This window comes from Leiobunum rupestre, chromosome 8, assembly GCF_980474605.1.
Source record: "Leiobunum rupestre chromosome 8, qqLeiRupe1.1.hap1, whole genome shotgun sequence".
Classification (NCBI taxonomy): Eukaryota; Metazoa; Arthropoda; class Arachnida; order Opiliones; family Sclerosomatidae; genus Leiobunum; species Leiobunum rupestre.
In genome coordinates this window covers 22,243,599-22,496,037 of record NC_143391.1, presented here as the reverse complement: position 1 = coordinate 22,496,037, position 252,439 = coordinate 22,243,599, and the positions used below count along the sequence as shown (strand labels likewise).

The following is a 252,439-nucleotide window of genomic DNA, read 5'->3' as shown; positions in this document are numbered from 1 at the left end:
TCCGAATCCTTGGTTGAAAATGCTTAAATATATTCGGAAAAGGTTTAAGACTTTGGGGCAAAACGCGCATCGCGATCAAAGGCAGTCTTAAAAGAGGTCGCGTCGACCGGCCAAGGATCTTTCGGGGGTCCTTTGTTACCCACCTTTCTGCTCGGTGAAATTTTGAGCTCATTTTCAAGGAGTCACTAACCTTTTTTGATATAATAAAAGACCTTTCAGAGGGAGGAGAGAAAAAAAAATAAAATGAAAAGTGCTAAAGTACTTCTACCCCGAATCTCTCTCCATTCCTCACAGACCTTGGAGAATATTTCTACGCTTCAATTCGCTATCTCAAACTCCCTCTGTACCTCTGGGAAATAGCCATTTCACTTTTAATAGTGGGGATTCCCTTTTCTAATAGCGTACGAGAGAATATGATATGCCCGAATACCAAAAAATAAATAAAAATACAGTAAATTCCCCGTTCGCACTGCGCGCTTTTATATTTCGAAATAATCGGTGTTATATTCGCAACATATGCGCCGGATTTCATATTTTTGCAGAACCTACAAAATAAACCTTCACCGTTGAGGTAAAATTCCAGCTTTCGTATAGTCGTAAGACGGTATTATATAAGTTACGTAACTATTTCGTTCATACCTGGCTCCAAAACAGTGGCGGCGCCAGTTTGATCAGTTAGGTAGGTTTGGACCGCTTAGAAGGATTTAAAGGGTCCCTTTATTATTTTTTAAAGCTAGCAAAATACGCGGATTCATCCTCAAAATTTAAATTTCTACGCACTCTGTATTAAAATTTAGTATATTTTAAGTAGTTTTAAAGTTAACCCTCAAAGGTTTCCCCAATGTTTTCGTTGTGGGTGTCCCATTGGTAAGATTATTGGCCTCTTTAAAATTTCGCGGTAAGCCTTGGCGAAATATTTTCCAAAATAAAGTTTTACTTTTCGAATCTTGAGTTTTATGTACTTGTTTCGCGCTTTTCATAAGACTGATAGTCCAAAATAAATATATTATCGCGATAAACGTTTGGGAAAAAAAAAGTTCCAACGTTTGTGGAATTTCCGGAGACTCACGTTTTTCGCGACTTTGAAAATTTGCTAGCTCTCGTTGACTCAAACGCGAAAGAGAAATATGAATCGAAACAAAATTACGTAACGTAATAATCATTCTGTAGTAATAAAATCGCGACGCGTTTCCCTTCTCCGATTACGGCGCGGAGCAATCCAAACCAAAACAAAAAGTCCAAGGACTGTTAAGCCATCAGAGTCCCGGGAATATAATTATATTAATTTTCAGTTCACGGCTCGATTTATACGAACTTGAAGATAGATATTCTCCCGGGTTGAAATGATTAACGTAAAGGGGGAGGTGAGCGAGGGGGGGGGGAGAGAAGCCGTAACTTAGGGGTTGTTGGCGGCGGAGAAATATTTCCTACGAGGCTACGACCGGTGAGTCGGCAATCAATAGTGAAAGAAGACGCTGACTCGGGACGGGGAATACCCCGATTCAAAAACGGGAAAAAGAAAATCGTACGCCTAGAAAAAGCCACTCGTCAAGTTCGGACGCAAAATTCTCGCCTTCTCGAAGTTCTCGACCAATGCTTTTCGAAAACCTGTTAAAAGACTACAAAGCGCGCTAAAATCTATTACGAAAGCGGGTAAGCTATTCTTACGGATACTTTTGGCCTAGCTAATGCCTTTGCACGAATTTCGCGCTAAATTTCGTAGACATAACGCTTTTGTAATCATCCTATTGGCGAGAGTCCCTCCCCCCGGATGAAAAAGATGGGAATTTTTTTTCCATGATTGATTTCTATTTTATCGAATTAAATCAGCGATGCTATTTAAACGCGCGACCGATAAAAAATTCCCCTTTTTCCGCTTCGTTAATTTCAACGCGAGTTGTACAACGAAAAATACCACCGCTAGTTATTGCATCAACTAAATAAATTGCCGTACTTCCGATTTCAGAAAGGCAGTCGAGATGAATTCCGCAAATGATCTTTGAACCACTACGCTGTAATTTACAAAAAGCTGGAACTCGCTTCCAAGTGGGATTAGGCGCTCTATAGGGGGCACGTGGGAAATGACTATAAAGAAATAATTAATACTAGCGCGCCACGGACTACCGGTACCTCAAATAACTTACGAAAAACATACCGTAAAAGTTGCTAATTTACATGGGGAAATCCCTTTTACAGATTGCTTTTTAGCTTTTTATCTCGAAGCCCGGCAGAGATGGGAGTGATCCGCGCAGACTATACCCTCTTAACCGCCTTTATCGTGACTGACTATTAACGAGAGTAAGCTGGCGAGGATAAGTTTTAGTTTTAGATCCAATTGCCAACTTATAAGTTGTACGTACAGGGACGGATTTTCGTTTGTTAGAAGCCGACTCTATCGCGTGTGGGGTTGAAAAACTAGTTATCCCGCCCATAACAACGAATACTTTGGAGAAAAAAAATTAAATAAACCGCGAAATTAAAGGCATCGCCCCCGTATAAAATCGTTTATATTCTCATTTCCAAATAAAGCTCTCTGATTCGGTTTTTGTTTTGTTTTGGTATATTATAATAATACAGAGAGAAAACGAGCTTCTGGCCGATTTGGATCGCATGCCTCCACCAGCGGAACCAGCTTCTCAGTTGAACGTGTTAGCACGTGGACCGAAACCGACGGACAGTGAACCTAGTTTAATAGCGGAAGAGCGGGATTCCGGGGGGAACGACAACGGCAACAACAGATGCCGAGGCCGAAAAAGGAGGCGTACGACGAATTATAATAGATCCTGGAAAGAGGACGACGACGATGATGAGGATGGGAAAACCGGCGCGTGTTTGAAGCCAACCGCCGATCAACGCAGTCAGTTGTACGGGAAAAAGGCGCCGGAGAAGAAGTCGGTCGCGGCGACAGTGTCGGGCTTCGGTGGCCTGAAAAAGAGAACGCCTTGCCCCAACGTGGTGGCCGGTAAAGACGGAGTAATTAGGTCTCTGAGAGGCGCCCCCCTCCATCTCCATCCCAAAGGTATTCTCGTTCCCAAACACCTTTCGTTGCTTCCCTCCGACAAGGCTGTCATCCCGATCGGAATCGAAGAGGAGAACAACAGGAGAGGCTCCAAAAGCGCCAAAACGACCGACATACGCGTCGTTGGCGAGCAGCGGGAAAGAAGGAGTCGCGATAACAATAATCATCTCTTCCGAACGCGGAATAACCCGTCCGAGATTGTGGTGGCGCTTCCCGAAACCAGGGATTCCCCCGCCGCTCGTTACTGTCAAGATCAACGCCGACCCATATTCCACCAGCAGCAGCGGCACCACCGCGAGAGCAACCAGTCGCGCTTAATACCGAGCGAGCAGCCGCCGGCGTCGCGAGTACCAGCTCCGCAGCTGCGCCACGAGGGGCGCGTCGAGGTCACGGGACTAAATTCGGATACCACCATCACCGCGCCGCTTGAAATTGTTCTCGGCGAAGACACCGACCTGGATATGCGGGTTTTCGACGTGACGGACTTGATTATCCTGTCCAACAATTCGGATTCGGGTGTTTGTCTGGCGACCTTAAACAATTTGGATAGCCAGTATTCTTTGGGATTGCCCAAGAAAGTCAAAGAAATTGAGTGCACCGCCGAAGTTACGGACTCTTTTCCATCCAAATGGGATCTATCCGTGGATCATCAACCGATCCAAGTTGACGATGATCGGGACAAAGTGGCCCTGGACCTTCAGTTCGCTTTGATAGCCGATCAAGACGGAGATAGGTAATAGCAAAAGTGGATATTCACTTTTGGTAATAGTTTTAGCCCATTTTTATTTTTATAAGGCCCCTTAGAAGGATTTTTCGGACCATTTATTTTCTTTTACGCTAGCAAAGTATAGTGTCCCTACCACATAATTTAGGTAAATTTTAAGGAATTTAAAAAAGTCATCCCCGTAAGATTTTCGCTTTCATTTTGACTTTTGGGGTCCCTTAATTACGTAGGCTTTGGACTATGATTTACCTGGCCTTCCCTCTGGCGCCGTTACTGACCACGCGGTAATTATCATTATGATTACCATGCTAATTACGATAATTTATTCAAAGCAAATATGTACAGGGTTGTACCCACGCAACGTAAACTTAGGAAATGGTGATTAATTTATACGCCTCTCATTCGAAGCTTTTACGTCAAGTTTCCGAGGTCTACTTATAGTTGCCTAGTAATAGACTAAAATATTTTAATTATCCTCGTAAATAACATTAAGATAATATATTTCAAAATGTTGATGTAACTTAGTTGCGTAATTACTTTGAGTCACCTTGAAGAAGTAATTTTCTGGCTAGATATTTTTCTTTAAAATGTTTTTTCTAAAAGACGACCGTGAGACTTCTACAAACGCAGTTTTGTCAACCTAAATAGACGCGGGGTTTTTCAGCATCTCTCCGCTTTTACTGACAAGCGAAGGAAGTTAATTAATTTTTAAGCGCGGCTCACCGTCAATCTTAACCTCTTTGTAGTATAGTAACAGTTACCGAACAATCGTAAGTAGGATTTATATAAAAATCCGAAAATTATACGAGATTTATAAGACTAAAGTTACTGAATTTTTAAAAATTTTACTGGGTTAATATTATCGATTAATTATAGGACTAAAATTAGTGATTTTTAGGACTAAAATGAGCGATTTATATAACTAAAATTAGCCAGTTATAGGATTAAAATTACCGATTTTAGGAATTCAAATATAGTAGATTTATCATAATGGTGTCATAATTGATTTATATGGTATATTTAAATGAAGTCATAATAGATTTATAGGGCATATTTAAATGAAGTCATAATAGATTTATAGGGTATATTTAAATGAAGTCATAATAGATTTATAGGGTATATTTAAATGAAGTCATAATAGATTTATAGGGTATATTTAAATGAAGTCATCATAGATTTTAAAGGGTATATTTAAATGAAGTCATAATAGCCTAAGAGTAAACTTAAAAATATTTACTATATCCGTAATATAATTTCTATAAAACTTTCTCAACAAGGCCCTCTCAAATAAGAATTTCCGAGAGGGCCTAGTTGAGAAAGTAATTAATATTTTTTGAAACTTCTTTATCAGTTGAATTCTAACCAATATATTGGAAAAATATGAAGTATAGTTTAAAATTTACAGGAAATTAGGATCGCTTAAATTTTTAAAATTAAAATTTAACGCGGGAGGCGCTTTTGATAGCTAGTTATATATAATAAAATATTGCTCATCCAAATGATTAGGTAATCCAATTAAAATTTTATCCATTTAGATAATGGAAGTTATTTTATTGACGCCAGTCCTTTAAAAAACCGACCAGTAAAAAAATTATGAATCGTTTGTTAGTCACTCATTAAGTTTACTATTTTGTTGTCGAAATCTGCTCACTAAATCACAGAATTAGGAGTCACGGGAAAAGTTCGAAGTAATTGAGTTACGCGTGGGAATATTAACAAAGCATCACGTAGACCAAGAGATCCCCTTGAAAAGAATAACAAACTTTTTTTTTTTAAGAAACCAAAGTTAGATTAAAAAAAATTACCGATTTCTCGTTTTGGTTAGATGTTAATAAAAGAAAAAGGATTATTATTGCGAAACTCGCGCGATAACCGTCATAAAATTCCCGACTACGTTTCTAGAGAAAACGTTGGTATATTTAGCTTTTAAGAACGCCAGCGTAGGAAATACCCCACTATTAAAAAAAACCTTAAAATCAAAGGATCCACAGTCTTTTACTTTTTCACAAAGGATTTTCCCGACCGACAAATTATAAATACAAATTACCCGCCCCCACTATTTCGCGTTACCTTACTTTCGAACAAGGCCGATTGTAGCGAAAACTTTACCTTTAGCTCACTCTTCCTTATAGCGGTAGGTGAATCAATCCACACTCGGAGAATTCCCGTATTCTCGGCTTGTAACAAAGCTTTGTAAAATTATAAGGGGAAGAGGCTGACATTCTTTTATTATTAGGGTCACGGAATATAAATGGATATTATTTTCCTCTTTAGACCATTGCACATAGCGGTTGTACATCAAGATGTAGTTTTGGTTCGTAAACTTTGCGCCCTTTTGAAGAGTGTGGGAGCCAGCGTTGACGTTTACAATTATTTGCATCAGGTAATATAACACCTTACCTTAAGGGTAAAATGAAATATAATTTCAAAACTTTAAAGTAATTGTTTGTTTTTAGACTCCTTTACACCTGGCCGTTATACTACAGGACCACTTAATCTGTGAAGCCCTATTAGAAGAAGGGGCGAGCGCCCACCTAAGGGACAGGCATGGCAACACTGCCTTTCATTTGGCGGTAAAATACAAATCATTAGACTGTATGACGGTTCTACTTCGTACAGTAATACCCAAAGAAGTTCTCAATGAAAGAAATTACGAAGGTAATTCAAGAAATTTTAAATTTATAGTTAGAAATATAATTTTTAATTAAAGGTACCACCTTTTACATGAGATAGATTTATTGACAAGTCCCTCACTATTAATCAAGTTTCAATTTTTATTATCATCTGAAAATAAAGTCAAAATCAATTTCCGCCTTTATTTTTTTCCTTAAAAGTACGGTTTTGAAAGCCTTGGGGTGACACTGAATATTTGTCCGTGAAATTTATAAGGAAAAGTTTTATTAATTGGGCAATATTAAATATTTTACCCTTCATATTTCAGGTTTATCATGCCTTCATTTAGCGGTAGAAAATAAAGAAGTGCTTTCCGCTTTATATCTAGTCAGAGCGGGCTGTGATATAAATATTCAGGTTTGTAAAATTATCAACACGCCTTTTAAAGGTGTTTTTAGAAAAATTCTAAAGTGTTGGTTATTTTAGGATGGAAAAAGCGGACGCACGCCTCTAATGTATGCCGTTATTAACAAAGACGTAAATGTGGTTAAATTCCTACTTAAACTAGAAACAGATATACAAGCAACAGATTATGCGGGATACACAGCTCTTCAATTTGCCAATGAACTAGAAAATCGGGATATTTCCGATTTACTTAGTGCTAAAATTCCTTCAAACACCTTTTAATTAATCCATTTTAACGAAATAAAATGCCTTTTACTGGGGATTGATCTCAAAAACCTCCAGTAGCATAATTTATTTGTATATATAAAACTTATAGACTGTGATATTGAACCAAAGTATTTCACTTTTGAATTGTTTTAGGTTGCTAACTCCTCAAAAAACAAAAGAAATTGTGCTGGTTTCTGTGTGATTATCAATTTAATTTAGAAATAAAGTTTCATACAAATGTAATTTTTTAGTAGAATTTAGCTATTTACAAAGGTTTAGCACCTTAATCAGTTCTCTAAACAGAAGTTCTACTTCAGTTAACACAGCCAATAATTGTTTACAGTGTCAACGTCATTATGTTCCCTATAGCATTGCTACAGAAAAAAAGGACTACATGTCTCGAGATTTAACAGTCCTTAGAATTCATAGTTCCATGGAGTCTTAATACAGCTTCAGAATAAGTCAATTATAACATAATAAAAAGTTTTAGTCTTAAGTAAGTTTAAAGTAATGAGCATTGAATCTAAGGTGCTGTGTGTGGCATAAGACCACTTTAAGTTAACCTCATCCACCTCCTGACATTCCTCTGCGGCTTGGTCGATACGAAGACCCACTGCTTGGGCCCAGTAGAGGGTTAAACTCACCTCTCAGGGTTTTGCCACTTTTACCATCTTTTCCAACTTTTTTGTTTGAGCTGCTGGAAGGCTCTGTTGCATCATCATCAGTTCCAAGTCGATTCCTCGATCTAAAACGTCCACCAGCTTGAAATCTCTCCCATTCTTCTATTTTTTCTTTTCTTTTAGTTTCTTCACGCTGGTAAAGGAAAAATTTAGGTATGATAATAGAAAATAAGAGATATTGTCTGAATCACCCTTACTTGTTTCTGCTTTTGGCGTTCTTCTTCATTTAGCCTATCTAGCCTTTCTTGCATTTTCATACGTGAAGCTTCCATTGCTTCCTGACGTGCTAAAATTTCTTCAGGGTCTGGTAATTGTACAACTTGTAAATATTTGCACAATATCTTATGAGTTTCATAATGGCTTACTCTGACTAAGTGTTGCACGAGATTCATTATTACTTTGTGAAAATAAATATTGGTCTATTATAGATTTATTTTTCTGATACAGATAGTATACAACTACTGCAAGAATGACCATGTACCATCCATAATTGCTAATCAAATCAAAACCTTCAACAAAGAAAATTAAAAATACTGATCTACCAAGGCTTAGTTGGAATACCAATACTTACCAAATTGATAGCCTAAACTAAATTTGTCAAAGATATTTCGTTCTGGTTCATTTAATTTTGGTTTATCCTCCTCCTCAGCAAATATTTCTTCTATATTTTCTTCCATATCACAAAATTATAAAACTCATATAAATTATTTTAACAATAATAAAACCAATTGTACGTAAACGAACGTAAGCCCAAGAAAAAAATTAATTGTGGTACCTAACCAGGGCTTGGAGGAATAAAACAAGTATACAGGAGTTGCGGAGAGCTGCGAAATCGGTTACGTCAGTGACCGTGAACTCGCGCGAGATGGAGGGGTTCAAACGCGACTAGCGCCAACTGCATACGGAATTTTGCAACTATTATCATTTTACAGCATTGTTTTCACGTCGTCTGGTTTGTTTTGAAACATTTCTAAATTCTTTGCGCTTTTTTCCAAAATGACTCGTATTTGTTTGGAGGAATAAAACAAACCAGACGACGCGAAAACAATGATATAAAACGATAATAGTTGCAAAATTCCGTATGCAGTTGGCGCTAGTCGCGTTTGAACCCCTCCGTCTCGCACGAGTTCACGGTCACTGACGAAACCGATTTCGCAGCTCTCCGCAACTCCTGTATACTTGTTTTATTCCTCCAAGACCAGGGTTGGACATAAGGATTTTTTAGTAGTCAGCATGACTAGACCATTGTGTTGGGAATATTAATCTAGAGATCCAATCAAATCTGGTCCCCACGAAACAAGTTTTTGAAAATTACGATTGTGCTTTGTCTCCTCTAAAATGACGAGAAAGCGTTATCATATGACCCGTGGCGCCATCCATTATTTTTGAAAAAAAATCTTTTTGCTGGAAAACGCGTCTTATTTGAACGAACCATTGAGAGATCGACGGCGCCACGAGTAGAATGATAAAGTTTTCTCATAGACTAAGAGTAAGAAAGCTAAACCTTTCTTATAGCGTTTTCCATTGGGAACCTCCGAGTGTGATCCGGATTTGTTGAATGACGTCACTGCTCTCTGTACGAGGCGCTCGGAGGATTCGCCCTGGTAGCGCTCAATGAAATACGAAACGTTTTCGGAGCACTCTTTTGTTTCCCTCCGACTCTTGAGTTGGGGCAGCTGAGAGCACTCCGGGAGGGAGTAGCTTGGTCAATGGAAGACGATCCTCCCTCTCGGTGTTGCCCCTTTTTTCCCAATGGAATACGATTTTGATTTTGGAGCACTCCGGGAGTGCTCGGAGGTTCCCAATGGAAAACGCTATTAGTCTATGGTTTTATCGTCATTTGGGAGCAGACGGCAGTATTCTTATTTTTTAAAAACTTATTTCGCACTTGTTTCGCGAAATACTGAAATCCGACGTTTTGATTGGACCTCTAGATTAATATTCCCAACTCAATGGACTAGACTAGTGAGCCTCCTACTTTAATTTATTTTAATAGTCACTGACTAGTGGGGGTCAAAAGGGTGTATAAAAATAAGAAGGTCAGCCAACATTTTGGTTTACCCGTTTATTATCACTTGAGTTACATCATGTTTTTTTTTAATAAAATGGGATTGATGAATGATGAATTTATGATACGCCATATTCGCCCCTATTTCTGAATATTTAGGTAAATTTTTCACTAGTCAAATTGACTAGTAAGCCCCCATGTTTCGATTAATTTTAGTAGTCAGATAATTTATTTTAGTAGTCAAATGCCGTGACTAGTGCCTTATGTCCAGCCCTGTACGTAACCATAGAAATCGGATAACAAACTAGAACGCTTAATCGAATGGCTGGCAGCCCACCGATTAGATTCTTGGCTAAGACGACAGTAACACCATCTATGCCTCGCGCACGAAGCTTATTTTATCTAGTGATCAGGTCTACTTTGTGAATGAATGAATGAATGAATGAATTTTATTTACCCATAAGATCCCTTTTAAATAAGGGAGGAGCAAAGGCTCGCAGGTACATAATGGTAATACAGAAACAACAATAAGAAACGTTGATATAATAATAAGTTTCGAGCTCGGATACACAGTCCGCTTGGCCTTCTCCAGTACACCCTTGCCAACTTTGGCGCGCCACTCTCTTTCATTCGTCGCCTCTCCTCTGTTAGTGCCCTGTCCGTATAATTGATCAAGATACGTCAGTCTCTTGAGCCATTTGGTGTGGGTGCCGGTGAGGCGAATGTAGTCGAAGACTTGTTTTGCCAGTCGATCTTGCGACATGTAACGAAGGCGGCCCAAATAATTATATTTACTCTTTGCCTCACGCTCCTGAAACGAGGACCAGGACAATTTGCCTTTTACGCAAACCTTCGGTGTTATAAAGTTACCACAAACGGCAGTTAGACCAACTCGATGTTGGGTCCGGTCAAGGTGTTTTTGAATCTCGGGGCCAATCTTGATAACTTCATTCCCATATGTCAGGGCTGGTACGCCCACGGCCTTTCAAATTGTTCGAGTAGTGGAGTAAATATTATACGAGTGATATCCCACATGACGCACTACTCCTGATAACTTGTTCGCTTTCTTCAGGAGCGAATGTTCGTGAAACTTGAGATACTGAGAGCCGGTAGAGAAATTGATCCCTAGGTAGGTTGCGCTGTCCTGATACTCGATCTTGAAGCCCTGAATGACCATGTCTGGATAGGTAAATGGTATGTTCGGGTTCATGACTAGAACGCAGCATTTAGACGTCAAACCATCGTCCGTCGCGTAGTCGCCACAGGTGTTTAATATTTATTGCAATATAGCCGCTGAACTCGCAACCCCTGCGATGTCGTCCGCGAAGAATAGTGCAGTTACGGAGCAGTGAATGTCTATACGAGCTGTACGATTCAGCTAAAAACCGCCCTCGAGCTGGGAAAGACGTCGTTCCAGAGGAGCCAGGTATAGTGCAAACAGCAAGGGAGAGAGCGGACATCCTGGTTTAAGGCCTACCGAACTCCAGACATACTCGGTGTTTGCATCGCCCAGTTGGTATCTGTATAAAGTGGTACTGTATATAGTGCTCAGATGAGAGACAAACGCTGGTGGGATTCCGAGCTCCAATAGGCATTGAAAGAGCCGTTGTCTGTTGACCGTACCGTAGTCTTTCTTCAAATCTAGGAAGCCAAGCAGGCAATTTCTATGAGTTGCGTAATAATGAATTCAAATCAGCTTCTTCCATGGATGTCTGGATAAATTCGGAGATGTTATTTATTTCCGTTAGGAGTTCGCCGTTTTCATCGCGCAAAGAGACAGTGGGAGGCATGTGCGGTCGCCTTTTGCGAACGACTTTTGACCAAAATAATTTTCCAGCCTTAGGGCCGGCTTCTCTCAATGAATCCTCCGTTTGCCTATTGACTCCTGTAATTTTTTTTGAGATCAGAATCTTTACCGCGTCTCGTTCTTTCATATAATCGTTTTGCAACTGACGAATGTGTTAAGAGCTGGAAGATTCTAGCTTTTCTCAGGGCCCTATTCTTTATTTTTCTCGCTTGGATTGCCAGTTTGACTTCACGGTAGAACCATCACTTGTGGCAACGTTGTCTGGTATCAGGAACAGCTTGACCTAGGGTTTCCATTGCTGTAGACTGAATAGTGGAGAGGAAAACGTTGTAGCTCATGGGATCTTGAGCAGTCAGGGTACTGTATAGGGATTCCCGGAACTCTTAAAATTTTTCATCGTCCTGTACCCTCCAGTGGGTAGTCAGATGGGGATCAATTCGCTTCACGCGACGAGTTGTATTGATTCGAAAGTGTACGATAAGGGCGTTATGCTATATTTTCCTTCTTCATCAACTGAGAGCATTTCTACGCGCTCGGTGAAAGGGCCATTGAAGAGTGCGTAGTCGATGCTGGTAGAGCGCTCTCCTTGACTTCAGGTTATTTTTCCAGTGCAGCGAGTTTCCGAGAGGTTCCCAATTTCTAGGTCGTGTTTTCGACGAAGGACCTGAGTAGTTTACCGTTGGAATCTTCTTTTCTGCCAAGTTCAATTAAATGCGCGTTGAAGTCTCCTAGAATACACATAGGCGTGGCGTTAGTTGGATTCAGATTAACGATATCCTTGCTCAGATATTCGGCGATGCTTTCATTCAACCAGCTCTCAGTGCGGGTTGTCGCGAAGTAAACGGCACCGATCCAAACAGTATTTTTTCCTACAGTGATATTTAGCCACGCGTGTTCTGTACAATTGATAAATTTATTTACATTTACGCTCGTATTTACCACGAAACCTAGGCCCCCTCCTTGTTTTTGTCTTTTTTGTCTGTTCACACCGAACCATTGAAAATCATTGTTCAATTCCGGATATTCCGAGTCTCTTAGGTGCGTCTCAGCGAGGGCGAAGACGGGAATTTAGTTCACACGCATATTACTTTCGAGTTCTGCCCATTTTCCCCGGGCTTGGCCATTTGGATGTTAAGGAATCCAATTTTACTAAAAGACTTTTCGGTACGGTGTTTAGGACGGGAGCGCCGGTTTCTTCGTGTTTGCCGAGGGAGTCATTCTTGTTGGCCCGTGGCCCCTTCCCCTCTATCAGCACCCTGGAGGCTTCCATTCGATTGTTGAATAACGTAGGCACTGATGCAAATAACCATTTACAGATGTTGTTGATTCATTAGTGGTCTTTTCCACTTTCTTTAACGGTTTTAGCTGTAAGTACAAAGCGAGAGAAGACTGCAACCATGGACAGTAAATTAAGAGGACAGGTTTTCGATAGCCTTCCACAGTGCATTTTATTTCTCCCCGCGTATCAATCAGCTCGAGAGACTCCGAGGGAGTATTGCAAGGTCGTTTGTACCACGTGATCTTAAAATTTCATAATGGCAATCTAATGCGGTTGATATTTTTACTTAATTTTTTGCGCTTTATATTTTAGTAATTTTTAATTTTGGTTTTTTAATTCAATAAAAACTATCAACTGATATTTAGTATATCATATTTAATCTATAAAAACGTGAAAAAATACCTTTTGGCGTAAGAATGTACTTCGTGTTTATCTTTTTTATTTTTTCGAGTATCGTCCACTCTTAGCGATACTTGTTTTTTTTTCAAATAACCTTTGCCGACTCCCTTAGTGTGATTGGTTTACGGGGGCTAAAAATCAGGCTTTTTACCGATCCTCTAAAATCTACTATCCATGCTGCAACTATCCAGAATGTGGTTTTCGGATTCATGTTTTTCGAAAGGTAAATACAGCATTTCTTTGTTATTTTACGAGATGATAGATTATATTTTAAATTAGATCGGAATAAATTTTCGAAAGGGTCGGCCACTATTTATTTTGCTCCGGTTTTTTTAGTCGTAGCCAAAGGTATTTTTTTCTTTCCCCCTTCTTTCTTGCTTGTACCCCTCTCTCTTCCTAGTTCCTTATATTCCCTTTTCTTTCTTTCTTCCCTATCCCTACTGTCATGGCACATGACTCCCGGTTTTCAGGCCACTCTCCTAAATTTAAACGACAAAAAGGTCAGAAAGACATAGCAGACGCCGCTGACCTTGATGATATGGAAGAAGACATGCAAGTAAACGGGCCTCGGCCCTTAAAACCTCAAACCTTTATTATTTCCATACAACCAACTCAACAATCAAACTCTAACCAACCTGCCACACCTAGGAAAACGTTCCACGACGTCAGTCTCAGAGAACTAAGCCAAATCATTAAAACAGATATTGGCGAAATAGCAGAACTCGACATCCTAAAAAGTGGAGATCTATTCCTCAAGCCATCTAACGCAGATCAGGAGGAAGCCATTAACAAGCTCACTCGACTGGGAAAATTTCAAATATCGGTCAAGAAAACAGGTACGCCAACTTCAGCGGCGAATAAAGGGATTATATATAATGTAGATATCAACTTGGCCAACGAAGACATATTCCAAGATCTCATAGATAGTGGGTACCTGATTTCAAATGTTAAACGGCTCGGTGCCACCAGTCGAACCATGCTACTGGAATTCTCTTCTCCACCACCCGACTTTGTCAAACTATTTTTTCGCCGCTTCCAGGTTGCCAAGTACGAGCGCAGGCCTATACAATGCGTCAAATGCCGTCGTCTTGGACACTTCGGTATCCAATGCCCCAGCACGTCCCCAACATGCGACAATTGTGGGAAACAACATGATGAAATGAATCAATGCCAGAAACCAGCACTATGCATTAACTGCAAAAATCCTCATGCAGCATCATTTAAAGACTGCCCAGCTAAAAAAAAAGAACTCAAAATTTTGAGAATACAGGCAATGAACAACTCAACTAAAAGGGAAGCAAGCAAAACATTCAACACACAATTACGTAAATCCACATATAATTACAATGCGTCTAATTTCCCAGAATTGGAGCCTACCCACATGAGAGACTCTTCCATTTCTCACAAACAGCCAAGCCAGTGGCATTCCAGCCCAAACTATACCGCTTCACCTCACACAGACACCATAACTGAGAAATTTATTGCAAAAATGTTACACATCCTTACCGACGTACTCTATCAATTTTTACCCAATGCCAACCTCGACAAGCTGACAGAAGCTATTATCCAAAGCACAAGCCGGTTTTTGAAAACCTCTCTCACCAAAGAAATTCTCAAGCAAAACACAGATATAGTAGCGGCATCGATGGCAGGCAATGTCCCCACGGACCAATAGTCAACACCATAGAAGCAACTCCGTCCTCCAATGGAACATCCGCAGCCTTAAGGCAAATGTATCCTCCTTAACTGATATTCTCGAACGTTATACTCCAGTCATCGTCGCCCTTCAAGAAACTTGGCTAAATACAAAACACACAAATAACTTCAACCTAAAAACTTATGATGTTTTCCGGACAGATAGAACAGCCTCTAGAGGCGGCGGGGTGGCACTAATGACCTCAAGCCTCTTTAAAGCAACCAAACTCCAGCTTCCAGATATTCCTCACCTGGAACTGGTAGGTATTCAGATAGCGTGGGGGCACGCCAACCTGCAAGTAGTTTCAGTCTATAATCCTAAGGGTAATGCGTCACAAAGCGAGCTAACTCTTCTGTCGTCACAGCTAAAGGCTCCGTTCCTCATACTAGGCGATTTCAACGGCAGACACTATCAATGGGGTGACCAGATTGTAAATAGTCAAGGGAAAGCTATATCGGATTGGCTACTGGCCAACGCCAATATGGTTCTCTTAAACGATGGGTCTCCTACGCGAACTTCTACCAACAATAATTCCACAATGATTGACCTGTCCATTGCAAGCTCAGATATTGCCGCTGCGCTAAATTGGCAGACGCTGCTAACTGGAACAAGCGACCATCTCCCGATATTGATAAAACTACCCACCACTCATCCAAAAGCGCCACCAACAAGGCCACGCCGCAAGTGGTTCTACAACCGTGCAAATTGGGCGGATTTCACCAAGGAGGCCGACTACATTGCGCGAACTACCCCACGGCTTCTAACCACGTGGGAAGGAATCCGAGAAGTAATCACCCACCTAGCAACCTCACATATACCATCAAGCACCTCAGGGAATTCTCAGAACCACCAAGTAAAACCACCGTGGTGGTCACAGTCCATCGCCTCCAGTCAGAAAAGGGTAAATAAACTTAGAAGACAGCTTGTTACTCATCCCACTCAGGAAAACAAGATCATATTCAAACGGGAAAGGGCACGACTGCGACGCCTAGTCAAAGAACACAATCCCAAAGCTGGCAAAATTATTGCAACACGATAGGATCATCTACTAAAGCAGGCACCGTCTGGAGGAAGATCAAGTGGTATACGAAAGGCTCTCAACCCGTTTCTACAACGCCAACGATTAAAACCCCTAATGGACAGCTGACGACATCGGCCCAGGAGACTGCTGAGGTTCTGATTTCATATTACTCATCTCTATATTACACAGACAACCCGTCATTCCACAACCCATCGACAAGATCTCCTACCAATATACAAAACCAGCAATTCAACGACTCGTTTACATGGCGCGAATTCCAAACAGCCTGGTTGTCACTGAAAGATACCGCACCGGGCAAGGATGACATCACAAACCATATTCTGAAATATCTACCAGACACCTTTCTGCGACTGTTGCTACAATTTTGTAATGTATGTTGGTCGACAGATGCATATCCTCATACATGGAATGATGCAATACTACTGCCGTTTGCCAAACCAGGGAAGGATCCCCAGGAACCAAGCTCGTTTCGCCCAATTGTCCTCCAATTCGCTTTAAAGAAGCTATTTGACAAGATGGTGGAAACTCGATTCCGTTTTCTGCTGGAATCAGACTCCCGGCTATCCCAAGAACAAACTGGCTTCCGGAAAAGTAGAACACCCTTGGAGCACCCACTTCGTATCAAGGACACAGCCGAGGCTGCCCTCAGTACAAAAATATTCATGGCAATAGTATTTCTAGACCTCAAGGATGCTTTCGGCAGTATATCCACCGAAAAGCTATGTAGTCTGCTTGAAAGCCACGGATATACCGGCCACATATTCAACTGGATCAAAAACTTGCTCTCCGTCCGGAAAGTTCAAGTCTTCCTCAATGGAACACTCTCCCACCCGGAAGCCTTTAACATGGGACTCCCACAGGGAAATCCGCTAAGCCTATTGCTGTTCAACTATGCCATTGATGGCATATGCCGCGATCTTCCACATAATACTTCAAAAGGTCTGCATGCAGATGACATAGCGATCTGGTCGACTAGCTCCAGCCTAACTCACCTCCAACGTGAAATTCAGATGGCACTGAATATGATAGCGTTATATATGGACAAATGGGAACTACATCTGCAATACTCGAAATGTACCTACCTCATAATTACTCGGAAAAGAAGAACAGACAATGATTTCCAACTACATATTGATGGGACCACCATACATGAAGTATCCTATTGCAGATACCTCGGCATTATTTTCGACGAGAGACTTTCATGGAACAAACATGTGGAGCAAACCGTTATACAATGCCAAAAGCGGCTTAACCTCCTAAAAGTCATTGCTGGAAAGACTGGGGAGCGTCTCACAAGGCACTGGCGGCCATATACCTTCAATTTATTCGCCCAAAATTAGACTACGGGTCGCTCTTATACTCATCTACAAGCAACAAAAATATTCACCGAATGCAGGCAGTACAAAACGCAGCCCTGCGAACTATTCTAGGTGTTCCACCATCCACCCCAATAGCTGCTCTCCACAGCTGTTGTGGCATCTTGCCTCTTCAGGACAGATTTCGAGAAAAGGAAGCCCTATATTTAGCGCGTCTATTATCAGTCGACGCGAACTACGACATAAAGGAAGTCCTTCTACCCAGACTTCCATCAATACACAGACAGCCTCTACCCAACAGACTGCTATACATTCAAGAGAAAATACGTCCAAACATGCCACAAATAGCCCTCGCACAAGCCGAAGACAAAGCCGCAGTGGAATCGCCACCGTGGGAGTCGGTAGACCATACCCACAGAATTCTGTCAAAATGGCTCATCGGGACCAAATCAGACCTCTCTAATGCACAGATGTACCAAGAATTTCACTTCAATCTGGACCGGTGGACACAGAATAAAAGCAAGACCACATTATACACAGATGCCTCCCTCTCCATCAGAGACGGACCTGGCGGGATTGGGATATTCTGTCAAGATCTTAATATCAAGACAGCAATTAGGGTAAACAGCGGCCACGATATCTCCCGGCTCGAACTCCTAGCTGTTCACTACGCACTAGCATTAGTTACTCCACACACTACTAATGTAGTCGTTTGCTCTGACTCCCAAAGCGCCCTGGCAAAAATTGTATCACATTCCTCCGCTGACTGGCTAATCACAAGCATTACACAGACGCTGACAACACATCCCGACATATCACTGATATGGTGTCCGTCCCATTGCCGGATTGATGGAAACGAGGAAGCGGATTCGTTAGCTAAACAAGCAGCGACCACTGCGGCCTACGATTCAGCGATTTTTCTGCCTTTCACAAAGACGACACTACAAAGACTTCATAAAAACGCATTCCGCAAATATTATACAACTACGTGGGCCGCAACTTCCGAAGCCAAGCTCCAACCACTCCGCCAGGAATTCTTCGCCCCCCCAACCGCTAGATACCGGGGACATCGGTCTCGTTGCGTCTTAGTCAATCTCTTTCTATGTCGCCGCTTCCCTACACGGCAGCTCATACATCGTCTCCACGACAAAACCATATCCCCATCATGCACGACATGCGGGGTCACGGAAGATATTGAACATGTCGTCATCAGCTGCAAGAGGTTCGCCCATCTGCACAGCGCTATACAACACAGCCTGCCGATCAATACCCCTTTTGACATTAACCACATCCGACACGCCATATACCTGGGGAATTTACTTCTCCTAAACTCCCTTCTAGCTGTTCTGAAACTTTATTGCAGACTAAATAACAGATATCCATTCCACAAAGATCGACAATAATATTTCATTACGCAGATGCAGTGTAAAAAGCTTTCGCTGAACGCAGTGCTGCCGCGGCGCAGATCTCCGATGGCAGCAGGATGGGACCTCTTCAGCCCAATAGCCACGGCTATACCTCCCAACTCGAACACCCTCATACCACTGGATATAACTATTAAATTCCCTGAGCATACCTACGGACGAATCTCGGGAAAACAAGAACTAATGGAAAAAGGCATACAGGTGGCAGCAGGGGTCATAGATCCGGACTTCAGGGGAAACATAGCCGTTCTCCTCTATAACATCTCGACGGAGCCTATTCAGATAACATCAAACCAAGCTATTGCTCAACTAATCTGCACGCTTATGCCAGAAGACATGTCGCTATCCGAAGTCCACTCCCTTGACACCACCGAACGCGATGCCAAGGGCTTTGGCTCATCGGGGACTTGATGCTCTGAACTGTCAACGTAGCTACGTCTATGCATAGAAATTAAAAGATCGCTACCATTCCTTCCAATAGAATTTCTGTAGATGACTACTAACACACCACACCGAAAAAAAAAAAAAAAAACATGTATTCTTACTATTTTGTACTGTGGGTGAGAGGACTATTTGTCCCATGCACCGTCATTGGATAAAAAAAATATATATATATTTTAAATTATTGTTGTAACTTATGTTTATTATTAAAAAAAAATAGTTTACTGTATTTAGGGCTAGTTAGGAAGGCTTAAGCTTAGCCTTTGCTATCTGATTCTGTCACTCTTGTAAGCTAATGTTATGCAATTATATGTTACCTAGCTAGCTCATATCCAAAAGTTAAATTTTTCTTCACTGTATATGTTTGGGAATTTTACATTGGTCGCATAGGCCTAACTATTTATAATACTTATAGTTTATAGTAGGTTTTCAGTTTGCTTCTGTTAAAATTAGATGTACTTTTGTTTAGAGAAACTGTCTTTGCTAAAGGATTATATAAGGTAAGTATATTTCTGCTGGAGTCCGCCTCGAACTTTCGTCCGAGTCGGTTCTTTTTTCTTTCGCTGCGTGTTTTCGGTTCGCCTCCTTCTCGGGTTCGCTTAATATTTTGCGCAGTTATGTGTTTCCCTTCCCATTTAGGGCAAGTTTTTCTCTTTAAGTTTAGGCCGTACTTATTCTCTATTCCCTGCATCGAGTCACGGCCGGTGCAAGAAGATAACTGGTATTTGTTTGTTTTAATTCCTTTTTCATTGTGTTCCCGTTATTTATTCTTTTAGCGCTTGCGGGTTTCTCTTTTTCTAACCCTTTGTGGGTTTCAGTTTAGGTCGTCATGGGTAAACGGTCTCATACCGCCGACTCTGGCGCGTCCGGTCAGAACCACCCCCCTTCTAAGGTAGGATTGGTCAAGAGTCCTCCTCCTCTGATCTTTGTAGCTTCCGACTCTAACACTCCCCTGGCTTTATCGGCCAGGGACGTGATAACCTCCCCTGATATTGATCGCGCCGATATCTCCGAAATTCGTCTATTGCCGAATGGACGGATTTCCATTACTCCTATTAACGCTATCGCTGCTAGCAAGCTTCGAGTCATTAAACACCTCCATTCCATTCCGGTCAAACTGGTTGACGCTCCGAATCTCCAACCTCTCCACCGCCGTAAAATCATTCGTGTTCATTCAGGTGCTGGATACTCCGATGCTGAAATAAAGGTCGAAATCTCGGCCAGCTCCAATTCCCTCGTAGAATGCCGTCGTCTAGGTCCTAGTAGTAGCGTAGTCATTCTTGGGTTCTCCACATACGTCCCGGAAAGGGTTCAAATTTATGGTGAGCTTTTTTACGTCTTACCTTTTGAAGATCGTCCTATGCGTTGTCGCCAATGTCTGCACTACGGGCACACTGAAAAGCGATGTCGTCAACCTGAAAACAAGTGGCGCTGCTCCCGTTGCAGAGAGACGCATCCCGAGACTGACAGCTGTACGAAACCATACAAATGCAACCATTGCCAGGGCCCCCACCCTAGCTTTTCTCGACTCTGCCCTATTTTTGGGAAAGAAGTGGAAATTAAGAAATTCCAGGCGGAGAAAGGAATTACTTTTTCGGAAGCTCGGATTTCCGTCACTGCGAATTATGCTGCCGCGGCCAGAGCTACCCCTGTGACCCCTCCTTTCACCACTGGCGTATTAAATTTCCCCCCGGTTCCCACTCTACGTTCCACTAAACCGTCATTGGGTTTACACCCATCTCCTCTTATCCGCACCTCCGATGCTTCATCTGAAGTCTTCGTTGAGCCCCCAGCCATTACTTCTCGTACAGCTGTGGTCTCTACTGTTGTGGCAAGTGTTATGTAGTTCAGAATGACTCTTCGATTGACCTCACCTTCGTCAGCTCTGACTTGGCTCTTACATGTCAGTGGTCTGTGCTGCCGGATTCCGACAGTGACCATTTCCCTTTGCTTATTAGCTGCTCCGAAGGTGGTGCTACTGTAAATGATGCCCCTCCTCGTTGGGATTACGCTCGAGCCGACTGGAATCGATTTCATTCCCTTGCTGGCCAATTGTTTACAGGTTGGACTTCCTCCCCCTTATTAGATACCGATGTAGAGGCCTTTACTTCCCATGTTGTCACTGCAGCCTATTCCACCATCCCTGTCCATGGCTCTAGTCCTGGATCTCACTCTCCGAGAACTCCTCCGTGGTGGTCTAATCGCATTGCCATTGCCCTCAGAGCCGCTGCTGCGGCTCGACGCAGGGCGTATCGGACTAAACGCCCTGATGATCTTCAAACTGCTCGCCGGCTCACGGCGCGTGCTAAGTGTCTCGTCCGACAGTCCCGTACCTCTTCTTGGCGTACTTTCTGTTCGCATCTTTCTGATGCGGCTCCCCTTTCTTCCCTGTGGCGGAAGGTTCGCTGGTTTGACGCTATTCCTCCGATTCCCCCTTTGAAGTCGGTCTCTGGCCCAGTGTCCTCGGCTGCAGCGGCCGCTGACGTTTTGGCTTACCATTTCTCTTCTTCAGCAGTGGTGGGTACTAGGCATCGTCCCTTGGCCCCTGCCTTTGCGCCCTCCACCCTTTCGCGTCCTTTCACGATCACGTCCTCTGTTCAATGGCCGGGACTCGCTGGGGTCTCCCCAGCAAATATCTCCGTAGGCTTTACCTGGGTCTTATTCGGTCTCGTATAGATTACTCAGCGATGGCCTACCACGCTGCATCTGCAACATCCCTTGCTCTGTTGGATCGCGTTCAGTGCGCCTGCCTGTGGGTGGTACTTGGAGCACCGAAGTCTGCGTCTATAGGTGCGCTGGAAGTTGTAAGCCTTGTCCCTCTTCTGTCTTTACATAGCGATATACAACTGTTGAAGTACGGGATTCACTGCTTCACCTGTCCTCTTTCCCACTTTCTTGCAGAATGGATGTCCACAACTAATCCCACTTCAGCTTCCCTTCGTGGGGCTTTAGCTCACCTTTCTCTTATTCACAAGGTCAACATTCTTTACCGCTCTATCCTACGCGCCCCCGTTGCGTCGTATTTTGCCCCCTGGACCAGTTCCCCGTTCTATGTTGACGGGGATTGGATTGAGGGGACGAAAGCATCCTCTCTCCCAATGGAGTTGGCTGATAAATTTTCTTGCCGATTGTCTCTCTATCCATTGGATCACTGTGTAGTGTTTACCGATGGTTCCCGTCGTCCTAATGATATGTACTCTGGGCTGGCTTTTCATATTCCTAGCCTGGATGTCACCTACTCTTTCCGCACATCCTCTGAGTTGTCCATCTGCCGCGTCGAACTGGCGGCAATTGTCCAGGCTGCCCTCTGGCTACTGGATCATCACATTTATGACGCGACGATTTGCTCGGACTCCCGCTCTGCTCTTGCGATACTTAGCCACGCAGACGGCACCGATCCCTTATTACTCCCACTTGCTTCTCGGCTTCGAGATTGTGCTACTGCCCGTTTCTCTCTTCTGTGGGTTCCAGATTTTCGGTAACGAGTTTGCCGACAGAGCTGCTAAAGGCGCCACTGCTTCCCTGGTATCACCTTATATTTTCTCACCTGCTGACACTTTACAATGCCGCAGGACTCTTTCTGGTTCATTGATGACCTCCTGGACACTTCATTTCTCTGCGCTATCTACCGGACGTTTTCTGTATTCGGTCCAACCGACTCCGCAGTACCCAGCTATTTGGAGCCTCCGCTTGCGGCGATCACTAGAGCGTCCTTTATTCTTGGCCCTGTTAGATCGCTTCCCTACTCCTGCCGTGCTTTATCGCTTCGATCGTGCGCCTTTCCCGTCATGCTCAGCATGTGCACTACTCGGACACCTGTATCTTTTTCTCTTTTCGTGTCCCCGCTTCGCAGCTCACCACGGCCCTTTAGTACGCTGCCTTACTGGTCTTCCGTTTCATCCTAGTGGCTCTCATTTAGCTCAAGCTCTTACCCATGCGCATCACCCGGCTTTGCTGCGGCCCCTTTCAGTGTTCCTCTCTCACCTCATTTCTGTTGGCCTTCTCTAGTCTTGTCTCTTACTTCTATGGCTTTAAGATCCAACGCCTTACTTGTTTTATCACAAAAAAACGTATATTTCTGCTGGCTCTGAGGTCTACATTTAGCGTTGAAATAATACACAATGTATATTTAAAGTACTAAATGTAATTTATTATACGTTTGATTCGCTCGCGTTCTACATGTCGAACAGTCTCATCGGTGTCGTGTTTTCTTTTCAAAGCATTGATACTGGTCTTGTGGATTTAATCGTTACGTCAGTCATTCTGAAATTAATATTAATTTCGGAGGCACCGAGTCAACGAAGGCGCAAAATTGTAAGACGCGTTTCAGGTACAACATTAAAACCGCGAATACGACACAAAGATTTCTCGTATGTAATATGTTCATAGAACATTTTTTGTAGGAAATAGCCGGGTCCTAATGTTCGAATTTGGGTTTATAGCCGTACATACAGAGGCGTATCTAGGGTATGGCAGCCATGGCGCGTGCCATGGGCGCAACTCGACGGGGGGCACCAAATTATGTTTTAATTTTTTTTGGCGGTCTGCTTTGGTGTTGTGATTTAGGTTTTTTTTTAATATTTATATTTCCATTATATATATCTCTAAGTTGAGATTAAATTCAGGTTACTTCCTGGAAAAATGTCTGGGACCAAGGAAGGTTGTGAGAACTTGCTTTGCTAAGTTATCGAGAGAGAACAAACGGAAAAAACAGACTTAAACGATATTATTGACAAATTTTCGTGAATCAAAGCAAGGAAGGTAACACTATAAAGTTGGTTTCGAATTACACAATATTTCTTGTACAATAAAAGATTATAGTTATTAAAAAATAACTAAAGTTTCACCATAAGTGGATCATTCTCTCTAAGTAGACAAAACGCTATGCTACCTATGACTAGAGTTTTTGTCAGGGTCGGTCTGGCAGCCCTTTACAACCACCCTATACTGTGTATCACCTCAACTTCACTCTGAATTTATACTGCCGAATCTAACGTTTCATACATCTCTTATGGTACGTCTCACGTCTGAAACATGCCTCGAGTGCCCGTGAGAGAGAAATTTCGGGGGTTGGCTCTTTGAATTTCTCCCCCCAAAAAACCTGTACCATATTTGTTCAAGGTCAGTTTCAGATCCAAGTGTAGAGTTTTGTTCAATAAACGCCCCTTTAGTTGCCGTCTTGACCACTCGGTGGCGCCTCCGCCGAAATATTTTCAAAAAATTTATCTCTGGAGTTTGCTCTCTATACAAGCTCTGACGTCACGAAACCCAGACTAAGATACCCGACCGAGACCCGGAATTTGTATACTTAGAGAGAATGATCCACTTATGGTTTCATTTATATTCCATTTCCTATAATTCTGACCACCTGGGAAGGGGCGCAATTTCTATTGTTTGCCGTAGTTAAAATTTTCCTAGCTACGCCACTGCGTACATACAATACTAACGTAGATATTCGCGATAAGCCATTACTGTGCACTGGTTTCCCCATAACCATTGCGCGTAAAACAACTATTACTAACAGCAACCTGTGAAAAGATATATTTTTGTTTGAGTAATTACTCCTAAAATATTTAATTACGCAATTTTGAACCATTCTTCATTTTTCATTTTAAAACAAGTCGGCCCAGGCCGTAATATTAGTTCCACATCAGTGTATTAGAGTGGACAAACCTATACACCCTTAGAAGACACAGGTAGGCAAACTAATACAAAAGCTGTTGAGGCTACGTGTTTTTTTTTAATTTATTGATGCACATTTTGGTTACAGAAATTTAGTTTTTACATATTGCATCAAATCAAGTCCACATGAACAATATTGTTCGTGCGTGGTTGAGATCTCTTACATTTTATTATTAGGTTATATATTAACATCAACATAATACTATTTCTGGGGTTTTATATTTACTTTAAACCTAGGTATCCAGCAATATATACAAATTATCTATGCCTATATCGATTAACGATTGAATAATCTTCGATTTAAAAACTGTTAATGAGTTACATATTTTGAGGCTATTATCCAGTTTGTTAAACAGTTTCGGGCCCAGATAGGTTATACATTTCTGACCTATTGTTTTATTTAATCTTTCATAGCTAACATTTCCTATTTCAACGTTTCTAGTGTTATAAGGGTTTGTATATAATATCGAGTTTCTATTTTTATATACCTAAAGTAATATTTCCTTAGCGTAAAGTTGTCTGACCGAAAAAACTTTAAATTTAGTATATAATGTCAGACGATTCTCCATAGGGTTAGTTTAAAGGCAAATACGTATAATTTTTCTTTGCATAATTTCTAATGGTTCTACAATAGAAATTTACGTGCCTCCCCAACTTAAAATTCCATAAAATAAAACTGATTGAACTAAAGCGTAATACACGATCTTTAACCAGTGTATCGTTAGAAAATTACGCAAAGAATAGAATTTGTAAAGACATCTCCTAAGTTTTGTAATAAGAAAATTTATAGGACTTTTCCACTTTAAGTAACAATCTATAGTTATACCTAAATATAATAATTCCTTTATTCTCTCTAATTTCACGCAATTAATTGAACAAGTAATACAATCATCGGTATCATGAATTAAAATCTCGCAATTTACATAATTTACAGTGGTACTTGCGAAACAAATATATTTCGGTTTATTTATGTTTAGTGTCAACAAGTTTGTATTCTATATTTTATGTATAATTGATATACTATTTTGGGCTTTGGTAAATACCTTAGTCCAGGAATTGCATTCACACAGTATAGTTGTATCGTCAGCGAAAGATATCAACAAGGCCTGGAGATCTATGTTACATACGTCGTTCATATATACCAGAAATAGTATAGGACCAAGTACAGTTCCTTTAGGAATTCCGTAGGTTAATAAACTAGGGCCACTTAAAGTGTTAGATACCTTAACAACCATTTATCTATTCCTTAAATAAGTTTCAAACCATTTCAAAGGAATACCCCTCACACCAGCTTTCTCTAATTTTTGTAATAATATAGGGTGACTAACCGTATCAAATGCCTTCTTCAAGTCTAAAAAAATCCCAATAGCTTTCTTACTTTTATCTAGTGAATTATATAAATATCTTGTAACTTGTAACATTGAATCATTTGCGTTTAAATTTTTCCTAAAGCCATATTGTTTTTTTGAAAAAAAGTTAATATTATCTAGAAATTTTATCAATTGTTTTTTAATAATTTTTTCAATAATTTTAGATAAATTACTCAATATAGTTATCGACCTATACTCAATATAGTTATCGGCCTATTTCCTAACGTTTGATATATAAATTGCCATCCTAAGTTAAAGAGTGGATGCCGCCCACCATCAGGAGACCCGGATGGACAAACTAATATAAAAGCTGTTGAGGCCTTGTGATTTCCTATTGTTTGATATATAATTCACCATCCTATGTTAAAGAGTGGCCACCGCCCACCCTCAGGATACCCGGGTGGGAAAACCAATACAAAAGCTGTTGAGGCCATTTGATTTCCTATCGTTAGATAGATGGAAAGTATCAAAGGTGAAATAGGTAAGCAAAACACGACAAACATAATTCTTTTAAATTATTGAAATTAGTGGAAATATGATTTAAAGAAATTCTTAAACTGGGATTCAAATGTGTTTTATTTTAGGAAATTTATATCAAACATTTGGGTAGTTTAGGCACCAAAAATCATGTAAATTCGGAAATGCATAAAAAAAATACCCATGAATGTAATTTTACAGAAGTTGTGTAGCCTCACACTGTAATTCAAACTTCCCGCCACGCCCGTGTCACCCTTCGTGGAAATCCACTGGGTTGTGAGGGAGGGAGGCGAAGTTTGAGGTTCACTTGACCTTAAACGCCGTAAATATACGTAAAATAACGCGGAAAAAGGAACTGCAATTGCGACAACTTAACAGCCAAGTCCCCCCGCGTCGCTAAAAACGACTAGAAGTTCCGAGTACAGATTGAAGAGAACGCCGTGGCTCGCTTGGTAAAGGCGTCGGATTTTGGAAATTACATGGCCAGCAGCTATCTGAGTTCAAATCCCGGTGTCGCCAATAATATAATTTATAAAAAAAAATTTCGCAGCTCCGTGTCGTCGCTTTTCCACGCCAAACAAACCAACTATAACACTTAACGACATTCCATCCATAGCAATAGTCCCACTTCGATATATATATATCGATGTGGAACTAAAAACTAGCTTTTTATGATTTGAAAGAAACGCGTTTTATAGTGCGTTCTTAGCGATTGGAAATTATGGTAAAAAGAAAACTATTTCTATCACTAACCTGTGAAAAGATGTTTTCTTTTGTGTATTTACTCTTACACGATTTAATTACGCAATTTTGAGCCATTCTTCAACTTTAATTAAACATAAGTCGCTTTAAAGATGTCAAAAAACCGCGTTAGTGGCGAGCTAAAGTCGGCCATTTAATCTTAGGCGAAATAGTGTTCGTTCACCAGTGCGACGCCGATGGCGTAACTTTCGTTGCCAGCCAAATGAAAAGCATGGGCCAAAGGCAGGGTTCTTTAAAAGATCTAATCGGACCACGCGAAAAAATTTCAAAAATCGTTCTAGTTTGTTATCCGATTTCTATGTACGTAACTAAAGAAGCAGAATTGCCAGGTCCTAAAATTGATCGAGTTCAGAAAAACAATTATTGGGCTGCGTTCGGCTTACGAGAATCCCACTTTGATAATATTATTTTTACACAATTAAACGACAATATGTAACGGAAGGAATTTTTAATTTAAAAGGCAATATTTCCTCGCAAATTAACATACCATTCTGTATTATCTGAAATTCATTTTCGTCCACAAAAAATATCATATATTATTTTCTTCAGCATCGAGTAAACTGACTAAAATATTAGCTACCATTTTATTTATAACTAGCTTTAATACCCGGCTTCGCCCGGGGTCTTAGTTTTAATGAATTAGATCTGATTTGTACGTAAGAAAGGTAAACGCTGTAGCAAAAACGTAACACACGCGTAGCAAAAACGCAACATGCGTAGCAAAAACGGTAGCAAAAACACAACACGCGTAGCATAAACGGTAGCAAAAACGCAACATGCGTAGCAAAAACGGTAGCAAAAACACAACATGCGTAGCAAAAACGGTAGCAAAAACACAACATGCGTAGCATAAACGGTAGCAAAAACGTAACATGCGTACCAAAAACGGTAGCAAAAACACAACATGCGTAGCAAAAACGGTAGCAAAAACACAACACGCGTAGCATAAACGGTAGCAAAAACGCAACATGCTTAGCAAAAACGGTAGCAAAAACGCAACATGCGTAGTGTCGTGAACAGCGAAATAAAAGACGCGAACTTTTCCGACATAAAAACCGGTAAACCTTTTTCCTCTTATTTCAAAACAGAACTGGCCGTTAATTTATTTTTACACGCGCAAAATAACACCTTTTTTAACAGCAACCAAAAACTCACTTTCACGCGCGCGTGCGCTATATAAACATTTGAAAACGAATATAGGTACATGTACTATACAAAATTACGATGTGTACAACCGAACATTCCGCCCGCCTTGAAATAACGAATTTCAAATGAGATAGTAAAAGTCCGAAAAGTTACATTTGCATACATAAATAACCCTTAGTAAACAGTTTGAATACAATTAAAATCAGTCTAGTGGTAACTGGCATAATTTAACTACGGGTCTTTTCAGTGATTTGTCAGAGGTTCTGACAGTTACGACGCGAACTTGATTGTCTTGTCCTGGATGAAGTTCAGTGATTCTTGCCATTCTCCACTTGGTTGGAGGTAAATCTTCATCTTTGAGCAAGACCAAGTCGCCGACTCGTAGATTCAGTTTTGGTGTAGTCCACTTTGGACGTTGTAGAAGGCGAGAGAGGAATTCATTTCGCCAACGGTTCCAAAAGTGCTGCAGTACTTGTTGGCCCAATTGCCAACGTGACAGGCGGTTGACGTTTTCAGAAGTGAGATCGGGTTCGGGTATTGCGGTGAGTGCATCTCCGATTAGGAAATGTCCAGGTGTCAACGCATTGAAGTCGTTTGGATCCGAGCTTAACGCCGTTAAAGGACGTGAATTTAAGCAAGCTTCGATTTGGCAAAGAAGCGTTTGCATTTCTTCAAAGTTTAGAACCATGGTGCCAAGAACTCGTTTCAGATGATACTTGACGGACTTCACCCCGGCTTCCCAGAGGCCTCCAAAATGTGGCGCTGCAGGCGGGTTGAAGTGCCAATTAATTCCTTCGTCTGCGAGCCATCGTGACACTTGATCGTTGTTGTTTGTAGAGACTATGAATTTGATGAATGTTTTCATCTCTCGATCGGCTCCTGTAAAGTTGGTTCCACAGTCGCTGTAAATGTCGGCGCATTTTCCTCGTCGAGCAACAAAGCGTTTCAATGCTGCCAGAAATGCTTCGGTGGTCATGTCACTGACAAGTTCAAGATGAATTGATCTTGTGATAAAGCAAGCGAAGACGGCAATGTATCCCTTAAACCTGAAGTGACTTCGTCCCTTCATTAGTTTAAGGGTAAATGGTCCTGCGTAGTCGACTCCACACTTCAAAAATGGCCGAGCAGGATTTACTCTCGCTGGTGGTAAATCGCCCATAAGTTGCTTTACAGTGACTGCCTGCTGTCGTACACATGAAACACATCTTCTGATATGGAAACGTATGGCATCACGAAGACCGACGATCCAATAACGTTTCTGTAAGACTGAAGTTAGTAGTTGAGCACCTCCGTGAAAATGTTTTTCGTGCTCGTGTTGTATTAGAAGTTCTGTTAATTTGCTCTGTCTCGGTAACAGTGCCGGATGCCTTTGTTCGTATGGTAAGTTGGAGTGGCAAAGTCTGCCACCAACTCTAAGAATCCCATCTTGATCGATGTACGGACGCATCGAAAGGATTTTACTTTTCCGTGGTAATTCCTTGTTTTGTTTAAGGCAAGCTATCTCTTCGTTAAAACTGTTGCTTTGGACGACCCGAATCCAATGGGATAGCGCCTTTTCGTTCTCTTCCTTCGATAAAGGTCCAGTAATCCTCAATTCTGTCGCATTTCGCGAATTGAAGACAAAACGTAGAATGTAGGCGGTGATATGAATGAGTTTTTTACGCGCTGAAAATTTGGAAAGGAGCGTGAAATCCATTTGATGATGCGTTACTAACGAAATAATTCGTCTTTCCTCGGATAAACATTCATTTGGCTCTGAGAGTTCATGTAGTTCTTGCGTTGTTGCGGCGAAAATAAGCCACTGCGGTCCATGCCACCAGAGACCATGATTTCCCAGTTCGCTAGCGGATATTCCTCGAGAAGCGCAATCTGCAGGGTTGCTGTTTCCTGAAATGTGATGCCATTGCGCTCTCGGTAGTTTCTCGTGGATTTCTGACACTTGATTGGCTACGAACGTTTTCCAACGTTGCGGTGGAGCTTTCAACCAAGCTAGGACGATTGTTGAGTCCGACCAGCAATGAACATCAGCTATATCCAATCTCAATGACTCCCTGATCAGTTGAATCAGAGAAGCCAAAAGTAATGCACCAGATAATTCCAGTCTCGGAAGTGTGATTTGTTTGAGCGGAGCGACTCTTGTTTTCGCAGCGATCAGTTGTATTTTGATTTGTCCGTTGTTATTCACCGTCTTCAGGTATACGGCAGCTGCGTACGCTTTCTCCGATGCGTCACAAAATCCATGCAGGCTAATGTATGTAGCATTAGCTGGCGAAATGTGCCGTTGAACCGTAATGTTTTCAATTTCTGGTAAATCGGTTCGAAACGACCTCCATTTAGCTTCAAGTGGTTGGGGAAGTTGCTCATCCCAATTCAATTTTAGCTGCCACATTTCCTGTAACATCAGTTTCGCTCGAACGGTTACTGGTGCCAACAGTCCCAGAGGATCGAATATCCTTGCTGTATCCGAAAGAATCGTACGTTTAGTGATTGAACTTCTTGACGCTGGAGAAGTAACCATAAACGAGAAATTATCAGCCGAAGGAGTCCAATATAGGCCGAGAGTCTTGACTGATTCGTCGTTCTCGATGCATAGTGGCTTTTGTAAATCCTTCATGTTGGCTGGTAGTGTATCCAATAATGCAGCTTCATTCAACGCCCATTTCCTTATTTCAAATCCTGCTTGAGATGTAGCTTGAATGATTTCTGACTGAAGTCTTAAAACGTTCTCAATCGTTTCGTCGCCTGTCATTAGATCGTCCATGTAGAAGTCATTTTGTAAAGCCGAAGATGCCAACGGAAGTGTCTCTTTCACGTCATGGCCGAGTTGCTTCAAGATTTTAGTTGCTAGGTATGGCGCTGATGCGGTTCCATATGTAACCGTTAGCAAACGGTATTCGAGCAAGGGTTCGTGTGAGTTGTTTCGCCAAACAATTCTTTGAAGATCGGAGTCGTCTAGATGTACTCTAATTTGACGAAACATTTTGGCAAGGTCTGCTTTCATTACAATGCGATGTTGACGAAAGCGAATAAGGAGGTTGACCAAATCATCTTGAAGTTTTGGCCCCACTAGCAGATGATCGTTTAGGGAAACTCCAGTTGTAGATTTGGCAGAGGCGTCGAACACCACACGAACTCTCGTGGTGGTACTGTCTTCTTTGAATACCGCATGATGAGGCACGTAGTAAGATGGATTGGTTTCGATTTTTATTTCATTCGAGGGAATGAGTTCCATATGTCCAAGGGCAATGTATTCCCCCATGAACTTGCGGTACTCCTCATAGAGATTCGGGTTAACACGTAGACGTCGTTCTAAGTGAGAGAATCGACGGATTGCCATTTGTTTAGAATCTCCAAGTTTTGGTGCATCGTTTATCTTTGGTAATCGTACAGTGAATCTTCCTGTAGAGTCACGTGTATGTGATTCTTCAAAGTTCTTTTCACATTGAATTTCTGTTGGAGATAGTATTCTTCGAGGCTGGATGTCTTCTAGCTCCCAAAGATGTTTCAAATCTGCTTCCAATGTACAATGGTGGACCTTTATTTTCGAACTTCTTCCGGCCATCAGCAATGGACCGGAAACTGCCCATCCGAAAAGAGTATTAAAGGCACCTGGAAGACCTTCTTTCCCCTTGCAAATGCCATCTTGTAAGAGCTCTAGATACACGTCAGCACCTAGTAAAATATCCACTTGTCCAGGGCTATGAAAAGTTGGATCAGCAAGTGTTAAGCCTTTCAAGTGTAGACAATTTCCAGGATCGAACGGACTGTTAGGTAAATAATCCGTGACCTTTTTCAGGACGATTGCCTCGACGATGACCTCCGACGTGTTAATGATATTTGACTGAATATTCACCATGACACTGCCTTGAGAGGTGTTCATTCCGGTTGCTCCAATTCCGTCAACTGAGACGTTGAAACGTGTTCGCTTCAATCTTAGTTTCCTCGTGAATTGTTCCGTGATGAAACTGGCTTGAGAACCCGAGTCCAGAAGCGCTCGGGCTGGATAAAGTTGCTCGTCAAGTCCCTTGACTTGGACCATTGCGGTTGCCAAGATAACTTGGGTTGATCCAATTATTTCACGAGATGGGCATGAAACTACACCGGAGGTTGCCTTCGTCTTCGTTAATTCCTTCTCTTGATGTAGAAGTGTGTTATGTCGTGCGTTGCATTTCCTACAATGACCAGATTTGCAGTCATTGCTTTGATGACCGGTTCGTAAGCAATTGAAACACATGGCACTCCTCTTGACCATGTTCCAACGCTCGTCCGAAGATGCATTCAGAAAATTGGTACATTTGTATACAGAGTGTGTTTCGTTGCAAAAGTGACACGTCTCGCTCAGAGCACCATGATGAGCCTTTGTACTCGGTCTCTGATGTAATGGAGGCTTCGACTTGATTGCAGTAGTTGTAGGCGGAGCTGCTGCTAAGGCTCTGGCCCGTTGTTCAAGAAATGTAACGAGATCCTCGAAAGTTGGTCTTTCGGTCCCCCTCAGGGAAAGTTCCCATTGTCGGCGAGATTCTGAATCCAGTTTTTCCTTTACAAGATGAAGTAGTATGGAGTCCCAATGTTGTACTGGTTCTTTGAGAACCTTGAGCGCCCTTATGCATTCGGCGGTGGTATCGATGAGCGTTCGTAAAGCGGATGAAGATTCTTGGATGACGTTAGTTTGACTGAAGAGACGTTTTACGTGTGCATCGATGATTTCCCGGGTATTGTTGAACCGATTGTTTAAGATATCCCAAGCTTCCAGATAATTAGCGTCAGTTACCGGAATAGATTGAACTAGGAGCGCTGCTTCGTTTCGTAATGATGACTTCAAATACTGAAACTTCTGAGCTCCGGTGAGCGATTCGTTGTTGTGTACGGTGGCCGTGAAGAGATAATGAAATGGAAGCCAATCGACGTAACCACCGCTGAATGATGGAAGTTCCAGCTTAGGTAAACGTACATTACTAGCTGGTCTGACTTGTCTCACTGGAATGTTTGCTGCTCTTTCATTTGATTCAGTGACGAGTAGGATTGTCAGATCTTCGAGTCGAGCGACTAGAGGGTTGTATTCATCTTCGTGATCCGCGAAGTCGTCGTCGTCGGGATCGATATTTGCAACTACGGCATCGTGAACCTCATCCAAGTCTTTCGATAGTTTTTCCACCTTGTCTACATACAGCTTCAAGGCGACGTCAGATAGATTTGTTGCTGTTTGACCCACCGCATTTTCAATCCTGGTGATCTGTCCCTTGATAGCTGCTCTTCTTCTCACCAGAACATCCATGATGACTTATGTTGATTCGTTTACGATCGGGATATGATCGATGGTTTAAACGGTTTCCAACGGAGAATCCACGCTAATTTTCACTGTCTCTCACGGAAAGATAGCCGATTCGATGATTAGTTGAGGAACATAATCAAGTTGACGAATGTATCCGGCTCGACGGACCAAAAAATGTCGTGAACAGCGAAATAAAAGACGCGAACTTTTCCGACATAAAAACCGGTAAACCTTTTTCCTCTTATTTCAAAACAGAACTGGCCGTTAATTTATTTTTACACGCGCAAAATAACACCTTTTTTAACAGCAACCAAAAACTCACTTTCACGCGCGCGTGCGCTATATAAACATTTGAAAACGAATATAGGTACATGTACTATACAAAATTACGATGTGTACAACCGAACACGTAGCATAAACGTAACACACGTAACACGCGTAGCAAGAGGTCCGGAACTACTTAAAAATCCCAACTAAACCTCCCCTTTCTTTCACACTAACTCCCCGTCTACGAATTCCACACTAACCCGTTAAAAAAGTTTAAAGTTCGGGACGGGCGCAAGGAACTCAAGAGAGGAGATAAGGGAAGCAAAGAGACGAAAGTTCAAAGTCGAGTAAAAAAAAATTGAATTATGAATAAAATTGAATTAGATTAATAACCATGTCAGGTATTTCGAATTAGGCGCGTTTAGTTGGAAATCAGGCCCTGATGATTGAGTTAAAATTTCAAAGCTCTAGAGCTAACCGTCCTCGAGTTTTTAGGAACGTGACATACAAATAAATAAATAAAAGGACACAGTTTAAGACTTATAGATGCTCAGCCCAGCGCTGACAAACTTGACGTCACAGCCGGAAGTTTGATTCTTAGTCGTTCAACAACTTCCATCGGATCAGCGCTTACAGCGCTGGCTTCTATGACTCATGGACATCACTAATTACTAAATGGAGCCTAGTATGTTTGAAAATTGACGGTAAATTTGAATTTACCTTATAAAATAATTGTAAATAATGATAATAAGGAACTCCGTGACTTAGATTCGAATTCTGAGAGCTTTCTGTTTGACGATTTTGTAATGAAGCGTTTACACACTTCCGGTTCGTGACTTGTGAAAAATCGCTTGCCATATTCAAGGTTCGAGATTTTAATTAGACCCGTACATAAGTACACTCCTTTGAAATAAATAATTTAGGGAACACAGGTCGAGACAGTTAAAAAGAATATTAATACAAAACACTGGGAAAATAATACATAAAACTGGGAAAATAATACATAAAACTGGGAAAATAATACTTAAAACTGGGAAAATAATACTTAAAACTGGGAAAATAATACTTAAAACTGGGAAAATAATACTTAAAACTGGGAAAATAATACTTAAAACTGGGAAAATAATACTTAAAACTGGGAAAATAATACTTAAAACTGGGAAAATAATACTTAAAACTTGGAAAATAATACTTAAAACTTGGAAAACAATACCAAAGATAATATAAACCTCGTACCCAAGATTCGAAATAATTGTCTCGCGTGTATTCAATAGGCGCTTAAATAAATCATCCTCCCAGGAAATCGCCAAGAAGTAATATTTCCGAGAGCCAGGACACGCAAACTTTTGTTTATATAGTTGAAATAATGGAAACTTTTCACCTGTAAACAGAACGTCGTGCTTAATGTCAAAAAAGCGGTTGAAAGGGAAAGCTTGCTGCTGTGGTATAAAGGTGAAAAATTTTCTTGCAGGTCCTGGCTCTCGGAAATATTTATTCTTGGCGATTTACTGGTGGGATGATTTATTGAAGCACGGACGGTGTCTAACTTTAGAATACACTATCCGTGATTGAAGCGTCTATAGCGTTTACCTAGAGCCTAGCGCCGCCGATCCAACACCACCGTCGCCGAAATTTTCTCTGGGGCCAAACCGCCGCCGCCGTTAAATTTTGATCCCGCCGAATTGTTTTTAAGATTTTTTACTTAACTTTATTTTTTTCCCTTCAAAAACATTTTGGAATTTTTTCTCCAAATATTCAAAAGGTTGGAGAAACTTTTGCCCCTTCGAAACGCCGCGGCCGACCCAAATCAAATCGGCGCTAAGCTCTACGTTTAATCATTTCCTGCCGGAACTCCGAAAAAATTAGCTCCATAGTTACCATGGTAACCAACTAAAGATTAGACCACGGCTATTTTTGATGACGGGCTGTTCGTGCGCCATGATAATACAGCGACCGATTGATGCCGATTATTCGGAGGTCACGTGTTGGAAGTGGATAAACGCTTAGTTAGATAACCGTCCAGCAGAAATCTCTCAGAATTCGAATCTAGGGTAAGGAGTTCTATATTATTAGAGAGTGTATAGTATAGAGCGACGTCCCTCTCTTTCAAAAAGCCGTAATAATATTTCTGGCGGGAAAATACCCATAGGATCCGGATAAGAGATGGCGCCACCGGTATAGCCAGCTAGTAGCTCGCGTTTCAACACTGGTGGAGGACGACGCAAAAACTAACTAGTTTGCATTTGATATTTTGACAATTTATTTCATTTGTAAAATTGTTTAAATATACCCCACCGCCACTGCATGGTCATAAGCATGGACGTGAATGTATATTGGTTATGTCACCGGCGTTGTAGGCTGCTCTGTATATCTCAAACAAACTTAACACATCAGGAGGATTGTGTGTATTCAGACCGTCGTACGTCTTGTTTCAAGTTTCTAAAGGATAAAGATCGGTGAATACGCGTTTTTATTGTTAAGACCAAAAGCGCTTTTGTTCAGACCTATATTAACTTTTTTCCTAAACATTTTTATTCCCATATTGTGGCTGGTAAATTTAACAAGGCGGCCCAGGCCGTAATGTTAGTTCCACATTGGTGTATTCAGGTGGGCAAACCCATACACCCTTAGTAGACACGGGTAGGCAAACTATTACAAAAGCTGTTGAGCCCATGTGATTTCCTAAATTTGGGTCATTCCACGCAGGTTCGAACATTCATGTTACCATGGGTCAACAGATCATAAGGAAATTTTAAACACTACAAACAGTGATCATGGTACGACCAAATACGAAATATTAGCCAAAAATATTTAAAGGTTTTCAAAATACACGTGTTTGAAAATACCCCCTATTTTAAGTTTGTTGTCTAAACGAAATACGTACCCCTAAAGGTTTTTGTTAATACCGGTTAACAGATACAATTAATAGCTTAAAATTTTCAGACTTAAGGCAGTTGTTAGAGCAGATTTCAGAAATGCTAAACAAAATTTTCTACCGGTAAGGGTTTTTATTTAATTTAGGTCATATTTTAAATTTTGAACGCGCGGGGGGTCGCGCTTGACGAGTAACCCTGAAAAAGGTCCATTTTCGAATTTAAATTTTAATACATTTTATAATAGCCCTAATACTAAGCTTTTGTATGGTGTATGGTTTGTTTGAAGTATTTTGGTTGTAAGTCCAAAAATACGTGAAAAATCGTTTATCCACAGAAACACAGCTATCTCCTTTTTTTAATTCATAAACTCAAGTAATTTAAAAAAAACAAACAATTATTTTGTTTTGAATATTGTTTGAGCATTGCCTAGACATATTTTGGGAATTGGCAGAATAGTAGTTGTACGTCCTTAGAAAGACTTCCGTGCATTTTCTTTTACTGGGCTAGGTAAAATGCACAAAATGGAGTATGTTGTAACAAAACATTCATCTTTTTGGGACGGCCATGAAACTACTCCTTTATCTTTATCACATTTCATAAAATTCAGTAGAAAATCGTTTTCTTCTTGTATTTTGCTAAGACTACATACCAATGTAACCAATCATTATCATATTCCGCAGCTACATAATCGCCAACTGAAATATCTAGAAATAAAAGTTTACCTTGGTTTATCTGTGGATTATCTACTTCAGCGAGCGTAGCTTTTGTACTAAATAGATCTGAAGAAAGCCTGTACATATTTAATTCATATTTTGAAAGAGGGACAAATTTATGATGGCTTCGAGTGCCGGCGATTGCGTTAGCTTTCGATTAACGTTCTTCCAGAGCTGTTTTATGGAACTTAACATCGTCTTTTGAAACGAATAGGAATTTAATTCCAGGATCATTTCTAGCCGACCAAATTCTTCGCAGTTTTGAAGCAATTCTCGAGAAACCAAACGTTTAGCGGTTAAACCAATGCCGTCGCAAGGACTCTTACCATGCGAAGAAATTCCACTCTGCGGTCAGACCAAAGTCCAAATTGTGATGACATAAATTTAGGAGATTTTTACAATTTTTCTATTGCGAAGCAGCGCCGTCGCTAAAGTAGTGCAAATGTGTGACGTGTGGTAATATATTCTTAAGGTACGAAATCATAGACTTGATAAAACAGTGAACAGTTTCGGCACTGTGGTTCATTTCATCGCTGACTATACTGTAGCTTTGGCTTCGAATTTCATTTTCTTCATTTTTCGAAAAAATTACGAAGGGATGAATGGTACATTTGGTATTCTCCCAATGAAATACCCTGAAAGGCATCCTGGACAATGAAGGAGTACTTCTTGGTAAAGTCAAGAAAAATAATGGCATAGACTGGTGTTACGGATTCTTTCAAAAAATTCTCAAACAAAACTACTTATACTATCAAATGTCAGGGACGTGTTATAAAAAAGCAAACACGGATGTTAAAATTGGTTTTTCCAAGTTTTGTTCGTTGCGACCGGATTGGTGCATTCTAGTTACTCCCAGAGCTGTGCACAAGGTTTGTATTTGCGAAATATATCAGAACCTAAAACTTATAGCATTGGCGCTACCATCGAAAAAAGACTATAAAACAATTATGCAGGATTTCGTATGCTCGACAGAAAATCGACAATGTATGTTACACCGCTGTGATCATCGTCCCTCAGAATTTTAATTACGTTAATTCTTTATTTGATGAAATTGAAATTGATCTTAATGATAACGTTCGATACAAACAGTGGATTCATAAAGAAGGTTGAACGAGATTACTTGATGTACACAATCTGTTTCAGACTTCATTTCGAATCTAGCGAATATGATAGACAAATAGTGGTACAACACCATTTCGCGGCGAAATCACAAGCGGCATAAACAGTTAAACCAAGGTAAACTTTTATTTCAAGATATTTCAGTTGGCGATTATTTAGCTGCGGAATATGATAATGATTGGTATGTAGCCTTAGCAAAATACAAGAAGAAAACGATTTTCTACTGAATTTTATGAAATGTGATAAAGATAAAGGAGTAGTTTCATGGCCGTCCCAAAAAGATGAATGTTTTGTTACAACATACTCCATTTTGTGCATTTTACCTAGCCCAGTAAAAGAAAATGCACGGAAGTCTTTCTAAGGACGTACAACTACTATTCTGCCAATTCCCAAAATATGTCTAGGCAATGCTCAAACAATATTCAAAACAAAATAATTGTTTTTTTTTTTTAATTTCTTGAGTTTATGAAATAAAAAAAGGAGATAGCTGTGTTTCTGTAGATAAACAATTTTTCACGTATTTTTGGACTTACAACCAAAATACTCCAAACAAACCATGCACCATACAAAAGCTTAGTATTAGGGCTATTATAAAATGTATTAAAATTTAAATTCGAAAATGGACCTTTTTCAGGGTTACTCGCCAAGCGCGACCCCCCGCGCGTTCAAAATTTAAAATATGACCTAAATTAAATTAAGCTCACAGTACATTTAATTTAATTTATTTAAATTTAATTTGTCATTAACATTTATTTTAAATGCAGCCCAACGACCTGCAGACTGGCAAAGTGCAAAGATGCAAAGTGTAAGGCCGCAAAATGTAGGGCCACAAAGGCCCAGGTTGCTAAGACAAATGCAGTTCAAACATCTGTGTGCTCGCAATGAGTATGGTATGCTTATCAAATATATTACAGCCAGAGACCTATATAGCTACACGTAGCTATATAGGATCTCTGATTACAGCGCAGTTGACTCATGGACGAATTATAATAAGTTCTTTAATTACTTTAGTATGGAAATCTTTGTTCAATAATTTTATTTTATCTGTTGTTTCTTTAATTAACTCGTGGAAACATTCTTCAAAATCTACTTTTGACATGGTTTTAGGAACTATTTTCTTAGTTGGTTTTGATCTGAAATAATCAGCAAATTATATTAATATTAATATATTAAATACGACTTCAAAACATCAATAATACATACTGCACTTTGGCCGGAGATTTAGGAACATTAGTTAATGTTGACAATGGTATACTATTGGCAATTATGTCCATTTCATCATCTGAAACCCATTCAATATAATTATGTTGTTTAAAAAATTTTTTTTTAAATACTTACCACTCAATAAATTGTCAAATTGACGACAGTTAATAGTAAGATCCAATGGCAATCCATTATCACAGATAAAATTCATAAATATCTAATCTAATTTAAAAAAACCTATTTCCCATAACTTAAAAACCGCCATAATTCAACTTCGCCAAGCAAGCGCCGGAAACATGTGGGAATTCCAATATCACGTGGTGCTTTATTTGCCCCTGAATTCGAAGCCAACGCACCCTTTTGAGAAAGTCGCGAACTAATCCTATCTCGGGCTGCTACGGAACGTTAGCGTGAAGTAAAAAGCGCCCCGAGAGGAGTCCTCTTATAATTCGTCCATGGTTGACTATACACCCTTTTTCGCGACTTTATTTTACCCCTCTTACTGGCCTCCCGCTCGTCGGCCATTACCTCTGCCTTCAGCGGGGAGTCTAACATTCACTGTTGGAGGATTGGGCTGAAAGGGGAAAACCAAACATGGACGCGCCCAGGAAAATACCGCGAAAAAGAGTGTATACATAGTCGTTCAGAAATTATGTTCAATTTACCATAAATTATTGTGTTTAGCTTTTCATAACTCGTTTGGTGAATGTATTACTTTAAAAATGTTTGAAATATGTCTGTAATTGTTGTGATTGGATTGGAAATTTCTTAAGTCCTTTAAACGTAAGATGTTTGTAACGAGAAAGAGCCAGAGAGAATGGAAATGCCATCAAATTTAACGAGCATTCTTGTAGAATGGAGAGGTTTCGGGTTCGAAGTTAAAAGGGTCTAAAATAAAACCATTAGTGTCCGAATAGTGTAAAACGATTTTTAACAATATATTTTCGTTCATCTTTATTACCATGTATTTTTAGTAGCCTTGTCGATATTTTCACTTTAAATGACTCTTTGCCTGATCAATTACAAATGTATAGCTGGGATTCTAATTGTATTTGTTTAATTTTTGTATTTGAAAATTCTTTGCGTTCTCTTCTTTTTGCGATACATTTATTATGTAAATCCTCCTATATATTTGGGGTTTTTGCTGGCATTGGTCCACCGGGCGCTTCCCGCGCAAACGTCAGTTCGTTCCAACTTGGGAATTCGTTGGTATGCGGCCTTCGGACTAGCCCATTTCCTCCAAATGTTGCAACTTTATCTTCTCCACTCTCTCGCGGGCTATTAAAAATCACGTGATGACCTGGACAAAAGGGCAGTAAAAACCTCTAACCCCAAAAAATCTCCCATCACATATAGAGAAGAGATCCTTTTGTACTTTTATGCGTTTATGGCTTTCAGCTGGGTTCCCAATCTCGCTCGCTCTTTTTCGCAGCTTTTGTTGTTCATATTGCTATTAGAAAATAACACTTGTTTTCTCGGAAAATTAGTCACTCCTAGGAGTGGCCGCGAAAACTAAAACTGAAAAAAAAACTTTGAAACAAATACGATTTGGTAGAGTGTAAGAGCGGTGGCGTTCTGACAGAGTTTCAGTTGAGCAGTGTTGTTCCGAGCGGTACATCTATACTTTTTTAATACGTTTTAAAATTTTTAGTACGAAAATACGTTTTGGATTTATTTAATCGTATTTAGTACGTTTGGAAAATTTATGATACGAAAATACGTTTTGATATTTTTTGTCATATATTTAGTACGTTTGAACTTTTTGGAGTTCGTTGAAAGTTTTCTAAATAGTATGTGGTCTAATTTCACCACCAAAGCAGCTTGCTTTCTCCGATCGATTAGGGCATGATTAGGGTAACAACGTTTTCCCAAAATGGCATCCTGTGAGCTGTGACCATTTTACCAGGTAAATTCTGCACAAACAGACGGGATTTACTCTCTTTACTCTTGCTTTTTAGGGAAAAAACCAATTGTGTAGTACCTTGACTAATAGTCCACCAAATAGGGCTGTGCTCGATTATCCGAGTACCAGACCTTTTTTAGGTCGGGTACCCGAACTCGTAACTCGATTAAGTAAAATGCAATACTCGTCGATTACCGAGTATCGAAAATTTACATTTTTGGGTACATGAATACTCGAATAAGCCGCCTTGGTGAATTCGTCGGGTTATTATTTTTCCCATGTTCGGGTACTCAACTATTCGACAAGCATTTTACTATTTTGTATTTCCGCCGCAATTATTTCAACGCGATACTCTCTGATATTACGATATTAGAAAAGGTTTATTAATAAAAGGGGAGGGGGAAGAGAGTAAAACAATGATTGAACGGGAAAAACCATTTAACCCCGCTTTCCATAGACGCATTCACATATTGCCTACAGGGAAATATGCAAAAAGGGGCGAAATCCACCCGAGGTACCTTCCTATTTAATAATGTTTGAGGTAGATGGCGACACTATAAAGTTTATGAAAAATAAACTTTTTTAAAAAGTTATTAATTAATTACCCAATTATAGTACTTTACAAAAATTATATATTTTTAATAAGAATTTAATTTAAATTAACAATTAATTTTAACAGAAGTTAACTTTCTCCGCCATAGATAGCACTATAATACGATTTTAAACTATCCAATCAGGGAAGAGAATTTGGTATTTTAAATCTCGACAAAACCGTTCTCCACTAAAAACTGAAACCTTTCAAATAATCGTTGTAAATCAAAATTATGACGTCATGCTGCTATCAGAGTGCCATCCACTAACAAATAACGCCATCACCACGTTACCTCGGATGAATATTACTCCTTTAAAGTCGTATTTGCCGTTAAAAATTGTAAATCTCTTGAGAGAAAGTTAGGCTTAGGTTACTTAGGTATCAATTTAGTAGTTGAATTATTCAATACAATTAATAATTCATAGCTAAATTGATTTACTAAGTTTTAAATCATTAATTCGTTATGAATTATCATTTATCAGGTTTAATACACTTATGAAAATATAATCAAGTATACCGTTATGAATAATTACTCGAAAAAAAAACTCGATCGAGTACCTGAACGTTTTTCGTAACTACTCGACTACTCGTATAAGGAATTTTTTGGCTTAAAGGCCTAGTATTTCTTCTGCCTGTCCCCCTTTAATTTTTCTTACCCTCGATGCTTCGCCTACCATTTACGCTTCCCGCAAAACATGTTTTTGGAGAAGGTCGAGCGGCCTGCCTGCTATGTGATCGGGACATTTACTGCCTGCCAGTTAGCACCCCGCTGATTTTCGAGGGAGGAAGCTCGGCCTCTTATTCTTTCGACCTGTCACTCTTCGCCGGACAATTGACCATTGCAATACGACTGTTTAGAGTCAGGTCTAAATAACTTCAGTATAGATTTTACACTTCCTAACTCGTGTGTTTTAAAAGTTTTTTTTCCGAGTGACCACGAATGTTTTCTTGGTCTCTCGGTCATTTTCGATAAAATATTGATTACACTCAATCAACTCATGTGACGCGGAGATAGAAATCAGCAGTATAGAATCATCAGATTAGTATAATGCGCAGGGCCGTCTATATTGTTGATAAATTTGACACAACCGATGGAAGCCAAGGAAACCCTTTATTTCTGCTCCAAAGTGCCGCTGTATTTCTTTTGGAGGGGAACTACAACTTCTACAAGCGAGTTCTTTGGAATCAACCCCCGCTTATCTGAAAATTGTTAGTATTTTGAGAGAAAGAGGTGAGGCGGTATCCATGGGGGGTCGCTAAATTCGGGGTATTCGATTTGCCCTCCAGCGTTTTAAGACGGATAAAAACGTGGTGTACAACTACTGACAATCCGGCGACAGCTGTTACAGTGAATAAAGGATCCTAGCCCTCCGGCCCACCCGTGTTTTCAAAACGCCGGCAGCGCCGTCGATATTAAGATAGCCTCTAAACGTGGGACGTCTTGTTTCTATTCTCTCAAAGACAAATTTTGGCGGGATTAAAATGTCGCTCTTGTCCTTGACGGAATCTAAAGACGGATTCTCTATCGCGCATGAACGTCCCACCGACGGCGCTGCCATTTTTCGTCCCTCGCCTCATATCCTTGAGTGAATAAAGGAGGACCCAGAAGCAATTCCGTCTTTTCTTCGTAAACGTTCTGGTATTTGAAACTATTTTTCGCAGGTACTCTTTATTTATTGACAAGTTGTACTTTTTCAATATGGGAATATAGGTAAATGTATAAAATGTAAAAAAATTCCCTATTGCGTAATGATAAAGTCCGATTGAAAATTAAACCTTATGAAAAAAAATCGGATTTATTTGATGAAGTCCAAGCCGGAAACGCAAGAAGTCGTAAAGTGATTATATCAAATATGCGCCGAATTGTCTGCTGAGCGTTACGGACCGTAGCCATATTAAGCAGTATCAGTGGACGTAACACAACTTCACTCACATTTTTTGCCATAGAGGTAATACAAGCCTAAATGGCGACTATGGCCGAAGCTATGAAGTTATATTACTGCTCAATAATATTTCAGTGCAGTTTTACTTGTACCGAAAATATTATAAATGTTTTCCGTAAAATATAGGGTACTGGTTGAGAAAACTCTTTCGACATTCTGTAGGATTGTAACACTGTTCATGGATGACACCGTCAAGTCGGTTCCAAAGCTATTCTGCCAACTTTATATCATTCACTGCGAAGTTAACGGCGTGATGTTTCCTTGTGTCTTCGCACTACTTCCAGGTAAAAGGTCCAGTACTTACATTAAAATGTTCGATCTAATTAGAGCAAAAGCTTCATTACTCAATTTAAAGTTTGGACCTAAGAAATTTCAGTTGGATTTCGAAATTTCCATGCTCAACGCAATTTCTATGACGTACCCAACCGCTTCAAGAGCTGGCTGCTTTTTTCATTACACCATAGCCGTATATCGTAAAGTGGTTGACGTTGGACTTAGACCGGAGTATAACAACGTATCTGGCGATCCTAATATCAAGAAATTGGTTCGACGACATTCAACGCTGCTTCTTGTAAAACCTGAAGAACTGGAGAACTAACAATCCTAAAGTAGATGCGCTTCTAAACTACTTTGTTGAAACTAGGCTTGATGGCTTCGATGCTAGGTTTGATAGAGCCATATGGATTCCTGGAAACACTGGAAAAACTGTGGAAAAAGAACAACAAACAACATGGAAGTATGGCATCATGCGCTTAACAAGAGGGCCGGTCGTATACACCCTAATATTTTTTAGTTAATTCCAGCTCTGAAGGAAGAATAAGTACACGGTTTTGATAATCTCCATGACCCAGCAGTCTCACGCTTATTTATTACTTCTGGCCATATGGTTTCGATAATCTCCATGACCCAGCAGTCTCACGCTTATATATTACTTCTGGCCATACACGGTTTCGATAATCTCCATGACCCAGCAGTCTCACGCTTATTTATTACTTCTGGCCATACACGGTTTCAATAATCTCCATGACCCAGCAGGCTCACGCTTATTTATTACTTCTGGCCATACACGGCTTTGATAATCTCCATGACCCAGCAGGCTCACGCTTATTTATTACTTCTGGCCATACATGGCGTTGAGAATCTCCATGACCCAGCAGGCTCACGCTTAGTTATTACTTCTGGCCATACACGGTTTCGATAATCTCCATGACCCAGCAGGCTCACGCTTATTTATTACTTCTGGCCATACACGGCTTTGATAATCTCCATGACCCAGCAGGCTCACGCTTAGTTATTACTTCTGGCCATACACGGTTTCGATAATCTCCATGACCCAGCAGGCTCACGCTTATTTATTACTTCTGGCCATACACGGCTTTGATAATCTCCATGACCCAGCAGTCTCACGCTTAGTTATTACTTCTGGCCATACACTGTTTCGATAATCTCCATGACCCAGCAGGCTAACGCTTAGTTATTACTTCTGGCCATACAAGGTTTCGATAATCTCCATGACCCAGCAGTCTCACACTTATTTATTACTTCTGGCCATACACGGTTTCGATAATCTCCATGACCCAGCAGTCTCACGCTTATTTATTACTTCTGGCCATACACGGCTTTGATAATCTCCATGACCCAGCAGGCTCACGTTTAGTTATTACTTCTGGCCATACATGGTTTCGATAATCTCCATGACCCAGCAGGCTCACGCTTAGTTATTACATCTGGCCATACACGGTTTCGATAATCTCCATGACCCAGCAGGCTCACGCTTATTTATTACTTCTGGCCATACACGGCTTTGATAATCTCCATGACCCAGCAGGCTCACGCTTAGTTATTACTTCTGGCCATACATGGTTTCGATAATCTCCATGACCCAGCAGGCTCACGCTTAGTTATTACATCTGGCCATACACGGTTTCGATAATCTCCATGACCCAGCAGGCTCACGCTTATTTATTACTTCTGGCCATACACGGTTTCAATAATCTCCACGACCCAGCAGGCTCACGCTTAGTTATTACTTCTGGACATACACGGTTTCGATAATATCCATGACCCAGCAGGCTCACGCTTAGTTATTACTTCTGGCCATACACGGTTTCGATAATCTCCATGACCCAGCAGTCTCACGCTTATTTATTACTTCTGGCAGTAGACATATTATTACTTCGTCACACTTATTTATTACTTCTGGCAGTAGACATATTATTACTTCGTCACACTTATTTATTACTTCTGGCCATACACGGCTTTGATAATCTCCATGACCCAGCAGGCTCACGCTTAGTTATTACTTCTGGCCATACACGGTTTCGATAATCTCCATGACCCAGCAGGCTCACGCTTATTTATTACTTCTGGCCATACACGGCTTTGATAATCTCCTTGACCCAGCAGGCTCACGCTTAGTTATTACTTCTGGCCATACACGGTTTCGATAATCTCCATGACCCAGCAGGCTCACGCTTAGTTATTACTTCTGGCCATACAAGGTTTCGATAATCTCCATGACCCAGCAGTCTCACGCTTATTTATTACTTCTGGCCATACACGGTTTCGATAATCTCCATGACCCAGCAGTCTCACGCTTATTTATTACTTCTGGCCATACACGGCTTTGATAATCTCCATGACCCAGCAGGCTCACGCTTAGTTATTACTTCTGGCCATACATGGTTTCGATAATCTCCATGACCCAGCAGGCTCACGCTTAGTTATTACATCTGGCCATACACGGTTTCGATAATCTCCATGACCCAGCAGGCTCACGCTTATTTATTACTTCTGGCCATACACGGCTTTGATAATCTCCTTGACCCAGCAGGCTCACGCTTAGTTATTACTTCTGGACATACACGGCTTTGATAATCTCCATGACCCAGAAGGCTCACGCTTAGTTATTACTTCTGGCCATACACGGTTTCGATAATCTCCATGACCCAGCAGGCTCACGCTTAGTTATTACTTCTGGCCATACACGGTTTTGATAATCTCCATGACCCAGCAGTCTCACGCTTATTTATTACTTCTGGCCATACACGGCTTTGATAATCTCCATGACCCAGCAGGCTCACGCTTAGTTATTACTTCTGGACATACACGGTTTCGATAATCTCCATGACCCGGCAGGCTCACGCTTAGTTATTACTTCTGGCCATACACGGTTTCGATAATCTCCATGACCCAGCAGGCTCACGCTTAGTTATTACTTCTGGCCATACACGGTTTCGATAATCTCCATGACCCAGCAGTCTCACGCTTATTTATTACTTCTGGCCATACACGGTTTCGATAATCTCCATGACCCAGCAGGCTCACGCTTAGTTATTACTTCTGGCCATGCATGGTTTCGATAATCTCCATGACCCAGCAGTCTCACGCTTATTTATTACTTCTGGCCATACACGGCTTTGATAATCTCCATGACCCAGCAGTCTCACGCTTATTTATTACTTCTGGCAGTAGACATATTATTACTTCGTCACACTTATTTATTACTTCTGGCAGTAGACATATTATTACTTCGTCACACTTATTTATTACTTCTGACCATATACGGCTTGTGCAGTCGACATATCATTACTTCGTCACACTTATATAGGATAGTTTGGATTATATGTAATAAAAATTTAAATATAATCCCCTCTTTTCCCCCCATGGTTTTTGATGGTGTTAGCTCTCAAACATACATTGGAACTATACGAGTTACGTTACGTGGTCTTAGCTCTCAAACAAAAATTGTTCTCTCTACGATACAGCCTAATTCCAGTCCAATAAAATCACTGTTATGTGATGATTAAAGCAATGAAGGCACTTTAGCCTTTGGTAGTGCTATTAGGGAAGGTATACAGCCTTTTGAACGATAATTCGAAAAAAATTAAGAAATTTATAGCAGTAAGAATATTTAGAGGTCGGTGATGGTTAACTTTTATTCAATAGATAAAGCTCTCAAAATTATTCGTAAAATGTTTTGATCTTGAAGTAATTTATATTTCTGTATTATCCGATTAATTTTTTGATAAATTTGTAAAATTAATCGGAAAAACGGTTTTTTTTCGATAAAAAACTCAAATTTTACGAATAATACATGTTTTTTTTATTAACCGGTGAATTTCTTTGTTTACATTTTTTACCCGAAAAAAATCAATTTAAACATGGATAATGATTAACCGTTCCCGACCTCTAAGAATATTTATCGACGTATATAATAGCGTATTATGAACCATAAATTTTACATAATTTTAAAAATTATGAAACTATGAATTCCCAAATAACCCAACTTTTGCTTGAAACCGCCCACCTGGCAGCGTTTCAATCCCTCTTTCATTATTTCTTGCCTAAGCAAATTGTTCAAGAATTGACATTCGAATTATGTTTTAATCGTTACGTGGATGATGATGTCACGAATTACTGTAAAATGTAAATTGAAAATGTAAAATAATTTTAGGCAATTTCGACTGTATTTTTTTAATTACAGTTTGGATGTACGAAATCCAATACAGTTTTTATTAAATTAAAAATGAAATCAAGAAATACTAGAAATAACATGTATATTTAAATTTTGTGTGGAAGGAAAACATCAACCTACAATTATAATTGTATACCTCATTTATCATCCACAATGTGATCATGTCATACCTTAAAGCTAATATCATGAGAACCCAGCTATATATATAACTTCTATTGATATAAATTATCCGCTTTATGTTGTAATTAACTAATTAATTAATTAAATGTATAAATCTATTCAAATTAAATTACTCTCAGAAGCCTATTATAAGAATTTATTTTTTACTTTTTATAAGACTATATTTAGAAATATAGACAATTTCCGTATTTTCCCCATCCGACGACAGCAGGCGCTAAAGCGTCTAGCCAATGAAAACTGTAAACAAGAAAATGCACCACTTTTGACGGGTTGCGTTCTCCTTGTGTGGGGTGCTTTGTTTGTGGTTCCTAGGTGAAGTCGCTTAATTCTATCAATCAGATAGTCTTTCAGCCAGTCCAAGGTTAAACCGGTAGCCTCTACTACTTCAATGACCGAGAAAATACAACAATTAGGAATTGAATCGAATATTTTTGCGGTTACCAAAGTACACGACATTACATTGAGCGATTTATACTCTTGATTAGTAGGTACATGTATAATAAGTTCGTTAAAGAGGAGGGCTTTGAAGAGGAAAACGTTTTGTTGAATAGGAAAAATGTTTGCAGTACTAATAAAAGATATTAATCGATCATCGGCCAGGGATTAAAAAAATTGATTTATACTTTTAATGAATCTAAATTTAAGACTTTTTGTGGACAGGAGTGACAGTGGCTTAATTAAAATACAACCCTACGTTTATGGTTTTAATACATACCTTTGTTTTGAAAGTTATCGTCACACTCCTCGATCGATGGGAATAAATTGAAACAGCTTCCGTTTCACACTAAAACCAATGGAGTACGTAAAGCAAGTTTACGTATTTTAAACTTACAGCAATAAGTAGGACTATGGTTTTTAACTATAAAATAACTGAACAGACGCGGAAATAAAGCAAATGAATGTTCAGGAAGCTTTATTGCCTACATTCATTCACGGTGAAAAATATAAGGCAACATCATAAATATGAACTTCAAGGAACACCATCAGGCTCCGAGGCGAAAATTAACACTTTTTAGTTTTCGCAATTACAGGTGCTAATATTCTTTTTTATTTTTTTTAACGTAATCGGTTATTTCTTCGTTTTTCCTTTTTTTCTCGGAGCATTTAATATACACTATTTACAAAGGCAACAACCAATTTCATTTCGCGCGAATTTTATTTTTTTAAACTCATCTTTAGCAAATATTCACAAAATGATTTTTTTTCTGCTAGGTTAAAACAAAAGACTTTTAAATAAAAACAAATTTCGTTATTTTCTTAATAACCGGCATTCCATCGTCAAAATCGAATGTAAAAAACACGTGAAAAATGGCGATGACAGACTTATTTTCATATTATTTTATAATGCGGGAAGTTTTGCTGTTTTCGCGGAGATGAAACCTAAAATTAAAAACCAAGTCCTGACATCTCCGCTTTCACTTTCATCAAGACGTTCGAATGTTTATTTATATTGTTTTCATAGCAGTGAGCGATTGTCTAAGGCCACCGTGTATCTTATCTTAAAGACGCACCGAAATCTTACGTTTTTTTTAATAATATATTACAAAGTTTAATTAACAATGATTAAACACAACGATACACTCGTACGAAGTTTTATTTATTTTTTGCTTTGGTAATGTTTCTGACGTTTTTTCCTTCAAACGCGTCGTTTTGAAATTCCAAGAAGGACTTTGGAGTGCTCCGAAACGGCGGTCAGTTCAAAACGCTTAAAACCGCGCGTGATTTTTTACCGAAGGACTGTTCAAAATTCACTACGACCGCGTTTTTGGCGTTAATAAAAGAAACGACGATCAAGCTCTCAAAGGTGGACAAGTCGCGGTTTGTTTTTCCTTCTGTTTAGGAATTTTCACGCTCTATGGTAATCCCGAAAACTAAAAACAAAAACTTTCGCGTTGAAAGAAACGAACTTAAAAACATTTTTCCTTCGACGGAAAGTAACGTAGAAAAGAAAATACTGAATTCCGCGTGAACGTCTCAATTCGCGGAGGCCTACATCGGGTCCCTCTAAAACGAACGTTCGCAGCCTTTTAGCCGAGGAACTTAGTGACCTATCGGCAGGAGTAATTTCGAGTCGCTTAAAAATTGAATTTTTACACATCCTCTTAACGATTTTAAATTGACGTCTATTTATCATCTCGACAAATGACGCGAAACTTTGGCTTGATAATTATTAAGTCGTTACGGCGAGTCGAGCGACTCCCTCTCGACTCGACACGATTTTTTGTTAATATATATATATATATATAATACATTGGCACACTATTTTTGTCAAAAGTCTTATTAGGAAGTATATATAGAAGTTGAGGAGGTAGAAAGATTCCGTTCCAGAACTTTTCGCCCCTCGTTCGACTGGCACCGTTCGTCGCGTGACAAATCCCGAACCAATTTTGAGGGTTCAATTCTCTTTTTTTGTTCAAAATTTTCGTTTAAATTTTGGAGTATTCGAGGAATGACGAAAGACGCGAAGAAACCGTCCCGAGTTCGCGGAGAAATTGGAAAAAAGGAGTTCGTTCCCGGCGAGCGAAACTTTCCGAACGAAAGACTCGAAGCGTCGCGAAATAGCCGTATCAGAATGGAGTCTTATACTTCATTTCGCGCGTTCTTCTTTTGAGCACGTCTCAGTAATCTTTTAATTTAATTCGCGAAAAGGAGTTATTTTCTCGACCGTTTCGGCGCGAGACTGGCGGGGTTTCTCCGCTCGTCTTTGCAAATTCGGCGCGTTAAGTTTCGGGGGTTCGCGCGTTGAGAAGGTAGAAAAAGTGAAGTCATGGTCAAACGTGAGTGGCCAATGTTCCTGGTTTGAGGTGCGACTGTTGGGCCGTGATATATCGTCCGTGGCCCAACACGGGCCCGCCGGCCACCGCTCCTCCGCCCGAGGCCATACTGGCTCGCGGCGACACGTACACGCCCTGGGGCGGGGGCAGGTTGGACTGCGAAGTCCTGAGGTACGGGTTGGCGTACCCGGCGTTGTACCGAGGGTCTACGATGGGCGCCAAGTCGTTGAGTGACTGGTGAGAGGCGCTGTCGTAGGTGGTGTCTCGGCTGGGAGTCAGTTGCACGGACGACGGAGGCGGGTTGTAGTCCCTGGAATAGTCGACGTAAGGAATGTAGCCGTTGTTGTTCTGCGTCTCCTGTAGTGGTAAAGGCGAACCGTTATATTTAAATCTATCACTAAATCCCTTTGGAAAACAAAAAGAACGAAGACGTATATGAGCAATCAGTCCGAAAAGGGGGGGAAGGGCCGCTTCTTACCGGTTTAGGCGGGAATCCTTGCTCCGTGTACTCGGCGGCGTATTTGTAAATGTCTTGAGCGTCTTGCGCGCGAGTGGTGTCGCTGTTGTCCTCCCAACTGCGTTCGTGCTCCGTGTTGGAAAGGGAAGAGGCGGTTCGAATCTCCACTTTGAGATCCGAGTCTCCCGACGAGCCGGAATCCGACTGCTTCGTCTTCTTCTCCGAGCTGTAGTCGTCGTCTGCCAAGCGCGTTAATGAACGAATTAGCCGCATTAATCCCTTTTGCCCGAGATAACGAGCCCCTTTCGAGGAGGAGATAGGAGGCGCGCTGGCCCAGTTACCTTTCACGACTGACTTCCTCCGAAGGCAGAGAATAATCACTATCGTCACTGATACGATAAAAACGATCCCGCCGATGACTCCCGCTAATATAATTAGCATTGGCAGGCTCTCTGCGAAAGAGTACAATTAGTCTCGGAGATCATCGCGGCTGCCCAACTCCCATCCGCGGAACTCACTTTGTCTCTGCAAGGAAAAGACGGCGCTCCTGTCACCGAAAGTGTTGGAGACGGTGCAGTTGTATTCGCCGAAATCGGAATCGCTCGCTTTTCGAATCACCAGAGAATTTCTTAATCCATTGGCAATTTCCTCTTGCACAATTTCGTAGCCTTCGGAGTTATCGATATCCACCACCTGCAACGGACAACCAAAATCACTTCGTATATATTTATATAAATATATATAGTTAGAAACGATCGACGCGTCCAATTTGGGATGAATCAAAATTCAATTATATAGTTTTCCAAAAAGTCATATACATCGGGAATACACTATCAGGGGCGTAGGAACGTTCTAGAAGTTGGAGGGGGCAAAGAGAAACCAAAAGGGGTCTGGAGAATGGGTTTGAATTTTTAATGGAGTGTAGCTTCTCCGAATGCACGTGTACATTTTACTACTATGTAAATTGGCGGCAAAAGACTGAAATTTAAACGCAGTTGAGGTTCTACAAGCTTTATATGCTTTTAAAATGAGAATTTGAAGATTTCAACTAACCAAAAAGTTGGAGGGGCAATAACATTAGTTGCCCCCCTTGCCCCCCCTGGTTCCTACGCCCCTGTACACTATCAACTTAATTTAACTACGTATATTGAAAGGATAATATTCTTTGAAGAGGGCGTTCACTCTGGCATTCAAACTCTTCGTCAATCGACTAGATTTAATTACATTTGTTTTTGTTCCGGGAAATTTGTCGCTTCTTAATAGCTCGTAAAAGCTCGCTCATTTCGTTGTTGTAAAAAAAACTAAATGACGTTCGTGAGATAGAAGTGGCTCTGGCGAGGTTTATCGAACCCCACTCCACTCGAAAACATAATTAAAATTTCTTCTTTCATCGCGTGTTTTTTTACCTTTCCGTTCTTGGTCCAAATGACGCTGTTGGGTAATGGCACCGAGTTGATCAAGCACTCCAGTCTGACGAGGTCCCCTTCGATTCCGTACTGAGTTTTTGGACTGATAATACTGGGCGGACCTGCGCGAAAACGTTTCGAAAGTTATTTATTTGAAACGAGCGTTTGAACGATTCGCGATTAGATAAATATGACAATCGCTTTGGTAATTTAAAAAAAAAACTTGGGATTATTGTTCAATTTATTTTCAACGTTACATCCGACGTAATGGTAGTTATCGATACACATTTATTTACAATTTAAATAATTACTGAGTTGGGAAAAGAAGACGGTTAATAAACAACGAAAGAACGCAATTACATTTATAAAGAGTTAGACATTCGATAGTAATTAACGTTTAAAAAATGAAAGTTACCTTTAATGAAGACTGCCATTTCGGAGATAGTCTCGGGGAAATCGGGGACAACGGCCCTGCAAGTGTATTTTCCGGCTAGATCGGGAGTCATTTGCTTAATGACGTATTCTTTGGTGGTGGCCACGACGTTATTTTGGAATGTCCAAACAATCTCTGGCTTCGGGTTGCCGTCCACGTCGCAAAGAAGCTTCACGCTCTCACCCAAATCGACGGCTACATTCTCAGCTAACGTCCTCATCACTGGGCCATCTACGAAATCAAGACCACCCAAACGTTAGAAATAGTCAGGAACACCCGTTAGGTGGTTTATACTTAGAACACTTTGTTATAACCGTAAAAGGAACGGGGGTAAATGTTTAGTAAAAAGATTATCGAAGAAAGAGATACTAACAATGCACGTTGAGATTATGAGTCGATTTGGTAGTGCCGACGGTGTTTCCAACCTCGCAGGAGATGGACTGCTTATTGTAGTCCCTGGTGACCTTCCTGATGGTGAGGCTGGTGGTGTAATCCCCGTTGATGAGTTCGTCGTTGCGGTACCATTTGTAAACGAGTTCGGCCGGGTTGGCCACGGCTTCGCACGTGAATGTCACGTCGTCGAATTCAATTATTTTGTCCGAGTTTACTTTCAGAGTAATTTCCGGTGGGTCTAAATAATATATTTCGTTCAGCAAAAAGCAGGAGCGAGAGAGAGAGAAAGAAAGAAATCAAAGTTTATTTTTCGCGTCGAGAACTTTCTAAAAAGGTTTTTTCGAAATACAAAGACGGGGAGGATCCGGAGAAACGGGGAGTTAACGCGCGAAGAAAGAAAATTTGATTAAAGAACTGTTAATCATTTCGTAGTCGATTATTTCGGAGAAAGAGTAATGTTTAAATGAAACCGAGCGTCTTATTCTGGGGCGAGAGGGCAGTCGGCGAAGGTATAGTGGGCGGCCGCCCACCTCGCTTCCCCTTTGACAAACAGCCACCGCCGCCGACCCTCGAATTCCGGAACGAAAGGGCGAAAGAGAAAAAATTGGAGGCGCGCCGCGGAGTCAAAGAAATGTTTCTCAAACGAACCATTTCTCTTTCGGAAGAAAACGACTCGAAAAATAAACAAGTTTTTAGGGAAGCGAATGAAATATCGTTCGGCTTCCGGAGAAACCGCGCGGAACGGAGTAAATGATCCCTATTTTTAGAGTCACCAAAGCGTTATAAACGTTAATGGAAAACGGAACAAATTAACAAAATAACGCGGTCGGTTTGAAACGGAGCTTAAGGAAGGGCCACGGCGAAACAACGGGCCCGAAACCCGGCCCAGTTTCCGCTTTAAAAGCGAGAATTAAAAGTTTTTCTTCTCCGTTTGGAAAAAGAGCAACGCCGACGAAATGAGAAACATTCGCGGTTGAAGACGTACGCCGAATGGCTGGGTGGGAAGCGGCGAGGATGACACGCGCGCGACAGTCGCGGGGAACTTACATTTGACTTGCAGCGTAATCTCGGCGTACAATGGTTGCGAAAGAGCCGGATTCTCGGCTCGGCATTTGAACGTCTTGCCGTCGTGCTGACGTCCGGGAGTCAACGTCCACTTGAGCGCCGAGTTGTACCTCTTGCCGTCCGACATCAAGGTTTTCGATTGTTCTAAGTTAGATTTGACCACAGACGCCTCCCCGTCGAGCCACGCCAACTGTAAAGTAGACAAATTCCCCGTAAGGACCAACGGCAAAGCTCTAAATACCCCGGGATCCCCCGAAACTAAAAATAGGAGCCCCCGAAAGAGAAGTAGGAATGGATCCGAGATTGGGAGGACGAAGAGAATAGGGTAAGAAAACGAAACGCCGGATTCGGGTTGATGTCTCGTTGGACAGATGTCACTGGCGTCTCTGCTTTCGGTCGCTCGAGCGATAATGGCGGACGGATACCCAAAGAAACGACCAATGACGTTCGCGGCCTTTCCGGAACGGGGGAATCGCTGATATAAAAGCGATTCTCCTCGTTCGTACGTATACGCAAAAACCTCCCTTCCCAATTCCTTTCGAGCAGTTTTCGAAAAGGAAAATAAACGAAAAATAACCTCCGAGGTCACGTTTTTGGTTTCGCGCGTCAGTAGAAGGGGACATTTCTTCTCAATTTTTTCGGGGCAAAGGGCTCATATCGGTGCTCAATAAGCCCCAGAAATATATGTAAAAAAAGTAAGCCCGGAGAAGAAGAACGCCCGTATCTCGGGGGTTCGGGGCTTTTCATACGTGCCAAGAAATGTTGGAAATATACAACGGGTTAAGGTCCAAACGATCGCTTTGACTTCGTAACGTCGCGGGTCCACCAGGCGGATAGTAGACGAATGGAAGTGGCGTATCGCTCCGGGGTGGGAGGAAATATAGAGGCTGGAGAAGGTCTTACACGACGTTCGGATTCAACCACGCTTATCTTGACTCGCTTTTGCTAAGTGACAGACGCGATGTCCAAAAAAGTACATTCCGCGGCTAGCCACTATTCTTCGCTGGTCCTATCCGGCGCGTCCCTTCCTCGCCTTCTATCTGACAAGTTTTGTGTCGCTCGCGGTTTCGCGACCAAAAAACGCTTCTTTTTCTATCATTTCAGGACCGAAACGGGCAAAAAAGGGCCTAGGGAGATGTTTCGCGAACCTCCGAAACCCGGCGCAGAAATTGTACGAAGAGGCAATGATGGTTTAGACTTATATAAAAAGGAGAAACGCTAGGTAGTTTTTACTTTCCGAGATAAATGTTAGCTACGCAACAACGACCTTACAAAAAACCCGAGAGAGAGAGAGACACGCGTATCCCGAAGAAAACACGCGGAATAAAAATAACGTACAATCCAATTTTACTTTCCGAGATAAGAGTTTAATACTTTGGAGAATTTGGAATTGCGATGCTTTTTCCGCTTTTTGTCGACGCGTGTATGAAAGGTACCAAAAATAAACCCACAGACATTTTTTAAGACTAGGAAAAGTTTTGAGTATTTTGACAAGACTGATTTTTGTTCTCGGTTCGAATAGATTTAATTATATTGGAGGAAGATTTATCATTCATACTGATCTCCTTATTGGTTTTAAGGGATGTCCTTTTTTGGATATGAAATTTTTGACGTCATCGAATAACAAAATCATATTCTATTTATTTCAACAGCGTTTCTAAACTTTTTAGATTATACAGGGTGTTTCAAAAGTTTAGGAAAAATTTTAAGGAATTGTAGGGGGTGAGATGAGAAGTTTGCCAGTTTTTTTCCCATTTTCATACGATGAGTTAAAAGAGCTGGAAGTAGGCGGCATCAAACGCAAAATCATGCAGGAGGGACTTTAAATACTGTTTAAATTTACTTTTTTTACGCTGGTTACCTCGATTTGCTTACAAAGACCTTTTTTAACTATCACAAGAACCCAAACCTTAATGTTCGCATTTCCCTGCTGCTTGGTTTTGCGCTTGTTGCAGCCTACTTCCCGGGGCTAGTAGGACACACTTTGAAGCTCTCTGGCGCTCTTTTCACTCATCGTAGAAAAATGGGACAAAAACAGGTATACTTCTCAATTCCCCCCATACAACTCCTTGAAATTTTTGAATACCCTTTTGAAACACCCCGTATAGTAATATTTTATAACCACTGAATTATTTGGTCTACTACGACCAGATGAGATTTACAATATACCATAAAAAAACTAAGTCAGAAGTAAAATTCATTTAAAAGTCAATTAAGAAGTAACCAACTAAATTAAGCCCCGGTCAGCCTAAAACTGAAGATTAGCTTCACTTTTTTTGTATTTAAAGCTCGATAAAAAATAAAGTCATTCTATTCTTTTTATGAGAGGGGGGATGAAATCGCGGCGGGGGGGGGGGAGGAGACGAAAGTGGCAAATTTCCGGCTATCGAATTTTTTGACCCTGGCTAATTCGAAATCGAACTTACCTCGGCGGCTGGCTTGCCGGCGTGAGATTCGCAGGTCAGCTCGACCGTGATGCCCGCCGTAGTGTGCAAAGAATCGCCCTGGACGATCTTCGGAGGCTCCGGAGGAACTGCGATAAAAAGAGAGAAAAAAAAAGCAGAGTTGAAACATCGTTGGTGGCAGAGATGAGCTAGTGAGAATGGGAGCCGAAAGAGAGTGAGAAAAAATCTTTGGCCGATCCCTCGACCTCGTGGAGAAACCATCGTGCCTATAACATCGCGGTCCGGGTTTAGTTTCCAAGCCCATTCAAAGGCGGCGCCAGCGTAGCGTATAACGCCATAACCTTAAAGATATAAGCGTTCGCGAGTAGAGTCGAATGACTATACTCCTTCCACAAACTAAATGATCTTAAGAAAAAAGATAAAAGGGCCACCGACAGTAGCGGGGATGGACGGGGGGGAGAGGCTCTCGGAAGAAGTACGAAGGCAAAGTCGCAATAGGGGGACTTTTAAAAAGGGCTAAGAAAAATCGGACCAAACAGAGCGCCGGAATGGCCTCGTAAAACTATATAAGGGCAAGAAAAGAGGCTGATTTAAAAGCGTTTTGCGGTTTCAGCGGGGTCCGCGCCACTAAGACGAGCTAAATCGCTTTTTAGCCCTCTCTTCCTTTTTTATATCATTTCGTATCCATTCTGGCCCCGAAAAAGTTTATTATCTTTTACGAGGGTACCTTCCTACCGTAATTGGACGCGAAATTTTTATGGGCCTCGCCCGAGAAAAGAACGAATGAAAACGGCTCATACAGATACGCGAGCCGGTCATGGCGGATCAAAAAAGTTAGTCTCACACATTCTCGTTCTTCTTTTTCCGTTCGAGATATTAAAGTAAGATCTACGAGGAAGGGTGGCGCCCAAATTTCACCCCGTCGCGGGTAAAAGGAACTTTACATTTTTATCGCGCCTAAATTGCCTTTTTATAGTTCAGTGACAATTTACTAAGAGATACTACCAAGGTATAGTTGTTCGTAATTTTTAAATAATTCCGATAATTTTCGGCTACATTTTGTTTATTTTTATTTAAGCGGGTTTATTTAACGTTTGACGAAAAAGGAACAGTTTTGGCAGGCCTAACATTGACCTACAAACGCCTGTAGAAGTGTTGTTCACGGGTAGCTTCGTTGTAGGCGACGAAAGTCCACAATTTGGGGTCAATGGTTATTAATAGTCGCTACCTGAGAGCAAAAGTCAAGTAAGTCGAGATACGTGACTATTGAAAGAAATTAAAAATAACAATCCTCGAGTGCTTTTAAATTACGGTGACTCAGTACAAAATTTTCAATATATATTTTCACTCTATTTTTTTATCAATTTTCATTATTAGATTACCATTGTTATTATGCTAGATTTCGAAATTAAAACTGGTTTTTCTCAAATAGGGGTTTTTAGACTTGCTTGACTCTTGTTCTAAGGTAGCGTAGTGCTCGGCATTCGATTAATTTTTATCCATATTTATTTAAATAACCAATAGTTGAATAAAAATTGTAAAATGTTTAAATAATTGAAAGTGAATAAGCCTATTTATTTAAATAAAACAAACAATTATTTAAATATATACCACTTTTATTCAAATAAATGCTTGGTTACGTAAAAAACATAATTAAATAAGTTAAAATAATATTCTTTTTACCAACGTTTTTTAAATAAATCGGAAAATTTGCGGATAATGAATAAACAATTCCGAGCACTAGTTATTAAGCGACGTAAAATAAGGTATACTTTTTCCTTTTCCGTATTATCAAGTGTAGTTTAATAAGCGAATATAATTAACTACTACTAAAAGAGAGAGTTTCCTTAAAAATCAAATTATCAAAATCGCGGGTGATATTTTCCATTTTTTGTTAAAACAAAATACGGAAAAAGTTCCGAAATATAACGAGTTGGATTATTAGATAATTATCTTTTGTCTTCTCCCTCGAATTCCACAAAAAAAGAAAAAGGTGAAACGGATAGATGTCCCCCTTTTCTCAAATATTTTAATTTCTTCTTCAATTCTGATTAAAAAAAGGCGGGTAGCGTTACAGCACCTTGAAAGCCTCCAATTTCGCTTCTCTCAATCTGGCTGGAACTTCTTCAATCTCGTCCTTCTCTCAATGCAAAATCATTTTGGAAATTGAGCTTAATAAGAAAATACGGATGGATTCCGCTTTTGGCCGAAACTTGGAAATGTAGAAATTTCCGGGACTTATTACAATGAAACCTCCCCTATATTGCTCTATTTGGGGAACTCGCCCAGTGAGAGGGGAGAAAAAAAAATTGCACGGTTTTTTCATCCAACCTTATTTTATTTAAAAAAAATGCGGGTGGTTCGAAAAAAAAGGAGTAACGGGACTTCGATTTCAATGGAAACTCGAAAAGTGCTTCATTGTGTGACGACTATAATTTCCCTCTTTCTTTTCTTCTGGAGACGATAGAGGGGGCTAAAAAGTGCTAGCGAATTGAAGAAGGCTCATTCGAAGCGAAAGAGTTTCCAAATTTCTTCTCCATTTTTGAATGAGTCCCTCTTTTTTTCCTTCTCTCCTATTTCCGCGTCGAACCCGAACTTAACTAACAGCGTAATCAAAGGCACCGAGAGCGTTATAAATACACGCGGATTTTACCCCCCCCCCACCATACTCTCGACTACGCTGTCAGTTAGGACGGGACGTTTTCGACTCTAGACCCATTTTTTCCTCGATTAATATGGAAAATTGGACAAAGTAAAAATGAAGTTTTCTCAAAAACTCCTTTTCCAGATTCAATGGCGTGGCTAGAAAAAAATTTCGACGGCGTAGGGTAGGGGGACCGGCCCGGGGGGAGAAATAGAAATTATTCTTCAAATTATGGCAGTCTAAAAGTTTCTCCACAACCACCCCGGTACTTTCGCCCCCCCTCCCCCCAATTTTCCAATCCGACCATTTTCCGCTTTTGCTCTTTTCAGTCTGCGTTTTCGTCTATGACGAACCAAATAAATTAGGAACCTTTTCTCGACGTAAAACTATTACAAACAATGGCAGAAACAGGTTTTATTCTTTTCTTAGAGGGAGGAAGCGAAAAAGGGTTTTCGTATCGTTTCATCTAAAGCGTCGAAGATCTAATCTCCGACCGTTCGGGGGTTCGCCGAGATGCGCTTGTTTTTAAAAGAAAAATTCCAGAAGTGACGTTAATTTGGAACTCGTTATTAAACATCAAATGTTTTTCTGATTTATTCGCGTTAAGCTACTTCGTACGTACAATTTAAACACGCGAGACACGAATTAGATGACGAAATACGCGATACGAAAGCCGCGACTAATTTAGACCAACCACGCTTCCGAACGCGATAATTAAACCGAGACGAAAGTTTCCGACGCGTGTTTATCAAAAGTAATCGGAATTTGTTAGTCACGACAGCCTTTTATTTTTTACGGTTATATAACGGTTTAGTTTGGTATTCGGACGACAGAGGGTGGTAATTTAGTGCTACTAGAAAGAGAAAGAGATCGTTGTCCGGGTAACCACCGGCGGCGCACTCCGGAGTTCCGACGTGTGGCGGCGCGTTTTGCGAAAGGACCCAAAGCGCGAACGTCGCTCGTCGGTCGTTTTTCGGGGTTGCGCGGAGGAATACGTCAAGGGCAAAAGAACATTAATATTCAACCTTCCCCGGGATCCAGTACTAATTTCCTTTTTTTTATCAAAGCTCGGGGCATTTTTGACGGTTCGGTGACGTTCGTTGGCTTATCATTCAATCAGTTCTTGATAAAGATGGTGACACGAGGCCCCAGGGCCCTCCCTCCGCCCCCCAACGCCACGTCAACTCTAGGTAGGCCATTCGCTAGATATTTGCGAAAGACAGGCGGCCAAACACTTTGGCGCGTAAATAATCCGGCGCCAATTCCGCGTGGGCTGGCGATTAACACGAGCGCTTATTACGAAACACTTCGTCTTCAGACGCTCTAAAAACCAGAGGCTGATTGTTTCTAGAGTGGGAGGTAGATGGCGCTATGCGTTCGAATTTCCGCGAGCGACGCACGTGCGACGGACACGTGGCGACCGTGACGAGGAGCGCGCCTATAATTCCCACTCCCCCTCTTCCTGATCTTTTTCCGAAAATTTCCCTCCTCTTTTTATAGCCACGGGTGCATTGCGGGAAAAATTTGCGTGCGCCCAACTTTCGGGGAGAGCCTGGAGGGGAAGCGAATGCCCCTTCGTCCGGAACCAAATCGCGTATAGGAGCCGAAAATGACGGTCCACCACGCATTCTCGCCACAGGACGCTAGAAATCGGTCTAAATAGCAGCCCGCTTAGCTGGAATATAGTTTTTGGGCGAGACAAGCCTCTGGCTGGAACCTTTTCATGACGCGTCGCACCCACCCACGAAATATGATTTGGGAGGGAAACGATTATTTTCTCCGAGGCAGATTTATTTTGGCGTCATGATGCGTCTCCGACAACGGCGCCTCTTCCAACCAGCCTATCATTATAATAAATCTAGACATCTTCTACACGGCCTAGATTATATTATTAAATATATAATCAATTTAATTAATGGGAAGGTAGCTCTATTTTTGTAGGACGGAAAGCCCCTACCCTCGCGTAAAATGAAGTAGGTTAAAATGAGGGTTAAAAATAGAGTTAACGGCTGTAGAAGTGTATGCAAATTTCTTCATTATGAGGTTTAAATTTTCTTCATTCTCTTTTTTAGTTAGCGAAATAAGTTAAAATTAGAAGTTGCGACTTACCATATACGGTAAGATGAGCGGTTTTGGATCGAATGCCTTTGGTTCCTTCCGCAGCACCGACCTGACATTGAAACTGAGCATCATCTTCAAGGTTGACGTTGTCAATCTTCAAGGAGAAGTCCTCTGGAAAATATAAAAATTGGAAATATAGAACAAATGAGAGGGAATTATTAAAAATCGGAAATGTAGAACCAAAAAGGGGAAATTATTAGAAATCGGAAATGTTGAACTCAAAAGAGGGAATTATTAAAAATCGGAAATATAGATCTGAACCAAAAGGGGAAAATACTAAAATTTGAAATATAGAACCAAAAAGGGCAAATTATAAAAAATCGGAAATGTTGAACTCAAAAGAGGGGAAATTATTAAAAATCGGAAATGTTGAACTCAAAAGAGGGAATTATTAAAAATCGGAAATATAGAACCAAAAAGGGGAAATTACTAAAAATCTGAAATATAGAACCAAAAAGAGGAATGATTAAAATCGGAAATATATAACCAGAAAGGGGAAATTATTGACAATCGGAACTTTAAACTCAAAAGAGGGAATTATTAAAAATAGGAAATATAGAACCAAAAAGGGGAAATTACGAAATATCTGAAATATAGAACCAAAAAGGGGAAATTATTGAAAATCGGAAAATAGAACCAGAAAGGGAAAATTATTGAAAATCGGAAAATAGAACCAGAAAGGGGAAATTATTGAAAATTGAAAATAGAACCAGAAAGGGGAAATTATTGAAAATTGGAAAATAGATCCAGAAAGGGGAAATTATTGAAAATTGGAAAATAATACCAGAAAGGGGAAATTATTGAAAATTGGAAAATAGAACCAGAAAGGGAAAATTATTAAAAAAAAACCGAATTGGGTGTAGTTTACCTTCTTCGTCACTGCCAGTCATAGAATATCTGGGAAATCCCGCCAAAATCCTTTCTTGTCCCAAACCAAAACCATCTCTCGTCCATTGAATATTGCCCCTCCTATTCTCGACCCTGCAAGGTAGGAGTATATTGGAGCCAACGACCGCCGTTCTGTCCGTCGGTTCCAGGGCGAACCGTTGCTGCGGTACTGTTTGGAACAAACAATCAATAGGTTATTACCGATAGATAGAACTGTCGATACCGATAAATATTTTAAGTGCCGGCCCGTACGAAAACCAAATAACAGTCCCTGTTCTCTCTGTTCCCGCCCCATAAAAGGTTCTTCATACGTTAAAACCGTAACCCTAAACCGGCGAGATGATTTAATAAATCGGCTCGAGGATCCGTAAAAGTAAATGAACAGGCTGTACGTCTACGTATACCGCAGCCAAGAGTCACCGAATAGTTCGGAAGTAGTAGGCCGAATGGGTTAAGTCACAGTCGAAACTAGTGAACTGTTAAAGAACGCTCTTTCCGTATACAGAATAAAGAACGACTCTTCAAACCTTTATATCTCGTCCAAGCTTTAAACAGCGAGATTAGGAGAGGGTTCGACTAACTTATATCAATATTTGAGATATTCAATTCGTATTTTTCATCGTATCGGCTCTACGCGCGGAAAAAAAGGCCGAGACTTATAGCCCAAGGAAGAAGTATATATAGAAATAAAATGTTTCCTCCAAGTGCGAGTTGGTCTGGCGCGCGAACATAACTAGACTTTTCTACCCATTTTTCTTATTTTTTTCGTCCACTCGAAGAAGATACGAGTGTCGGAGAAGGGGGTATTTCTCGAAAAGAAAAACCTGGTTTTCTTCCGGCGATAAAAGAAGAAAGTTTTCCACTTTCTCCATTTCGCCGTCCTCCCCCCTCTCCTGACTGGCTCAGACCCTTCGAGACTCGGACCATCTCGCTTCGGTTTGGCGCTTTTCCGGCCCAGAAAACGGCCCGGGGTCCTCCGCGAAACTTTTCTGGCCCACTCTCTTCAATTCTTCCAGACGCGTTTCATTGTAGCTCGTCAAAAAGCGTCGCTTCTGATGGCATTTTATCCCCCAACTTTTTTTCTTTATATTCCACTTCTCTAACAATGACTCCGATTACCGTTGTTAGATGGAGCTAGCGTCTCCGTCGAGGGCAAAAATAAGGCAACGCAAAAGGTAACGATAGTTTACGAAGCGAGGCGGCGCTTTAGCTCTACGCGAGAGAGAAAGAGCGACTGGGCCCAACGCCGATAACACGTAAAAGGGCAGATGGCCCGAATGAAAAACCATTACGTTGTTTGGGGTGGTGTCTTCTTATAGATACATATTCCCTAAAAAGTTTGTATTACGACAAGGCGAGGGTGATAAGGCCGTTTTCTTCCTTTTTTATTTTATTCTAAATGTCCGAAAAGTTATAAAGCTACGAGGGAAAAAATCTTTTTTTTACATCCTTTTTAAATACAATTTAGCAAAAAGGGGGCTGGTAACGTTACACCTCGCCCAGATAAAACCTTTTCGCGTCTAGAAAAAAACTATAAATTTCAACCGAAACCGCATCCAAACCCGTTTTTAAATATAGGTCACTCTTAACATTGGAAACGAGGTAGACTGAATTTAACAAACGCCATCAAAGCGTGATAAGTAATAGTAATCGCTTACTTCTCGTGGTAGCTTGAGCGTTCGTCGTACACCAAAGACACGCGAAAATTATGGATGTGACAATAAGCTCGTTAGTGGTGACATCTTTCGACTGACTCATCCTGGTCGTCCTCCGTCGCTGTACTGTTTTCCACCTCATGGCCATTTTATACCAACTTTCCGAGATCAACGCATCAGTATTTCGTATTTATACCCTGAAAAATAAATATTAACACCCAAAAATTAATTAAAAGACATTTTAATATATTTATATAATTATCTGCCACAATCTAAATAAGTAGGTCAAATATAGATCAAACCCCTGTAGAAGTGTTCCAATAGCAAAACACGAGTGCACGACGCAAAAGCCCACATTTAGGAATTATTCTTTATTATACATGTATACACGCGTATTCGAGGTTACGGAGTTAATTTCAGATTGTAGGGATAACGAAAGGTTATACGTAAGTCAATTTCGATATTTTTATGCCCGCTTTATGAACCATAAAATCCCCTTCGTTCGGTTATAAAGCCCCATTTACTAGCGTATGATATTATTCTTATTTTTTTCCTCCTAACACTCTTTTAATGAAACGGGGCCGAATGCTATATAGGAAGAACGTCGTAATCGCGATTAGAGAAATACTATAAAGATTACTACGGAGGACAATTAATCCCCAACACATTGTCTGTTATACAAAAACCAGTTTTTGGAATTGAAAAACTGGAGTTTATTCTTTAGAAAATGGAAAATGGAAATCTAAGAAAGGCTTGTTTTTTTTTTTTACAAAATATGTGAATTTTTTAAGAGGAGGTTTACGGTTAACAGCTACTTATGACTTGAGAAAAAAATGAATTTAATTGCCATTCCGAGATATTACTACACGAGAAAGCTTCTGTCGCAGCTTTTAACCAAATCTTTTTTTTAAGTAATGTTTTTTCCAGAGAAATTCGTAGAAATTTCGCCAAGTTCTTAGAATAAAAATGTGGATTAAATAAGCTTATAAGGCTTCTCGTTCTGCGAATAAAACCATCTTTGTTACGCCCCTGATAATGTCGTTATTAAATTTAATCCGGACGAAGGTGGCAAGTGAAAAAGTGTAAAGATGGAAATGTCAGGAAATCAAATAGTGTTTCACGATTTGTCTACGACGAGTAGGTTTTCGCTGGAACGTAACTCTTCCCTCTTCACCATTTTTTAATACTAAAAGTCAAGTTTCAAATCAAGGCACTGAACCAGAATATGTGCAGTCTGCGAGCCCTAAGACTTAAGCTAGTGGTCCACCAGAGGTTACGTAACCGTATCGCAAGCGTTACGTCACTTGCACGTCGCATGACGTTTTATCTGCGTTTTATTTACGTTTCAAAAAGCGCGCGTCCATTGTCTCCGATGCTAATACGTAGACGCTGATTTTCAACAAAAGTAATGGACGCCCTCTTTCGGTTATTTTACGTTCTACATACGGTTACGATACGATACGGTTACGTAACCTCAGGTGGACCATTAGCTTAAAGCTTGTCAAAGATAGGAGTATGAGGGTAAGAATAAACAGTAAAGCTATCGGTTTACTCGAACAAATACAATGAATGATCCGACAGAAGTCGTCACACTATATATCTAGAAAAATAATCCGTAAAGATCGACATCGTTGTCCTTATGACGGAGTCGTAGACGGATAGAAAAGGGGTGAGAGATGAAAGTGCTTCCATCTATCTATCTATTACCGAACAACGTTCGCGTTACGATTGACCGGTCATTGCAGTTTCAGCCAAGAAAAGGGTAAAGATTGCTTAAGCCCAAACATAGCTGTCGCCGTAATAACGACTGTAACGAGAGGTTTTCTAATCCATCATTCTCGACCGGAATATATTTTTCCCCCGCTTCGACAATGAAGGTGAAAAAGTGAGCTCCCGACCAGAAGCCACGTCACTCGGGCTAATTGCGAAAATCACGGAAGGAAAGAAGGAGCGTATTTCGCTAATGTCCATTTTTTACAAGACTGCGTAATTATATACATATTGACCCAACCTATAAATACAGTATTTTATTCCGAGAATTCTTACGTAGTTCCGGCCAAGAACAATATTAGTACTAAATACTAATGCCTGATATCAAATCCGCTAACACATCGTTCATATTTACACGCATATACGGATAAAAATTGGAATGATTTAAATAGGCCTTCTTGTTTAGATGTATCGGCCGCGTCACTCGGGACGTAGTAGTGACGTTTCACTATGATAGCCAATAGACGCTAGCATAAACTCTATTTATGTCTTATTCAACTTGTTAAAAAGTTCCACGCGCGTCTCGATACTTTAGCGTAAATGGGCTCGAGCGATTTCGCGCGTGCCCCCCGAAATAAAATAAAAATGCGCGAGCCTTTTACGCCAAAATATTAAAGAGCGCGTGGAACATTTTAACAAATTGAACAAGACACGAATTAAAATTCAACGAGTCGCCCTTTTTATATAGATCTAACCTTTAAAACTGAACTGAACTCCTACGTATCTCGTGACGAAAGCGATACATTAAAACAAGTTTGGCAAGTGTAATGACTTTATAGAAAGGCTTATTGAATTTTTGTAAGCAGACGTTATTATGATTGAATACCAAATTAAATGGTGCCGCTTTGGTGCGGCGGCGAGTGTTGACTTTTACGCGGCACATTCGAAGTTTCTACACGTTCGTGGTCCGCATCATTACGATCGTGGGCATATACGAAAAACTATCAAATAATAACCAGTGAAATAATATATATATATATATGTATTATGTAGGGACATTGTATACACGAGACCGGCCACGTATAGGCTTTTCATGTTTCTAGCTTCGCGCGTTAAGTAAAAAAAAGCATCGGAAAATAGATTGAATTTTATCTGAAAATCCATCAAAGAAACGTTTAGCTTCCTATGAGATGGCATTTCCCTTCCATCTTTTTTAGCATCACTTTCTTTTTAAATTATTCAAGTACGTTTATTTATTCCAAGGGTAAAAAAGAATCAGTTTTTTTTCTTACCCCTGGAATGTATATTTTTGTGTAAGCCTAGAAGACCGGAATATATATGATAAGGGTACAAGTACCGGTATAGTACGCTGGTAATGGGGACGGTGGGAGTTTGTTGGTGAGGGATGGGACCACCCCGCGCACCGCCCAAGACCCTGTCCTTACCCCCGCGGCTAATCGGATCGGCTTACGACCTAAGAAGAAAATGAAATTTGCCCCCAGAGTCTCTTCTCTCTTTACGGACATCTTACATCTGGCGGTCACGTTGCCTAGCTTCGACGCTGCACTCGCCGGACAGTTTCGTCAAAGTCAACGATCGAGTTAAGTCTGCGTCTATATCCTTTTCAATTTATTGACAGTTCAAGTTCAGCCGCGATTTAAATCCGCTCGCGAATGCCCGAGTATTTTCGGAGACCTCTTCCTGTTCGCTTTAAGAGTTTGTAAATAAAAGGGAATTCGAAATTTGATATTAGCAAAAGCTAATGAACCGAAGTGATCGGATAAGTTTTAATTTTTTTGCTGTATTTTCACTAACGAAGACGCGGGGGGTATGTCCAGTTCTAGCGTCGGCCATTGTCATACCTCATTTTTATTAATTAGGGTTAACTAAATTTTCTTAAAAGAATTCCAATGCCTTTCGATTATCCGAATTAGCTTTATTTTTAACTGCGACAATTTTGAAATTTCACATTAGTAAACAAATGCTTAAGCAATCCAAGAAATAGTTTTTGAGTAACCTACTTTTTAGGTGATTTAAATGAGAAAATATGCGCACTAAAACATTGAAAGCTTAATTCCTAATTTTTTCTTGAGGGCATTTTGATTAAAATCAGTCAATTTCCCATATTTAAAACTTCACGAAAAATGCGTACAAAACCAAATATGGAGACACATTGTTCTGTGTCATTGATTGTAATATATTCAGCGGCGTAGCCAGGATTTTGGTTCCGGGGGGAGGTGGGGAGGGCACACCATTGAAAAAAAAGTAAATAAATAAAGATTTGTACATATTTTTTTGGGGGCTATGCCATTAAAAATATTATTACGTCATACTTTATCTGCTTACATTATAGCTATTGTTAATTTAAATTCATTAACTTCTGATAACAGTTTAAAGCTTTTATATACTTTATGGAATTAGTTGACCCATTAAAAGTATTGAAAAATATATGGTAGTTATTTCGCAAATATAAATATTTATAGTCACGTCATTTTAAAATTTTTAAACCTAATAATTGGAAAGTACAACTATGTACAGAGGAAAGTATTATTAAATTGGCCAACCGATAGCGTCAGCAGATTCTGATATACTACAAGTCGAGTTTCCCTAAATAGCGTGGAAAATAAGATTAAGTAGGTTAAAATCTACGCTATATCATCTGGTTATCACGTGTTAAAACCGGCGTTCCGAAAGCAGAACGGTCGCCCCTCATAAAAAGCGCAACATTATAACATTAATTTTGGGGCGATATCGCGGCAGTAGACGGATCAGGCCCCACGAACGGCAGCCAGGCAGGAGGCGGAGGGAGACAGCCGCCATTTTCTATTTTAGACCGACTGGGCTTTATATAAATCTCTCACTTTTAAAAAGCCGAAAACTCCAGTTTATTTTCGCTCTTTCGCTCGGCGGCTAGCGGTATTAAGGCGACGAATATCAGTCATAATTTGAAAGCTGGCAAATAACGAACCGGGGGCTCCCCCAGAAATATTCCAAATTCGTCCGCTAAATACGTAAATAAAAGGACTTTGGGTGAAATTTATTTATAACGGCGTTAATTACGTCGAACGTTGTTAAAATGATTATTTATACGAAAACCGCGGGAAAGACGCCCCTTTCGGCGAAGTACACGAAAAGGAACCGTGTCGCTCCAAACACGCAGTTCAAAGACGTGTTTGCTTTCCAGCACGATATATACGCGGATAGCCGGGCGCGCGCGACTTGAAGGTAAAGAAAAAGAAAGTTAATGGAGAATTAAGGAAAATTTACGCGTTCGATTTTCTCGGTTCGAGAGAGCCGTAACCGTCGGAAAGTAGCCGTAATTAACGCCTCAACATAGTTTTAGCGGCTAATGACGCGTATTACGCGCGGTCTAATAAGTCAACTTAACGTTGAAGGGCTCGTTTCCTCCCGGTTAAGGGCGCCGATATCGACCAATAGGCCACGCGGATTGGAGGGACCACGTACGGTTTCGCTTTCTCGTTACAAGTAGTCCAGGGCGGGTGGCTTTCCAATGAATAGGCTTCGAGACGCGCGGTCGAGGGTCTCGATATATCACGTAGAAGCTCGCGTCGAGTCGTCGGGATGTGACAATAACAGGTGACTGCGACTAACTTTGTTCGTCGTTGAATTCGGCTTGTAAACAAACTGGCCTCAGGGAAATAGGCAATTTCAACATTAATGACGCCTTCGTAGGCAAATTTGATTAATGCCGAAGGAAACCCTATTAAATCCTACGAACACCTCGATAATGACCATATGGCCGCGTGGTTCCAAGACCCACTAACTCGTGGTATATATATATATAAAGCAGGCGAGTATTTTGGCCAGCGTGTCCGGACATCCTGAGCTACCAAACACGACGATAACAGCGAGTAAGAGACGGAATACAACGTAACAGGGTCCCACACGCACACTGTACCGCATTCGCATCAAGGGCGGTGTATAAAGCGAGCCGATCTCATTATTTCAGACAAATTGTAGGGTAGCCGCTCCCACCCTCTTCGGCAAGGGCGATAATTTAAAAAATGCTTCCACTTATTAGGAGGAAAGGGGGGCATGTTGTTCCAGGGTGACGTCATCGATCAGAAGGCCCGACAGGCGGAAAAGGCTGTCTCGCGAATGGGGGTATATTGAAACCTCGATGCGGAATAAAAAACATTACTCGTTCGGAAAAGCGGCCTTTTCTCTTCGTTCATTTCATGATCGGACATTCTTCATATTCCCAGAGACAGTCGACCTAATATTTATAGCGGACAGCGTTTAGCGATTCGGGATGGTACCGTAACGTTTCACTTTACCGCGCGTAGAAATTAAGGTTCCCAGTCCCGCTCAGTCGGTGGTGGATGCGTCGTGATAATGATTTACCAAGAACAGAAAACCATTCCAATGAATTAAAATTCTTCGCGAAGTTTCTGGTCTTTGATGACCGTCCAGAAATCCGGTAACGTTACCGAACGGCAAACTGGACGTTAAAGGTCAATTTGTTTTTGCGGCGAAGCCAACTTTGTTGGAAGATGGTCAGCTAGTATAGATTTCTAACACGTTGGATAGCAATCACCACGCGACGAAACTGGCCTTCGTTTTTATCGCGAAGAGAGGATTTTGTTAATCAAATAGTTCTAGTCTGGGAATAAGTCTATTTCCGAAAGTTTTGTCGGTGGCTGTTACGAGAGCGACGCGGGAGTTTATTACGATCTCCGCAAACACGCCGTAAAGGCAAATTCCGAGCACGTCTTCTCCAAAAAGTAAACCGCCGTTATCGTCTCGGCGACGCGCGTAAGACGTGTCTTTTAGCGGAGAATCATCCGTCCACCCTCATGCCCGAAGAGCAACGGCGAAGGAGAAGGGTTTTTACGACGCCAAACCGAGCACTGATCCCTCGCGTTGTCACGTCTTGCCTTTCAACACTTTTTCCTCTCGATTAAATTAAGCGATTCTTATCGGCGTCCGTCGATTGGACGGCGTAAAAAGAGCCCGAAATTGGGCTAAACACTTTTATACCGAATTGCCGCCACCGGCGAGACCGCGACGCGTCCCGGAAAAACTCGACATCCTCTCTTCCCTGATTGAATATTCCTCAAAATAAACTTTGTCGTTGCCAACAAAGGTCTTAAGGGCCCCCGAGGTTATGTCGCCCTGTAATTGGGCTCCGCCATCCCGCTAGTTGGCGACCACACCTCGGGTACGCTTCACCATTAACCGGAACCTATACCGTCAGGGCGGTTTTTACAATGGCGGGTTCGGGGTTAAATCGAGGTCATTGAACATGGTACGTAACCGGGGATGGATCAAAAGCGAAAAGGTATAAAACGAGCTCGGCCATTGGTCGGATAAATGGCGGGAATAGAAACGTCCGTAGAATGGACGGGTTCCGAAAGGAAAAGCGATTTAGGAAACAAATAGAACTGCGCGGAGTTGGTTAAAAGAAGAAAAGCCACTTGAGGAATGACTTCACGCCAAAAAGCCTATAACGAGGTATTTGTCGGGCTCGACGCGCCAAAGCGACCAAAGAAGAAATAATAATATAAAAATAAAGTAGAAGTGTACGCGGAGGCTCAAAACCAAAGAAAAGAGACTTCTCTCTCTCTCTTCGAATTTCGGGCCAAGATTTATGTTCCAATAAACTGCTCCCGTTCCATCTGGTACCTGGTTATTGAGTTTCTCATCTATGTAAGTCTTCTAATGGCCGGCCACCATACCCGCGGGCCACGCTCACTTTTTATATTTCGATATATTTTCCGAGATAGAGTTGACGGGCTCCTTTAAGAAACGCGTTTTTGGGGCCCCGAGACGTTCAACGAGAAACGGTCAACGAGAATTAAAAGAACAAGCCAAACCTTTCACGCCGACTTTTAACATCACTACCATCTGGTTTGGGTGAAAAATACGTCCTAAAAGAGGTCGAGACGAAAGCAACGGTCGCTGACTTACAAACCATCTAAAGGAACGACCGGTCATTATCCTAAATTTGAACCCTTTTCTCGTAATGCTCCGCTTTATAAGGAAGCGAAGTTCACCAAACTAAAACTTATTCGTTTCGTACGGACGGTAAGACCTTTTCCGATTACTAGAGATGCCATTTTTCAGCCGGCGGAGTCAATAACGCGACGCTTTACCGGCTCGTTCTGGTAGACGACACCTAGACCGACTAAACGGAATTGTTCCCGAGAACACGTTACGAAGCTAAACCACGTTGCTAAACCCAGTCGTAGAAACGAATATCGTGAATATTGTATCCGTCGAATTAGATTCGTCTAGACTAGACCGAAATTATCGTATTATGGGCCCCTAAAAACGGAAACTCCATTCCGAGTGATAAATGATATGAGTATGTCATCCTATAGTTCTATCGGAAATATTTTTTCTACAGTTCTCCGAGCGCGTCTTTCGAGCTAAACCTAGGAATTTTATAAATAAAAAGCGGAACAAAATACAAAGACACTCGTATACTATTACTATAGCGTGTTGACAAGGATATTATTTAGAGAAGACATAACGCGCCGACTGTTTTCTTTTATCGCTAAGTCGTATTTTATTCGAAATGACAAAAGTCGGTGGCGCGTTCTACAATGTAGGCCACACTATATTAGACCCACTCGCGGCACGTCGCTAGTTTTGTTTTCAAAAATTCTATTTGCGTCTTTCAAAACGTAACTTTTCCCTCTCTACTTTTTCGTCGGAAAAACTATAAAAAGAGACGCGTTCTTGGCTGAAGGTGACACAATGAGGAATCCGCTCTCGTTTTCCAAAGACATATTTTCACCCATCCCACCCGACAGTAAAAAACCTCTTCCGCTTTTACTAGTCCCCGACGTAACCAAGAATAAGATGAAAAAATCACGTCGGAATTTACGCGGATTACCTTCAAAGTAATTATACCCACGTATACCGAAGTACGGGCGATGGCTGCTCCAGGGTCGACTCCGGCGGTAATACAGACACTTGGGAAAGGGCCAAATATAATTATTATAATTTTTGCGCGAAACACCCTTAACTCTAGAGCTACGTATTGGATGGGCTATATTTTCCCTCAACAGAATCAGCGGTTTAAGAGGAGGCCTTATTGACCGACTGACTATCCATCGTTTGCGTCTCGAATCTGACAAAAGTCGCTCGTCAGGACACATTACGAAGAATGATGGCTGAGCTTCGTTTTACTCCTTTTTTCCCGCGGCGTCATCAAAAACGATGCTCTTTAAAAACGAATGCCCAAAATACCCCACTGGAGCGTAGCCTCCCAGACATATAAGACAGCGATACCTTCTAAGACATATAACGGAAGAAAAACCACGAAGGCGTTTATTAAAAATAAAGTTTTCACCATTAAGTCGAAACGCATTCTCATTTTGGCAGAGTTCCCCGAGAAAAACCTCCCGACTTCAAACAATCGCTTCGCTCTTTTTTATATTTTTCCCCCTTCTAATCCTATATACTCTTTTGATATTTATTTTAAGATTTGGTTCCGGCGTTTCGCCTCATTGGTTACGCATCCCATTTTCTACTTAGTTCCGTGCCGCGCGGTCTTTAAAAAAAAGTAAAACAAGGACCTCTTGAAAACGCGACGTACGTGTTCGGCGATAATTACAATTCGTTCTTCTCTAGATTAGACTTATAATAGTCAATGGGTGGGGTGGTCTTCGAAGAAGGTGAGACCGAGTCGAAGAACGGGGGAATTTGATCGTCTTCTTCCGATTGTAAAGTTAAAGATCCATTTTAAATGAGGCCTTTTCGACTTTTCTTCCCGCGATCCGCGTAACGCGCGCAGACATCAACCCCACCGAACAACACGCGGTAAAGAGAATTAAAAGGGCGAAACAGAGAAACGCAATTAGACGGGAGTCAGCCTTACAATCCCCGCCGACGAAAACGATTGCGGAATTTTACGGGCTTTTGAAAGAGTCTGGGCCTGTCTCCCGTAATGGAAAGGATCAAGGCTAAATATAAAGCGAGAGTGGAAGGTATTCGAACTAGCCTGATTGGATATAACGCTTAGAATAACACGATTCAATATAGACCCCGTCATCTTGTTAAAACTTTGCCAATCAAGACTACTCGACATTGGTCTGATCAACGGACAATTTTAAGCGGAATCACGCTTTCTTATATTTGCCAATTTATGGAAAACGGTATTAGAATTTTCCTATATTTTCCAATATCAAATATCTAACGATAAATTCATTATTTTTCCAGTTGCTTTTTTCTTAAAAATTTTACTTCCACAAGCGGAATCCCAAAAAACGAACTTTTCGTAAACGTACTTTTGAGATTTTTAGGTGTAGGTTAGTTTTGTTCCTCAATTGTGTGCCCCTTTATATTGACTTAATATATATTAACTTCGAAATCATTTCACTACAATCATAACTTTTCGATCCATAGTTGTTAGCAGAATTTTCAAAAATAAAACATACAACTTTTAGATTTTAATGTTATGAGTAAGTAGGTAATGATTTGTACAACAAATTTTAAAATTTGAAAACGGTACGCTGTCTACTAACTCGAAACTAATGACGGAAGAATTCAAAATATAGAAAATTCCGAATTTGTGAAAACTAAAAGGTAATTTATAAATTGTAGGTTAAATCGACTTAAACTTTTCGTTTTTTTGTCGGGTAATTTAGTTTATTATTTTATATTATTGCGATTTTTAAACTTTTACAGTATTAACTATTATCAAATATTTAATTTTAGACCCCCTCGTCGAATTGTGGGTCCTTAAGTGAAAACAAACGTAGGCTATAGCCTGTGTCGCCTACCCCAAGCGCCGCCTCTGCGTATATTGTTTCCCATAAACGGGAAAGTTTTATTACAATCAGGTGTTCAATGCGGATCTGGGGAAAAGCCTACGAACAAAAGGGCTGAAAAACACGACGCGAACGTATAACTTTCCAATTGTTTACATAGATCCGCAATTTTTACGATTCATTTGGGGGTCCGGCATATTCCCTATCGCGTTTCCATCGTTCAAACCCGGGCGAACGGGTACGGGCTATTAGCTAATTTAGGGGGTTATTATCCCCGAGGGTTAGAGCTGGAATTTAACTTAAACAAGAGATTCTCCGGGGAAGAAGCCGTAAAAGGAGAGGGAAAGGGCGAATTCGTTAAAGATAGAAATGTGACAGCCTCGGAAATAAAACGATGACCGCGAGCGAAATTAGGGATGGGCCCGACAACTTTCACCAAGAGAGAGAGAGAGAGAGAGAGAGAGAGAGAGAACGACAGCGTAAGAGTAACGCACTCCCCACCCACAAATATTTTTTACAACAGGCAGCTGCTGAAACACATCGACGATGACATCACGCAATGAGCGCGAAGAACGAGGGGCATACGAACCTTAACGGCCATTTCCGTCATAAAAGGGGGTTATGGTACAGTCAGGCTCCGTACTCTTCTGACTGAGTTGTAAGTTGATACGTTACTGGGATATATATATATATATTTAACGTAAATTTGCCACTATGGCTGTCTGGTATTATTAGCGTTGTAAAGTTTGCGCTTAGAAGAAAAAAAAAACACGCCATATTTTGTTATGGCATCGAGTTTCATTCATAACGGACAAGCCTTCGTGATTTCAAGAATATCACGTAGGACCAAAATTTAAATTTTAAATACTAACAATGTCATAAACTCATAACCGCGATTGGACGTGTATATATTAAAAGCCGTTCAAGTATAACATCGTCCGTTAATTCTTCGAGTCTCTAGTTTTGGCCACCCGGGCGGAATCAAGTCGATACGCAGCTCGTCATATAATAAATCGGAGGCTCTCTTCGCTATCATTATTCGAAGCTCCGCAAAACTCGAGCGACGGCGGCGGCTGAGATGGCAGAGACTGAGAGACAAGTTTCTATATATAGCCGTAGTCTTAGTCTTAATCTAGGCAACGAAGCGAACTTTATTGACGCGAGGCAGCGCGCGAGACACGGAGCGCAGTCTATAACTAGCAGCCTTTCCCGCGTCATCTCTTTTTCTTACGAAGCAGAAATCCAAAGAAGGAGAAGAGGCGAGCGCTGATTCTTTCGGGGTCTTTACCGACTGTTGTTCTTACTGATAATTCGTAAACAAAAAGGGATGGGGAGAAAGGCCCCGTATCAACTGCCAAAAGACGCCGCCGCCGCCAACTTCGACGGATCGACCCGAGCGATATACGCCAGTCTTGGGAAGCTACTTCGATCGTAAAGACGAACCGCCGAAAGCCCAACATACACCCCCTCAATTAGACCCTTGACACCAACACCTTACAGCGGATTTTATACCGAATTTTTGTTATGAAAATAAAAAGGTTTCCCCCCTTTTATCCTGGCGCAAAAAAAAGTTGTTTCTATACGATAGGCTTAACACGAAAGTTGGGTAACGCGACTGCCTATCTGACGCTTTCCCGACGTTAACAAAGCTTTTATTTCTCGGAAGTATCAGTGGAAAACTCGGCCATGACTCGCAATTTTAAGAAGACGTCGGCTGCGTACTCGAGATAAAGCCTCCTTAAGCACGGTTCATCCACGTAATTTAGCAATTAAAACCAATGAATGAAATTTTAACAAACCGCGACTGAGACACGTCATCCTGGCAAAGGTTCAATTTGAATGAGTTACTTCGGAATAAATTTTTTTGGCGGTGAGGGAGGGGGGCTAGTGTTTATCTTTATCCCTATTCGTATAACACAGTGTAGACGGGCGTCAGGTGAGTGAACGCACCTGGCATTAAAACGCCAGAGCCAAGTCGTAACTTCCCCACCGAAACGGACGCTCATTTCGTATGACTAATTTATTAAATGACAAGCGTCAAATCCTAGCGTACGCTTTTCCCAGTTTTAGTAAAACCAGGAAATATCCGCCCACGACTACAACTCCGTTTCGAAATATTTAACAAGGTCGCGTAACGTATCAAGAATAACGACTTTTCTAAATTAACGTTTCCGCATTTATATCCCCCAAAAGAAATAAAACCTTTTTCCAAAATTAAAATTAAAAATTAAAATATACAAAACTTTTCGTTCATACTTGTTGGAATGGATGTAGAGTTTGGCGTTTACTCCGTGAAGTAACGCGCACGTTCGTCGGATACGTTGATGGTTGAGCGTTTGGTTCAAATATCGCGAAAAGCGAGCGCGGTTCACGCGGAGAGCGACCGACAATGTTCCCCGAAACTAATGGTGAGAAGCACGCGGGATTAGGATCAAGGGTATCGCGCGGAGAGGCGAGCGTCTGCGCGACTGGTTGGGACTCCTAGCTGCGACTGAGACCGAGAGCCGGAGAACGCGACGCCACGTGCTTGAGCACGCAACGGGAGGAGAGGCCGAGATGAGGGGGAAAGATAGATCTGATGGGAGGCATCGACTCTCTCCATCCTCCGACTCCGCATCTGTAGGCCAGCTGCGGGAAAGACACTGAAGACGAAACAGATAAGGGGGAAGGAAAACAAACATACGAGGATACCCCCCACCATCCTAATTACATATATTTCAAGACTGTAGCTACATAGAACGCCAGATCCGATTGAATCCCGCTAATTGCTAGATGATGATCAGCGGGATAGACTCGGAGGCGCTCAGACTATATTTTATCGAGCTGTCTGCTAAACCACAATCGTACGAATTGTCGAATAAATTAATTAATGGTTCAACGTGCAATTAAGCGAAGACGTATCGAAAATAATTTTTGTAGGTAATTATAAAGAAAATCTTGGGATGTAACGAATTCCCTACGAATAACATTCAATTAAGGCTAAAACAACAAACTGGATTCTATTATATAAACATAGAAGACAATTAATCAGGCGTTTGAATAAACGTAATGGAAGATTAGTATATCGCAAACGTAAAATGTAAAAATAAAATAAATTATACAAAATGGGAATGAGAGTGCTAACGATACTCGAAATATAGAGATTTAATTTAAAGTCAGGTTTGCTTTAATAGTAGAACCGTACGAACATTTCAAACATCAAACGAACCGTTATAATAATAAAACAATTTATGATTATTAACATTCGCGTGCCGATTCTTGTTGATATACAAACATAATTAGGGGAAATATGATAAAATTACACAACTTATCTAGCCGCGGTTAAAATCGTTTTTTTTGGCCGCATTGAAGCGAAGGGTGGGGAGAGAAACAATACGGCAAACGGTCCTTACGAAAGATTTCTGAGGCGAGGGCACACTGAAGAAGATATTTTATCCAGCCGTAACCTTTGCCACAATCGAAAGACCGAACGGGGAGGGGGGAGGAAAGGAGTCCGTTTTAAGGAATAGGAGCAATATTTTCGGTCATCAATTTTAGTTACCCGAGCAATAAAGACTCGCGGGCCTAGGATGCTACAAAGATTCATTTTCCGAATAAGAGAAGTGGCCAATAGGGGGCGCCTAGCGCGGGGAAGGGAAGAATAGACGGAGGCTCAGCTCCGACTCCGACACATACAGAGAGAGAGAGAGAGAGAGAGAGAGAGAACGCTGTCTTGGTTCAACGTCTGAACGTCCTATACGCGAGATTGGGGCGAAGGCGCTTGAAGAGATACTGGAAGCTGGGAGCTGAGAGATGGAGGTGGGTGGGACGATGGGACTGTGGATGCTGAGGACGCTGAGGACTGGGAGAGAGAGAGAGACGGACGGACGGTGTAAGGGGTGTCGTAATTAAGTAGAAATGGAAAATTGATCTGGCAAATTAGCGATGCTCACTCTTCCAGGATGGCTCGCGCGCCCACGTCTCTCTCTCTCTCTCTCTCTCTCTCTCTCTCTCTCTCTCTCTCTCTCTCGTACAGGCAATTAGCGAACGCCACCTATAGGAGAAGGGCAAAGGAGAGTAACGCTTCCAAAGCATTCATCCGGTATTATAAGTGTGAATAGTGTCAGAAAACGGATGGATACGTAGCGAACTAAGCGCTTTTCAACGGCTCCCGAGTAATCCAATTAGAAAAGGACGAGTTGAGATCGGAGACGGCCGGGCTAAATGTTCCCCGCGTTACTGCAGCGAGCGAGAGAACGGCTAAATGCTAATGAAGGGTAAACTAACAAGATACGAAGTCGAGGTGTACGGAGGGAGGGAGGAGGGGCGATTGGCCAAACACGGACGCGCACGTGACGCCTACGGGCGCCTTATTGTTAGCGTCTCTCTCAAAGGAAAAGTATTAATCACGGGGATCATCCCGCGTCTCGGTTTCCGCGCGCCTGTTCGTGACGTAAACGGATTAAGTATGACTGCGGCCACGATTCGCCTTTTGGAAATAGAGAACTAGCCGAACCGTGATTAGACGCAAAAATAAGGGCCGAGAAACGTATACGCGCTACTTATTCATTCTCATTAGAAGAGCGCCCTTCGCTATTACGAGATCGGAGAAAATTGAAAATTGGGAGAGAGAGAGAGGTAAACACACGGAATTACCTGTGTTAGGAAATTTGCCTTCTTTATCCGCGAGTTGAGGTCACGATTATTTGGGCCGAAATTGTTTCTCTCTTTTTGAGCCGAAGCCGAATTAGTTTTCGTTTGCCATTGTGGCACGCGAGAGTCGTAAACTCCCGACGCCCGACGCGATTCCCAGACGTTCGCGATCTGGCCAAATCGCTTCGAAAGGAGGAACAACATACGAATGGGAGTTGCGGCGACCAAAGAGTGGCACGTTTGCTAAAAGTACGAACTGGGTTTCGTCTTGTTTGCTTATACGTATAAATGCGAGGTTTCAATCAGGCCGCTCGACTCGAAAAGCCCGAGTTCGGGTTCGGGTTATGGCCCCGTCCTCCGAGCGACTAAGTGGTATTTTATAGACCAATATAAGAGAAGTCACGCCTCCCTGGGTTATAATCCTCGGGAATATAATTGAGTCCCCGTGTACGATTCTTCGGCGCGGAACCGAGAGTGGCCAGTGATCAGCCGACCGAAAACTCTACAGGTAACGATCATTAACGCGCGTATACTCATAGCCGCGGAAAACTTTCGAGTTATTGATGTTGGGGGGTCTCGCGTACGTGGATCGCCAACAACAAAATTAAGAACTACACAAAAGGAATAACAATATAGAATCTTCGACTTATATAAGCGAGCGCGAATAACGATTCAATAAATGAGGCCGCTTCAAACGGCCGAATCCCAATTACGCCCCGAAATTATTACCGCGTGTCGTTCGCTATAAGATAGTTTCACACTCAACGGAATATGTGGAGGAATCACGACGGAAAACGCAGAGCGGAAAGCTGACTATTATTCAACGTACGGGCGACCGTCAACTTTACTCCGTTAATTATCCGTCGAGTACGTAACCACCTAACCTACGTCTATAAGGAAATCTAATACACCGCGACTCTTAACAAATGTTTACTCTCGTTACGTGAAATTCATAATCTATCTTTGAGAGTATGGATTCCCTCGATAATAAATAAGGGTCGGGTGAATTATTATCAAGTTGATAAACACGCGATCGCCTCCGTGTTTGGTTACGATGGCGACCCTTCCGTCGCGGCTGTCAGTCGAAGCATCCTAGATATTAGATAAATTTTCGGCATGAGATGTAATTACGAATGAAGAACCATTCCTCGGTTCGTTTAAAGGTGGAGTGGCGTTCGGATGTTAGAAACGCCAGACGAAGGGAGCTAGAGGGGCCGCGGTGGAGCTACTTCAAGAGGCCCGCGCGTAAACCCCAAAATAAGAACACTCCGTCGAAGAAAACGGGGATAGAGAAAGCGCGGGTAGACAAAGGAAAAAAACACAGAGGAGGAGAGAGAGACACGCGGTCGAAATAGCGCGACGTTGCTGTAAAATGAGTCAAGAGGCTGGGGAGCGGGAATACCTCGAGAAGGCTGCGCGGCCTCGGCGGCGGAAGCGACTGGGATAAGTATATCTGGCACGTGCCGACGCGTAGGGTCCGCGTGTAAGGCGACAGCCAGGTTTACCCAAGTTCAAAGCCATGGCCTGGCATCTTCAGTCTGGGCCAAGAAGTGATAGAGGAGCACCCTGAGGAATGAAATTTCTCCGAAGCACCCGATAGGAACCCACCCCAAAACCCTCTATTTTAAGAAAGGATATATACGGAATCCCATATAGAGAGGAAGTTTTTTCGAACGAAATAGGCTAGATACGTTAGGGAAGAAGATGACTACGAACTCCATACAGTATAGACGGGAATATCGGCCGGGGTAAAGTCTATACGGAAAACGTTGGTAGGTGAAGTATTAGGTTACGTGGCGAAGAAAGGGGCCCCTCGAAGTAAGCGCCGAGACGTAAAGCACCAGCCAACACCCCTTCAACGTGACACAAACCATGTCGGCACGCGACCATCAGGGGTCACGACCCCGAGGCAAAGAGAGAGAGAGACGCGTTCTCGACGAGCAATTTTTACAATTCTTATACGACGACAGAAGGCCGTGGCAAACTGGCAATGGTCTTTTAGTCGCACCCACTGGTATCCGAACTGCGCCTGTATTTCAGCAACATCAGAGGGAACCCTCCAAATGATAATGATTATAGACTCGCTAAAGACAAGATGAAAAATAACCTTACCCCGCGTTACGTCTGACGCGCCATCTATAACTAATGTACGCTGAGCGTTACACGAAACTCAAATCCGACAATAGGCGCCCCACGTTTCGGAGAAATACTTTCCTTATAAATTTACAAAGACCACGTTCGCTTGTTTCCAAGATAAAAGATTAATTTCCCAAAAATGTGTAGAAATCGCCACAAACTTGGGGCGTCTGTTGCGGATTTTCAAACGTACGATAGAGAAGCTCTCTAATTAAATCTTCGGCTTACGGGCATGATGACTGCTTTATCGCCGCAACGTAGGTATAAAGGTGGCGCCGCACCCGGCGAATCGAGGCGGCAGAATTCTTAGTGACGAAGTTAGATTTAAAACGTTAATTAACTCGGGATCAATTCTTCCAGATAGGCTTTCCAGTGTATATTTCAAGAATTTAAAATATCGCCAAGAAACGTAGAGAGAAAATGGCCGAACACGCGGACATAGACGTCAACAGGGGGGCATCTCACGGAAGTTCAAGAGTGGCGCGACGTATAGGTTACCGCGGACTGCGGGGACCGGGATGGGATTCTGGCTCTCTCTCCGCGGAGATTTAGCCAGCGGGGAAGCAATCAAAGAGGCGTATGTTTTCGCCTTTAGTAGATATTCGCCTGATTAGCCCTCACGAAGGCAATCAAAACTCAAAATGTGTTTACACGCTCAGAGAGACTTAAAGCGAAGACAAGCCGCGAGCGGTGCGGAGACGAGAGCCTGGTGCGGTATAAACACCCAGGACGTACACAGACTAGACAGCCAGCCAGAGAGAGAGAACGCTTAGCCCTAACATTTGTTGGAGTCGCTAAAATCTTCGCTTATTCGTATAAGCACCGTCGTATCCCCCGAGTCCCATTGCGCGCTTAGCCAGAAACATTCATCACCCTCGCTAATATCTGAAAGAACATTACCGGAGTACACTCGACGGAGAAACGAGTGACAGCGGCGTTGGAGGCGGGGACGCGGTTCAGTTTGCGTCGCGCAAATAGCCCCTGCTCGGGCAAATACAAAAGGATAGCGGAGGAAAATGATCAAGTTCGTAGTATACACCATCTCCCTCTATATTCTATTTCCATCCAAAAAGACGCGGAGGATTAACAATTTGCGCGCAAAAACGAATTCGTAATTAAGTTTCGGCCAATAGACGAGCTTCGAATCCATAAATAAGCGGCCAAACAAATAACTATCTAGAAAGTCTAACGCTGTCGTCGGGCTTACGAAAGTCCCTCTCTCATATCCTGGTCGACGTAGTTAGAAAATATTGGGGAGACGAAAAGCTTTTCCATATAAAGCAGCGGCGACGTTCCGGTTTAGAACTTAAAACCTTGTTTATCTTTAGTCTTAAAAGGACGCCCCTTTCGCCTCCTACGCAAACAGACGACCAGAAGAGACGCGCTTTATAAAAGCTGGCTCGCGCATGGCGACGACACATGTGCCGACTCCGAAATGGACTTCCGCCCGAGCCTTAAGATTCGCCAGCTTCTCCGACCGTCATCAAGCGCCCTTAACCAAATGACCCTCAACAACACCACGTATATAGGACCCACTTTCTTTCAACGGAATTTTTCCCTTTCTATATTTCGAATTTGAACTAACGTTTGTCCCAGAGATAAGCGTCATCTCCGGCGTGGTGAGGCGGATGCCCGTAAACAAAAAGGGACGCGATTCGAGAATAATCTAATATGGCCAATTTAACTTTTTCTAATGATCGCGGGTGCTCGAGATAGCCGGGGAAAAAGCGACTTATATTATACTTATCAATAGAAATTCAGTCGATTATGGGGGATAAATTATCACTAAAAAGTTACGGATCGTTAGGCTTTGCGGAGAAAAAATCGTCCCGAAAAAGAAATCTCGGCTACCATATTTCCAAATTTTGAAAACCCTCCAGTTTCCACTTTTCGAGTCTCGAAGCGTTCCAAAAGTCATTCATTGAACACTTTCCACCACCCGCTTTTTTAAAGGAGGGAGGCCGATATGGAAGATATCGTCACGGACAATTTGAAATCTGTCTAAGTCATTAGTCTTGCTTAGGAAAAAGTCGCGGACGCCTTCTTCGAAACGACCCATTATTCATACGATTCTCAACTTTTAAGAGCTTTCGACCTCTCGCTCAGCCCCAACAGCGGAACCCTTTACTCATTTCTGGCTCTCCAAATCGAAAACGCCCCCTATCTCTCCGCGCTCCCCCTTTCGAGCGCAGCCAGCCAGAGTGGCCGAAAGAAATCCCATTTATGTAAAACAAAAAGTGTACTGTAAAAATGCGGCGTAAAAATTGTTATTGGAAAACTTGACAACAAACTTTATGGCAAATGGAAGAGACAGACAATGGCGGAGGGATACGTATCGCGGGTATCGATCGAAGGGTTGTCGCGATGTTTTCTTCCACGAATCGGACTATAGCGGCTTCCTATTTTGACTCTCGCCGCGGTACTTCCTGCTTCTGTTTTTATTATACGGAAGAAACGGAAAAGGATCGCATTTTTTTCTCCAGCTAGCGTTACGCGTCCCAACGTATCACTGGTAAACCCGGACCGGGGTTACACGTCGTCGACCAGTTTTCTATCGTTCCAGTAATCTTTCTTGACAGTCTTCGCTCCAGATTGAAATAAGCCGCGTTGTACGACGCCGAATGAGGAATGAAACGCGCTATACTTCGCTGACATCAAATACGCGGAAGTTTGTATCGCGGCTACGACTAAAGAATGGGTTGATTTTCCCCCCAAAGAAAAATGTTTTACAAGAGGGCGTCCATGACACGCTCTTGTAAAACATTTTTTTTAATCCGATTCTCTCTTCTCTGGTTACGATCACTTTTCCAAAACGCATTTATTTAGACGCGAAGTTTGAACGATGACGAAAGCGGGACGTAAAAGAGATGGAAACTCGATTACCGTTATCCCCGCGTCGGTTTCAGACTCGGGTGAAGGCTGGTTTACACTAGGGCTAAACGCCACGACGGTGAACGTCGACGCGAAAATTTCCCGTTAGGCCTAGTGCAATATTTTTGCGTCGACTGTCACCGTTGTGGCGTTTTTGCCCTAGTGTAAACCAGCCTTGACTCGCTTTGAATCGAACTCTGCCACGCACTCTCGCGCAAACGTCAAGTGACGTTCAATAAGAATATTTCTCCAACCTAAGAACCACGGTCCGAATAAAAACCAAGTATTCTTACATAAATTCAGTTATAAAAATAGTAAAAATTAAATCACGAATAAGACCGCAACAATTTATTAGTAGGCGCTTCCTTTTTGATTACTACATTAAGGCGAAAGATTGACGAATAAATCTCGATTAGATATCCAAAAATGGAATGGCGTCTATACGTATAGACACGTTCGACTAAACACGCACTCTCCACGCAGTTTTCCCTTTCGCGGAAGATGATGCGATAAAACAAAGAGAAATGAGAAGGCGGCAGGAGAGCGAAGAAGCAACGAAACAAAGAAGTGTAGACTCCGGCGTAACTTCATTCCGTGACTTCCAGAAATCAGTAAAGGAAAAAGGGACGGAAAAATGCGTTTCTGCCAGCGAAAGCCAGCCATCTTTTCCAGCTTTCGCTTCTTGGACGTACCTAGAGAGAGAAAGTTACAAAAGCAAAAAGGAGAGGGGGGGGATGTAATGAGCGAGCTCGACTTGGGGATGGAGAATGCATGAGCCGAATGAAGGATTGGCGGGAAATCCGAACGGAAATGGATTGATACCGGAAATAACGTTCCGCAACCCCTTTAAGAGCTCTATAACGCAGCTTCACTCTCCAGTCCATCGTTTAAGTTAAAAAAATTTATATTAAAATAATTTAGTATACGACCTTCATTTTTATTCCGATTTTATCGAAACGAAATATTGGAATCTAAATAATATTTTTTTGTTTATTCTTACGAAACTGTTCTCTTAATTCCAAACATAGAATGAATTAATTTTAATAACACGTTTTATATTTATATTGGGGGTATAGTAATAAAAAACGACTGGAGTCAATATTGAATGCGCGCTAAAGCTTTTTAACCCAGCCGATCCACCTATACCATTTCCGACCAGTATTTTATTCCAAAGTGCCTATGCAAATTCAACCCTGAGTAAATTTAACATTAGGAGTGGCTTGAGAGGAGCGACAGAAGGGTATTTTTTTTACGACAACGAATAGATCCAGGCCTGGGCGTGATCTATGCCAAAGATTTTCACCCAGAAACGATTTCGTATTCTTCATCTCGGATTTGGAAAAGAATCCACCGTTTCCGGACCGTCTATCATTTAAAAAAAAGAAAAGATTCCAACGCGGCCGATATTCTCTCAGTCTCCCGTTAGCGCGCGCCGAACGAAGGGGAAAAAAGATGGGAGAGGCCAAAATCCGGTGAAACAGACCTAAGTACGGAAATAAAACGTGAAAAATTACATTGGCTCAAACAAAAAGGCTCGCTCCGTTCGCTGGCGCATTTCATTTCGACGCGACACAAAACAAAAGCCCCCCCCCCTCTTTCAAGAAGAGAGAGATAGAGAAAAGTAAGCCTCGCGTTTTATCATTGCGGGCTTATATTATTCAAGTTCAAGCTCTGCTACCGGAAATAGGAACGGTACGATAGTGCTAAATATCAAATCTCATCGCGTTACTTTATAATACGCGAAGTCGGTAAGTTGCCCCCCCCCTATCGCCATTTTGATAAATTAACTATTTGATTAAAATGCACCCATTACGCACCATTATGCACCCATGGGGCTAGGAAGGAAAAAGCCACTTTAAAGGGGGGGGGGGGGCTAACTTTACCATAGCCCCCCACTTGGAATTTCTTACGCACCACGGTCATTAATATAATTTTATTTAAGATACTAAATAGGGGGGGGGTCTAGATTAACCATAGTCCCCCCTTTTGATCTATCGATCTAAAAAGGGTGCCATTCAAACGCACCCATTACGCACCATTATGCACCACAGAGAAATTATTACGCACCATACTAGTTAACGATTTTAAAATATTTTTTAAAATTTTGTCATTTGTGAATTTTTAAAATTAAACCTCAGCCCCGGAACTATTATCCATAATGCATTTCGCAGTGACGCTCGTGGAAATCACGTCACGTTGTTTATTGAATGTACTGTGGATGCTTGTGCTAAATACGCTTCACGTATTTTGTCCCCCGTTTTGGAACAGCCCCCGTACGTGGGTTTGCAACCGCTGCGCCACCTAGACCCGTTTCGGATCGGAATATTTTTTGAGATAAGGTTATATGGGAATTCCAAAGTTTTATTTTTGTTATTGTTGAAAATAGATATTTGAAACTTTGACGCGAGTAAAGCCCCTTTTCGCGGGTTGGTGTTAAAACAGAAGGCGGTCGTAAATGGTATGGAACCGCTTTAAAACAAGGCAAGCAACATAGTACATAGGGTGGTGGGGTACGAGATACTCACAATTTGTTTATTTTATATACCTAGTAGGTTCAAGCTAAGCTTACAGTCTTAGTTGTTAGTCTAGGGTTAAAAGTCGAAAAAAAAACTAAGGTCGTATTAACAAATTGTGAGTATCTCGTACCCCACCACCCTATGTTCCATACCATTTACGACCGCCTTCTGTTTTAACAGCAACCTGCGAAAAGGGGCTTTACTCACGTCAAAGTTCCAAATATCCATTTTCAACAATAACAAAAAAAACTATGGAATTCCCATATAACCTTATCTCAAAAAATGTTCCTAGCCGAATATTCGGTTTATTTTAAACGATACAAAAAGGGTCATGTGCATTAAATACATTGACAATTTTCATTAACAATCTTGACTACCCACAAATTTTTATTTATAAATTTCTATTTTATTATTTATATTATATTTTAAACAGCGAACAAATTGTAAGTGTGATGCGAAATTATAATTAATTGTAATCCGGGAGTTTGCGGAAAAAGCTATCCAGGTAAAAAATGTTATTCTTTTGCGGAGCATTTCATTAGATTAAATAATTAAATAATGATATAATGTGAGGGTGCCTAATAATTTGAGTACGGAAGATAATTCTACGCTAGAGCTTACGTTATATTGGCACCATTTTTATCTTAATTATTGAATGGGGGAGGCTGAGGTAAAACCAAATCTGCTCGTCTGTTTTCTAAAATTTAGGATAGACCCAAATGTAAAAATTAAAAATTTCCATTAACTAGTATGGTGTATAATATATCGAATGTGGTGCATAATGGTGCGTAATGGGTGCGTTAGAATGACACCGTTTTTGGCGCGATGATGATAATGGTGCGTAATGATTGGCGTGTGGTGCATAATTGTGCGTAATGAGTGCGTTTGATTGGTTAACTTGTTATTGTGAGAAGTCAAAGTGGGGGGGCTATGGTAAAGTAAGCCCCCCTTTAAAGTGTCTTTTTACTTTCAAACCCCATGGGTCCATAATGGGGTATTGGTGGTGCATAAAGATGCGTAATGGGTGCATTTTAATCAAATAGTTAATTTATCAAAATGGCGATAGGGGGGGGGGGCACTTAACCGACCCTAATAGGCTAAAGCACATAAATGTCGTCTCACCCGCAATACGACGGAGCGCCGCGGTTGGAGCACTTCTACAGGCGGAAATAGGCCAAAAATAGGTCAGATCGGAATAACCATTTTCGTAACGCGGGGAATTAAATTTTGGGCAATATTGTAAATATATTACAATAATATCCAATTTAACAGTCTATTGGATATTTATGAAGATGTAATAGATATAAAGTACATTCGTAAACGCAATAATGATTTTGCAGTACGAGCGTATTCCCGGGCTCGACTAATAATCAATGCCTTCATTTGCTAGTCAGTCCGCGTCGGTTCTATAACGCATACGTCGTTATAATACACATTTAGCCGTGTCTAATGGACTATAATATCGAATTTGACTACATCAGAAAAGCTTCGAATTCCACTTACGAATCCGCGGGCCACTGACGCGGCTTCCAAATCTCCGCTTCTTAATCCCGCGTATTTTAATGACCTACAAGCTCCCCTTCTATTCTCCGAGAGCCATTTTAGAAGTCAGATTTAACGCGGGGCCTATCCGGAGGCGATTAAAAGCATCACCTAAGCCTCGGTCTAAAAGTTAACGAACGCTTATGTCAGCGCTCCGATCCCCCCCCCCCGCCTTTCCAGTTCTAATTCACTCCGTTCATGTCGCCGGCTTGACCTTACCCGCGCACCATTCGCTCTGGATCTTTACCCCCTTTCGCGTTCCGGATAGCGTTACCAACTAATCCGCGAGAACGGCGGTAGTGTTGAATTGCCGAAACTAGGATGAGTAATGAGCGAGTAAACAACGGAATTCTCGTCGCAGTTCTATAATCCAATTCAACAACTCGTTTCGGTTCCCGGACGCCTTTTAATATAATAGCGAAGAGTTATTCCGACGGATCGACTGACGCGTTCTTGGTCCCACTCTCCGTGATATTATTTACAGCCTCCATCACGACGTCCACCTCCGTCGTCATCGCCTATCCGCAAACACGTCGAAGTACGTCCTTCATCCACCAGGTTCTCCAAAGAGAGGTGAATTCGGAGCCGGGCTTCTAATCTCCGAAATCTAAAAGTGTCGCTTTGTTAAAACCGAAGGGAATTTTAATTAGGCAGACGTTGCCGGTTGTTACCTCCCCCATCCATCCCTCCATTCTTAATTAAAAATTATAAAATTGTAAGCGTCATACTAAAGATTACGGGCGCGTAACGGACGACGAGAAATATTATTACCAATCCTAATTACGGCCATATAGTTTCGGCTGATGGCTCCTTTCTTGTCACTGCAGCGTGACCTCTCTCTCTACTTTACGACTAGCGCCCACTTTACTATTTAAAACGTTCACGGAAAGTTATTGTTCTCTATAGGGCGTTCGGCCTTAACGGCTATTCGTACGGAGAAACGGCGAATACGGTTGACGTAGGCGTTGGGTTCAACTCGGTTTAGCCGAGTGGGACTAAAAGCATTTCAACAACGCCACATTAAACAGTTAGAAAGAATTTCGAAATTTTAGGAAGTAACAAAAATAATAATAGCGGTGACTTTTAGGCCTAAAAACGCAATTTCAAAGGAAATTTATCCCACAACAACGAAGTACTTTTGGTTTTATCACCCTGTTATAAATCGTGGATAATAATTTTGAAAGGTCCATTCGACGAAAATAAAAATAAACTTAATAGAATTAACGAACGAAAGTCTAAACATAGTAATTAATTAAATTTTCACGAAATTAATCTTTTAAATATTTATAATATATTATTTTTAAGTACATTACCATTAAATTAAATTTAAATAATAAATAATTTAAAATAGAGTGCTAAAAGAATATCGTTAAGCTTGCATTGGAAATAATTTCGTTTGAGTTGTTTTAGAATAAAATTAAGAGGCTGACAGAATTTTTATCGTATTTAAAAAATAAAATTGAATTGAATACTAGTACTATTTAGATATATTCGTTTCCATAAACGAGGCCAAGGAGTCACGGCGATTAATGTAAAAAAAAAATTATATTTATAGCAGGGACCTACTGATTTTCAACACAGGTCACTTATGAATAGCCGGGGTTAATTTAATAGAGAGGTAGGTGACATAAGCCCCGTAAAAAGAGCCAGGTTTCCCTCTCCAAAATATCGAGTTTAATTTGAGCCTTGAGTCATTGCGGCTATGGCCGATATTTTGGCCTAGTCATTCTCCCAACACCACGCACCCTATACGCGGAAGAGGCTTAAATTATTCAGATTGAAATGAATAGACTGCCCCATCATACTAGGGTGGTAAATTCGAACGGCCGACCATGGCAAAACCCAAAAATCCATTAATTAACACCTGGAGAATTTACACGAGAGCTTAATCACGGAGCCCGCAGCGATACTCCGAGCGTTTCCGGTTTTTAGATTATCAGAGGCGGTAAAATGCACCGTAGCTAGGCGAGATATGGAAAACACATCGATACGATCGACACACTCAAAAATCGATGAAGCAGGTGTTGGGTTAATTTAAATATATATTAGGCAGTTTACACTCCGATATCTAAAATCTGCCTTTGGGTGTTGCCTTACTTAGAAACAATTTTAAATTATTAATACTAATTTTCCCTCTAATATTGCTATTTAATATTTCTATAAATATAGCTATAATTATTACCAATTTTATTACTATTTTTTTATATTACCACAATCAATGGAGTAGAAATATCGTTTCTATCGGTTCTTCCTTATGCCTAAAAACGGAACTCCGAGAAAAGGAAAACTTTAGGAAGGAAAGAACTTAATTCGAAAAGCCTTTCAAACAATTGTCAGGGCCGCTTTTATGGGAACCCGCTGCATTTAATAGTGTATAAGGAAAAAACCCTTTTCGTCCCTTAAGCTTAACGCCATCAGATCCATCTGGATATAAATAGTGGTCATTACAGATTCTGTACGGGACAGAATTACCGTTGGCCAAAGGGGGGACAGAGGATTTTGGCGGTCAAGCGTGTAGATAAAAAATCATTCCCCGTCGATACCCGCGAGCAATAAACGTTAAAAACAGATTCCATTCGCTTACCGGAAATTCTTATTCGGACTCGCACCCTCTTTCGTGGGACCGAGCAAAATGAAAAAAATACAACGATAAGACGTTTTTACACTCGTCGAAAAGTTTTCCAATCTTCGTCTACAATATAAGTATATTTACGGATAACAAAAGACGTAGCCAGCCCCGTTAAAAGGTCAAAAGTAAAACGAAAAATGAAAAAAAACGAGTTTTCTCGATTCTTATTTTACATTGTAAAACCTAGTTGATATGTTTACATTTGGCATCGTCCAATTCGCATTCTAACGCAAGATGATGGCGCCCATTATCAAGCCTAATTTACAAACCAATTTTCTAAGCATATTCGAGCGTAAAAAGTAAATTCTGAAAATAGACGATATAGCTAGCGTGAGGTCCCTCGGATCCATTCAGAGCGACTGTCCTCTCGGAAAAAGAGTCCCGGAATACACGCGTTGCTGTCTCTCCTCTCGCTGTAGAACGGAGACAGTTTCCCTTTGGCGGAACGGGAGGAATAGGTGAACCGAGAATAACTAATATGACGCTCATTCGGAAGAAAAGAACCAAAGCGAAGAGAGAAAAGAAATGAATAGAGCCGGGATCTCTCGTATCCTAAACGGAATGAGAAAGAAGCCAACGCGGAAGGAGAAGTTAGCAATAGGGGCTATGGATAGGACGCGAGGGTTATCCGCTACCGTCGTTAGAGTCACGAGCGGGGTAAAGTATACGCCGTTATAACGTTAGGTAGCTGACGTCTCGTCTCTCGAAACGGACAAGGGCATTTTTTAAGAGAGAATGACGCCGACATTTTTGTTTCGGTTCAAAGATTTGTACCGAGAATCACTTAGAGAAGGAGAAACGAATGAGAAGAGGCTCTACGTCTTTTCATCCCAATCTACGCGAGAGAGCGGAAGCTACCGAAAAAAAAAAGAAATATTTCTCCATTGCGTGGGCAAATTTATTCGATAAAACGCGTCTTTCTTGACCACAAAACATTTATACAATGCGGGAATAGCGAAAATATTCATCCGCGTACATTCAACTTTTGATATATTTTAATGGTAATTTTGAGACGGCTTTACCAGCAGCACGAGCTAGACGTTAAACCCATTTATACGATCAGTCTAGCGTAATATGGGTGTCAAATACGGGACGGAAAACGCGAAGACTGTAAAACTAACAAGGAGAGTAGGTGTTTATTTCCGATTTGGTTCAAAGTCGGGCGTAATGTAGACCTATATGAGGTATGAAATTTCCCAAAAGGGGACGTTGCACTACCCATTCGATTTGCCATGGCAACCGAAAATGCTTTTGACCACTTAAAACAACATTAAGATTTTTCCTCATTTTACCCAAAAATGCTTACAATTTTACCCCAAAAATTTTCAATTTACCGAAACTTGATGAAATTTACCTAAATGTGATCCAAATTACCCATTTCGTGATTTTCAAATTAAAAAAAAAATTTCGTAGGTGAAACCGAGAAAATCCCATGCTTTTTTAAATGGAGATTTTTTGTTTCAAGTGGTCAAAAACATTTTCGGTTGCCATGGCAAATCGAATAGGTAGTGCAACGTCTCCTTTTGGGAAATTTCATATCTCATATAGGTCTACATTACACCCGACTTTGAACAAAACAAGCAATAAACACCTCGGGTACTCTCCTTGTAAGTCCATTCCAATCCTTGAGGCTCATTAACTTTAACAAGATAGCCCAAAATAACATTGAAATTTTTTTTTTATATAATTGCACCACCATATGGTATTGCGGTAGAGATAGGACGAAATTGCGGGTAACCCCGCGCCTATTTACAGCGTGACTATCGGTCGCTAGAACCCTTCATTAGTGTAATAGTTGCCTTTAAAAACCCTCCGCGAGATCAGTACCATCGGACGACGAGCTGAAAAAGAGACTCTCCGAGGTCGGTGAATAGTGGAAGATAAGATAGGCTTAAGAAGAGTTATAAAGAAGAAGTCTGTCCAGTGATGAAGAAGATTTCTCGGTTTCGCCCCCCTTTTTAGGGCTAAGATGAGGGTTTACTACTAGATAAAAAGTGGCGCGGTAATTAGCCGCTATATACGAGCGGCTTCTTTCCCGAGCTACTGGACGCGAATAAACCGACGACTTTTAGGGTCAAGAGGATAATTAAGGTTAAATACAAATTTACCCTTCAGAGCGCAATGTTTTTCGCCTCTTCGTTTTCGGGCGTGAAAGAGCGGGCTGAGCGGCGTAACGGTTAAATTTGATATAAAGTACGTCGGCCGTTCAAATGGCTCGGAAAATATTAATAGCCCAAATATTCGGCTTAATTTGTTATCTCGAATCGCGCCCAGCGAAAGAGAGAGAAAGCGAGTTTGCTTTGTAAACGTGGAAAGGAATTAACTCTTCCGTTACCCGTTGCAGTGAATATATTTACCGTATATAAGATAAAATACACGCGTTTGAAGTTAAGTGTCTTAATTTTCTCGCCAACGTTAATTATTTAACGTATATATTCGTAGTTACATTTCAAGAAAGTCATTATTATACCGAGGACTTGGGCCGGAGGTGGTGCCTTGGGTATTAGGCTAGCTGATTATTACTATTATAATTATTAATACTATTATTATTACTATTATCATAAGTAACATAATAATTTATAATGTTACTTATGCTATTATTATTATTATTAATACTATTATTACTATTATCATTATTAATATGATTATTATTAATATTTTTGTTATTATCATTATTAATATTATTGTTATTATCATTATTACTATTACCATTATCATTCTTACTATTACTATTATAATTATAATTATTACTATTACTATTATAATTATAATTAGCAACAAAGTTTGCGGCACCCTAGACATTTTTTCTTGTAAATTTAGCGAGATCTTTAAACTCCAACACACCATTTAATATGTATGACCGTTACATAATTCACTTATATGTAACTAATATTTATGTACATTGTATTCCCCCTTCTTCCCTCCCCCGAGTTTAACCTTGTAGGTACCCCGGTACTGTTGCTAAACACGTTAATAAAACATTTCATTTCATTTCATTACTCTTACTATTATAATTATTACTATTATCAATATTACTATTACTATTATCATTATTACTATTATTATTTTTTATTTATTTTTTTAAACCTTCTCAAACAAGGAGAAAGCGTTTATTTAAAAAATCTTGTAAAAATACAAACAACAGAATAGCCCGATACGCAATTAATTTTTGTTAGGTTGTAAATTATTTTAATTTTGGGCATCTCTATCTCATTTCTCCTACTGACCAATTGGGGGAGAGGAACGTTTCTTTACCCCCCAAAGAAACATTCTTGTTTAAAAGTCTTTCTATTTCCGTTAATTAAAACTTTATTGGGTAGTTACTCTTATCTAGAGCCTGTTAAATAAATAAATCTTTCTATACGTCGGATCCCAGCGGGATTTATTGAGTAAATAGCGCGAATTGGAAAGCGTCCTCTACAAGCGAAGTCGAGGGAATTGAAGTCCGTGGGTTTTCCCATAATCGATAAGTTAAAATTTATTAAGCCATTTATAATCTTTCTCGGGCGATTTAGGAGGCCAACAGGAGCGATGATTAAGGGCGGATTAAGCGGCGGCGGTGGCTACAGAGGCAGAGGGAGGGAAAGGACGATCAGAATTCAATCATTTTCCTTTCGCGAGAGCTTTATGAAATATTCACCGTAATCGGCGGCGAAAGGAGAAACGGGCCTCGATGGTCAGAAGCCAGAAGCATTCCGCGCGCCAATCATATCATAAATTCATAGTCGAGACTGCCGCCAACGACAAAAGAATCACTGCCGGGGACCGAAAAAATACGAAAGCAACGAGATTATGGAATCGGGAAAGAAACCTCGCGTCTCCGCCTGTATAAAAATATCCCTCTCCTCCCCGCGATGATTGGTCTCGCCATCTGTCGAGAGTCAAAGGAAACCCCGCAAAAGATCGATTTCTCACAAAGAAGCACTTCTTTTTGAAGGAAAAATGGCTGCCAAAGGGATAAAAAATATATCCCGAACTTGGGACTATTACAAAGAAAAAGAGGCGAAAAGTTCTACGAAAAACATTAAAATTTATACATTAATATATTTATTTACATTTATAAGGGTACACCTTATCCTTCCTATTTTACATTTAAGTATGGTTTTCTTTTAGCTCCGGGGCTCGAGAAGGTGAAAAGATTTACGTACATTTTTTACCCGATATCACCTTCGGTTCACCACCGCGGCATAGGCTGGCTGGATTATTTGTTATAATAAATAAACAACACCGAAAGCTCGATTCTTCTTCCGAGGTTAGCGGGGGTTTTCCCTGATAGAAAATTAACAACGGGCTCGATTCTTCTTCCGAGGTTAGCGGGGGTTTTCTCTGATAGAAAATTAACAACGGGCTCGATTCTTCTTCCGAGGTTAGCGGGGGTTTTCCCTGATAGAAAATTAACAACGGGACTATACGCAGTTTGAATATAGAAATACTACTATTAGAAAACAAACAAAAATAAACTTCATCACCTCGGGTAACTTAAAAGTCTTTGAAAGTTCGTATAGAAACGTAATTTTCACGAAGTTAATATTAATTATTATCGGGCGTGTTATTTCGAATAATTCGATTCCGAGCGAATCTTTGGTGGACTTGTACGATAGATATATCATCAAATTAATAGAGTTTGATTCGAACTCTCCGGTTACCAATTAGTTTCCGTGTACGATGTACGTTTTGGCGAACCAAAAGGATCGGGTACGACGAAAATCCCGCGAGGCATTACATCTCTTCAATTTCTATAATCAGCGCTTGTCTACTTGATAGGCTGGCACACGCCTGCCCCCCTCTGGCCCGCAAAACGACTCCGATACGCGGTACATGAAGAGAATGAGGCCAAGACAAAATACGGGGGATGTTGAAAGGGTTAGTTTAGCCCGGGCCTCGTAACGGGACTCGATGGCCATTAAGTCGGAAGGCTCATTCTCATTCCCCGCTCTTTCTTAAGTACCGAATGTACGGATGTCTTTCGCTTAACCTCGTTAGCGATCAAATTTCTCAAAGTCGCGCTCTTACAAACAAGTACTTAATATTAATTTCCAAGCTAAGATTTTGAAGTTTAATGTTCCGAGAACTTTTAATTTTTAAATTAGTTAACGCCAACTATACTAGTATGGGAACGGTTTAAGAGGATTAACTCCCCTAAATAGCGATCCTTTGAGGACGACCCTAGGCAGAAACACCGCCTTGTAGAAAGACGAACGGACTCAATGCGAACTCGACCACGTAGCCGACCGGGTCCGCGGCCATAACGAGAGCCCCTTGACAAAAGTGACACGTCACTGGTCAATACGTCGAGGTCAGCGAGACGCGTTAGTGCCCGGGCCTTGACCGTCGTTCGAAAGAGGGTGGACGACGATTTGACAACTTGATTGCGAAGGACGTTACGCATTTCCACTAAAAATTAGGAAAGGAACTGAACTCATAAATACGGAGGGGCCCGTCGACGCAAAAAAAATATATATAATCGGGAAAATGACGGGGCATTCTTTCCGCAGTTCCCTGAGAAGAATGTCTTTTTCTTCGGCTCTAAGAAAAATAAATTCCGAGGCTTAATGGATAACAAAAGGGAGGAAACGTACGTATACGTGAGTTAAGGTTCTCTTATAATCAAAACAGCTAATGACCTCGTATGGAAATCAGCATCCGGAGAGCGGCGTGTAGCGCAAGGACCCAAAGGGAATATTTCAAACACGCTAGTCCCGAGATTTTTTTTCATTCGTGTGTCAAAACAAAATCACGCATTACCAAAAATTATGGCGATCTTTTCCGAATTTCTCGAGGGGATTGCTTGTCTAGAATGACATTTATTTAGTCCATTCGGATCCGGTGTTACGACGGATACGAACGAATTTTGTTAATAAAGTGACACGGTAGCAACACGATGGACGAGAAAGTTATTAAAACGAAGGTCCAGTTTAGCTATATAACAAATAATAATCAACTAGGCACCACCTTAGGCCTAAGTCATCGAGTGACTTTTAAAGTCATTAATTCAGGTGGCCAGGTTAAAATGCGTAGGAGGGTGGTGACAAGCCCTTCCTGCCAACAGCTCCCTACACTAACTAACCACTACAAGTACGTATTTAAGGAAGGGGAAAGCGAAGAGCTCGGGGGAAAAGCCCTTAAACCCGTGGGGAGATAACTTGCTAACTCAACGCGGTAGGAGTTGTTCCGAGTTTTCACCCAGTGCCACAAGCGGGAATTGAACCTCGCTACGAGGTGAAAGTGCTAATAATTTCGGTGTAATATAAAAATTGACGGTGTCTATACTGGTATAATAATAAACGGCGTTCGATACGTCCGCGAAACTGGCGATTTGAAAACGAAAGTTATTCGGAACTTGGGACGCGGCCAGCCTGTCTAGTCACACCCTAAAAGAGGACGGTCTTACCCCATCAGCGCAAAAACGGGGCCCGTTCTGGGTCCGCGTTATAAAAAAGAGACCCGAGGGGCAATGAGGCTACCTTATCACTGGCAAACCAGGTGTAGTCGGGGAAAGCCTCCCGCGCGGGGACAACGCGTTACACGCCTCATTTCGCCAGATTTCTGAACAAAAAAAAGAGGGACCGAAACTGAAGCCGAAAAAATGGACGCGAAACCCCCGGAAGAAAAATCCTGGAGCCGAGGAGGCCACTGCACCCAAAAAAACAAGGTGGATGAAAAAAGCACCCTAAAAGAGTGAGAACCCTACCGAGCCTTATTCTAAAAAGATAACGTCAATTCTTAACGGCGTGTATTGCTGTATCTTTTTATCCACGGGTATATAAAACATGAGACGCGCCAGGGATATTACAAAAGCGGATGACGCGAGATCACGGCGGGAAAAAAACACGCGAGAAGAAATCTACGGAGAGTCAGGACCCAAAACCTCTTTTCCTTATCAATGCGGGGCCGAGAGCTTCTTCTTCGATGCCGACTTTAATGTCGGTTCAAGGGCTAATGGGCCGTACTGAGGATCTGTTCGTAAATTTGCTTTTTCTCGGCGGCAGGCTCTGCCTTATTGACCCGAAAGTAACTCTAAAGGGTAAGGGCCTTTTCGGGGGCCGTCGAGCCCATTGGCCGCCATCGTTTCTCGGTCGTTGAAAGGGTTAAAGTCAATCGCCACGCGGGACGAAAATATCGCGAAAAAAACCCTCGTCTAGCTCTGGTATACAGGGTGTTTCAAAAGGTTATGCAAAAATTTGAAGGAGTTGTAGGGGGTGAGTTGAGAAGTATGCCTGTTTTTCCCCATTTTCCTACGATGAGTTAAAAGAGCGCCAGAGAGCTTCAAAGTGTGGCCTACTAGCCCCTGGAAGTAGGCTGCAACTAGCGCAAAACTAAGCGGCAGGGACTTTAAATACTGTTTAAGTTTACTTTTTTACGCTGGTTTCGTTTTACAAAGTCCTTTTTCACCTATCACACGCTTGGTTTTGCGCTGGTCGCAGACTACTCCCAGGGGCTAGTAGGCCACACTTTGAAGCTCTCTGGCGCTCTTTTGGCTCATCGTAGGAAAATGGGACAAAAACAGGCGTACTTCTCAACTCACCCCTACAACTCCTTCAAATTTTTGGATAACCTTTTGAAACACCCTGTATAGACGGGAATCGTGTGTCAGCGTCGTGCCACAGTCTTCGGATAGCGTTTGAAAAAGAGGTAAAAATAGGCTGCCCTTTTGCTATAGTCAAACGGCAAATGACGCGATAGTACAGTCAAATGTAAGTGGAGGGATGGTTCTAGTTTCTGACGGAGCAGTCCCGAATCGGTCGAGGCTCGTTAGTACGAACATTTTCCTATAAAGAGGATTTTTTTTCCATCCGCAGCGCCATTCTCCGGTCCTTTTCTCGCCCGGCTAATCGAACCATCTCCAACCTTCCCATTCGGAATATTTAAAAGACGGTTTTCCACTCAAAATACCCAAAGGATAATCATCAAAAACCAATTCGTTTTTTCTCTCTCTCTCTTCGTATCTCTTCCGAAAAGATCCATTTAACCGCGGCGCCCCTGGGAAAAAAAAACATTCTACCCAAATACCCGCTTATGGTTTCGACGAAGCGATCGTAAAGGCAGTAACCGTACGTTTTCTGGACCAGTTAACGCGACTTCGTGGAAATGAAAATCGCGTTAGAAAATGGCCTAAGAGAGTTTCCCGCCGTTTACAAGCTTCATTGAGAATATCACCGCCGAATTTAAGGCCTAATTATATTCGATACCCGATGGTATATTGGCGGAACTAGGCCGTATATCGAACGCGGATATTAGCGGACTATATAGATACTGTAATATCCGACTGGTTGAGTTAAAGGGGAACGGCCAAGCTTTTCCAAATATGGCCTTATTTCCGTATCAAAAGATTAACAAGACGTTCAATATACTAACACGTACCTTTTTTTGTGTTGAAAAAATAGCTTTTGGCCCAGAAAGTTGAAACGAAAAATAACGCCAAGTGTTTGGGTTTGAATTTTCGTCGCCATCTTAGGGGCTGCCGCCAGCGCCCCATCCCCGTATGAGCGATTTGCGAACTAGCGCAACTTTTGAAATCGCTCAATTTAGGCTTAGGTCTCTTATAACTGGAAAGCACCGCGCGTGCAAATTAAAAAAAAAAACTAAAATCTTTCGCATCTACAGCAGCGCAAGCTTTTTTTTTATCAATTTTAATCGAGCCGGGAGTGTCTCGACGGTTTCTCACCAGGTGTCGCGGCGGACGCGCGCTTTTCGATTTCCCGAAATTTCTTTATTTTATTAAAAATTAACCACTCAATATTCTTTTATGCGGTTTTCACCCTAAATTTTAGTTTTTAATGGGCTATAGGACTATCTTACTGGTTAAAGCTTGACCGTTCCCCTTTAAAGCCCGTCGTTCAATTATTTTTAAAAATATTCGATGATTATAACCGCGATCACTTTAGACCGAACGCGAATTAGAGAGCGATGTTGTTCCGAATATTGTTGACAAGTTTACGAAAATTAGCTACCTTATTCCAGTCTCAGATATTACATTCGAGGAAGGAAGTGGGGATTGTTTGTCCGAGTTTCTGTCGATTCTGGCGACATCTGCCAGAGAAACCAAAAGCAGAAACCCGAGAGAAGACAGAGAGTGTAGGTACTACGGTGACGGGGGAAGGTTCTTCATTATTCCTCTTGTTTTTCGCTCGGATGATAGAAAACAGAGACATTTCCCTCTAGCAGACGACGCTGACTCAATCCCGTTGTCTGTTCGCGCTGTTCTTAGCCCCGCGAAACAGAAAAAAGATGCGAATGGATTAAGGTGAAGCCGACGGCTGGCCCAGACGACGACGCGCCCGAAATAGACAGCAATTAGACGAAGATTTCGCCTACACCACATACAGCGTTCGCATTCTTTATGGAAAGCAAAGGGAATAAATAGGGTCTTTTAACTGTATCTGTAAATTGGATTACACGTAAATTTAAATGTTCCGAAAATAAACGAAAAACAAAATCGATAATTTCGTCAAAAACCTTAAAATTAAAATGAGAAAATATGTATTTTAAGTACCCAAAATTTAATCGATTGTTTGTTTAATGATATTTATTATAATATAGAGAAATATTCGATATATTTTTAAATTTATAAACCCTAAATCGAATAAAAATAGAGAGTAACGTATTCACGAAAAGATATGTAATTTCGTTATCGAAGAACTGAAGTTCATAAAATATTAAACGAGAGTTATTACGGGTTATTTTTTTTATCAATTTCAAAAGAACGTAAAAATGTAACCTCGATCCCAGAGTCCGGTTAAAAATTAAAATTGAGCTGTTTTACAAAGAGTAAGCCGTAAAGCGGATGTAGAAAACGGCGAAATAATCGACGGAATACGAGAGAAACTAAAATATTTATCGGGGGTTTCGAGAGCACGAAATCCAGCTGTACGCGGATTCCGTAATTAAATAAGGCAGGGTGCAAAAGCGCGATACACTCGAGTCTAATATTAGCCGCTTTTCTCCATTTCTCCCCTATTTAGCGCTTCGAGGCTTGTTTTGCCCACACATGGCTAACACCGAGAGAATGGCACTTTTAAACAATTTTTATCGCCAGCTTCGATCTGCAACCGAAGAGAAAGGTTAAATTTAGATTCTTTCCCGGTCTCTCGTCCCGCGGTCCACGCTCTCGCTTTGGCTCTTTGAACGGCAGAAATACCGCGACGGGAAGAAAAATAAAACGCTCCCTATAAAAGAAACATTGGTGGCAATAAAATAAGGGCCTCTTTTGTTCGCTTCCGCAAATAGCGAGGTCAATTTTGGAAGAAATAAAAGACGACTTTTGTGGAATAAAGGAGGGCTTAAAAACTCGATAGTTTTAGAGCACAAATGGAGAAAGAAACGGGATCGTTTTACAACATATTCTGTTTATAAAATCGGAGCAAATCTTGGCCCGATTTGGACATTTTTATGCAATAATTATACGCTCCATATCCGTAATATCTACTGATTCTCATTTCAAATGCGTTACTAAAGTGGTAGTCGGAATTAAATAAATTTTCAAAATGTACTAAAGTAGATTCTCTAGTCAAAGCAATATAATTAAATTTAATTCAAATTAATTTTAATTTACATAACCGCTGCACTCAAATTGTTAAGCAATTTGTCAAGATAAATAAAAAGAAATTAATAAAATAAAAATCAATCAATAAAAAATTATTTTAATCAATTGATTTAAAAAAAAACAACAATCCTAGTTTACTTAAGACTTTCGAGCGTGGTCGGATCGACTTAAAGAAGAAAATAAAAATGTCGCAATTTAAAGTGAAATAATTAAAATATTTCTAAAAAAGTTGAGATAATTAAAATAATTTTTTTTTAAAGTGTTGACAACCACCTCAAGGTAAGCCCCGTATAAGCGCTTTCCCCACCCGTCAGCGTCTGCTCCGCTTCTGGAAGTGGGGAGAGCTTCAAAGAGACTAGCAATATTAATGAAACTGTTTTTTCCACTCCCCGATAGATGGCCCCCCACTCTTATCCGCGTTCCCCATTTTTCTTCGTCCCTATAATACTCGCTTCTACGTGCTACGCTACGGGAAAAACGGTCCGCTACTTTCTCTTTATTACCGAAAAGAAAACCATATCAAAATGGAACGGAGGGGGATTGGGCTGACTCAAAAACATTTACCTTTCTAGCAGCTTTTACCCTTACATAAACCAACAAGACCCTTTCGGAACAGCCCACCAATACCACCGCACCGCTTGTCTTTCTCGCCAAGAGCCATCGTATACCTTTTGACTCCATACGCCTTCCCTAACCTCCCATATCGGCTCCGAAAAAATAAAAGGGATAAATTGGTTCGAGGGCTTGTATTTGTACGGACGAATGACGCGGAAGAGATAATTTTATTCGACCTACGAGGTCCCGCGCCTCCAGTAGACTTGTAAAAAAAAAACTATTCAAATTATTCTAAGTGTTTCAAATTTTTTACATAATTTGTAGCGAATTATGAATATAAAATCAATGGTTTAACTAGAAATGAGTGGCAGATCTAACTTGTAAGTGGTAGTTTAGGTAGGCTACAACCAACCCGTAATTTAGGAGGTGGCCCTAAATTTAAATACTGCTATGACGTTTTTGTCAAGTGGTCTAACTCGAAAAAATCATGGATTCAAAACTGAGGGAAATGCTTTACATATCCATATATATACATATATATATATAATTAATTAATTAATATCGCAATTGATGGATGAATTCTTAGAGGATCTGGGAAATAACCGATGTATTATTAAATGAGCATTATGAATTGGTAAGAAAATATAATATAACCTTAACGCATTATAATAATTTCATAAACTCAGGCATAACAATAAAGCAATAAAAATTGTTTTTTAAAGAAAAATAATTTACACAAAAAAAATGTTTCTGGATTCCTACTCCAAACGCGTAATCTGTCGACTGAGTAACGTGACCTTATCCAAGCTGTATACTTTTGGGATGTTCCACTAAAATAAAAGAGTCTTCGGGAGCCGGGGTCTTTCTCTCACACTTATTGATTTACTCGCTCATTTTTGCCGATGAGGTCGGTGGATTTTCTCGGGGGCAGGGGCAGGAGCTCGCGACAATTTTTTATCGCCCTTCGTGATGAGCGAGGGTTTTCGAGGGGAGGCTGGTCTGTCTTCATCTTTTGGTCGCCCATGGGCTATAACACTGCCCTAAACGCTCGGCGCGCGTACGTGAATTGGATGCCTCTATTGGCGCGCTCCGAACGGAAAGGTGAAAAAAATGGGGGGCGATTCTATTTTCCAAAACCAGGAGACGATGCCTCCCTCCCCACCTCTCTTCGCCCCGTCAACCTTAAAGCCGACCAAAAAAAAAGTAATCGATAGGTGGCGCCTAAGAATGGTGGAACGAAGAAAAGAGAGTAGAAAATAAAGGATAACATCAGATATCTGATAAGAAAGGATCAAGTTGTTCAATAAAGGTCGAAGGGCGGACCGAGGAGGGAAGGATGCACGAGCGTTTATTTATTATGGCTTTTATGATTTATGTACCCAAAAAACAACTCTTCTTGACCTATACACGAGGGTAATATGCAATATACATTAAGTCCAAAGTACGTGGTTTCCAACCAAAGAGCCATTCGTCACGCAAAAAAAAACGATACAGTCAATCGAATTATTTAAAACAAATGGATGTTGTTGTCTGGGTTCGGACGGTATGTTACGACTTCCTAACAAAATTACGGAATGGATTGTCTTATCGCGTATATCATTGTTCATGTTGAAAACGTAATTAATCATATTTTTGGTACGTATTCCGTAGTTCATAGGAAAATAGATGAAATATAGGGCAACCCCTGTAGAAGTGTTCCAGCCGCCGAGCTTCGGCGCGCGACGCAGAGTCGACATTTAGGAGGTAAGATTCTGAAGGTAAAGTAAAATATCGGTCGTAAACGCGATATTTAATTATAGTAGTATTGGCGTACGACGCCGTGAGCCGAGTTAATGTTTAAACCGACCGGTTAAATGTTTGATTTAATTACGAGTTAATCGCGAGCGCGCGTTCGACGCTTCCGAAGTCAGACGTTATTAAATATATACATATCCCACCAATGACAATATTAAAATCTGAAGCGAAGCTACACAATTAAACGGGCAAATAGGGGTATCAATGGAGATTCGGATTTAGGCCGAAATTCCAAAACTGAGCTTAAACGCGGGTTGAAATTAAACCGAAATTCGCGGAAGGCGCGGGGCCAAATAAAGCTTTTGATCCATTTCTCGTCGGAGCGTGGAAATAGAGTCTGCTTTCGGCCCTTCGAAGGAAACGGAGCGGGTCCGCGGCAGCTCCTGCACGCGAGATTAATTAAATCCCAATAGCCTGGTTTTGTTTGGCAATCCTTTACATGTCGAAAATTGACTCAATTACCAGCCACCGATAAATATGGATGCTATCGTCGCTCCCTCTCTCGATCGTCTACGAAAGCTTCCAACCGCTTCTATCATTAATTGTACTAGCTAATTAAATATTTGCGCGAGGTGGGCTGGTTCGCTAGCGGCTTCTAGACTCGATTCAATTTGAACGGATTAAGATCAATGCGTATTTTCCAATCGGCATCTTCGAAGCCGAACGGCCGGCCTAAGCCTCGAACCCTACAAATAATATAGAGTCGGCAGCGAGCCCTTTTCGCTGTATCGATTTAATCCGGCCTATATACGACGGCGAAAGGGGATTTAAATTCGTACTAGCAAATTATGCCGATTCTCTCGACGGAAAACAAAAGTTTCAGATAGCAGTCTGCCGATTCTCTCGACGGGAAACAAAAGCTTAAGCCCACCCGGGCCGAAAGGACAAGATCACCTTGGTCCAAGACAGCGAACCGTTATGCCGAGTTAAAGGTTTTAAATTGGGTCCGCTTTTAATTAAATATGGGAAGCTTAAGCAAAAATGGGCCTGGAGTTATTTGATGGAATTGACAAATTCGGGTCAATATTCATCCGAGCGATTTTACAGCCGATCTTCGGCTACCCCAAATTATTATTTAATTTGTAGGCGCAAAGCCAATTTAGTTACAAAAGCTAGATATAAACGCGCTAACACCTTATAAAACTGTTATAACAAATGACGCGAGATCCAATTACAATATAAGTAAAAGGAACGCGGATTTAAGCGGATAAAAATCCGAGATTGAGAAAGCATCGGCCGAGAAAAGGGATCAAACGGCGTTTTCAATAAGTAAGGACAAATTTCTTACGTGGCTGAATTGATGACTAGAGAATAGAATGCCCCGAGGCGCGCTCCAGAGATAAGAAAGGAGACCATTGGGGAGATGAAGGCGAGAAAGGCTACCGGCGAAGGAAGAACAAAGATGGAAAAACTACCCGCGTTGAGCCATACGTCAAGACGTAATTGACACGGGTAGCTTAATTGACAGAGAAATTGACTTTTAGTTTTTTCCCAGAGAAACTCCGAGAATCCTTTCTAGCCGTAGGGTCAACAAATGAGACGGGCGGAGGAGCGGGATGTTGTTGGGCGTCAACGCGAAAGGAAGAGTCTCAGGTAGAAAGGGAAGATGCGGGCCGCCAAATGAAGAGTTACAGCCTATCTGTTGAAAGGATTACGAGTTATCAAACGCGACTAACTCGCCGGCCCGAGCCGCTAGCTGGAATAATTTGCTCGGCTTCTCAAATTGGGGAGGGAGGGCGGAAGACTGTTCAATATAAAGTAGAGTATACGCGAGGCGGCTCAGTTGATGGTGAAACGGAAAGAACCAATTTGGGCCTCCTTTTAATAGACTTTTCCCCGTTAGGCGGCCACGGCGACTTATTGGCCACCCGACGCCGCTATATACCGAAAACGGATAATGACAGCGCAGCCTTTCTGGTTTCTTTTATCTCCGAGAAATCAAACGAGAATATATATACGATGTAAGCTATATAGCCATATTCAATTGTTTGGCAACCTTCGCCTTTAACAGCCAATAAGGGAGATTTCGGCGCCGACTTTAAATGAGAAAGAATAGTCCACTTTTGTTTCTTTCCGACTGGCGAACGCGAGCGCCGCGGGTCAGCCCACAGATTTATTAAAGTTCGAGGCTCCCTTCGTCCCTCTCCTCTTCCATTCCTCCATTCCTCTTCCTTTAATATATCGCAATGTGGGAAATATTACTTCGCAAATACATACTAGAACAACGACTGCATACCGATCTCTAGGGTAATTGTATCCTTCTTTGCCCCGGGGTAACGCGCCTAACCGAATGGGATAGGGAATAATTGGACCTAACGTGGAAGCTCAGCGGATCTTACCCTCGGAGGTAAAGTCGGTGGATTCCGGTATAAAACTTATTTCGTTCAAAATGAAATATACCTAAATGGAAAATGCTTTAATAGGGAGAAAGCTTTTAAGAAAGGTTAGTTCGGGCATCATCTCGGCAAACTCGGAAGAATCTTTAATAATTTATAACCTTTACGCTCCGCGATGTTTAATATTTAAACGAATGGAATTGAAAATTCGTGGCGGAATGGCTATATCCGCTTTAATATATTCGCATTGTTTTCAAGAATTCGCTGGCAAATTCCACTCCGGGGCTCGCAATTCTTTTACGTATTAGTCGGAGCATGAATGATGAAATTTTTCAATTCTTTCTAACAAAAACAATATTAATAGAAATTAATTTTTAAACTGTAAATACGCGGACAAAAGCACGCGTACAGGTGAGAAGGGGAAAATAAACATTTTGTTTTTGATATCAATCAGGCGTATAGTAGGAAACAGCGGGAAAGACTACCCTCGTTCAATATGAAAGCTATACGGTTTATCGTCCAAGCGAAAGAAGTCGCGTTAATATGAAAAGTATACGGAAACTCCCCGGAAGATGGCACCGCTAGTAATAAAAAAGATCTTTCTCGGCGCGAGATGGAAATATAAAAATTACAAGGCTGGAAAGACCTTTGGCTGGCTATGGCTACGCAGTTGTCCAGGAAAGGTCGTGCCGGAAAGAAAAAAAAGGTCAGTCGTCGAATTTTTCGGCCGATCGCCCTTAAGACGTCATTGGTACGGAAGATTCCCAGCTGTCACAGTCATAGCTGAGTTAACGTCATAGAACCCCACCTACTATTCCCTAAGAGCGCCATCTAGCTAAGGGAGAAGGAGGCGAATTGAGGGGAGAGCAGAAATTGATCTATAATATCTTATTGGCGAAGCTAGAACTTCGCCAGTCGAATAGGTCGGCCTTCTCTCTCTCTATACAGTCGAATAAACAGTATAGAAGATAGAAGAAAAAATCGTGAATCAGGGAGGCGAGCCGACCGACAAAAATTCTACCAAGCAGAAAGAATCTTAAAAACGCTTTTTTTTTTCTTTCTTCCGTTTTGAGCGTTCTAGCCTACGGGTGACTTCCGAGATTGGGCTTAATTGGGTGAGAACATCAGATGACTTGTTTGGAAACAAACAATAAGGAGAAATGCCGGGGAAAAAAGGCAAGGAACGGGTTTATATAAAGGGTTTTTGGGAATATGGCGCGCTTCTATTTTACGAAAAATAAAAAACAAAAACTTTCTTTAATATTATATATTTTAGTTATAAGTCTAATACGGAATATACCGTAGGCCTAGCGGAGATTCAGCTGAGAGTTGAATGGAAGTATCGGGGTCACGGATTTAGCTTTACAAAGATCGCGAGTTTTTAACTAAACTCGTTGAACTGTCACGTGATTGTAAAAAAGAAGGACTCGGGAAAAAAGGAAGTTACGTCACAAAGGCGATTAAGGGCTGCAAAACCATTTGAACGCTCCACCCCCGTCTTTAATTTTTTTTCCTTCTTCGAGCGCCTCCTCCTTTTTGTTCTCTTCCCGGCACAGTTCGTCCGTGTCAGAGAATAAACGAGATAAAACAGTTGGATAAACTCGGAAAATCTCTTTTTCATTCGTTTAAAAGAACTTTTCTGGAAGCCCTACATTAGATGATCATTAATTTCAGCACGGGTCAACTCTGGGAAAAGCCAACTTTTCGCTCCGCGTTGCCAGAACCGTTCGAGGAAAAATAAACAAAAGGAAATATTCCCGGTGCTAATGTTTATAAGTAGGCTTCCCGGAATACGCTATCGTGAACTCCTCACGCGCTCATGGTTTTACAAAACAGACCGTATTCAGATTCTGACAGTTAATTTGTCCTTAACCGATTCTTTTCTCGCTTCGTTTTGTAGGTCTTTCCACTAGTCGATCAATTTTGCTATTTAACTTGTTAGTTTATTGGTCCTTTTTATATACTAAGCCTAATTCAATTTAATTTGGTTTGTTGTTTAATTTAAATTATTCGCGAAGTACTATGAGATATTTAAACCCAAAGCGAACGAATATTACACTGCATAAAGACTTCATCTAGGAAAATATATGTTTTGCAATGAAAATCTTTTAAAAGTTTTGAAATGAAAAATATTCGTTGTTCATTTTCGAAACGAGAAACAGGGAACGAGAAAAATCTAATTCGGTTTATTTTACATCTCCGGGCTCCAAATTTATGCGGATTTAAAATTTAAAGAAAATGGGGAATATAGGCGAGGGACAAATAGGAATGGCCACCGTATAAACAAAAACGGTGAATTCTTCGTGGTTTTGGTTAGTTGGTCGAGCGAATGCTATAGTGGAAAAAAGTCAGTTTCTAGGCAAAGAATAGAATGGTCATTCGGTACGCGGCGAGCAATCCGCGTAGAGTAACCTAATATATAAGCTTGTTTTGATACGGGCAATAAAACCGAAAACAAACTCGATAGGAAAACATTCGCGAGTCGCCGGTGGTTCTGCGAAAGAAGTACCGAATATATGGCCATAGGGACCGAGGGTGGCCGCGGTTAGAGGAGTCTACTAGTGGCTCGCGGTGCGCGCGCGGACGATAAAAATAACCCAATAATTCGCAAAAAAGCAGACCGAGACGTTCCCTAAGCGAAGCCAAGCCTTTCCCCGGCACCAATGGACGCGCTTTCGTACGTGGTTCTTTTCGCCGCCAAAGCGAGGCTAGCCTTGAGCGCAGAGTAAACATAAAGAAATGTCACTCGGAAAAACGGGACGCGTTCTTCCGCGAAAGGTTCTATACTGACGGGGAGACTGGGCCGCAGACTTTACCGGGCGCCCCGCTTTCGCTGGAAGCGTCATCTGGCCCACGAGGGATGTCGGACGCTGGTAGCTCCTATCCGGAGTTATACCGGCTTCGAAACGGGACAGGAAATTGGCTACTCCCGGGGACAATCCACCCCTGACTCCCGAAACCAATTTCGGACAACTCAACCCCGGCCAAATAGGTCTGGCGGCTACTCTATACACCGCGTCCGATGGACGAAGGATGACGCAAAAAAATTATACGCTGAAGGGGCGCCTGGTATAGGGTAGGTTGGCGAAATTTATACGCGACCCCCGCGGCGGAGGCGAGAGTGACAGCGCTTCTTTGGGATTTCCGGACGATTCCGAGTTTTTGGTGGAGCTGAGCCGCGCGACTCTTCGGCTCCCGGGGACGGACAAATTGGACGAAAGGTGCGAAAGTACCCGAGAATATTACGCTCGTACATAAATAGCAACGCCCCCCCCCCCCCGTCTGCCAGGGATCGGTTCTCTTTTTTGCTCGAGGTAAGCCTTACAACACTGTCAGCCTCGCGACTTTAATTACCGACTCCCTTCTCATAAACAACCAATTTACTCCTGGTACGCCTACCACGCCGCTAATAAAACTTCCACGGGTACTTGACGTATATTTTTTGGCCTATAAAGTAAGAAATGAAGAAGCGAGGTAAAAAGATACTCACTGCTTACGATGATGGTACAGTTCGGATCAGATCCAATTCAGTCTATAAGTGTATCGAATCTTCCGATTGATGAGAAAAACCTGCGGAGGAGACAAATTTAAATTTATCGCACAATACTTAGCGAGGAAGTTTAGAATAAGATTTAATACAATAAAATAGTTTTAATTAAACATAGTGGTTCGTAAAAAGAGAGTAAAACTTGATTTAATTAAGTTTATACGCGAAGTAGGCGTTCCTGGACGTTGGGTCAACATTCGAGGAAACCGCTCTAGTGCGGAGGATTATTAGGAAAATTAACTAGTAGAGCGCGTGATAGGAGGGGTTTTGATGGTACGACATCGATAAGGCAGTCGCGTTGCGAACGCCAAAGCCGGCGGGGCTCTCTTATCGGGTGTCGCGATCGCGTTTTGGAAAGGCACCGCGCGTCAAACTCGAGAGGAACCACCCTCTCCAGAGAGAGAGAGAGACGCGTTATCGTCTGCCGGCCGTGACCCTTTCGGATGTTGGGCCCATCCATCAAAATCTCGACCCGGTTGCTCCCTAATAAAGTTCCGCCACACCTCCGCATCCCCCCTTCCTCTTTTACCTCGCCTCGACGCCCCGGGATACACACACCAGCACGGAAAGCCAAAGGTACCAACACTTCACCTCAGCCACGCGCACGGTGCAGTTAGACAAAAAAAAGTTGCGGCTTATAATCTGAAAGGAAAAGTGAATATAGCTCGAGGCTAATGTACGACAAAGTGAAACTCATTTATTTATGAAAGGGTTACGGATGGCGATACCGGGGAAGATAGCTGTCGTTACGACGCTAAACAAGGACTTAGAAAAGGGTCTATATAGAGGTACAAGCAATATCGGTGATAATGGAATTGATTAAATTTTAAAAATCTAGCGAGAATAATTTAGCAACCTAGTGGTTTCAAAATAGACTTATAACCGTCATATATTCTCTAAGCCGTTATAAAGCACTCCATTATAATTCGCCCTTGTATATAACGCGGAGAGTCATTTCTTAAGTATAACTATCAACATTCGAGGAAAAGCTTATCAATATTACGGCAGTTGGGTCGGGCGGATACATTACCAACGAAGAACCCTGCGTCAAAGCGATAGCACCTTGCTCGGATAAGAGGACGGCAATTGCCCGGGAGTCACCCGAATACTCAGCCGTCGATGGCGCTAAAGATCAAGGAACAAACATTACCCTACCCCGAGTTTAAACCGAACCGCCAAGTGCCGATCCGCGGCAACGAAGAATGGTGGAAAAAAAGCCTTTGGCTAATCCACAGCCCCTCGTCGTGTCAAAGAGGCGCGTATTTCCCTAATGCGGTCTCGCGGTGACGGACTTGGCTATTTGCGCCGGTGGTTGGAGCGATGGTTTTATACGGAGAGCCAAAGCAATAGTCTCGCTTTCTGAATAGTGTATTACGGAGTAAGATTACCGCTCAACCCCACCCCCGACCATCCAAAGCGGGAGTTACGCTCGGTTGACAGTAGGGGTTTTTTACCCTTTTAAACCAGACTTTTTTCTCTAGAGACCAAACGGATTTATTCGGCTTAAGACTCCGGAGCATAGCGGTGAGGCAAAAACTTTCTTAAGGGGATGAAACTTTAAGCGGTAGGGGTATAGCTATCCAAAAGAAGAGGACACTTTTGGGGGTAGAAAAATGGTTTAAGACGAGGTACCCCCAAAAGAGTCTTTAAGGGTAAGAAAAATATCCCTTAGATTTTTATACACTCGCGGCAGTATGATAAAATGATTTTTTTTTGGTTTCGCTATAATGGCTTTCTTTTTGATGATTTTGCTCATAAAATTGAAGAGGGGGTGGGATAAGCAAATCAGCTTACGCGTGGAAAAGACTATCTGGAAAAGATTGATATTTCAGCGCGGGGGAAAAAAATGTTAAAATGTGCCATTTTTTTCGCTCTCAGCCGTAAGAACCGAGTGAAAACCTTCTAACGAGCTTAAATAAAAATATAGAGACTGACGGAGGTCTGCGTTAAATAGATTTCGTTCTCCATCAACAAAAACTCCCTTATCAAACTAATTGGATTTAAAAAAACACGAAACGTTATTTTTCCTTAAATCTGTCTGCTTAATACGATTAAGGGAGAAATTCGATTCTCCAACGTTAATGGGTTTATTAAGGACAAATTTTGTATAAATTAAAAAATGTTATAAAAATTTTCTTTCGGGAACAACCTCCATCGAGAAAGAATAAATTCAGCCTTTCTTCTATAAACGAAAACGCGGTAAACGAATAATTACGTATAAACGAATAGTATCGGGAGTAGGACGGAAGCAAAGACGCGCGTCGAGAGGCAAAATCGAAGGATGGAGAAAGAGAGAGAATTTAAAATTAAATCAACTTTCGAATCCCCGGAGGTCGAGCTCTTTTCTCCCAAAGCGGCAGTCGGGATTCGATCCGAGAGTGCGCTCTATTCGTTGGAAAGCGAGTATACGGGCTTACGCGTGTATTTTTCGAATAGCGTAGTAATACGGCCGCGTGTGTTTGGCTTTTCTTTACTTTTGTAGAGAACGGAATTCGGCGACGGGCCTTCCCCAAAAATTCCACTCCAAATCGATAAAGCGATAAATTAGTTTAACTTTTCCGGGAGGAAGCCGTCTAGAGCGGCTTCACCACGTGCTTCGACCATTACGAAAAGGGCTAATAAACTGGGAAGCTCCCCAGCTCCGGGGACGGAATCACCCGGAAGTTGGGTCAAGGCTAACTATAAAGGGTAAAGTTTATTCGGATTTACGGCCCGGGCTTAATGTCGGCTGATATTAACGTTTTCCGTATATCAGACTTTAAGTCGTTATAAGGATATCTGCTAAAATTCGCGACGCGAAGTGGAAATTATAAAATCGACATCATTAAGAACAGCCAGACGCCGAACCGAAATTGGTAAACTAGCCTCGGCTTCTTTAGGACTAAATCTAAATAACGCCTTTAATTCCGGATGTAATTTTTAGCCTCGTTTTCTTTTAAATATAAAATGTTATTAAATTAGTTTTAAAGGGTTTTAATAGAGCAAGTGTAAATACAACGCGAGTTGAAAAGTTCCGGAAATTATTTTAATTTCGCGGCAGTCTAAAAACGGTGGACATATTATTGGATTTGGTTGAGTAAAATTAAATACCGCCTATTTTAACTAAATTTTGATTAATTCCAGAAAAAAACCCTCGAAAGAACAGTTTAGATTAGGGTCGCAAACAAAATGTTTTATTTAACTTAACACTTAAGAGGATTTATTTTCGCGAATGCGTAAATGAAATCCCAGGGATTGCCCGGATGCTCGTGGGGGGGGTCTTATTATTTCAATACGTACAAGCGGGCCAAATAATAAAACTGTCGCGTATAGGCCATATTGGGACGAGAGGGCAAAACATTTGCATTCCACCGGAGTCTTATCGAGTTAGGGCCGTCTTTGAAGTAGTTTGCAAACAGGAGCTCGGCCTCCGCCAAATCTTAATTCTTCTCTCCTATTCGAGCTCGATAAGTTTCTTAGCAGTCGCGACCTTGTACGGACAAAGGCGGGGAAGGAGGTATAGCGTAACGGCTATCCCTTAGTCTAAGCTATAAACTTTTCTATAGCTTCTCTTCTCCGTTTATCCGGGTTCGCGAGAAATGAAAGAAAAGCCTTTTAAGAAAAAGGTTTTTATGCAAATTGGACTCCAAAAACACAACACTCTCCAAAACTTATTCACCCTTCTTTTAGCTATTATTAGGGAGTATAAAAGTGTCTCGAAGAGGTTAAACTTGAAGCTACCGAAAACGGGATAAAACCCATCGGATGGAACTGATGGAAAACTGGGGGATTAGTCGACGGAACTGGCATCTATTCGAGGAGAGAAAATCTCGCATTAAGCGAAACTCTATCGTAGCGGCCGAAATTAATCACGAACTGTTTGTCAGTCAATATTTACGACGCTGTAACATTGACGGGCGGAGTAGAGAGTAAAGAGGAGTAGCGTCGCTCGCTCGGGCAGACATCGCGAGAGGTTCCTCACAACCTAACTTGACAGATACTTCCCTCAGAAATCAAAACGATGTTAGGAAGAGGGGAAAGTAAATCATAAAGTGGAAACCAATGGCGAAATCCCCCCAATAACACTAAAAGGTTTCGGATGGTAAATTAAGAGCGAGAGAAACGGAAAATGCATATAGGATGATCCCGTTCGTCTGTCCGATAGGCCAGCCTAATAAAAGGAAGTGTTAAAGTGAAGAACCGTGTCACCATCTCGCGACACTAGATGTCGCCCCGGTTTGGGGATTCCCCACCCAGAGCGAGACACGCGCCTTTAGATAGAGAGTGTCCGTACCCTTCCGCCGACGACCACCGCGGTCTTCTCATCTGTCCAGTTGACCTTCGCCTGACCGAATCCTGGAGGACCGTTTAGCCGACTATCCATCAGCCGGCGGGACGCCATCTTTCTCACGCTCTTACTCGACCCCCCCTCCGTTCCTTCTTCTTTCGTTTATACGACAAAGATCCGGGCTCTCTTTGGCCGTCGCATTTTCTTCATCCAACCTCACACATCCAAGCTCGTGCCATCTTAGGTGCCTCGGTAGTCGATCGTCAGATTATCAGAGCATGCCAAACTCCCGCCTTTCACCAATACCCTTTTTTTCTTCAACCACGAGCTCCAACGGCATCGTCTTTCACGGGTAGAGAATAGAAGAAGCGCCGGATAGGAAAAAAAAACGAATCGGTGGGAAGGTTGCGAAGGAAAAAAAAACAGAGATGGGGGATAAAAAAAGTGAAAAATCTCCCGTATTTTTGTCGCAACGAGACCACCTTTCCTTTTCATCTTCGGGAGCCCACTTTCAGCCGTGAATCTTCGAAGCGATCTAACTTTTGGACATCCCAATTTGTCAATTTACGGGCGAATGAAGAAAAAGAGCCAAACCAGAGCGGCCGAATAGTCTACTCTGTCACCGAGCAACTGCCGCCCTTCGATTGGGAGTAAAGTGGATTTCCCTTTTTCCCATTCCTCAGCACGCGCGACACCGACTCGCGCGCCGACTATTTTTCTCTTCTCTCGTTCTCTGTTTCACTGATAATTTCGCGTCTTTTGTAAACCCAGGTAATTTGCAGTAAACCGAAACCCCGGTGGCGCTCTAACGTGTATTCGCGGGGATAAAATGGAACTATCGGCGGCGGCGGTGGCAATAAGAGAAGGTTTTACGAGCGCGCGATTCAATTAGCCTCTTTCTTTACCGTCCATTCAGCTGGATTTTTCCTTGGTTTCTTTTTACGTTTGATATATATATATATACGTCGGTGTTACTTCGAGCGAGTCCGTATACGGACACCCAGGATTCCGGAAAGGTTCGATGCAAAGCGCTTTCAGCCCGGATTGAGAGAGCGCATCCATGATTAAAAGAAGAGTTTGGTTCTTTCTACTTCCCGATATAGCGTCGGACAGCGCTGTCTGCCGAAAGAAATAACGAAAGCGGAGCCAGCTTATAAGGCCTATCTCTATCTATTTAGCTGGCATCTCTTCTTCCAATATCTGGTCGACGAATGCCAAAAACTTTAGATCATTCCGAACCCTTTCGGCGTTCGCGGGGACTGGCGAGTAAAACCCCTTCATTCCGATGCGTGGCGGATCTATATTCGGATATTGGCTCCGCGCCGTTTTTCGCCATTTGGCTCTTCTTTCGATTCCTTCTTACCACTCTGCCACCTAATTAATTTCGCGGCAGCTAGCGAGGAAGAAAACTGTTCTCCCCCCCCCCCCCACGTACGCTACATTACCGCGCGCACTACGGAAGCTCGGGAGTAACCATGACAACTACACCGAGGGTCGGCTTACTTCACGCGCTATCGCTAGAAAGGGAAAAAAAAGTGAGGTCGACGGGAAGGAAAAAAAAACTAAATGAAGCGCGGATGGGGGGACTCTTCGCAACACAGATAAGATCACGTGATCGATTAGTCTCTTATATACATCATCGAATACAAAGTAAATCTAATTAATAATGGCTAGCTGTATATAATTAAATGGTAACGGGGTTGACCTTTGCCCTCCTCATTTTGGCAATGTCGATTCGATTGGTAGGAGCTTCGCGGCTTCGTTTTATGGATTGAATTCTTGGGAGGGTGGCAGATTTCGGCGAAGAGAGTCTCGTTGTAATTCGAAACACGAAGCCAATTCCGCATTAAGAAAGACGAAGGGCCGGATAATTAATTGCCCGATAACATAAATTCGATCCGCAGCTCACCTCCATTTAAACTAGATATAATAGATCACAGAGATGGAATTTGCAATTCGCGTTTCATTTGGCTCGAATTACGTGTAATTGTAAGGAGATTTTAGAGTCTGTCGCGACTATTCTTATCATCCGACACTTTAAAGGTCAACTACGTACTGGTTCGGTTTAGTGCTTATCTTTACTAGGAAATTGGCTGTCCGCATCCCATACGGCCGATACTAATTTTCGCATGCAAACTCTTTTGGCAAACTTTACGCAAGTTTTGATATTTTCAGAAATAGCCAATAGTTTGCAAATCAGATAATAATTTGCGCAAGATTTTTGAAATTTTTTATCAGATATTGATAATTTCAATTCTATTTACCTCAGATATCATATACTATTTTGCAAACTATGATATCTGAGGTATATACAGGGTCTTTTTTTTTGCTCGGAAAAGTGTTTTTTTTTCAAAAACTATTTATAGTACCGATTTCAAATTTGGAAGGTCAATTCTCTATACCGGGGGACATCAGTTTGATAAATTTGAGCGTTTTCGGTAATGTTTTTCACCAATTTTGAAAAATTATTTTTCGACCACTAGGTGCGAGATAAAAAATTTCTATTATAAAGTTGTAGGCCGTCATCGAAAACCCTTAAAAATTGTTCACTCGACGAAAAACTTATTTATCAGTGAAAATTCGAGCTTGAAAAATTTACAAGTTGGTGAAGCCAAATTACGATTGTTTGAAACGATAATTGAAAAGGGAACAAGTCTAATACAAACGTAGTAGAGTTTTCACACTTGAAAAAATGTACACGTTTGGTTTTTAAATGCAGATATTTTATTCACATAAATTTTTACAAAACATTTTCAATAATATCACCATTGGCTGCAACACAGGTTTGTGCGCGGACAATTAAGTTCTCAAACGCTTTCTCTACCATTTCTGGTGTGACGTCTCGGCAAGCACTGATTATTCGTCTAATGAGTTCCTCCCTAGTTTCAATGGGCGTGGCGTATACCTTTGCTTTAACGAATCCCCAGAGAAAATAATCCAGCGGTGTTAGGTCAGGTGACCTTGCTGGCCAATGCACTGGACCATTTCTCCCTATCCACCTTTCAGGAAACTCGTTGTTGAGGTGCTCAGTTACTTGCCGGGAAAAATGCGGAGGGGCGCCATCTTGCTGAAACCACAACTGACGTCTTTCAGCCAATGGAAGGTCGTCGATTGCGTCACTCAGTTCGTTCTGTAGAAAATGTAAATACCTTTGGCCGTTGAGGTTCGTCGGCAGGAAAAAGGGACCAATCAAACGGTTTCCAACAAGTCCAACCCAAACATTGACCCGTTCAAATTGAACCTGGTGATGATATTCAAAACCCCAATGTGGGTTGATGTCAGACCAAAGATGGCTGTTTTGATGATTAAAGGGCCCATCTCTAGAAAATGACGCTTCGTCGGAGAACAAAACATGGCGCAAAAATTGTCTATCTTCTTGGACAGCATTTAGTAACCAGTTGCTAAATTCATAACGTCTTTGATAGTCTCCGTCAATTAGTCCTTGGTGGAGCGTAGCTCTGTATGGGTGATAGCGATTCTTACGAAGAATTTTCCACACACGATTTGCAGAACAACCCAAATCAGCAGCGGCGTTAGCGCAACTGTGACGAGGATATGCCACAAAGTACGCGAGTACATTGTTCTCGAAGTCTAAATCCGGTTGACCCAATCCGCGAAACCTAGGTTGCAAGTTACCAAATTGATTGAAATCGTGAATTGCTCGTCTTACTGTATTTACAGATGGTGCTCCATTTGGATGTCTTTCTGCGAAGATTTCAGTCACTCTTCTAAGGTTTTGTGCTGCTTCTCCATAGTAAATGGCAACTATCTCGGTACGCTCAGCTACTGAATAACGAGGCATTGTTCGAAATATTATCAAACACTGATAATAATCTCCCAAAGTTTTCCTTTAAATACCCAATGCATGTTTAGGATTGACCTATAGCCTCGTGTTTTTTAAATCCGGTCGTTTTTTTAACCAAAGTTTCAACTGGATTAGGTAATTCTGTTTCAATTATCGTTTCAAACAATCGTAATTTGGCTTCACCAACTTGTAAATTTTTCAAGCTCGAATTTTCACTGATAAATAAATTGTTTTTCGTCGAGTGAACAATTTTTAAGGGTTTTCGATGACGGCCTACAACTTTATAATAGAAATTTTTTATCTCGCACCTAGTGGTCGAAAAATAATTTTTCAAAATTGGTGAAAAACATTACCGAAAACGCTCAAATTTCTCAAACTGATGTCCCCCGGTATAGAGAATTGACCTTCCAAATTTGAAATCGGTACTATAAATAGTTTTTGAAAAAAAACACTTTTCCGAGCAAAAAAAAAGACCCTGTATAATTGAAAACACCAATAATAGGGTAAGGTTTGCAAAAACCTTTATAGAATTGAAATTATCAATATCTGATAAAATTTTGCAAAAATCTTGCGCAAATTAGTATTTGATTTGCAACCTATTGGCTATTTCCGAAAATATCAAAACTTACGCAAAGTTTGCAAAAAGAGTTCGGAGATTTCGATTTGCATTGAACTATCGGGTGCCCAACAGCGGTTATTGGTGTCGCGACTATAAAAATATCCCGCTTGGTGTACGAGCGTAAGAGACAACGCTGCTAAATGTTCCGATATAGAGAGCGCATTTCACGCCCTCTGTACGACGTTTCCAAGAAGGGAAAGGATCCTATCAATCAAAAGAACACTCCTACCGATAGATGGAGGAAGGGTTGCCGTAATGGATGACGGCTCGGAGAGGGCCTACGCTCTTCCCGCGAGACCAACCCTACCAGACACGTGAGTTATGGAATAGTGACCTTTTGACGTCAAAGGTATTATACAACCCGAGCGCGGAAAATTGAGAGAGAGAGAGAGAGAGAGAGAGAGAGAGAGAGAGAGAGAGAGAGAGAGAGAGAGAGAGAAAGCTAATGCTATAGTCTTCGGTGGAGGATTCGGCTTATCATCGAGTTCTACTCGCTCCTCTCTCTCTTGCTGGCGGGTGATGGATTATGTTAAATAAGCCTAATCCAGTTTACCCCTTTGCCGCCATATTCTAGTAGGCAACTCGAACCTTCTCGTGTTTTAGGACGACTACGGGGCATTTAGGCTTAAACGCGGCGCACTCACCTCCGTCTTCTCATCCACGTTGGTCCTCGCCGAAAGATTGATGCCCGTTTTTACAGATTTAGGAATATTTAGGGAAATCAACTTATCAATTTTAATCTTCGCGTCTCTCTCACCCATCCGCGACGGAAAGAAAAACGAGTCTAGAAAGAGAGAACGCTTTAAGAACGCCAAAAAATGAATAATGAATTTGAAAGATAAGAAATTTAGCCAGGCATTTTTGATACTCTTTCTATAGTTAAGGGCGAAAGGACTATATAGACCTAGAAAGAAAGAAGGGCGAGGGTAGGGCGAAACAAAAAGGAAGCCTAAATGGAAGTTAGTGGAGGGACAAAAAGGACCAGAAGAGGCGGCCGCTGCCGGCCAAGAAAATAGTAAAAGAAGAAACCAGCGGGGAACGAAAAAAAGGTCAACGACTGAAACTAATGCTTTTACTGGCCAAGAAAAACTTCCGGTCGACGTTAGCGCCTTCTATTAAGGAGGAGAAACAAGAATTAAGGGGTCGGCCGACATCGTCGCCACTATTTCTGATTGATTTCTTACAAAGATACGAAGTCGAGAAAGAGTGAGAGAAGATGGAAAAGGAAAGGTGGCGCGGGCCACGGTCAGACCGAACCCGGGCCAGCGGTGGCCCCCGACCGGATCGGAAAGAAAGCGAGGGTTGCCGCCGGTTTCTCGAGCTTACTTAAAATAGAAAAATGAGGGAGGGAGGAGAAATCGCGATCCGACTGACGGGAAAAGTCATTAAAGGAGCTCCGATAATTGTGATCCACACGCGGCTGGGCGAGCTCGGAATTAGCCGACATACACCGCCACCTGTCGGCAAAGCCATTCATTACTTCGCTCCACGATTTATGGAGTGAACAGCCTTAGAGGCAACGATTCTCGCCGTTATCCCGACCAACACTCCCCGCTGCAGGGGCCACCGACTCTACCAGACACCGCGGACGTCAGCGAGGAAAGGACGATGTCCGCTTTGGCGCCTACTGTCCGCTAAAGAGCGAATCGTCATAGTTCCCAAATAGAGGAGAGCTTCATCTTTTATCGCGTTGCCATTTCCAATAATTGACGTTAACGCTTCTCCTCTTTTTAGGAGAACCAAGACGGCTCCATCCGCGGCTCGAGTCCCGAGTGCGCCATTTAAAATCGAATCCGCTGGAATCTTCAACCATGATGAGGGCCGCGGAGAAATTAGATTGAAACAATAAGAAAATTAGCCCCCAGCGGCGGGCGTGTTACTAAACAAGGAAAGCTTCCTCAACCTGGCACTCCCTCAACCTCCTTTTTAAACGGTTTTTCGCGCAATTGGAGTACATTTCGAGCCTTTCCTACGACGCAACCGGCCTGTAAATGGGTTCGTCCTTTAATGACTTCCAGAGTTTTCGGGCCAATTCACGCCAAAACCAGAAGTTTCGGGGGAGAAAATGAACATTAAGCGCTTCTTTTTGGCAGGGCGGCGAGACGCCTCCGCCCAGGGCGTCAAAATAAGGGCACCCAGCGAGCCACCAGCCCGAAGCCGAGAGCCCGAAAAAAGGAGGTTACGACGCGATTAACAAGAATATATTAAATTACGAAAACAATTACCATCTAATTCCTTTATAGCAGACATAAAGAATCCCTCTTTCCGCGATACGGACGGAACGCCGCTCGAGCCCAAAAAAGTTCACTTTGTTTCGAAATTAAGCTATTCTTTTCTTTAACGCGGATATTGACGGAAAAAAATGGAAATTAGCTCTTCGAGCGAAACACCCCGTTAAGAAATGAAAGCTAAATTCGAATTCACTAAGAAATTCATTCGTCCCATTAACTACGCGGCATTCCAAACTCATAACTTTTATGACATTTTTTTCACTTAAGCTCTATCAATTGTCCATTAAAATATTATTAATACTTAAAATGTAATTTTATATTTGAGCTTGAAAAAATAGTATAAATACGGCATATTTATTGCCTAATTTTTGTATAAAAATGCGCGGTCGATTCCGTTGTACTTTTGAAAAGAATAATATTTTGTAGAGAAACAAGCAGACGCCCAAAAGTCTCGATTAAATTTTGTCGTTCGCAAATGCTCGGATCCGAGGCGCGCAGTTCAAAATGTTTATACCGCATATTTATTCGAAACCCCCATTTTATACTTACGGTTTTCGAGATAAAGTATAAAAACTCTGCAAAATATTTTTCTTTTCGCGTATAGTTTTGTCTATAACGGGGAGCTTTTTAGCCCAGCTTGTACCACTACAATCCGGCTGTTACGCATGCCCAGTAAAGATAGGGCCAAAGCCGCAGTCATTTGTACGGCTCATTACCGAAAACCCATTTCATGCTCACGCACTATATACGCCCTCGGCGGACACTAGCAGAAGCTCTTTTTCCCTCGTACCACGCGCACTACGCGCGTAAGATGGTTTCTTCTCTTTCTCTCTTTCTAACTAAAGCCGTATCGAGGAGCACCGTGATATATCCACGAAAGCGTATTTTGAACCGTTCTCTCGAGCCGTATACGCATCGTCGGGCATTGTTTAAGAGTCAAAGGTCAATGCGGAGACGTCGTCATTTAAATAAACGGTAATTTAATAAATGGAAGCCCATTTCTATACGCCTTTAACAAATCAAAGGTGATCCGGCCTTGCCTACTAAGAAGATGGAAGAAAGTGAAGCTGGAGCTTATTTTTTAGGTTTAGAAACGCCTGTCCAACTGAATGAAGGAATATTTATTTATCTTGTACAAAAATACTTTCATGTCAGTACAGCCAAAATCAGGTAGAAAGTCTATTTTAACTAGTGTCCTGGCAACCTGTAGCCAGAAATTGAAACGTGGCTTAGTTCCCTTCCAAATTAAATGGAAGAATGGTTAACAAGAATTTAATAGACGCCTTAATTGGGCAACTGCAAAGTCGGATTTATTACGTCTTCATAAATTGTTAACAGGCAACAAAAAACCCAAAACAAGGGAGGTCGTCGAGGGGTCACGACCCTGCGAGGCAACGACGGGCGACAAGGTTAATTGGTCATTTTGACCGCAGACGGGGCCTAACGATTCTAGCTCCCTCTGTCGGGCGACCTCGCGCATTTCGAAATAAACTCCCCGAGAGACTCTACGGGGACAATAAGGGGACCATGCAGAGGGAGAGGGGGGACACAAAGGAAAGCAATCTCGCTGGCACCTTCCTGGTCCAAAACGAAGACATCGGCCTGGTCACGTTTCACCAGTTGGACGAAGCGAGTCAGATTCCCCGACAGTTCGGTCGACTCAATTTACGAAACGGGACGCAGACTTAACCACCATCCGTGGCTCTATCGAAACTGTCCGGAGGTTTCGACCGAGGCTTACGAGCCTCTTTTCCCATTATACCTACAAAGCGTCTTAGTGAGGCGAAAGAAATCCAATACCTTGGCGAGGCGGGGTATACGCTCTCGGAGATCCTAATTAGGCCCGTAACGAACAAGGACTGTCTGGAAATTGAAGCCGTTCTCGAGGGCTAAGCTCTATACATATTCTCGGGCTGGCGCGGTTCACGAACCTATTTCACGCGATATGGACGAGCGAGAAAAATAGGCGACGAGCCGGGGAATAGGGGCATCGAAAAGGGAAAACCAGATTTAATAAACTCTGACGAGGTCATGTTTCTTCCAACCGTTTTACTCCCGCAATTAGATTGTAGAGAGTGAACGACAGTGGTTAACTTTCGTAAACACCTTCCACTTATTCTTATACCTCCGAGGTGAGGTTTAAAATGGATATTAAAATATACCGCGTACGAATAACGGCGCGTAATTAAAACTAGATTTAACGGACAATTATACTCGCTCGTTTTACCAGCTGTCTAATATACGCGTGTTAGGCTAGGCGCCCACTGGCCTTCCACAACGCTTGTGGAAGCTAGGACGGAGACGTTACGAAGAGCAGTGAGCGTCTGGCCTAAAGCGTTGAGTAAAATATAAACAGAACTTGAGATTAAGCCGTTTACTTTAACACTTCGCTTTATATCGGCAATGGAAACGTTTAACATTGGAAATATTCTGAGCAAAGGTTTCTGGGAGAGTAGGCGGCTTACCTTGGCGCGTTTTATTGAGTTATAGTTATGTAACCTCTCGAATGGGGAAAACGAAAAGAAGTGGGAAGAGGAAGAGAAGAGAGCAGCCAGGGAGAGTCAAACAATGGGGCATTATACTGGGAGATGACTCTTCTTGGCTCGGCCTCCGGGAGTTGGCGATGAAGCGTAACTGATCAGTCTGAGAACTCCGGTCACGTCTAGCGATCTGGTACGCGGCGGGACTCGCTGGGCGTGGAGGGGGCATATCGGGCGGGTCAAGACGAGAGCCCAAAACCTCGGGCACGTAGGGGTCGCTGCCGATAGCGAGGAGGGCTTTTTGCCCGAAAAGAGAGGAACACAAAAGAGTTTTAGGCGAGAGAGAGAGAGAGACTCCCCGAGAGATTTAGAAAGGCGCGCGGACGAATGCGTTTAGAGACCATGAACGGAGGCCATGAATACCAATAACTCCGTAGAATACGTAAAAACTCCCCGAGAGAGGGACGCTTATAGAGAAAATCATTCCCCAGTTTCTCCTTCTTTTATAAAGAAAAAATCCTATATATATATATATATATATATATATATATATATATATATATATATATATATACATATATATAAGAAAGCGGGAAAATGTACGGTCTATAAGAGAAAAGAATACACGCGTCGATAAAGGAACGGAAGAATTGCGAATAGAAAGTGTATATATGGACGATAAAGGGGAAAATACCGAAATGTGGAGTCGCCTTTTGTTTTCTTTGGACGTTTCACTCGACGATTTAAGCTAGTACCCTGTCAAGACGACTCCGAAACGGATTCTTCTCGCCTTCCGTCGCCTTCTCCATCCGTACCGGGATTAAACAACTGGCATTCGGTCGAGCCAAAACGTTCCGAAACGAGCGAGGGACTCTGCCCCTTTAATTCAGTTAGATGTTATCAACTCGAGAGGAAATTAAGGTAAAAAGTGGACGACGGAATGAGGTTACAGACTAGTTAATTCCTCTTTCGTTACTTTTTCTTTTAATAAAAACCCCTCCAGTTTAAAATGGCGCCCCTCTCCGGAACCCCAACCCCGTCTACCGGAAGAGAGGCCGATTTCTTTACCAATATATCGAACGGTGGTAACTTTCCTCGACCTCAGCTTCAACCCCATCAGTCTCTCTCTACTATGCCAATTGATTTGATGAGTTGCGAAAGAGGGGGGGATCTACGAAAATTATTAATCGTAAAAAATCGGGGCAAAAGCCAAGAAAGCGGTGGCGTCATGGTCGCGCGGGGATCGTCGATGCACTGGCCTTTCCAAACTTGGATCAGGGCTATTACGTTAAGCCTAATGCGGGGACAATTTGTCCACTGGCCACCATTAATGAACATTACCCTCCAACCCGGAGACTATTACTTTCGCTTCTGGACGGCAGGCGGCGTTCGCACGCAGCTGGCACGTCATCAACAGCCCCCCCCCCCTTTCAGCGTTAAAAAAAAATCCGTGACGCGCACGCGCGCGTCTCAATCCATACAGAAGCATCAACCACCAACGCGATGATTGAAGGAGTTCACTGAATCCCCTGCCTTCGAAATAACCCCTACTTGTTGTTCGAAACGACTAGAGCGACAAGCAGACTTATTAAGCCTAGTTCCCACTTAGCGAAAAAACCAATTTTCTCGCTGAAAATTGACGCTCGCGAATAAAATTTACGATTTTTTTCAAATTCGCCGCTAAAGTCGCGTCTCCACGGTATCTAGCAAATATTCTATTTTTCGACGTCCACACCTTGGCGATAAAAAGCTTCAGCCAATCAATAAACGCGTTCCCTCGATCTAATCCGCTCCCGTCCGTCACTTATTAAGCCTAGGTCTTTAGAAAAGCGGCTCAGCCAACTTGACCAAGATACTGAAGTAAATTATCAACAGGAACAACCATTTGGTTCATTTTGACCTGATGTTTTATGTTAGGTCTAAAACATTACTAAAAACCCGCACGAGTTGTTTTCAGCGTTTTTAAATTTTCGCGCTAAAGTGAGAACCGCTTCCCCAGCGACCAAAAAAACCGCGTCTTTTTTCATTGCGCGAAAATTTTATTCGTCTCGAAAATTCGCCAAGTGGGAACTAGCCTTTAGAGTTAAATTTAATGAAACTCTATCCGTCGTGGGATATATTCGAAAACTATAAATACGTTTACGATATAAATAAATATCACAGAAACAAAATTTTCGTTAAAATTAATGAGCCCCTTCGAAAGTCGCATATCGACGGGATCTTATTCAGGAACGATACACCGAATTGGTAATGCGTAATCATTATTTTGTAAAGAAATATTCAAACCATCAGAGTAGAAAAAAATCGATGTCGAAAATATTTGAAAAACGGAAGAAACATTGTTTCCCTTTTTCGAGAAAGACACAAAATTCGTTGAAGAGAAAAAAAGACCTAATTATATATCCTTTTTTTTCATTTCCAGGAAAAAAACTTTTATTTTTGCGAGTTAAAAATACTCGGGTATAATAAAAGGGCTCAGATTATAGAGCGTGGAAAAACCACAATGCCAAAATCAAACTATCTAATTTTTATTATGTAAAATTTTAAATTCTACATGATTTTTTGAACGAAAATCTACACTACCGCGAAAACGTATTCAACAAGGCAAATTTCGCTAAAAAATTTAAGAGGAGTACTGGGGTAATGGATGATATTGACAGAATGTAACTAATGGTTTACTCGTCTATTTAGAAGTACTTTGGAGTAGTTTTCAAAAGCTTATTAATGCTAGCTGGCCCGCCCTCTGGCGTTGCGATTCGCAATTATTGATGTTTACTGAAGTTGACAAAACGCCGGAGAGAGCACGAAATCCGAGCACCTATACATTTGACCATTCGTAAAGGTCAATTTTGTCAAAACCCGAACGAAGGGTACAGTCCGCGTAGAATTAGCGCTTTTACCGAGTGACTATAAGTTTCCGAAACCGGTATCGATTTCCAGCGATTTGATACGAAAGAAGACACCCAAAGAGTCTATTTTGTATTTTACCATTCATTCGATTTCCCAGCCGCGTCCTCCCCTTTTCGCTGCAGCCAGCTTGTTTCTTTGAACTATCAGAGAAGCGTTGTCCGATACTTTACGGCTATATCATTTCTCTAGATAAAAAAGGGACAAAATGACAGAAAAAGTGAAGAATCTCCAATATTTGCCCCATATTACCAACTCTCACCGTTTTTATATTGATTTCAGTTAAATTACATCGGACGACAATGCGAAATCGTCAATGACAATATTTACATTTTTATCAGTCACTCGTCGAGCATATTCCAGTTTTATCGTGGGATAAAGAGCATTTGCGTGAATAAAGCTTTGACATATTTATCTTTAGGAATAATTAAAGTTAAAGATGTTATAAAGTTAAAGATGTTTTAAAGTTAAAGACGTATTAAAGTTAAAGACGTTTTAAAGTTAAAGAGGTCTTAAAGTTAAAGACGTTTTAAAGTTAGATATTTTAAAATTACAAATATTTTAAAATTATAAATATTTTAAAATTATAAATATTTTAAAATTATAAATATTTTAAAATTATAAATAATTTTAAGTTAAATGATTATTTTAAAATTTTAAATAATTTTAAGTTAAATGATTACTTTAAAACGAACTATTTGAATTTGATGGGCGTTTTAACAGCAATACACTTTTGTTTCGGGATAAGTAATCCACAAGGATCTTGAAACAATTCCCAGTGAACCCGCTCACTAAAGATTAGGTTTGTTATTTTAACAACTTTACCGCGAAGAACTGTGATCAAATGCGTAACGAGATTCATTTAATTAAATAAAAACGCGGGCGAATAAAAATAAATTTAATCTGGCTACAGTCGCGGCGACGGATATTGGGAAAATTGCTTTTCAAGTAAGTGTCGGTTACAACAACAGCGCGGAAACTATTTTTCATCCGTGCCACATTTATCACGCGGATAAGAAAAGGGGGCCTAGACAAGTAGCTTTACTCTAGTACGTGGATTCGGTGACCATAGATACGAAAAGAAGACCCCCAAAAATCCTTGACACTGGAGGGGAAATACCCCAGTCGAATGGATAATATTTTCGTTCGATCAAAACATTTGAAAAGAAGAGGGTGGTGGGGAAAGGGTTTGGAATAAGAGAGATGATACAGGTAGAAAAAATATTTCGAGACGTTATAGTAAGACGAGAAAAATTTATAAAGACATCTGGTATTGTCAGCCTAGAAAATGAAATAAAAATTTAAAGGCGATCATCTTCATAGAAGTAGGAAGAAAAAATTACATTTCAAAACGTACGTGTATGTTGGTATGTCGCGAATCAAATGTCACAAAAAGGTTTTTTTTTTTCATCCGAAATCTCATTAAATTCCCAATGTTACTCAATTTCTTAACCTATTGTAATAGGCTAAGTCACTCATCTCAGTAATACGACAAATTAATCAGTCGTTACGCGATTTACGGAGAAAAGGGATGGAGTATCTTCTCTTTGGTCTATGGTCCCGATTGAGAGAACCAAAGACGGATGAAAATAACAAGTCCCGAAGGATGGCCGACCATTTAAAAGACCAAAAAGCGACGTCCTTTATTTGGGAATTTGCGGTATGTTGGTTAAGTGGCCGCGAGTAAATTGACTCGTGGCTTGACCTCGACATCTCCTATAGATCGTTCCCAATACGCCAGACCAGCGCCCGCTGTTTGCACTGACCAAACCAGACGTAACAGAGATAAAAAACCCTTCCGGTATAAGTATAGAAAGTATAAGAACACAGAAAATGGGTTCTTCTAATCTTCGGCAAAATGGACCCAAATAATTGACTATCTTTTGCGGGGAAAGACGTCTCTTTTCAAAAATTGAAAAGGAACTAGAAATTTGTCGGATATAATAGAGCCGCCAAATTCCAGAAAGGAAATTTTTCTAATTTCGGATCATTGGAAGAAATTAGGTCTCAGTTTAGCGGTTAAATAGGAAAGACTCGCTTTTTTCCTCCCTATTCAATCGAGTGAAGCCGCTTGTTTGGAAGCCTCTTTGAAAAATGGCTTCTTATCAATTAAAAGAGAGTGATCCGGCGAAAGAGAGAGGCGCGCAAATGCTTCTAAATGAATGGGCTCCTCTATGGGGCGCGCGTGTATACATTCTCCATTTGGTACGTACGAAGAAGCAGAACCCTCGCAACCCTTCTAATACTTCAACCCTGGCCTTTTCTCTCATTCGATTCGCTTTCAAGTCACCCCACGCGCTTTAAAGAGATAAGGGCTTGAAAAAGAAGAAAGATCCCCGAGATAGGACGCCGTTTACTTTATTCCTACATCTAGAGTTACCTTTGAAGACGCGCGGACTGTACCGGCTTCCCGACTTTCTTCGGAAATAGCGGCTAACGTCACGCTGGAGGGAGGGTAGAGTATATCGGAGAGGGAGGGGACGAAACTCTCGGTGTCTCTCTTCTGGGAGTATTCGTCGTGTAAAGATCCGGGAGTTACGAAAAGGCATCGAGTCGACTAATTAAAAAAACCCTATTTACGAGAATCAGAAGAGTGGAAGACAGTAGAGTGAGAGGAGAAATTCCGGATAAAGCAAAAAAAAAGAACGAGGCCGAGGCAAAACTGGAAGGGGAGGGGAGGGAAACATCAAACCAGTTCCAGCCATCAAAGCCGCAGATCCCTTCAGATAGTCCGCCGGGACCTGGCAGCCTAATTTGTCTAAATGGCAATCGGATCTTTACGGACTGTCTCTCTCGTTTCCCCCCCCCCTTTTTCTCTTCGCTCTCTTTATGTAAATAAGGTTTTTCATGGTACGCTAATTCGTTTAGCTTCTTTTCGTCTGATAAAAAGTGGACCCACTTCGATTCCCGTCACCGCTAAATATCTTCTTTCTACGCCTAGTAAATATACTAATAATAAAAACTAGGTTAATTTGGCTGAAATATATCAATAACTTCAAATACTTATCGTTCCCGCATCAAACTACTTTTATTGGCCTTTATTAAACGATACCAACCTCATTTTATATTGGTAAATACGAGACAATATGTCGTATTTCGATTCCTGATTAAGTAATATGATATAAGTGAAAAATTTAAGACGATTCGATCTAGTTGACAGTGTAAATAGTAGAACTAATACGGTGGACTCACCTAAGGAATAAATTCTAAAGAGCTTTCCCCAGTCTACATAGAATATAGGTCCTCCGAAATTCAAAGAATGAAAGACTATGTGGGTGAGAAATAGAGGTAGAAAACCGTTAGCCGGTGTATAAAAAAGTCACAAATTGAATCGGGTAGGGCCCCCCTCACCCGATTTCTCCCCCGCTATCTGGCGTTCGGTGCCAAGTCCCTCCTTCAAACTCCGAGACGAAATGGGGAAGGATCGAGTCTGAGGAAAGGATTTTAGCGGCTCCAAATACAATAGAGCCAGCGAACGGATCGGAAGAGAGGGAGAAAACTTCAATCTAAGATGGATACATATACATATCGAAAAAGAAGGAATTCTACCCGTTGGAAACGAAGCCGGGACGAGTTCGGATTGCCTTCACCGAACGGTTTAGCGAGAATAGTCGATGGGGTAAAATCTACGACGTTTAGCGTCGAATGAGAAAACGAGGCGAAGGCCACTCCGAGCATTCACACGACCCAGGAGAGATCCGCAACCCTTCCCAATGTTTGAGAGCTAAGAAAAAGCGACAAAAAACGGACCCAACAAAAAAAGCTGAACGATTTTTTTTCTTTTATAAACCTTCTTATCAAACCTCATCTGGACTCCAAAGATAAAGAATTTCTTCTTAGCCTGTGTATTTTTCTCGTATACTTTTTCTTACACTTTCCTCTCTTCCATCGTGTCTTCCAACTCTCTTCTAGCGGCGGGGAAGAAAAGGTTTAACTTTTGGGTCTCTCTTCGTTGATTTCAATCGCGTTGCGCGCCTCGGATAGGTGCGCAAAAAGGGGACGAGGAAACGCGACTCTATCGGCCTCTCTTTTTATCCCGAAGAGGAGAAAAGGAATCCAAGGTTTTTTTAGAGTTCACACCGAGCTCTCTACCCTTTTTTTTATATCACCGTCTCGTAGAGGCAGCCTGATGCTGTTGGATTGAAAGTCAAAGGCAATCAGCAAAACTGGGGGGGAATTCTCTAGGCCTTATCTCTCGCTTCAGCTATAGGAACAATTTCACGGGTCCTTTTTGGCCTCCCAATCTCTTTCTCCCTCTTTTACGACAGCGCACTTGTTACGGCGAAAAATGATCTAATTCGGCCGAGTTTAATACCATTTACGGCCGCTGTAAGCTAAACGGAAAGTAATATCGGCGAGACAAGGACGATCCGAGAGTGCACGCGCCAGGCCATCTCCGACACGATGTCTTTTTTCGCACTTTCTAAACGGCTGATCGTCCCCTTTTTCTCATTTCCATCTCTTTAAAAGAGATTGGCAGACCCCGGTAATAAATTTTCATTTGAATCTAAGAAAAATCGCCCGCCAGGAACGCCACTAACGCTGATAGAGTGCACCCTTATTTTTTTAATTCGGGCGCAGAGGAGGGTCGGACATTCTGGGTACGAACCGTGTTTCTCTCGCGGGCTCTACGGATTTTTCATTTAATTTGGACCGTGAAAGAAGTTCGGAGAATTTTTAAGAAGCAATTACTTTAGATTTATCTCATTACCGCGTGATACCTGAATATTTTATAGCTTATCCGCGACGTGACTCGAAAGCTTTTGTTTCAAAGTTTAACAATCGATATTAAACTAAAGGGGGTCACTTCGTATCGTTTCTCACCTTTAGAAATTAAGATTAATATATTTTGGGTTTCATTAAACTTCGTACTGAATGTCAACCAACATGCTACAATCTACAATTTTTCTTCTTTAAACTTCGCGTTGTTTGAGTATAAATATGGAGAAAGCGTACGATTATTAAATATTTAGGGTATTAAAAAAACCAGAATTTGTTTTTAGCGTAATATCAAAACGCTAAAAAGGTCGTACAAGTTAAATCACTTTCGGATGAATAAATCCAAAATAACGTATTATTTTGGTTTGCAGCTAGTGTTTGTACACTTAAAAAATTCAAAACCAAATGGAGAATGGAACCTTTTACGTTTCGCTAGTGTTTTGATTTCAATATTTATACGCAAACGGAAACTAAAACAGAGGATAAATATTTGCGGGAAAAAAATCAGTCCAGAAGGACGTAAATAAGGGCAAAAGAGCTTTTCGCGTCAGTGTAGAAAAGCGTGTTTCCTTCCTGTCTATACAGCCAAAAAAGCCCGCGCCGAACACTCAAAGGAAAATTTTAAATTCAAACCGCGGGCTTTGGAATTCGACGGAAATCTTGCCGAGGAAATTTGTACGTAGCGCGGCGAACGGGAATGTAGAAAAGGAACTAGTCGAATAACTGACCAAAATCTCTTCCCCCCCGCGTAGTCAATTTTTACGACGCATATATTGGTAAGGTTTTTAGAAAAGCCGGGAAAGGTCGCGTGGAGCACTTAACGGCTTCCTAGGATCGGCTTTACCGCCAGCCTTCGCCGAAAAAAGTCTGATATATCTACTTTTTTCGCGAAGAATTCTGGCATGGAATATGGTTCTCGGAGGAGAGAAAATATATATTCCGAGCCAGGGCTGGGGTCTTTAAGCGACTATTTTCGTTTGATATTATGCCAAAAAAAGGGGACGGTTATACGTTAGTGGCGCGCTCCCCGATTTATACCATCAATATATGAAGGGGAAAAAAAGATATGTAAGAAGGAAAGGGAGAAAATGGTCGGGAAGACCCACTAGATTTCACCGCCGCGAACAGAGACTGGATTTCGTACATAGAAGAAAACCCGAAAAGATGAGCGCCTATATTCTTACATACATACATAGACATCTTTACATCTTCTTCTCCATCTTTTCAGTCCCGGTCCCGGTCCCTTTGGTGGCGCTCTTCTTTCGGCCAGTGACGTATTACGGGGAAGAAGTGATCGCTCAATATAACAAGCTCATGAAAAATTCAACACCGCCTACCATTGAGGCAAAAACTGAAATAGGGGCATCGCGCGCGTTCTCCCAGCAGAGATGGCCGCGGAACAGCCCAGGATACAGACTCGACGAACAAAACCGTCAGGCCAGAGTCCCGAGAAACTTCGAAATTGATCGGACCGTCTTCCAGTCGTAAGAAGCCTTTAGCGGGGCCGATGGAAAACCCGGGCTCCCTCTTTAAAAGTTCAATAATATTGCCCCGGTAAAAGAGGCTTATACTTACTTATCAGGTAGAGCTGACAAGCAATCGTGACGAGGTTAACCTGACAGTGTGAACGGGTAATCTCTCAACCAAATTTCGCCTTTGGTCCAACCGTCTGGTGAGTTTGTCAGCTTATACTCAACGATCGAAAGACGTATCTCTTTCCCCTGCCCAATTTCGAGTTGTAAACTATCAAATAAGATGACACGAATAACAGCGCGACTTAGTCGCCCAGTTGTATATGGCCCAAGAAGGATGAAGGCCGGGACTTCCTCTCAACCGAAATTTATATATTTTCATACATATATCACGCGACTTTTCGTTTTAAAGTAACGCGTTAGCCGTCAAAATATAAGACACGGCGAAGAAATAAGGTTCTTACTTACGGCAAATTCGCTCCCAGATATATCTTGTCACTCCGAGTAAGGGCACCAAGAAGCCGCCGAAAAGGCAGTCGACAAAAATCAGCCTGTAAAGAAAGAATAAATAAGATTGCTATGGAAAAAAAGAGGATGTCTTTCAAAAATATTGAGCTCTTCCAGAGCCGAATGAATCGCGTAATTGCCATATTCAGATTGAAATAGGACGAGTGGAAAGTGTGTGGGGTAGAGTCGTTAATAAATTAAAGGTTTTGTATATATTAGTTTCTCTTTGAAGTTAAAATTATTTATTAAGCTTTAACCGGAAAATGCCAAAACCAAATTAATTCTAAAGGATAAATTTAAAAAGTGTAGAGTTAAAACTCGGATAAATTACATTAAATCTATCTATAATTATTTTTGTTAATATTAAAGCTGATTTTATAAAAATATTTTGCCTAGTTTGTTTAAATTTTATTTTGATGTTTATTTAATTTTAGTAAAACGAATTTGTTATTTAAGAGACGGAAATTTGGGTTATTTTTGCGAGATATAGTGGGATTGTTAATTTCAATAAATAATTATATTAAATATTCAAACTAGAAACAAATAGAAAGTTCATCTAAAAATGTTCCTATCATTATTAACATTTTTAATAAAATTTCAATTTTAAATTCACGGCGAAGGGAATAGAAAACTAGCGTGGTGAATTTTATCGACGTAACTTTAAATTACGCGCTAGACTCTAGGTTTCTTTACTATTTTTGTCTCTTAGAAATTGAACCTCGTTATAATTGGAAAGCGAGTTTTCGCGATACCAAGAGTAAACCCGAGCAAAAAGAGTACACTTAAAAACTTTCCAATTTTCAAAGCTAAATGAATGGGCTCCGAGGGACACTATAGCTCTTATCACCGCGCCAGTAACAACAAACCCGGAAAGAAGGGTTCCACGGAGGGCCCAAATCGATTTGGCCACTCGGAAGCGTCGAACCAATTTTCGGAGGTTTTTCCGCGCGTGCTGTCTCTTTTCATTACGGCCAGAAAATTAGATCTTCGGGACGGCCGCCTTCCTTATTTCGTAAACTTTCCTATCTTAAGTCGTTTTTATTTTATAAATTTTTTCCTCTATTTTTCGTCAATAACCGTCCTCATATAGCGTCGAACCGATCATTTTTAAACACTCTTTATTCAAAGAAGAAGCGAGAGTGCAAAGATAGGGTGAGGAAGGGCCCGAATTAAGAGGAGGGGGAGTGCCGTCTCCGAAAATAGGGTCAATTACCACCATACGGCGGATAAAGGGCTCATGCAAATGATGATGACGTTTTAGACTGAAGGCTACTAGACCCGCTAGAAAAAGCCTCACCTGCCATCCCAATCAATACCAGTTTTAGCTCCACCCCGCCCGTTATTTCAATATCAGCTAAGCTCGAAACTTCAAACTTCGGGAGATAGCCAGGTCCGGTACTGTCGATATTCCACTAGAATAGAGGAAATCACCGCTCCTAAAAAACAACCCTTTCTAATAGCCGAAGATTCATTACTCGTAATTTACATTTTTCAAAATAATAATGGCTGAATTACCAAATATAAAGAAGTTTATTACCCCAAACCATCATAGACTACGCGCCTGATAATAAACGAAAAAACGCCTATAAAATTTACTTTTATTAGGATTTATAACTATTAAGTTGAAATATCTCTTCTAGTCTGTTCGTATAAAACTCGCGGTGTAAGTTTAAAATCGATTTTCCCATTAAGTAACGAACTTGACGAGTTAAAATAAAGCGAACCCCTGGAAGTCAGCCTCTCCCGGAACACCAGTGCTTCGCTACTCGAACACTTCTACAGGGGTTTGGCCTATTTTCCGTCTATTATCGTATTGCCTTACCGGGCCGCGAAACATTTCTGGCAAATACATAATCGCGCGGAAGAAGGAATGTTATTCTCCCGGTGTTAGAAATAAATAAGCAATCGCGATCTCGCTGATGGGAACCACGTCGGAATATTATACGAGTAACACGATGATTCCGAGGATAATCCCGAGCTAGTGTTCTCGCCGAATAAAGGGGCCCTTATTCTTTTTGATGAAAAATACAGAGACGGCGTTTATATGGTTTGAGGGTTGGGGCTATAAGAGCGAGCCAGCTAATGCCGGGATTTAATCGAGGCTGCCTGGGGGATGATCGATGCCCCTGGGTATGGGCGAACATCCCAGCGCCTCGCAACGGACAACGCCATTTAGCGCTGGCGGGATCCGAACACTCCTTTCTTCTCCTTCATCCCTATTCTTCCTCTTCTTCATCTCCTCCATCAACCCCCTCCCGCCACTGGCCGACTAGTATCGGGCGAGCTTCCAGGGCGCTCCCAAATAAGCCGTTTTCGTTTCGCTCCGTCTCATTCATCCCGATAGATCCCAATCCATATACTGTATATTTGTTCCGAGAGTGAGGCAGGCTGAAAATAAAAGACAAGAGACCCGAAGCGGCGTCGAATTTGGCGCGACGAGGGAAATAAAGAGATTCGCTCGCGAGAAGAAGAAGTCGGCGGCGGCGTTAGAAGGAGAAGAGACCCAGGAACGACTATAAACAATGCCCCGCGGAACGGAGCGGCTGACTGTCTGCTGGAACGGAGAGAGTCGGAGACCTAGGATGGCGCTGCCAATCGCGCATCCACTAATTTTATTTCTAAACTCCCGTAAGGATTGGGCGGGGAGTGAGCGTCGACTGCCCATAGCAGACGACAAATTTATAAGCGGATTTCCGAACACACTCTCTTTCTTTTATTTGGCAGCGATAAACAAGTCACTTTACAATGGGTGTAAAATAAAGGATTTTCGTTGCTTGTCTTTTTGTCGCCCGAAAACCAATTTTCGACGTCGCGCGAGCTCGCGATTGACGCTCGTGAACAACTTTTTTTTATTAGTTTTCAAAAAAAGATATAAATGTATTTATTTGAAATAAAAAGTATGATATTGTGACGCTAATTTCAGATTTTTGGTTCTCGGGTTTGGTTGTAATTTTTCATCAAAATATTATTTAATTTCATATTTTTGGTTCTCGGGTTTGGTTTTAATTTTTCATCAAAATATTATTTCGTCTTGATTTCGTAACCATACATCGAAAAATCAAAACCGAATGTTTAGAAACGAGATTAAAAAAAATATATTGTTTTTGTATGAAAATGAAAAAACGTAACTAGACGGTTAAAGGAATTTATAATGAAATAAGAGAGCGAATGAAAACGGTCCTTTTCTTCTTTTAATGTTTAAGTTTCGGGGAGGAAAACTTTCAATAGGAAGGCATTTTAGGCGTGGGCTCTTTAGTCGTCGTCGCCGAGCTGTCCCCCGCTGAGATTTGAACAATTTCCTTAGAAAGATTGCTTAAGGAACGAGAAAGGCTTTGCCGAAGAGAGACAATCGACCTCCCGCCGAGATATGAAACTTTTGTCCGACAGGAATTCTCCTTTTTTGCAGCTTTCCTTCCGCGCAATTTCATGGCCTAAATTAAATCTGTAGAGAGAAGTGAACAACAAAGATTTCCCGGGGACGAAACTCCGTCGCCATCGCTCAGAATGAAAAGGCTTACGCCCGGCCTTTTAAAGGAAGAAACGGAGCGATAGAGTGCGGCGAGAGAAGACGTAAAATTATCATTTTTTGTCAGTCCACTCCGTTTCTATCACAAAACGTTCTCTTCTCCCGTCTTTTTTCGGTGAAGAATCCGATCCTTCTCCTATTCCTTATTGCCTCTTTTCCGGGCAAAAACGTTTGTTTGAAGTAATGATTTCTTTGGCTTGGATATCCCGCTGCCGTGGAAACGACGAATGACAAACACGCGGTTCAATAAAGCTATTCACGGATAAAAATACCGGAACGAAAAGAACAAAATTACGGCAAAAAAAAATATAATAGGCGAATTTAATGATAAAAACTAAGGCGATTCATTCTCGTTACGCGGCCTTTCGTCGTCGGCTGAAATTCGCCCGGAAAAACAAGTCGGAGAAATATATATACACGATAAAAATAATCGCCCTCCAAGAAAGGATTGATCTATTTCTATCGGAAGAAAGTCTGGCGAAACCCGTACCCAGAGAGCGGGTTGAACGCGTCGAAAGCATTTTGGCTACAAATCAAATAGCCGTCTCAAAAACAACAGAAGGCGGAAAATAGGAAACAAAAAGGGGCGCAAACAAGTAAAATAAGAGACGAAAAAAACGGTCCAAAGGGGAGGCGTCAACGGGAGAAGAAAATTTATGTTCCTTCTTCCCAGTTAGCTTTCCCTTTTCACCGCTGTCTTTCTATTGCCGGGCTTCGTTCTCTTTCCACCGATTACGGCAATCCGTTTCCCGAAGGCTCGCCTCCCGATTTTTCAACGAGGAATGTCAAAGGGGTGGTTAGGGTCCTTTGCACCTCGTCTAAAATAAAAAAAAAACAAACCATTTTCGAAACCGTTTCTTTTCAACCGCTCCTTTAGGATATACCCCAAAATATCGAAGCCAATTCGGTTTACATTCTGATTACGCGAAGGTAACGTCTCCATTCCTTAAATCCTTACAACCAACGTTATAAATAATTAAAACGAATATTTTTTAAAGAGTCATACAACCTCGAGCGTTTACAACGAGCTAGTGGAGCGTATATGGAAGCTCTGGAAGATTTTTTTCCAAGTGTGAAAACACGATAATACGGAGTCACTTAAAAAGAGTGGGGAAAATAATTAAAGTTAAATTTAAGGGGTGTATATAGAAGCCTAACTACAAAGTGAAGTCGGTCTTTGTAAGGGCGCAAAAAATGGCTGAACTAGCTCGTAGAGTTCAGCCTAGCGGCAAGAGTACACAAAAGAAGCGGCGTTTAATTTTTTAGTAAGAGAGAGTCGCCGTATTAAAGAGCGAACGCTAAGAGGCTGAAAAGAAGAGCCCTCGCGACTTTCATTACAGGCTACATTAATTTTTCGAACTCCCAGCGCCCATAAGCGGGGGGCAGGGGGGAACGGGAAGGGTGCTTTTCAATTAGGCACTGACGGCGGGGTATGGAAGGGCTCCGAAGATTTCAACCCCATCTTTCCCTTACATTAGCAATCCAATGTATCAGCCAGTCGTAAATAAACCAAAAAGCTTTTTTTTTCGCCGGTCGCTCTTTTTTCGCGGAATGAAGCTCTTTAAATAAATTAGATTATTACGACGAAAAGCCAGTAGGGCGCTTAATCGAGCTAATATTCGTAAAAGACTAGATTCTTTTTTTCATATTTCGATCGGAAAATCTCCGGGAAACCAATCCGTAAAAATAATTCCTTTTACTATACTGGATTGAAGAGTAGAACGCCGTTAAGTTTGAAGGTGGTTTAAGGGTAAAGTCGCCGTTCGGAATTATAGATCGTTCTTAAAGAATGTTGAAAACGAGTCTGGTCGGAGTAATAAGGTTTTTATACGCGACGGAAGAATGCGCGAGTCTTATAAAAACTGGACGGAGGATGAATGGATGACGGTAGGGTTTGGGGGTCGCGGGAAGGCTATTAGACGGAGGTTGTCCGACCTTCGAGGGCATCGGGGAGGAGGAGGCGTCACTCTTTCCCGGTCAAGACGTCAAAAAAGACGAAGATGACGGCGAAACGCGAGTTCAAAGGCGCCCTATTCCTTTCGGCGCTTAAAATATGGAAGAGGTTAGGTCGGCGGATCCGACAAGGCCGCCCAAACAACGTTCTGTTTGGCCAAACTTTTAGTGGTTTTCATTTCGGCGCGTGTCAGTGACGCGGGCGAAACAATCGGGAACGAGATCTCTATCCGCAGACACACACACACACACACACACACCCACACACACACACACACACACACCCACACCCACACACACACACACACACTGGCTCTTTTAAGAAACAGAGGCTTTAAGCGGAGGTCGGGAGCCTCGATGGTGAGTAAATAGAGAGCGTACTTAAGATTTTAAAGGCTCGCAACGGCGTCGGGAAAAGGGTGATCCGAGGAAGAAGCGGGCCACCTCAAAGAGAAGCCGGAATATGACTCGAGGGAACGACGCGAAGATTTCTCTTTCTAATGTAATATTCCCTCTTTTAAGAGGGCCCTTTCACCCGCGAAAAAGAAAGAGTAGCCGACGCCGCTGCCTGATTATCACCACTTTCTTACAAACGAAACAACGAAAGAGCGCGCCTGTACGTGTCATGTCCTTCCGAGACGGTAGAAGGGCGGTAATTGCCTTGATTGTTTTACAAGTACCATCGAGCTCTAAGAATAAACGCCGATGTAAACGAACGAACTCCATTTATATCAATAAAATAAATTGGTAATGTAGTCTTAATAGGGTATCATATGGTTGAATAAGCAAATACCAAAGTGTCCCATACCTGTTCATTAGCCTTCAAACGCGATTTACCGAAATTGGAAACGTGATATAACGGTATATGCATAATCAAAACTATTTTTGGAGTTAAAAGGTTAGACTTTCTAATTATATCCAATTACAAAGTCTAGTAAAATTTTCGGAATTTAACTTTTAACTATGTCGTACGACGATAAATATAACTCGTTATCTCGTTCACAATCATCCCGCATCGCTTTCCTATTCGCCGTACCCGGAATCCCTGGAAATGTGAGTCGACCATCCTTCGCGGAAACTGCCTTCGTCAGTTCTTCCTCTCTCCATCCTCCTAAACCTTTTTGCACCTCGTAAATCCAGCCGACTCTTCTCTCGGAAAAAGAGTTAAAAGAGCGCCAGAAAAAGTACCGATTAACTTTGTTCTTCGAGTTTATTTTTGAACTCGATATAGAGGTGGGGAGCCGCGTCTGAAACCCTCGCTTCGGCTATAATGAGGATTGGAAGGATTTACAAAGAGAGAAATTCTTCGAGAAGGTTTGATAGAATCTGGTCCCCGGCGTCCAACGACGCGCCCGAACTTATCCGACCTTCGCGCTCGCCAAAGTTAAAGAAGGACACTCGAAAAATTGCCTTTCGTGTTTGGTCCGGAAGGACCTAAAAATCAGATAAGGCCCAAAGATGGACTCGTCGCGATTGAGTTGGCCGATGAAGCGAGAGAAGGGGAATGAAAGAAGTAAAGGCACGCTCTTTGGCCGATAATGAGTTACCCAGACTGAAATACGTGATGAAGTGGGAGTTCACAAAATGTCGGGCCAATTATCCACGGAAGCCAAATATTCTCTCCCCCATTCAAGTGGTTGTTATTAGCGCGGTCTCGTAATGTACGCATCACCTAGTTTTTATAGACCAAATTTCAATTAGAAGGCGAAATCTCCATTAATTCAAAGACGAGAGGTCGAAGCGATAATCAAAACGAATATACGTTTTTTCCAATCATTATTAGCGAAAATCACTAACTCGTAATATCCACTAATGAGATGCTCTTTTCAAATTGATATACACCCTCAGGACTGAAAACTGTAATTCTTTCTAGTGGCAATAGTTATTTTTATAAATTTTTTACGCTGATCCAACTCGTTAAAAGTAGAAGTATGACATGTTGCTCTTACGTCACAAGACTGAGCTTCGGTAGAATTATCTTGGCACGCGCAATTTGCACGAGCGTTAGAAAATAGGAAGCTCCTCGTGATTTGAGAGTGACGTAAGAGCTACATTAAAAGCAGAAGGCCACGTTACTTTATAGAAAGAACTATTCTAAAGTTCTAAAGTATTTTATTTCCGGCAAAAGGCAATGCCCATTACGCCAGAGGGCTTGAGTACAGAGTTTCAGGAGGGGTTACGTACAAGGAGATCAAAGTTCAAGATAAATGTTCAGTTCACGAGCGAATTTAGTTCGATCTGGTATGCTCTTGACTCTAGTCTGGGAAGGTAAGGTTGGGTTGACGTAGATTGGATTTCTCTCAATACTAAAAAATTCTAAGTACGTACCCCTGATTGTAATACAATTAAAATGTACTGTTAAAAAGGGTGGCGTACGTTAAAGTAAAGGTTCAGCCTGGAAAAGAGAAGATGACGATATACTTGGCAAAAGCATTGACCTCTTTTTGGGTATTGTTTATCGCTGGGCCTATAAACAACGAGAAGCGCGCGTTTAGCACCGAGGAAGAGGAGAGGAATTCTATCGAATGACTATAAAGAGAGTCTTTTGCCAGTGGATACGGCGCGGGCTTTGTTTTTTCGGCCCCTCGACGGATCGTTTCTCTCTCCGTGTTTTACCATAAACAGCGGGATCAATATCCGCTGGCGGAGAGGGTCAGCGTAAGACCGCCGGGCTATGCACCTCCTATTATACCTCTATGGACTTCTATTAAGGCGAGAGGATAGCCCTACAACACCTTGATAGCGGCCACGGAGTTCAGTCCTATCTGGACAATGCGGTAGAAGATATAGTCGAGACGACCACCACCGGACACTTCGGAAAGCCTCTTCCCGCGATACCTTCAACGGCGGAGACTGAGTGCTAGGTTAGTAGGAATCCTCGGCCTAGATGCAACGGCGTAGGAGGACTTTAGTAAAGGCGGTTATAGTTTTTGGGCTTATGGGATCCGCGGAATGGCTATCTTGGGCGTCTTGGACGAACGTATTTTTGCCCCTCCGCCATCCCCCGCGGGGGAAAAGAAGAAGGTCTGAGATAAAAAGCTTTTCTCGGCTAGAGTACAGCCCGTAGGCCAAAACGCACTCTACCCGTAGTCGAATTCTTCGCGCCTCAAGACGCGCCAGAAAAATAAGGGTGCAAAAGAAAACAAAAACTTATGGATCGTGTAAAAAACTTTTCTATTCCTTGGTAGCGAAGAACACCAACTCTCTTCCTCGGAGTGGCTCGTGGCAACATCTCCAAAAAACACCGATACTCTTTGACGAGGAAATTGCCCCCTATAGAATATTTATATTAATACTTTATGTAAATAAATATTTTAATACAACGACATTAGTAAACGAGGGACGTTTGATACAAAATCGTACTTTATCGAGCGTATTTTCTCAACGTTACTTAGTCATATTCCAAAACAATCCAAATGTCTACGACTCTCAATCATTTTCCATTCTACGGAATTCTATTCGCGTTTCGTCCCGATTGTAAAACATTTGAGTACGAATGAAACGTAACTCCGCAGTTGGTCAAAGAGGAAACGCTGATCGTAATAGCGTATTGTCTCTCGGTGGACAATGGAGACTATTGAAAGCGCGTCGGAGAAAACCCTGTTAACCTACGCCGAAATCAAAAGAGAGAAATGGCTCTTTAAGGCGGCTTATGGCCAAGTATACAATTTTAGATAACGGGCTAAAACGTCTTCGCTCCTCCCTATAATGATATAGCCAGGGCCACGCGTGTCCGCGTTTGCAAAGTTTAGGGTGCGTCTTCCAACCACCTGGACAATATAGCGTGGCCGGAAAAAAGGGTTTCGCTTCCAAAGAGCCGCAAAAACAAAGCTTAGCTAGGCCATGGACGCGATTTCTCTCTCTCTTAGGAAAAAAAGGACGAAAATGGTTTTTTTTACGACCCATATAGAATAAAAATGGAGGAAGGAGAAAGGGCAAAAACAGCGGCGCGGTGTAACGTAATAAGGGATGGATATATAGAAAAAGAGAGGCAACATTTACGGTTCTCTAGCACCGAGCCCCGTAGTTACCGAAGCCCCCATCGCTTTTTACTTTTTATTTTTAAAGAATAGCGGCTAAAGCTTAAAAAACGTGCCACGGCTCGAGATTCTCAAAGGGTTAAAAGGTAGAGCTGAGATCCGTATTTCACTCAACCTTTAGCCAAAGCGTACTTTTCATAAACGAGACAAATGCAACGATAAACCCCCTTTTTTTTTCTTTCGCGAGAAAAAGGTTTTAAAGGATCACGACAAAACGCGTATTAAATTTAGAGACGTACTCCATTTTCTATACATCCATAAAGCTATTTTGTTTTGCCGCGACGCTCGTAAAAGGTCTTCTTCGTGTGGCCCGTTACTCGATGTCCACTAAACGACCGACAATACGAAACGAAATGAGACTGGTGGAGTTTTTTATTTCTTTCTATTTTCGCGAACAAGTGTTCGGACCAATAGAGTCGCTTCGCGCTCTCCCACGCGCCTTAGAACCCCACTATCAACAAAGCCTAGCGACCCAACCGGACGCGGCTACCAAACAACAACAAAAAAATCGTAGGAAAAGGTCTCGGTGTTTTTTAAGCGGCGTAAAAACGACTGGCTCTAACAAGGCCACCCGCGCTTTCATTGTTTTCTCTCATTTCCGAGCTATCTTAGTTCCGTCAATTCGGAACGATAAGAAAAAAGAAAGGAAGTCGGCTAAGACGGGGAGGGGGGATCCTTCCACCCTCCGCAATTACTCGGCCATCTGGCCTTGCCGATTCAATTACGACCACATCGATTGTCCATCGGTAGTGTCCGTAGGGTCTCGCCAACCTAAAAAAGAAGAGACCCTCCCGTAACTAGACAACGCGACGAACATGTCCTAAAAGAGCCACACGAGGAATCTGTACAAATCTATAGAGTGGCGCGCCGTATAAAATACGAGTCAGAGTCTATAGGCCTTATATATTGTCAACCGGGTTTTCCCGTTGACTCTTCTCGGGGACTCCGAATCGCTGATCTCATTAGACACTGCCTATATATTCCCTTCGTAATCAATCAAACCGAAGGAACGCAAAGACAAGGCGAAAGAAAAATACTTAAAAAAAGAGAGCCGTAGAAAGACCATGGACGAGCGACAACGGCCCTCCTCGGAAAATCCGCCAGCTTTTTTTATTCCTTTTCTATCGGTTTCCTCTTGTAAAAGCGTTTTACAGACCGAACGCTCCGGGTTAAGACTAACTCATAGTCGGCATTCTTCGGATGTCCGAGTAGAAAAAAGCTTCGAGTGGCTGAAAAAAGGAAGAGAGAGAGCTATAGAGTTAACCTAAGAAGGATTGACAGTTTGGAATGCCATACGGAGCGTAGACAGAACGGATTCCCGCCATCTTCAAAAGAAAGGAGCGGACAGTTACCCGACTTGAAAGATATTTAGGAGGACGTCTTTGATAGAAGATAATAGAGAGAAGCAAATCTTGGAGCCTTTCCTCTTTACGGGGTGGTAATGACCACGGGCCCACCCCCATTCCGGAATATACCAGTACGGGAGGAATGATTTTGGATTGAAAGACTTTCCCCAAAACGTCATCCCAGCGGGTGGCCATCTCGCTTACGGTACTCCAAATCTAGGTCAATTAGAATCCCGAGGGGTTATTTTTCTCCGTCAGGAACAAAAGAACTAAAACGGACATTTTTAAGAATTCTAGACCAAAAAGAGAGGAGGGGGAGAGGGGTATTCGAAATGACTGCAAAACCGGGATTTCTTTGGCCTGCTATTTCCTTTCGCGGGACAAAAAGGAAAATGGAAGAATTAATTTGAGAAAGGGAGAGAAGGGGATTGGATTGGAAGAAATGTTCCGTATAGAAAGAGGACCACCGGAAGTGGAGTCGTTGAATAGGAAGTGATTAGTTAATGAATTCGCCTGGACGGACGGCCTTCCCTTCTCCCTATTGTCCGAATCTTCTTTTCAACGATCTCAGTCATCACGCGTAATCATGATGGAAGACGCGCCGTAGGAAAGAGAGGAAATGGTCGACGATGATGAAGGCGTACCATCTAAAAGAGAGTCACCCGATATACCTTTACGCGGCCGCCGATTGAACCGAGAACAGCGCGACACGACCAAGATGTTAAAGTGGAAAAACAAAGTTACTATAAAAGTCGTTGATTTCCCCCAACTTAGGCTCTACTGAAAATAAGGATTTAAATAGAACGCTTTCTTTATTAAGTTGGAAAGTTTCAATTCTCGACTTGTTAAGAAAGGGAAGGCGAGAAAATGCGAAAGAAAAACGCAAAATTCGTTCCTTTTCAGCGGCGCGAAGGGCGTTCAAAGTTGAAAAGTTTCGCCGCTTGAATCGATAAAAATAAAGCATCCTGAACGTGCGGGGGAATTATAGAGGGCGGAAAATACTTAAGTCAACAAAATACTTTATAGAAGGGCTTGGTGGTTAGCTAAATTCTTCTCGAATGGCCGGAGTATAAATTATCTCGGCGGGCGGACGACCACTCTCTCTTTATTCGTTCGCTTCCGTCCCTAAAGGACGAGCGGGATGGTCGCGACCCGAAGTACTTAAAAATAGCGAAACTAGGCGGGAAAAGACTGGAAGACCCTTTCACCAAACTAGCTTCTCTCGGCCACGAACGTAAATTTTCGGGGTATAGCGCTAGAAATCTATTCCTCGGAATGCATAATTCAGCTACTGAAAAGGAGAGATGGAGAGACGATATTACAGATATAAACGAAATATTTTATAAGGGTCCACCCCTTCCTTCCGCGGAAGCGAACGCTCTCTAACTAACGCTCGGAGAATCCCGGCTGGCTCGTATACACTTCCATTAGCATACTGCCGGGATAGTTCCGACTCTTCGCCACTTCTCGGCTATATAGCCTATACGAGGCGGCCAGCTAAACTCATATTCCTTCGCCGTTTTCCCGATCTTTGCAAAAATCAATTCTTTCGGGGCAACCGGGCACGAACGCCCGCCTATATATCTCTCTTTCTCGGAGGCTATAACGGGCGCATCTGCATGTTATTGGGAAAGGGGAATATCGGCGAGAAATAGCTCCCGAACTTTGCCACCACCACGCGCCACAGACAGCCAAAGGCGGACGCACCTGGTTGGCGAGACTCGCGGATTTTCTTCAGCGACCACGGGCCTAAAAATATATGGCCGGTGAAGTTGGAAACCCCCTTCGGTCTCTTACTTCTTCCGTGGAAGGAATCATACGCGCTTTCGCGCACGGCGAGGACCGAAACTCCTCCTTAATGCGATTGCCCTAATGCTATTCTATACCGAGAATACCTTTCGACGAAGAACATAGAGAATAAAGAGGATATAGTATCTCTAATGCCTTCCAAAAATCTTCTCGTATAAGTTATCCGAGGAGGGAGCGAGAAGAGAGATCGGATACGTGTCGAGGCGCGCGACGGGAGACCAGAGAAATCCGTCATAACGTTCTCGGCGTATAATCGATAGGTTCTCCTACCGCCGCGGATGGGACTGTTAAGTAGTTCAATTTCTTCCGTGTTTCGCGAATCAGTGAGCACTAAGAAGACGCGTAACTCAATCAGAAGCAAACACGATCGGATATTGGAAGCGTACGTCGCTCGCTTTTGGCGGAAAACACGGTTTTCCGCCGTGTTATTCCTTATCCTTCGATAAGGGGTTACTCAACTTCGCGACGCGACAAATCTGAAAGGTTATTTATGTCTTTATAAGACCGCGAAAGAGTATATATGTTTATTGGACAGATCCAATATACCACCCTCAAAGTACGGAAGCAAACTCAAATGATTAGGTACAGTTTATTCCCGATAGAATGTCGGGTAAGCTATAATCACGAATTAAATCCCTTCCAAAAACACGCGTACGTTCAATTCGCGTGTCTAAGTCGTGTCCCGATATTGGTCGAGTTAGATTTATCCATTCGAATGTTTTGGTCGCTGAATGATTTATTAAAACGACGGGAACACGGTATATCGTTATCTAGGAATTTTTACTCGGTAGTAATAATTACGGGCGGATTTATCGCGTGGGCAACACGACGGTTCGCTTATAATTTCGAACTTGACGACGGAAATAACGAGCGTCTGATTTAGCCGGTAATAATTCCCGCGCCAAAGACAATATTACGAAGAGGCTACTCGGTGTTGATAATATCGCGCGGCGGAGAGAGGTTAATCAATAACTCGGAGCATCGCGTTACCCGTGGAGGGTGGAACACCTGGAGACGAAGACACGAACCTATTGTTATGATTTGTTACCTAAACCGCGGGAACCGAAGAGACGTCGCTTTAAATACGGCAGGAGCGCATTCAAGGTGCGCTTTGTACTAAGAGCGACTGACTAATCTACAAGGAGTAGAATACTCTATCCCGCTCGAAGGTGGTACCGGGAGGAGTACGCTTAAGTAACTCGTAACCATAGATATAGGAGAGAGAGAGCGCGCGGAAATTAAAATACGAATAATTAAAGGCGAAAAGCTGGAAGCCTCCCAAATGTAATTGCTATACGCACCTCGCGACCTATATATAATATATATATATATATATATATATATATATATATATATATATATATATATATTTGTCGTGGTGGTGTTCCTTAGCGGTCCTCGTCCTGTTTAATATTCGCGCGCCAAAACGGCTTCATCAATTTTAATGTTCGCGTCTAAAATCTTTACCGCATTGTATAACGGGCCGAACTTAATTGTAATCATTAAATCACGTATTGTATTCTTACGCGCGCGCATTATTAATGAGTTACCGTTAATGTTCGAAAGAAACGCTTGATTAATGTCCGTAGACCACCCCTTAACTTAGCCGAATGGCGAGGCATTAGAGTTATCAGCGATTTCAATTTGATACGTGTGAGCGTAATTAAGTCGGATTTTGGTTGAGTGATCGCTTAAAAATTAACGTTTGGATTTAAACAAATGACCAAGTTCCATTTAATCTAGGGGATGGTATCTCTCAATTTCCCGGATATTATCTCCTATTGGGTATTAGAGCCGCCGCTTATAATTAAACCAAGGCTTAGTTAGACGACCAATAAAACTCGGGTCTAATAAACACCGCGTTAAAAGCCGATTATTTCGGTATAAAATAAATCTTCAAACTAACCTTTATATCAGTCTCCCGTTTTAAATAATCCAATCAAGTAAACATAAAAAACAAATTTCGGTGTTTTCGAAGTAATTATATTTAATAATTCAGAAACCACGGTAAGCGCAACTGAACAGCACAGCGACCGAAAACAGTCGGTAAAAAAATTGTCAACGTTTGCGCCGCCTCCAGTAAAAAATATCAAGCAAGGTTGAAGGGGTAGAAAATATCGCCAAAGTCCTTACCCCCCCGTTTTCGTTTAATTTCGAACTTCGTTTGGTAATACGTTATCGTTCGTTTGTTCCGGGGCTTATAAAATATCTCATTGTTCCAACAGCACCTAAATAACGGTTAAAAGAACAATTTAATTCAATTTTATAAAAAAAAACAAAGTATGATATGAAAAAACCGTGTCAATAATTTATCCATTGTTTTAGCTGAAAAAGGTTCGAGATAAGAAATGTCACTCTACTTAGTAACCCGTTAAGAAACGTTTAAGAGCGATGATACGTACCTGGCCACTGTTAAATTACGCGGAAGCACTTTTTTAAAACCTATTAAGACAAAGGCCTCTATAAATGTCGCGATATAAAGTCCCGCTAAAAAATAACGAGGCTAGAGGTCAGAGTAAGCGGACTGCGCGGCTGAAGGCGAGACGCCGCCGAAAAAACTTAAACTAGACGCCTTATGACCCGCGCCACTTTATTATTAAAAAGACGAAAATAGGTTATTTTGGCGGAGATTTTTTTAGCTGGTCATGGTAGGCGCCATTGCTGTTTTCCCCGGCCTTTCTCGGCGTTATCTCGTAGCAATGGCTGCCGCCGTGGGTCGCGGCGATAAAACGGTCTCGTGTAAAAAGGGTTAGCGAGGGTCACGAAAATAATGAAAAATTTCAGTCGTTTCATCATTGAGAAACGAAATGGCAGTTTGAGGAAAAAAAACGCTTACCGAGGTACTAGAGGGTCGGATGGCGAAATTGAAGCTTTCTTCATCCCCATTTAGACGTACATAGACGCTCTTCCTCTAATGTCGTGCCACGATAGTAGGAAACGCGTGCTAAGAAGAGATATCTTTGCCCGGAATGGAAGACGATGGATGGTGGCGGAGTCCGTTTCCGGAGGGAATGCAAATAGGGGTGGAAATGAAAATTAAGCGAATGATACGCGGAAAGGCCGAGTTGTCGCGTTTCCGGGTTTCCGGACTAGTTTTCTCCATTCGGCAATATTGGGTTTCCTAAAAACAATCACGCCAGACCGAGGGCGCCACTAGATTGTACTCTCTGGGTCTCTTACCCTTCGCTATCGCGATTTTAGCCCAATAAACTATTATCTTTTTCAACCTTAAGCTTGTTTTCCACTAGCGCGCGTCATAATGTTTTTTTCTTTACGCGCGGAAAAACGGTTGAACGTTTCAAAGCTGAGAAACGCGTCGTTGCGCGCGCCAGTGGAAAACAAGCTTAAGACTATCAAGGCCCCCTAAGTTTGAATTGGTCATAAAGGCGCGTGCATTCAGCACTAATAATAATAAAATAATAATAATCAGCTAGGCTAATCACCCAAATACTCTCAACCCCCTCACCACCTATACTACCTCTGGCCATCCGGTAGCATGCATTGGGAGATTTGTGCATAAGTTTCACCATGTCACCAGTTTGTCTAGTCATTAGCCTAACGTTAAAATCTCATTCGTTTCAAACTGAGGGGGGGCCTTGATAGTCTTATGATTTCAAATATAGCTAAAGTATGGGTTATGCCATAGGTAAAAGCAAAAATATTTTTAACATACTAATAGGTATTTCTATAAAATACATAGATATATGAAATAGTATAGATGCACAATTCTACGAGGGACTGATACGTAAGTGGCAGCTAGCAGACAACGCGTATTTTCTGGATGCGCTAAGTTATAGCGCCATCTTTCCACCAAAAGCAAAAAAATGACACGTGACTTCCACTCCACGTTACTTTAGGGCTATCAACATGATTAGGTCTAATCTACCGCGTTCTTTTTTCCAAATACTAACTTTGGTCACCGATAGATGGCACTATTACGTAGCGCATCCAGAAAATATTTTCCAAATACTAATTTTGGTCACAGATAGATGGCACTATTACTTAGTGCATCCAAGAAATATGGATCTTCTGCTAGCTGTCTGGCGTGTTATTCCCCCGGGCCCGTATGCAGTGTAAGGTATCTATGCTCTTTCATATATCTATGATAAAATACCGGAGGTCACGTGTAAATGTTTTTCCGATTGAAGATGGAGAGCGCGCGCTCGAGTCCATTAAGTATTAAAAAGCTTAAGCTCGTAACGAAAAGAAAAACATTTTATACTTTTAATTTTTTAAATTCTGGAAACACCTATTTTTAACACCGAACGCAATCCCCCCCTCTCACGGCTCTTTAGTTTTAATACGAAGAATTGGTAAGATAGAAAATAATAGGGCAATTTGGTAGCTAGGAGTTGGGGATGGTTCTTCCAACGGTACCATTTAGGGGTGCGCGAGTTTTCAATAAGCCCGCGAAGGCGTATTCCGGAAGCAAACAGAGCGCGCGCGAGATCCGATCATTAATTTCACTTTCCTTTTGTTTCCGCACGTTCTCTTGTTTGCGCCGCGAACTGCCTTTGCCAAATCCCTTTTCCATCCCAAAAAAATCCACGGATTATAATTCGATAGCTTTATATGGAAAATGTCGTCCATTCCAGGAATATAAAGCGCGTTCGTATTCGATCCCCATTTGCGGAGGGAACTACTTCTACGCTTGATTGTATTGGTACGAGCCCTGGACCAAAATACCGATACATTCTGGCAGCCAGTTGATTTTGGTTCTTCGCAGTTTCCAGTCATTTAGAAGCAAACACGGCGTCACCCACCCAGAAGCGCATGGGTACATCCGTCTAGCGTTCGCTACCAGCCCTCCCTTCCCGATATTTTCCCGCTATTAGTTTTACGGAAGATAAAACTATACGTAAAGAGAATCTAGCCGGAAAAGTACGCGGCAAATGATGGCCCGGGCGTCGTTTCCTCGCTCCGAAATCATTTGCCAGCATCCATTCTGCTAGTTGAACCAACAATCTTACTGGCGCCGAAGGCGTAGTGGATACCGCGCAGAAGGCGCGTCCCGGACGCCCCGGTACTCGCTGTCAAGTGACGAGCGTATTCCGCTATAGGTCTTTCCCCGTCTTCCTACGCGGCCATCCACCCCCGAAGCGACGCCTAGATCACCTAGGATCTCGTTAAGCGAACTCACCTTCCTTTAAAGGGCGCTACCTCCTACGCGAGCGAACACCCGTCTGTTTGTGTACTGGAGGGATACGGAGAAGACACCGTTACTCAGTCGACTGTATGTTCGAGGGATCGGCTACACGTGGCGGCTTTCTCTCTATATCTTTACTTTTGCCGCGGCTTCGACTCCCAAAGGGGTTTTGGATCACCATCGGGATGGATAGGCACCGAAAAGACTCCTTAGTGTAGACTTCTTTCTCCGTTGCCCCAATCTCGTATAGGTCTCTCTTTCTGGCGATAGCGACGCCAGCGCGTTTGTAGCTCGGGATTCTCCGAACAGGCTCATTAGTACTGTTGCCAAATGTTGTCCTTTCAACGAAGAAGTCGGGAGCTTCATAAGGATAACGATCTGTTTCTTTTGTTTCCTCGGAGGGCGGCGGGAGTTGTTTTCGCCCAAATGGAATCGAAAACTACCGACACGCGCCAAATACCAGAGTCCAAAACAAACAATTGGGCCGTGTCCGATTCCGATAGGTCGCGTTCCTTTACATTTTAATCGACTGGATTGCGGTCCGGAAGAACGCGTTTAAAGGTTTTCGCAATAAGTAATTTGAAACTGGTCGCTACCGGTAAGATGTTCTAGACAACTAGCCCATAAAAATGACTCTGGACTGTAGCGGAGAGTTTTGCTGCGGAATGGAAACGGGAACCAAACGTAATCGAAACGCGTAAGGACTATTTCGGGATTAAAATTCGAAGATTTTTGGAGCGGCGAAATTAGGCTTCGTATTTTGAAAACGGCGCGTCTATAAGACCATCCAAAGGCAAACCACCGCGAAAATTGTTCGCATCACGCGGGAATTATAAAAGACACTTCAAATTATGGATGATCAGCCTTTTCGAAATTTCTTGACCGTAAAACGTTACAGGCTCGTGCGGTTCCGTAATGAACTTTGGAGAGATTCCTCAGTTTGCTGAGAGAGAGACAAATATATTCGTAGAGACGAGCGCGGTAGGTTGGAAGAAGCCCGGGCTGGTTATCTAGAAAATCCCTTCAGACAAGAATTTTAGAATATATAATTTTTGGGGTGGATTAAAAATATGACAGCTTTATTCACGGGCCCCGGTCTTCCTCGCCAAATCCATCTTTTCATCGGGCTTATAAAGACCACCGGGAAATGGACGAAGGAAGCCGCGAGTGTCTGCGAGGGCCTTGAGGTTATTCCGGCCCCTCGGAGCCTCCAGCCACTATATTAAGGAGGTACTGGTCCTGAAGAGACGTTATCGCCGCGAGGCAAAACTCCGCCGAAAATCAATCACATTCGCGTCTTTCTCTTACACACTCCTTCTTGGACTTTTTTGCTCGGATAGAGTAGTTGGGAAGAGGATTGGTACAATAGAGGCTTCTGTTTCAACGGGCCTAAGTCCTTGATAAATCGCCTCAAAGTTAGCTCTCAAACCGATCGCCCCGGCTAAATCATTCTACGGCCTCGCCAGCGCTATTATAAACTTTTCATCTCTCTCGCGCTCTGGCGTGCAACTTATAGACGCCGTTATCTTCTTCAATCTAACCGCCCATCATAACCAGTTAGAAAGATGGTGTCATCATGCGGGATTATATTTCTTTGAGCCCGCTAGTTGGAATGGAACTTCAGTCTATACGGATTTCGCGATCATTTATATTTCTAATAAAAATTACCATACAAAATGAACTCGACATCGTGACGAACAAAACGATTAATCCGAGTATTGAAGACCGGCCACGTTATCTTAGAGTTTTCGTATAAAAGGCGTTAGCTCTTCAAGGTCTCGACAAAAATACACTAAATTGGACCTTAAATTGACGCGATTATGCTATTTTCTCTTCAACCAAAGCACTCCGCAACGACCGAAAAATATTTCCATTTATAATGGATTGAAGGTATTCCGGGTAAAGCCAAGCGCTCACTGCTCTTCGTAACTAGCTTCCACAAGCCTTTGATTCGTAACGGAGACAATGCCTTGTGGAAGGCAGGACGGATACGAAACGGAGAGCCCGTGGGCGCCTAGCCTAAGGCGCTAAATTTGAACCGCCAGACAAGGACGGTACCGTAACCCGGACTGCGCTATGGCTTCTACATTTTATCGACCTCTAGGACGAAGGGCGAGGGCGAAAATAGGGCAACGCTGACCCCACTTTTCTATCCATTTCCAATAATTCACAACAACTTTGATATTGACCGTTCATCCTTCCGGAGTGTATATTTTTTCGAGTGTGTTTGGTTGGAATGCGGACAACATTCAATTTCGGTTTCGGTACATTATCGGTTCGAGTGCTGCCAATAACGGCGAGACGGGCCGCGGCTAATCAATGGAAAGAAGCCCCCCCTTTCCTCTCGGTTGTTACCTTTCGTCCTCCGATGGCCGCCACGCGCACCATCGCGTCGGCAAGGTAGATTTTGGTAAAAGGCTTCTCCGGCAAAAACAGCAGATTACTGGTGAGGTTTTTGGGCAAGCGGCGGCGAACAAAATGCTAAGGGACACCGGCGCTATAAGTCCCCCTTCCGAGTTGTTGGCCGCGCTACGCTGCAAAGCCTATACTTTAGTTCCTTCTCCCTCTCTAGGTCTTCTTTTCTCCCGCCTTCGCTATCCACGTTTGGGTCTAAAGAGGATTTTTTCGCTTCTTTAGACGCTCGATTTCTCGCCAAGGTTCGATGCGTTCCTTTCCGAGATGATGATGAATGACCCGAGTGGATCTCGGAAACGAGACGCTGAATACGAAGCCCTCCCCGGCCGCCAACGCCTCCTCTCTTCCCACCTCCTCTCCCGTTCCTCCTTCCCGCGAGGTTGGCTTTTTCTTTACTTTCTCGAAGAAGAAGTCATCGATACGGCCGATACTGAAACATCTTCACACCGCCTCAAAATGCCTCCGCCCCGCCTAATATATTGCTTCGCCAGAGCCGAAGAGTGGCCTAAAATAAAATTGCAAAGTAAGCCTAAAAAAGCGAAACTTCTTCGCTGGGCGAGCAAAGTTCTCGGACTTTCCTCCTTCAAGACTGGAACTGAATTAATTTAAAGCTGAGAAATTCCTAAAGATCGTTGCGTGTGTTGTCGATATCGTAGCGCTATTTCAAGGTTATCCCGCGGGAGAGTCAAGGTCATTTGCATCGATCTTCTATAGGTAATCGACGGGTCAAGGGTATAGACGATATCTCTTAAATCTCCGGTAGATAATACATCCGTGACCTTCGGGTTACCGCGAATCAATATTTAATTTCGCCAGATGATCCCGGGTCATTATCTATACTCGAACATTTTCCGGAATTCGACTTAAGTCGGGAAATTAATTAGTTTTCTTTATTTCGAATATCAAAAATTGGGGGATCGCGTTTAATTTTCTCAAATACGAGATGAAAAAGACGTGATATTCCGGACGGGCCGTCGCGAGACAGAGTGGTCGACCAAAGCCAATTAGATAAGTTTCGTCTCGATCCGAGCGCGGGAAGAAGCGAGCTCGGCCCCAAAATTGGGCGTTCACGCGAGGCCGCGTAAAACCCAGAAATAATTGGGATTCTTCATCGCTTAGGGGACCGCCGCACCGTGAAAGTACTTGTAAATTGGGGGATACGGTATTAAACGGATGCAAAGTTTGTAATTGAATAATACCTAGACACGACTCGAGCGCGCCGGAGAAGGAAAATTTCCACCAAAAAGTTAGCTCCTTTTGTTCGGGCCAGCAAAAATGTCGTTAGAGGCCTTCGCGATAGAATTAGGAACCCGTCTCACGTCCCCCGGGTTTCGTAATTAGGGATATGGCTTATAAATAGCGCGGACGGAGCCCAAAAAGGATTACAAACCCCCGTTTTTGTTGCAACGGCGAAATGAGAGAACGATTTTCGCAATTTTTAATCGGCCGTCCGCGATACTGAAAAGAGGTAAGTAATAAAAAAGATCCAATTTAAAAGATAGACTCAAATATCTGGTAGCCTTCCTCTAAGTACGGATTTAACCGCGATGTAATTATAAGTACGAGGCTCAAAATTTCATAAAGATCGACAACCCTTTCGTCCTTTATAAGAGAGAGAGAGAGAGGGGATGGGAGCGTTATTATTTTTGGAGAGGGCCGCGCGACACCTTCCAATATTCTTCGGAAAAGGTATTGTAGAGAAGTGGCGAGGAACCTACAAAAAAGCCCGAAGGCCGCCCCCGGAAACTTCAGGTTTTGTTTCTAGTCATTACGCCCGTAATGGCATCGAAAAATTATTAAGGCACCGCCGAAGAAACTCTCCAGCGACGATTAGAAGAAAGAGAAAAGTATGTGAAACAAGTCTTCCTTCCGTACAAGAGAGTGGAAAACTAAAGCGAGAGAGAGTAGAGGGAAAAAAACTAAATAGGAAAACACCTGTTACTGTCATTTGAAAATGCGCGTTTCGCTTCTCTCTCTCACCATTACTCTTTTCTCTCTCTTTTTATCCGTCGGTGGTCGCGCGGCGGAAGGCCTCTTAAGACTTTTCCGAGAGAGAGTCTTAGCCGAAGCAGAGTTTCACCTCCGACCTCGTTATGCCCTGAAGAAAAGGTGGCTGCAGCTTCCGCAGCGATGACGTGGCCGCCGGAAAGGGGACTCCGAAACAAAAGACAGGAAATATACGAGACTCGAATCGTAATGAGTCTCCAACAATTGCGCCAATGAAAACGCTGACAAAGCCCCACGCGCCACCGAAAGCAACTTTTCCTTTTAACTCCGACTGCCTCCCTCTCTCTCTCTCTTCCTGCGCTTCCTCACGCGGGACTTGCCTTTCAATTGAATAAACTTTTTTCCCTTCCGTAATCTCTAGGACGATGAATACAAATATAACCTCGAGGTTGCCAGCTTCTAAATACTAAAAGGGAAGGTCAAGTCCTATTCTATTAGTATGCAAATTGCGAATACGAAATAAATTTACCTAGAAATTGTTTGAAATACAAATATTTATATTCTAGCTTGACCGAATCAATTTTTATTTGTTAGATTTGACTTTGTAGCGGCTATAAACTATTAGACCGGTTAAGCCCGAGTTAGAAAACGCGTGGAGCGAACGTAAAGGAGCGTAGACGGAGCTTTGACGGGAGCGGACTGTTTAGGCTAGCGCGGGTTTAGCCGTCTCGAAGAAAACGCGAATACGTAATGCGGGACGAAGTAATTCCGTCACGAGATACGGAAAAACAGAGGCCGACTTTGCGTAATCGTGGATCCAAAATGTCTATGGAAATCTCATGAATACGGAATCGATGCTGACAGTGGACCGCGGGGGGGATGGGAAAACCTCTTTCAATAAAGAAATAGGGGGGGAAAAAAGCTTATTTATTCTGTCGAAACCGCTTTATTAAAAGGGACGTTTCTATAAATAGCGCCGAAAGCCAAGCTAAATAGTCCTCGTCGAAGAAGAAACGGAGAAAAAGAGAATGAATCCGATGATATTACGGTTTTAAAGCAAACACGTTCGTATGCAAAAAAAAACACGGGTGCCCCTCGTTCTTTTATCCCCGCGTTCTCCTTTAAGTTCAACTGGGAATTTCGCCGAAACTAGCCCAAAGAAATACTATCGTTTAAAGAAAAAAACCCGAGGGAAACAGAACGGGATATTCATAGGGAAGCCGGACCAATTACATTCGATATTGCTTCTTCCTCGCGAGAAGGTAGCATCTGCCTTCTGGCGTCAAAAAATAACAAAAACCCTATAAAATTGTAGGGATTGTAAAGCGATACGGAGGGAATCAAACCGTATATATTGGAACTCGGAGACGTTACCCCATTTGTCGCCTTCGATCAAAGTGTCGGATTAGGGTTCGGCCGAAGTATACGGTATAAACCGGGGTAAAAGGCAATAATGTCCAGGTAGAGAATCACGGAGGCTGGGAGCTAAAGCTCTCAGAAACAGAAGTTATCGGTCGTCGGCGCTAGGGTGGACGAACGCGCCCCCCCTCACCCGGAAGGAATCAAAACCGCTCTCTCCCGCGCAACAACGTTATACAAATCTATTTTTTCTTTTTCGTCGCAATCCCGAAATTGAATCTGAAGAATATGGTTGTATTTGCGTTCGTCATAGGGACACGCTGGATTGTGTGTATGTGTGGGGGGGGGGGATGAAAATAACGGGGAGGGAACGCCTAGCTACAAACAAGATGAAAAACTCCCTACTTAAAACGGATTTTTGCCTCTTATACATCGACGTCTCGCAATTTTTTGTCGCGGGCTTTCTCTATCTCTGGTATAGAGAGGTAGCAATTTTTGGGGCTATATTCCGGGATTGTGAGCGCTTTAAGGCGCAAAACATAAAGCAGTCGCTCGAAGCGGAAGCGGAAAAAGGAGAAAAATATATAGATATAAAGGGGATATATCCGTTAGAGAGGGCCTTAAGAATGGAGGGGAGCGGGGGCTTTTTCTGACGCGAGATTGTGCCCAGCCAAAGAGAAAAGGTCGAAATGGAACGGAAAAGCGCCAGGCCGTAAATTTTGAGATGGTCCTATTGAAGTTGCCATGTGGAACGACCATTTTTTTCCCTTTCATTCTTCGCTATCCTCTCTCCGGCGCAGCGGGGGACACCGGCGAAAGTTTATAATCATTTTACTTTTCCAATTTCGTATCATAAAACCTAAACGCCTTGAGGGGATACGTTACAAACTCGCCTAGAAACGAAATGAATCAATATTAAATTTACGCGTTGTATAAACGCGATCCGTTTCTAAATCAATTCCTCATCTCTCAACAGGTGTTTAAATAGACCAAATTCTCTTACACTGTATCTTTTCTTAGAACAATAATGGCATTAAATTGCGATAAATGTAGCGGTATTAAATAAAAAGACCGTGATTAGGACACGTAATTAGCGAGTTAATTTGAAACCTAAAAGCGGGAAAGGACGGGCTATAGTATAGCTTTTAATGAAAAGGGAATCGTGGGGGGGGGGGGGGATCAGATAAGGGTGACTTACGTCGATCGAGCTCGAAGAGAAAAGCGAACAGGGTTGGTTGGGGACGTGGCGGGTGGCGTAAGAAACAATAATAATAATAGTAGTAGTAAGCGAGTCGATCGAGCAAAAGCGGAGGAGTCGCGATTAGTTTGGGCAGCCCCCGTTCTCTCGAAGCTAATGATCATACCTCGAAAAGTCGGGTTACAGTGAGAATGTCAATAAATAGCTTGGCGAGGTTGCGGCGGGGAGTGTAGCTATATACGCCGCATCCGAAAGGTGAATTTCAAAGCCAGTTCCCATAACTATAGCCCTTCGAAGCTCAGTCTTTAATTAAGTTAAGCTACACTCTTTGTAGGCTATAGACGGTGCGGTTTACGCCAGAGAACGGTGACTCTGGAATCGAGGTTTCTTCAGGCAGCACTCGTACCGAGAAACAATGTCAAATTACACGCTCTTCTGCAGGATGGAATTAACCGACGGTATATACGGTGTACGATCTGGTAAGTACGTACGGTCAAAGAGGGAGATCGAGGGGACGACGACAATTTCAAATTATTAGTGCCCGCTGAGTTTCATACAGCGTACGCGTAAAATGTCCGAACGTAACGTGGCCGCGTATATAGGCGGGCGCGTACATAGGCGGGCGCGCGGTGCTGGCCCGAATTAATCGATAGAGAAAACGCGTTTTGGTCAGCTAGGAATGAAGGGCGGCCGACTGGAAATACGCTATATAATTCGAGAAACATTTCGCCGATCCAACAGCGGGGCGCGGAATTTAGATGAAAATTCTGTTCCGGGGATTGCTGTAGGCGCGCGTCACCCTCCCTTTTATACGCCGTTAATTACACCTTTCGGCGGCCAGCCGGGACAAACGGAGCGCCGAGTTTTAAATTTATACACTCAATCGGAATATATCGAATTTAACGAACTCTTTGTTCGGCCTTGTTTACGACGCCTCACTAAACTTATTAAAACTCTGTTTTAGATCTTATTTTAATTCGATGATCGACGAAAGAATTTCTCCCTGTTGATTTAGATTTTGAATAAAATTCGAGATTTTATTCGCTATTTATTTTTACAGATTAACGCCACGAATCTTTAGATCTAGGGTAACCCCCTCTTACGAAAATTAAACGAACCAATCTCAAAAATTTGGATCAAAGAATTTAAATCAAATGGGAACAAACACACCACTGCCCACGCAAGGAGAACGCAACCCGTCAAAATTCATGCATTTTCTTGTGTAAATTTTTCATTGGTTAGAAGGGGAAAATTCGGATTTTATTCCCCCCCCCCGTTCCGTAAAACGTTCAGCGTAAAGGCTCGTCCAGTGAAATTTGTATACCTCCCTGCGTTAGCGTGTTTAAAGGCTAGATGCGTTATCTTTGTGTTTGTTGCTTCTAGATGGGAATAATGTTGAATTTCATAAGTTGTAATTTATCAAATATAACGCATTTTGATTTATAATTTTCGATCAAAATAGAATTTAGATCTGTTCATATTTTAGATACGATTTTGGAATTAAATTTGATTCAGAAATTTCGTAAGGTCTAAGCCAAATTCTCGAGTATCAACTTTATCGACGTTGATTTGCGAGTCAGCATTCCTGTCTAAGATAACAATGTTTTTTTCGTTCCAACATTTGGTAGACGAGTCGAGAAGGCAGATTTATTCCGCGGGCGTTTTCTAATATCGAGAATGCGGTAAACACTGAAACTAGACTGGAGTTCCGCTGGGAAATCATCTCCCTGTTAAGATTTATGATTTTATACGACTGAAAGCTTATCTTCGCTTTCTTCTTTCGCGTGATATCCTCCTCCGAACGCCGAGACGCGCGTCTAGATATAAATCTGAAAGTTCCCGGAATTCGAGAAAAAAAAGGTCGATTTCTACATTGCGAATTCCAGAAGGGGGTTAGGTAAAAGCGTCGGAGCGAAAGGAAGCGACTGGATTCGAAGGCAAAATCATTATAGGCGCTTTCGCGGCGGAGTGGCTTGACATTAAAAACCTAAACGATTTCCATCTCCGCGCGTCGAAAACCACTATTATTATTATTCTTGTTCGCGAGCGGAAAATGGAAGCGCGCGAGAGAGGGACGGCCCCGACGCGGTTAAAGAAAAACCAAATCAATAAAGCGCGGACGAAGGCGCCGTAAGAAAAGACTGCCAACAACACAAACCGAATAGCAGCAAAAAAAAGAAGAATTCCCTCTCTTCCTTCGATAACGCGGCGGACAATTGTCGAAAAATACCTGTCTAACGGCATACGGAAAACTAACGCTTCGATTTCGTACAAAACCGTAGTGAATCGCGTCGCGGAGTGTATAAACACTACACTGGCAAAAACGACTATAGAGAGAGAAAGGTATAAAAAAGGGGGTATAAATCGATGGAATCTCATGAATAATTTATATATTTTTTTCCTCTTCTCAATCCGGTCCGCGCTGTACGACATTCGAAATATTTAATCAACTTCCGGTGTCCTAGCTCGCCTTTATAACGGGAGTTTATAGAGCGAGACCTTGGATATATAGCGATAAGAGAAATTCTCGGTATTTTCGCTCAATCGTAGCGCTTATACAAAGGACGAGTTGGGGTGGAGGGCGCGGAAACAACGTTACATCCTAAATTAACTAATTTAACAACTAGCTACCGCTTTAAACGAGAGGCGGAGAAGCGGCCTGCGGGATAGAGAGGAGTTGCTTTCCGTAATGGCATCTTGGGAAACGGCACTCGGGGAATGGTAGCAGAGAGGTGTAAATTCCGATCTTTGCAAAAGGAAGGTTCCATATGCTTTCCTTAGGAATGAGCGATGTTATATTATTAGGCATATATTTCCGTTTCTAATTAACAGGAACGAGTGTTTTGCGCCCGCTCTCTCACGCGCTAATCAAAACAAGGCGTTAAGCAGCGGTGACCTCCAGTGACGCTCAAAGGTGTTTCGTCGCCATCCTTTCCTATTCAGCGAAACGAGTCCGAGTCTCCTATAAACACGGCCAACGTCATATTCCTCCCTTCTGAACCGAACGCCGGCCGATGCTAATTATAATTAAAAGGTGAAGAGCCGAGGACGAGAAGGGAGCGCCTCAAAATGAAGACCTCTCGTTCCTTCACTAATTACAGACCTCAAGTTCGCAGCGCCACCAAAAATATTTGAATATCCAAATTCCTTCATCACGCCTATTAAAAGACCCCCCAATTCCCGTCTCTATCCGTTTTGGGCGAGCTGGTGAAACACCCCTTTTAAAGTATACAGACGGCCGACTAAAACCCGGTAATAATACGGACGACGCACCCCAAATTCCGACTGAAATAGTGCCGTCGAGGATTAACAGCTTCGTCTCTTACTCTACTTCCTCTTCAAAACTGGCGTCTGGCGTATAGCTTACGCCCCTTATGGCCTCGGACGCTAAATAAAAGACACCTACGAAGATGTAGGACCACGACTGAGCCTTAATAGCCGCGCTAAAACTGAGAAGTGTCCGCGTTTCTCCGGTTCACTCTAGGTCGATTTTTAATTACGTATTTCTATTATTCTTTCCAGTCTCTTCAGATAGATGGCACTGGGAGCTTCGCCAAAGGGGTAAAATGAAGGCTGCGGAGCGGAATTTGCGAGCGAAATTATTAACGCGATATATCCGAGGTCCTTGTTTTCTCCTAATTCGGCACGTTTCCAATTAGTAAAGTACGCGTACACGCATGCGCGGCTTATAAAATTTGTCTTTCATTTAAATTAATTAAATGAAAACGTTCCTCCCCTCCCCCGGCAACGTGAAGAATAAAGTTGATGATATAAAAATTGCTTTCAAATTTTCACCAGTTACGTAGATTCGTCTATTGGTTTAGGAAAATATTATTCGAATAGGAAATCTGCGTTATTAAAACGCCGAAAACTTGTAAGAAGAATCTTCGACTACTAATTATTGAGTTGGTTAATTTATATTGAAATATTTATTAGCGAAGATGAGGTCTAAGAACGATAAATTTGGAACATGGTAGATTAAAAAAGGTTAGTGATAACGAAAGCCGTCTCGCGCCTAAATGTTAACTTCACTCAACTCTCCGATGTGCGACGTGGTGAACACTTCTACAGGCGTTTTAGATCAAAAATAGACAAACTTATCAAAATAGTTTTAAGCGAGAAAAATAAGAAACGTTATATAGATTAAGTCTATATTTTCGTAATAAAGTTCTTTAGCTGGACAATTTCGCTTAAATAGTGACGTAGAACTCGGGGGAAAAACGTTTAGGATTCATTATAATTGCCGGCGGATCGTCGGAGCAAGGTAAAGGCGGGCTGGAACAAAATCCACATATCAGTTCGGGGGAAAAAAAGGTGTCGTGTACAAAGCACGGTTCTTTTACTGTTAATAGCTGCCACTCCCGAAAATGACATCTAAACCCAGAGTCCGAAGGTGGGAAGAGGATAGCGTGGAAACGCGATTTAAATTATTTTTCAGAGTGAGAATTTAATAGTCGTCCGAAGCTCCTACGATATGCTAGCCACGCAAATGCGATAGTAAATTACTTCTTCTCAATCGTTTGTTTGGTCACTTTGCGCGGTCGGAGAGAAATGCAGGGCGGAGAAACGACACCAGGCCTAATATAATTGTATTAGGACCAAACTAGGAAACAAATGACACGTCGCTAATGCCGTGGGTAAACTTAATAAAAAAAATATCGATCCCTGAAATTTCATTAAAATCGAATCGAATAAATATAGAATGATAAAATACGCGAATAAGTAGATTAGTCAAATACCGTTGGAATTTCTGGCTATTTTATTTAATTTAATTTAGTTTTTCACTCGAAGATCTATTTGGTCCGAGTTTCTCGAAGACCTATTGGTAAGAGCTATTTGTAAGTTTTTAAATTTCTTCAAATTTGTTTAGGGTTTAGCTTTTTTATCCCTTTTCATTATGGACTAATCTACTGAATCGCGTATTTTATCATCTTTTGTAATACAGTTCATAGGTGGTTCCTTTTAACTTGACATTTCGTATAAATATATACGAATAAGCAATACGATCATATGGGTTGTACCCAATCTCAATCTTCGGCCTTACTTGCCACTTACATTGTAGAGAGCGTTCCGCTAGGTAATGAATACGTAACCTCCGGGGAAATTTATTATTAGCCGACCCATTGCATCCAACGATCCGCAACACGCTTTTGAGCTATGACCAATTGCGGAACACCATACGATAGACGTTAGCCGCCCGTTGTAAATAAGCTATTCTTACGACCACCACCGCTTCATCCGTTAATTTAGATCTTAAGCTCGCCCCACGCTTCTCGCGATACCGCGATCGATGATCGGACGCCCGCAGACTGCCCCCTTCACTCTCTTTCTACAAAACTGCCTTCTAAGACGGGACTCCATTCAAAAACCACGCCGTTCTTCTCCCTTAGCATGCATGCGAAGTTAACTGTTCTTAAACACGCAAATTCTTGCTCAACCAGCGCTTCTTACGGACGAAAGTACGCGCGCCTAAGAATAAAATAAGTTTATCAGGCTTCTCTTTTTATGTACATATATAAAAAAATATGTAATATCCACAGACAAAAACTTTGTTTTCCAACCCGGGTTCAAAGAGAGCCGCGAAGTATTAAAGAAATCTTTTTACTTTTTATAGTCTAGCATCTTCCCGCCAGAGGGAAGCCTATCTCCCTACCAGCAAAAACCTCGTTTATATCCGCAGTTTTCTCTCTTTAGGTCTACAGGTAAGCCCGCCATCGGGTTAAGGGGCCAAATTTACCGGCGTTCCGCGTATTGTGGGCGCGAAATATAAATAAAACGCTCAGCCAACAGCCTTCAACGAAGATTTCCGAATAAACGGCGGGAGAGGAGAAAAGTCGAAAATCGAGTAAAACTTTCTCCTCCCTTCTTCCTCCTCTTCCGAATTTATCGAAATCTTAAATATAAAAAGTAAAATAAAATGGCAGAGAAAAACTTTTAAGAAGGGTGGGGGGACGGAGGGGGGGGGGGGGGACTGAACGAAATAACGGTCTTCGGAGGTGCGTAGGCTTGGAAAAGGTGTTTCTCGTAAAGTTGATTTGGTATAGAAGTATTTTATATAAATCGTCGCCCCCCCCCCGTGCATCCTCGAAAGATAACGCCGTTGCCACTGCGGGGAGGTCGGGAAAATTAAATTTATATTGGTCGCGTACGAGGCCTGTCCCGCCGTCATAATTCCTCCGACGGCTGGTAGCGCGTCCCCGCTTTACGCTGTCCCTGTCCAAAACGTGCCGTTCTTAATTCGCGCCTTTACCGAAAGGTGGCACTCCGACTATCCTAGCTTAGCCTAGCGGTATATATAGCCTCGCAAATCGCGTTTGTGTACATTTACGGCGATGAAAAAGGCCGGCGACTTTACGTCCAAGCACTCGCAGTCTGCTCTACGCGTTCGGACGCGTCGGAATCGTTTATACGTTGCCAGTTCACTCCGGCGCGTGAGTGTGTGTTCGAGCTAGATTAGTAGATTAGTTCAAATTGATGCCACCAATTTTAGAAGGCGGGCAAAGCGTAAAAGACGCGGAAAATAAGAGGGGGTCGAAGACGGAGAGGAGGAGGGGGCGAATATAACGAGAAATTCGTGAGTGGCTCGTATTTCAAAACGCAAATTTAATCTCGAAACACGTGGCTAAGTATACTGACTAGCGGCGGCTTTACTTCCGCGCTGAGAGTTGAAAGGGGGAGGGACGAAGGGGGAGGGACGATAAACGCGCCAGCTCGGATAAGGTCTCACTTTAGGGTACACTTTCCCGCGACTCACCTCTTCGCCATCGTCCCTTAGGATCAGATCGCCGCCGTCGGACAAACCTCAGGCGGAAAACGCGTCCCAATGGTCAGGTAATAAGCACTCAGCGCAGACTGTACTCGTCACGCCACCTTCCGTGGAAACGTCGGGTTATCTAAGACGTCTCATCTCTAAAATAGGCAGGACGGAGATACTAGGCTCGGAAGGGGGAGGGAGGGGGGGTGTAAGACTAGCGATGGACAGCTTCCAACGGAGCGGGCTTGGAGAAATATTATAGAATACCTATACTCGGGAAGGAAGAAGCTCTAAATTAAAGCTTGGCTCCGTTTATTGGAGACTTTAATATCAGGCGAACGGGTCTCCGCTGTTTACAGAGACGTATTTCACGCATTAACACCGGCAGACAGAATTATAAAAGGGGAGGGATGTGACTGAGAACTTTAATAAAGTTACGCGGATGCGCTTGACTTGTATATTATCGGGAGGACAGCTTCCGAGCTAATCGGCCAACCAAGTTCTACTCCAAACACGCGACTAGCTTCGGATTCTCTTTGGCGAAATCGGAATAAGAAAATATTGGCCGTCATAAAGAAGGCACCTAAAATTCCAAATTAACTTCCCACAGTTGAAATTTCTTTCTTTTTTACTCCTCGCCAACGTATGGCGCCACTAGTATAATTGAAGGCTATTTAAAAAAAACGGACAGATTGCGCCGACGCTATAATTTACGGACCAATTTAAACGTCACTTTTGGCGAATTAAAATTACGCACGTTTTACAAAAATTAAATTTAACTGGGACTATATTCAGATCATTTTTCGTAATTTGATTTACAATGAATATTGCTTTTGGGTAAGAATTTTTGTTATAAGTAGATATAGATTAAAAAAATGAAAAAATTAATAATAAAATATTTCTCTATGCGAAAGAAAAACGCAGTCATTTCCGTTATTTTTGGTAACAAATACATTGCGTACGATACAAATTCCATCAAATAATTGCCTTTTTAGTATTTTTCCCCTTTATATAGTCAAATATTTATCATATACAGTCGCGTGCGTATTTTAATTTATATCATCCGGGTCACATACTGAACAATATTTAAATATTTGAGCCCAGACTAAATAAGTCTAGCCAGTCAGCGTGCTTATACACGTGTATAATCTATAGGAGAAGAAGAAGATAGTAGAATCTATTTCTTTTACAGCCCTTAATCCTTGTCTTCCTAGATAAACAAAAATCGACTCTTTGGAGGAGAGCCGCTCGTGGACGTTATTTTCTAACGGCCTTCTCGCATCCCCCGCTTCTTTCTCTCTCTCTTCCCATTCTAAAATTTTTGTAAAGACCAAAAGCCTGTTTAAAATTCATGGGTGTCACACCACATCCGCTCATGGCGGCGGGGAAAGCATCCACCTCTTCGGCACTTTGTAGAGTTAGCCGGGGAGGGGGGCCAATTCCGGTTAGTTATGGAATACGTGAGAGAAAAAAGGATTTATTTTGGTACGGCCAAAAAAATCCTCGTTTTCCCTGGCGATATTTATGCAAAATCACCTTAGCGGGGTGATGGCGAAAGGCCCCCTTCGTAGGCGTACCGGACGGCCAATATATTCCATTGTCTAAATCCTACGTATAACAACATTCATCCCCCGGTCCCACCCTTATTATTATGCTTTTTTATATCAAGGCTCGGTCAAATAACAAGAAGGTTGAAACGGGTCAAACTTTGATCGATACTCGGTTGACCTCTTTCGATGGTGTTTGCGGATTTACTGGTTGGGTTATTCAAACAAACACAATTTGAATAAATCATGATCTACACTGACTAAATTACATTATTTGTTGGGCTGTTTTTCTATTAGGGAATCTAAAATACATTTCCTTCTTCTTTCAACCATATATGCAACAGATAAATTGAAGTTCTTTTCTTAAAAGGGAAAATTAGATTTGTGGCGCTTAAAGTTTACTGGAAGAAAAATACAGACAAATTGGTGGTTAACGTTATAATATCAGAAGTATATAAAAACTATCTACCAAGTATATATTGTTAAAGTTATTATCTTAGTCCTTTTTTATAATGCATATTGTTGTATTTAGTGCTCGGATTTCAATTAATTTTTATCCATGAATAAAATAAGCTCGGCGATATTTAAATAATATTTATTTAAATAACCATTAGTTGAATAAAAATTGTAAAATGTTTAAATAATCGAAAGTGAATAAGCATATTATTTAAATAAAAGAAACGATTATTTAAATAAATACCACTTTTATTCAAATAAATGCTTGGTTGCGTAAAAAACATAATTAAATAAGTTAAAATGATATTATTTTTACCAACGTTTTTTAAATAAATCGAAAAATTTGTGGATAATGAATAAACAATTCCGAGCACTAGTTGTATTCCAACAAAATAACCATTTCAAGATTAATACATGTAAAATGGTTTATTGAGGATGACAATATATTTACATAATGAGCTGAAGTGTAGACTGCATACTATGATACTCAGTCAAATGAGCCGTTACAATAAATGTCCCGATGTATTTATAGTCAGCGTGTATATTGATAAGAAATATTAAATATGTGAATCAGTTTTTTTACATACAGGGTGTCTTTACTTGATCGGCTCACGCATTTTTCTCAAAAACTATACCTTCTAGAAATGTGAAATTTTCAGTATGTACTCTCTCGGTAAAGATCGTTGTTATTTGTGAATTTCAGAAAAATCGTGAAATTTTTCATGGTTTTAGAATTTGTAGTTTTTGAACGCTAGGTGGTAGACGAAAATTTCACGATTTTTCTGAAATTCACAAATAACAACGATCTTTACCGAGAGAGTACATACTGAAAATTCCACATTTCTAGAAGGTATAGTTTTTGAGAAAAATGCCTGGGCCGATCAAATGATGACACCCTGTATACAAACATAACACATTGTGCTGTGAGTATATAAAACTTTTACACTGTGAATCGTATTTTTATAAAGATAAACAGTACTACGTAGGGCAATTTTTACATTTTATACGTGGAAACGTTTCACCTGTAAAGCAGTGTGAAAATGGACCCCATTGGAAACATGTTAAGGGTTTCATTTTTACAACCTAGACATCTTTATTTCGTAATTTATTTTTGCTAATAGATATTCTTCAAAGGCTTTATATAACTCTGATATAAATAGAAACATCCAGACCAAGATTTTGCTTTTAACATAAAGAAACCTAAATATTGTTTTTCCTCCGTCTAGTTGAAAATGTGTTTTCGGGAGGGGAGTAACGCGGTGGAGCGTGAAACAAAAAATTATACCCACAGCCTTTAGATATATATATAGCTACGTATCTTCTTTGGCACGATACTAAACTAAATCCAGGTTTATATTCAGCCCCGTAGCTCAAACTCTCTTAGCGCCACCCCTCCAAAGAAAATAACAATTCTTTATCTCCCTAGATATTAAAAATCCAAAGTTTCATTTTTTCCATTCGTCGCGATATTTCCGGCCAAAGAAAAAAAGCAACGAAAGAAAGGAAAAACTTTTCTCTTTTTTCTTTAAAGTTTACCATTAAAATAACAGGTTTTATTTATTAGAGTTTTGCCAATACGGAATCAAACAATGGCAGGGGAGGAAGAGATGGAGAAGGGATATTTCTCCTCTTCTCGAGAATCGTAAAAGTTAGACGTTCATTGGAATTCCCAAAGGTTCGGCCTCTCCATTCCGCGAGACTAAGGTCCCCGTACGAATGAAATGAGTCTCGGGAAGAAAATGGCGAAGGCGTCGAGAAATTGCGTCGAACGTCTGGACGGAACGCTGGCCAGCTCCTCGCAGCGCACTGAAAGCGGTGATTGCTGCTTACATTTCCAGCCGAAAAGTAATAACGGAAACGTGGCGAAATAGGAAAAGTGTGAACCCGGATATTTCTCTCTTTCTCTTCTATACACACCCTCCCTTCATATGCCAATTTTCAACGCTGCTTATTTTTGGTTTACAGTTTAAACTTCAAAAGTCGTCATACGGTGCTGTTATGGACGAACTATAATGACGCGTCGCTACAAAGAATGGCAACAGGAGACGCGGCAATTCGGCGCAAAGAGATAAATTTCGTTTACGGTTGTACGAATATTTGGTAAACGATAGGGCTGTGCGAGTATTCGGCCTTTTTTGAGATCGAGTACTCGAACTCGACCTCGAATAAGTAATTGGAGAATACTCGTCGATTACCGAGTACCAAAAAATTGCATATTCGGGTACTCGATTACTCGAATAAGCCGCTCTCTAAACTCGTCGAGTATTTGTGTTTTCTATCGTCGTTGCTTCAAAGTTCAAAGAGGGGTTTTTACAACTTTTGGGGGGGCAATAAACGGTACCTACAAAGTTGTGAAAACTGCGGTTCATTTAAATTAAAGGAGTATTTTTCAGCATTGAAAGTTACTTTAAACTCCTTTAAAATTTAATTTCATAATTAATTGAATAAAACCAGCTCCTAATCAAGTACTCGATAACCCAACTCGTTAAAAATATTTATCGAGGCTTTTTTTAAGTAACTCGACTCGAATAAGAGAAAGTTTCCCTTTAATCAAGTACTCGATTACTCGACTCGACTTCAATATTACTCGACTCGAATGCACGTTGAAAAAAAAATCATACTCGATAACCGACTCGATTGACTAAAACCACTAATCACACAGCCCTAGTAAACGAACTTTGAAAATCGGGACTTTTGGTTGTTCGTCTTTTCGAGGAATGTAAGAGACGATTCTTATAACTTTATTATTGAAAAATATGGAACTAAAATGAACTAAATGTACGTGGAAAAAAATAATTTATCAAAACAATAAACCAAATATAGTATTCACATTAATATTGCATTCGTCATATTTTCGCCAACCCAAAAAATCTTATAATACACATTCCAAACAGTCGTCTATCCAAAAAAGACATTCTCCGTACAGGAACAAATTGCCTACGCGGAAATCGTCGGGAACCTTTTTCGTCTATAAATTGAGCTTAGAAAATGAAAGATTCGAGTCCTTCGACCGTTCACGCGCGTTACTTGGAGGATAAGTCCGGTCGAGTGCTAAAAGAGGTGACACTTATTATACACTGTCTAGTTGGAATGCCGGCCAAATTTGCATAAAATGAAAAACGGCTTTGGAAGGGAGCGAGCCAGATACGGAAAGAAGGAGTGCTTGATGCGGAAGTTAAAAACGCACGGACGCCCCCGGAATGGCGAAGGGTGGGCGGGAAAGATTCGCCCACCCGAGCCACGAGCGCCTCTCAACCCTTTCCTTATCCGCGGCGCTCGCTGACGAAACAGCGAAACGAGAGAAATAGATAGAAGGTCAGCCAGCCCCGAATCTCGCGAATCAAATGCCAAATAGAATTTATTTTAAGAGATGCAAAATACGGAGAAGAAGGCTCAAAAAAGCTTTATAGACGGGGAAAGGATGTTTTCTCTCGCTGACGTAACAAAGAAATTCGCGCGTGGTTCTTGTTTGTCTTTTTTTCTTTTCCTTTGTCGTTCAACATTAATTTTGGCTTTTACTTTCAAATATTCCAGCGAAAAAGGCCCGGAATAAAAAGAAAGCCAGTGCCAAGGATGCGACCCAAAGTAAAAAGTAATAAAATTTGCAATAGCGACAAAGAAGCCCAATTTCTTTTCTTTTTTACGTTCGTTATATTTACCGAAGAAAACGTTACGTCTCTAAAATAAGCAGACCGGAGCTAGTGCGAAAGAACCCGGGAACGGAAAGATAATAACGTCTAACGAATCCGGACGCGTGGACCGCTAGAAATTTGAACTCCCGAAATAGTTCTTTCTAAAAAGTAACGTGGCCTTCTTGTTTTAATATGGCTCTTACATAGAGCATAGTGCCGCCGATCCAACGCCGCCGTCGCCGATATTTTTACTGTCGAAGAACCGCCGCCGAAAAATTTACTTCTCGGCGCGCCGCCCACGCCGCCTATAAAGTTTGAGTTTTTCTACGATTTTTTTTTATTTCAAAAACATTTTGGAATTTTTTATTCCCAAATTTTCAAAATGGGGATAAATTTTTACCCCTGCACGCCACTACCGCCGAAACAAAGGAACGCCGCCGGGTGATTTTCGCCAAACGCCGCCACCGACCCAAATCAAATCGGCGCTATGCTTTACTCTTACATTTTACAAGTTTACGAGCGCGCGCTACTGTCGCGAGGAATACAGGTTTTTATACCATGAACCTTGCATGAACCAAGAATCTAAGGTGACTCACTGTTCACGCTTTGCAAAGTACGCGTTAATACTGGGAATAGGAAAATCACGGTTAATTTTAGTTCTATTTGGACAAACTTGGCGTCGCTGAAGTCGATTTCCGACGTAGTTTCGTAGAGAAGCTGGAGCGTTCACGTTCAATTTTGACAAAATGGCGCCGTTGTTATGATTAGGCTTAGTAAGTTTTAGACCTTTTTGAAATTGGTTCTTTAAACGTTATTTATGTCTTGTTCAACTTGTTAAAAAGTTTCACGCCCTCTTTAATGTTTTAGCGTAAAAGGCTCGCGCATTTTTTTCTATTTTAGGGAGCTAACCCTAAATCGCTCGAGCCCGTTTACGCTAAAATATCAAGACGTGCGTGGAACTTTTTATCAAGTTGAATACGACATAAATAGAGTTTATGCTAGCGTCTATTGTAATTAACCATTGTGTTAAGCAAAAATAACCAGTAAGCCACGTATGGCTGAGGTTTTTTTTTAATCAAATTCACTGGAATCCATTTCATTTCTAAACTTAAAAAATTAATGAACTAAGCCTAATCTAATTTTCTGGCACGTACTGTGGCCTAAGCCTCTCGTAGTGATAATAGTTCTTTTTATAAACTAACGTGGCCTTCTTGTTGAAATGTTGCTCTTACGTCACAGTCTCTTACTTTCACAAGCCTACGAGCGCGCGCTACATTCACGAGGAGAATAGATTTTTCTAGCGCGCGTGCAAATCACTCGTGCGAAGAATATACTAATAAAGCTGTGTCTTGTGACGTAAGAGCAACATTTTAACAAGTTCGGCAAGACCACTTTTTTTTTATAAAATCAACTATTGAACAGAATTCGAGTGGCGTTTCAAAGCGGCTAACCATGGATTAAATAACCTGTAAGTCAGCCTACCGATTTAGGCCACGCCTACCGTGTCCAAATATCGGGAACAGTGAGTTCCCTTAGATATTTGGACAATGAATATACTAATAAAGCTGTTTCTTGTGACGTAAGCGCAACATATTGTTCATTTGATTTTATAAACACATCTATTACGTAAGGATAAGGTCGCGTACTTAAAGGCCTAGGTTTTTTTCTGCCTGTCCCCCTTTAAATTAACTTACAAGGAGACATCCCGAAGTGTAACCCACTGATTTTGTTCAAACTCGGAGGATTGGTAGACCTTCATGTATCATGAAAAATTCTAAAGGGAATTTATTCAATGGGCAACCGTTTTGCCATGGCAACGAAAAATGTTTTTGACAACACAAAATATTAAATTTTCCCATTGAAAATAACATGGGATTTTGACCTCAAATTGATCAAAATTTGATCAATTTTGATGTTTTTTTTGTCAATTTTTATCTATTCTTTCTATTTTTGGCATTTTCGAAATTTTGAAATTTGTTCAAATTTTTCACAGGGGGGGGGTCCTAGGAAACGGTCAGAATCCCATGTTATTTTCCATGGGGAAAATTTCCATTTGTTGTTGTCAAAAACATTTTTTTTTGCCATGGTAAAACGGTTGCCCATTGAATAAATTCCCTTTGGGATTTTTCAAGTTACACGAAGGTCTACCAATCCCCCGAGTTTGAACAAAATCGGTGGGTTACACTTCGGGATGTCTCCTTCTTAGTGGAGCACAAATACCCTGGTGGTAAGCCAATCGCCGAACATGTTGGCCGAATTTAAAGGGGGACAGGCGGAAGAAATCCTATAGGCCTATAATTATTCTAGCGCGAGGAAAACAGATCGAATGTCACGAACGCGAGTGACTAAATACGCGAATGGGTAGGAATCATGTTGAACGCCCGCGACACGATATCAAAGGGAAATAGTAATAATACGAGAATTAATATATTTGGAATTCAGTTACGGTTTAGCGGCAGTTTCGCAATATCTCCAGCCGCCGTTTCGGGAACTCGTTCCGCTGAATACAAACGAGAGACGCAATGCTCAATGGCCTAGTTTAGTTTAATCACGTTCCTCCATTGACATATTTAGAGGAGAAATACGGGTTCGCTCAAATCCCGTCACAAACGGAGCCCCATCACTTTCCTTTAAACGTTCGGAACGTTCTATATCATTTCGGACCACGTACCGGCTCTCTGTCCCCGATATCATAGAGAGAGTAGTGCCACTTCTATACAAGAGAGAGACTCGATAATCGGGAACAATCGCTCCAAATATCATCAACGATATATACCTTTTAGTCGTAACGCAGTTAATTCGGGAGGCATCGATTTCTGGTTCCTAAGAGCGACTATTAGCGTGGTATATCTGGCTTAATGAATGAGCGGCGCTTTGAGAAATACGATCTAATTTCCTTTAAGGAGACGTAAACAATAAAATATGATTGAGTTTTCTTCGTCACCGAAATTCGAAGACCATTTGTTTCGCTGAGTGGCGCTCGAAACCGCGCGCTTCGGTCTCCTCCCCGCCCCGGGGCACCTTTAACGGCGAATTTAGAAGGGTGGCCCGCTTTGGAAATTAGCGAGAGAAGGCTCGTTTAAAGCGGGATTTAGAATAAACCGCGAATATTTATCTGGAAGAATTATTATAGGCGTTCGCCATCTTAATTTTCCGAACCGTTAGACGCGTTGAAGCGGCTCCCCCGTTCCCTCATCCGCGGAGGATCCCCGCATCCTTTAGTCTCTCCCCATTCGGAGATGATTATAGGCTGGGACAATTCATCTTCCAAACGAGTTCGGAGTCTGAAAAGGATCAAGCGGTATAGCGATAAAGTCAAATTCCTAAACTGGTAAAAATAAAACCAAACAATTTTGGTTATATCACGACGCCAAGTTATTCTTTAAAATCGCGGTCAAGAAGCGGGAGTAAACGCGAGCAGCTGCGCGGTGCGTTTCGGAGAGCAAGCTCGCAATTCGATAAAGCGATGGCTTGATCCTAACACTCAGAAACTAGTTTAGCTTTATAATAACAAGCGCGTACGAGCGAGCGGTATAGTGCGGCCTTTATACCTCGTACGTCCTCGTCGTATAATCCGAACAACGCTTCTCGGTCGTATAAGACGCAATTGGGTTTTCGGGTCGGGATAAACCTCCTTAAAACCGGTCGTAGGCAAACGGAGCGTCTACTATCGGAGAATTAGGCTAATTCGGAACGGCGCCGCCGCTATATCTGGCGGCTAGCAAATGGTCCCCTTTAGACCAAGTCGACGCGCGTCTACCTATCGCCTATAGATAGAGTCGATGGCAGTCACTCCAAAAGCGATATCGAAACTTTATCGACAAATCGATAAAATCGGTCGGAACCGCCCATCTGTAAATTTAACCATTTCTGCCACTAGCCGTTGCCAACGCGCCACTCGACTTACTAGGCATCGACTTATTTCCGATACCTGTACTGGCAAATTAGCGATAAAGGACGCGTATCCACGGACGATAAAACGAGAAAAGTCTCGACGGAAGGAAACGGAGAGTCTGAGTGGCGGATGCTGGAACCACCCCAACCAACCCGTCTGCAAAGAAAATCACGTATGGAAACTCCAAAAAATAAACACACTAGGTCGTGCCTTAAAACCCACCGGTCAAAACCACTAGCTTGATTCGGGAACAACGTCCGTCGCGATTCCTCAACGTATCTCAGCGCGGCCTTCCGCGAGGCGGTGCCACTTTACGGAATAGAGTAAAACGGCGGGAAATACTCGCCTTATAAGAGTTTGAAACGGATAAAATAAAGTTCGGACTCGGAATGAAAAGGGGTCTCGGCGTGTGGCCGGCCCCGGGGCGAATGGCTTCGGTCGTCACGAAAGTCTGGCCATTCCGAAATAAAAAGACGAACGAACAATGAGATAAAACAAAGAGGATTTGATTTCTGACATCGCGGTTTTAGAATAAACGAATTTCGGTGGCGAACGCGGATATTGAAAAATAACAAGAGCGGGAAGAATATAATGAAGAGCTTTAGTTTCTTTTCATCCGGCCCTTTACGAGCTTAAATAATAAAGGGACGGGCCTCGGGCCTCGGAGAAATGTTTAGGCCCCCGAGGCCCCGAGCTGGTAATTTACGAAAAAGGGAACCTTGACCCTTTTCTCTCTCTTTCTACCTGGCCACCGACGCGACCGAAATTAACTTTTATCTTTCTAGCTACCTCTTATAAATAATAACGGACTTAAAAGCGTACCGGCAATTAGAGTATAGCTAAAAAGGTTTAAAGCGGCACGGTGAATGAATGTTTATTTACAGAGGAGCCTCTTTTGAGGTTCTCAAGTAGCAATGAGCAATGAATGAATATTTATTTACTCTTTGTTAAAGAACAAATCCCTTTTATAATCCGGAGGAAACAGTAAATATGCTCAGGGACAAGCATCCCACCAGGGGCCACCCGGATAAACGCGGGATAAAATCGTTTACCCATTTAGAAAACTATAATTCCATTTTGATAAATATATTAATATAAAGAACCTTACCTCAATAACAAAGAGCTCCCCAGTCCGATAATTTAATCTTTTCACAATCCGTATTTATAAGCGGATAAGAGGAAAAAGGTTTAGAGGTTTATAAACAAACGTTCGTCGCTGATAAAGAGTTAAAAAGCGAGTTTGGAACAAAGCAGAGCACACACGCGCGCTGAGAAATCGACTGGCGAGTGAAGAGAGAGACGGTGGCGGAGAAAAAGCTCTTCCCACCACGAAGATCGGTGAGCGAGTGATCCTTACTGGCGCCAATACTAGCGTTTGCCCTCTTTAGAGGATTTTGTCGCGCAGGCTGGCAGTGCCGCTGCTGTGTTGCCTCTCTCTCCGACTGCGCGTGCAGCGGCCAGCGCCGAAATCGCTGCTGATTCTTTTCGTTATTACCGCTTCTTTGGCCTCCACGTTCCGGAGGCGCCGGACGACGACTCTCATTCTACTCCGCGCGCGCACACACACACACACCCACACACACACACACACACACACACACACACACACACTCTCGCGAAACCACGCGAAATACCATTCTTCCGCCCAGCTCGCGAACGAAGCCGCACGCCTACGCACGCGGTGTCAGACAGTGTGAGGGGAATACCTCTTTCTTTCACCCCCCCCCCACCCAGCTGAGTCACGGAAACTACCACCGAAACCAACCAACATCATTTCTATTCAGGGTTGGATAAACCAAGTTTTTGCCTGGGAAAAATAGAAAAAACTCTTTTCATGCTAAATTAATCATTGATATATCAATTAAGTGACTAATTTGGTCATTGCAAATTGGAGAGATGAAAAAAAGGCCAGAAGAAGAGTGAATAGAATAGAAGAATATACTGCTTTTATTATTTATTTTTTATTGAATTTTGCCACTAGAGGTGGAAAAAACCATGGAAGTACGATTTTCCACACGTTTTTAACAGGAAAACAATCCGGGTGGAAAAACTAGATTTTTCCGCGGTTTTTTCCACCCTTGGCAAAATTGTGCCAACCCTGTTTCTATTTCTTTAAGGCTGGTTTTCACTAGGGAAAAACGCCACGACGCTGAACGTCGACGCGAAAAATTCCCGTTAGGCCTAATGCAATATTTTTGCGTCGACTCTCACCGTTGTGGCGTTTTTGCCCTAGTGAAAACCCGCCTTTATTCAGAACCCGATGAATAAAATATGGGACATCATGTGACAATGTTTTGTCTACGTCACTTAAGCCAGGCGCTCACTGCATTTCGTAACGTCTCCGTCCTACCTTTCACAAGCCTTGGGGTTCGATCCCAACTTGTGGCACTTGCTTGCAAGTTCTCTCCCCACTGGTTAAAGGTGTTTTCCCCCGAGTTCTTCGGTTTCCCCTTCCATAAAAACTTGTTGAGGTTAACGATAATAGTAAGTGTAGGGAGCTGTTGCAGGGCTTGCCACTACCCTCCTACGCATTGTAATCCGGCCACCTGAACTAAAAAGTTGCTCGATTGAAGGCCTAAGGTGGTGCCTTGGGTATTAGCCTAGCTGATTATATTATATTTACTTCGTAACGGAGACAATGCCTTGTGGAAGGCAGAACGGATACGAACGGAGAGCCAGTGGGCGCCTAGTCTTAGCTGTAGCTCTTGAAGGTATAGAGTAAGTAAACAAATACCTTTCTGTCTGGGGTTCTTGTACCAGGTACTATTCCACTACACTACTATCATAGAGTAAGAAAAGGTTTCACCCTGAGCACTCGCCGTAATATCCTCCCCCCAAAAATTATTATCTCCGGTAGAGGCGCTGCTAGCCCGCGTGATTCGATTTTATTATCGAATGAATAATTACACGTGCGACGAAAAAATGCGCGATGTTATCGAGATTCACCGCGTCTTGAATTTAAAAATTCTTCCTATTGACGGTTTTTATTTTACCTCAAAAAACTTCTTTTAGCATCTATTAAGCTAAGCCAAAAGCTAAATAGTCTTTAGGAAGTCAAAGAGGATATGAAATTATTCTCGCGCGCCTGCGCGTAGTCGGTTATTCTTGTAACGCCGCCAAAGGCCCCAGTGTAGCGCCTCACTAAATAGCGGGCTTTCGTTTGATACGTTTTTGGAAAAGTGTGACGTCATGACAGTTACTGGATTTTCTCAATAGGCGAATAATATTGGTGACGTCATGAGTTTCAAATTGAATTAACTGTATTGCTAACTTTTTTCAAAATCTACATCTCTATAATTTCCGCAAACGCGGCCAAGTCAATAATTTAAAATAAAATAAATTATCGATGCTGGCGATATCGTATTGAAAATTATTAAAGATCGCCGCTTGAAATGGCTTAATATATTTCCGAGGTTTTAAAAGATTGAACGGAAAATATTTTACCTTGTTTGAGTAAGGAAGCGCACTTTTATAGACATCTTTTTTTTAAATGGTAGAAACATCTTCCTTTTATATATATTTTAAATGTATTTGGGGTAGAAATTCAATATGGAAATACATTAAATATTAGCAGCGAGAAATTTCACTCTAAGCAAATTAACTTACGGTCTTTGAATAAGTAACGATCTAAAAGCCCTCCACCCTAGACCCCTTTTTCTCTACCCATCAGATATTCGCCACACATTTATAAAACTCTCTGTTTTAACAATAAATCACATCTAGAATAATAAAAGCTTAAAGGCTAAATGTAATACGCTATTTAGAAACCTATAAACGTTCGTTTTAAAAGCGACATATATCAGTCCTCGATTTTTTAATTAATTATCTTTAATATTCGAACGACTCTGAAAGGATCGCGGAAGTTATTTGAAGATTTGTCTTTGAAATTCCTTAGAAAAATAACGTTATGGAATGTTAAAGTTATAAATAAAAATGAGTAAAATTTAAGTGCATTGAATATTAATTAAATTAATATTTGAAATATAAAAATAAAATTGTAGAATTTCGTAACAAAGGCGTAGCTATGGATATATATGGTTTAAGTTTAAATGATTTATATTTGAACGCTAAAAAAAATAGCAGCCTATGATAATTTTCTCTAGACGCTAACTTCCATAGCGAAATAGTCACGGAAGAATGAGCGCGCTTTTTGGAAAGGTTGAAGCGTTCGAAAAAAAATGATACGTAATATATAGGCGTATAACGGGATTAAAGGACGAGAGGCAAGGAGGCAGCGAATCTCAGAGTGGTTGGTTTTAAGATGGTTTAAAAAAGAGTTTGAGGCGGAACAGATAGGGATGGAGAGATATACGGAGAAGAAGGGGGGTGCTGCGAGGGACGTGGGAGAGCTGATGGGATAGGAGAAGAAACCAGTTGAGATTAATACTACCCGGAAGGCCGATTATGCAAACTAAGAATGGAAAATACACGGAGACGATGTTCCTAGTCGATAAAGGGGAAAAAACTCCCCGGGGAAATCTGAAACTATAGACTGGCAAAGTAGCTCTCGTGTACACTAGCCGCGCTATACTTCAAACCCTCCTAACTTACCAAGAAAATGACTCTCTTTCCACCAAAGTAACGATATATATACGGCGGATCTACGACCGTCACAATTTTACGGTCAAGATAATTATACCGAAATTTAATCACGATTGCTATATTAAATTTGAAAGGAACTTATTTTCATTAACAAATATGTACAAGGACCGCTTTAAATATTAAATTTTCCTTAAAACGCATTTTGTAGGTATAAATTTAAAAATTAAGATAGATAGGAGTGAGCTTACCTTTTGAATTTCTGATTTTAAATCCGCAAAGATTCACTCTATTTCAAATATCTACAAAGAAAATAGTAATACGTGAATTTTAAAGAAATACTTATAAATATCAACATTCTATAAACATTAACGTAAAAGTAAAATGAGGATAGTAAACTGAAAGATTCGTACCGATATACCAAAACAAATCTATTCAAAACTATAACAATGCTATAGAGAGCCGTACAAGAATACGCCATTAGAAGCAAGAATAGTCTCTCTATTCCTCGATGTAAAAAAAAAACTTTATATATCACCGTTGATATTTAAATAACCGATATCTTCGCGAGCGGCTATCTCGACAAAAAACGTTCAGAAGCAAAGCGAAGAAAACCTCTAAGTAGCTCTATAAAGTTAGACGTACGCGGTAACTCCTGAACGCGTTCCAAGAGGTAGGCTACGCGTTCGATAGTCGGTGGATGGTACGAGCGATACGTTGAGTAGTCGCGACGGACGGCGAGGTTTCGGGGCGACATTGGCCAGAAGAGTATAAAAGGAGAAGGCCCGTTTTTACGAGCAGTTTGAAATTTCCGTGCCGAAAAGTAAAGATTCGGCTCCGCCGGCTGAACTTTCGCGGGGACCATGAAAATGAAATGAGACTTTTAAAAGAAAATCATTACGCGGGAAAAGTCCTAAATATTTTATTGGAGTTGGCTGCGGCGCAAAAATGTCTTTCGTCTACGCCCGTTTTCCGCTCGCAGTTTCGAACAGAGAATTCTTCCGAGTTGCCGAACTTTTCACGAGTACAATTTAATTTCGAAAAATATTAGCTATGGGCTGCCGTATCACTTCTGGTCTAAAGTAAAATTGTCAATATTTCCTATCAGATGTTTCGGTACGAGAAAAAGATACTCGAAATTAACTTTCATCGAAAATGCCCATCTTTTTCGACGAGTCGTGACCCAACTATTTATTCATCGAAAGCACCCATTTCGGTAGGTTGTGACCCAATTATTTGTTCACCGAGAGCGCCCATCTTGACGAGTCGTGACCCAATTATTTGTTCATCAAGAACACCCATCTTGACGAGTCGTGACCCAATTATTTGTTCACCGAGAGCGCCCATCTTGACGAGTCGTGACCCAATTATTTGTTCATCAAGAACGCCCATTTTGACGAGTCGTGACCCAATTATTTGTTCACCGAGAGCGCCCATCTTGACGAGTCGTGACCCAATTATTTGTTCATCAAGAACGCCCATCTTGACGAGTCGCGACCCAATTATTTGTTCACCGAGAGCGCCCATCTTGACGATTCATGACCCAATTATTTGTTCATCAAGAACGCCCATCTTGACGAGTCGTGACCCAATTATTTGTTCACCGAAAGCGCCCATCTTGACGAGACGTGACCCAATTATTTGTTCATCAAGAACGCCCATCTTGACGAGTCGTGACCCAATTATTTGTTCACCGAGAGCGCCCATCCTGACGAGTCATGACCCAATTATTTGTTCATCAAGAATGCCCATTTTGACGAGTCGTGTCCCAATTATTTGTTCACCGAGAGCGCCCATCCTGACGAGTCATGACCCAATTATTTGTTCATCAAGAATGCCCATTTTGACGAGTCGTGTCCCAATTATTTATTCACCGAGAGCGCCCATCTTGACGATTCATGACCCAATTATTTGTTCATCAAGAATGCCCATTTTGACGAGTCGTGACCCAATTATTTGTTCATCAAGAACGCCCATTTTGACGAGTCGTGACCCAATTATTTGTTCACCGAGAGCGCCCATCTTGACGAGTCGTGACCCAATTATTTGTTCATCAAGAACGCCCATCTTGACGAGTCGTGACCCAATTATTTGTTCACCGAGAGCGCCCATCTTGACGAGTCGTGACCCAATTATTTGTTCATCAAGAACGCCCATCTTGACGAGTCGTGACCCAATTATTTGTTCACCGAGAGCGCCCATCTTGACGATTCATGACCCAATTATTTGTTCATCAAGAATGCCCATTTTGACGAGTCGTGTCCCAATTATTTGTTCACCGAGAGCGCCCATCTTGACGATTCATGACCCAATTATTTGTTCATCAAGAACGCCCATCTTGACGAGTCGTGACCCAATTATTTGTTCACCGAGAGCGCCCATCTTGACGAGTCGTGACCCAATTATTTGTTCATCAAGAACGCCCATCTTGACGAGTCGTGACCCAATTATTTGTTCACCGAGAGCGCCCATCCTGACGAGTCATGACCCAATTATTTGTTCATCAAGAATGCCCATTTTGACGAGTCGTGTCCCAATTATTTGTTCACCGAGAGCGCCCATCTTGACGATTCATGACCCAATTATTTGTTCATCAAGAACGCCCATTTTGACGAGTCGTGACCCAATTATTTGTTCACCGAGAGCGCCCACCAGTCAGTGACGGATTAACCATTAGGCTAAGTAGGCTTAAGAACATTCAATTGGTTTAAAATTTTATATCACTTTAAACTTTGTTTTAACATTTCTTCAAATTATTTTTAAAACGTACATATTTAACGGAACCTTTTAACATATTTGTCCTATATCTTGTAACGGTTTTTATGGATATATTAAGTTAGTTTCCCCCCTAAAAGCTGGTTCCTTTAAACGTTTTAAATATATATCAACCGAACATTGGTTATGACAAGTGACACGTCAACGCATCGCATTCGCACCTGGAGAGTAAATTTCCGCTCTCCCTAGAATCCTCGGAAAAACCAAGATATTTGGCAAACGCGCGGTCATCCCCGAGCGCCCACCAGGAGGTGAGAAAGGAAGGACCGAAAAGGAGAAAGGGTCAGGCAGTTGAGCTTTGGGTGGAGTACTGAAAAGTCGAGCTATGTTCTCACGACCTCGTGGTTAAATTTATGCGCGAGAAAGAAAATGAGTGATTGAGTGATACGTGGTATCCCGCAAAAGAATAACCTCGGAACCGACTGCAATTGAACCTCTACGCCAACGAGCCGCCATTATGACTACGGATCGAGAGATCATCTCTAAGAGTTCGTTGTCAAACCACCGAACGATAAACGCTACGGTACCGTATAAACTTTTAATTAAGATGGGGAACCAGCCAAAAATTATTGTTTTACTTTTAAGATTAGATGTAAGTTAGCTTACTGTTGGTGTTAGATTAGTTTTAAGTTTTAGTATGTTTTAATATGTTTGTGTAAATAAACCTTTTATTATATCTTAATGTCGACAGTTTCATTAACCTAAGCTATAAGGCTAATTAATTAAATATTCCCTGGACAACCCATTAAAAATCTTATCAATCTTTTATTAATAATACCATTAAAAAAGCTGTCGCAATCTATAAATTTAAAACTTTTTGAAATTTTTAATGTTTAGGCTTAGTTTCTCCTTTAGATTTGACAGTCGCCAGCCAGATTTCCCGCACGGTACTGATGAGTTCCAAATAGAACGAAACCGGTCTACCGTTGGAATTTCTGGCTATTTTATTTATTTTTAATTTAGTTTATTACTCGAAGATATATTTGATCCGAGTTTCGCGTTTTTTGCTCGAAGACCTATTGGTACGAGTTATTAGTAAGTTTTTTTAATTTCTTCAAATTTGTTTAGGATTTAGCTATATTATCCCTTTTAATTATGGACTAATCTACTTTTTCGCGTATTTTATCATCCTTCTCACAGTCCATAGGTGGTTTCTTCTAACTTAACTTATTATAAATTTAAAACATTCCAAGTGGATAAAGTTTTCTAAGGTTTAATAGTAAAAAATTTCATTAACCGTTAAACCAATTTTCATACTTAAATATCCAAACATTAATCAAAATAATTTTCAAATTACAGAAATAACTACAGTTAATCTTTTAAATTTTCATATTTGACGTTAAGTAATAAGTACCCTTAAAACAAAATTTTAAGTGAATGAAATTTCAGAGAATTTAGCGCTTTGCGGGTGAAATGTAGCCGTTATAACTTGATTAGCTATTTCCTCTATAGTTTGAATCCAATTTATAGAGTGAGAATGACAATTTCGAATTTACGGATCGAAGACGCAACAATCGGGTTGGGTTAAGCTCATAAAGCGTTAATCGATTTATCCCGGCGAATTTACGGACAACTTATAGAACGACCATGATTCTCGAAAGTTCCGGAATTAATCTGGAGCAGATTATCGGGTCGTAAATAAACAATAGATGGCGCTAGAAGCAACTGACAATACCTTATCTACTTAATTAGAAGAATTTTTGAAAGTTCGATTTCGGAAAATGATCCAATTTTAGGGGGAAAAGGAGAACACGAAGAGGGTAGGGTGTTTGGAAGAGAGATCCTGCGGGACCCTTCCAGAGAGAGAGAGTTTGGCGCATCAGGGGCGGGCTGGAATCCCGACAGAGACTAGAGTTCACCTCCAGATGGCGGTAGCAGTGATTAACGAGGGGGAAAATTAAAGCGGGGAGGCGGGAAGTAAAAAGACTTCTCGGGCTATACGGGAAAGCGAGCCCGCAGAGGCGCGGACGCTAATATTCATTCGCTCTATAGAGGCCCTCCCATTAAAGCCCGGAGAGGCCAAATATCGGATTTCGTCATTTCGAAGCTTCGCCGGGAAGTTTCTCAGCGAGCAGACACCCCACTGACAGCTGACGCTATTCTAATGTAAAGCGGGATATAAATATGAAAAAAGAAATAACTTCGGCAGAGCCCCCGCGAAACGCGTTTCTTCGAGAGCGAAGCCACTTTTAAAATAGATATATACTTTAGCCCTTTTAAAGACTGATAAGAACTTTGGCCGAGAAGAAGAGGGGCCTTGATGAGATCTAATGGTTCTTCGAACTATCCGACGTCGTAGCAGCCGCTGACTCCCGATCGAGAGTTCCGAGATGACCCGCTAGATGGCAGCTAGCAAATAAGAAGAGTCGCGGCAAAAATGGGGAGGCGAAATCTTAGGGACGGAATTAATGAGGCGGCGGGGATGCGCCTAAAGCTTCTCCGCCATTCCTCTCGACCACGACCCGAGAACCGGTTCTTTTCCGAACGCTTGCCATTGGCGATATTAGGTAAGACGAGTATCGCTTCGTGTTTCCAAATTCAAGGTCTTCTCGAGCTGGGAAGTTTACGTTCAACGTACGCCCGAATGGAGATAATTTACGAATGGCCCCTTAGCAAAATTTTGCGCATTAGAGTGAGGCGAGCGGAGAAGAAGAGCGAGACGGGACGTCGCCTGAGACGTCGCTGATGTGTGATGTGAAAGGACTTTTTAGGGGGGACAAACATGCACGAGTGAGCCAAATAGATGCAGTCAGAGACGCTCAAAGCGTCCATACGTTAAAGCCGGACTTTTTCCATCCTCTTTTTCTCTCTCTGGGCTCCCCAGCCTCATCCTTTCTCCTTCGCGCCCAAACTCTTTCCACCCTTTGCAGCCACGGGCTTATATATTTTTTCCCTACTTTACTTTTTTTTCTATCTAACTATCAAGCCTTTTTTACGTTTCATTTTTTAACCCGCATTTTTCGCAAAACTCCCGAATGCCCCATTTTAGAGTCCTTCGGTTGCGAGTATTTTGCCTCTGAGTGAAATAGATTTTTCGGACATAACGGGACGCGTACACTCCGGGGAGGGATGCCCAAATATAAAAGGAACGCGGCCCCAGCTACGACGACTTTCTCTCTTTCTTTGCCTCTTTGTCAGCCCACTACCTCCCCCTCCCCCGAAAGATGGGACATATATATATAAAGGGGATAAGGGACACGCGAGAAAAGTCCCGGAAAGAAGTCCGTGTGCCCCTTTCCACATTCCTTTCAAACGCACGGAAACCCAGATTCTCGGTTAATTGTATACCAGATCCTAAACTCGCTTATTTTTCCAATTTTAAATTAATAAACTTTTATATATATTTTTACTAATATTACTTAGATATATTAAATCAATTTGAATCTTTTTAAGTCGAGAAGATAAAAGTCAAATCAAAGAAAGGTTAAATTTTTTTAAACTTTTTAAAAAATAAATTTTTACATCAAAACATACCACATGCTTAACGGGAATATAACTTGCAAAGCAATCTAATAAAGCACTACCTTAGCCTAAGTCATCAAGCGACTTTTAAAGCCAGTAATTCAGGTGGCCGGGTTACAATGCGTAGGAGGGTGGTGGCAAGCCCTTCATGTCACTCGAGCCAACAGCTCCCTACAATAACTATTACCGTTAACCTCAACATCTTTATGAAAGACCCCTTCAATTTTTAAAATTTCCCTGTACTCTGGCGCTAAACATTTTTAAAGCTAAAGGCAAGAGCGGCCAGAGCTGCAAACGTTGGTGTTCCACACGAAATACCTGAGGTTATATTCCCCTTAAACAAGATTGCAAATGAGAAAAGTAAAATGTGCCAAGATTCCATTAACCTTAACTCTAAAGCAAAGTTATCTTCGAAGTACAATGCGCACGCAACCATTTAGTAACGCTCGATCTAAAGTAACAAATAAATATATTTTCTATAGCTTGTATAATTGGTTAGAAATGTTACAGAAATGTTTCGGATTACGCCAACGTTCTACGAAAATTGTTAATAATTTATTAATTTGCATATTTCTAGAGACGATGATCGATAGAAGATAATTTTCAACGAATTAGTCCATTGATAATATCATTTGGAATAGCGAATCAACTAGATAAATAAAGCGCGGCGATGTTTATTTTCTCATTTGGAAAGCAATATACGGTTTCGCAATGATTTATAAGCGATAGATTTCGAGATAGGCGGAAAGGAGAGGAGAGTCTTAAATAGTGGAACGCGTTAACTCGAAAGACTCTCTCGAGTATAGCTTCTCAATACGAAAAAGGAGCGTGTATATTATACGAATGGCTGGAATGGTCCGACATAAATTCGACTTGTCGTTGGTGTCAGCTGGGCGGCGAGGTCCATTTACCTTTCTTGCCAGCCCTCCGTCACTCCTTTTCCTCTCTCGATCCGCGAGTGTCTCGCGGGGAAGCGCGCGCGCGCCCGGAATTGGACTCCTCGTCGCGCGATCCTTCTAAGAGACACCGAATGAAACTAAGAAAGAGAGCCCAGGTGGGAGGGAGGCAGGGGAGAAAGCGAGAGTGGCCGGGTGGGGTGACACCCCTTTCCTACCCCTTCCGACGTTTGATCGATCATTGTTCGAGGCCTAATCGACGCCGGAGCGGAAAACTAATTTTTCAAATAAGCGGTGGCAAGGATCTATTTAAGCGTAGACAAAGTGGACGTATAACCCCGGCTCCTTGTAAAAGTGACTGCTTCCTAATGAAGATATTAATTATTAAGCCCAATAAAACGAACTCGGCTCATAGCGCGGTTTATTAATGAAACGCCGACGTAAATAGGCTCGGCGAAACAAATTACGCTCTCTCCTTTCAAAAGCGATTCAATTTTACCTGAACGCGTATAAGCGCCGACGGTGCTCGTAAAAGTTACTAATAGTGGAAGCTCATTAAGGACTGTAAATACTGACTAATACGGGAATTCTTCGTGTCGATTGGGGGGGGGGGAGGTGATGGTTGCCACGATCGTCAAAAGGAAATCAAACGAAGTAATTTGTTTTTGGACTCGCGTCTAGGCGTTGAAGGCGCCCTTTTCACCCTAATGGAGATTGATAAGAGTAGGTGCTGCCAAGGATTATTCGTTTCGCGGACTCCGCGTTTATAACATTTGCCGGTACGCAAAGTCACCGATAGAGGTCTCGGCCCATCGATTTCTCGCTCCTTTCTCTTTTATATCAACTTAGGTTAGGGGCTTTTTGAAGCTTTCAACAACGCACTCGATAAAACACTCGGTATATCTGTCAAGGGAGCTTCGTCGCTCGAAAACGCTTTTTCATTCTCTCGGCACGTTGCCGGTCTTATCCCCGAGAGTTGGCTCGCCTCGACTCGAATTGACCATTATGATAGGTGGCGCTATCAGAAACGGTTATAGCTCGGACCAAATTTCCCTAAAAGCATCTTTCTAACGTCGCGTTTACGAGATCATCAGCGGGGTGTCTGACGCGGTTACACGAATATTCCATCGCTCGGACCGTTTTACTCTTGGTTCCCGTAGGTACGTACCAGCTAGAACGCTCCTCCTTAAACTATACTTGTCAAATGCGAGAGCGAACCGTTTCCATCACGACTCGCGGGTGTCGGCTCGAAAATGGTAACGGTACTAAGAACGCTACAAAGGGTTGGTGTAAATATTACGCGAATCTAGAAAATAGAAAACTCTAAATTGATACAATATGTAACGCAATTACGGGGACTAACTATAGCGGTCGACTTTAAACGAACGCGTGTTTAAGAATAGAAAGCCGGCGGCGTTCAGACTTCCAGTCGAGGACAATAATTGTATCGCGCCTCCGTTGAAGGACAAAGTGCCATTCCTTAATTGAAGCAATTACGCCTCAGCCTCGTTGCCCCCATCCGAACTATTTTGTAAATCCGAGCGTATCTGACCTTTAGCGCCTAAACGTTACGTATACGTAGTGAAGCCCGTCGTCTGGCGCGTAACGCGGACATTGGGGGTCTTTCCTTAATTACAGGTGGGCTAGAGTCAAACTCATTAGGGTCATTCTGAGAGGTGGGCAGCTGGCCGGCCTTCTTTTCTCCCGAAGCGCTCTTTTCATCCATTTCTTGCGCGACTCACCGGTAAAAGGGGGCTGTTATGTTTCTGCTCGTTGAATTTTGAGAAATCTCGTGCCGACGCGATAAACTAATTACGCTTTATACGCGTATTCGAGTCTTCTGTTCCCTGGAGCGTTCAGAATAGGAGGCAGCCTCACCTCGGCATTCTCGCTTCCATCCACTCCTTTTCCTCTCCTATTTCGCGCTCTTTCTATTCCTCTCAACTTTAGGCTTCCTTCGTTGGCGCGCTGAAAAGTCCGAGGCGAATTTGACTCGCTCCGATGCCTTTCGGGACGTTGTCCTAGCAGCTTACTCTCTCTCTCTCTCCTTCTCTATTTCCCTCTTTCCGACTCTGTTTCCCTCACTATCTAGAGGTCCACGTTCTCAAACAAAAATGCTTGGCTGAGCCGCCAGCCAGGTGTCACCCTTTAGGGGTTTTTTTTTAATCAAATGCCTCTTCGGAGAAAAATAAAAACTGGGATTTATAAAAGGCTATATAAGTCCGGTCTAAAGAATATAATCGAAAGTCTGAAGGGCGTAAGTGACGAGGTAGACGTATCCCCAAGGGTCGAAACGTTTAATTTCACATTTTTTAAACGTATGCCACCACTTGGAAATTCCAGCCACCTAATGACTCGAGCTAATACGCCACTCTTTTTCATCCCAAACAAATATTTCGCGACATAAATGAATTTAAAATCGACGGACACGTTTTAAGCCAGGCGCTCACTGCTCTTCGTAACGTCTCTGTTCTACCTTTCACGAGCCTTTGCTTCGTAACGGAGACAATGCCTCGTGGAAGGCAGGGTGGATCCGAAACGGAGAGCCAGTGGGAGCCTAGCCTTACGCGCTACGTAGTCGTTGGTTAACGAAATAAATCAAAACGAAGAGCTGATAGAAGTAACGGTGGCTAGCGATCCTCGGGAGCTCTAAAACAGTGTCAAACTCGGCTCGTTATCGGAGTTCGTAAAGGCGATATGGCTCTCATCCTAGTCGCCTATCCTCCGCTGCCTTTTTTTATTCGTCATCCTTTGACGGGCACTGCTGGGTTGTCCGCGTTAAAACCTCAAAGCGAAACTTCCTAACGCGAACGTTTCCGTACTGGGTTTCAATCTCGTAAGTTTACGTTCGAGGAAACGTTTAAACGTTGTAAAACTAGGGGCATTGGCAGTAAAAGGCGCAATGCCGGGGCCCGGTTTAATGAGTCTGGAAAATTTTTCGCCAAAAAAGTAAGCTTTCGCTGGAAATTGCAGATTGCGGGAGAAGAATGGCCTCGGCAATTACCGAGTTTGAGGTTCGGCCGACAGCCATCCCTTCAACGAAGATGGGCGGAAGCGCGTCCGGAGGCTCGGGATGAGGACGGGGCGACGGGAAGGGATGGCGGAGGAGAAAAAAATGACCCTCATTGAAGGAAGAGCCCGAGTATCGCGAATTATAGACTACTAGTGCCAGAGAGAAAGTGTCTATCTATGTGTATTGGGGCCCGCTTCGCTAAGCGGCAGCCCTGACGCTAATTTCACTAATGAATTCATCGCGTTTAATTACCGTCAAAGCTCCCAGCCGCTACAAAAGCGAGGGAGAGAATGAGGGGGGGGGGGTTACTGGTGGCCGGGGAGGGGGGGGGCGCCCTGTGGGCCGAGCGGATAAGAGAAGAGAGTCCCGAGCACGGACGATCCGCACGAGCGAGCTTGCCAGGGAGAATAGCCCGCCGTCATAAATTTGAAATACGGAGAAGCAAACTCTAGCCCCAATCCCCGCCCTTCCACACACAGACACTCCGAGAGGGGCTTGCCCGCAATCTCGGAGCAGCCAAAAAATTATTTTCAATGAACAGAGAAAAGCGTGCTCTTTTGTGTCTTGGAGATTTTTTTTCCTCGCCCAGCTGCAACTGCGAATTAAAGACGGTAATTAACCTAACGCGTATCAAAGGCATACTGACTGTGTCTACGCCTATTGCGCTGATAAAAATTGACGATGACGCGACAAAAATTGACAGATAAATCTTTACGATATTTACAATGTTATTCGTGTTTAATATAAAGAAGGTTTAAATCAAAAGTGAAGAATTAGCGTTACAATATTACATAGAAACGAACGTAATGAAGTTAAATGGCCTATAATGACGGCGAAAGCCAATAAAATAGACCAAGGATTGCCAGTATGATAAAGACCGGAGTTAGCTGACAGTTTGTTAGAACAGGGGGATAAAAATATCCCACCTATAAGGAGAGTGTCGGCTAACATCGACGAGAAAGACACATATCTGGCTATCAAGAGGAGATGGGCCGAAGAATAAAAGAAGCGAGTATTGGCAAAGGAGTATAGAAAGAGGTGCGTGGAGGGGGATCCCCTCGTGTGCCATCTGCAGCCGCTTTTCGGGTTCAGAATCGCCCCCCCCCCGACGAGGAGAAACCCCTCCCCTCTTTTTCTTTTGTCCTATCCCATAAATCAATGAAGAGAGGACCAAAAAATTTTCTAAAAGAAAATGAAGAAGTCGGGTGGATTTAAGGAGGCTGCGCGGGGGGCGAGAAAACCATAAAGAAGTTCTCTCGATAACCTTTAATACGTAATAGAGAAATACCAGGTCCGATATACCCCCTTCTAACTTCCGATAACGTAGATTACCTTTTTCTTATAGCCAGTCCATCGCCTATACTTGTTAACGGTCAAAGAATAAAGTTGGAATATTTCTAAACCGGGGCGTGGTTGAAATTAAAGTGTTATTAGTAAGTAGCGCGCTTCCGCCTTTGATTGATGAGGTAATCTTTATTTTTCCTTATTATTTAAACAAAATAGCGATAACCATAATTTCGCGTTTTATTTATACAAAAAAGGGCAAAATATCGTAAGAAATATGAGAAAGGAATTGGACGCTTTTTTCGAGTGAAACTAAAAAAAAACCATCGAATGTTTTTGCTGGTATATCTTCCAAATTTAATTAAGAAGATTCGCTTCCCGAACGTTGCAACTTTGTAGCTTACCCGGGGGAAAGAAAGTAAATAAAAGCGAAGACGTAGTAGCCACCGGGATTTGACAAAGAAACGCCGGGGGCAGCGATGGCTCTTCTTAATACTTCATTAGAATGTTCCGCCGATTGCAATGAGAGAAAATGCATTTTTAACGAAGAAGGAAAAGATTATACGTTTAACGTGTTTTCGCGGACTCTCTTTCACGGGCAAAGATAAAATAAGGAAGGAGGAGAGGGAGAAGAACATTAGCGATGAAATGGGCTTAGTCTCTATCCCTTTATCTCACGTGAATAAATAAAATATCGCAAAGGTAGATTAGATTTCGCTATAATCTCATCCAATGAAAATAAAAATCGCGGGGAAAAAATATTCATTACCCCTGGTGGCTCGCTTCACTTTAGACACTGGTGTGCGGCGGCTAGAACACTTCTACAGGCGCTTTTTGGTCTATTTTTCCTCTACGTTTTTCTTATATTTTATTCAAATGTGATGTTATTCAAATATGATTTTGTTTCAATGTGTTTTTCTTTCAAGTATACTTCCATTCTAAAATAGTCCGAATTTGTATATATTGTTCCTGTATTTTAATTTCGCGCTGCTGAGCTCCCCAAGGAACCGCTCTGTTCAAAAAGAGTATAGTTTCAACTACGGCAATAAAAACCTGTAAGCCTGTATATAATTTCCATTAATAATGCGACTTAAGAAAAGGTTTAAATCCCTAATTAAATGTATTTATTTCCTTTATTATTTTTCGTTCTTTAATAATACGGTTCTCGCGTGATCTACAATTTCCATACATTTCGAAATTATAAAAATCAATTTAAAGTCAAGTTTAAATTCAAGAGGGGGCTATAATATGAACGACAGATGCGCGTTATTAGATTCGGGACTATGTGTTTGAAGTATATTACTCAGCCTTCCAATCATGTTAGATACGAAGCCGACTTTAATATTAGAAAAGGAGAAAGCTACGAGATTTTATACAAAGAGAAATAAAGATGAGGGGGTCTCCGGGAAGGACGGGGATGTGAGTGAGAGAACGGAGCGACGCGCCAGCCAAAAGAATCATTAAGTTGGGATTTGTTCACGGCTTGAGTCCCTCTTCCGTTCCACGCAGTCCCAGGCGAGCGCTTCATCCGCAACGTCGAATGCGCGTGGAGGGCCACGAGTGTAAAGTTCCCGGGGGCATTCGTCATAAAAGAATATAAACGTTATTTCTTTCTTTTTTTAGAATTTCTGGCTAATTCTTCACCCGGCACCGTAAAATCCCTCGTTAGGCCCCGAAGCCAATCGCGATCCGCGTTCGCCACTACGAAGCCACTTGCTAGCGAGGACGTTTAAGCGTCTACGCGTTTGGAAAAAATATTCGTCTAAAGCTAGACAAATACGTTAGCGGAGTGGCGATGAACGGCTAGCCCCGAATCGGCCCGGAGAAGTGAAAATGTTAATATACCGTACCATCTGTACTCGAGTTTAATAAGTCCCGATGGAATACGGTTAAAAGACTTTTGTTAACTCTCGGAAGCCGTAACAAGAGGCGACCTCTAGTGCCGCCGAACGTAATAAGCAACGCGCCAAAACTCGCCAATCAAACAAGGCGCGGAGTTGATACGCGCGCGCTAGGGCCAGAGTAATCCGCTTTTTAAATAAAGGAAAAAACGAGGACGCTTCGTTAAACCGAAATGAAACGCTACTTCCGCGGGCAGCCCCCCCCCCCTCCGCGCGCGCGGGTTACCCCCCGACCCTCGGTCTTAAGAATTTTTTTCGCCCCCTTATGAATTTTATGAATATAAATTGGAACATATCGCGAGCGGGGGCAAAATAAACGAGTTATTCGAACAAGGGCTTTATAGAGGGGAATAAATTAGGACAGACTCATCCACACACACATACGCCTAAACGCATCAGCCATAGAGCTCTCGCAATTTCGGTGGAAAATCAATGAATATTAAGGACACGCGGGAACATCTCCGTCGCAACCCTCCTTCGCGAAAAAATGGGTTCCCCACCCGCCAACGCGTAACCCCCGAGAATTGTAATTTGGAAGTGTAGGCGAGGATATTTAGGCCTCTCAGCGATCCGCCCGGGCTAAGAAGTCTTAAAGTAATGTTATCCAGGCGCGAGAGCAACTTTGAAACGCGTGGCTCTCCGAAGGCGAAAACGGCGCTGGAATTCAATCCCGCGACGTTACGGAGTTTCCGGTCGCGGGAAGCGGCTGTAAAGGATAGGTACGTAGTACGAACCCCCGCGGGACTATAGCCCCCAAGAAGCGGCGGTGTGGGCGTTCCTGTAATATGGTAACGGACGGAGGAACTAGATCGGTAACTAGGGTAGCCAGCGTTCGTCTCGGAGTCTTCGATTTTAATGAAGTCAATCACGACGCAAAATCGATACAAGCTTCGCCTTGTATACGCACCGCCGCTTACTATCGAAATTTGGACGCGCTGCATCCCCGTTTTCTCTTCTCTTTTGAAGATGGAGGCCCAACTTTACAGAGAGTGCAAACGAGTTCCTCTCTTACGGAGTCTTCTACACGAACGAAAATGAATACAAGAGCGGGGGTGGCGCATTCCGAAAACCGCCTGAATTTTCTCGAGCTCACTGACGCGATACTCGGAGGTCGTTGACATTTATAAGGCACACACGTTGACCCAATATAAATGGTACAAATATACGAGATATGGCTTTAAATAAAAACGATAAAGTTGATATACGTTTTTAAATCGCTTCAAAATAAATTAAAATGGCTAAATCTGGATTTAGAATCGATAATACGTATTCTACGTATAAATAAGGCCTAGTTTTAAATATAGAATCTGGGGGGTATAAAAAATGGGCTGTCTTTTATATTTCATTAGGCAGTTAAGAAAGGAAAAACCGAAGGATGCTCCCCAATTTTCCGCCACCGCGGCGGAAGGCGAGCGTATCCATATCGGAGCTTTCGTATTTTTCTTTCTGGGCACACGCAATATCTCGAAACCCAGGCGCTCTCCCCCACAGCTCGTCGTCCTACAACTCCCTAGGTATCTTATAGGGGCTCCGGAGATTTTTTCACCGCACCACATGGCCTCAATTCCTTCGTCACGAACAACCCTCCCTCATCCAGGCCAAATAGAAGGCTGAGACGGTGGCCGACGAACGGATCTCTTTTTCTCGCCCGCTTTTTTTTTTATAAAATCTCAGCTATTTCTATTGCGGGGGGAGGGAGGAGGGGCTTGGGTGGCCTATGGAATAATCATAGAGCCGGGCTTCTGGCTTCTCACGTGATTTGCATGTATTTAAATCGTCGGGGAGCTGGGACGTCGCCATGGAGCTCCCGTGTCATTTTACGCGCCAACCTTCTAGCCTTTACTTGACTGCTGAGAAGCTGAGGATTAGGCGAGGGGGAGGGTCGTGGAAGCGAAAAGTATATATATACTCTGTATATCGAAAAGCAGAGATGGGATGGCGCGCGTGCCGCCCGAGGAGAGGAAGTTATAAGGTTTAAATTGGGGAGTTTTGACTCGGGGGGCTCTCTAATGTTATACATGACGAAAAAGGTTATTTCCATCTCAATGGAGGCGACGCCGTATAACGAATAGCATCTTTTGGTCGTATCGGAGGGGGATTCTATGTCTTAGCCGCTATATAGGTCAAAGGCGGGATTTGATCTCAGTGTCGCGAGGATAAAGATATCAAACTTTAAGGCTTACACGCGTGTTGGCGAGTATATAACTTAGTAAGCGCGCACCCTGGTATGGTCACTAAAACGATTGACATTGATTTTTAAATTAAAATAAGTCAATCCTACGCATTGTAACCCGGCCACCTGAATTAAGGGCTTCAAAGGTCGCATGATGACTTAGGCCTAAGGTGGTGCCTTGGGTATTAGCCTAGCTGATTATTATTGTTTATTATATTACTTAATAGTAACTCTTTAATATTATTTAACAAAGTCCGGCGCTCGAAAGTGACGTTCGTTTCCTTAATGGTTGATGACACTCTGATCTACTAGCAAGGTTAAAGGGAAGAATAGTCACTTCCGATAAAAGTCAACAGTTGATTATGAAAAGCGACAAGCGAGCGGATTGTGGCTTTTGGAAGTTCACCGTCGATCAGTTGAGCAATTAAAGAATCAGATGGAAAATTAAGGCTCGCCAAAATTCAATCACACGCTCGAAATTCTCCCTTTTCGGCATCTCGATCCTTAAAGCGATCATCGTCGAAATCGCGCGTAATCGAAATACAAAACGCGTCTTGACTGCGACGAGTGACACGGCCGAAAGCCCGTTATATCGCTTTAATATCGGTGGTTTTCGAAAATGACTCGGAGCGAAGCCCCCGTCGGAGGAAGTGGCCGAAAAGAGGCGAGAAAATGTAGACATCAAAAGGGCCCCGAGACTATTTGAGCCGAAGGGATATCCGAAGTCTTCATTAAAGTTCGCTATTTACGACCTATATATTCGATATGGCGATTGAAAGCCGCGTACAGAGAGTTTAGGCTGGCCTAAAGACGACGTGTACATACGGCTATCCGCGGCGCCTTATCTCGCGAATACGCTAAGATTCGAATATTGATTAATCCGCAAAGCAAGTATACAGAGACGCGTCTTATTGTATTAATAAACAATCGCGCGTGTCTACATTCTGCCATTTCGAGACTCGGCGTCAGATATATAATGGCCAGGATAGCTTTTGATGGCGAATACGTAGAGCTCTCCCGATAAATCAGCCCGTACGACTCGCGCGAGGAGAGGCAAACTGTTGGTAGCGCCGTTCACCCGGCGACCATTCGACTAATTATTTGTCTTAATTAATTAAAGAGCCGTCGCGAAAGTTCAATAATTCCGCTCGGCGTATTAAACAAACGTTTATAATAGGACGCGCCAAAATTAAATCTGCCGGTTTAATATTTCATGGCCAAGGGGTCAAAATCGATCGTTATCCGCCTCCGTCGTAAACAGAGCGAGATAAGTCCACATCCAGCGACTAAGACTATAATAGAAAGCCCTAAAGCCAAGCTACTTTAAATCGTACGGCCGAAAAAATATCTTTACGGCCTAGAAGTCTTTAATATCTTTGTCGGTAGTTACAATAAAAAGAATTGCAAAAGTCGCGTAAAAAGACGGGGGGAAAATGAAGAATATAAAAAAATAAAATAAACGCACGGTCGCGCGTAATGTATTATAGATATATAAACTGCTCCTATCGCGAGATCCTTGATGGGTTTCTATCATGGACTTCTGCAAACTATTACCCCTCTCGGCCGCGGCGCGGGGTTAGAGTTCCGCAGCGGGGAGGGCAGCGGCACAATGCGACAAAGAAGGCTCGCTAACGTCATCAGTTGACACGGACTGGTCATCCGAAAAACTCGTCTTCCCTCCCTTTTCCATTCATTTCGTATCCCTCTTTTGGGGCGGCTTCCGGTTTCCGGCGGAAGCGGTCTCCTATCTCTTACGGGTCCCTGAATCTGGCGACAGCCCTTTTATAATAGCGCTACCTTGACGCCACCCGCAAAAATAGACATACCTAAGAAAATCATTTTTGGACGAACGTCCTACACACCGGAAAACGCGCGCGGACTGTCGCGGCTCTACGATTGCCACCGAAGTGTACCAAGCCACGAACCAGCCTTCGAACATCGCGTCTACCGGGGTCCTGGTGTGGGCGGATACCGCCGCTCCGCGGACGGAAAGAAAAACTTACGAGACGATAAATAGAAAGTCTATATCTGGTTTGGGTCGCCTATACGCTCGCGGACCGTAGTATTTGACCGGAATTCGATAAGGGAAAGCCACACACGTAAGAGAGTCACTTCTTCCTAGAAACTCCCCCCCCCCGCTTCGCTCCGACGTAAAAAAAAGACAAAATGAAGAATAAAAAGAGCGAATCCGCTCTAGGAAGCTTGTCAATCGCCTAAATTGCTAAAGGCCCTTATTGTCCGAATCGCGCCGTATACACTTCTTTTTATTTACTTCAGTCAAAAACATCGCCATGAAAAAAATAAAAAAGTAAATCTTTTATCGTTTACTCTGTTAGTACACTTAAAAAGAAGAATGAAGTTACTTTAGAAGGCGATTGAAATGGGACAATTGCCTTTCAATACGTTTCAAGACTAATCGAAGTTATTTCGAGTCTGAAGGATTTATTCGAAGCAACCCTTTTTTCTTTCTTTACGAAATAAAAATAAAAATATAAAATAACCACTAAACGTTGTAAAGATATGTAAATACCATTGCCCGACCTTCACGCGTATTCTAATAGTTGCTTATTACTTATGTAAATGTTTAAAAAATAAATGATGTAAAAATATTTTAGGCTAATCTACATTGTAAAACTTTATTTAAGCGGGCGGTCAGGTCGGGTGGGGAACGGAGAGCCTCGCGAAATACGCGATAAAAAATGGGCCTTGGAATTTTCAAGAATGAGTTTAATTCGTGTACTTTTCGCCATTGGCGCTGTATAATTTGAAACATCCTCGATGAGTCCATACGCCGGAGCAAGGTGGGGCCATTTATATCGAATACATCTACATGAAACTCAAATTACGTAAGATAAAGCTCGAAGCTATTTCGCGTCCGTACCATAAAGAAAGGTTCGAGTACTCCCGCTGATATGACGCAGTATCTTACTCTTTACTGCAATCTATCTCCGAGTACCACATACGGAGAGAGAGAGAGAGAGAGAAATGGCTGTGCTTGCCGAATGACAAGAGGCAGCGGCGGTTAAGCCCTGCATGGCCAACACACGACTATCGGCGGAGTGATACTTAACAGCTCCAAAGACCGGGCGCCCGAGACGAATCGATGACAATCCTAGCAGCTATTGCAGTATATACTTAGGCGTTTTTCCCCGTTCCGACGATACACCCGGGGCTCTCGAGCTGAAGACCAGTTCTCATCAGGACTAAGAGCATTAGGCTCATTACTCAATTATAGAATTTTCGAAATGTTTCTGGGCTAAAATTATTTCCATAAGAAATTCATTAAGACATATACTTTATAATTATAGCATTCCCCGTTTTTCACTTCCCGCGAAATCGAGAAGGGGAGCAAAGGATTGTAACAACACGCATTCCTATCTGTATTTGTGTATTAGACGCGAAGGGAATATTCATTGACATTCGTAAGGCTAGGCAGTCGGGACAGACAACGTTCGATGTTGACCAGGATATTAGTCAGCCTTGACGGGGAAAAGTGCATTGGTACGAACGGAACTCTTTCGATGGCGTATAACGCTCAGGGTCGAACTTCTGGCTAGTTTCGCCCAATAGCACCCGCTGTAAATCATGGCCACGATGCTTGTCTTCGGGTTCCCCTTCTCGCCGTTGCTCGCCTGTAGGTATTATTTATTCTTTATAGTGTTCCCTAAGTGGCGAAGAACTCTCGCGCTGCTATTACTATTTTTTGCCCCTCTTCTTCCTCATATATATATTTTTTTCCCTTAGGGCCCTAAGATCTGGCAATTCATCCGTGGGTGGGCGAGAGGAGGGATAGAGTATAGCCTTTGCCCGAGAGGTTTTCCGGGCGGATAATACGCTAAACAATGGTTCGGTAAAACGACCGCTTCACTTTGGTCCATTCATCCTCCGCCCAGATAGAAGATGGCTCTTACAAGCCCTAATTACCGGGAGAGTTATACTCGGTCACCAGCCACCGATACAGTGGCGTTATTTTCCACCATCACCCCGACGATACGTCAATTCGCTTCTTTTAACCTCCCAACCAACTGAGTTCTCGGCCTTAGATTAAACTACCGACTAAACGCGAATCTCTCGCGCTGCAGACTCGGTATTCCAGACTTCCTTCTTAAAAAAACGGGACAAAAGGTCTCGTCATAATTAATTCCATTAATGCCCAAGTTCAAATTCCAAGTTGTTAGCAAAAAGTTGTTAGACAATTTGATTAGGAGCGACCTAATTTTAGGGACTTAGATGTTGAAGAGCGAATTAAAAAATGAGGAACGCCTAAAAAACTGTCTACTTCTCAACCGAGATTAATGGATTAGTTGGCCATTCCGTTTGAACCCAAAAAAACCATAAATAGGATAGGAATAAATGGGATTCAAAATGACTGGGTAGAACGAGATATATTTTAATAAACTAGGTTAGATCAACTTTTAATTAGTACTTACTACTTAGCCTAATGCGGTAATTCGTATTGCGTCAAAATGTTTTCATTACTTTTCGAAGCTATAGAGTCCTTAACTGAATCCTAAATTCGTTAGGTTATGATATATTTATATTAAGTGTTGGTCTTCGAAGAGACAGCGCAACGTAAACAACTTTAATACTATAGATAAGTGATACTTTTGTAGAAGGAAAGTGGGATAAATTTAGTAAGCATCATTATGTTCTCGAGATTATTGGAATACAAAAACGAATGAGTTTAAAAATGTCTGAGTGTACGTTGAAGCAGCCAAAGAAACGTATTGTAGGACGAAGGTTACGAATGCCGACGAAAAACAACTTTCTTATTGAAATTTTTGCTCTAAATCTAATAGTTCTCGAGATAATGATAGTATAACCTTGAAGACATGGTTCAAGGTCATACAATTCTCCGAATATTAAAATCTCCCACCATGATGAGATTGTCTAGCAAATTTCGACAACGTAACACGACTTGTTTTGGAGGTATTAGCACTTTCTTGCAATTTTCCCTTTTACGACCTTTGTGATTTTGGTAAATTTTTTTCAACTTCCTATTGATCGAATCCGATTGGGTCTACGCTATATAGACCTAAAACGTGACGGGGAACACTTTTCTAATTGGAACCAGCTTTCTAACACTTACGGTTCGCGAGATAGTTTTTGTATGACCTTGAGGACATAGTTCAAGCTCTTCGAAATTTTCAAAGAAGGTTTCCCCCTACACACTCTATGCGACCTAAAAATTTAAAAGTCATACTTAAGACTGTTTTGGAGATATTCGCCCTGGCCCATATTTTAGTGGACACCCTGTATAAGTTAAACGCCACTTCACGTGGTAATGGAAATCGCGACATTTTACCATTTAAATCAGGTACGCTGGGATTATGTTACTTAAATTTTTAGCCAAGACTCTTTTTCGGAGTTAAAAGCGCGAATGTTTCGCGTCGAGTTGAGAGAAATACACAATCGATCGCGCACAAAGGGCGGAATTTTTGCACGACTCCCTCCAGGAATTTGACGAAAACTCTTTACACCGGTGTTTGGGTAAAGGCAGCTGCCCAGTCAAACACGCTCGACTCCGGAGAAAAAGGTCCCATTTTTCAGTTCAGCTCGGTTTGCTCTATTTATACCCGAGGAAACTCTATTTTTTTCGACGCGGTTTCAAGCCTCGAGCTTTTATATTCCGCTGGCGCGTCCCCCAACAATGATTTAGTTTTCTAATGAAAAAAATCTTTCTTTTGTGAACTTGGGAAAAACGATTTTCAGATTCATTCGAACGATTCGGAATTTTTATAAGAAAGGGAGCGCTATAGAGACGGAAAAATTCTGTTCCTATTTCTTCGCGTTCGACAGGAATTTTAAGAGTCCGTTCAGCCAGTGACTCGAACAACGTTTAATTACGACGAAGCATTCGTGTTAATTACGAAGGAATTCCGAGTGTCCTATTTCTTAAGAAATTTTCTTCTTTATTTTAAAGAGAGCTTTTGAAACAAAATACCAACAAAAGATCCGTTGAATCTGGTGGGGAAAACGAGAAGAACAAGAAAGCAGAGTTATACGGTAGCCCAGAAGCACTTTTGGTCAAATTTTATCTAACATTACAATGACTTTACGCCTCGACTAACGCGGACAAAAACCGAAAACCGGAGACCCTAAAAAAAACCCGAATTTCGGGGCGCTACGGAAACGGGGTTTGGGCTGGTTTAAAAAGATGCCCCAAAAAAAAGCGGCGAGACTACGGATTTCCTGTTTAGCGATGGCTTTTAAGACCTACTCCACAAATGCAGTTTCCAAAAAGTACAACCATCTTACACGAAGATTGTGGAAAGCGAACGTCCTTACCATTGAAATATTTTCACCAGTCGTAATGGAAAAGTATAGCGATAGCCGGGAAAAATATTTCTCGACGTTACAACATATATCTAAATTTTGGCTTTAGGAATGAGGGTGATCGTACTACATCCGTACACTCTTTAAGCGAACTAAGGCTTAACCGCGACTACAGGAGCGAGTGGGAGGGTGACATAATGGCGTGATTTTCGGCGAGAGTATTCCTTTTTGGTGTTCGCTATCTAACCAGAGGCAGTTAAAGAGGACTCGAGCGGGCGAACGCTAATGGACCGAGCGAAGGCGGACAATAAGGGAAAGCTCACGAATGTTAATGCACCGAGATTATGGAAAATTGGCCCTACACTTTATTATAAGCGAGCGCGGGGGGGGGGGGGGACGAGCTAGCGGCCTATTATTTTTAGCGAATAAACTTCCCGTCTCGTCCGTGGGGGTTAAGTGATTGCGACTTCCTGGAAGAAGACGAAGACGCCTCGAGTGATCGCCGTTCTCTCCTCTTCTTGGCGATACACGGACGCGCCGCGGAGAAGAAGACGGAGAGGACGCCTTTAAGAAGAGATCCGAAAAGAACAAAGCGCGCTAAGACGAAAATAATGGAAGAGCCGGATATTTTGTTTTCCGAAATTTTAGCGGCGAACAACCGGGGAATACGAGCGAATAAGTAGTCTTTTTCGAGCTCGGAGATAAATTATTTTATCTAATTTGAGACTTTTCGTTATAAATATAAAAGTGTTTCGTTAAACAAAACAGTCTTTATAATGAGCGTTAGGAGTCCATACCTCTACTTGGAATGCTTATCCTGCCGTATCGCGTATGGTAAGATCACTCTGACGAGATAAAAAATCCCCTCTCACGTAGTTGTTTGTGAAGTTAACATAGTGACGTCCAAAGAAACCGTTAGCCACATCGAGACGAAAATCTGTCGCGATAAGCATTCCCAGTAGAGATATGGATTCCGGTGAGCATATAATACGTTTGTTTTTACTATCTGAAATTTAAATTGAGACTATGTCTATTTCCTGATTTCTAAAGTGGTTATATTCGAGGTAAGATGGTCTGTATTAGTGATAGACACTCTTATTTTCAAGGTTCGTTCTCGTTATTCCTTCATTTTCATTTAAATTAAAAAAAATTCTAGTTACAAGGTCACTCTAATATACGTAAAAACAATGTCGGTTTATATTGTAAACGTAATAATCCAAGTCGTCTTTCGTCCTAGCCATTAAGCCACGAAGCGTCCGCGTTAAACTCGTCGGTTTTCGGCGCGCTGGCTGGTGGGAATAACAAATAGGAGCTGATGACACTCGTCTCGGGCTCGTATAACACTCTGGATTCTCCAGATGAAATCAAATCCCCCGAGGGAGTATACATTAACATCTCGAGCGCCTGCGAGAAGGCCCTCCAAGTGGCTAGCGCGGATGGAACGACTAAACATTTGTCTTCCTACACCAACAGAATGAGATGATAGCGAAAAGTAACCGCGGCTGTAAGAATGGTCCCGACGAAGAAGCGAAAAAATTGAAGCCCATGCCGGTGTCTACGGCCGCGTGTAAGCTCGAGTGATGGGTTATAAGAACCACCGACGCGAGTATCTTTATCCGGAAACGAAACAAAGGATAAAAAAGCGAAGATGGAGAGGCAACGGCGAGAGTCTACTCTGGAGAGAGTAGGCGCGGCAGATGCGACAATTACGCGGCAAGTGGAGTAAAGGGACAAACAGTTCCGAGTCGTTCCCGCGAGAGAGTCTCACTGACTGAATTGCAACGCCGGCTATATATCCAATAAAAACAAAAGCTTCCGCTAAAAGCCAGCCGTCCATCGACACTCCCTAACGCGACAGTCCCTCCTTTACTCCGAGCTAAAGAGCTCGCGGCTGAGCGACTGTGGGGCGGGCACGTTCAAGGACGAAAACTGGAGGAACTTCCATCAGCGACGCTGCCATGGAAATTTGTAAAGAGTTCGGGCTTATTCAATGACTACGGCAACGACTTCTTTAATCAGGTTGCGGAGAGTTTAGCGCCAAGAACCGCGATCGAGGGAGGGTCGCCCCGATAAGAACCGGGCTTCGTTTCGTCTTAATCGAAAGGAAAGGGGTGAGGCGGAGGCCAAAGAAAGAAAAAGCTCGAGCGAAGTGTAACCCTATTGTTTGGAGTCTTTGGTCGTCGGCCTCCCGCCGTGTTCGACAGAGTCCCCGTACCGCTGTTTACTCGCCACAGTGGCTTCCAAAAGATCCCGGCTCGAGAAATTAGAAAAGCCGGAAGAATAATCGTCGACTATTTCCCCGAGGGCCCGCCTTCCAACTACAGCCTGCCAAAGCGAAAGCGGATTCATCTTTCAGAATGGCCGAGGCCCGCTTTCATTCTAATTCGGTTATTCGAAAGGCAAGAACGAAGAGTGGGATAAAATTAGTAACCGGAATACCAACCCTCCCTCAACGTTGAAGTCTAGACTCGGCGTATTTGAATAGACACTCCGCGCCCGAGACAAGTATATATATAAAGCTTTCAGAGTGAACCTCAATGAGAAAACATTATATCTAACTACGTGCTCAACGCGTTGTTGAACTAAAGTTTAGACAAACTGCTCATTTAGAGCCTCTAGGCTAGTCCGAATTTCTCTAACCATCTACGGGGACGCGCTATGTAGGCGGAGCTCGTTCCTTTCAACTTGGTCCGCCAGTAACGCGTCTCGCTTTCTACAAACATTAGTGAAGTACGACGGGAAAGCTAAGTCGGATCGCCATCGAGCGGTTGGCGTTCGCGCGAAGATAGATTCGAACGATTCAGCCGATATTGCTTTAAAAGCGATCCGATTATAGACTAAAGCGAGGGTCTACCAAACTATACGAGGTTTTGGTAATGGCCTACAAAGATTTTCGCAAACTCGGGTTAAATAGAGCATATCTAAAGGGCCCTCGCTTTTAAAAGGTTTTACCGCCAGAAAGCGGAAGCGTCCGCCTGACGTAAGCCATCATAAGCGGCTATCGTATACCCCCAGGAGTCAATTTCTGAATTCGAAACCGCTTCGCGTCCCTCCCGCTGCTGGCGCCGCTCTTTGGACATTTCCAAAAAGGCATTATGGCTTTCGAGTACCGAATCCGTATAAACCTCGGAGGCATAATATCGTCAATAGTCCCGAAACCCGCGGCGTATTGGGACGTATAACGGGATCGAGCGAGGCTCTTTTCCTCCTCAACCGTACCCAGACGCGCGGACAGTGTGGCGCGAGGACCCTCGAGAGGGTGTTGCTCCAAAATAGTACCTTGGCCATTTCTTTCCTTTCGCTCGGAGAGCGATAGTACTACATCTTTGTTACATTGTCGTCGATAAACCTGTTAAAAACCTTCTCCGTCACACCCATATCGACAGGCTGTCAGCGGTATTGCCGTCGTCGCCAATTCGCTAAGCCCTTTTCCAGGCTCAATCTCGATAGCCCGACCCGAAGGAGGAGTGGAACGGAGAAATTTGAGCTATAAAACATGATTCGAAGGAGGAGAAAATCGTTTTTCGACTGACACAACGCGTGATGGGAGTCTAAATCACCGAAAGGAATTGCAAATCGAATCTTTATCCTTGGAAAAGCGCGTTCTTACGGGCGACCTTGCAGCCGGATGAGAAGAGAAAACACGGATGGTTTGTCGATAGTCCAATTTCTGATCTATTTTCTCCTTCATAAGCTAACTATCGACTTCTCATTAAAAGTATACTTGTAAATACGGAAATGGTGAACTCGTCGGACGCAAGGGATAGAAGCGTCGTTTCCGCGCCGTCAGTCGCCGATCTTAGACTCGGAGAAACGGGATTGTGACAAAATCGAGGCCACGAGAATGAAGGGACTACCAGAAGGATGAGCGAGGAGGGAAAAAGAGGAAATTCGATCTTGGTCTGGAAATCCCCCGTCACTCACGGTCCGCCGACTACTGGAAGCCCCTTGTCCGATTCAGCGACACCTTAGAGCCGTGCAACATATTTACGCGCGCCATTCCCGGTAATCTCGGCCGCCCTATTATTCGCGTCCATCACTCTATACGGAATCTAGTAAGAGACTCAAAATCTGCCCTACGCGTTTAAAGCTTTCTCGAGAAAATAATTACGATATTTAGAGTCTATACGAGAAAGCGGTGGATGTATCCCTGGCTGGTTCTATGTCACCGAGCGGATAAGAATTAAAGTGGTCAATAAAGACGAAATTGGCGGCGAATGCGTTAAACGAAGCAAATCTTAGTTGACTGGCGGGTTCAAAAGCTGGCTGGCTTATTGCGGTGACGCGTGCGGGACCCAAAATGGGTCATCGAAGTTGGCCAGAGCTAAGAAGAGCCGAGACTTAAAGGTATTTCGATCCTACTTCCGAGCTCTTAACGGGGCTGTCGGGATAATTAATCCTGAAAGAGACGCGAGCCGCGCACAATGAACATTTGCGAAAGACCTCCCGGCCCCCTTTTAAGCCGGAATTTCGGGGAAGCTCGCAACCCGTCTCTCTCTTTACCTCTTTCCCGCATCCGCGCACTCTTTAATCGAAGGCGTCGAACGGGCGCAAACTGTACCCTTATTGTACCGTTAGCGTCGCTGTCTTTTAAGAGCCAATAAGCTCCAGATTTCCGAGGACGCGGGGGAGAAAATGCCCCAACACCCTTCGATATTCGGGGCAGAGGCTGGAAGGGCGGCCCTGATCAGCAGCGGCGAACCGAATTCCGGGGCTATTTTCCATCTTATTTGTTCCGGCTAAATGGATTTGAAAGGCACCCTCGGATTTACTCGATTTCCCGTGATTGTTTCCTTAAATTTCGGAGCCTCCAATCCTCAGCTTTCATTAAAGGGAATCAAATTTTCCAATGACTAAATTTTAATGACGAAAACGTATTTCGAAAATCCACACCCTTATTTCGACCAGCGATCTATACCTCGCGAAGATGGGACCGCAAAGTCGAAATTATTCCGAAATTACCCCATTAACGGGCATTAAGAGTGAAATCTATGTACCAGCCAATACGAAAATCACACGCGCGGAGGATAATTTTTAAGAATTCGTTTAATCTTACCTGAATGACTCCGGCTGGAGCGAATTAGCGCCAAGCGCAGACCTGAAAATGGAAAAGAAAAACGATTTAATTAAATTTCTAAAGCAAATCTTACAGATTTAATAATATAATATAGTCAAAACATGAATAAAAGTGTTACTTCAATTCTTTAATATAAATTGACGCGGTTTCTAAAATAGAAAAATATCACGCGCTCTTACTAAAATAAAAACTTGATCTCCCGTATTTTATAGGAAAATCTTTTCTATAAATTATTGGCCTTCTTGATTTAATGTTTCATTTACGTCACCGTCACTTACTTTTACAAGTCTACGAGCGCGCGCTCCAGTCGCGAGGAATAAAGGTTATATAAAACTAACAAAGCTCTGTCTTGTGACGTAAGATAAACATTTATATTTGTATTTTTTCTTCAGTTTATTTTAAAGAAAAATCTATTTAAAATAGATCAAAACAAAAAGTCAAATTGTCCAACCCTTTAACCGAAAATGTTGTTTGTCGCGACGCGACTAATAGCTTCAAAACCAAAATTCCAAGCAAAGAAATAAATTATTTTTGTGAACTATAATATCTATCATTGACGAAGTAGCCGCGTTAATAAACAGGTTTGTAATTGAATTTAAATGAGTAAAACTTGTTTTGGGGCAAATATAAACGAAATCGAGTTTCGGAAGGGAGACCTACAGCTCTCCAGCCAGTTTTTATCTATAAATAATGTACTTTGGCGCGGAAATAGTCTTTTAAGAGTCATCCTTGAATGTTTCATAAGTTCGCGGTTTGACGTGGGCTCATCCGAGTCCTTCGCTCCCGATTTAGCTTTCCCGCGGGGTTTCGCTACCGCTCGAAGACTTCATTGAAGAATAAAATTATCTTAGGCGGTCTTCATCTTTCGTATATAAAGTTTATTCAATGTTTATAGTAAATATTATATAGCTTTATAAGGAAAAGCGAAACCACTTTTACGAACAATAAAAAATCGTCAATTTGGAAAAGTATACGATAAGAAAATAATCTAGCCTATATAGCACAATGGACAACTAAAAGGGATTTTCTCCGTCGTTTTTTTAGGCTCTAAGGAACAAAGTCACGTGGGCAAACACAATCAAGATTTCAGGCCGTTCCGAACGTCTTATTCGCACATCTTTATTTTAGACCATCAAGAAAGGAACTTCCCACTCTCGTTAAATAAATATAGTAGTGCCTGCCAAGGCGAGCTTCACATCGTAGTCAAGGGCGAAGAAGGAGACTTTTCCGCATAGCGCCACCACTTATGCCCAGCCTAATTTCGAAACTCTTTCGAAATCAGTATAAGGGGAGCCTATTGACCTACAGAGGCGGATGGGGGGGGGGGGGGTCGCGTTACACGTCAAGAAATAATGGAAACGATCTTCAAATTGACATTTTGTCAAAAATGTTGTAAAGCAAAATCGAGTGCGCCTACTAAAAAATCAATGAAGTGTCGTTTCAACCTTTCAAAAAGTGAGTGACGTCACATAACACGCGCGTCGAGTTTTGTTGCCGAACTCAAAAATAAAAGAACGTTAGTGCTAAGGCCATTGACGTATATTAAGAAATTAGAATAAATGATACCGGAATTGATATATTTTGTTTGACTATTGAGTTCTCGAGCTGTTTTCGAAGTGGGTTGACGGGGAATCTTATAAAAGCGATTCAATTTAAGCACGAGACAAAGAATAGGTGTACTCATTACTTCGACTGTAGGTTAGTGGAAGTGCAAATTCGAAGAATGGACTCGTCACGCGAACTTAGCAAATAATGGTGGACAAAATCTTTTCCTTTTTGTAACTCAGATTTTGATAGGAAACTCTTTATCAGCGTCGTCCTACGTCTTGTTTGCTAGTTAGTAAGCTTTTGAACGCCGCAAAAGGGTAAATTGAGTTTGCGCAGCGACAGAGTAAACAATAATATATGATCCTCCGGCTTTCAACGACGGGGTCAAAGCTCTTTAACGTTTAATATTTACTAATTTGACGAGAACGGGTAAATCCCAGTTGAGACCGAAGTAGTGGTGAAGAGGACCGGATCAAATTATTGAAACCCGGCCCGGTACGTTTCGGATTAAACTTTAGCCGTTATTCATTCATGTTTTGGCCGGATGCGCTCAGGGAATTACATCGAATTCATTATGTCTTTCCTGACAACAAAAACGGATCGTTAATAAACTTGTAGAATATTCATAGCAAATGAGGACGCTCTGTGTTGATAAATACATAATAATCAGGCTAATACCCAAGGCACCACCTTAGGCCTAAGACATCGAGCGACTTTTAAAGCCATTAATTCAGGTGGCCGGGTTACAACGCGCAGGAAGGTGGTGGAAAGCCCTTCATGTCACGCGAGCCAACAGCTCCCTACACCTAGGAGCAACAAACACAAGGAGAACGCAGCTAGCCTTTAAACACGCTAACGCAGTGTTGCGTACAAATTTCGTTGGACGAACCTTTACGCTGAACGTTTTACGGGCAGGGGGGAAAACAATTTCCGAATTTTCCCCTTCCGACGACAGCAGGCGCTAAAGCATCTAACCAATGAAAACTGTACGCAAGCACGACTTTTGACGGATTGCGTTCACCTCGTGTGGGGTGCTGTGTTTATTGCTCCTAGCCTACACTAACTATTACCGTTAATATAAGCAAACCAGCGCTTATAGTGTATTAATATACTAATGTATATGGACGAATGTACCTCGGTTGAAGTATAATAATCAGTAAAATATGAAAACTCTCCAAATTCGACGAAGGAAGAGCCAGGTGTTGTGGAAAGGATCGGAGAAGGGAATAAGTGTAGAAAGCCGCTCCAGAAGTAAGAGGTTCAAAAATAAGAAGTGATCGGGAAGTAGCCCCCGAAGCACTGGTTTGATCTAAAGTTTCGTCCAAGGATCACCGGCTAGTTCTGTCGAAAGCGGGAGCGGGGTAAAGCGCTCGCCAATCCGAATGCGACGGAATTCTTCGAGCGAGTTTGTCGGCCACTATCGTCGAGTGTACACAAGTGAGTTGTACACACGTTCGTAGTAGTAGGGTTTGAAATAACTGTTCCATCAAAACACTTTTCTCTCTTTTTTTGAGTGAGAGAGGCTTTTTTCTTCCGCACGTTCGTCGGCTCGTCGCTCAGGGGCACGTTTCTTTCCGCAGGACCTTCCATCCCTCTCCGCGTTGGTGAACTTCATCATATTTGGTTTGCGAAATGCAACGAGGATGAGAGGATGAAAGAGAGATAGAGAGCGCTGGTGTTTCATCGTCGTCGGCGGCGAGCCTAACGGTGATAGTAGAGGCGAGGTTTCTTTACTTTAACCCGGCCAGAGAAATGGCGCTTTAAGGAAGAGGAGAATGCGTGCGAGAAAGGCAGTCGAAAGATCCCAACCAGTAGCCAGTCATCGATTACGCCGAAGAGGGGAAGGTTGCCAGCGCCTGAGGGTGCAGTTTCCCCGCTGCACTTTACACCACGGTGCCGGGAAGAGCGCCGTTTTGGTCTCCTCGTGCCTAAATGGACATTGCCAGAAATAAGGCAGCGAGCGCCAAATAGTCGGAGCCACGAGCCGAGACCGAGATAACTGCGCTGGCTCGCATTCCTTTTCCATTCCTTGTCCCTCAGTCCCGCGTCCCCGCCGTACAAAGGCTATTTAATGCTCTAATCTTCGGTATTTGTAAGAGGTCCTTTTTATACCTTTCTTCGGGGCGAGTATTGAGCGACTGAGACCCCCGAGTCTCTTCTCGCTGTCCTCGTGCGCAAAGTGCGCGAGAAGCGAGCGACCACGGACGCGGGGACGAACAAAAACTTGGGAGCTTCGCGGAAAAGCCATACAGGTCGCGTTTACGATACAAATGAATATTCATCGAGTCACGTTCAAAATTTGAAGCGTTGTAACGCCGCTTTACATAATGGAATCTAATATTATTTAAAAATATTTAGAGCCCATCTTTTCGATTAAAACACGCGTCGTTTAAAAGACAGTTCCAATTATTTCCGCCAGTTGCGCTTTTAAAAAGGAATAATCGAGTTCCGAACGGTTGGTCCGTAATTTATTTGTCATTTAATTTCGTATCAAAATTAGTACGAATCTACAAATAGCGGAAATTAGTAAGTTAAAATGAAGTTGGTTGACAACCTTCGCGTCGATCACGGTGAATTATTACAATTTTTGGTCATACTAGCGCAAATTTTATCTTTCGCGTACGTATTCTAATAAAAGTTTTAAAAATATTTGATCTCATTATAATGCACGCTGTCAACACGTCCGAGCAATTTTTCCGAGCGTGTCTTCGACACCGCTAACGAAGCGTGGAGGTTAAAGTTCACATTAAGAAGCCTCTAACACGGACGTAGCCTCGGTTCTAACAGTCAGAAGCGAACGAGTCCAGTCTAACCCAACTGAATCGATTTTCGCGCTCTCCGGAAAAATTCCTTAAAACCGGAAAGATAGGAGCAGAGAAGAAGGAGTGTTCCCAGGGCGGCCCCAGCCGGGGGTCTCCCTCGCCTAGGAATACCACTATTCCAGCTTTTAGAACTGGTAGCGAGGTCGGTCTCGCGCGTCTCTTAAAGACAAATGAATCTAGCGCAAACTGTACCGCTACCCAGTCTTTATAGGCGCTGTAAAGAGATTTACGTTTCTAGTATAGCCGTGGTCGGCTCTTCCGACGCTTCCGTCTCAGGGTCTTATAAAAGGGAAGGCGGGCGCGCGACGCCGAGTCCCTCAGGTCATTCTTTAGGAGCTCGAAACATCTAATCCCGCCCCCGCGTACTTTCTGGCCACGCTGTTTCGTGACATCCTCGAGAACTCATTTTGCCTCCGAGCGAGAGACGAAAGAAATTTCTCTCCAACACATTTTCATTTTCCCAAAAACATATTTGCAAAATTATTATTTCCCGATAAGGAATGAACCTAATATTTCAGTCTCTAAAATTTTACGCGATGGTATTACCTCGTCTCGAAACTAGTAGGCACCTTATCTGACTCTCATTTTTGTCGAAAACGACTCGAATCGCCGCAATTAAATACGTCGTCGTTCAAACAATTCCATCAACTACGTAGATAAGGCTAAAAATAAAAAAATAAATCTGTGTAAAAATGTTTAGCGTACAAAACCACGGAAGCTAATACTAAACTTTGAACTTAACCAAGAGTGTAGAGCAAAAATTTCGAGGGAAAAATTTAAAAATAAGATACGGATTTGAATAAAGAAATATAGTTTTAAATACGGACTTTAACGAGATTGCAAACGGGAAAATATATCTAGCGTTAGAACGAAAACTATTTTAAAATTTAAATGGAAAACCCGATGGCGCAAAATTTGTGAATGTTGGCAAACTTTTAACATTTGGTAGAGTCAAACAACCGGCAGGCCTTTAATTCGGAGATTACGAAATTGGTGAAAACGAGGAACGTGATGATCGGGCACTCTCCCACCAATGGCAAAACCATTAGAGAAGAGGGACATTTTACATTAAGCCGCTCAATTTGGGGCCCACGCGCGTGACTAAAAATCTTTCCTTCCTATTTCAAGGCTGTCGGATGGAAAAAAAAGCGTCAAATTTTTATTTTAAAATACGTAGACGAAGCGAAGGATTTGCGAGCCTTACGGGCGACGGAATCTGAATTATTAGTTATCCGCCGCCGCAGCATCGATCCCCGAAACTTTCTCTAATGACAATTTATTCATAAGAGGAGACGGCGGGCCAGGATCGACTGGCGACAAAGTCATTTCCATCGGAGCACCAAGAACGCGTCGTTGCCGCTTTAATCTCTGGGACATCAACGTAAAAGCATTTTGGAAAACTATCAGTCGCCAAATTCTGTTAAGCTTTCGCGCCGACGACGTTTCGGTGGAAACCTTAGAGTAACGTGACGGCTCCGTTAAAGTCAGGGTCGGGAACTACCCGCCTTTGAGCGCGTTGTTTGGTAACCCTCGACGGGGTGCGGAAAAGGCGGCGCGAATGGGCAATCATCAATGCGGACATTTTTCAATGGTAAGAAATAAGGCTATCAACCCTTTTTCGCGCAATTGCTCTTCGAGACATTCCTTAAATGGTAGCCTCCCTTTGATATTCCTTTTCGGCCCCTTCCGCACTCGAGAAAGATTGGCCATTCCATTTGCATTGAAAGCCGGCAGTTTCTTCGCCTCCTCCCGGAACAAGTCCAAAAGAATGAAAGAAAGACGACGCGTTAAATTCGAGCCAGTTCCAATTCTATAGTTTTAGAAGTAGCTCTCCTTTTCCTTTTCATATGAGTAATGGCCGAAATTATTTAGCGCTTATACCAAGTTCGAAGTGTCTCCGCTAAGTACGCCTCGCTATTTTTATTCATTCGACTTTCGATAACCTTTGACACTGTAGAAAAAAAATGTGTCTTTCGCCATATAGGAACAAATTACGTTAACTTTAATTTCTTTATGTTTTGATTGTTGGGACTAGAAATAAATTAACTGCCAAAAATTTCAGTTATTCATAAAAATTTCGGTTAACTGTTTATTTATAGATATTATTCGAGGTTATAAAATTATTTTATATGCAAAAAAAATAAATTTTTATTTGGATAATTTTCGGTTTTGGATTAAAACCAATTAAACGGATATTTCTTATCCAAACCCCGATTTCTAATTGGGACAAATTTTCCTCTTTGAAAATATCATAATTAAATCGTATACTAAAGCCGCGTTCACACTATTTAGAAACGTTTTGAAACGGTTTCTAAAGATAAAATTTAACATTTTCGGTGTCAACTGTATTTGGAATCCATACCTCTACTTGGAATGCTTATTCTGCCGTATCGCGTATGGTAAGATCACTCTGACGGCTTTGGTCTTGCCTTCGAGATAAAAAATACCCTCTGCGCGTGCGCTCCCCTCTCACGTAGTTGTTTGTTAAGTTAACATAGTGACGTCCAAAAAAACCGTCAGCCACATCGAGACGAAAATCTGCAGCGATAAGCATTCCAAGTCTTTCGAAACCGTTTCAAAACGGTTCCAAAGCGTCTAGTGTGAACGCGGCTTTTAGGAAATGGGCGTTTTAATTGAGATGCCGCGAAAGGTCATTTCACTATAAAAAGGTCAGACAAGTATCTATTTGCGCCAGTCGTCTACTCACCTAAAACGGACTCACGAACGAATCGTATACACGCGGTGGTATTAAAATTCTTCGCAAGGGGCGCTGCGGGCGACATTCAAGACCAAATTACCTCCCAACTCTTAATGAAAACTCCATAATGATAAGCGAAACTAGCGACCAGCGTTGTCTAATCGATAAAAAGAAATAGAACTAGAATCCTAATTATACAGTTCCGTATAGTGTAGATTTTGACGAACTGCAGGGGTAGGCAACCGCAATTTTATCTTATCTTATAAGAAACGTATAAAGAGTACAAAATTGGATGATAAACGTCGGTGAAAAATATTTAGAAATCGTACAACTACTTCGGTGGCCAGACTACGAGCCAAAGGCGTTATTTTTTCGTTGTCCTTCGGAGAAGCCCCGTGTCAGGCGTTAAGCTGTTAGCGGACGATAATACAGTCAACGCACGGCCTAACACGGGTGACAACTTCTAGGCGAATGCTATAAGCACGATTACCCTTCGACTAGTTCGCCCCTGTAAATGTATTTTTTCTGTCTGGGTGACTTGTCAAGCGTGGAAGGGCGCTCGTCCTAAAAGGAACGGGCCAACAACGGCTCTTCCCATTGCCACTCAATCTTATTAGCGAGATAGAGGCGGCTTTGGGTTGGGTCGTCTCCCCGCCCAACCACCCCCGCACCGGCTCTGAGGGAACCAGAGAGAAGGGGGAACCCGCTTTTAGAGGATAGTAGCGGTTACTATCGTTCGCTCGTCGAAGATACCGCCGCTCGTTACAACTTCCTAACATATTACTCCAAGAGCTTCCGTGGAAAAGGATGGGAATACGCTCAGAAGTCGTATCGAGCGCGTAGCCTCACGCATTAAGGATATAAGTTGTCTTCGATTAGGACTATTTGACCCAAACAAAAATATACTGGGCGCTATTCCGATTTAATCCGAGGCGCGCTAATCCCCGAAGGCGAATGCTCCCTCTATTACGCCGGACAATGCGTTTGTGGTCAATTTTTCTCATCCGACTTGTTTCAATTACCGTTCTTTTTACGCTCTCGTTCATTTCTCCACCACAGTCATCGGCCGACGCTCCAGGGTTCAGTTATGAAGGAAGCAGGGTGTGTGGGGCTTCCCGCTCATGCCTAAGAATCGAATCGCGAAATAGGTTTTTTTTTTCAATTTGTTCGTTTCTTATCTGAAACGGGCATATAGTCTATAGAGAGGGAAATTTTACTCTCTATACCCTTCGGTAACAAAATCTACGGGGCGTATATCGTCGGATGTCTCGTAAACTAAGTCTATAGGACGAAGGGTCTTCTCAGGGCGGGGGCGAGTTACGGAATAAAAGAAATCCCGGGTGGCGGATGAGTTGAGGGGATTTCGGGTGCCGCGGAGAAGTAATCTAGCAGGAGGAGGCGGATGAAGATGAGACGGAGGAAGAGGCTTTTCTAAAAAAGGCGGCGGGCGGCGGAGCTAGAATGGAGACGCGTAGGAGGGACACCAGTCTAGGAGGGACACCAGTCTAGGAGGGAAAATTTTCGCGGAAGGCTTTGGGCTTAGTCGCGGGGTCACAACGAAGGGGTCAACTTCTCGGGATTGCTTAAGAATTGCAACTGCAGATGTCCGATTAAGGGACGAAATGGCGGGGAAGCCACCGTTCCGACTAAATGCGGGCATGAGGATGAGGGCAAATCCGGAGATAGAACTCTGATAAGGGTAAGAAAAACTCGCGCCGCATTTATACGAGCGTTAAAGGAATTGCTATAAAGACTTGATCCTCTCGCTTAAAAGTCGACCTCGACAAAATACAACTAGATTCGTACGTAGCGATGGAAGGAAAACCGCAGTCTCCTTCTAAGCCCACCCACAAAGAACGCCTAGAAATAAAATATCGGAAATCGCGTTACGTAATGTTCTTGCAAAATAAAACCAACGAAATAAAACATTTCTTCCGTACTTGTAAGATCAACAATAATTAATATATAAAATATATATAGCAAAGCAAACCCAAAATCCTATCCAAAGATATAAAAATCAATTTCGATACGAGAGGTATTTTGTAAATAACAGACATTATAGAAATGAAAATCAATTTCGATACGAGAGGTATTTGGAAAATAATAGCCATTATATATATATAATGGCTATTATTTTACAAATACCAATTTCTATAGAAATCAAAATCAATTTCGAGACGATTGGTAAAGATCTGATTTCGGCAAACCAATAATTTTGATATTTAAATACAAGACAGCACAGTGATTGAATTTAAACAAAAAACAAATTGTTTCACTTCTAAAAATGTCTAACTATAATATACAGGGTCTTTCAAAAGGTTATGCAAAAATTTGAAGGAATTGTATGTAGGGGGTGAGTTGAAAAGTATGCCTGTTTTTCCCCATTTTCCTACGATGATGTAAAAGAGCGCCTACTAGCCCCTGGAAGTAGGCTGCAACAAGCGCAAAACCAAGCAGCAGAGAAATGCGAACGTTAGGTCAAAAAGGACTTTGTAAACAAATCGAGGTAACCAGCGTAAAAAGGTAAACTTAAACAGTATTTACAGTCCCTGCTGCTTGGTTTTGCGCTGGTTGCAGCCTACTTCCTAATAGGCCATACTTTGAAGCTCTCTGGAGCTCTTTTAACTCATCGTAGACAAATGGAACAAAAAAACAGGCGTACTTCTCAACTCACCCCCTACAACTCCTTAAATATTTTGCATAACCTTTTGAAACACCCTGTATATTAAACCAGTTTTTGCACAATCACGGCTTCATCTTATGGTGAACTCTCATACGCTCTTGATAATGAGTAATTGCGCTTATTTTTTGGGTATATCCTCACTTAAATATTTCTTCATTCTCTTCTTCCGGAGAGAATTTTTAGCGCCATATCTCAGAACAAACATTAATAACGGAGGAAAATAAGAGAAAAGAGAGTGGGGGGTTACCCTTTTTTCCAACCATGCGCGGGTGCCGTTTCAAATCCTGGGCCATTTATTTCAATGTTGGAAATAGCTGGTACTCTTTATAAAGGGCCTGGTAGCGGGCCAGAGAAAGGGGTATAACTTGGCTAAGAACAAAGCCCCTTTCCCACGTTTCGATAGGATTTGTAGAATTCGAAAATCTCGCCCCATTAGTCTTCGGGGAATTGAAAGCGCCAGGCTTTCTCAAATAGAGACCCCCCAACCAACGAAAGACGACGAGCCCGGACAAATATAACGAAGAAGGCCTCCCGTAAAAACTTAAGTAAGAATAGTAAGACTTTTCCCCCTCGGAGACTGGAGACGGTTTGGAGTGCGGCAGCAGTCGAAGTCATATTTAACCCGGGATAGAGACGTTAAGACTAAATCAAGAAGGAATGGTCCCCTAGTATTATTTTCCTTTTTGGGAGTATCCCCTTATTCATTTTGAAATATTTAAGTAAAAATATTGAAAGCGTAAATCGTGCCGGGTGTTCGTAAATATTGGGAAAAGCGTTAGAAAGTTTTAAAATGCTCTCAGACTATTGTTTATTACGTTTTCACAAATTGCCGGAAAAACATTTTCGATCGATACGAACTGTTCAGGCAAAATTATTTACCCAAATTTATACGGGTTGTATTCTCAAAACTTAATAATAGACAGCCTAAAAATTAATTTCTTTCAATTTGGGTAGCAGTTTCGACTCGACACCTCCATTGCGCGTAGCTTTCATTTTTAAAAATTCCGAGTGAAGTTAAAAGCGTATAGAGAAAAGAAATTGCCGATAAGAGCATTTTCGGAGAAAACCTGCAAATCTCTCCCTTTTGTGCGGAATAAGCTTTTTGGGGGGAAACAAAATATATCTAAAACCGGTGAAACAAATGGAGGAAGCGCCGTAAAGAAAGACGCTCCAGATGAAAGATGAGCCTGTTGAAAGAGCGTTTAGAAGAAGAATATGTTTTTACGTCATTTTTCTTAGATAACGTCGACTCTAATAGACTTAAAAACCCTCCTACTCTCCAGGAATGGCTGCCCGGGGGAGGGGAATCGATTTTAAAGTCCCCCCCCTCAAGTATTCGCTCCCCACCCCTACCCCCTTTTTTTAAAGCCGCAACTACCGAATGACTTCCTCTCGCGACGGGAGAAAGATCTACAAAGATACGTTAGAAATAAACCTTAATTGCTACTACTATCGAAGGCGACACGAACCTCGTGCGCGTAAGCTTTTAATTTCATCCGAATTTGATTTCTAAAGAAGGTCTTTCTTACTCGGAAACAGTCGAAATTTTCCAATTCGAATTAAATTCTTCGGACTTCAATCCCTTTTTATTTACTTTAGACGTAATTAGAGCGCGAAGGGAATCCAAGCGTGATTCGGAAGAGGCCAAAGGTCAAGGATGCTGTTTTCCCAATCGGAAATAAAGCCCCCAATTTAATCCAAAGAGCGGCCATATTCTACTATCGAAGATATACCAACTCCGTTCCATTGAACGCGTTCATTTGAAAGATAGTTTTACGATTAAAAAATATACGATGGCGGTTCTTCTTCAAATAAAGAGTTTAATATTAAAGGGGAACGGCCAAGCTTTTCCAAATATGGCCATATTTCCGTATCAAAAGATTAACAAGACGTGCAATATACTAACACGTACCTTTTTTTTTTTGTCTTGAAAAAATAGCTTTTGGCCCAAAAAGTTGAAACGAAAAATAACGCCAGGTGTTTGGGTTTGAATTTTCGCCGCCATCTTAGGGGCTGCCGCCAGCGCCCCTAACCCCGTATGAGCGATTTGCGAACTATCCTAACTTTTAAAATCGCGCAATTTAGGCTTAGGTCTCTTAAAACTGGAACGCACCGCGCGTGCAAAACAAATTTTTCGCGTCTTCAGCAGCGCGCGCTTTTACGTTGTTTTTCTGTCTCACCGACTTCTCACCAGGTGTCACGCTTTTCGATTTCCCGAAATTTCTTTATTTTATTAAAAATTAATCACTCAATATTTTTTGATGCGGTTTTCGCCATAAATTTTAGTTTTTAATGGGCTATAGGGCTATCTAACTGGTTAAAGCTTGACCGTTCCCCTTTAAGAAATATTTTTAAAATTATACCTATATTTTAATATTTAAGTAGATCAAACTTTATACCAATATTTTATAATTTACATATTACGAATAATTATCGCAAAAAATAGATAAAACTCCTGTAGAAATGGATCTTAAAGAGTGAATGAATGATTGAATATTTTGTTTTTGTCTTTGTATACACAAATCTCTTTTATATCAGAGAAGAACCCAATTATTGCGTCCACGAGAGCATTTAAATTAGTATTCAACAAAAACGTCAGTTCATTGCCGGAATGAAATTACTATTACATGTTCAAAAATATTTACAAAAAGCTACATTATTATTTACACTTATTTTTCAATCTTAAAGCACGCCAACGGCCAAGAATTATCTTTGGTATAATTAAATCGGGTCATTCGCTACCCAGAGTGAAGTTCACTATCAGGCGATAATTTCGCGAAGAACGTCTATGTCCAGTTTGACTTTTCGTTTTAGCTCGATTTCGTTTCTTTTCAACCCTCGCCAGCAAATATATAAAAAGAGGCGACTATTTCGTAAAGGATCTTTTTAACGGTCCATTTCTCGTTGATGTTGTTGGGGTTTGAACAAATGCGGATTGTCTTCCGCTCGGACAGCGGCTCGGTTTTTCCCCAGCCAGGAGAGGAGAGAGAGGAAGTAGGGATTGAGAATGAAGGTAGAAGATGCTACGGAGCTAAAAGGAGGGAAATAATTCTCATCCCCCCTTAGTTTTTTGTTCAAAGACGAAGGCTCTCAGCCCTCCTCTCTCTTTCTCTAAACCCAGATATTTATTATCCCTTAACGACGTCCATCGCAACAGAAGTATTGCCGGTCGCTTGGCAGTTAAGCAAAGAGCAGTCAGCCTCGGGCTGCGCTAAAAAAACTAGGAGAGAGAGAGAGAGAGAGAGAGAGAGAGAGAGAGAGAGAGAGAGAGAGAGAGAGAGAGAGAGAGAAACGCGAGCGATGACCGAGCAAGAGCAGTGATGGTTTCTAGCAGCGAAGAAAAATCTTCTCCTCCCAGGCTGGCCTCCTCGCAACAAAAAAATATAGAGAAATAGGACAGTAGGACTAGGCATTCTCAGAGATCAGCCAAGAAAGATAGAGTGGTAGCCAGGGATAAGCGCAGCCGCATTTGTATACACCACGATTTATACTTGGTACCCCCTCGGTCGAAACCATTCTAAGGGTGAAAGGTATAAGAATAAGGTAGAAAGTCAATGATGTCCCGGCACAAGCCATACCTCGCGACATAAACCACGAATAAATCTTTCCCAAAAAGACTATCAGCTTGCAAATATGTTTCACTCTTAAAATTCCTCACCCTCGAATTTACCATAATGCATACGTTGATTTTACGCAACTTCAAAATATTCAAAGTGACGCGAGGTATGATAGGTATCTATTTAACAATATCGACATAGGCGCGTTAATTTTAATGGGGAGAAAATATCAGTTTCATCGCGCTTTTCGTAATTGAAGAAGGAGGGATAAGTCGCGTTGGATCTGTTTACGCTGGGTTTCCCCGAAACAAAAAGGGAGGAAGGGGTATAAAGAAAAAACTTTATATTAATTGCAATTTGCATTAATGACCCAATGAAGCTACCTTGGCTCGGTCATGGAGCAAAAAGGTCGACTGCGCTATATCGATTCAGACGAAACGGGAGACGGCTGATGCGGGGCTTGAAGGAAGTATGGGCACGTACACTCTGTGGGGGTGATCCCGTATGGGCGCGTACACTCTGTGGGGGTGATCCCGTATGGGCGCGTACACTCTGTGGGGGTGATCCCGTATGGGCGCGTACAGTCTGTGGGGGTGATCCCGTATGGGCGCGTACAGCCTTTGGCCTGTTGAAAACGACGGAGCGCGTATTAAAACAGCGAAGAGTGAACTGCGAGAGTAAATGCGCACTGCCGGGAAAAAACAGTTTAGAGAAACTTAGAGCGAAGCTGAGGACGACCCCTCTCGCCGTTCGTCGCCACTTCCTAACTTTCGTTGATAGGGTTGTTTCCAGCACTCTCAGGGTACACAGTTGCGAGAGGCGACGAGGTTAAGAGTGGAACTCGCATTTCAGGAGGTGTAATTAGAATTAACGATCGGAACGGGGGTCTCCGCTAGCTAGGCCTTGTAAACGTAATTATCTAACACGCAGACCGATTAGTGTGGTCAACGGCGTGGCAGAAATAACGGCAGACTGTCACGACACCAACCGAAGGAGCGGAGAACCCCTCATTAGAACTCCCACGATTATTGCTAGAGCTACGGAGATTGAAAACAATACCCGCCTTTGAAATTGTTTTTACTCTATAACCGATCGTATAGAATCGTCAAGATTAACGTCTCTTATAATTACGTTTTACAAGACACGGATTATAAAGGAATATTAGTTTTAAGAAATTGGCAATGAAACTTTGAGGCTCAAAGATCTTCAAAAGATTCGCGATTTCGCGTTAAAAATTAGCATTTTCATTCAAAGTATTCGCGTGTTTTTCAATCTGTATTTTTATCTTTAGCGACAAAATATATAGAAATTTCGCGATAGTAAAAGAAATATTGGAAGGCCCGCAACTTTCTATATCACAACCTCATAAATTCGAGAATCTCTCTTCCTTTGAGGGGAACTTTTGAAAAGGCGGGAACTATATTTCTTTAAATCGAAGCGCAATAATTTATATTAGTTTTTTCCTCAACACTTTCTTCTCTTTTTTAAATTTTATTTGGAAATATTCTGCGGGAAGGAATTTTACGGCTTTTTTCCCACGTTAAGCAAAAACACTTTTTGAAAAGAGTATGGTAAAATAGAAAACATTAGTCAAAGGAAGAGATCAAAATTGAAATAGATGACGTATACCCTCAGAGCGGATGGCTAAAATGTCATTCTCGACGATGGAAAAAAAAATTATTCACAAAAGGGATTCGAATAACCGAAGTCTCTGAGAGTGGTTATATTTCTACGCCTTTCATAACTCCTAGTGAATTCGCAAATTTATTCGACTAAAATGTAATAGAATTTAAATATCTTTTAAAATTAACCGACACTTGACACAAAAACGAAAAATATTAGATTTTTCTTTATAACCAGGCGCTTGGATTTTTGTAATTGAATGTGACTACAGTAATCGATAATTCTATAGCTATATTTGGTACAAGAATATAGTTTTTGCGACTATATACTAACAGATTTGATAGGCCACAAAAGGCTACCAACCCAAAGTAATGAAAGTAAATAGTATATATTTTTTAGGAAAAAGTCCCATTAAAATTATGAAGCTAATATAAACAATTAGAGCTATCTTTTTCAGAGAAACAGGACCAAGAAAAGCAGGCGTCGAAAAGGCACAAAAGGACGAATACAAAATGAGAGGAGAGAATTTAAACTGGGTGGAAAGGGGCGAAGATGAACCTAAAGACAGCCCAAACAGAGCTATCAGGAAAAAAAAATGTCGACGAACAAAAAAAGGAAACGAATAAAAAAATGGGATGAAAACCGCAAACCAATAAGGCGGTGGTCGTACATTTTCTTATGCCCATGACCCTATATAAAGATATATACAAGATCTCTTCCCACCCCCTTTCCGCTTATTGTACCAATCGAGCGCGGGGGGGGGGGGGCGAAGAGGCACGACTGGATTCCCTTTTTTCATCTTCTCTAAAGAAAGCGAGACAGAAAGTGAAAAGGAAAAATACAGAGGAGATAAAGCTCAGAGAGGAGGAGATTTCCGATCGAATCTGCGCCAGTCAGAAAAAAACAGAGGAGAAACGCCAGCAGACCAACTGAAACATTTACCAACGTCGTTTTGGCCCCATTTCTCTACGTCCCAATATCATGGAAAACGACCATTACCCACTCCCCACCTCGATACAATATCGATTCGAAACGGCCATGTTTCAGGTGTACCAAATTTGATGAAATTTTAAATTCAATTTATATTTTTTCATTTCCAAAATATAGTCCTTTATTCTAAGGTTGAAATGTTTCTAGCTAAACCAAAACCAAATTTAGAATTAACCCGAAATGTAATATTACTTTTACTTTTTAAGCGTCATTGTAATAAGATTGAGATATTGGTTTCAAAATAAAAAAAAATATTTTATATTTTTATCAAAATTAATTTAATATTATCAAAAGTCAAAATTTAGGCCAGAGATTCCAACAGTAGACCGGTTTCGCCCCTTTGGGGCTCATCAGTACTGTGTAGGAACTCTGGCTATCCTCGGAAATCTGCCGATATCAGTAAAACTAGTAAACATATAAAACAAAATCAAAACCATATTTAGAAAATCTCAAAATTTTATTTTATACCATTATCAAAATCAATATAATATTGAGAAAACCTCAATTTTAATTTATACCAATATGAAAATAAAATTAATATTCAAAAAAAGTCAAATGGTATTTTATATCCGCATCAAAAGCAATAGTTCTTTTTATAAACTAACGTGGCCTACTTGTTAAAATGTTGCTCTCAAAAACAGTCTCTTACTTTCACAAGCCTACTAGCGCGCGCTACAGTCGCGAGGAATATAGGTTTTTTTAGCGCGCGTGCAAATCGCTCGCGCGCTAAATATACTAATAAAGCCGTGTCTTGTGACGTAAGAGCAACATTTTAACAAGTTGGGCAAGACCACTTTTTATTTTATAAAATCAACTATTTAATCAAGAATGTATTTATTTATACCTAGGGAGAATGTCTATGTCGAGACGGTTCTTAGCCTTTCTCTCAATCCACCCGTTGGTCCCCCCAGTACGCTCCTCCGCTTCAAATAAAACGAATAGTCCCGGTATTTCATTGGCTGCTTAAAATTTACGTCACCTAACGCGATGGAAATGAAACGCCGGTGCCGTTTTGTCTTTCCCCCCGCGCGAGACGGGGGAAAGGCGTTCAACGTGCCCGGCGATTGTCGCAACATAATCATTCTTCCTAAATGTAAATAAATACATGATTTAATATTGAAAAAAAATCTTCAAATGTTATTTTATATCACTATCAAAATCAAATTAATATTGAAAAAACGTCATATTTAATTTTATATCTTTATCAAAAATCAAATTCATATTCAAAGATTGCGAAATTAGAAAAAAAAAGTTATTGAATAATCGGATGAACTTACAAAAGGAAGTCGTGTGATATATATCTGTTGTTATCGAGCTTAATTTATTTATTCCCCACAAAAACGTCACCGAAACGAAAATAAAACACGGATCATTTCTAAATCAAATACATGGCTTGAATAACATACAAAAGGCGTATTGTTTCAGAGTAACCCAGTACCGCTTAACAATATGCCCTGTTTATTGGCGAATATAAAAAGAACGAACGAGGGAAATGGAATATGCCGTGTTTTATCGGGAATAAAATAAGGAATAATTTATCATAAAAGAGATATGGATCTCTGAAAGAGTTCGGCGAATACGCTACTTCCAGGAAAGAAGTAATGTTTTAATACGAATCAGAAACGCGGAGAAGGGAGAGCCTTTCGATAAAGATTCAAAGCGAGCCCTGAAAAATGATTCCAATATGTAATTGGGTGTCAAACATTTTTTTCTTTACATATATAAGCTATACTTCGAAAGCGCGGTTTCGATATGTATGGCGAGGTACCACGCGGTCGTATATATTATTCAGAGTTCTAGATTCGAATTCCCATTCAAAAGAAAGCGAAGAGAGTCTGCGGAGAATTTCGGACCATTCATTGCCACGACGAAACCTTTCATGCTAACTTTCGCTTAGAAAAGCGAGCATCGCGCCTTTTCCGCACGCACAGCCACCGATTTTTACGCCGAAAAAAAAACAGGCCAGGCGGGAGAGGCGTGTACTTTTATTTTTCGCGTGAACACTAATCTAAACTCTCGTGCGAAGGCGCGCAACTATTCCGCCCGCACTGTGCGAGACGATTTATAAAAAGCAACATTTTTCTTCTTTTACACAATTTTCGATACTTTTCTGAGAACTGACCGATTTTTCTTTTAGAATTTTTTTTGGTCAATTTCCAAGCTCCCATATACTCTTCTTTATAACATGAGGCATATCGTTTCATTTCTATCGTCATTTTTCACAGAATCGTCTGTTACGAAAGTTCCATTAGAAAACAATCCAAAGAATAAAAAGGCGAGTATAGACGGTATGTAATTTGCGAAGGTGAGAAAATGTACGTTAAATTTTATCAACTTGGAATAAAATTCACTATTTATGAACTAGCAAATATCAAAAAACACGAATAAAACTAAAGTATACGCTAAGCGTACGTTCAAATAACAGAGTACATTCGAAATACTTCAAACATAAAAGAATTAAAGAATGAATAAAAAAATTAACTCGGGATAAAAAAAGAGTCTACTACTTCGCCATCAGGTTTTGACTGACAAAACGTTTAACAACCTTTTTTTATCCCGTTACAATTTTTGGCAAACAGTATACGGCTTACTCTCTCGGCCGAAGAGTAATATCCCAAAGAGATATACGGCAACCCCGAAACGACATTTTTCATTATTTTAAAAGACTTTTGAGGCTGGAGCTAGCTATGGTTCCGAAAGGGCCTAAGTAAACCGATATAAAAAGATTTTTTTCTCTCATCGTATATATACCAACGAGGAGCTCTTAGCATCATAAACAACCAGAAATATAGACCTGGCTGGCCTCTCTACTCATTTTTATTTTCGTTTCAAAACGATAGCGTGGGGGTGGGGCGAACCAAGGAAGGGGGGGGGGCACCCATTATATAAGAACGAGTTCTAGCGTGAACAAAAAAAAATCTACAGAAACAAAAATTTTAAAGAATAAGGGTTTTTTCCCCGCTTACAGTTTTTGGGGAGCGCGGATCAGCTCAAAATTTGTCATACGTAGCCGGGCCAAATGCCACTTGAAAAGTCTAATAAATCATTTGGGATAAAATCCTTATCTAAAACGAACGGGCCGAAAACCATTCCATCACCCACCTTGTCAAGGACCCCGCACTAAAGACTATTGAACAAAAAACAGGACATATATTACGTTAGTAAATACGTAAAGCTCATAATTCACCTTAACCATCGGATTACTTTATATATATTCGTTTGTAACGTCCTATTTTTAAAGTAGCCAAAAATTAAATTACTGGAAGTCAGCTTCTCCCTGGACATTATTGAGCGGCGGTTGGAACACTTCTACAGGCGCTAAATCTATTTTGGCCTATTTCCGAACGATCGCCCTGTCAAAATGCAGTCTTTATAAAGAAATTTGCGGCGTACCGAGCGATGACACAGTTAATTTGACAATTAGCCAACTGGGTTGCGAAGCGAAGACGGGTTAGAGGGGCCGAGTTGGTGTAGAAAGAAATAAAGATAAAGAAAGTCGGTCGGTGTGTGTGTGTGCTCAGCGAGTAAAAAAAAAGACTAATTAAAGGCAAACCGTCAATCGATAAGCGGGTCGGTTTTCTTTTTCAATTCCTGGGCAAACTTAATCTTCTTCCACGAAGAGAGAGCGGTCTATAAAAGTCTATCTGCCGATGATTATTCGCGGTGGATAACGTGGTGCAATCTAGGTTTATCGCTTCTACGATTTCTAATCTTTACGAAACCAGACACGAGGCTTCGACTTAAAAATCTTTCTTTAAGCTCATTTCTACATTTGATATTCACTTCGCGCGACGAGGGTCATTTCTTGGTTGAGATGGAGACGCTAAATCGTATATTTCAATAAATTCCCATTTCTTACAAGGAGAGTACCCGAGGTGTTTATTGCCGATTTTGTTCAAAATCGGGCGTGATGTAGACCTATATGAGATATGAAATTTCCCAAAAGGAGACGTTGCACTACCCATTCGATTTGCCATGGCAACCGAAAATGTTTATGACCACTTAAAACAAAAAAATCTCCATTTAAAAAAGCATGGGATTTTCTCGGTTTCACATGGTACTTACCAACTAAAATTAAAAACAAAATCACGAAATGGGTAATTTGGACCACATTTAGGTAATTTTCATAAACTTTGGGTAAATTGGAACAATGAAAGGGGGTAAAATAAGGAACAAATCTTATTGTTGTTTTAAGTGGTCAAAAATATATTCGGTTGCCATGGCAAATCGAATGGGTAATGCAACGTCTCCTTTTCTGAAATTTCATATCTCATATAGGTCTACATCACGCCCGACTTTGAACCAAATCGGCAATACACACCTCGAGTACTCCCCTTGTTAGTGTAGACGAACCGTTTAAAATTTAAAGCATCGAGTAATTTCATCATCGTCGAATTGTTTAATCAAGAAACCGCTGATTTTAAACAAATCTCGAGCGCAGTAAAGTCTCGATTTCACTTTAAACGTTATCACTAACCGAAATTCGTCCACGCAGCGCATTCCCTTTTAAGCTATCAAAATTACGTTGGCCGTACGAGGGCGCTCGCAACCACGCGCGGATCCCGTTAAGTTGGGGTTCACCTGAAAGTATATCTCAAAGGCGTAAATGACGAAAAGCTAGACTCGCCTAGTCTATCCATCCTCGTAGCTTCGGCGATAGCATCAAGTGACTCCGTAACCGAGCGTAATCAGTATTCAAGCCACGCAAAATCAAAGCTTCCAAACTAAAGCAAAAATAAAGTACAATAGAGGCGTGAGGCGGAACCTTGGCTTCGGGAGAAAAGCCAAAAAATATGAATAACGTTTTGATGCTTTCCGGGTATTCATTTCTCTTTTACATGTAAAAAAATACGCGAACGCGCCGTGATTTTGGTGAGGTTTTTTGTACCTCTCAAAATGGCCGGTTGGGGCCGCGACGATCGAGGGGAATGAAATATTTAAGCGAGAAGGGGGGGATGAAAGAAAGCCAGAAACGTTGGTATTTGTCAAAAGATTAATTCTGGGAGAAATTCGATACAGCAAAGCGGACCTAGAAGCGACCGAGGCCCGAAAAATTGCACGCGTACGAAGGGAAAGGTTCTGCATTTCAAACTAGGTTGCTGAAGGAGTTTTTTCCACGGTAGGGGGGAGGGGGCGGCGAAGAAGTTTCGCGAGAAATAGGAGACGAGCCCGAAGCCTAATGACTAGTTTCTTTCATTAGCTTTTTCTGTCGCCTGTCTATTTTGATTCCCCTCAGTACGAAAAAAATAATAATTATAACACTTCTCTTCAGGGATGCAAGGCGACACTCGCTTCTTGCCGCTGTCTTTCTCTTCGCCATCGCAGTCGATTTTTCTCAAGAGAAAATTGCTAAAGTTCCCGACGGGGAGGATCGTATACAAGAATGCGGGTTATTAAAAATATTCCAAAATCATAATTTTTCCGTTCCTTTTTTCGCTGGTTCTCGTGTAAGTCATTGTCCTAATAAGCTCGTACCAGCGCCTTATTAACGCTCATTCTTTGGCGGCTCTCCTCTTCTTTAAGAACTAGTCCCGGTCATTCCACGGCGCACTCTGGAGGATGGTGGGAGCTTTATTAATCTCGGCCAGCCACTAAAACGCCTCGCTCCGAAAAATAGGAATTTATCCGGCGCGCGTAATGAAACCGGGAGCTTCCATTTATTCTCTTCTTTCGAGGCTTTTCGGGTTCGATTTTTGCCAGCTTGCCAGACATCAACAATGACTTTTTATTAGCGGGCGTGTTTACTCTCCAAAAAGCGTTTTTGCTTTTATGATAGAAGGAAAAAATGTTTCCGGTTTTTAATTACGGATTAACATACGCGAACGCAATTTTCTTGTTTACTTAATACGAGTAGGTTTTATAAGGTTTCTGTCGGGGTTTCTATGGCAATGAATATCGATGCGAGGCTCGACGTATCTGATTCTTTGAACTGTTAGCAGATCGATGGCGGATGACTTTCTTTCTTGTCCCATATTTAACACCTTAACAGGTTTATAAAGGATGTTATTCTACACATTAAAAAGCAGTTTTCCTGCTAGGGTGTTTATTTACACTGTTTGGGATGCTTAGGTCCTCCGTTTTGGTTACTTTTTTATACAGTTTGTGGTATAAACCTATTCCCTTCAGGGTACAAGACTACTCCTTTTAGGGTACCAAACGACTCCCTTCAGGGTGCTACAATACTCCCTTTAAAGTGTTAAAATACTCCTTTTAGGGTACTAAACTACTGCCTTAAGGGAGCTACACCCTTACGAGGTGTTAAATCACTCAATTTACGTGGTAATATAACACCCTTTATACACCTTTTCAAGTTTTTAATTTGGGACAATAAAAATCCCTTTAGATCGTTTAAATTAACATTAAAGAGTGTTTTTTTACAGATATTACACCCTTAATATACCATTAAAACACCCTTTGTTTTAAGAGTGTATGTCTCGAATATTTACTCGCCCCTTGAATTACAACTTCCTACTCTTTACGCGACAATCGGTGTTCGTAAAAAAGTGAAAGGTCAACGACTACTCCCAAGACGAAAAATTACTCAAATGGGGAAAGGTTAAGAGTAAACAAAACTAAAATCTATGTCTAGAATTCTCGCAGTTAATATTTTTCGTTCACGGTTTGACTTTGGATAATTATTCGGACGACGGAAAATCTTAATTTTTTTCTTTACTAGTTATCTTCTCGAGAAGATGAAGCTAGTATGATTCTCGAAGCGGTATGGAAGGCGAAAAGCTAGCTTAATATCGACCACTTTAAAAATAAAAAAAACGTTGTAGCAATTTAGAAAGAGTCGGCCTAGCTTTCATTTCGACACTTTTCACAATCGCTGGCTCTCAGTGACTCTCTGGACGGCGGGTTGAGATTCACGAGAGCGTAAAGAGGTTCTCAATGCGAAGAATGAACTCGAATCAAGCTCGCAAGCCATGCGAAAAGTTCCCGTCTCTCTCGTCCAACTCCAACGTCCTCTCCACCTCCTCCTTTTCCGACTCTTTAGGATTCGAGAAACCAGGGCCAGCGTTTCCTCTCGAACAACGGAACGCGCCTCTCCCCGAAAACTGCATCCTCGCCTCCCTGTCTCTGCCTCTTCCTTTCGTCGTATTATTTAGGCTTAAACGTATTTAGGAGTTAGCCGCCGCGCCGATCTCTGGCTGGGTCACAGCCTATTGTTTGCCTTCGCACCCGCCGCAAGAAGATTTAGCTCCACGATGCGAGAGTTAGCGACCGGAAAATTTGCATGAGCCAAAGAGAAAAGGAAACTGAAGAGGAAGGATCGCGAGGGGGGCGAAAGTTCAGTCCAAGATGAAGGGAGACTGGACACACTGTTTTACCAAGAAAGCTTAATGGAACGAAAACGTTGGGAAAAGTAACCGTCGTTATAGGATTTCTAACTGCGCTGCCTCTACTGTAAACGCTTCCGCGTATACTGACTTTGATTTTGTTAGTCCACGATAAAACCACAACCTAATTAATTTAGCTTCCACCATGAACGTTATTATTATACGAGTATAAATAACTTTATGAGATATTACTCCGAGATAAACATTTGTACGAATCACTTTTGGGACTTTGTAAAAGAGATTAGGAAATTCCATATTTTTATTGGATCAATGAATTTAAGATTTCGGCAAACAGGTTAAACAAATCCTAGCCAGGCAGTATAGGCGGGACAGGTCACAATCTACCTTCAAATTTAAACAGGGTTCGTACAAAATTTCCGGAATTAAATTCCCTGACATTTCCAGGTTTTCCCTGACCAAATTTCCCCTGACCATTTTTGTAGAATAAATGAATGGTTTGAGAAAAAATCTTGAAAAATATTTATTATAAATTTTTAATATATCTTTCAAAAATTTATTTGACTGATTTTTTGAGGTAATTTTAAAATTATCTTACTTTTTGGACCATTTTCAAATTCCTTGACTTTTCCCTGACCTTTTGGAATAATTTTCAAATTCCCTGACTTTTTCAGGTCGTGTGCGAACCCTATTAAATGGCGACCTCCCACGAGGGTCAGAAAAAAAATTATCTAAAATATTTATTTTTAATTTTCTTAATATTCTACTGAAATTTATTACATATAGCATAGAAATTGAAATTTTGAATACGAATTATCATATTTTATATTATTTTTTTATAGCTTTCGGAAATAAAAATGTCTACCTGGCCAAGCCCACTAGTAGTAGCGCTTGTTAGCAGACCAATTATCAATTAAGTTTCCCTTTAATATTAAGAACTAACTTAGGATTTAAAAAATATATAAATAATGCCCCTTTAGATTTGGCTTCGTTGTAAAACATAGGTGCAAAACGGTCGAAACATTGTTTGGGAAATAAAAATGGCTACCTGCCCAAGCCCACTAGTAGTAGCGCTTGTTAGTAAACCAATTTTAAAATAAGTTTCCCTTTAATATTAAGAACTAACTTATGATTTCCAAAATATAAATAATGCCCCTTAGTATTTGGCTTCGTCGACAAACATAGGTGCAAAACGGTTGAAGCATTATTTCTGGCATTGACCTATTATTAATTTACGAATAAAATATCAATAGAGCAATATTTTCAGACACTGAATATAGAAGCATTATGGACATTATAGTTTTTTCAATTTTCACAAGAATCTCCCCATTCGTATATTTTAGCAGGCCATATTTTATCACGAAGAGGCGAACGAATATTGCCATATAGGAAAGAATTGGCTTTTATTTTCCATATTGGCGTTTCCGGAAAATTGTCACAGCAGCCAGGCATTTTTATGGGCGGCGAAAATCAGAAAACAGCCGAAGATAGAGAGAAAAGGGGACCGTACGCGAAGCCCCAAAAATAAGCGGGGAAGGAGGCAGCGCGCGTCGATCATAGAAACATTGCCACCGAAATGGCAGGTTGAGAGCCAAAGAGTTACGCGCAATCTGTTAGGCAAAAAGGAAGGGCTCCGCCTCGACAATGAAAAGAGTGTCTCGATTTTTGGCAAAGCGGGGAGAAACCCCATTTTCGCCCATTTACAAATCCATAACGCGTCCGTTTTCGCCTTCCGAAATCTCCCGAACTGAAACGTCGCTGGAAGGCGACACGTACGCGTTACGAAGTCGCGACGTCCCGCGAAGGAGGATGGAAAGGAAGGCAGAAATGGCGAGAGACAAAATATAAATATATCACACTTAAGAATCGAAGGGCAATATACGGACTGGGGGGAAAAGGGAAAAATATGGAAATATTTTTTTAGCGTCAGTACCGCCGCTAGAGTTGAAGTGAGTGAGAGATAAATAAAGGGGGGAAAAGGGGGAAAAAAGTTTATTTTTTTGGAGGAAAACGAGAGAGTGAGAGTAAATGTAGGTGTCCGAAAAATAATAAAAAAAGTGAATTTCTTGGATGGGAAATTCGAAACGTGCGGGTGAATACGTTGAAAGTCAACGTTGGCGGCGGCGTTGTGGGCAAGAACAAAAGAAATTTGAAAAATGTGAAAGAGAGATTTTTCCATTTCCACACTCCCGAAATTATTTTTTTCTCTTCCCGGATTCGCTCGAGCTTTTTCCAAGGTAACCCGCATCCTCGGCCAAATCCTTTCAAAAAGGCGCCAAATATTATCAGTCCTGTTAAGGGCGCTGTTGGGAGAAGAAGGGGTGTTGAAAGCTTTAAACTTTATCAAAAAGTTCCATTCAAAACGCTCTCTCTCTTTTCGATATTATAAATAGAAAATCATGTATAGATTCCCATTCTTATTCGCCGCTGGAAGAAAGGGAACCTTTTTCGCCCAGGTGAGAAAAAACCCAAAGTTTCGACGACACTGCGGAAGAGAAAAGAGCCGAACAAGTGGAATTGCTTTCAAAAAAGGATTTTCACTCGGATGCAGATGGACGGTCGCATTTTCAATATTCGAAAGAACCGACATTTTTTGCGAAAGAAAACAATGGGAAAAACAAATGAAATTCTAATATTTTGTATGAAATAAATTATGGTATTTAAAACAAAATACATAAAATTTACCGTTAAGAGTACAGTGTATTGATTACCATTTAAGGTCTTGAAATAGTACTTTGCTGTATATTTTTGCATAATGAGAAACGCTTTTAAGGCAATAAAATATTTCTCTAACAATTCTTTGTCGTGTATCATAGGAAGCGTATTTCCATAACGATATTTTGTTCTTTTTAACAAAATGGAGTTCTTTAATAATTCTATTTCTATAAAAATCAAACAGCGGAAACTCTTATGGTATAAACAATTTTATTTTATTATATTATTATATTTATTTATAAAATGAGAGTTTCTCCAGTTTGATTTTTATATTTATACCTTGGTAATTAATAAGTTTAACATTTATAATTCTATTTCTATTAAAAATTTCAAAAAAATATCTATATTTCCCAGATTACGTCATTAACCGGTGATTTATTAGAGTGGGTATAAAATGGCCCCATATAAGAGCCCGTTTACGTTTTTTTACATCTGAAATAAAAAGTTTGCTTAGCGCAACATCACGCTAAATCTAAGACGAAAGTCTCCGAGGGACTAAACCGACCAATGACCAAATCGGTGAAGAGAATAAAAAAAAACCAGAAAGTGTAGTGGTAGAAGAAAATAGAGAAAGGTAGTGGCGGGCAGGGACAGGGGGACATCTCAGCCTGCGCGAGTCCCTGCCGCCTTGATTGACGTTTAAGGAGGGGAAATCTTATAGATTGTAAGCCAGATAACCTTTCAACACGGTTTTTCAATCAAAGTAAGCCTGTAGGTCGTATAGGTAAAGTTTATTCGCTACTAAAACAAACCCGAGAAAAGGGAGGGGGGCGGAATGGTGATGGGTATAGAGGTAAAGAGGCGAGTTGGGGGGACGACCAACTGATTTATCGGACCGGGCCTTCGGACATGGGAAAGGACCTAGGCTCTTATACGAGCGATATATATCGATAGGGTATAGCGGATTTAGATACATTGACTGGTACACTGTCAGAGGCGGGGGTCTCGGCCTTTTTTTCGGGGTTTCCGGGAGGCGGGGTCCGAAGGAGTTGGATGGTTGGGCTCCGCTGACTGAGAGTTGACCGTAAATGTGCTGACTGAAGCTCCCGGTAGACTAACTTTCGCTGGGGTTTTTTTTGGGAATACCGGAGAATGAGCTAACTCCGCAACCAAAAGCGATGTCGCTGAGTTTATCAATTGGGCTTTGGAGAATCTCAAATGCGAAAGAAAAATCCAAAAGGAACTAAACATTTAGTCGACTTTTATACCTTCAAAATAAGCTCTTAGATTTTCGGATTGTGTACGTATTTTCCCAGGGAGTGTAAATTTATTAATACGAATAGGAAACGAGTCAGCTCAAAGCGCGTATCGTTAATTGAATTTTCAAGAAAAGGATGCCGTTGGACACGCCAAAATCAAAATTAACCCGTTGCGGAGAAAAATGGAAAAGTCGTGCGTCTCAAATGCAGCCGAGATCTTGGAAAAAAATCATTTTTAATTAACTTTCTGAATGAACTTATTTTGACATTATTTTTTTAAGAAAGATATCGCGCACGAATTCTGCGAGAAAGAACGCATCCTAACGAATGAGAATAAAGAAACCCAGCTTTCGATCTCGGTGAAAGTGTGAATGACTGGAAATTTCCCGTGGAAACCTCGCAAGGTGGCTGGAAATTTATTATTCCTCGCTATTAGGCGTATCGCCATTTCTTGTCATTTAAAATGACGGACGATCCCCGTGTTTTGGGCCATTGAGGCGACTGATTGGACACAAACGAAGTCGCAGATCCATCATAGCCTCATCAATTAAAGAGGAACATTTAGAACCAACACCGTTCTTTATAAACGAACGAACAAAAGGGGTTCTATTCGTTTTATTATTTCAAAAATACGACAAATCTCTGAAAACATTTTCGATTCAAACCGATAGTCGGCGCCACCAACCCCATTTTCATTATAGAAACCACCACCGTGATAGTGTCGCGTCCGTTTTACGTTGGCAGTGTAGTGAAAGGCCGAAAACGCGTCACAGAACCATTCCAGAGACCGTGTTGCTGTTGCCTTCCTACCCGCTGCCAATTCGAGAGACCGAACAAGCAGGTGTTCCCGTAAAACGATCGCGGTTGCGTGACCCCCCAGTCCCGATGGCGTCGATTTAAAAACCCGCTTTTAAATTCCCGAAGGCTTTATTTTAGCGAAAATTTCTGACGTAAAAAAACTCTCTTGAGAAATATAGGGACCCCCTGTAAATGACGCTACCCTCCCTGTCCGAATCCTCCGGCGTTAGAGGGGCCTTTCACGTTCGGCCTTTGGCAAGGTTAAGGGGGGAAAGGCCCTAGCTGAGGGGCTAGACGCGGAACATGAGACACTCGCGCTCTTCGTGAACGAAAAAAAGCAACTTTCGTTCGGCTCCGTATTATGCTGCCACCTCTTAACGACGAATTAAACTACGCCGGGTATGTTAAAAAAAAAAATCATAATAAAGTTCTCCCAACTCCCTCCCAAACAAAAACCGGTCTGGATGTCTTCGCTTATAGTTTCTTCATCTTTATCTAAACTTTACCTTGTATATATATATATATATGATGATTTTTTTCTCTCTATCTAGCTACATAGAACGTCTGGGGGTTCGTTGCCTTTACTCGGCCTCAACCGTGCCGGACCTTTAACCTTTGCCACCGCAGCGCGGCATCGAAGAAATTCGTCTTCGTTCTTTTTACTTTTTACCCGGCGCTCAAAAAAAAAACTAAGAGAGAACCATCATTTTCTGGAAGGGTGCAACATGCCAGAATTTTTGGCTCCGCAGACACCACAATTGGGGGGGACGGAAAGTTCGTCGGAGGAAAAATAAGGCGGTGACATGTTGACCTTTGACACGCGCGATATTTCGCGTGTGAGAGGAGAGGGTTTTACGGATGCAACGTTTAGAGAAAAAAAAAGGTGGAGGAAACTTTTCTTCTAATTTTCTTAAAGGTAAAGAATTACTTCTTATTTGCGAAGGCGTATTTGTACGAGCCAAACAAAAAATACCAGGCGAAAAAGGTTTTTCTCGTCGAAAATAAATGAGTTTCCAAATGCAAAATTTAACGCGTAATTAAGGAATGAAGACTGAGACGAACTACACAAAGAGGAGATAGCGATAGCGATAGAGAAAAAGTACGCTGGTTATTAAGACGAAGAGTGAGAGCGGATAAATTCCCTTAACGAATGATTAACATAAATCTCCCATTTCTAGGTTTTAGTAGGGCGAATTACCGAAGGATTCCGTCCGATTCGAATTAATAGAGGCGCGACCCCGCTTCATCGCGAACTGGCCGGTTTGAAGGCTCCGAACGAACCGCGCCGAGCTTGACACGGGCCCTTCATTTCCCTTTGAAATGATTATGTAGATTTGATGGAATTGTCTCGTGTCAAGAGGACGTTTATGCCGGAACAAAATCGGACGATCTCGCGCGCCTTGGACAAATAACGCGTCCCCCTTTACCCTCTCTTCCCCCCTTTCGTTCTCCGGAACTCCCCGTGTCCAACATGGCCTTTGTCCATCAATATTTGAATCCTATCATTAGTCTTTGTCGCGAGGTGCTTCACCGAAACTACATAATATGTTCCGTAATAAAATTTTCCCGCCTTTATCGTCGCGCACTCTTAAGTGGAAGGTTAAGGCTAAGGTAAAGTCTGCCCGTTTCGATTAGCTCCGAAATAAAAGTCCATTATTCCAGTCTCGGAAGAAAAATATCAAGGTTTGGTATAACAGGGAGACTCAAGGATTTTCTCGTGGTTTGTCGTTTTTTAAGTGGATGAAGGTTGAACCGTTTAATCTCGAATTTTTTTAACGAAAATAATATTTTGGGACGCGAAAAACGCTCTTTTACCCCAGAAAAGGTTGCGACAGTTTAATTTGTCACCCACTTTTATCGTTCTAGATCATTAATCAGAATAAAAAATGCCATCTTTGTGTCGTCTATAATTAGACGTAAAATATTAAAAATTGATTCTCATGGTTGATTTCGAGCTTTTAGCACTCTCTTCGCTCTCTAAAAAAATGTTTCTTTAGGAACTAACACTAGATGTCTCTAGGGGTACCGCAAAAGTGAATCTCGCGTGTGGGACAAGAGATGAACCGAGCAATTGAAGTTCGGAGTTACAATTTTATCGCGGATATTTAAGATATAAGGCGGTTTATTTTAGCTGGTTCCGGGATATCGGAGTAGGGTAAGATGAGTAAGGTTATAAGGTCATTTTACTCCCATTCTGTGGTGACGAATAGTTTGAGTCGGAGTAAAAACGTTTTTACAAAATAGTTGCCTGTGGCCTTTTCAGCGGATAAATTCTGGCTAACAGACGACAAAATCCGATTTATTCCTTTACACCTCCTTTTCAGAAGGAGTAAAAAGAGTAGCCCTAATACTCCGGAACAAGCGAATAGTTTGTGGGGCGGAGTAATGCTCATCCTCCGAACAGGCGAATAAAACGTTTTAGGGTAAAAAGAGTACACGTTTAGTCCGAGAACGGGCGAATAAAACGTTTTAGGGTTAAAAAAGGACTCTTTTAGTCCGAGAACAGGCGAATAAAACGTTTTAGGGTAAAAAAGGACTCTTTTAGTCCGAGAACAGGCGAATAAAACGTTTTAGGGTAAAAAAGGACTCTTTTAGTCCGAGAACAGGCGAATAAAACGTTTTAGGGTAAAAAAGGACTCTTGTAGTCCGAGAACAGGCGAATAAAACGTTTTAGGGTAAAAAGAGTACACTTTTAGTCCGAGAACAGGCGAATAAAACGTTTTAGGGTAAAAAGAGTACACTTTTAGTCCGAGAACAGGCGAATAAAACGTTTTAGGGTAAAAAGAGTACACTTTTAGTCCGAGAACAGGCGAATAAAACGTTTTAGGGTAAAAAGAGTACACTTTTAGTCCGAGAACAGGCGAATAAAACGTTTTAGGGTAAAAAGAGTACACTTTTAGTCCGAGAACAGGCGAATAAAACGTTTTAGGGTAAAAAGAGTACACTTTTAGTCCGAGAACAGGCGAATAAAACGTTTTAGGGTAAAAAAGGACTCTTTTAGTCCGAGAACAGGCGAATAAAACGTTTTAGGGTAAAAAAGGACTCTTTTAGTCCGAGAACAGGTGAATAAAACGTTTTAGGGTTAAAAAAGGACTCTTTTAGTCCGAGAACAGGCGAATAAAACGTTTTAGGGTAAAAAAGGACTCTTTTAGTCCGAGAACAGGCGAATAAAACGTTTTAGGGTAAAAAAGGACTCTTTTAGTCCGAGAACAGGCGAATAAAACGTTTTAGGGTAAAAAGGACTCTTTTAGTCCGAGAACAGGCGAATAAAACGTTTTAGGGTAAAAAGAGTACACCTTTAGTCCGAGAACAGGCGAATAAAACGTTTTAGGGTAAAAAGAGTACACGTTTAGTCCGAGAACGGGCGAATAAAACGTTTTAGGGTAAAAAAGGACTCTTTTAGTCCGAGAACAGGTGAATAAAACGTTTTAGGGTTAAAAAAGGACTCTTTTAGTCCGAGAACAGGCGAATAAAACGTTTTAGGGTAAAAAAGGACTCTTTTAGTCCGAGAACAGGCGAATAAAACGTTTTAGGGTAAAAAAGGACTCTTTTAGTCCGAGAACAGGCGAATAAAACGTTTTAGGGTAAAAAGGACTCTTTTAGTCCGAGAACAGGCGAATAAAACGTTTTAGGGTAAAAAAGGGACTCTTTTAGTCCGAGAACAGGCGAATAAAACGTTTTAGGGTAAAAAGAGTACACCTTTAGTCCGAGAACAGGCGAATAAAACGTTTTAGGGTAAAAAGAGTACACCTTTAGTCCGAGAACAGGCGAATAAAACGTTTTAGGGTAAAAAGAGTACACTTTTAGTCCAAGAACAGGTGAAAAGAAATCATCTATTATGTTAGGTCTGGTATTGTGATATACAATTAGACAGTCAATTTATTGTTAATTTAATTTGACATTTTTATCCCTTTACGAAAACGTGTTATCATGAATAAATTGAACAATTGAACCTACACAAACACCAATAAACGTCAAACGCCGAAAGTAAAATATTCCCACTTTCGCCAATCTTTCACGTGTCCAATGAGCGGAAAAAACAGGACTCTAACGCGTTAATTAAAACCATTTAATTTACTTCCCCGTTTTTCATAATGAAGGGAGATAACAAAGGACAACTGAGGATGGCCAAATATTAATCACGCGGTTCGCGATTCGTCTGGGGAGTGCAAATATGCCCAAAAAGCCACTCCGCCCCCCGTTCGGTCCTATCCCTTTTGTCCGAATGCGTATCGTCCCTATCGCGTCCAATCTATAAGAGTGCGGTTTAATTAATCTGGTAAAAGCGACTTGGAAAAACGAAAATAACTCCCCCTCCGACCGATGGCATCCCATCCTATACTCTCCATCAACACGGGCGCAGACCATACTTCATCACACACCCACGCTTCTATACTCGATACCCGGAGCTAGTTGGCAGCGAGACGAAAAGCCGGGCTGGCGGGTACAATCGGCGTGTTTAGTAGGCGGGTTGGGTTGTTTATACACGTCGGAGAAGTGGGTCTGACTAGGCTGCCTCTGGAGGAATATGGAAGGCGCGTTTACGAAGGGTGGGGATATCGCGATGAAGGTGCCAAACATCAAAACCACGAAAGCCGATAGAGAATAAATACAATGGAAAAAGGCACGCTTTCACCCCGGTAATAGCGAGCCAGGAGTCAGAGAGGGTTAATTACTCTTGGGACACGAGCGGGCGGGAGGATGCTACTGCGCACTAGCAAAACGGCAAGCTGCCTATCTAGTAGGCCGATGGGAAATGGCCCTAGCCTTCATCTCGTCTAAACTAGAATAAGGCTATTCTAGATATGTAGGGGGGAAAGCGGAATTTCGTTGGGGGCGATACAAAAGCTTCCGAAAACTCTATTACCGCGGAGAAAGATTGGATATTCAACGGCCGCTTTATTGCTAGCTTCTCTCCTTTTCGTTCATCTAAACAGAATTATTTTGTTCAACAAATCGAGAAGCTCCATTTCGGATTCTCTTAATTGGGTTAACTCGCCTAACTTCGTCGCATTCCCAACTCCCAAAAGCGGATGGTTCCGCCCCGAATATCATTCGTATAGACGATTCTCGTTATATATATTTGGCGTACGTGGAGAGAATTAATACAAATGAATTTTAGCATCCAAAAGCGCCGTCGTCGTCGTTATGGAAATGGATCGGCGCGTACCAAAAATAAAATATTTGTTTACGAATTTCATTATTAACATAATGGATGGAGTTACTCTCTATCTCCCGTTTCTTTAGGAACTTCTACCGAGTCGCTAACAATATATACTCCATACATTTGCATTTCAAATTTGTGAAACAGATCGCTTACCGTAACCGTTTGAAGTAAATTTATTTCTACGACGGAAAAGATTAAATCGAATACCGGTTAACACGTTCAATGTTTAGGTTTGTCAAACATAAAGTATGTGGTGAGGGATTGATCACTGATTTTAAATGTACAGATTATTTCGTAAACCTTCTAGATTTTAGGTTACCTATTTCATACAGATTTTAAGGTTGTTGAACAACTATCTAAATTTAATTTCTGTAGAGTGTAAAATATGTGACAAATACCGTATACGCATCGTGCTAATAGTTGATTTTATAAAATGTCTTTACGCTTGCCCAGCTTGTTGAAATATTGCCCTGGAATAGTTCAGCCAATGCCCAAGAATGAGTTCATAAACTCTTCAGTGGGAGAGAAAACGGATCCACAGCTGAAGCGGGGAGGCAACATTTCAACAAGATGACCAAGGTTATTTTATAAAAAGAACTATTCCAATAAATGAATATATTTAATTACCGCAGAAAGAACTACATTTGGAAAGGACTGTTTAATCTATTTATTATCAAACGAATTTTGGAATACTTTTAAACTCACTGCAACATAAGTTACCACGTACAGGAGATGCTCTAATACACAATTAAATATATCTATTTCATATTTTAGCGCGCCCGAAAATATACTCCATTAGGCAGAGACACTGTCCAGCGTGATCAATCTAGGCCTACAGCCATTATAATAACTCGAGCGAGCCGTCCAAATTCCGCTACACGTAAGCCTAGCCATAAACATCCATAAATTCCAAAGTCACGCGAGCGTACAAATATTTAATAACCCTTGGCCAATTTCACGGCATTTCATCAAAACAATTTTACGGTTAACCTCATCCCAATGTATATATATATATCTATTAAATAAATGAGGATACACCTCGTGACCACCCTGATCCTCCCCGATCTCTCTCAATTTGGTGCCGCGACGACACCTTCCGCGACGGCCATATTTTAAGTCGCCTTAAGCCCGGGGTAATCATTGGCTAGATTCCTTCGCTTCTTGGGAGCCCACCGGAAAAAAACCCGAAATTTCGAATAAAAATCCGAGGCGAATTCGGGTACCTATACCACAAGCTGACAGCTGGTTGGGTCCGACGCGATACGTTCCGCTTCTACGCACCCAGGCCGACACTTATTAATCCCGCCGAGGGAAACTTATTACGGCGACGAATACTTTTAATTGACTGGGCTCATTTCATATTGGTTAACAAGTATCCGAACCTTAGGTGTCACCCCTTGAGCCGCCTCATCCACTGAGCGTCCGCTTCGACTATAGATAGAAGGGGCTGCTACGAAATTAAAACAAGATCCTCGGATATTGGTTTTTAGTTCGGCTGTATTTTCCATACCAGGGTAATCATTAAAGAGGGGAAGGGGGGTGCCACGAATTTTGGGTTATTCCTTTTTTCTCATTGCGATAGTTTCGATGAAGCGAAAGGCTTCCGAAGGCGATCCATGCATGATGACCTACTCGCTCAAGCTGAAATGTTAGCGGGCTTAAAACGCCCAGTAGCTTAAAGGATTTTTTTAGCTTCTTCGCTCTCGAAACCAGCCGTTCGAAGTTATTTCGAAACTCACGCCCACGCTCTTTGATAGCGGACTTTCTATTAGAATGGTGGAAGGGTAGCCGGGACACGTTACGAAGTGATAACGGGCGCGGAGTTCCTTCCGAGCGGCGATACAGTATATAGGCGAGAGAAAGGAGTAATTATGTTTCGGAGACTCGCTCTCTCTTCTATAAAGCTTACGAATGCGCGAAGAGAGAGAATGAGCTGGTGCGGGGGCCTCCACACGTATAAAAATAAAGAAGCCCGCGTTTTAATAGCGGCCGATATACGGAATGCTGGAACGCTTTTTTCATCTTTTTTTTTGGACACGGAGCTACTGTTTAACCCGAGCTCCCCGAAAGTCGCTCTAGCATGCCGAAAGATTTATTAAAGTCTATTTTGACTAACTTTCTCTTCGATGTAAAAGAGAGCCCGGGCTTGAATGATAAAGCGAGTACGCTTATTTTTATACGATGTTTAATAAAAGCCCAACTACATTAGCACCGTTTACGCAGAGTGGCTCCAATTTCGCGTGAATTATCAGCGCGAAAATGTTCCATTCAAATTTTAACAGTGGGAAGATCCGCTTCCGGTACACGAGAAAATGATTAATGCGTTTATAATAACTCGGTAATAATCTACATACCAGCGAAGTGAACATTGGTATCTACATCAACTATACAAATCTTAGACAATAGCCGACCTGCAGAAATATTCTATAAGAACGTACACTGTCAAAATTAAAATTGTTTTTCGATTAATATTTGTACTAGAAATTAATTTTCCAAAATTAATTTTGAGTTTCGAAATAAAGCTAATTATCAATTCGTAAGGAAAAGACTTATAAAGGTTTAAAATTTCCGTAATATTTCTTAAGAAAAAGTAATAAAAATGGCGACTAAACTCAGTTGCAACCATAGAAATGGAAATATTTTTGCAAAACTTTGGGTAGAAATATTAATATTAATATTCGCGGAATTTCGAATCCAATAAAATTTATTATTTACTAAGGTTACGACTGACGGTTGTGAGTATAACCTGACTTTCAATTTTATTTATGTTTTGCCTGTAGAATATCGGAACAAAATCAATGTTTATAAACGAAGTGAGATATACGACAAACATTCTTCAGATAAAGTAGCTAGGCGCTAACATAAACAGAACGGGCCTGTACGAGGTGCTTATAGATGGCCCATTTCGTACATACTAGAAAATTAAAAGGTTTTTAGTCCTAAAGGTTGAAGGAATTAGTGCACTGATTGATGTTAACCAGCGGCTTTTAGAGAGTCTAAACAACCAGCCACAGCAACGTAATTTAGCTCAAATAACAAAACCAATTATTTGTATATATTAAAACTTAAAATGACCTTCCTGGTTATAAATTGAAAAGGTCCTATAGAAAATGGCTAAATCAGTTACAATTTCTAAACAACCACACCCTTTTTATAGTTAAAGAAATGATTAAATATACTTTAGCTATGATTAAAAAAATGGGTACTTGTAAAAATCCATATCGTAATTATATCGTATTTCAGTTTTCCAACTCAAATGAAAAAATCGTTATACGAAAAAGAAAAAGTTTCGAATTATTAAAGTTATGTTACTGGAGTTATTTAAATATTTAAGCGATCTCATTTTAGCTCGGAACTTTAAACAAAGTTAATGGGGGGAAAAGTACAGTAGGCTGAAAATAAGCTGTGCGAAAAGGGATATATGTTGTATGTTAAATCAATATGTGGCCAACAAACAAAAGGAATACCCGCAAAAACATAACTCGGCTATGGACCTTTTCAGTGACTTTATTTTAAACGTCAGGTGGTTATCAAGCGTTATAGACAAATCAGAGATCCGATTAGGTAGCTACACCGCATTACGCGGAAGTATAGAACGGAACATTATCGTATAGGGATCCAGGGGTGAATGTTTTATAAATAAAACTCGCCCTACCGCGAAACGGTTCCATAAATTTGTAACGTGTGGGTTGTTCTAGACTCGTTAAAAATCGGCAGTTTGAAGAAACACCTTACTTTTTTAATTAAGAGCGCGGCGATTTAAATAACGCCATAAAGTGTCGGTGTTTAGTGGTCGGGGAGAACCATTAGAAAAAGTCGCCGTTCATATTTTCACCAGCCGATACGGTGAAAAAAGAAAGCGCATATAGGAAGTTAGCGGAGGTATGTCGGCCAAAATCAATCGAAGAGCCGTACCGACCCGGGTTACGAAAACCCTAATTAACCTCTACTAAGGGCTTTTAAACCCTCGGCGAACAAGGGTACGGCTTGTTTTTGTTATTTATCAGCTTTGGCAGCGGCTACGCGACCTCATAAGTAATTCATATTAGCTTTCGTAGCCAATTACGTAACAGATGTTGTTACTCTCGTATGCCAGGCCGCGCGGTATAGGGACGACGAAAGAAAAAATTTTCCCAACTCTTTCAATCTCGTTTTGCCATGATTTTGTTTTACTTTTTTGGCGTTCTGGTGGAGAAGCAGGGAGGACCCAATGGCGAGCTTATTCGTCTTCTTCCTATAAAGAAGCTTACGAGGGGGGTAGGAGGGGGCGTAATGGGACGCGAAAAATAAGCTTACAAAATAAACGTGCTTTGGTAAAATGGTCGGGTTTATTTAATAACTTTAGGCGCCCACCGCTACGCTCTAACGTATTTAGCCGGGGTTTACGCGAGTCTTTCATAGTTTATCGGTTGAAGGTAGGACCAACGCGTTCCGGATTGACGCCGAACGGGTAGATTTAACTCGTTTCGTCGGTCATACCTCTTTCCCTTCGCCGCCAAATTCGACCGCCAGTTACAACGAGAAATAGGCGCGTTTAATAATAACGCCTACGCTTAAAGCAGACGATACATCGGCACTTTTGAAGTTCAGGAAGTTACCGTACACGCTAAACGCGTACGCGAACGGGATTAATTCCCTTTGGGCGTAGATGCGTGGTTTCACTCTTTCAATCACAAGCATCCCTTAAACGTATCATCACAGTGTGTCGAAAATATCACATGCGTGAATAAATGAAAATAAACACGGCACAGCACACAAAAATATCACGTAATATATACCGAATGCGTGAGATATAAAAAGAAAAAAGCATTAAAAAAAGCAGCGTTCACTATAGGTCAAACTCGAACGAACTTTCGTGGCCGTATCGAATATCCAAAAATTCGAACGGATTTTCCAATTTTCTACGGATATCGAAAGTAAACCATGCATATCAAGTGGGTATCAAAATGCAACACGAAAAAAATGGGCAACACTTCATACGTATTGGGGGAAGGGGAGGGTGGTGTTTTTCGATATAAAATAAATGCAAAACAGGAAGCTTTCTTTTCTCGCAAGGTAACACAACACTTCGCGTGCTTACCTTTCCGAAGAAAATCCATGTTGCCGTTGAAAGGAAATAATCCAGGTTCGACTCGTAGACGCGATAAATTTCGACGAAAACGCGTCCTCGATCTTTCCCCAAAAAAGCGACGATTTTAGTTAATTTCGACGTACTCGACCGAACGAACGCGTTATTTCGCAAAACGCGTCTACCTTTTCGCGTCAACCGTTGTAAATGTCATAAATAAAACTAATAATATAAATACGCGGTGACCGATGACCGACGTTGAGAAAGAATTCCCTAGGCCTAAATAGTCCGAACGCGAACCGAATCGTACCGAGAAGTCAAAAAACTTTTTAGCCGCAGAGCACGCGCGATAGACCCGCGAAACAGCCGATATAATTCAAAAAGGAAACGCAGCAACTGTACGGCCGACGGTTGCCGGCGCTCTAGCATCGTTCCAAAAGTTACACAAGCTTCGCCCCGTTCTACAATCGCTGGAGGAAGATTTAGCTACCCCCCTTTCTCGATCTTTTCCTCGCGTCGCTCTCGCCCCCCCCTCCTTTCGCGGGTACATGGTGGCGCCGACGAACGAGGACCTTGGGAACCAAGGGACGCGTGCCCGTTACGCGAGCCGCTCGTGCCTCAGAGATCATCGCTCCTCTAATAATCCCATTTTGGAACAGATCCACAAACAAATTTCTCTCATTGTCATCGCGAACTATTTTACTCTAGACGTCGGAATATTTCACACACTATTTACCAACATAATTACATCTGGTTCGCGGATAAATTGAATTATAATTTCAAAGTAAATTGCGGGGGGATGGGGGAATCCAAGATGGCCTCTACGGAAGTTTAAGCATGATCAACTTTAATTACGTGCTTAATAATTAAACAATTTGGAAAGAAAGTTATTATAATATTATGTATGTTTATTTGAGAAATATTTTACTGAATGAAGTGAAAAGTAGGAATAAATAAATTAAAAGCAATAGAAGCTCTAAGTAAATATTATGAAGGATATGGAAAAATATTATAAGCGTATTCTTAAACAAATCAAAACATTTTTCAAATATATCCACATTTTTTAATGTTTCAAATGTCTAATGTGTTTTAAATAACTTATGGATGCACAAAAAAACATATAAGGAAAATGCATAAATTAAAAGTAATAAAAACATAAGACATCTAATTAATATTGACTTACAGAACTAGTGCATGCAGCTGCACTTTTAAGGTTACTTAAGTGGCTACGTGTTACATAAATCATTTTTGATATTACCTATACCTGTGAAAGTATGGTCTAACTAAATTTCAGTTCCTTATGATTGATTGCATAGTAAGACCAGTAATCGCTAAAGAATTCCTTACTTAAACGTTACCTTTCAGAATTTTTCGCAGGTAGCCTCATTTGTTTGGGAGAATGTTAATTTAAAACATTTTCATGTACACGCAAGGGGTTGAACATTTGCCACTTTTGTGTACAGGATTTTGGATTTTTAAAAAATCGTGGTTTTTTTATTGTGGATTTGTCATACAAAATCTATGGGAGCGAAATTCTTGGATTTTGGATTTGTGGATTTTTTTCCAAATTTGTTACAGGATTTGGTCAAATGATCGACCCCTCGTGTACACCAATTTTTGACAATTTCCAAAATGATACTTTATTTTTTGTTTTTCATGTTCCACCTGTAAAAATATCTGATATTACTAGTATTAATCAGCTTGATATTGGGAATAATACATCTACAGGTATAAAATATAATTTTGTCCTTCATAAGTGCCGGTCTAAAACCATCTTTAATATTAACAATTAGGATCGATTTTGTTAATTTTCATTAGTTCTTGGTTTAATATTTTGCGCATGATGCTTTTTGTAGAATACAATTATTCGTATTTTCATAAGTAAATAATATAACTCTTTAGAGCGGAGTCCTAATCCCCTTAAACTACTAATGTAACATGTATCTTCGCATTATCTCGCTTTTTACACACAATCCAAGCGAAGTGTGTATTGGTTTCACGTACAGTGTAGCCGATGCCGTGTCGTACATAACTCTTTACCATTAAGGGGTATAAATTTAAACGATATCTATAGTTCGACGCTACATTTACCGGCCTTGGTATCCCAGTATATATATTTTTTTAAATATGAGCCCAAGACGTTAATCGTTTTTGGCGATTTTCGCCGTAAATTCTACATACTTTTTTAAACTAGGAGCGACTTGGTTGAATATTATATTTGTACCTTTTCGGTTGCATTAAGAAATTTAATTTTCAGTGAGATTTCTGGCCAATTCGCGGGACCCCACAACCCGCACTATTGTCATATTTAAATTTCGTATACAATGGTTACAGGCGCCATCTAACTCGTTCGCGTTTCGCTACCTTATTTACAAAACCCGGTATCTCAAAATGTTCGCCTTGCTTAAAAATTAATATAAATTAAAGTGTTCGCGTTTTGCTACCTTATTTCCAAAACCAGGTAACTTGAAAAATGTATCTTGGGTTTGTTAAGTTAATGTACAAGATGATTGGAAATTTAATAAATAATAATATTAATAATCAGCTAGGCTAATACCCAAGGCAACACCTTAGGCCTAAGTCATCGAGCGACTTATAAAGCCATTAGTTCAGGTGGCCGGGCTACAATGCGTAGGAGGGTGGTGGCAAGCCCTTCATGCTACGCGAGCCAACAGCTCCCTACACTAACTATTACTGTTTAACCTCAACAAGCTTTTATGGAAGGGGAAACCGAAGAAATCGGGAAAACATCTTAAACCAGTGGGGAGAGAATTTGCAAACTCAACGCAGAAGCTGTTCCGAGTTTCCACCCAGTGCCACGAGTTGGGATCGAACCAGGCTCTTCTTACTGCGAGGCGAAAATACTAACAACTCCGCCACCCCACTATAAACAAACGTTAAAAAACAAAAAAATTAAAACTAAAGTGCTGATTTCAAGTTAGTGCTCGGCATTCGATTAATTTTTATCCATGAATAAAATAAGCTCGGCGATATTTAAATAATATTTATTTAAATAACCAATAGTTGAATAAAACTTGTAAAATGTTTAAATAATCGAAAGTGAATAAGTCTATTATGTAAATAAAACAAACAATTATTTAAATAAATACCACTTTTAATCAAATAAATGCTTGGTTGCGTAAAAAACATAATTAAATAAGTTAAAATGATATTCTTTTTACCAACGTTTTTTAAATAAATCAGAAAATTTGTGGATAATGAATAAACAATTCCGAACACTATTTCAAGTTTAAAATGTCCTTCGCTACATAAAAGGACACGCTATCATTCTAAGTTGTTAAATTTTCTAATATTTGGTATCTTCTATACTTAAATACCGAAGTTTATTTTTATTTGGAGGTAGCTTAGACGTTTTCAATTGAAATCGTCGTTTGACCTTCGACAGCGTGTCGAATTTCACGGTTTACTTTTATCGATGAATATTTAAAAAATATTTCTAGGGCGGAGGTACGAAATGGAATTACATATTGTATAGAGCGTGGCCCAACTCCCGCGGTGTTCGTGCAGCATTCCTCTCCGTTGCTCGGTCTGGCCATCAACATCAAGCGCAGGCTGGCTACGGGGAAAAAGACGCTCAAGATGACTGTATGCCTGCCATAGAGTAGGAAATCTTTTGACCTTTCTTCTCCCTCTTTCTTCAATTTATGGCTCGTAATATTTTAGATTTCCCTGTTGGCGCGGCGAAATGTCACTGGCAAGGTCAATTTATTCCTCACTCCCCGACGCGCGCACCCAGATCAACTTGGCCGAGCTTGGCAAGGTCGAATATTGCCCCCAGAAATAGCTATTCAACGAAATATTCAAATGAACTCCATAGTGGTATGGCATTTTGAGATTCCAAATTTCCGCCCGCCTACATTCGCTTAACCATTATCCGTGGAAATAGTAAAGAATATTTAAGCAGTATTTATCTTTAAATAAAAATAATAGAGGATGTGTTCCGTTTATCTGGGTGATATTTAGTTATTTTCCCTCGAATAAATAGGTAAAACTAATTTAAAAACTCAATTATTGAAAGCTAGATTATCCGGGGTAAATATTAAGCAAATAGGTTAACTTTCAAGAAAATGTACTAAGTTTTTTTTAAATAAATTAGTTATGCATTTGCCATGTATAAAAGATATTTATAAAGATATTTGATATTATTCTAATTTCATTTTAAGCCATTTTATGATTGAAAATATTTAAAGCGAAATTTTCGCTATTGAAATTTATACATTCTATCGTTTGCCGTTTTTTATACGTCGATAAAATTAATCAAAAACTGGTTCTTATTTCTATTAATATTCAGTGGCGGAGCTATTCCGAAATTTTTTATCTAAATGAATTTAAAATATTTTTCCTCAGTTGTTATACTGAAATTATACAATTGTTTATAAATAATCCACCAATTTGTAGATAAAAAATAGACCCAAAATCCAGTAAAAATTGATCTCGAAATATTTTCGAACATAATTACGTATCATTTTATTCTAACCTCCTAAGCGGGAATTATTAATTTCTGGTATTAACTAAGTCTGTTGAAAATCGAGCTAAAATTGCTTCAATATCCTTAAAATAACAGAACCGCGTGTTTCTGTTTTTAAAAGAATTTGGAAGTCATTTTTGGTCGAAGGATTCTAGAAGCAAAAATAAATGTCTCCGCCTGTTATTATTAAAATATTTTCTTATCTTGGGGGGAAATGATTGTACGCGAGAAAGAGAGAGAGATAGGACAAGAAGAAGAGGAATCGAATCGAGCTAGCCGCGAGGGTTTAAGGGAACTGGAGGATTAAAAGTTGTCGAGCTGCAGAAACCAGTTGTCTCCGAGTTCTGGCAACGATTAAATAAAACACGTACATTTGATCAATTGGCCTTAAGGCCTCTTCTTCTCGTCTCTCCAAGAATTCAGCGTCAGGCAAAATTGCCTCCGAAAAAGAAATAAAAGTTTGTAGCCGCACGCTGCTGGTGCTCTGGAAATATTTAAGGCGCTGCACTCGCGGCAGCTTCCATTAAGAACATTAATGGGGTTTTTCTTTTAATAATAGTCCTGTAGGAAGTGCTTACTAAAAGATAGTTCGCTCCGCTTTCGAATCTACAAAGGAAGGATTTGGGGGACCAGATTAGAGAGCTCTAATATCACTAAAATGACAACCATATAAATAAAAAAGTTCTCCCCCCCCCACCCTTTTACCAAACCGGTATAGTGTCGCTCTTATTTTAGCATTTTTCGAATGGATTAAATCTAAAATTTTCGAAATAAAACTTCTTCAAAGACTTTACAAATTAATTTAAAAGTGACTTCTAAGGGAAACGTAAATCCATCTATTATATTTTTCGTACTAATAATTTCGGGTCGTTTATTTAATCCTTATTTTAAATTTTAAATATAAAATTATTGTTTTAAATTTATGTTTTTGTTTTATTCCGATGGTGGTCCTTGGGGATTTGAACTTTTCGATGAGAGAAAAATTGAGATTGAACACGACGAAACAGCCAATTATTAGCAAATACATATTTAAATTCCTTTTCGTTGGGTGTGTGAGATGAATTAGTAAGAGGTATGTATTTTAAACTCGATTTATAATTTCAATATATTTGGTTACGTTTAATGCGTGCCTTCAATGGGAAAGACACGATTTTTCTACGAATACAAAACACGTAAGTCTACGTGGCAACATTTTGTTCACTTTGATGTTTTGGGCTATATAAAGTTGGACTTGATTAAAATTTAGTACGCTAACGACTTATTGACTGAAAAAACCTTCGTATATCAAGAATTTTTAATGAAAAATCGTATGTATAAGCTTTTAAAAACTTACGTACGTTTCAATATAGTTACAAATTAAATACTAATAAAACATACGGAATAGGTAATGTAGTAAACCAATATTTAAGACTTTCTACTAATCCCGTATAGTTTTATTTCGTATCAAACGGAATACATAGGACAAGATAATTATATAGTTTAACGCCAATATTTAATTCATCAGCCTACTATTATTAATTTTTCATAGACGTTTTTATCTAAATACCACGATGACGGCTTTTGAATGAATTTCCGTATTAGGAGTTCGCGTGCTGGTGTTTCCAGTATCTAAAACTTCTACATAATTGCCGTTCTAGAATAAATAGTTTTTTTAACAACAACAATTAAAATGTCCACGTCACAAATAATTGTAAGAGACGCGACAATAAAATAAATGTTTTTTAATCTCGGTTACAAGCTAACGAATCTCTATTAGTCTGGAACCTAGATTTTAAGTCGTTGGGGAGTGAGACTCAAACCTGTTTCCGACTCTGATGTTTTTCTTAGATTGGTCTCATTCCCCCCAAAACCTCCATCCTCGGAAATTTCATCTGGTGCTAGTAGCCTTCTTGTTTTCCCAGTAGAATTATTAGTTAATCGTAAGCTACCGTCTCGAATTCTTAACTGTCCATTAAAGACGGGCTGGCAAAAAAAAGCGAGAAGGCGAAAGTTCGGGCGCATAGAGCACGCTCCGGAGATTTGTCCTCATTAAAATGTAGGCGGCTGCGTAATAGTCGAAATGTACAAATTAGACGAAGGGGTTCCAGCCTAATCAACGCCCGACGCAGGACAAAATAAAAGAGCCACAACCGGCGAACGTGTAATGTAACTGAATAGATTTCGTGTCGTCTTTATTTCGCCCCTAATTAGCGGCTCGATCCTTTCCACCGAGAGCCAATCTCTCGAAGAAATAACCTAATAATTAAGGCGACTTTACGCCATAATAATCAAACGGTTAAAGACACGCCGCCAGTGATTGAGCCCTTTGACATCAGTTTAACGTGTTTTTATTTGATGGCATTCTTTTCAAATAAAATGTTTTTATTCTAATGATAATACGCGGGGTTGGAATGTCGGAATACCAATCGACGTCTGTTGAACTCATTTTTTAAAGCATTAAGATGTTGCGCTTCTCAATTTAAGAAAATGTGTATGGACAACCTTTTTAATCAGAGTTAATCGATCCTTTTACACTTGTTTTTGTTGTATATGGTTTCGCACAAAATGCTACTTTGACACCCTTTTGAATCAGTGGAAAATTTTCCACTCTTCGAACTTTGTTTTTCAATAAAAAAAATATGAAAGATTTTGGGTAGAAACTTGATTTTATTAGAGAAATAACTCGATACTTTAGCAAGATAATATAAAACTCAAATCGTGTGTCTACCACTTATGACTTCGCGGCTTTGCGTTATTTTCATCATTCTGTAAAATTCCACCAAAATAACAGATTTTAATCTCCGTGTCGGTTAAGTTGACAGATAAAAATAATCTTCTTTTCCGGGATTCAAAACATTCTGGCGTTTTTCTTTCCTAGTCTTTCAAAGTATTTGGGCTGTTTCGTTAATGTTACGGTACGTATATATTTGACCCGATTTTAATGTCTCACGCTGGAATCTGAAAGAAGCACCCAAAACATGACCCGTTAAGAGGGAGAGCGAAGCCCTAAGCGAACAGGTTAGTTTTCTTCGAAAGAAGGGGTTCGTCTCGGCTCTTTAAAGTGAGGTCGTGAGAGAAACAAGAAAAGGTCATTTTTCAGCTTGCGTAGGAAGCTCCGTAAAAAAATTAGTTTCTTTAATATAAAAAAAAACGTTACAAGAACTCGATTATTTCTAGTAATGGAGTATTTTTTTTGGACAATACGGGTTGAATTTAAAAACTGCGTAATACGTTTTATTTTTGGATATGATCCTCCCTTTAAGAAAATTAATTTCGAATTCATTCAATCAGTTATAAATTTCAATGTTTCTAGAATAATAAAGCTCGCGACTTTGACAAACGAAGCTGAAAAGACTATTTGCTTTAATAAAGAGAAATGATCTTTATTTTATACCAGCGCGAAATCATCATTCATTTCCGTGCGTCTAATTCTTCCACTTCCAAGCTAGGCAGTCCCGTAATGAATTGGAAATTTCGTCCCTCT

The 252,439-nt window shown here is 41.6% G+C and overlaps 4 protein-coding genes and 1 pseudogene across 10 annotated transcripts; 3 read left to right on the top strand and 2 right to left on the bottom strand.

The window, feature by feature from the left end:
- Positions 1 to 1,441: 1,441 nt before the first annotated feature.
- Positions 1,442 to 7,216, top strand: LOC149932754 (uncharacterized). 2 transcript variants are annotated; one of them, XM_090156378.1, is made up of 6 exons: positions 1,442 to 1,653; positions 2,578 to 3,752; positions 6,018 to 6,126; positions 6,200 to 6,401; positions 6,685 to 6,773; positions 6,843 to 7,216. In XM_090156378.1, the coding sequence occupies exons 2-6, from the start codon at positions 2,611 to 2,613 to the stop codon at positions 7,041 to 7,043; spliced, it is 1,743 nt and encodes a 580-aa protein (XP_090012504.1). In that variant the 5' UTR covers positions 1,442 to 1,653; positions 2,578 to 2,610; the 3' UTR covers positions 7,044 to 7,216. The 2 variants fall into 2 exon arrangements, with proteins under 2 accessions (XP_090012504.1, XP_090012505.1); XM_090156379.1 differs by lacking the exon at positions 1,442 to 1,653 and having other exon boundaries at positions 2,322 to 3,752.
- On the bottom strand, positions 6,454 to 8,453 carry LOC149932753 (selenoprotein S-like). 2 transcript variants are annotated; one of them, XM_090156381.1, is made up of 5 exons: positions 8,280 to 8,453; positions 8,074 to 8,217; positions 7,906 to 8,012; positions 7,673 to 7,841; positions 6,454 to 6,527 (listed from the first exon to the last, which is right to left on the bottom strand). In XM_090156381.1, the coding sequence occupies exons 1-5, from the start codon at positions 8,383 to 8,385 to the stop codon at positions 6,511 to 6,513; spliced, it is 543 nt and encodes a 180-aa protein (XP_090012507.1). In that variant the 5' UTR covers positions 8,386 to 8,453; the 3' UTR covers positions 6,454 to 6,510. The 2 variants fall into 2 exon arrangements, with proteins under 2 accessions (XP_090012507.1, XP_090012506.1); XM_090156380.1 differs by lacking the exon at positions 6,454 to 6,527 and having other exon boundaries at positions 7,220 to 7,841; positions 8,280 to 8,451.
- Positions 8,454 to 17,329: 8,876 nt separating this feature from the next.
- LOC149932752 (uncharacterized) lies at positions 17,330 to 18,658 on the top strand. Its single transcript, XM_090157175.1, has one exon. It carries the CDS (start codon positions 17,330 to 17,332, stop codon positions 18,656 to 18,658), a length of 1,329 nt encoding a protein of 442 aa, XP_090013301.1.
- Positions 18,659 to 18,727: 69 nt separating this feature from the next.
- On the top strand, positions 18,728 to 19,090 carry LOC149932751 (deoxyuridine 5'-triphosphate nucleotidohydrolase pseudogene; annotated as a pseudogene).
- A 31,660-nt stretch (positions 19,091 to 50,750) lies between these two features.
- LOC149932750 (irregular chiasm C-roughest protein-like) lies at positions 50,751 to 244,870 on the bottom strand. 5 transcript variants are annotated; one of them, XM_090155787.1, is made up of 17 exons: positions 244,500 to 244,870; positions 206,301 to 206,342; positions 179,716 to 179,766; positions 133,864 to 133,946; positions 110,839 to 110,918; positions 65,347 to 65,540; positions 63,669 to 63,857; positions 62,789 to 62,911; positions 58,057 to 58,163; positions 55,613 to 55,820; positions 54,546 to 54,803; positions 54,155 to 54,403; positions 53,740 to 53,861; positions 52,852 to 53,026; positions 52,675 to 52,785; positions 52,355 to 52,572; positions 50,751 to 52,281 (listed from the first exon to the last, which is right to left on the bottom strand). In XM_090155787.1, the coding sequence occupies exons 6-17, from the start codon at positions 65,489 to 65,491 to the stop codon at positions 51,874 to 51,876; spliced, it is 2,313 nt and encodes a 770-aa protein (XP_090011913.1). In that variant the 5' UTR covers positions 65,492 to 65,540; positions 110,839 to 110,918; positions 133,864 to 133,946; positions 179,716 to 179,766; positions 206,301 to 206,342; positions 244,500 to 244,870; the 3' UTR covers positions 50,751 to 51,873. The 5 variants fall into 5 exon arrangements, with proteins under 5 accessions (XP_090011913.1, XP_090011917.1, XP_090011914.1 ...); XM_090155791.1 differs by having other exon boundaries at positions 50,751 to 52,233; XM_090155788.1 differs by lacking the exons at positions 179,716 to 179,766; positions 206,301 to 206,342; positions 244,500 to 244,870 and adding an exon at positions 149,413 to 149,435.
- Between the last annotated feature and the right edge of the window lie 7,569 nt (positions 244,871 to 252,439).

What these genes read in the sequence shown, in the direction of transcription:
- LOC149932754 (XM_090156378.1), top strand. Translation starts at nt 2,611, where the DNA reads ATGCCTCCACCAGCGGAACCAGCTTCTCAGTTGAACGTGTTAGCACGT. An exon ending in CAATGAAAGAAATTACGAAG is followed by an intron (nt 6,402 to 6,684) that starts GTAATTCAAGAA and finishes TTCATATTTCAG; the next exon opens with GTTTATCATGCCTTCATTTA. An exon ending in GCTGTGATATAAATATTCAG is followed by an intron (nt 6,774 to 6,842) that starts GTTTGTAAAATT and finishes TGGTTATTTTAG; the next exon opens with GATGGAAAAAGCGGACGCAC.
- LOC149932753 (XM_090156380.1), bottom strand. Translation starts at nt 8,385, where the DNA reads ATGGAAGAAAATATAGAAGAAATATTTGCTGAGGAGGAGGATAAACCA. An exon ending in TCGTGCAACACTTAGTCAGA is followed by an intron (nt 8,013 to 8,073) that starts GTAAGCCATTAT and finishes TACAATTACCAG; the next exon opens with ACCCTGAAGAAATTTTAGCA. An exon ending in AACGCCAAAAGCAGAAACAA is followed by an intron (nt 7,842 to 7,905) that starts GTAAGGGTGATT and finishes TTCCTTTACCAG; the next exon opens with CGTGAAGAAACTAAAAGAAA.
- LOC149932752 (XM_090157175.1), top strand. Translation starts at nt 17,330, where the DNA reads ATGCAGGCAGTACAAAACGCAGCCCTGCGAACTATTCTAGGTGTTCCA.
- LOC149932750 (XM_090155787.1), bottom strand. Translation starts at nt 65,491, where the DNA reads ATGGCCATGAGGTGGAAAACAGTACAGCGACGGAGGACGACCAGGATG. An exon ending in CGCTCAAGCTACCACGAGAA is followed by an intron (nt 63,858 to 65,346) that starts GTAAGCGATTAC and finishes TGTTCCAAACAG; the next exon opens with TACCGCAGCAACGGTTCGCC. An exon ending in GATTACGCTGCAAGTCAAAT is followed by an intron (nt 54,804 to 55,612) that starts GTAAGTTCCCCG and finishes TATATTATTTAG; the next exon opens with ACCCACCGGAAATTACTCTG.